This window comes from Bos indicus, chromosome X, assembly GCF_029378745.1.
Source record: "Bos indicus isolate NIAB-ARS_2022 breed Sahiwal x Tharparkar chromosome X, NIAB-ARS_B.indTharparkar_mat_pri_1.0, whole genome shotgun sequence".
In the NCBI taxonomy this organism is placed as follows: Eukaryota; Metazoa; Chordata; class Mammalia; order Artiodactyla; family Bovidae; genus Bos; species Bos indicus.
This window is the reverse complement of record NC_091789.1, coordinates 30,966,918-31,255,275: the sequence shown is the minus strand read 5'-3', so window position 1 is coordinate 31,255,275 and position 288,358 is coordinate 30,966,918. Positions and strand designations below refer to the sequence as shown.

The window sequence follows — 288,358 nt, the reverse complement described above, 5'->3', positions numbered from 1 at the left end:
ACCATTCAATATAACAGTAATCTAAGTCTATTCCCTGACCAGTAACGCTGAAGAAGCTGAAGTTGAACAGTTGTATGAAGACCTACAAGACCTTCTAGAACTAACACTTCAAAAAGATGTCCTTTTCATTATAGGGGACCAGAATGCAAAAATAGGAAGTCAAGAAACACCCAGAGTAACAGGCAAATTTGGCCTTGGAGTACAGAATGAAGCAGGGCAAAGGCTAATAGAGTTTTGCGAAGATAATGCACTGGTCATAGCAAACACCCTCTTCCAACAATACAAGAGACTCTACACATGGACATCACCAGATAGTCAACACCGAAACCAGATTGATTATATTCTTTGCAGCCAGAGATGGAGAAACTCTATACAGTCAGCAAAAACAAGATCAGGAGCTGACTGTGGCTCAGATCATGAACTCCTTATTGCCAAATTCAGACTTAAATTGAAGAAAGTAGGGAAAACCACTAGAACACTCAGGTATGACCTAAATCAAATCCCTTACGATTATACAGTGGAAGTGAGAAATAGATTTAAGGGACTAGATCTGATAGACAGAGTGCCTGATGAACTATGGATGGAGGTTCATGACATTGTACACGAGACAGGGATCAAGACCATCCCCAAGAAAAAGAAATGCAAAAAACAAAATGGCTGTCTGAGGAGGCCTTACAAATAGCTGTGAAAAGAAGAGAAGTGAAAAGCAAAGGAGAAAAGGAAAGATATACCCATTTGAATGCAGAGTTCCAAAGAATAGCAAGGAGAGATAAGAAAGCCTTCCTCAGCGACCAATGCAAAGAAATAGAGGAAAACAATAGAATGGGAAAGACTAGAGATCTCTTCAAGAAAATTAGAGATACAAAGGGAACAAGTCATGCAAAGATGGGCACAGTAAAGGACAGAAATGGTATGGACCTGACAGAAGCAGAAGATATTAAGAACAGGTGGCAGGAATGCACAGAAGAACTATACAAAAAAGATCTTCATGACCCAGATAATCACAATGGTGTGATCACTCACACTCAGCTAGAGCCAGACATCCTGGAATGTGAAGTCAAGTGGGCCTTAGAAAGCATCACTATGAACAAAGCTAGTGGAGGTGATGGAATTCCAGTTGAGCTATTTCAAATCCTGAAAGATGATGCTGTGAAAGTGCTGCACTCATTATGCCAGCAAATTTGGAAAACTCAGCAGTGGCCACAGGACTGGAAAAGGTCAGTTTTCATTCCAATCCCAAAGAAAGGCAATGCCAAAGAATGCTCAGACTACCGCACAATTGCACTCATCTCACATGCTAGCAAAGTAATGCTCAAACTTCTCCAAGCCAGGCTTCAACAATACTTGAACAGTGAACTTCCAGATGTTCAAACTGGTTTTAAAAAAGGCAGAGGAACCAGAGATCAAATTGCCAACATCTGCTGGATCATTGAAAAAGCAAGAAAGTTCCAGAAAAACATCTATTTCTGCTTTATTGACTATGTCAAAGCCTTTGACTGTGTGGATCACAGTAAACTGTGGAAAATTCTGAAAGAGATGGGAATACCAGACCACCTGACCTGCCTCTTGAGAAATCTGTATGCAGGTCAGGAAGCAACAGTTAGAACTGGACATGGAACAATGGACTGGTTCCAAATAGGAAATGAATTACGTCAAGGCTGTATATTGTCACCCTGCTTAATTAACTTATATATGTAGAACATCATGCAAAATGCCAGGCTGGATGAAGCACAAGCTGGGATCAAGATTGCCAGGAGAAATATCAATAACCTCAGATATGCAGATGCCACTGCCCTTATGGCATAAAGTGAAGAAGAACGAAAGAGCCTCTTGATGAAAGTGAAAGAGGAGAGTGAAAAAGTTGGCTTAAAGCTCAACATTCAGAAAACTAAGATCATGGCATCTGGTCTCATCAGTTCATGGCAAATAGATGAGGAAACAGTGGAAACAGTGGCAGACTTTATTTTTTTTGGTCTCGAAAATCACTGCAGATGGTGACTACAGCCATGAAATTAAAAAACAGTTGCTCCTTGGAAGAAAAGCTATGACCAACTTAGCATATTAAAAAGCAGAGACATTACTTTGCCGACAAATGTCTATCTAGTCAAGGCTATGGTTTCTCCAGTAGTCATGTATGGATGTGAGAATTGGACTACAGAGAAAGCTGAGCATCGAAGAATTGATGCTTTTGAACTGTGGTGTTGGAGAAGACTCTTATGAGTCCCTTGGTGTCCAAGGAGATCCAACCAGTCCATCCTAAAGGAGCTCAGTCCTGAGTGTTCATTGGAAGGACTGATGTTGAAGCTGAAACTCCAATACTTGGCCACCTGATATGAAGAGTTGACTCATTGGAAAAGACCTTGATGCTGGGAGGGATTGGGGGCAGGAGGAGAAGGGAATGACAGAGCATGAGATGGTTAGATGGCATTACCACCTCAGTGGACATAAGTTTGGGTAAACCCCAGGAGTTGGTGATGGACAGGGAGGCTGTAGTTCATGGGGTTGCAAAGAGTCAGACACAACTGAGCAACTGAACTGAACCAATATACAATGTAATAGATGATTTCTAAACTCTCCTTGATATCATGTACCCCTAATTCTGGCCAGGGTTCTGTGCGATCTGGTGGGTTTACATTTGCAAAGTGGAGCTACCCTGAAAGTACAGCTGACAAGAATGAATGCTTCCCTTTTCTCCTCCAGGGCTACTGTTTAATTGCTCTCTGCACATGTACCTCCTTTTATGTAATAAACTTATTTATGCATATTCTGCAAATATTTATAGATTTGTGCATAATTTAACTGCAGAGAGCCTGTTGTATATATTTTTTGCAAAGCTAATGAATTTTTTAAAAAACTATATATTTTCGGTGGGCAGTTTGGGGCCATCCATACTATATTTGCTTTTCTTAAAGCAAGGCATCATGCCCATGTGTCCAAAGACTTAGCTTCGTGCTTTGGGTGTTCTCACCCACACTGATCATGATAAAAAGGAGTTTGTTGTTAGATGAGACCCAGGAAACGAGGTCAAAGAGAGGGAGAGAGCCTGAACTGGCTACTTAGCTGTGTGCAGAGTTCACACAGACACTTATCTGATGGATGCTCTGGGACTGGGGGGTCTCACGGCAAAGTTGTGATTGAGTCCGAATATGTCAAAGCTCACATTTGGAAATCTTCCCATCATGTGCCTCTGCTTTTTGGGGCTAAGTGGACATCATGAAGCCATGTTTCTGATCATCCATTTCCCGTGCTACTTTAGGAGAGCGACAGACGCTAATTTGCTCTAATAAATACAATGAGGCGCCACGAGTCACCTCAGTCCTAAGTGGTTACATCTCAACATTGTTTAACTCATAAGATCAATGGACACTTTCCGAGCCCATAAAATTTTAGCCTTCTAGGGTCATTGGATAAAAAGTGGGCCTTGTAAACAAACCCATGAAAAATGGTCTGATGCTTGCTGAATTTTGCACCATGATCAGCAAACCTTGCCCCTTCAGGAGATGCCAAACCAGGAGGGATAGATATGTTCCCTTTCAAACTGCCAAGGGGATTTAAATGTCAACATCCAGTTATTTTAAGTTATGGCCATTGTAGCTATCCATGTTAAAAGACAAGATTTTTTGGTTTAATGCTAACATTTATGTTGCATCATTAGATTAGATCTGCTCTGTAGGCATCTCCTTATCTTGAGCATCTCCCCTGCCTTGTGCTTTATGCTCTGTGTTATGAACTGTAAATGTGTGTCCTCCCAAAAATCTTAGGTAGAACTTTTCAGCCCCCATATGATGGTATTGGAACTGGGGCCTTTGGGAGGTAGTTAGGTCATGAGTCCTTAGGAGTGGGATGGATCCCTTTATAAAAGGAGACACTAGAGAGATGTCTGCCTGCTGTGTGAAAAAAGAATCTGGCCATCTGCAGGCCAGGAAGTGGTTGTTCACTAGACACTGGATCTCTTAGCACCTTGATCTTAGACTTCTCAGCCTCCAGAACTGTATGAAATAAACATTGTTTAAGCCACCCAGTCTACAGTAATTTGCTATAGCAGCCTGAGATGCTCTATACTTGTGGAAGTGCTTGAACTTTAGCTGCTGGTTCCGTCTCTGCTGGGACCTCCTTCCTACCCCATTCACTTGGATGATTTAAATCCTCCCATCAGTGTGAGTATCACTGCCTCTTGGGACCTTCCCAGGCTGAACAACTAACCAGAACTGAAGAGCAAAGACCAAAACACTAGTGTAGGTTATGAATTTGCCAACTTGGAAATGGATTGGGCATTGTTGTTGTTGATCAGTGGCTAAGTTGTGTCTGACTCTTTGCAACCCTAGGGACTGCAGCATGCCAGACTCTTCTGTCCTCCACTATCTCCCAGAGTTTGCTCAAATTCATGTCTATTGAGTCGGTGATGCTACCTAACCATCTCATCCTCTGCCACATGTAAAACAGAAAAAACTGACTCAGGTTGTCTACCTGGGAGCCCAGATTTCACCCAGGGAAAGGCTCTGGGCCCTGAGCCTTACTGACAAAGAGGAGACTTGAAGACTCAGACAATGCTGACATCATGTCTTGTCTCCTACTCTGCTTAGCAACAAACAGCTTGCACCTCAAACTTCTCTCATTTTCTTGCTGCGTTTCTAAGTCTTTGCTTGACTTCTCTGCATCTCTCACTTTCAATCCATACCCAACTCTGGCATCTCTAGATCAAGATTGTCTGTTTCCTTGTCAGGCATCTCCTAGACTCAGGATTCGAAGCTTTGTGATTAGCTCAACTTTGCCAGAAGGCGTGGACAGCGTTTGCAGTATTCTCCATACCAAGGTCTCCTGGCCAGTCTCTGGTGATAAGGCACTGACTATATCACAAAGCAACTCCACGTACAGAAGCGATTTTAAATGGGAGATTTCCTTGTTCAAGTCTGAATCTGTCTCCCTGGGACTTTTCTAAGTCCTTGGGATTTGTTGAGTGAAGCTATCCAGAAAAAGGAACGGAATTAAGTTTGTTTCTTGTCTCACATGACAGCCCTGTGTGGATTTGAAGGCAGTGCTCTCAGGTCTGCACACTTTCAGCTTAAACATCCCAAGGCCTGTGAACTGTTTCCCATGTCTGTCATTCCTTCCCCATCTGAGTCACTACTCTCTTTAGACGTGTCTCCTTAAAGGGTGCTGCCCAGAAATGAGCCCACCACTTCAGTTATCCAGGGAGGATAGAGCCAGCCCAGCTCTTGTTCTGATCCTGGTGCTCTTGCTAATGCACTCCAGGAGCAGATGAACCCTCTGGCAGTCATGCTGCCCTCCTAGTTTCTACTGAACTTGCAGATAACTAACATTCCTGCCGTCTCTGCGTGTGCTGTTGCTAAGCCACATCTCCCTCTCCCATCCTTCTGTGTCTTGAGATAAGAGTAATCATTTAAGCATTCTGTTTATCTTTCATGATGAGAATGTGGGCCCAGCATTCCTGCTTGGTGAGATCTTTGGCCACCTGGTTTAGTTAACACAAGTTTGTGTGCCTGACACACAGTGGGCCAAACAAACGGAAATGCTGGAGTTGCCAGGTGAGGCGGTGGTGGGGGTGGGGGCGGTGTCTCAGGGTAAACAATCAGATCATGCACAATTCTGTTTGGCTGATGGTAAGGGAATAGGGTGGTGTTACAGGGTATAAGCCTCCCTAGGAGCCAGGAGGCCAGGGGCTGTGGGCTCCTGGCAATCAAGTAGTTAACATCTTCCCTTTGGTGGGAGGTTTTCACATTTGCAAAACATCAGAGGAAGTTTGCTTCAAGTAGTATTATCCTAGTGCCTCAGAGAGGAGTTAAAGCAGAGGATACAGGGAAGGCCTGTCCCAAGATGGCCCCATAGGGTCCTGCAGGGTTACTGTTTTGCTGTGATTCCTTCATACCTTCTCTGATTTGAAGGGCAGGCCATGTCTGTCTTCCTGTGGGAAATGTGCAGGGTCTCAGACTGAGCAGCTTTGGCTACATTCTTTGAAATACACGTTGGGTCCAATTCTTCATGCCAGTAAAGCACCATCTGACTAAACCATCATCAGCCTGCATTTTTCCACCTTAATAATAGCAGTAAGGCAATATTTAAGGAACTTCTTCTATGTGCCTAGCCTCTGCTAGGAACCAGCCTTTTAGCAGCCAATTCTTGCCACAGCATTCTAATAGCTTTCAATATTATATATAATATATATAACCTCTGAGCCACCAGGGCAGACCCCAATATATATAATATTATATATTAAATATAATAATAGCTTTTATTATCATTTTTTTTTCAGATGTGGAAACTAAGAATCAGGGAGTTTGAATACTTATTCAAAGTCACACAGCTAGTGTGGAGTGGGTCCATGACTTAACCATGACACCCATGCCCATGCTCTTAACCACTATACTATACCATCTGTTTTCTGAAAGCCAGTCTTTCCCAATTCAATTTTATTTCACATAATAAGTACATTTGGGCTTCCCAGGTGGCACTAGTGGTAAAGAACCCACCTGCCAATGCAGGAGATGCAAGAGACGCAGATTCGATCCCTGGGTCAGGAAGATCCCCTGGAGGAGGGCGTGGCCACCCACTCCAGTATTCTTGCCCAGAGAATCCCATGGACAGAGGAGCCTGGTGGGCTACAGTCCATGGGGTCGCAAAGAGTCGGACACAACTTAAGTGACTGAGCACGTTAAGTACATTCATTGAGGCAGAGGGAAAAGATCAACAAATCTAAGGCAGAAGCATGTCTGATGTGTTCCAGATATTGTAAGAATACCAGCGTGGCTGAAACTGTGTGGGAAAGTGAGAAAGTGTGGCAGATATTTCAGAGAGGTCTTTGGGGCCTTAATGATGTAAGGATTGGTTAGGAATTTGACTTGTACTTTGACTGACATGAGAAACTCAGGGAGTTTTGAGCAGGGTGATGACATGACTTGGATTATATGTTTAGAAAACCTCATCTGGCTGCTGTTTATGTTGTGAGTAGAGAGGGTGGAAGACATGAGCAAAGGGCTGGGGAGCTCAGTGGAGAAGGTTGTATTTTGGAGAATGGACTTGGAGGGGGAGGTCTGATAAGGCTATTTTCTCAGAGAAGACCCAAAGGAGATATGTTTTAATACGTTTCAATCAGAAATGCAACTTAATTCCTATCTATGAGAGATTTCAATTAAATCAGTTTTATTTAGCTTTTAGTTCACAAAGGATAACACTCTAGCTATTAATAAATTCTCTTGTCTTGGGAGTACTTTTTCCCTGGGTCACTAGATGGCACTTGTGAGTACTTCTCATTTCAAGAACATTTACTCCAACTGCATGTACACTAGATGGCGCTGGAGTCATTCCCCCCCAAGGCTGCCTTGCTCCTGGTGTATGTTGACATAGAAACTTGGTTACCTCTTGTACACAAAGATTTCTGAGAAATTCGTCAATATTCCGTTCTGGTAAAACAATCCATTCTGACTACTTTTCTGTGCAGTGTTGAATCATACATACCTACTGAGGCGAATCTGAATCAAATTCACTGTTTAACTTAGATCCAGTTTATCTGCTCATAGACTGAGGAGGAGCCCCCAGCCACAGGCTCAGCTTTGTCACTGAAATTAGAGATCCTGGCCTAAGCTGAAAGTTGAGGTGGTTTTTCCTGTCTGAGGTCAGCAGTGTGATCTTAGGTAAGGTGTTTGCTTCCATACAGTTAAAAATCTCCTTGATGAAATGTCTCTGAAAGCCAGAAAACAGAATCTTGATTTCCTCACTTCTGCTAACAGTCATCTTTTTTTGTTTGTTTTTCAGGGATGGTCATTTATTTTCTAAGGAAAAAAATATTAGAGGCCACTGGTCTCCTCTTTTCCTCATGCTCAGTTCTAACTTTGTGTTTCTGTAGTTAAGATATACAACCTCAAGTGGTCCTTGAAATAGGAATGCATTCTCTATTCACAGTTTACCTTTCAAAGTGAAACTGACCAAAATGTTTTATACCCAGTCTCATCCTTTTAGCACTCAAATGTAACCCAAATTTCCTCTGGAGTTCTTCTGAAAAGAAGACCGGACTAAAAATTCATAAGACCTGAATTTAGGTTGGATCTTGCTCCTTATGAGTTGTGTCCTTGACTTGAAACATTTATTTGAGTTTCACTTTCCTCATCTGTAAAATGGGAGAATAGTTATAAATTACTGGCAGCTGCAGCATGCTCTTCCATATCCAGACTGCATGCTGATGAGAGTCTCTCTCTTTTTCTCTTAGGCTTCAGAAGCACTGCATCTCCTATGGCTAAGAAACACAGTGTCTGTTCTGAGAGACCACACTCTAAGAGTGCAAAAATTCACACATACACACACACACAACAACAACAACAACTTTCCTCGTGAGAGAGGAGAACAATGCAATTATAACCTCTCAATTTTGGAGTTTCCATAGCATGTTCGTATATCTTATTGTTTTGATTCTCCCCAAAATCCAGTGTGGGAGAAGGCATGAAGCCATCACAAGTCCTGTTTTACAGATGATGTATGTGAGTTTGGGGTTTACCAGGTGGCGTAGTGGCATGGAATCTGCGTGCCAGTGCAGGAGACGCAGGTTTGATCCTTGGCTCAGAAAGATCCCCTGGAGGAGGAAATGGCAACCCACTCAAGTATTCTTGCCTGGGAAATTACATGGACAGGGGAGCCTGGTGGGTTATGGTCCATGGGGTTGCAAAGAGTCGGATATGACTGAGCACACATGTGAGTTTTAGAAAAGTGAAGGGCTTAGCTCAAGGTCACAAGTTCCTGGGCCGTGAGCAAGGATGTAAGCCCAGGACTCTGTGAGTCCTGTGCCTCTGGGGACCCACTTGACTAATGCTGGCTCGTGTAGTTAATGCTGAGCAACGGGTCTTCAAACATTTGCCCTTTTTTTTTCAGGCATTTGACCTAATCCACACAGAAGGGGAAAACTGGTTGTCTAAGGTCACATAAAGAATCACATAAATAGAAAATTGAAGAAAAACTGAAATCCATCTAATTTCAATCCATGTTTATAACAAAACACCCCTCTTTGTAGTTAAGAGCCAACCCCTTAAAAAAAAAGAGAGAGGTCTTTGTTCTTCTCAGAAGAACCAAATACATTTCCAAATGTTGTGCCCTTTATTAAAATCTTAGGTATAAAAAGCAAGAAATGTTTTCACTTAAAAAACAAAGCTCTCCCTTGATGTTGAGCAAATGGGAATCCTTTGATTCAGTACAAAATTTCTATTCTAGGTATGGTTACGTGTTTTGTTTTTTTTTTTAAAGAAATAAAAATGAAAAACATTCAATGCTTTTAAATACCACCTTTCTCTTTCTCAGTTTGCTTGCTTATTATTAATACAATTTGAATGGATTCTTGCTTTGACATGGAAGTTTATTTTTAAAAGAACCATGGATCATCTGTTACTATAGCAATAATTTCTCACTCTGAAGCTATTTAATCTTAAAGCAACATGGGATTTTAAATGTCATGGTGGTCTGTATTTAGCATGACTGCAGTGCTTGACTCTACCAATAATTAAGGTGTTTGTGATGAAGAGAAACGGAACTTATGGGTTTGTTGTTTATTTTAGATTTTCTTACGGTGTCCCTCACCTACGCATTCTCAGCAGTGGGGAGCCATTTTCATGGATGGTCAGCACAGGTGCCTATGATGCTGGCAACACAGGGTAGTGACCGCTGTGTGCGACCACAGCTCTTTGCATACTAGGCCACTTTGGAGAGCCAGAACTGGCCATGTACCACCTTCTAATGCAAACAGGTGCCACCAAGTAGAACAGTCAGTGTGTGGCAGAAGTCACCTCTGCTTTAGCAGGCTCTGAAGCCAGCATCTGGGAAAGGGCAGTCTTTCACCACGAGTAGACACCAAATTTTTTGGACATTGCTTTGGAGGAGGAACCCCTGCTGTGAGATGCAGTTCACGCAGTTTGGCATAGCTGTTACCAGCTTGTGCTTAGGTTCAAAGCCAGCTTACGTGTTCTTCCTGGTGTGACCTGCCTATGACTTGGTCTTCAAGTACCAGGATCAGCTGCCTGTAATAAAATATACCCCAAATAAATAGAAACATAAGTAAATAAATAAAAACATAAATAAATTTTATTCACCTGAAACGAGAACTTCAATAGAAATACAACCTAAATTAAATCCATCAAAGATTCATAGATCTGGATGGTATTCTTTCCTTCTGTTTCTGAGAAAAACCTCTAACATGAGCTCTAGGGACCTGTGGACTTGACCATACTAGTGTCTTGCCTACCTTTTCCTTCTTACTCTCCCTGCTCTAGCCATACCAAAGTTATTTTAATTCTTCAAATAGTCACGCTCTTTGTTGCTTCAGGGCCTGTAGACGTGCTGATCCCTTGCCTGTAATCTCGCCCATTCTTCCCATCTCTATTGCCATTTTCACCCAGCTGATGTGTTGTTTAGCTCTCAGTTCAAGACCATTTCCTTAGAGAAGATTTCCCCAGATGAGGTGAGACTCCTCTGTATGCACTCCCATGGCACTCTGTGTTCACTATGACATAAAACTCATAAGCGTTGAGATTGTTCATCCACTGTCTATCCCCTTGGCTAGACTGAATTCAGTGATGTCAGGAATCTGTCTTGTTTCTCATGGTATTTCCCGTGTCTAGTTTAGATAGGCAATTAAATATTTGTTGGATTAATGAATGAATTACAGGAAGCTTTCATAGTAGAAAATCAAGGCTGCTTTGTTTTGGGGCTCAAAACCCTATTTTGAGATAAGCTACCTCTGTAACTGGCAGAGGCCATTTTAAATGTGCCACAGAGTTACTCCTGGTGAGCTGGGGAAAGGAATGCAAGCGATTTTTAACACAGAGATCAAAATGTAAACATACACATGTCGGCTATTTCCTCCAGATAATCTGTTTGAGAAGAGGCCTTTAGATCTTGTGATATATTATTTGTCCTTTGAGTGAAGATTTTTTACTCCTAAGAAGACTCAAAGTCTTAAATTCATACATGGATTCTTTCAACAAATTTCCATTTTTCTCAGAAATAAGGTGTGACTAGTAAACAATGGGACCAGTTATCTTATGTGACTCATAAGGTGACTGTTTAATGAGAGGCCTGGAGATTTTATTTTGCTGCTCATTTTAAAAGTTATTGTACAATCCAGACTTGTTGATGGACTTTGTGAATGAGGCAAGTGTCACTCAAGTATCTCATGCTTGCGTTGCATGTTTTCATAAAAGACATGTCAGGCTCCTGGACTACCTGACCCAGGCAAGTGGGATCTAAGGAGCAAACAGGATTCATCAATGAGGCTTGTGTGCTGCTCTTAGCCCTGCCTTGTGACCCTGTTTCTGCCCTCTTTACAGCCCATACCATACATGTTGAACTTTCTTCCTGGTAGGTGGGGGGTATGTTTTGCCCTGTCTAGATTCTATTTAATTCGTGTATGTTGAGCACAGTGACAAATCTTTTGCTAAGCACAGAGATTAAGGAAACTGAGACTATATAGGAAAACTACAGGGAAGTTACAGTCAGGGGAAAGCTGGTTAAGACATCCAAATAATTACCATAAACTAAATCAGAGATACCAAAGGAACATTTCAGGCAAAGATGGGCTCGATAAAGGACAGAAATGGTATGGACCTAACAGAAGCAGAAGATTTTAAGAAGAGATGGCAAGAATACACAAAAGAACTGTACAAAAAAGAGCTTCACGACCCAGAAAATCACGATGGTGTGATCACTGACCTAGAGCCAGACATCCTGGAATGTGAAGTCAAGTGGGCCTTAGAAAGCATCACTACGAACAAAGCTAGTGGAGGTGATAGAATTCCAGTTGAGCTATTCCAAATCCTGAAAGATGATGCTGTGAAAGTGCTGCATTCAATATGCCAGCAAGTATGGAAAACTCAGCAGTGGCCACAGGACTGGAAAAGGTCAGTTTTCATTCCAATCCCAAAGAAAGGCAATGCCAAAGAATGCTCAAACTACCGCACAATTGCATTCATCTCACACGCTAGTAAAGTAATGCTCAAAATTCTCCAAGCCAGGCTTCAGCAATATGTGAACCGTGAACTTCCTGATGTTCAAGCTGGTTTTAGAAAAGGCAGAGGAACCAGAGATCAAACTGCCAACATCCGCTGGGTCATGGAAAAAGCAAGAAAGTTCCAGAAAAACATCTATTTCTGCTTTATTGACTATGCCAAAGCCTTTGACTGTGTGGATCACAATAAACTGTGGAAAATTCTTCAAGAGATGGGAATACCAGATCACCTGATCTACCTCTTGAGAAATCTGTATGCAGGTCAGGAAGTAACAGTTAGAACTGGACATGGAACAACAGACTGGTTCCAAATAGGAAAAGGAGTACGTCAAGGCTGTATATTGTCACCCTGTTTATTTAACTTATATGCAGAGTACATCATGAGAAACGCTGGGCTGGAAGAAGCACAAGCTGGAATCAAGATTGCCGGGAGAAATATCAATAACCTTAGATATGCAGATGCCACCACCCTTATAGCAGAAAGTCAAGAGGAACTAAAGGGCCTCTTGATGAAAGTGAGAGTGGAGAGTGAAAAAGTTGGCTTAAAGCTCAACATTCAGAAAACGAAGATCATGGCATCTGGTCCCATCACTTCATGGGAAATAGATGGGGAAACAGTGGAAACAGTGTCAGACTTTATTTTTCTGGGCTCCAAAATCACTGCAGATGGTGACTGCAGCCATGAAATTAAAAGATGCTTACTCCTTGGAAGGAAGGTTATGACCAACCTAGATAGCATATTCAAAAGCAGAGACATTGCTTTGCCAACAAAGGTTCGTCTAGTCAAGGCTATGGTTTTTCCGGTGGTCATGTATGGATGTGAGAGTTGGACTGTGAAGAAGGCTGAGCGTTGAGGAATTGATGCTTTTGAACTGTGATGTTGGCAAAACCCTTGAGAGTCCCTTGGACTGCAAGGAGATCCAACCAGTCCATTCTGAAGGAGATCAGCCCTGGGATTTCTTTGGAAGGAATGATGCTGAATCTGAAACTCCAGTACTTTGGCCACCTCATAGGAAGAGTTGACTCATTGGAAAAGACTCTGATGCTGGGAGGGATTGGGGGCAGGAGGAGAAGGGGATGACAGAGGATGAGATGGCTGGATGGCATCACTGACTCGATGGACGTGAGCCTGAGTGAACTCCGGGAGTTGGTGATGGACAGGGAGGCCTGGCGTGCTGTAATTCATGGGGTTGTAAAGAGTCGGACACGACTGAGCGACTGATCTGATCTGATTGTGAAAAGTGCAATGATCCTTATACATGCAAGATTGTTCATCCACTGTCTATCCCCTTGGCTAGACTGAATTCAGTGATGTCAGGAATCTGTCTTGTTTCTCATGGTATTTCCAGTGTCTAGTTTAGATAGGCAATTAAATATTTGTTGGATTAATGAATGAATAGGAAGGATTTACTTCCCTTAAGGAGTTCACATGACAACATGTGCATGTATTGTAACAGGCACAAGTGTGAAGCAGGGTGCCTCAGAATCTGGAATGCAAGAGAGAAGGGTTGCCTGAAGCATGACACATCACCTTGGGGTGACAGCTTTCCCTGATGGCTCATGATGGCATCCAGAGACTGTGTTTGTTTCCTACTGCTTCTGTAACAAACTACCACTAACTTAGTGACTAAAGCAACACAAATTGTTTCTCTTTCATTTTGGGAGGTCAGAAGTTTTAAATCAAGGTCTAAGTAGGGCAGTATTTCTTCTGAGTTTATCAGAGGAAAATCTGTTCTGTTACCTTTTTTTAGCTTCTAGAGGCTACCTGTATTCCTTGGTTTGCAGGTTTCCTTCCTCACATTATTCCAGTCTCTGGCTTCTGTCTTCACATCTCCTGCATCTCTGACCTTCCTATCTCCTCCTTGTAAGGACCTTGTGATGACATCTGGCTCACATAGAAAATCTAGTATAAGCTCCCCATCTCATGGTCCTTCATGTAATCATGTCTGCAGAGTCCTTTTTGCCATATGAGGTAAGGTCCAGGATCCAGAGCTCGCAGCACAGACATCTGTGGGGGTCGTTATTCTGTCTACCACAGGAACAACAGTGATGAGAAGAGAAAGAACAAGAAGGAAGCTATGTCAGTCTTTCTTCAGCTCATCAATCAATTGAATAAAAATCATTGTTGGTGACTCTTCCAAATATTTTCTCTTTTTATTTTTACTTCAAAATTCCCTACTTTTTTGAAACCTGTGTCATAAGGCTATACTACTCACTTCAATGGACATGAGTTTGAGTAAACTCCGGGAGTTGGTGATGGACAGGGAGGCCTGGCATGCTGCAGTCCATGGGGTCACAAAGAGTTGGACACGACTGAGCGACTGAACTGACTGACTGACTGACCCACTTCATCTCCTTGTTGATGTCATCTGCCCACATCCTGATCACCACCACACCTCCCCCATTAAGACTTTAGTACCTGGTTCACTGTATTCCTCTTTATTCCTGTCATTTTTGCTGGCATGACCTGTCCAATACTCTGGCCTTCCAGTTGAGTGACCTTGTTGCCACTGATCATTTCCCTCAAGCCCAAATTAGCCACAAAGTTCCTGTCTACGATTCTGAAATTCCAATTTCAAGTATATCATTCTCTAATCATTTCCTCTTATTCTTCTGGCTTGCTGACTGCAATTCTTTCACTGATAATACTTCATTTACCCTTTCTCTTTATTTGTCTTCCCCATCCTGACCTCAAGTATCTCTTTACCCATTATATTTTGTGAGCCATCTTTATACACATCCATTTACTTAAGTACTAATTGAGTCATCTTTATTTACATCCATATCTTTAAGTACTAATTGAGCAACTTCTATGTGCTTGTCTGGGATATAGTGATGAGGAAAATAAAGATCTTGGACTCATAAAACTTACATTTTAGATAACATATAATCACTCCCATATATTAATAACTGTCCATAACTCCCTCACACCATTTCTGATATTTTGATTTTAAACATCCTTTTCTAATTGAGACCTCCATTCTATTAATGCTCACCATTTTCTATCACTACTCTTTGCTACACATTCATCTTTTTGCTCCTGAAATAGCATGTATGTACTGTAGATTATATTTTACAATTATGGCATGTATGTACTGTAGATTATATTTTAAAATTAAATTGTAAAGAGAAACTAAACCAGGAATATTTAACTATCCAGTTCTTGTTTTATTATCATTTTTAGACTATCTACAATTTATTGTCTATACTATAAGAAAAATAGGACAGCAATAATGATAAATGGTGATAAACACACCCTCAGACTCAGAGTGGGGAATACAACTGCTGGTCTGTTTACTGTCTCCATGGTTTTGTCCTTTCCAGAATGTCACATCAGTGGAACCATAGTTTGTAGCCTTTTCACATTGGTGTCTTTCACTTAGTAGTATGTGTGTAAGGTTCTTCCATGTCTTTTATGGCTTGATGACTCATTCCTTTAAGTGCTGAAGGATATTACATTGTCTGGATGTACCACAGTTCATGCATACATTGACTGAAGGACATTTTGATCACTCTTAAGTTTGGTCAATTATGTGTAGAGCAGCTATAAGCATCCATGTGCAGACTTTTGTGTTGACATAAGTTCCCAATACATTTGTGTAAATACCCGAGGAACATGACTTCTGGATTGTATGGTAAGAGTATGCTTAGTTTTGTAAGAAATTTCCAAACTGTCTTTCAAAGTGGAACATTTTGCATTCCCATCAGTAACAGAAGAAGCTCTCCATTGCTTCACATTCTAACCAGATTTGGTATTGTCACTATTTTGGATTTTAGAAATGGGTCTGTCTAGACAAACTCCAGTACTTGGCCACCTCATGCGAAGTGTTGACTCATTGGAAAAGACTCTGATGCTGGGAGGGATTGGGGGCAGGAGGAGAAGGGGACGACAGAGGATGAGATGGCTGGATGGCATCACTGACTCGATGGAGGTGAGTTTGAGTGAACTCCAGGAGTTGGTGATGGACAGAGAGGCCTGGCATGCTGCAATTCATGGGGTTGCAGAGTCAGACACCACTGAGTGACTGAACTGAACTGAACTGAACTGAGTCAAAGCTATGGTTTTTCCAGTAGTCATGTATGGATGTGAGAGTTGGACTATACAAAAGCTAAGCACCGAGGAATTGATGCTTTTGAACTGTGGTGTTGGAGAAGACTCTTGAGTGTCCCTTGGACTGCAAGGAGATCAAACCAGTCCATCCTAAAGGAAATCAGTCCTGAATATTCCTTGGAAGGACTGATGTTGAAGCTGAAACTCCAATACTTTGGCCACCTGATGCAAAGAACTGACTCATTTGAAAAGACCCTGATGCTGGGAAAGATTGAAGGCAGGAGGAGAAGGGGACGACAGAGGATGAGATGGTTGGATGGCATCACTGACTCAATGGACATGAGTTTGAGTGAACTCCAGGAGTTGGTGATGGACTGGGAAGCCTGACGTGCTGCAGTCCATGGGGTCGCAAAGAGTCAGACACGACTGAGCACCTGAACTGAATAGGCATTTAGTGATGTCTCACCATTTTGAGACATTTCCTAATGACATATGATCTTGAACATCTTTTCAAATGCTTATTTGCCATTGTTCCTTGATGAGGTGTGTGTTCTGATATTTTGCCCATTATTTTAGCTGAATAGTTTATATACTTATTGTTGAGTTTTAAGAGGTTTTTTTTTTTTTTTTCCTGTTATAGTTATCAGTCATTTATCAGGTAAATGTTCTGCTAAGATTTTTCTCCCAGTCCAGGGCTTGTCATTTCATTCTCTTAGCAGTGTCTTTCAGCAAAGAGAAGCTTTTAATTTTAATGAATTTCAACTTATCAGTTTTTCTTTCCTGGATCATGTTTTTGGTGTTAAACATAAAAAGTCATTGCCAGACTAAGGTCACCTAGATTTGCTCCTATGTGATCTTCTAGGAGTTTTATAGTTTTGCTTTTTATACTTAGGTCTATAAATCTCCTTGACTTAATTTTTGTGTAGGGTGTAAGGGTCTATACTTTCTCTTTTTTTTGTAACTAGAAATTTATCTCTTTATTTTTTAATGTTAATTTATTTATTTTAATTGGAGGCTAATTACTTTACAATATTATATTGGCTTTGCCATACATCAACATAAATCCACCATGGGTGTACATGTATTCCCCATCCTGGACCCTCCTCCCACCTCCCTCCCCATCCCATCCCTCTGGGTCATCCCAGTGCACCAGCCCAGAGCATCCTGTATCATGCATCAAATCTGGACTGGCGATTCATTTCACATATGATATTATACACATTTCAATGCCATTCCCCCAAATCATCCCACCCTCACCCTCTCCCACAGAGTCCAAAAGACTGTTCTCTACATCTGGGTCTTTTTTGCTGTCTCACATACAGGGTTATTGTTACCATCTTTCTAAATTCCATATATATGCTACTCCTGCTTTCTTTTCATCTCTGTTTGCATGGAATATCTTTTTTCCAGCCCTTCAGTTTCAGTTTGTATGTGTCCCTTGTTTTGAGGTGGGTCTCTTATAGACAGCATATCTAGGGATCTTGTTTTTGTATCCATTCAGCCAGTCTTTGTCTTTTGGTTGGGGCATTCAACCCATTTACATTTAAGGTAATTATTGATAACTATGATCCCGTTGCCATTTACTTTATTGTTTTGGGTTCGAGTTTATACACCCTTTTTGTGTTTCCTGTCTAGGGAAGATCCTTTAACATTTTTTGGAAAGCTGGTTTGGTGGTGCTGAATTCTCTCAGCTTTTGCTTGTCTGTAAAGCTTTTGATTTCTCCTTCATATTTGAATGAGATCCTTGCTGGGTACAGTAATCTGGGCTGTAGGTTATTTTCTTTCATCACTTTAAGTATGTCCTGCCATTCCCTCCTGGCTTGAAGAGTTTCTATTGAAAGATCAGCTGGCATCCTTATGGGAATCCCCTTGTGTGTTATTTGTTGTTTTTCCCTTGCTGCTTTTAATATTTGTTCTTAGTGTTTGATCTCTGTTAATTTGATTAATATGTGTCTTGGGGTGTTTCACCTTGGGTTTATCCTATTTGGGACTCTCTGGGTTTCTTGGACTTGGGTGATTATTTCCTTCCCCATTTTAGGGCAGTTTTCAACTATTATCTCCTCAAGTATTTTCTCATGATCTTTCTTTTTATCTTCTTCTTTTGGGACTCCTATGATTCGAATGTTGGGGCATTTAACATTGTCCCAGAGGTCTCTGAGATTGTCCTCATTTCTTTTAATTCATTTTTCTTTTTTCCTCTCTGATTAATTTATTTCTACCATTCTATCTTCTACCTCACTAATCCTATTTTCTGCCTCCGTTATTCTATGTGTTCCCTCCAGAGTGTTTTGATCTCATTTATTGCTGCTGCTGCTGCTACTAAGTTGCTTCAGTTGTGTCCGACTCTGTGTGACCCCATAGACGGCAGCCCACCAGGCTCCCCCGTCCCTGGGATTCTCCAGGCAAGAACACTGGAGTGGGTTGTCATTTCCTTCTCCAAAGCATGAAAGTGAAAAGTGAAAGTCAAGTCGCTCAGTCGTGTCCGACCCCATGGACTGCAGCCTACCAGGCTCCTCCGCCCATGGGATTTTCCAGGCAAGAGTACTGGAGTGGGGTGCCATTGCCTTCTCCATCATTTATTGCATTCTTCATTATATATTGACTCTTTTTTTATTTCTTCTAGGTCCTTGTTAAACCTTTCTTGCATCTTCTCAGTCGGTGTCTCCAGCCTATTTATCTGTGATTCCATTTTGTTTTCAAGATTTTGGATCATTTTCACTATCATTATTCGGAATTCTTTATCAGGTAGATTCTCTATCTCTTCCTCTTCTGTTTGGTTTGGTGGGCATTTTTCCTGTTCCTTTACCTGTTGGGTATTCCTCTGTCTCTTCATCTTGTTTATATTGCTGTGTTTGGGGTGGCCTTTCTGTATTCTGACAGTTTGTGGAGTTCTCTTTATTGTGAAGTTTCCTTGCTGTGGGTGGGGTTGTATGGGTGGCTTGTCAAGGTTTCCTGGTTAGGGAAGCTTGTGTCAGTGTTTTGGTGGGTGGAGCTGGATTTCTTCTCTCTGGAGTATAGACTTTTTTTTTTTTTTTTTGCATGTGGATGTCTAGTTGTTCCAGCACCATTTGTTGAAAAGACTCATTTTTCCATTGAATTGCTTTTGCCTTTTTGTCAAAGATTAGTTGACTATATTTGTGTGGGTTCTCTATGCTGTTATATTGAGATATTTGTCTATTCTTTCACCAGTACTATACAGTCTTGATTACTGTAACATTATAGTAAGTCTTCAAGTTGGACAGAGTCTGTCCTCCAACTTCTTCAAAATTATGTTGGCTACTGTGGATCTTTTGCCTTTCCAAATAAACTTTAGAATAAATATCCAGAAAGTAACTTGCAGGAATTTTGATTGGGATTGCATGCATCTATAGATCAGTTTGGGAAAACTGACACCTTAGCAATATTGAATCTTCCTATCCATGAACATGTATTATATCTCCATTTATTAAATTTTTAAAACTTTGTTCGTCAGAATTTTCCCATTATAGATCTTGTACTTTTGTTGTTGTTGTTGTTAGAGATATACCTACCACTTTTATTTCTTGGGTATCAATGCTGTTGTTGTTGTTCAGGTGCTAAGTTGTGTCCAACTCTTTGTGACCCCATGGACTGCAACACACCAGGCCCCCTGTCCCTCACCATCTCCTGGGTGTCAATAGTGGTTCAATATTTGTGAATAAAAAAAGCATCACATTAATATAAGATGTTAATAATAGAACTCTGTGCAGGAGAAGAGTAATTTTAGAGGGGAAGATAGTGGGAATAATGAATATGGTTATATCTTACATTTCATAGGATTTTTTTAAGGTTTAAGACCTCAATAACATAGATTTTACTGTGTGGTCAAATAGATGATTTTATGCAATTTCCAAGATGACCCTGGTCAGCATTACTGTCTGTATTTGTAGAGGAGGAAACTTGATGGTAGACAACTTGTGTGTTCAGTAAGGGTGAATCTGATACCCCTTTTGTGAAGGAGTACCTGAGGGGACTGTCAATTTATCAGGGCTACTAAAACACTAAAAGATGGAATCAACACTATAAAAAAATTCATTTTGAGTTGGCAGGCAGGATCGTATTACACTGAAGTTTAGTATTAAATTTTAAGCTTTGTACTTAAGCTAATGATTACTTACTGTGAATGGAAAAATTTGTAGCTGAGTCAGATCAGATTTCTGTTTGATGGGCTGTGAACACAGGAAACAGGGCTTTGCACATGGCACTAGTGGTAAAGAACCTGCCTGCCAATGCAGGAGACCTAAGATACCCGGGTTCAATCCCTGGGTCGGGAAGATCCCCTGGAGAAGGGCATGGCAACCCACTCCAGTATTCTTGTCTAGAATCCCATGGACAGAGGAGCCTGACAGGCTATAGTTCATGGGGTCACAAAGAGTTGGACATGACTGAAGCAACTTAGCCCTGATGCTGCTCCTCTATTCCATACTCTATCCCTAAAGACAAGGATACAATCTTAACAACTACAATCTCTTTGCATTATATTTTGACTACTAAATTAACATTTTTCTCCATTCTATCATTTTCTTCCAATTTTTTATATCATCCAAGGTGTGTATCTGAAGTATGTTCACAAGTACTAAATCTATATGATCGACCCTTGAATAATGCGGGGTTTAATAGTATATAACTTATAGTCAGCCCTTGGGTTTTAGTATCTGCCATTCCTCAAGCAGCCATGGACTGTGTAGGACTGTAGTATTCACTCTTGATAAGTGTCTGCATATAATTGGACCTGTGCAATTCAAACCTGCTCTTGTTCAAGGGTCAGTTGTACAATTTACTCCATTGAGCAAAGCATACCATTAGTGTAGTACATTGTGGCTGATGGAGTAAGTTATTTTGTTTCTCCTCTTTAACAACAACAGCCTTATTTGCTTGTAGAATTTCAATGTGTTTTATTTATCATCATAGAGTGTAGGCCAATTTTATAACCTTTGCTGCTGCTGCTGCCAAGTCGCTTCAGTCGTGTCCGACTCTGCGCGACCCCATAGATGGCAGCCCACTAGGCTCCCCCGTCCCTGGGATTCTCCAGGCAAGAACACTGGAGTGGGTTGCCATTTCCTTCTCCAATGCATGAAAGGGAAAAGTGAAAGTGAAGTCGCTCAGTCGTGTCCGACTCCCAGCGACCCCATGGACTATAGCCCACCAGGCTCCTCCACACATGGGATTCTCCAGGCAAGAGTACTGGAATGGGGTGCCATTGCTCTTAGTACATGACTATTACATGTAGGGCAATCCATCTTTAAGTAGGGATCACTTACTCTAAAATTAATACTAGGTAGTTTTCTCTGAATGAAAAGTGTCTTATAATTTAAATAAACATCACATTTAAAATGAAGAGACATGTATAGTAAACAGCAATACTTGGGCTTGAAATATGTCTTGAGGCATCAAATTTCATGTTTATAGAATCATAAACCTGATGGAAATGTCAGGGATGGTTTAGTCAAAGTTTCTTATTTTACACTTATGGGAAGGGAATACTATAGAGAGTAAGTGGACTGCCACCTTTCTCTCCCCATCTCTCTCTTCCTTCCCTCCTTCCTGCCCTCCCTCCTTCCCTTCTTCCTTCTGCCTGGACATCACAGCTGGAGGTTCTGATTTAATTGTTGCAGGTTGGGAGTGGGGTAGGGGAGGACATTGTTTTTACAGGAAGCTTGCGTGTGATTAGTCTATGCAGAGAGCTGGCGATCCTGTGTGGTTTCTGGTGGGCTGCATCTCTTGTCTAGTTTTCTGTGTGTTTACATGACTGGGTAGCAGGAACAGGCTGAAGGTATCAGTAAGGAAACTCCCCTACAGCCAGTGCACTTCCATTAATGTTTTCCTAAGCTCAACTGGGATCTTAACAAGCTGTAGCTGAGTCCCTTCATTTTTACTGCTTTCTGTTTTTAATTCTAAGTTCAAGAGCAGTTACAGTTGGGTGGGGATGGCATGAAACTTAGGGGGAAAAAAGTGCCTGTCAAATTGAATATGGTGCTTTGCTATTTCCCAGATGTTTTGAGTTTGGTTTTGAGAATAACATCCCTCTGGGAGATCTGAAGAACACTGTGACAAGATGAAATCTCAGTGAATCAGAGCTTTGTATCTTCTTGTTCAAATATTTTCTTGGAAACCACTTAATTAGAAATAATCTTTATTTTCTAACTTAATCCATGAGGAAAGTGGGACTCAGTGGAAATCCATGAGGAAAGTGGGGGTCATTGGAAACCTATTTTGGGGTCGTTTTGCTAAGTTTTCACCATGCTGTGTCCAGGAAATATCTAAGGGACATATTAATGTAAGCATTTATTGGTCTGAAAGTTCTGAGTATCACAAAGTGGGCGATAGTAGAGAGAAGATAGAAGGCAAGGTACACTCCCTAAGCTATGGAACAACACGCTGAGCAGAATGCTTTATTGCAGTTTTGGAGCATCTGCCTTGTCTCCTTTGTATTTACCCTACCACTTGCACAACAAACAAGCAGGCACACATGCATGTTCCTTGCCTTCTCCAGTCCTGTTCTCAATAAGTCCTGATAAGAAAAGAGCTTATACATCTCAACAGCCTCTGCTTCCTTATCTTGTCTGTCTGGGAAGTCTGAGGAATAGAGGTAGTTTCCCAAAATGAGGGTTAGGGCTCCAGTCAGCAGTGTATTCTTGTCCTCTCTTTTCCCTCCCTATATTCACCTCTGTTACCAAGTACATTTGGGCCAGGGAAAGCCCTGAGTCATTCACCCTCCTGCATGGCTGGGTCCTATTTGGGACTAATCTGGCTTCTGGCAGCCACTTTCCTCAGAAATGGATCCTACCTTCCCCACACTGGCCTTTGGGCTGGTACCTGCCACGTGTCAACAGGCCTATAGATGAGGTGGGAAGCACTGTGTGGTGTCTGAACATAGACTGTTCTGTTAATCCCCTGCTTTTGTCCCTACTCCTTCACTGGAATGCAAACAGAAGTGGCCATGCCTGTGTTATGACAGAACCTCCATACCCATCAGATCAAGGGGCCAGCCTCGGTCTCCTCTGTATCTCACTTGTCTCTTTCTCTGCCCTCCCTCACTCTACCAGCTGTGTGGGTGCCATGAAGCCTGAGTCTTTCTGAGCCCCCTTGCATGATACGAGGGAAGGAGTAGATGGCCTGGCTTACCTGGGCTAACCTCTGTTACCTAGCACTTAAGTTCATCACTCTGAGCTTGCTACGCTCTGGCCTATGGGAAACCTTGTGTATCAAGTTCAAACCTTTCAGATCTTTGATTTTCCATTGTGTTTGGATCCTTTGAGTTAACTTTTAGTCCTAGGGAAGGCTCCCTTGTCCCAATCTCCCCACTACCTGCAGGCCTGGGCACTGAAAAGTTGGCCTATTACCTTATAGGCAAAAATGGAACCAGTCTTTGTTCCCAGCCACTACCAATCACCACCAAACCAGTCTGGTTTTCCTGGATCAGGAATTTGAAATGTTGATATTATGTATAAACACATATAAATCTCTCTTTAGTTATTCTTTCCCCTTGATCCATGTGATTTTTATTCTTAAACTGTTTTCCTCATAAGATTCATAGGTTATAATATGTTTTGTATGTGCATTTATATTTTAGCAAAATACCAAAAATGCCTTTGGCTTCTAGATGTTATATAAGGAAAACATGCGATGTTATGACTGTTTCATTTTTATCCCCTTCTTGCTAAAGCTATTTTTCCTTTAGAAACTCATAGCAAGAGTGAGCAGCTGGGGAAGGAGGAGATCTGCTACTGATAAAGAATATTCCCAAGATCTTTCCAATACTGTTTATTTGCTTTGAAATAAATGTGCAAATCAGTTGCATTTAACTATTGCATAGTGGCTAAAAATCCATAATTTCACACTGGGTTGAGCCATCTGCTACACACTGAGCCTGTTCTTTTCTCAGGTCCCTGTGAATAGTTGAGAGTCATTATAAGATGACACATGAAAGAGGAGGGCACTTCATCAGAGAAGTTGGTTTGAAGAAGTTATTTCTGAACCATGATAGCTTTAACCAAAAAGGAGAGACAGAGAAGGGGAGGAGAGGTGAAACCTTATTTGTTGTTTTGTGTAATTATGTTCAGTTCAGAGGAAAGGGCCAAGACACTTCTTTTACAGTGAGAGACCCCTTCAAGGGCCTGGGAGAAGGCTCTTGCCTAACACTTGGAAATGAATTGTCTGAGGAGACACACATGCTGACAAAGCAAGAGACTTTATTGAAAAGGAGCATTCAAAGGGAGAGCAGCAAGGTAAGGGAACCCAGAACTCCTCTGTCACATGGCTCAGTCTTAGGTTTTATGATGGTGGGTTTAGCTTTCTAGGTAGCATCTGGGCAATCATCTAGTGTCCATATTTGGTCTGACTGAGGACCCTTCCTTGTGGCACATGGCTTCTTTTAGTCAAGATGTTTTTTTTTTTTTTTAAAAGATGTTTTCCAGTGCGAGAGTTTCTGAGGTTGGCAGGACATATTATGGGCTGCTGTCTCCTCCCTCTTTTTGGCCCCTCCCAAATTCCTCTGGTCAGTTTTGGCGGCAGCTGTTGCAACTCATCAGTACCTTGTTCCTTATCAAGACCTCCTGTTGTGAGACAACTCATGCAAATTGTTATTATTGTTATTATCATGCCTGTCCAGGGAGTGTAGTTTTAGTCATTGGTTCCCTAATACTGCTATCCAATGTACTAAGCAAATGTTCTTGATCTGCACGCAATATGGTTAATATTGGTTGCACGTGGCCACTAAATACTTGAAACGTGGCTAGCGTGACTGAGGGATTTATTTTAAGTCCCTCATTTAAGTCCATGCATTTGAAGTATCCAGTGGCTAAGAGTTTGAGGATTGGATTCCAGAGTGAGCAGCTCTTTGACTGCAGTGAGCGTCTCTGCCTGCACATACTTCAAGGCTGGGGATTTTCTGCACTACTGGCCTCCTCCATTGCTAGTACTTCTTGGGTTATTAGTCCATTTCATTTTTACTTCCTATGGATTCCTATTCACCATATTTGTTCAACAAATCTGTTCTAATGCATAGAGTATTGTAACATGTGCTATTTTTGAAGATAGGCAACTTTTATTCAGAATGACATTTACAGAGACTTTATTTTATTATTATTATTTTACTTTACAATATTGTACTGGTTTTGCCATACATCAACATGAATCTGCCATGGGTGTACACATGTTCCCCATCCTGAACCCCCCTTCCATCTCCCTCCCCATACCATCCCTCCAGGTCATCCCAGTGCACCAGCCCCGAGCATCTTGTATCATGCATTGAACCTGGACTGGTGATTATTAAATACATTTAATTTCCTCCTACTAAGTAACTTGTTTGGTGTGAACATGTGATTCTCATGTCACTGAGCATATAGACATGAGGAAGAGGTATAAACAGAGAGAATAAGTAGAGAGATATTTTTAATTTACCAAGATCTGGCTACCAGTATCTCATTTATTGCTGTTTACATTTTTATCATCAGATGTAAGTGCTTGCTCAGTTGTATCCAACTCTTTGTGACCCATGAGCTGTAGCCCACCAGGCTCCTCTGTCCATGGGATTTCCCATGCAAGAATATTGGAGTCAGTTGCCATTTCCTTCTCCAGGGGATCTTCCTGACCCAGGGATCAAACCTGAGGCTTCTGTGGCTCCTGCATTGGCAGGCAGATTCTTTACCACTGAGCCAACTGGGAAGCCATCATCAGATAAGGTAAATCGACAAATCCAAGGCCTGTCATGGGTCATGGAGACATCTCATACAGCTCTAGATGTTTCTAGAATGTTTCTTTTCTCCTTACCATTTCCCATCCTCACTTCTTTTCCCACAATTGGCTACTTAGCCTCTTCCAGGAGTTTCAGTGGCAGGAACTCCTTCTCTCTGCTTCCTGAAGCTGTCCATTCCACTGTTAGTTGACTTCCATCCTTGGAAAATTCCTTATAGTGTGACACAATGTGCTTTCAGCCATGTTTCTACTTTTGGGATAACACAAGTACATCTAATTCTATTTCCTTGTATCAGTCCTCCAAGTCTTTGAAGATAAAAGTATTTTTACATATAATTTATGGATTTATTTCCAATTAATTTATTCATGAGAGAAAAGTGAAAGTGTTAGCCCCTCAGTTGTGTCTGACTCTTTGTGACCCCATGGACTGTAGCCCACCAGGTTCCTCTGTCCATGGAATTCTCTAGGCATGAATACTGAAGTGAGTAGCCATTTCTTTCTCCAGGGGATATTCCTGACCCAGGGATCAAACCCAGGTCTCTTGCATTGCAGGGAGATTCTTTACCATCTGAACACCAGGGAAGCCCCAAATTTTTTCATGCCAGAGTTTAAAATATCCTCACTTTCCTGTCCTGATTATCTTGAGCTGGACATATACTAGTTTGTCAATGGTATATTTGAGGTAATACTCAAAACTGAAACAGACATTCTGGTGAGATTTTATCAATAACAGAGTTGAGCAGAAGTCACACTAGATACTACACCTTTATTGATAAAGTTTGATTACTTTTGCTTTTTTATTTTTTAAAAAACAGAACCACAGCAATAATCATATTGATGATATAGTCAGCTAACGGGCCATATTGTCTTTACCATGAGTATTGAGTCATATCTTGCCTGCATTAGTATAGTTGTATTTGGGTGACCAAGTGCAGAACTTTATATTAACCTATCTTGATAACTTTGATGCATGTGGTAGATACTGGAATGCATTGCTAGATCTGTCTTCAGAGAAGAACTTGTTTCTCCTTCTGTTATGAATGTTGGTGTCAATGACCCTTAGCTGTTAGAAATCTTTGGAGATGGCCTCAGCTAAAGAAATCTACCTTGTCAAGATCACACTTGCTTTTAGGGGCAGCCTCCATCTACTGACTGACTGACTCAGGGTTAGAAAGAGCATTCCTTCAGTTTGAGGCCACTTTTCAGGACCATCACAGGTCCATTGCTCCGTCTAGGGAGTCAGCTAGACCTTCACTGGGACTATATCATATATCAGTTTCTTCTTCTACTAAGCCCTGGTTCCTTTCCTCTCATAGGTTTTGATCTCAAGAGCCCTCCCTAATACATCTCCTGCCTGCTCATTTCTAGCTCAGAGTCTGCCTCAGCTTCAGAGAACCCTGTTTGCACTCACATATTATTCCAATCTGAGCAGAAAATTCATTTTATATCCTGCATCTGTCATCAAAGGAATCAGATATTCTATTTTTCAGATATGATTCCTTTCCTGAGGTCCAGAACTATACGTGAAGCTCTTTATTGGATCCATCTACCTATATGTGTCACAGGCATCTCATTATTCCCACTATCTTCCTCTCTAAACTTACTCTTCTTACTACATCAACTCAGTCACCCACACTAGCAATCCTACTCTCCTCTCCCTCAGCCTAAATATTCAAAGATTCCTTCCGCCCTTTGCCATTTCCCTAATTCAAGCCCATATCACCCGCCACTTAACACTACTGTAAGAGCCTACTCCCTGGCCTCCTGTGTCACCCATCTTACCTCATGATATACCACCTCTTTTCATGTGACCACCAGAGAATCTTTCCACAACAGAGGTCTAATCATGCTACCCTCTGATTTAAAAACTTAGATGTCCTTTCCCCTACTCCCTTGTTTAAAGGATCAAGTGGACACTCCATTGGCTGCCCTTCAAGCCTTTTACCCATCCTTTCTCTCTTTCCTGTTTCATCTGCTTCTGTTGTCTTCATGTGTACTCTAGTCATAAACATTCTCCCAAAACTTTTTTCTCTACTCACTTTCATGGACAAATTCAACATGCTGGTGAATTGCTCTTGTCTCCCAGTAGACTATGAACTCCTTGTATGCTTGTATATGCTTGCTTTCAGGCTGTCTTTCCAACAATGTCTGACACATTGTGGTTCCACCGTGTCCCCAGTACAGTGCACAGGTACTTGGGTATGTCCCACAGGCTCTTGGGTATGTCCCTTCCATAGAGTTGAACCTTGGGCTCAAACTTAGCAGCTAAGAAAAGGTATTGAAACCTTATCATGACCAGGTCAGTCACAAATGTGTATGCATAGGCCTCTTTTAAGTACTTTTCCAATGGTTTGATGAGTGAATCTGAGAGGTTTGAACTTTTTATATCTAGTTGATAACTAAACTTGTGTGCCTTAGACTAAGATGTCATGGTAGATTAAAAGTGCATTTATGTAGAGAATGTTTTAGGTTTTAAGATTCTTAGAATTGTTTGGAGGGGAGAGGAAGAAAAAAAATACAAGTTGCCCAAGTAGTTTAATGAAATATAAAGCATGTTTTTCCCTGAGAGACACATGTAACCACATTTTTCTCTTAGAAGGCAAATGTCAGATTTAGATAGTGTTTCTTGGTTTGGATTTAGCATAAGGTACAAGTTCCAAGGGAAATAGATGAGGAAACAGTGGAAACAGTGTCAGACTTTATTTTTTGGGCTCCAAAATCACTGCAGATGGTGACTGCAGTCATGAAATTAAAAGACACTTACTCCTTGAAAGGAAAGTTATGACCAACCTAGATAGCATATTGAAAAGCAGAGATATTACTTTGCCAACAAAGGTCCCTCTAGTCAAGGCTATGGTTTTTCCAGCGGTCATGTATGGATGTGAAAGTTGGACTGTGAAGAAGGCTGAGCGCTGAAGAATTAATGCTTTTGAACTGTGGTGTTGGAGAAGACTCTTGAGAGTCCCTTGGACTACAAGGAGATCCAACCAGTCTATTCTGAAGGAGATCAGCCCTGGGATTTCTTTGGAAGGAATGATGGCCACCTCATGTGAAGAGTTGACTCATTGGAAAAGACTCTGATGCTTGGAGGGATTGGGGGCAGGAGGAGAAGGGGACGGCAGAGGATGAGATGGCTGGATGGCATCACCGACTCAATGGACGTGAGTCTGAGTGAACTCCAGGAGTTGGTGATGCACAGGGAGGCCTGGTGTGCTGCGATTCATGGGGTCGCAATGAGTTGGACACGACTGAGTGACTGAACTGAACTGAACTGAACAAGTTCCAAGGTAGTGATTCTGTGAAATTACTGGAATGAAGTGAGAGTTTTGTGTCTTCAATCTGGTAAACAAATGGACAGACTCAAAATCCTCCCAAATGACCCAGATGGGAATGCTGAGCTGAAATCAGGTGAAGGAAACTTATAAAAAAATAAATTCTGAATTTAATTTAGAAACATTATTATAAATAGAGGAGAGTTGACTTGGAAGTGGTTTATATGAAAATGAATTAAATATTTTTGTAATCCAACAGTTCGATGTGAATGTTAAAATGGGGATGTGATCCCTGCAAAGTCTAGATCACAGAATAAATAGCTAACCAATGTTTTATTGATTCAAACGTGCCAGGAATACTGTATTCACATTTAAAGGGAGCAATGGCAAATTAGGATGCCTCTGAAGGAAGGAGAGCTGGATGGGGAAGGCTTTGCTTTCAACTCAGAAAAGTTAAAACAGTAAAAATACAAAACTGGCGAAGAGGTAACTGTTATCATTGGAAACATGATAATGTAGAAGGACCAAGCACTGGGTTATATCAGTTGGCAATAAAACTTTGTAGAAGCTAAAGAAGGACAATTTTGGATCAAACTGAGACTTTATATTCTGTCTAAAGATATCCCAAAGCACAGGGTCTTTCGCTTTGTGGCAATGAGTTTATATCATTTGAAGCAAGCAAATTAAGGCTCTGTGGCATCTAGGAAGGCTGTTGAAAGGACCAGATGCGAAGTGGGACCAGATGGCAACCACGAGTCCTTTTAGTTTTCAGTTTAAGATGGTATGAACTCACCCAGTGTCAGAATGCATCACTACATATTGATGTGTTCTTGAAGAAGGTCATTTGGAGTCTCAGCTATTTTTAAAATTAAATTATGTTATATAATATCTCTTAATTTTTTAAACATTTAAATTTATATTTGAAAGAGCACAGTCCAGGTTCGATGCATGATACTGGATGCTTGGGGCTGGTGCACTGGGACAACCCAAAAGGATGGTGTGGGGAGGGAGGAGGGAGGAGGGTTCAGGATGGGGAGCACGTGTATATCTGTGGTGGATTCATTTTGATATTTGGCAAAACTAATACAATTATGTAAAGTTTAAAAATAAAATAAAATTAAAAAAATAAAATAAAAAAATAAATAAAAATAAATAAAAGCATAAAAAAAAAGAAAGAGCACATAGAGTGTGAATAATCTTTCACAGAAGTTAAGAGAAAGCTCTTTGTTCTTGTCCTGATTGTACCACTTGCTAGCTTTGTATAAACCACTTTGCTTCTCTGAGAATTAGTTGTTTTTCCTTTCACCATCAAATATGACTAAAAATAGTGCATAAATTATGGGTAGCTGTAACGATGAAATGAAACATAAAGCACTCAGGTCAGTGCCTTACATATAGTAAGGATTCAGTAAAGGGTAATTATTGTTATTGTGTTGTTGTTATTATTGCTTTTTTCTCTATATATTGGAGCTTAAACCAAAAATGTCTCCTCTCTCTTGAAATAATGGAGACTTTTTGCTCTTTGCTCATAACATAATAAGGCTTCCTTTGTGATTGCATCTTGTAATTATTTGATAAGTTATTCTTATTAAGTCTATGGGCAGTTTCAAACTTTAATTCGTTCATTTTTATTTGCAACATAAAGAATAACACAATTCATGAGGCAACAGATGAAAAACGTTATCACTTTTTGAATAATACATTCAGTTAAAAATTAAATGATTTAAAATATAATTGCTTCTGGAAATGACTTTATGAGCAGTGGAAGGATTTATTGGAGGAATGAAAAATAAAGCAATTGCAAAAAGCGTGGTTTGATTCCTTACCATGGCTTCATATGAAACACTCAGTTATTGCCCTGCTTTTTAGAATGTGGTTGCTTTGATAATAGTAAACAGCAGGGTTCTATTGTCTAGTTATAGATTTTGAAGTATGGTTAGTACGTGTTTATGTTGGTGGAGTTAGGATTCAAATGTAAGTTAATCTTTTCTCGAATGGAAACAAAATAAATTGTATATAAAAATTGTTTTTATTTGTTTAAAGAGATCTTGCTAATAATAAAAATGTTCTCATCTGTTAAGTCATGATGCTTTCTTCATGGGGTAATCATTTCAGTTCAGTCACTCAGTCGTGTCCAACTCATTGCGACCCCATGAATCGTAGCACGCCAGGTCTCCCAGTCCATCAACAATTCCCAGAGTTCACCCAAACTCATGTACATCAAGTCAGTGATGCCGTCCAGCCATCTCATCCTCTGTCGTCCCCTTTTCCTCCTGTCCCCAATCCTTCCCAGCATCAGGGTCTTTTCCTATGAGTCAACTCTTCGCATGAGGTGGCCAAAGTACTGGAGTTTCAGCCTCAGCATCACTCCTACCAATAAACACCCAGGACTGTTCTCCTTTAGGATGGACTGATTGGATCTCCTTTCAGTCCAAGGGACTCTCAAGAGTCTTCTCCAACACCACAGTTCAAAAGAATCAATTCTTCAGCACTCAGCTTTCTTCACAATCCAACTCTCACATCCATACATGACCACTGGAAAAACCATAGCCTTGACTAGACAGACCTTTGTTGGCAAAGTAATGTTTCTGCTTTTGAATATGCTATCTAGGTTGGTCATAACTTTCCTTCCAAGGAGTAAGCGTCTTTTAATTTCATGGCTGCAGTCACCATCTGCAGTGACTTTGGAGCCCCCAAAATTAAGTCTGACACTGTTTCCACTGTTTCCCTATCTATTTGCCATGAAGTGATGGGACCAGATGTCATGATTTTCATTTTCTGAATGTTGAGGTTTAAGCCAACTTTTTCACTCTCCTCTTTCACTTTCATCAAGAGGCTTTTGAGTTCCTCTTCACTTTCTGCCATAAGGGTGGTGTCATCTGCATATCTGAGGTTATTGATATTTCTCCCGGCAATCTTGATTCCAGCTTGTGCTTCTTCCAGCCCAGCCTTTCTCGTGATGTACTCGGCATATAAGTTAAATAAGCAGGGTGACAATATACAGCCTTGATGTACTCCTTTTCCTATTTGGAACCATTCTGTTATTCCATGTCCAGTTCTAACTGTTGCTTCCTGACCTGCATATAGGTTTCACAAGAGGCAGGTGAGGTGGTCTTTTTTTCCCATTTCGTGAAGAATTTTCCACAGTTTATTGTGATCCACACGGTCAATGGCTTTGGCATAGTCAATAAAGCAGAAATACATGTTTTTCTGGAACTCTCTTGCTTTTTCGATGATCTATCGATGTTGGCAATTTGATCTCTGGTTCCTCTGCCTTTTCTAAAACCAACTTGAACATCTGGAAGTTCACGGTTCACGTATTGCTGAAGCCTGGCTTGGAGAATTTTGAGCATTACTTTACTAGCGTGTGAGATGAGTGCAATTGTGCAGTAGTTTGAGCATTCTTTGGCAGTGCCTTTCTTTGGGATTGGAATGAAAACTGACGTTTTCCAGTCCTGTGGCCACTGCTGAGTTTTCCAAATTTGCTGGCATATTGAGTGCAGCCCTTTCACAGCATCATCTTTCAGGATCTGAAATAGCTCAACTGGAATTCCATCACCTCCACTAGCTTTGTTCGTAGTGATGCTTCCTAAGGCCTACTTGGCTTCACATTCCAGGATGTCTGGCTCTAGGTGAGTGATCACAGCATCATGATTATCTGGGTTGTGAAGCTCTTTTTTGTACAGTTCTTCTGTGTATTCTTACCACCTCTTCTTAATATCTTCTGCTTCTGTTAGGTCCATACCATTTCTGTCCTTTATTGTGCCCATCTTTGCATGAAATGTTCCCTTGGTATCTCTAATTTTCTTGAAGAGATCTCTAGTCTTTCCCATTCTATTGTTTTCCTCTATTTCTTTGCATTGATCACTGAGGGAGGCTTTCTTATCTCTCCTTGCTATTCTTTGGAACTCTGCATTCAAATGGGTATATCTCCTTTTCTCCTTTGATTTTCACTTCTCTTCTTTTCACAGCTATTTGTAAGGCCTCCTCATACAGCATTTTGCTTTTTTCCATTTCTTTTCCATGGGGATGGTCTTGATCCCTGTCTGCTGTACAATGTCATGAACCTCTGTCCATAGCTCATCAGGCACTCTATCTATCAGATCTAGTCCCTTAAATCTATTCCTCACTTCCCCTGTATAATCATAAGGGATTTGATTTAGGTCATACCTGAATGGTCTAGTGGTTTCCCCTACTTTCTTCAATTTAAGTCTGAATTTGGCAATAAGGAGTTCATGATCTGAGCCACAGTCATCTCCCAGTCTTGTTTTTGCTGACTGTATAGAGCTTCTCCATCTTTGGCTGCAAAGAATATAATCAATCTGACTTCAGTGTTGACCATCTGGTGATGTCCATGTGTAGAATCTTCTCTTGTGCTGTTGGAAGAGCATGTTTGCTATGACCAGTGCATTATCTTGGCAAAACTCTATTAGCCTTTGCCCTGCTTCATTCTGTACTCCAAGGCCAAATTTGCCTGTTATTCCAGGTGTTTCTTGATTTGCTACTTTTGCCTTCCAGTCCCCTATAATGCAAAGGACATCTTTTTGGGTGTTAGTTCTAAAAGATCTTGTGGGTCCTTATAGAACCTTTCAACTTCAGCTTCTTCAGCGTTACTGGTTGGGGCATAAGCTTGGATCACCATGGGATTGAATGGTTTGCCTTGGAAATGAACAGAGATCATTCTGTCATTTTTGAGATTGCATCCAAGTACTGCATTTCAGACTCTTTTGTTGACCATGATGGCTACTCCGTTTCTTCTAAGGGATTCCTGCCCACAGTAATAGATATAATGGTCATCTGAGTTTAATTCACCCATTCCAGTCCATTTTATTTCACTGATTCCTAAAATGTCGATGTTCACTCTTGCCATCTCCTATTTGACCACTTCCAATTTGCCTTGATTCATGGACCTAACATTCCAGGTTCCTATTCAATATTGCTCTTTATAGCATCAGACCTTGCTTCTGTCACCAGACACATCCACAAATGGGTATTGTTTTTGCTTTGGCTCTATCCCTTCATTCTTTCTGGAGTTATTTCTCCACTGATCTCCAGTAGCATATTGGGCACCTACTGATCTGTGGAGTTCCTCTTTCAGTGTTCTTTTTGCCTTTTCTTACTGTTCATGGTGTTCTCAAGGCAAGAATACTGAAGTGGTTTTCCATTCCCTTCTCCAGTGGATCACATTCTGTCAGACTTCTCCACCATGACCCATCCATCTTGGGTGGCCCCACACGGCATGGCTTAGTTTCATTGAGTTAGACAAGGGTGTGGTCCATGTGATCAGATTGGCTAGTTTTCTGTGATTATGGTTTCATTGTGTCTGCCTTCTGATGCCCTCTCACAACACCTACCCTCTTACTTGGGTTTCTCTTACGTTGTACCTGAGGTATCTCTTCACGGCTGCTCCAGCAAAGCATAACCGTTGCTGCTTATCTTGGAGGAGGTCACCCATCATGGGGTAATAGTAATATGTAAAGAAGTGTATATGACATAAAAATTTTTATAAACAGAAAATTTAGATTAAGTAGTTTTTAATACATTTATTTCAGAAGTACTTGAATCCTTAAATATGAAAATGTTCAATGGGAAACTCCAAGAGAGGTATTTCCAAACTCACTTGATCATGGTTCCATTTTTTCTTTACTGGATCATCTTGAGTGATTAGTTCTGTGGATTTCTTTGTCAAAGACCCTCACTTTGTAGAGGCGATCTAGACTTTGTCAATATCAGCTAGCAATTTAGTGGAAAAGACAAAATTAGAATGCAAGTATTTTCCACTCATGGTCTAGTGTTCTTTCTTCTTGAAAATGTTAAATCCTTGATTTGACTATTTTCTTGGAAATCACTGGTTACTGGTTAATTCATCTTTATTTCTGCCAAATAGGGAAATTAATTGTATATCAGGATCTTATTCCATAAAACAAAGGCAGTGACCAAGGGCTCCCTTTTGAAGCATCAATGAATAAAACTTTTTCGGTTGAAATGTCTCCTTGGTGAAGATTTTCCTTTCTTGACTGTGTCCTGCAGGTATCCTTGGCTTTACTGTATTGACAAAGCAATTGTCTGGTTCATTTTGACACAATTTATTCATAAATGTAATTACATATGTTGATCTGTGCATTTATATAGCTAGATACAGAGACAGATATAATTTTACAAGTTGGGATTATATTTTACTGGCTGTTTTTAGTAGGTATTAGATTAAATTCTCTTTGATTAACAGAGAAGTAAACAGTGTTAACTCCCTAAACTTCAAATAAATATTGCTTCTCTAAAAGAGTTATTGGATTCTATAACCTCTATCTTGAGATAATAAAAACATTATGAAAAACAACGAGGGGTTTAAATTCTTATTTTTAAAACTACATGTGTGGTAGGTTGCCTGTAAGGTGGCCCCCAATGATTTTATTTTTGCATAGTTGAAATTTTTAGCATTTTTACAATGTCAGAGATTTTTTTTCTTTCTTTTATCTTTTTTGTTCTGTTCTGTAACCATAGTTCTCTCAGATATGGAGCCATAAGAGTGTCTCCCCACTCTTGTTTATGACTACCTTACTTTCAGTGGTTCATTTTCCAATGCCCTTTCTGTTATTCTTAGCCTGTCTGAGAGGAGGGAAAACCCACAGAACCCTGCAGATGATGGCAACTCTGAACAAATAATTTCAAAGTTTGTATGGAAATACAAAAAACCTCGAATAGCCAAAGCAATCTTGAGAAAGAAGAATGGAACTGGAGGAATCAGCCTGCCTGACTTCGGGCTCTACTACAAAGCCACAGTCATCAAGACAGTATGGTACTGGCACAAAGACAGAAATATAGATCAATGGAACAAAATAGAAAGCCCAGAGATAAATGCATGCACATATGGACACCTTATCTTTGACAAAGGAGGCAAGAATATACAATGGAGAAAAGACAGTCTCTTCAAAAAGTGGTGCTGGGAAAACTGGTCAACCACTTGTAAAAGAATGAAACTAGAACATTTTCTAACACCATACACAAAAATAAACTCAAAATGGATTAAAGATCTAAATGTAAGACCAGAAACTATAAAACTCCTAGAGGAGAACATAGGCAAAACACTCCGACATAAATCACAGCAGAACCTCTATGACCCTCCTCCCAGAGTAATGGAAATAAAAGCAAAAATAAACAAATGTGCCCTAATTAAACTTAAAAGCTTTAGCAAAATGAAGGATAGTATAAGCAAGGTCTAAAGACAGCCTTCAGAATCTGAGAAAATTATAGCAAACGAAGCAACTGCAAAGAATTAATCTCAAAAATATACAAGCAACTCCTGCAGCTCAATTCCATGAAAATAAAGAACTGAATCACAAAATGGGCCAAAGAACTAAACAGACATTTCTCCAAAGAAGACATACAAATGGCTAACAAACACATGAAAAGATGCTCAACATCACTCATTATCAGAGAAATGCAAATCAAAACTACAATGGGTACCATCTCACACCAGTCAGAATAGCTGCTATCCAAAAGTCTACAAACAATAAATGCTGGAGAGGCTGTGGAGAAAAAGGATCCCTCTTATGCTATTGGTGGGAATGCAAACTAGTACAGCCACTATGGAGAACAATGTGGAGAATCCTTAAAAAAACTGGAAATAGGATTGCCATATGACCTAGCAATCCCACTGCTGGGCATACACACCAAGGAAACCAGAATTGAAACATGTGTACCCCTATGTTCATCGCTGCACTGTTTACAGTAGGCTGGACATGGAAGCAACCTACATGTCCATCAGCAGATGAATGGATAAGAAAGCTGTGGTACATATACACAATGGAGTATTACTCAAGTATGAAAAATAATGCATTTGAATCAGTTCTAATGAAGTGAAAAAAACTGGAGCCTATTATGCAGAGTGAAGTAAGTCAGAAAGAAAAAAACAATACAGTATATTAATGCATATATATGGAATTTAGAAATATGGTAACAATGACCCAGTATGTGAGACAGCAAAAGAGGCACAGGTATAAAGAACAGACTTTTGGACTCTGGGAGAAGGTGAGGGTGGGATGATTTGAGAAAATAGCATTGAAATATGTATATTATCATATGTGAAATAGATTGCCAGTCCAGGTTCAATGCATGAGACAGGGTGTTCAGGGCTGGTGCACTGGGAGGACCCTGAGGGACGGGGTGGGGAGGGAGGTGGGAGAGAGTGTCAGGATGGGGAACACATGTACACCCAATGGCTGATTTCTGTGAATGTGTGGCAAAAACCACCACAACATTTTAAGGTAAGTAGCCTCCAATTAAAATAAATTTTAAAAAGTAAAAAAAAAATAAAAATAAAAAGGGAGGGGTGAACTCATTTGGGGTTTGACCCATTTAACATAAAAAGAAAGAAACAAGCAACTTGTTGAGGCATTTAGTCCACCTAAGAAATAGAGAATCCATCTGACCACAGTGTATAGTATGTGAAAGTGGCTTCATACAATAATATAAGCAGGAAGTTTCTGATCAAAATGGAAGCATAGATCATTTTTAAAATTCTCACATGAGAGCATCTTCAAACACACATAAAATTTTCTTATATTTTTAAATTAGAGATTTTTGTACATATGTGAATGCTGGTCTCTGGTTGCTTTTTCTGAGTCATAAATGAATCATTGAACATGAATCATAATAATTAACAAATCTATTTCCAGTGATATTTTGGTGTTTGTTTCTTACTCTCAGTGTTGCCTTAGAAATTACTGGAATACAATTGTTATGAAAATCCTGAGGAAAGGAGCTGGATTTTTTGGAGTAATTTTGTTTGTTTCTGTAATAATAGCTATCAGCCCATTGCATTTACACAATGCTGTATAGAACATTCAAGTCTGCTGTCTTTTTTGATTATCATTGCAAAATTGTGAGGCAAATAGATCAGATATTCTTCTTCTCATTTTATAGACATGCAAATTGAGATTCTAAAAGATCACACTGTTCAGAAAACTTTTAGTTCCAAATCCAACACACACTCATAACTGTGAAAAGGAATTTATTGGTTCGGGGTATGCAGGAAGGATGGATGTGTCTGGTCTCAGGATCTAATGTATCCAGGGTTGCATGTGGCCATTGATCTCTCTTTTGCTCCTTAGCTAGCTCAGCTTCAGTCTGCATGTTGCCCTTTTTCTCTGTTTTCTCCAACTGCCTAGGGACATGGTTCCCAGCAGCATGGGAGATAAATAAATAAATAAACTTTTTTCAAATCCAATGGGGAAAACAAAGCCTACTAGCGCTGACATGCTCAGCACCAACTCTGGAAATCCCAAAGATTCTGGGTGGCTTGGCTTGGGGTATATGCCATTTTTTGGATCAAAGTTCACACTCAAGGAGATACAGGATTTTGATAAACCTGGTCTAGGTCAGATAGACACACATCTGACAAGGGGAGCAAGGTCTGTGACAAGAGAAGACAAAGCCACAGAAACCACAGAGGGTAAATAATGGCTCAAAATATTTTTATCCTTGGTTTAGTCTTTCTTCCCAGCATGCCATGCTGTTGTATGCTGCTTTTGTTCTCCAGAAGGTTTCATCTTAGAAGGAATTGGATTCAGAATACACAAAGGTCCCACTCACTTATTTTCTTTAATATTTTAATTGTGAAATGGTTATAGATCTTTTGGAAACTGCAAAAATAGTATATTGAAGTCCCATGTATCTTTCATCCAACTTCTCCCAATAGTGTTGTTGTTCAGTCACCAAGTTGTGTCCAACTGTTTGTGACCCCATGGTCTGCAGCATTTTGGGTTCCTCTGTCCTCCGCTATCTCCAAGAGTTTGCTAAAATTCATGTCCATTGAATTGGTGATGCCATCCAACCATCTTGTCCTCTGTTGTCCCCTTCTCCCCCTGCCCTCAATCTTTCCTCGCATCGGGGTCTTTTCCAATGAGTTGGCTCTTCACATCAGGTGGCCAAAGTATTGGTGCTTCAGCTTTAGCATCAGTCCTTCCAATGAATATTCAGGGTTGATTTCCTTTAGTATTGACTGGTTTGATCTCCTTGATGTCCAAGGGACTCTCACGAGTCTTCTCCAGCACTACAGTTTGAAAGCATCAATTATTTGGCATTCAGGCTTCTTTATAATCCAGCTCTCATATCCATACATGACTACTGGAAAAACCATAGCTTTGACTATAAGAGCCTTGCAAAGTGATGTCTCTGCTTTTTAATATGCTGTTGAGGTTGGTCATAGCTTTTCTTCCAAGGAGAAAGCATCTTTTAATTTCATGGCTGTAGTCACCATCTGCAGTGATTTTGGAGCCCAAGAAAATAATTTCTGTCAATGCTTCCATTTTTTCCCCATCTATTTTCCATTAAGTGATGGGACTGGATGCCATGATCTTAATTTTTTGAATGTTGAGTTTTAAGCCAGGTTTTCACTCTCCTCTTTCATCCTCATCAAGAGGCTCTTTAGTTCGTCTTCACTTTCTGCCATTAGAGTGCTGTTATCTGCATATCTGAAGTTGTTGATATTTCTCTGGGAAATATTGATTCCAGCTTGTGATTCATCCAGCCTAGCATTTTTTGTGATGTACTGTGTAGATAAAGTAAATAATCAGGGTGACAATATATAGCCTTTCCCAATTTTAACCAGTCTGTTTTTTCATGTCCAGTTCTAACTTTCTTCTTCGCCTGCATACAGCTTTCTCAGGAGGCAGGTAAGGTGATCTGGTATTCCCACCTCTTTTATAATTTTCTGCAGTTTGTTGTGTTCCACACAGTCAAAGGGTTTAGTGTAGTCAATGAAGCAGAAGTAGATGTTTTTCTGGAAATCCCTTGCTTTCTCCATGATCCAGTAAATGTTGGCAATTTGATCTCTGGTTCCTCTGCTTTTTCTAAATCTAGCTTGTACACCTGCAGGTTCTTTGTTCACATACTGCTGAAGCCTAGCTTTAAGGATTTTGAGTATAACCTTGCTAGCATGCAACATGAGTAACATGCTACCCAATGGTAAAATCTTGCATAATGATAGTACAATATCAAAGTGAATAAACTGAGTTTACTTGGGCTTCTCTGGTGGCTCAGAAAGTAAAAAATCTGTATTCAATGCAAGAGTCCCAAGTTTTATCCTTGGGTCAGGCAGATCCCCAGGAGAAGAGTTTATTCAGGTTGTGTCAGTTTTACATGGATTCCTGTCTGTGTAGCTTTATGGAATTTTGTCTCTTGTGAAGATTTATGTAACTACCACCACAATCAAGATACAGAACTGTATCATCACCACAAAGATTTCCTTTATGTTAATCCTTTATATTCATACTTGAATCCCTCCACTCCATCACTAATGCCTGGCAACCAGTAATGTCTTCTCCATCTCTGTACTTTTCTCATTTGAGAGTGACATGTAAATGAACTCATATAGTATGTGACCTTTGAGATTGGCTCTGTGCACTCAGCATAGGTACATTCAAGTTGTTGAGTGTATCTGTAAGCTCTTATTTTTTACGGCTCAGAAGTATTCCATTGTATGGATAAGATCAGATCAGATCAACGCTCAGTTGTGTCGGACTCTTTGCAACCCCATGCATCACAGCACGCCAGGCCTCCCTGTCCATCACCAACTCCTGGAGTTCACTCAGACTCATGTCCATTGAGTCAGTGATGCCATCCAGCCATCTCATCCTCTGTCGTCCCCTTTTCCTCCTGCCCCCAATCCCTCCCAGCATCAGAGTCTTTTCCAATGAGTCAACTCTTCGCATGAGGTGGCCAAAGTACTGGAGTTTCAGCTTTAGCATCATTCCTTCCAAAGAAATCTCAGGACTGATCTCCTTCAGAGTGGACTGGTTGGATCTCCTTGCAGTCCAAGGGACTCTCAAGAGTCTTCTCCAACACCACACTTCAAAAGCATCAATTCTTTGGTGCTCAGCCTTCTTCACAGTCCAACTCCCACATCCATACATGACCACAGGAAAAACCATAGCCTTGATTAGACAAACATTTGTTGGCAAAGGAATGTCTCTGCTTTTGAATATGCTATCTAGGCTGGTCATAACTTTCCTTCCAAGGAGTAAGCGTCTTTTAATTTCATGGCTGCAGTCACCATCTGCAGTGATTTTGGAGCCCCCCAAAAATAAAGTCTGACACTGTTTCCACTATTTCCCCATCTATTTCCCATGAAGTGATGGGACCGGATGCCATGATCTTCATTTTCTGAATGTTGAGCTTTAAGCCAACTTTTTCACTCTCCACTTTCACTTTCATCAAGAGGCTTTTGAGTTCCTCTTCACTTTCTGCCATAAGGGTGGTGTCATCTGCATATCTGAGGTTATTGATATTTCTCCCAGCAATGTTGATTCCAGCTTGTGTTTTTTCCAGTCCAGCGTTTCTCATGATGTACTCGGCACGTAAGTTAAATAAGCAGGGTGACAATATACAGCCTTGATGTACTCCTTTTCCTATTTGGAACTAGTCTGTTGTTCCATGTCCAGTTCTAACTGTTGCTTCCTGACCTGCATACAGATTTCTCAAGAGGCAGATCAGGTGGTCTGGTATTCCCATCTCTTTCCAAATTTTCCACAGTTTATTGTGATCCACACAGTCAAAGGCTTTGGCATAGTCAATAAAGCAGAAATAGATGTTTATCTGGAACTTTCTTGCTTTTTCCATGATCCAGCAGATGTTGGCAATTTGATCTCTGGTTCCTCTGCCTTTTCTAAAACCAGCTTGAACATCAGGAAGTTCACGGTTTGCATATTGCTGAAGCCTGGCTTGGAGAATTTTAAGCATTACTTTACTAGCGTGTGAGATGAGTGCAATTGTGCGGTAGTTTGAGCATTCTTTGGCACTGCCTTTTTTGGGGATTGGAATAAAAACTGACCTTTTCCAGTCCTGTGGCCACTGCTGAGTTTTCCAAATTTGCTGGCATATTGAGTACAGCACTTTCACAGCATCATCTTTCAGGATTTGGAATAGCTGAACTGGAATTCTATCACCTCCACTAGCTTTGTTCATAGTGATGCTTTCTAAGGCCCACCTGACTTCACATTCAAGGATGTCTGGCTCTAGGTCAGTGATCACACCATTGTGATTATCTGGGTCGTGAAGATCTTTTTTGTACAGTTTTTCTGTGTATTCTTGCCATCTCTTCTTAATATCTTCTGCTTCTATTAGGTCTATACCATTTCCGTCCTTTATCGAGCCCATCATAAAGATTTTATTTTATATCTTTAAAACATGTTATTTTATATCTTTATTTGATTTAATCTTTTTCCCACTGAAGGACAACTGGGCCTTATTTCCAGTTTTCAGCTGTTACAAATAAAGATGTTAAAAACATTTGTGTACATCGTTTTATGTAGGCATGAATTGTCATTTTCTGGAGCACTTGCTCAAGACTGTAATTGCTGGGTCATATGGTAAGCACATCTTTAGTTTTTTTTTTTTTTAACATCTTTAGTTTTGTAAGAGACTGAAAAACTATTTCCCAGAGTGGCTGAATCATTTTACACCTGTAATGGATGAGTGATCCAGTGTCTTTATAGCCTTACCAGGAATTGATGTCCTTACTATTTTTTATTTTAGTCATTCTGAAGGTATAATGATATCTCACTGTGGTTTTATTTGCATTTCCCTGTTGATATTGAACATCTTTTCATGTGCTTCTTTCCTATCTCTGTATTCTCTTCACTGAAATGTCTGTCCCTTGTTCCTATCTTTTGTCCATTTTATAAATGGATTTTTTAGTTGAATTTTGAGTTCTTTATATATTCTAGAAAGGCATCATATCTAGATATGTGGTTTAGAAATAATTTTCCCCAGTATGGAGCTTGTATTTTCATCCCTTTAACAGGGTCTTCTGCACATCAAAAGGTTTTAATTTTGATGAAGTCTAATTTACCCATTTTTTACTTTATGTGGCTGGCTTTTGGTGTCATCTCTAAGAACTCTTGGTTTAGACCCACATCCTGAAGATTTTCTCCTATGACTTTTTCTAAAAGTTTTATAGTTTTACATTTAGGTCTATGATTCATTTTTAGTTAATTTTGTATAAAGTGCAAGTTTTAGGTAGAGGGTTTTTCCTTCTATGGGCTTCCCTGGTGGCTCAGATGGTAAAGAATCTGCCTGCCATGAGGGAGACCTAGGTTTGATCTCTGGATTGGGAAGATCCCCTGGAGAAGGGAACGGCTACCTACTTCAGTATTCTAGCCTAGATAATTTCAAATTCCATGGACTGTACAATTCATGGGGTAACAAAGAGTCAGATATGACTGAGTTACTCTTTCACTTTCACTTTGGGCTTCCCTTGTGGCTCAGCTGGTAAAGAATCCACCTGCAATGCAGGAGACCTGAGTTCCATCCCTGGATTGGGAAGATCCCCTGGAGAAGGGAAAGGCTACCCACTCTAGTATTCTGGCCTAGAGAATTCCATGAACTGTATAGTACATGGGGTCACAAAGAGTTGGACACTTTTACTTTCACTTTCATCACTGATTTCCCAGAAATTATTTACACAAACATAATACTCGATGATTTCAGTATCTTGTTGGTGCTTCAGACAGTCCTGGGCTGAGTGTAGAAGCTCAGTAAATGCTTGGATAAGGAAGCAGAAAGTTCTGGATTTGAATTTCCCACTCATTTGGGGGACTTTGAACAAGTCACTTAAGTCTGTTTCCTCATACATGGAATTGGATAACAATTCATACTTTGTCTCTCTCACAGAAGATCAAAAAATAATATATGTAGAAGTTTCTTTCAGCAATGAAAAACTTTTTAAAATGTGAAGTACTTAAATACCTCTAGGATGATCATGGATTTTATTAGTAAGCATAATAGAATACTGCTGTAACCCAAGTGTTTGTGGCTGCCTCCCTAGCTGTCCCTCATTTTTAAATGGGCAGCATTCCTTGGCTACAGGAGCAATCACAAGGTTTGGCTTTATTTACTCTTTTGTTTCCTACCTTTTCTGTCTTTTTGAGGTAGCTGTCTGTCAATCACCACCTGGAACTCTGACCTGCCATTTCCTTGTCCTTTATATAAGCTGGGGCCTTCTCCCCTGGAGCCTGGAAGAAGATAATATCCAAGACTAACACAACTGATGATATACGTTTGGAACTCCAGGGTACTACCACAGAAATTTTACTATCAATTGAGCATATTTGTGTTAATGTTCATCGTGGTGCAAACATTCCCTTCCATTTTCCATGAATATTTCATCTTGAATGAGCACTTGAGAACTTCCTTCTCCTCCTCTGTGGTCTTTTTACCACCCTCCCTTCTCCCGTCTGCCCCCTCCCGCCTCCTGACCCCCCTGCAAATCTTGACTTCATCCACAGGGGGGAAGCACCAAATCCTTGAAGTCCTATGAGATATGAGAACTTCCAATGATATAATGGAACTTCTTTAAAACATCTACCCTGACCATCCTTCCTCCAGAAATGCACTCAACACTCCCTATTCTATTACCCTGTTTTATTTTTTCTCAACACTGGTCACTATTTGATGATACATACATATTTGTTGTCTGTCTCCCCTACTAGAAGGTCTGCTTCATGAAAAGGAAGGATTTGGCCTGCTTTTGTTCACAGCCAAATTCCCAGAACTTTGAACACAGAATGTGCTAAATATTTTTTCAATGAATAATTTTCGAGTGAGCTCTTTGTAAGAAAATATTTGATCATCTTTTATCTCCTGGTTTATTTCATAGCAAAATCATATCTCATAGTTTAACTAGTTTAGTTTATATGCCAACAAAGTTCCTGTCTCTTTATTCTACCCCGAATTCCTCTTTCCTTATGAGGTGTGTAGAGCATAGAAAGGAAAGGATGAGGAGGAAGGAAAATCCTGTCCTGCCAGGAGACACTTTTGGTGGAAGTGAGATGGGAAGCAAGGACACTGTGATCAGGAGACTCAGGGATAATAATGAGATAATAGATTTCTACCCTTGAGAGGCAAGACAGCTGTGAACATAATAAACACATATAAAACTATGCAGCAGAAAATGACTATAAGTAATTAGTGGTGAGTGGCTTATTAATCAGGGAAAAAGACAAATGAAAAGAGGCTTGAAGATATTGCTGGGGAGGAACAGATACCAAATCTATGGCCCTTGTGGTCAGGGTATGGGACCTGCTAGACAGGGAGAGGCAGGTTTATGCAAGGACGATTTGGCTCCCTTCACAAAATGCATTATTCTTTCTCATAAATGCCTTCACTGTGTTAATAATGCTACTGATCACAATAATGATTGTAAAAGCTAACACTGAAGGTCTTCTTTGGACCAGTCACTGTGCTAAGTGCGTTGTATGTATTTGGTCTCATCATCATTACAAACCTGTGAGGTAACAGTCACTATAATTTCTGTTTTGCTATAGAGAAAACTAAGGCAAAATAACATGCCAGAGATAGTCATAAGCTCCTTCCAGCCAGTTAGGTTCATCGTACTTAATTTTGGTGGGAAAAATGGAATGCATTTTGATATGTAGAAGGATGTGATAATGATTTTAATGCATCAAAAAATTCCTCTAAGTCAGCAGAGCAGCTCTGAGAGACAGATCTTTTCACCTAGATTTTCCAGTAGTCTGGTAACCACGTCTGCATGGGCATCAGCATTTAAAGACCACTAAAGAAATTTCTGTATACAGTCTGCTCCTTGCTCTTGGTTAGACACCACAGCTTTCATGCTTGTCTCTTCATTTGTTGGATACCTTGCTATTATCAACACTATCCCTTATTCACTAACAAGACAGGCCCAGCTGAAGAGATATTGTGAAGGTGGTTGTGAGTCCACACTTTGCAGACACTTTCATTTCTTTCATTCATGCAGTAAATATCTACTGAGCACCTAGTATGTGCTGAGTACTCTCCGAGGTGCTGGGGGTATCCAGGGAACCAGAGTTCCTGGTTCCAGGAACCAGGGAACCAGGTTGCCAAGATTCCACCTCTCATGAAACTTTGGTTCTAAGGAGGGGAGAGAGAAAGAAGCCCTCAAAAGAGACACTGATGTATAGATCAGTCTTATGGACTCTGTGGGAGAGGGAGAGGGTGGGGAGATTTGGGAGAATGGCATTGAAACATGTATAATATCATGTATGAAACGAGTCACCAGTCCAGGTTCGATGCACGATACTGGATGCTTGGGGCTGGTGCACTGGGACCACCCAGAGGGAGGGTATGGGGAGGGAGGAGGGAGGAGGGTTCAGAATGGGGAACACAGGTATACCTGTGGCGGATTCATTTCGATATTTGGCAAAACTAATACAATATTGTAAAGTTTAAAAATAAAATAAAATTTAAAAAAAAAAAAAAAAGAAAAAGGGTAACAAATGACCTTTCAGAGTCAATGATCAGTAAGCTGAATCCTGAAAGATGAGAAAGGAAGAGAGTTGGAGAAAAAGTGTTCCAGAAAGAGGGGCTATCTCACATTGCTGTTTGAGACATTGCAATGGTGTCTTCCCAAAAGAGAAGTCTCAGTTCCTTAGTGTGAGACTCAGATGTCTTCAGGATCATACTCTTGCTTGCGTCTCCAGTCAGTCTTCTGTGTTGATGATGTTTTGCACCTTGCTGCCATTGCATATATTGTGTCCACAGCCCTGAATTCCTTTGCCAAATCTGCTTCTTGATAATCTGATATTGATCTTTCAAGGCTTGGATCGAGGGTCAGGTTCTTTTATGTCCTCAGGTAGAACTGATCACCTCCTCTTTTGTGATCCCACTATATATAGCTCAATTGGTAAAGAATCCACCTGTAATGCAGGAGACCTGGGTTTGATCCCTGGATTGGGAAGATCCCTTGGAGAAGGGAAAGGCTACCCACTCTAGTATTCTGGCCTAGAGAATTCCATGGACTGTATAGTCCATGGGATCACAAGCAGTTGGACATGACTGAGCAACTTTCACACATATTTGGTAACTAGAGCTGTGTTAGCACTTGTCACACTGTAGTGCCTTCATCTATTATCATCAGACTTGTGTTCAGGATCTGACTTTGTCTCTTCCTCTCTGTGATCATCAGCTTTCTTGGCAGTAGACCTCCACCAGTGGTAGTCAGTATGGTTATTCATAATGTGGACGATCTGTTACAAGGCTCCAAGACTCTGCTTCATATTCCCATAGAATGTAGGAGTTGATCAGTAGCTTACATTCCTTGTATAATAAGCCAGAATGGAATTCCACAGAACCGGAAGGGACCTTGCTCTTGGTTTTTAAACTGCGCTTACAGAAATTTGGTGAGTCTCTCAGAGATATTTCTGGGGCTAAGTTGGAAGAAATCTGGGCTGCTACCTTGCTTTACTCAGAGCTTTGGTTTATATATTTTTAATCTCAGTTATTAACTAAGTTTCCATGAGATTCACCTGTATTAAAAAAAAATTCAACTATTTTTAAGAGTTTCAGTCATTCATCTCATCCAAAAGCTAATGGTAAAGAACCCGCCTGCAAATTCAGGAGACTTAAGAGATGTGAGTTTGATCCCTGGTTAAGGAAGATCCCCTGGAGGAGGACATGGCAACCCACTCCAGTATTTTTGCCTGGAGAATCCCATGGACAGAGGAGTCTAGCGTGCTACAGTCCATAGGGTCTCAGAGAGTCAGACATGACTGAAATGACTTAGTACACATGCACACAACTGGTTAGGGATAGTTCTCAAATCCAAGTCTTTCAGCTCCCACAAAGCCCTCAAGATAGGACTCAAACCTGCGGTTTTGAGATTCCAGGTCTTACTTTGTACAGAATGAGCAGACCAAGCCTCTGCAGAGAATTCACTGGAATCATAAGACTGCATGCTTTGTTTTCTCTTTAGAATTTGAAATTCCTGATTATCTACTAACAAATTCCAAAACAAATGTGCTTGATCTGTTCTTCACGTGCAAAGATATTTACACCAGAGAAGGAGCCAATGCATCAGCCAGTAGAAACTGCTGACTCATGGGTACCCTTTGAATGAGAGTACGAATAAGGTTGCCCAAGGCACGCAAGTCTGGTTCATGCCAGAGGGAGAAGGGTGCTTCTTTTGGTCCTTGCTTTTTGTATCAATCAGCCTACCCATTGATATTTTGTGTGAACTGGGTTTGAATATGAAACCATCACTTTGTATTTTTCATGTTTGTAAAACTTTTCACTGTCCTCTTTCTTTCTCTTAAGCTAGAAGTTATTTTTATTTATCCCAGGGTGTTGGATATGATGATTGTCCCAGTTGCAAGTTTTACAGAGTCTATGTTTTAACTGAAGATTTGAAAGCTTAATTGCTAGTACCTTTTGTGTTAAAGTCCACGTGTTTGCTCTAAATAGCAAGAAGTGATTAACTGAGTCATTACGGCAACTGTTGCCTTATTCAGTGTCCGAGAAAGCTGAATGGAATGTTTGAGGTGAAAACTAACCACATTTATTTTACCTTTCACAGCACATGTGCACGTGTGTTTTCCAAGCAAATGAGTCTGCAGTACAAATTTGCAAACGATATGAGACTGGAAGAAATTTCTAAGGCTTTAGGAATGCGCAAGATCTTGACAGTTTAGGAGGAATGGCCAATTCCAACAAAATAATGAAGAAAATATGTCCACCTTGCCCCTGGCTCCACAAATCAACTTGATAGGAAAGATGCACTTTAAAATGAGAATTTTAGTTGGTCATAAATTCAGTGAGTCAATCTTAGCTACAGTAATAGAAGCATACAATCTGGAACAGAAGAAGTGATCATACTGATGTCCTTGTGCTGGGTGGACTTCCTCCTTCAGTCCTATGTGTAACCAGGCCCAGGAGTGGCTTGTTCTCTTTTGTTTTACTTGTTTGTTTTGGGAATGTGTTTGCTTGTTTGTTTTGGCCTCCTATACTATATCACCTTCAATGACCCCCTTTCCCTACGTCTCCCTGCAATCTTTGTTTTGGAGACTAGACATTTTCTCAGTCTTCCACAATGTGCTGTATACAGATAGTGTTTCTGACTGGAGCCCTTTCTTTCAACCAGATTGCCACCCAGAAATCCGGAGCAACATTTTTAAGGGGATATTGACATACCTGTAAAGGTTTAAGCCCTTGTCCTGGGAGGAACAGTTTGGAGAATTGGTAATGGTTAATCTGAGGGGAAATGGCATGCAAGTAGAGGCACTTGAGAGGCATGGATCTGAGAGACTTCCTTAGTCAGGGCTGCCCTACTTGGCACTGGGTCTACGTGTCCTTATCACCTTGTCAGTAGTGAGAAGGTCCAAGACAGAGACTGTAGACGGCAGTGTCGGGTACGTGCATCTGCTGCTGCTGCTAAGTCACTTCAGTCGTGTCCGACTCTGTGTGACCCCATAGATGGCAGCCCACCAGGCCCCCCCGTCCCTGGGATTCTCCAGGCAAGAACACTGGAGTAGGTTGCCATTTCCTTCTCCAATGCATGAAAGGGAAAAGTGAAATTGAAGTCGCTCAGTCGTATCCAACTTGTAGCGACCCCATGGACTGCAGCCCACCAGGCTCCTCCATCTATAGGATTTTCCAGGCAGGAGTACTTGAGTGGGGTGCCATTGCCTTTTCCAGTAGGTGCATCTAGTCCTGGTATAAGTGTAACTGATGATGGTTTCACCTCAGTATTGTATACATTCTGCAATGGAAGGGAGGCAGTTGGAGTCACAGGTAACTAAAAGAATGTAATTCCAATGGGGATTAGTTAAAATATGGGGAGAGCAGTATTTTTACTGCAAATAGGGGAATATTGGTTCCACAGGCTCTCATGTCTATCTTAAAGAGTTGATATCAAATGATTCTGCTGATAATATAAAACTTAAAAGGACTGATAATGTAAATAACACCTAGCACAATATTTGCCATGTAAAGTAAAGTAATGCTCAAAATTCTCCAAGCCAGGCTTCAGCAATATGTGAACTGTGAACTTTCTGATGTTCAAGCTGGTTTTAGAAAAGGCAGAGGAACCAGAAATCAAATTGCCAACATCTGCTGGATCATGGAAAAAGCAAGAAAGTTCCAGATAAACATCTATTTCTGCTTTATTGACTATGCCAAAGCCTTTGACTGTGTGGATCACAATAAACTGTGGAAAATTTGGAAAGAGATGGGAATACCAGACCACCTGATCTGCCTCTTGAGAAATCTGTATGCAGGTCAGGAAGCAACATTTAGAACTGGACATGGAACAACAGACTGGTTCCAGATAGGAAAAGGAGTATGTCAAGGCTGTATATTGTCACCCTGCTTATTTAACTTATATGCAGAGTACATCATGAGAAACGCTGGACTGGAAGAAACACAAGCTGGAATCAAGATTGCTGGAAGAAATATCAATAACCTCAGATATGCAGATGACACCACCCTTAGGGCAAAAAGTGAAGAGGAACTCAAAAGCCTCTTGATGAAAGTGAAAGTGGAGAGTGAAAAAGTTGGCGTAAAGCTCAACATTCAGAAAACGAAGATCATGGCATCCGGTCCCATCACTTCATGGGAAATAGATGGGGAAACAGTGGAAACAGTGTCAGACTTTATTTTTCTGGGCTCCAAAATCACTGCAGATGGTGACTGCAGCCATGAAATTAAAAGACGCTTACTCCTTGGAAGGAAAGTTATGACCAACCTAGATAGCATATTCAAAAGCAGAGACATTACTTTGCCAACAAATGTCTGTTTAGTCAAGGCTATGGTTTTTCCTGTGGTCATGTATGGATGTGAGAGTTGGACTGTGAAGAAGGCTGAGCACTGAAGAATTGATGCTTTTGAAGTGTGGTGTTGGAGAAGACTCTTGAGAGTCCCCTGGACTGCAAGGAGATCCAACCAGTCCATTCTGAAGGAGATCAGCCCTGGGATTTCTTTGGAAGGAGTGGTGCTGAGGCTGAAACTCCAGTACTTTGGCCACCTCATGCGAAGAGTTGACTCATTGGAAAAGACCTTGATGCTAGGAGGGATTGGGGGCAGGAGGAGAAGGGGACGGCAGAGGATGAAATGGCTGGATGGCATCACTGACTCAATGGACGTGAGTCTGGGTGAACTCCAGGAGTTGGTGATGGACAGGGAGGCCTGGCATGCTGCAGTTTATGGGGTCGCAAAGAGTCGGACACGACTGAGTGACTGAACTGAACTGAACTGAACATGCTAAAAAGTTGATTGTCATCACTGTGGTTATTATTATTATTGAGCGTGAACTTATATTTAAAGCCTATGAGCAGCTGCAGGTGTGAACTTCATTTCTGCTAGTGCTCTCTGAGCCTTCTGATCTGGCTTCTCTCTTTCATGGTCCTGTCTCTGACCCCTCATGTCTGTGGCTGCATCTGACCATGGTCCAGCTGGACAGAATGGTTTCAGTGTGGGAACATTCTCAGTCTATTTGTATTTGCACAAAGTTCTATCCTTAAAGTACACAGATCTCCTGACTCTATTTCATAGAGTTTGCTGATTGCATTTCTAATGCTGTCCCCTTGCTTATTTTTATTCTTAAATTGCAAGTGCATACATGCATATGATGCTTCTCTGCTGTGCTAATTCCCTTTTAAAGCTCCAGAATGCCTTCCATGAATGTACTGGAATGTGTCCTGCTTTTGTGCAGAGGGAGATTTTGTAGTCAAAACGTCATGGTTTTAGGCAAGAAAAGAATTTCCCCTGTGCTCAAGACTTCTGGGAACACAGTCACTTATTACTCATTCTTTTCTCAGGATACTTCCTAGCTATTAGGACAAATATCTCCACAGCAAACATAACATCAAAGGAACTGTCTGGCCCAGTATTTTACTGTTTCATATCTACTGTGTATACGTTGCAACAGTTATTCCTAAGGATCTAAATTCTGTGGCTTGGTTTCATTTTTAGATAAATTGAATGCTTTTTCCCCTGACCTAGAAATGGAAGGACAAATATCTATCTATAAGCCAAAAGCAGATTATAATGAGCCAGACCATAAGAGACAAATGACCCTGTTATCTGTGTATGAGTAGGAGCTACTTAACATTAACTTGGACAAAATAAATCATTTAAGCCCTTTATTTTAAAAAGTTGCATGTCCATTTGTTAAGTTCCATTGACTGTATTTTGTTGCTATTTTATCCTGCAAAAAACAGCCCAAAGTGGTTTTGTTTAGAGCTAGATTATCTACAAGAATATTATGGATTTTTTCCTTCTTATACCATTGTCTTTTTAGCTCTTTTCTTTATAAAAAATATTAACAGTACAAAAAAAATCCAAAAAAGGGGGGAAAATCGCCCCCAAATCCCATAATGCCCTTACTCAACAGTAACCATTATGGAAATTTTAAGTTTTTCTAGTCATCACTCTCTCTCTGGCTCTTTCTCTCTATTATTATTATATATATGCATGTGTATATTTTCTTTATATTTGTCATATTCATTAAGATTGTCATATACTATATATGTTAGTTTTCCATATTTGGGACTATGCTATGAATACTTTGTGATATCATGAATTGCTCATTTAGTATTTCATTGTGAACGTTTCCCCATGTCATTAATATAATTTTATGACATACTTTTAAATGATTTCATGATATTCCATTAAAAATTTTATGGAATTTTATTTAACATCTTTATAACTGTAGGACGTGAGATTATTTCTAATTTGTTACTCTTATAAGTAATGTTGTGAAGGAAAACCTGGTAAATATACCTTTGCACAACTAGATCTCTTTATTTACCTAGCATGGATTCTTAGAAATAGATTAGGTGAAATGCCATGAACATTTTTCAGGCTCTTGATATTCACTCATTCTTTTACTCATTCACTTTTTCATTTCCCACATATTGAGAATCTCTTATATGCCTGGCTCTCTTGAAGGGGTTGAGTATATAGCAGTGGATTAAAAAAAAAAAAAAGTTCTATCCTCATGGAGCTGACATTCTAGTGAGTGAAGTCATACAATTAAAAAATATATATATATACATATATGCATATAAGATGTCAGGTGGTAATGTGTGATATGGAGAAAAGTAATACAGGGTGATAGAATGAGGAGCTCTGGGGTTGGGCATGGGTAGAATGACTATTTTTATAAAATAGTCAGGGAAGATCTTCCTACTGAGGTGACATTTGAAGGTGGAGCTGAAGGATAGGAAGGGAAGGAGGCACTTACATATCCAGAGAAGAACATTCCTATTCCCATCTGTGAGAATGGCCAGCATGTAAGCCAGGGGCCATCTAAGGTCCTGAGGAATTACAAGAAGTTAGTGTGGCTGGAGAAGAGTGAGTGGGGAGAGAGCCACAGCCCACATGGCCAGGATGGTAGAGGGAGGGGAGACAAGATCATGTAGAGTCTCTTTTTTATGTAGTATCTCACAGGCCTTTTTTGCCTTTGGCTTTGACTCACAGGAGATAGGAAGTCATTGGAAGATTTTGAGCAGAGAAGAGATAATATCTGACTTATGTTTTGAAGTATAAACAAATTGCCCTCCAAAATGATTGTACTGATATTTACCCCTCACTGGTAGCATGTCAGAGGTCTTTCCTGACAATAGATATGGTCATTAAAAAAAAGGAACCAAAAAACTTTATTATTTATTTGACAAAAATTATTTGAGTACCTGTCATGTGCCAGACACCATGATAAGTACTGCATCAGTTCAGTCAGTTCAGTCGCTCAGTTGTGTCTGACTCTTTGCGACCCCATGAACTGCAGCACGCCAGGCCTCCCTGTCTATCACCAACTCCCGGAATTCACTCAGACTCACGTCCATTGAGTCAGTGATGCCATCCAGCCATCTCATCCTCTGTCGTCCCCTTTTCCTCCTGCCCCCAATCCCTCCCAGCATCAGAGTCTTTTCCAGTGAGTCAACTCTTTGCATGAGGTGGCCTAAGTAGATATTGGTAAATAAATGCTTTTAATCTTGTGGAATTTTTTGTTCAGTGGGGTAGACATAAAATAAACAAACGCATATATTAAGGTATGTGCTATGCAGTACAGTGTGCTGCAATTGTGAAAAATATGTGTGCCCTATTGAAGATGTGTTGCTGCTGCTAAGTCTCTTCAGTCGTGTCCGACTCTGTGTGACCCCATAAATGGCAGCCCACCAGGCTCCCCCATCCCTGGGATTCTCCAGGCAAGAACACTGGAGTGGGTTGCCATTTCCTTCTCCAATGCATGAAAGTGAAGTCGCTTAGTCGTGTCCAACTCCTAGCGACCCCATGGTGTGCAGCCTACCAGGCTCCTCCGTCCATGGAATTTTCCAGGCAAGAGTACTGGAATGGCGTGCCATTGCCTTCTCTGATTGAAGGTGTGTGTGTTTATTTAAATAAGGGAGTTAGGGAAGTTCTCTCTGAGGAGGTGGCATTTATTTGTCATTCAGTTGCAAAGTTGTGTACAGCTCTTTGTGACCCCACAGACTATAGCACACCGGGCTCTTCGGTCCTCCATTATTTCCCAAAGACTGCTCAAGTTCATGTCTTTTGAGTGGATATTTCTATCTAAACATCTCATGCTCTGCCACCTGCTTCTCCATTTAAGCAGGGAGTTAAAAAGTAAGAAGGGATCAGTCAGGTAAAGAACAAGAGAAAGATAAATCCAGAAAAGAGAAAAAGTGATTTTGTTTGTTTTTATTACTTACAAGGTAGAAAATAGTGTTATGTACTTGTTGGCCATTTGCATTTCTTTTTTGGTGCAATTTTGGTTTGTATCCTTTACCACTTTTCTTTGAGTAGTAGTCACTCTTTTCTTATTGGCTTGTAAAACAACAATAAGGACATTAACAATTGTCTTCTCTTATCTGCCATATTTGTTGTGATTTGTCCAAGTTGATTTCTTTTTTTGCTTCTACTTTTGTCTCCAACATGTTTGATTAGGTTTGGTTGATAAATCTGGCAACTCTAAGTGTATAGGGTCCATTTTAGGGTTCTGTATTCTGTCTTGTTCATCAGTTAGTCAGTCCAAGAACAGATATCTATGAAAGTATACTTACCTTTGAAAAGTCAACTTTGTGCATACGTGGCTGATTCATATAGATGTATGGCAAAAACCACTACAGTACTGTAATTAGTCTCCAATTAATATTAATTAATTAAAGTCAACTCTGGACTCCTCATTCTTTGCTTCAAATTTTTCTTATTCTCTAATATTCTTCACATGAATTTCAATCTTTTATGAGAACTTTAGTTAGTTAGTTCAGTCACTCAGTTGTGTCTGACTCTTTGCAACCCCATGAATAGCAGCACGCCAGGCCTCCCTGTCCATCACCAACTCCTGGAGTTCACTCAGACTCATGTCCATCGAGTCAGTGATGCCATCCAGCCATCTCATCGTCTGTCATCCCCTTCTCCTCCTGCCCCCAATTCCTCAAAGCATCAGGGTCTTTTCCAATGAGTCAACTCTTTGCATGAGGTGGCCAAGTACTGCAGTTTCAGCTTCAGCATCAGTCCTTCCAATGAATACCCAGGACTGATTTCCTTTAGGATGGACTGGTTGGATCTCCTTGCAGTCCAAGGGACTCTCAAGAGTCTTCTCCAACACCACAGTTCAAAAGCATCAATTCTTCAGTGCTCAGCTTTCTTCACAGTCCAACTCTCAAATTCATACATGACCACTGGAAAAACAATAGCCTTGATTAGACAGACCTTTGTTGCCAAAGTAATATCTCTGCTTTTCAATGTGTTATCTAGGTTGGTCATAACTTTCCTTCCAAGGAGTAAGCGTCTTTTAATTTCATGGCTACAGTCACCATCTGCAGTGATTTTGGAGCCCCCCAAAAATAAAGTCTGACACTGTTTCCACTGTTTCCCCATCTATCTGCCATGAAGTGATGGGACCAGATGCCATGATCTTCATTTTCTGAATGTTGAGCTTTAAGCCAACTTTTTCACTCTCCTCTTTCATTTTCATCAAGAGGCTTTTTAGTTCCTCTTCACTTTCTGCCATAAGGGTGGTGTCATCTGCATATCTGAGGTTATTGATATTTCTCCCAGCAGTCTTGATTCCAGCTTGTACTTCTTCCAGTCCAGCGTTTCTCATGATGTACTCTGCATATAAGTTAAATAAGCAGGGTGACAATATACAGCCTTGATGTACTCCTTTTCCTATTTGGAACCAGTCTGTTGTTCCATGTCCAGTTCTAAATGTTGCTTTCTGACCTGCATATAGGTTTCACAAGAGGCAGGTCAGGTGGTCTGGTATTCCCATCTCTTTCAGAATTTTCCACAGTTTACTGTGATCCACACAGTCAAAGGCTTTGGCATAGTCAATAAAGCAGAAATAGATGTTTATCTGGAACTTTCTTGCTTTTTCCATGATCCAGCAGATGTTGGCAATTTGATCTCTGGTTCCTCTGCTTTTTCTAAAACCAGCTTGAACATCTGTAAGTTCACAGTTCACATACTGCTGAATCCTGGCTGCCATAATTTTGAGCATTACTTTACTAGTGTGTGAGATGAGTGCAATTGTGTGGTAGTTTGAGCATTCTTTGGCATTTCCTTTCTTTGGGATTGGAATGAAAACTGACCTTTTCCAGTCCTCAGCCACTGCTGAGTTTTCCAAATTTGCTGGCATATTGAGTACAACCCGTTCACAGCATCATCTTTCAGGATTTGAAATAGCTCAACTGGAATTCCATCACCTCCACTAGCTTTGTTTGTAGTGATGCTTTCTAAGGCCCACTTGACTTCACATTCCAGGATGTCTGGCTCTAGGTGAGTGATCACACCATCATGATATCTGGGTCGTGAAGCTCTGTTTTGTACAGTTCTTCTGTGTATTCTTGCCACCTCTTCTTAATATCTTCTGCTTCTGTTAGGTCCATACCATTTCTGTCCTTTATTGTGCCCATCTTTGCATGAAATGTTCCATTGGTATCTCTAATTTTCTTGAAGAGATCTCCAGTTTTTCCCATTCTGTTGTTTTCCTCTATTTCTTTGCATTGATCACTGAGGAAGGCTTTCTTAACTCTCCTTGCTATTCTTTGGAACTCTGCATTCAGATGCTTATATCTTTCCTTTTCTCTTTTGCTTTTTGCTTCTTTTCTTTTCACAGCTATTTGTAAGGCCTCCTCAGACAGCCATTTTGCTTATTTGCATTTCTTTTCCATGGGGATGGTCTTGATCCCTGTCTCCTGTACAATGTCACGAACCTCTGTCCATAGTTCATCAGGCACTCTGTCTATCAGATCTAGTCCCTTAAATCTATTTCTCACTTCCACTGTATAGTCATAAGGGATTGATTTAGGTCATACCTGAATGGTCTAGTGGTTTTCCCTACTTTCTTCAATTTCAGTCTGAATTTGGCAATAGGGTGTTCATGATCTGAGCCACAGTCATCTCCCAGTCTTGTTTTTGCTGACTGTATAGAGCTTCTCCATCTCTGGCTGCAAAGAATATAATCAGTCTGATTTCTGTGTTGACCATCTGGTGATGTCCATGTGTAGAGTCTTCTCTTGTGTTGTTGAAAGAGGGTGTTTGCTATGACCAGTGCATTTTCTTGGCAAAACTCTATTAGCCTTTGCCCTACTTCATTCTGTACTCCAAGGCCAAATTTGCCTGTTACTCCAGGCATTTCTTGCCTTCCTACTTTTTCATTCCAGTCCTCTATAATGAAAAGGACATCTTTTTTGGCTGTTAGTTCTAATAGGTCTTGTAGGTCTTCATAGAACTGTTCAACTTCAGCTTCTTCAGTGTTACTGGTTGGGGCATAAGCTTGGATTACCTTGATATTGAATGGTTTGCCTTGGAAACAAACAGAGATCATTCTGTGGTTTTTGAGATTGCATCCAAGTACTGCATTTCAGACTCTTTTGTTGACCATGATGGCTACTCCATTTCTTCTAAGGGATTCTTGCCCTCAGTAGTAGATATAATGGTCATCTGAGTTAAATTCACCCATTCCAGTCCATTTTAGTTCGCTGATTCCTAGAATGTTGACATTCACTCTTGCCATCTCCTGTTTGACCACTTCCAATTTGCCTTGATTCATGGACCTGACATTCCAGGTTCCTATGCAATATTGCTCTTTACAGCATGCGACCTTGCTTCTATCACCAGTCACATCCACAGCTGGCTATTATTTCTGCTTTGGCTCCATCCCTTCATTCTTTCTGGAGTTATTTCTCCACTCATCTCCAATAGCATATTGGGCACCTACCGACCCAGGGAGTTCCCCTTTCAGTATCGTATCATTTTGCCTTTTCATACTGTTCATGGGGTTCTCAAGGCAAGAATACTGAAGTGGTTTGCCATTCCCTTCTCCAGTGGACCACATTCTGTCAGACCTCTCCACCATGACCATCCCGTCTTGGGTGGCCCCACACGGCATGTCTTAGTTTCATTGAGTTAGACAAGGCTGTGGTTTATTAAGGGCTTAAACTATGATTGTGTTAAGTGTGTTAGTCACTCAGTCATGCCCGACTCTTTGCGACCCCATGGACTGTAGCCCACCAGGGTCCTATGTCCATGTGATTTTCCAGGCAAGGATACTGGAGTGCGTTGCCATTTCCTTCTTCAGGGGATCTTCCCAACCCAGGGATCAAACCCAGGTCTCCTATACTGCAGGCAGATTCTTTTCCGACTGAGCTACAAGGAAAGCCCCTATCACCACATGATTGTGTTAAACCTATGAATAATTAAGGGGAAAATTGATAGTTTTTCTGTATTAATTCTTCACATCCAGAAATATAATGTCTTCCCATTTATTCAAATGTGTTATACTGTCAGCAAAATTTAATATTATCTTTATACGGATCCCATGTTTAAATTTAGGCTACTGTGAGTGGAATCTTTATATTTTTATCAAATGCAAATATGATCATATTACCCCCTGCATTATCATTGAAAACATTCTGATATATTTTCTTATCATTTTTTAGTCTTTTATTTGGTAATATATATTTATGTAGCTTTGGTTATTTCCAGTTTACCAGTTTTAAGAATAATGTTATGATTATATATTTTCTTTTTATTTCTAACAGTTTCTTCATCTTAATATCTGTGACTGTTCTTTTCATTAGTGAACTATGACCTTTCTTTTCTCAATTTTTGTTCTATGTTCTGTTTGTCTGAATTTAATATTATCAAACCTACTTAAAATTTCCTTGCATTTACCTGACAAGTCTTTGCCCTTTCTTTTATTTTAGCATTTATTCTAGTTTTAATATGTAAATAGTAGCTATTGGAACATGTTGATTGAAAAATATAATAATGAATAACAAAATAAAATGCAATAAAAAATGCACAGATCTATGTCAGTCCTGAGAAGAACAATTCAAGAAGTCTATCAGAGTTTCTGGAATTGATGTGTTTGCCTATTTGGGAACTTCTCTCAGCATGTGACATAATTTCCATTTATAGAATTGAACATTGAAACTGCTAGCCAAAATTTTAGGACAGATTGTCCTCAAAGGTAAGATGTATTTGATGAACAAGTGCATTAGCTTAATCTGATTGAAATGGCAAACTGTATATTTATGGTACTGTAGAGAGGCAAGTATAGTTGATAACTTAAAAATCCAAATCATGTTATATGGAGTTCCGAGATTTCCCTCCTTTGATGTGACCTCAGTGGACTATGGTGAAGTTTGGTGACTCTATAGTAGCCAAAGCCAATCCCTCCTCATTTCCCCTCTATCCATGTGGGATGAGAGCAGACTACTAGGCCCCTTTGATCTTTTTGTTTTTTTCAACTGAGCTGGCACTTTCTTCTGCCCTCAGGTTTCCCTGAGGAAAAATGTCAGCAGCTTACTGACATTGTCCAGACTTTTGACCATCATGAGTTCTGTTACCTCTTCTTACCACCCAAACTAAGGAATACTTCCCCTTTGGGTTTCCTTGTACCATTTCTCTTCTACTATTCAGGTCATTCATTCTTCAGGTTCACTTTCAGGCTCTTCTTTTTTATCTGTCAACTCTGAAATACTCAGCACTCTCCTCCTCTATCTACACTCTTAAGAGGATCTCAGGTACACCCATGTCATCACATACACTTATATGCAGATGACTCACAAATGAGAGTAAAGAAAGGCAGGGGGAGATTAGTTCAACAACATTTTTATAGTATCTTACAATGACATTCATTAAACAATCACATTGTGCCAGGCATGGGGCTAAAAGCCTTCCTGGCATCATCTAATTAAATCCTCATAAAATTCTATAGGATGGCATATTATGCTATACTACACAATGGCATCACCAACTCAATGGACATGAGTCTGAGCAAGCTCTGGGAGATGGTGAAGGACAGGGAACTCTGGCGTGCTGTAGTCCATGGGGTTGCAAATAGCCGGACATGACTAGTAAATGAACAACACTATACTCCTCTTTTTCTCTGTTGCCCTTCCATTTATACTAGATCACAATTCCTTCTCAAATAGATTGTTTCAGCAGTTCTCCCCACCAATTACATTACCAATTTGAATCTCATGTATTCTTTATAATACCAGTATGCTGCAGTTTCTCTAATCTTGAGAGAAGAATCCTCTTTCCATACGTCCTTCCTCCTGGCACCTCATATCTCTGCCTTTTCTCAACAAAGCTCTTCCAAAGAGTATTTCCATTTGCTGTTTCCAATTCATTTCCCTTTTTCACTTGAACCCACACCAGTCAGGTTTTTACACCCACTATTTTGATGAAACTACTATTTTCAAGATCAGGGTTTAAATTAAAGCTGCTAAATCCAATGGTCAGTTATTAGCCCTCATCTTATTTGAACTATAAGTACTAGTGTATGAAGCTCATGGACTTCCCTGGTGGCTCAGCAGTAAAGAATCCCTCTGCAATTCAGGAGCCACAGGAGACATGTGTTCGATCCCTGGTTGGGGAAGATCCCCTGGAAGAGGGCATGGCAGCCCACTCCAGCATTCTTGTCTGGAGGATCCCATGGACAGAGGAGCCTGGCCGGCTACAGTCCATGGGGTCACAAAGAGTCAGACATGGCTGAAGTGACTTAGCATGCAAACATACAAAGCTCATCCCTCCCTCCGTGCCGCAACACTTCCTTGGCTTCACTTTCACTAGTTATCTTGCTTGCTTATTATCTTACTGGCTTCTCCTCAATCCCGTTTGCTGACTACTTTTCCTTTTCATGAACTCTAAAGGTGGTAGTAGCTAAGGGTCCAGTTCAGTTCTTGGATATCTTTCTCTTTCCACATTTACTCATTAAGTTGATGTATTAGTTTGTTAGAGCTGCTGTCACAAAGTGTCACAGACTAGGTGACTTAAACAACAGAAATTTGTTGTCTCACAATCCTGGAGGTTAGAAATCAACCCTGTCAGCAGGGTTGGTTCTTCCTGAGGGCTCTGAGGGCAAGATCTGTTCCAGGTCTCTCTCCTGGACTTGTAGATGGTACCTTCATGTTTACATGGTGTTCTCCATGTGTGTGTGTGTGTCTGTGTGTGTGTGTGTGTTCAAATTTCTCCTTTTTCTAAGGACAGCAGTCCTAATGGAATAGAGTCGCCCTAATGACCTCATTTTAAATTAATTATCTCTGTAAATGCCCTATCTTCAAATAGGGTTACATTCTTAAGTACTGGAGGTTAGGATTTTAACATAAGAATTTGAGGGGAGGGGACAGAATTCACCTGTTGCTTTCATTAAATAATTTGACTTTTGGTACCATCCTAGATTATGTCTCCACTCTGTGTCCCTGCCATCCATTCCATCTGCCTATTCTATCATCTTGGATATCTAATAGACATCTCAGGTTTAATATGACTATATCAATCACTGTTCTCTGTACCCCACTCTCTGATGAAAATGCCCCCTCCTCCCTAGCCTTCTCCACTTGTTCACTTTTCTCTCTTGATAGTCAACATCAAATCCCACAGCAAATGCCATCTGTCCCATAGTCAGAATGTATCCGGAGTCTGATCACTTCCCACTATATCTCCTGCTCCCAACCTTATCCAAGTCACCATCTGCTTCCATCTCAATGAATGAAGAGAGCCTCTTTGTAGGTCTGTCCACTTCATCCCTCACTCTCTATGGCGGAGTCTAATCAAAGAAGCCATGGTTATTTCTTTAGACATAAGTCGGATCATGTCAGTTTCCTGCTTTCACCGCTCCGCTGCCTTCCCTTACAAGGGCTGACCAGATGCTCCATGATATTGGACCCCAGCTGCCCTTCTGACCTTACGTGCTGCCACACTTCCCTCTACTTGCTCTCCTCCAGCTACACAGATATTTTACTGTTCCTCAAACAGGCAAGCTCTCACATTAAGACCTTTGTACTAGTCCTTGCCTCTGCCTGGAATGTTTTTCTCCCATTTAACAGCATAGTTTGGTCTGATATCTCCCTCAAATCTTTACTCAAATGCCACTTTCACAGTAAGACCTTTCCTGGTCTCCCTGTTTACAATTTTAAAGCCTCTTCCACCTCCCTAGTGCTTTCTATATCCCTGCCCTGCTTTTTTTCCCCACCACATGTACCATCATCTGATGAACAATATAATTTATTTTTATTGTCAGTTTCTATCTACAAAAACATCACTAACTCCCTTTGTCTAGAGGTTTATAGGTACAAATGTGCTTGATTTAAAGAAACCTAACTGGACTCACTTTTTCTTCACCCAACAGTCATTGCATGTGTTGTTTTCTGTGCCAGATGTTGTGCTGAACAGTAGGGACATGAGGATGAGAACATTAAGAGCTTTGTCCTTGTCCTTGAGGGAATCATAGTCTAATCAGGGAGAAAGGAGTCTTAGTTTTCCCAGAGGGAGTGACACATGGTCGTGTAAGTGGCAAATACCACTGCTCTGAAAAGGCTGTTCATAACAAACCAAGAAATAATCAGTCACCAAGTCAGACCCAAATGTGCCCTTCCCTAAGGCTCCTCTGACTTTGGGATTTTTCTGTATCTATAAAAATAGCACATGTTCATCTTCACAACATCTCTGATTTATATGCTTGTGAAGTCATAACTATGATTATTTATGCAAATGAAATTAATTGCAAACTTCATCAGAGTCTTTATTTAGTGTTTGGGAGACTAGGCCTCTGAACTACTACAGGGCTTCTCATTTTCAGTAGAATTCATGTCTAATTTCAAATGCAAGAAGAGAGCTGCTATCTGAAGGAATCCTGCTGTGAGATTTTTTTTTCTAAGCAAAGTCTTTTTATTTCAAAGTGAATAATCTCTCCCAATGTATCTTCTTTGTGTGGTTTGGGAAAAAAAATCAGTGCATGAACTTTTAATACATGGGATTTTGAATTTGTACATGGCATAGTTGAAGAATCCCTGTACTCAGCCTTTGCCCGAGTATTGCAACTTATTGATTTTGTGATGTTGAACAGTTTTTTTGTTGTTGTTGTTGTTATTTTTTTTTCCACTTGTATCTCAGTCTCCCACTTTACTAAGCAAAGAACTGCACTCCTTGTTTCCGAAGGATATTTGCCATTCATAGAAACTGTGATTCTATTAGTCTTTGGTATCCTTGCTTTTTCCAAATACTTGATCGACCTCTGCCTACATCCTTGGTTAACAGTAAATTCTCACTGCATCCTGTGAATATAGAACCTAATTTCTTCCCTGTGGAAGCTACATACATTATGTCGAAGTACAGCCAAATTTTACTTCTATTTCTCTTATTTGTTACCAATTGCATGAGATTTTAGAATTTCTCCTTATGAACAGGACTTTGTTTCCCTTGCTATTATTTTTTAGTGTATTCATCAGGAATATAAAGGAATGATAATATACAATTTTATATATTTAATGCATTTGTTTCTTCCCGCATAAAACCCATGGGAAGTGATTTACCAAATCACTTTTCTGGGTGTTTAATTCTATTCCATTGATCTGTATATCTGTTTATCTGCTCATACCATGCTGTTTTGAGTACTATAGTTTAGAGAGGATTTTTTTAATCCAGTTTTAATTTTTTTAGAGAGGATTTTTTTATAGGCACTTACTTATGCCCTAAACACAGTATTTACAAATATTAACCCACTTTTAATCCTCATTTATACCCATGAGGAAACCAAAGCACCAAGGATTTAAGCAGTTTGTCCAAAGTCATGGAACGTTTAATGGGTAAAGCTAACACTTTGACTTAGGTAGTCTAGTCAGGATTGCTTTTACCCCGTACAGTCAACCAAGGAAGGTGCCTAAGTTCACACAGCCACTCCATTGGGGAACCTGAATTTCTATCTTTCCTTTACCTAAGTATCTACCAATCTGCATAACTGAGTGGGTTCACGCCTACATGTTGCCAGACTCCAAAGACACTATACGTTTGTTCTTCTGTGTCACCAAATGCCATGATCTTTCTGCATTTTGCAGTTCATATTAGGAAGTTAAATTATATTTCTTATCTATTTATGTGAAGTAACATCAGTTTATAATATTATACAAGCCATAGTACACAAAACAGCATGGTATGGGCAGAAAAACAGACATACAAATCAATGGAATAGAGTTAAACACCCAGAAATAAACCCCCACACACATATTGACAATTAATATAGAACAAAGGAGCAAAGAACATACAATGGAGAAAGGATAGTATCTTCAATAAATGGTGTTGGAAAAAATGGACAACCACACGCAAAAGAATGAAACTAGACTGCTATCTTACACCATTTACAAAAATCTAAATGGGTTAAAGGGTTGAATGTAAGACCTGAAACCATAAAACTCCTAGAAGAAAACATAGGAAATACACTCTTTGACATTGGTCTTAGCAAGATTTTCCTGCTATGTCTTCTCAGGAAGGAAAACAAAAGCAAAATAGACAAATGGGAGTACATCAAATTAAGAAGCTTCTGCACAGCAAAGCAACAAAATGAAAAGACAGCCTACCAAACAGGAGATTGATTTGCAAATTATATACCTGCTAAGGGGTTAATATCCAAAAAATACAAAGAACTCATACAACACAACAAAATAAAAAACAACTCGATTGAAAAATGGGTAACGTATTTACATGTCTTATTTGGAAAAATAATAGACATTTTTTCCAAATAAGACATACAAATGGCCAACCAGCACATGAAAAGATGTTTAATATTACTGTTCAGTTCAGTTCAGTTCAGTCGCTCAGTCGTGTCCGACTCTGTGATCCCATGAATCGCAGCACGCCAGGCCTCCCTGTCCATCACCAACTCCCGGAGTTCACTGAGACTCACATCCATTAAGTCAGTGATGCTATCCAGCCATCTCATTCTCTGTCGTCCCCTTCTCCTCCTGCCCCAGTCCCTCTCAGCATCAGGGTCTTTTCCATGAGTCAGCTCTTTGCATCAGGTGGCCAAAGTATTAGAGTTTCAGCTTCAGCATCAGTCCTTCCAATGAATATTCAGGACTGATTTCCTTCAGGATAGACTGGTTGGATCTCCTTGTAGTCCAAGGGACTCTCAAGAGTCTTCTCCAACACCAGAGTTCAAAAGCATCAGTTATTCGGTTCTCAGCTGTCTTTATAGTCCAACTATCACATCCATACATGACTACTGGAAAAACCATAGCTTTGACTAGACAGACCTTTGTTGGCAAAGTAATGTCTCTGCTTTTTAACATGCTGTCTACGTTGGTCATTACTTTCCTTCCAAGGAGCAAGTGTGTTTTAATTTCATGGTTGCAGTCACTTTGGAATGACTTTGGAGTGACTTTGCAGTGACATCTGCAGTGACTTTGGAGCCCCCCAAAATAAAGTCTGCCACTGTTTCCACTGTTTCCTCATCTAATTGCCATGAAGTAATGGGACCAGATGCCATGATTTTAGTTTTCAAAATGTTGAGTTTTAAGCCAACTTTTTCACTCTCTTCTTTCACTTTCATCAAGAGGCTCTTTAATTCTTTGCTTTCTGCCATAAGGGTGATGTCATCTGCATATCTGAGATTATTGATATTTCTCCCAGCAATCTTGACTCCAGCTTGTGCTTCATCCAGTCCAGCATTTCTCATGATGTACTCTGCATATAAGTTAAATAAGCAGGGTGACAAAATACAGCCTTGACATACTCCTTTCCCTATTTGGAACCAGTCTGTTGTTCCATGTCCAGTTCTAAATGTTGTTTCTTGACCTGTGTACAGATTTCTCAGGAGGCAGGTCAGGTGGTCTAGTATTTCCATCTCTTTCAGAATTTTCCACAGTTTGTTGTGATCCACATAGTCAAAGGCTTTGGTGTAGTCAATAAAGCAGAAGTAGATGTTATTCTGGAACTCTCTTGCTTTTTCAATGATCCAATGGATATTGTCAATTTGATCTCTGGTTCCTCTGCCTTTTCTAAAACCAGCTTGAATGTCTGGAAGTTCACGGTTCATATACTGTTGAAGCCTGGCTTGGAGAAGTTTGAGCATTACTTTGCTAGTGTGTGAGATGAGTGTGATTGTGCGGTAGTTTGAACATTCTTTGGCATTGCCTTTCTTTGGGATTGGAATGAAAACTGACCTTTTCCAGTCCTGTGGCCACTGCTGAGTTTTCCAAATTTGTTGGCATATTGAGTGCAGCAATTTCACAGCATCATCTTTCAGGATTTGGAATAGCTCAACTGGAATTTTATCACCTCCACTAGCTTTGTTCATGGTGATGCTTTCTAAGGCCCACTTGACTTCACATTCCAGGATGTCTGGCTCTAGCTCAGTGTGTGATCACACCATCGTGATTATCTGTGTCATAAAGAGCTTTTTTGTATAGTTCTTCTGTGCATTCCTGCCACCTGTTCTTAATATCTTCTGCTTCTGTTAGGTCCATACCATTTCTGTACTTTACTGTGCCCATCTTTGCATGAAATGTTCCCTTGGTATCTCTAATTTTCTTGGAGAGATCTCTAGTCTTTTCCATTCTATTGTTTACCTCTCTTTCTTTGCATTGATCACTGAGGAAGGTTTTATTATCTCTCCTCGCTATTCTTTGGAACTCTGCATTCAAATGGATATACCTTTCCCTTTCTCCTTTGCCTTTAGCTTCTCTTCTTTTCACAGCTATTTTTAAGGCCTCCTCAGAAAACCACTTTGCCTGTTTGCATTCTTTTTCTTGCAGATGGTCTTGATCCCTGCCTCCTGTATAATGTCAGGAACCTCCGTCCATAGTTCTTCAGGCACTCTGTCTATCAGATCTAGTCCCTTAAATCTATTTGCCACTTCCACTGTATAATCGTAAGTGACTTGATTTAGGTCATACCTGAATTGTCTAGTGGTTTTTCCTACTTTCTTCAATTTAAGTCTGAATTTGGCAATAAGGAGTTCATGATCTGAGCCAAAGTCAGCTCCCGGTCTTGTTTTTGCTGACTGTATAGAGCTTCTCCATCTTTGGCTGCGAGAATATCATCAATCTGATTTCGGTATTGACCATCTTTGATTTCGATATTGACCATCTGGCGATGTCCATGTGTAGAGTCTTCTCTTGTGTTATTGGAAGAGGGTGTTTGCTATGACCAGTACATTCTATTGGCAAAACTCTATTAGCCTTTGCCCTGCTTCATTCTATACTCCCTGATTAGCAACTTTTTGAATCTGCCCTCAGGACCCAGGGAATGTCTAGGAAGCTGAATGAAGCCTATTTCCTACAAAAAGTAATTGGGAATACAGATAGGATGTGTACCCAGGAGGGCCCCAAGTGTCCTCCTCAGTTTCAAGGTTATTCTAGAAAGATAAACTAGTATTATGAATTTTGCTCATGACTGAAAATACATGATTGTGAAATACAGATGACTTCTGCAGGGTGTTGAGGATATGTTGGAACCGACCACTTGTGTGGCTTCTTTGGAGCTTCTTTTTCCTCACCTGAAATGAGGAAGATGAACTAAATCACCCTAAGGAACTTTCTGACTCTAATGCTCTTTGGTTAGTCATATCTAGGAAAGTCAGAAAAGGGAGCTATGACTGCTATATTCCAAGGGAGCGATTATATGAAAGTGGCACTTGTTTTGGAATAATTTGTTAGAAATGCACTTAGAGTTTGTACAATTCTATTAAAAGCTGTTAATGGAATTATTATTCTGATAATAAGCTGTTATTAGTTCTCAGTATTAATGATATTCATTGCAGCACAAGATTAATCCAGTACTAAAAATTTAAGCTCTCACTTTGAATATAAGGGCCCTTTTCAATGTGATAAGAATGCAGTGATTAAGAATAACACTGTAAGAAAAGATGTCTTTTTAGAATGGAAGAAAATGCGCTTGTGTGTTTTTTTCACAACACTGAGGAAAAACAATTTTGCTTTGTCCTGTAATCAGGAACTTTTAATAAGCAATCTTAACTTGCTCAATGAACTAGAATCTGAGCTTTTGTAATCAGTTCCTTGGTTAAACCAGCTGAATTATAATTGATTACTTCTATAACTTGTTTAAATTTTGTTGTTTTTATTCATCACTGATTTATCATTTGCAGTCTAAGTACTGAGTTTGAAGTGTGATGTTCTTTTATTAAAATACTTTTGTTAAAGACTCAAATGTTTTCTGGCACATCATATTTGTCCCTTCACTGTTGAACATGGCTGCTCTGGCAGCTCTTGGCAAGCCTGCTCAACCACATGTGACCTGTACTGAAGTGCTTTTCATGGAATGTATCATTCATTAATACCATTATCATTAGGGTGAGTTTGATGAGGGTCGGGGAGTTAAAGAGAGTTGCTAGTATTTTACAGGCTGTACCATTGCTTCATTATCAGTTTGATTAGGATGTGAACATTTCATTTATTTTGGTACCTCAACAATTATATGTTAAGGTTTATAAATATCCATTGTGCTTTCAAAAAAACTGTAATAATAATACCAATTAACTATATTTCATAATTTTTAATACAAATAGATTTCAAATATGTTATCTCATTGAATTACAAATACATTAGCTCACTGAATCTTCATAAGAGCCCTACAAATTGCTTGCTTTGTATTACAGCTGTAGACAATAAGTCTCAGAACCAAGACTGCACAGGTAGAAAATGGCAGTCTCAGCTTGTTTAATGCAAGACACACCTTTCATACCACATTGCCCCCCACATGGGCAGAGGGCAGTGGTGAGTTTTAGGACTGTCCATTCATTAATCTCTTTCTTCTTGGTAATAAAATCAACTGACTCAAGACTTTTCTAAATAGGTTAACTTTGCATTTAGCTTTCTCTTTAAAAATGTTCACAAGGTTATTTAACTTTTTAATGTTGCATGGCATTTTAGCTTCATAAAAATGGCTTCAATCTCATTTAACGACTCCTAAGCCATTCATAGACTAATTACCAGTCATGGATGTTCTCTCTGAGCTACGGTCTTTCTAGTATGATGAATGCTCATCTCTACTAGGTTGAATGGATTCTAAATGAAGCGATTAATTTAAAAAATCAATTAGTATGGATGGCAAATATTGTACTCACAACAACCTCTAGTTTTGAGTAGCCCCCCTTGTATAGAGGTGGTTGTGTGGCAATTGAGGTGAACAGGGAGGAACCCATGCCAAGGGAACAACTCCTAGGGCACACTAACTGTTCTTTTTCTGGGTGGGGGCAGGGGGCAGTTGGGAAGGGATTTTCTAAGAGCTAACAACTTTCTCTTCCCTTGCCCACTGAGGAATGACCGCCCTTGACTTGTTGGCTCAGTTGGCCAATGATCAGATTCTGTGAAGGGATATGTATTATACTGAGTACCTCCCTGTCTTGTTCTCCCATTGTAAGTTAGAGAATCAGAAAGTAAAAGTTCCTCACTGGGTATACACTAATCTCTGTATAGAAACTTGCCCAAAACTCTGAACTTAAGGTCTGTCAGCCTCAGGATATTTTGGAAATGAACAAGATGTCAAAGTCAATTACATGGAGATAATTAACTTGGGCTTATTTTCTTCTGACCTTAACTTGTTAGTTTTGCAAGCTAATTGATAGCTCTAGTTAAATTAACTAGATTTCTCTAGTGGAACTAGTAAACTTTCTGATAGCGGACTTGGTTGATGCAGTTCAGGGGTGGGTAACATCCTTGTTTTTCATGTTTAAAGACACCACAAGTTTTGGTTTGTCCTGTTTTCATACTTACTGATGATTGAGTCTATTTATGTGTTTTCATCCTCAAAATTACCCCAGCATGGGTGATAAATTATATAGTTATCCTATTTGTTATTTTTCTTTTACTGCCTATAACTTGAAATAGACATGGGTACACTGACCTTCCAGGTAGGCTATAATTATTTATATATACCCTATTTTCTGAGATCCTCAAGCAGAGGTGCTGACCAGGAAGAGATGTATATGTGCAGTCAGCTTTATTATAAATGATTATTGAAATAGTTTTCTAGGGCTTCTCTAACAAAGGACCACAGTCTGGATGGCTTAACCAAAATTTATTGTGTCGCATTTCTGGAGGACAGAAGTGTGAAATCAAGGTGTGTCAGCAGGGTTGGTTCCTGCTGAGGGCCGTGAGTGAAGGATCTGCTCCAGGCCTCTCTCCTTGGCTTGCAGGTGTGTTCATATGCTCTTCTTCCTGTGTGTGCACATGGTGTACTTTCTGTATACATTCTCCTTGTCTCCACTTTTACCCTTATTTTATGGTCACCAGTCATATTGGTGACCTTATTTTAACTTTTTACCTTTGTAAAGACCAAATAAAGTCTTTATGTCTCCAAATACGATCACATTCTGAAGTATTGCGGATTAAGATTGCAGTATATGAACTGGTGGGACAATTGAAACCATAGAAATTATTATTTATAAAATAAGTACCAGAAAATAGTTGATAAGGATCACTCCATTTAAATAAAGAAACATACTTATAAATAGCTTCTATCTCAGGCTGATTTTACAGTTGAGGGACCTATGGCTCAATGAGGTGACTCACCCAAAAACATATAGCTACTAAGTTGGGGCACCTGAGGATGAACTCAGAGCTTTGAGCTTTAGTCACTGTGCTCTGCAGCTCCTGTCACACACAGAGCCTGCTCTGAGATGGTGCAATGCTGGGGCTTGGGAAAGAATTTAGACTCCCCAATCTTTCCCTTATTGAGTTCAGTTCAGTTGCTCAGTCATGTCCGACTCTTTGCAACTCCATGGACTACAGCACACCAGGCCTCCCTGTCCATCACCAACTCCCGGGGTTTACCCAAACTCATGTCCACTGAGTCAGTGATGCCATCCAACCATCTCATCCTCTGTCATCCACTTCTCTTCCTGCCTTCAATCTTTCCCAGCATCAGGGTCTTTTCCAATGAGTCAGCTCTTCGCATCAGGTGGCCAAAGTATTAGAGTTTCAGCTTCAGCATCAGTCCTTCCAATGAATATTCAGGACTGATTTCCATTAGGATGGACTGGTTGGATCTCCTTGGAGTCAAAGGGACTCTCAAGAGTCTTCTCCAACACCACAGTTCAAAAGCATCAATTCTTTGGCACTCAGCTTTCTTTATAGTCCAACTCTCACATCCATACATGACTACTGAAAAAACCACAGCCTTGACTAGACAGACCTTTGTTGGCAAAGTAATGTCTCTGATTTTTAATATGCTGTCTAGGTTGGTCATATCTTTCCTTCCAAGGAATAAGTGTCTTTCACTTTCATGGCTACAGTAACCATCTGCAGTGATTTTGGAGCCCACTGTTTCCCCATATATTTGTCATGAAGTGATGGGACCAGATGACATGATCTTAGTTTTCTGAATATTGAGTTTTAAGCCAACTTTTTCACTCTCTTCTTTCACTGTCATCAAGAGGCTTTATAGTTCTTCTTCACTTTCTGCCATAAGGGTGGTGTCATCTGCATATCTGAGGTTGTTGATATTTCTCCCAGCAATCTTGATTCCAGCTTGTGCTTCATCCAGTCCAGCATTTCTCATGATATACTCGGCATATAAGTTAAATAAGCAGTGTGGCAATATACAACCTTGATGTACTCCTTTTCCTATTTGGAACCAGTCTGTTGTTTCATGTCCAATTTTAACTCTTGTTTCCTGACCTACATACAGATTTCTCAAAAGGCAGGTCAGGTAGTCTGGTATTCCCATCTCTTGAAGAATTTTCCACAGTTGATTGTGATCCACACAGTCAAAGGCTTTGGCATAGTCAATAAAGCAGAAATAGATGTTTTTTCTGGAACTCTCTTGCTTTTTCCATGATCCAGCGGATGTTGGCAATTTGATCTCTGGTTCCTTTGCCTTTTCTAAAACCAGCTTGAACATCAGGAAGTTCACGGTTCACATATTGAGAATCTTATGAAAAGGGGTTGAGGGAGAGGTCACACTGATTTAAATGTCTAGTAATGTTTAAGTGGTGAGTGGGAGGAAAGATTGAGTGCATGATGAGATGGTTGGATGGCATCACCGACTCAGTGGACATGAGTTTGAGCACACTCTGGGGGATGGTGAAGGACAGGGAAGCCTGGCATGCTGCAGTCCATGGGGTTGCAAAGAGTCGGACATGACTTTGCAGCTTAACGATACCAGAAGGAAACTGGGCTCCTGGAAGTTGGGGGGTGAGTGGTAAAGAGAAAAGAATCCCTTGCATGAGGAAATGACACAGAAAGGGGGCTATATATATGTGCACAGGTGTTTCTAGAATCTACTCCTTACTGTTGCTGCCTCCCTGTTTCCCTAGAAGGAATATTTCATATAGACTCTATACTCTAAAGTGAGTAGGAGATTTAGGGACCAGAAGTCTTATTTTTGGCTTATGGAGTGAGGGTGAGAGTGAAGGGGAAGGACAGGATCAGACTAGTACGTGTCATCAACGGCATGGCTTCCAGTAGAACCCATAATACATGGTCACTTGTGAGGCCACTCCACAATGATTGAACCTGTCACTTTAATTTCTGTGTGGCATATGGCCGGGTAGAAATATGTGTTAATTGAAAATAATTTTCCCTTGTGATTTAGGGGAGTTCTATTCCTGTTTTCAGGATACTATAAGGGAGCTGTTTTTTTTAAAATATGTATTTGCTTCATAATGCCTCTTATTCCTCTGGAAATAAGTCTCTTTTCTAACATTGAGAGATGCTCTTCAGTAGAATGGTGACCGTTCTTCCTTTGGGCTGGCAGACCTTAGCAATACAGTCAAGAGCCATTTGAAATATGGAAATTGTTCAGGTTTCTCACTGACTATAGCACCTGAGGAAGATTTACAAGGTTCTAGCTGAGAGACAGATGATGTGACATCTGTCCCTATGTTGCCACAATGCTCTCTGACTTAGGCGACACTGATTTTCCTCTGCTTTTCCATTTGCCATGCAGGCTTCATCAATTGGATGAGCGTATATAAAACTAGCCAAGCAAACATTGCTGTTGTGATCTTTTGACCTTTGGCCTTTTGATTTTTCAGCTTTATTTCTCCTTGATAGAGAGGCAGAGCAGGCTGACATCATTAAGTGAAGTCTGAGAAAGCATGTTTGCACAGTCTTTCATAAAACTCTGTGCCAGTCCTAAGGGGAAAAACATACAGAGAATTCAGTCTTTTCCAGAAAGATATTACAGATCAGATAGGTGCTAAAAAAAGTGATGAAGTTCACAGTCATCTGAGCATACAGCTGGTCTCTGAAGACTCTTGAGAGGAGAGTGCCTTTAACAACTATTTGTAAACAATAAGATGAAACGCTCATATTTGAATAAATCTTTACAGGTTTTGCATCATTTTCATTTTTACTGTTCAGTTAATGCCTTTAAAAGCTATGTGAGCCTGGCAGAGTGGATGTCATTATTTGGGTGCTTAGAGATGAGACATATTGGAACGTTAGCATCGTTGGGTGGTAAGGAAGTAGAGGAAGGTGGTATGAGTCGAGATATAGTCTGGGGAGGGTATGACCAATTCAGTTGCAGAGTTGCCCACAGGGCATGGCTTCCTTGGGCTTTTGTCAACATCTGAGCCTAGCAAGTTCCAGGAGTTGGTGATGGACAGGGAAGCCTGATGTGCTGCGATCCCTGGGGTCGCAAAGAGTCAGGCATGACTGAGCGACTGAACTGAACTGAGCCTAACACGGATGCTTTTTATGGGAGCCCTATCTGGTGAATAAACCATTGGAGTGGGGGATTTTAAGTGTTAATAAGAATCCAGTAGGAAGGAAGATGGTCCTGACTTATCAGAGTGGGCCTTAGAGAAGTACTAGGAAGAAGGTTAGTGGAGGAGGGATGCTCAGCATTCAGTAGAGCAGGCAGATTCAGAGGACCAGCATCACAGTTTATTGCTTGGCAGAGAAAATGAGAGAGTTCTGCTCGTAATGATTGAGGCATACAGATGCAAAAGCTCATCCCTGGCACACTGAGCCCTGAATTGACGAGGAGATCACTTTCCAGATTCCACCAGTGAACAGGCTTGAGGCTGTCACCACACATGGGCTTGGCTTAGATTGGACCAGGAATTAATGTAGGATTAAATCTGTAGGTAAGGTTCAATTGTGACTCTGCTTGAAAGGGATTGTGGAAAGCAAATAGCAGGAATGTGAGGAAGGAATTAACAACCACCATTCTTCCCATTGGAGAAGGAAATGGCAACCTACCAGTGTTCTTGCCTGGAGAATTCCATGGACAGAGGAGCCTGGCAGGCTCCAGTCTATGGGGTTGTGAAGAGTTGGACATGACTTAGCGACTAAACCACCACCATTCTTCCCATTGTATGGAAACCCAAGCATGCCAGAGTTACGATCAGAAAACAGCCCATAAGATAGGCCAAGCACACATTTTTGGTTTCTTCTGTTCTTTCTTCTATATGCTATGGGAAGGCCTAAGGAAAAGCAGAGAGGCTTTACTGGTATTTTACACATTAAGCTGCAGGTATAGTTCCAGCATTAGGACAGCCGGCTCAGTGGTGAGGTAGAAGATTGGAAGTGAAAGAGAAGAAAAGTAGGCTGTGTCACAGAAAGAGAGGACAACCAGTGGGATGCTGGGAGACCTGAGAAGCTTGGTATATACTTAAAAATCCTTGCAGCAATTGCTTGTTTCAGTAAAATCTGATATATTTATCTGTTTTAGATTTTCTAGGAGTTTCCCTTAGCTTAGCACCTTGCTACTAAGATAGATGGCATAACAATGCCTTTGTTTTCTATATTCACTTATTCATTGTATATATTAGATCATTGTTATATATTTATTGCATACATAGAAATTATTTGGACAAATTAGAGAAGATCAAATGTACACTCATCTAAATTCTCATAAGATAAGGTGAACTAAAGTGTCTACAGAAGAGGGAATCAGGCCATGAGGATAAGCCCAGTGTGCTCTCGTGAGTAGAAATGTGCAGTCAGTGTTTTTCCAAAAACCTGGAGGTGGAAAACATCGAGATGATTACAAGTGTCTAAAATCCACAGCCAAAGATTCCATGTGCTCAAGAATCAGTGAAGTGATGGACTCCAAGGCATGGAATATGCCTTGCCTGTGGTTCTACAGCGCTTGTTTGGTTCTGCTTTACATTGGTTCTTAACATGTCTGCTTCCTTTACTAGAGGAAAAGTTTCTCAAAGATAGGGATGAGGTCTTATTTCATTTCCTGTTTTTATAGCATATAGCAGCGTTCTGAACATAGTAGAAGCTAAATAGCTTAATGGATTTAAAATTAAGGTAACCTGGAAAATGGAAATATCTATGATAGTACTTTTATTTCAAAGATGGTTCTATTCTAATCTGAAAAGAGTCAAGTATTTAGAATCATATCCCCAGAAAGAAGGAATATAAATGAATATGTGGTATAATAAAAATACAACTAATGTAGCAGGCAAGAACACCTGGGTTCTTGTTCTAACTCCATTGACCATTTACTATATGATTCTGGGTGAGAACCTTCTCCATGAGCCTCTCTTATTCTTGTCTTCAAAATGAGCCCATTTAGTTCATCATTCCTGTGTTCCCTTCCTATTTAACAACCGGAATCCAAAATGTAAAGCAATGTGGAAAATGCACCAAGATGTTGAGTCTCGCTGTTCTTTGAGTCATATGATAGTGTTTTTCTGATTAGTGAGCCATACAAGTTCATTTCAGAGAATAGAAAATTGTAGAAAACAAACAAAATAAAAATAATCCTACCACCCATGGATAACCACAGTGGGCATTTTGGGGTATTTCCTTGTATTTGTTACTGTGTTGGGGGCAGGGGCAGAAAAAAGAGGAAGAGGAGGAAAGGGAGGGGAGGAGAGGGAAGAAGGAGACAAAAGAGAATGAAGACAGATTTGCCTTTATGCTTGGTATGCTTTAGTCACTTAGCATTACATTTTGAACATTTTTTATACCGTTAAATATTACTAGAGAAGTGATTTTTAGTGGTTGAATTACATTTCATTAATAGGCATCATAATTTATTTCACCAATTCCCTGTTATAATGTGATGCACTTCTTTTAACATCAGATCAGATCAGATGAGTCGCTCAGTCGTGTCTGACTCTTTGCGACCCCATGAATCGCAGCACGCCAGGCCTCCCTGTCCATCACCAACTCCCGGAGTTCACTCAGACTCACGTCCATCCAGTCGGTGATGCCATCCAGCCATCTCATCCTCTGTCATCCCCTTCTCCTCTTGCCCCCAATCCCTCCCAGCATCAGGGTCTTTTCCAATGAGTCAACTCTTCGCATGAGGTGGCCAAAGTACTGGAGTTTCAACTTTAGCATCATTCCTTCCAAAGAAATCCCAGGGCTGATCTCCTTCAGAATGGACTGGTTGGATCTCCTTGCAGTCCAAGGGACTCTCAAGAGCCTTTTCCAACACCACACTTCAAAAGCATCAATTCTTCGGTGCTCAGCCTTCTTCACAGTACAACTCTCACATCCATACATGACCACCGGAAAAACCATAGCCTTGACTAGACGAACCTTTGTTGGCAAAGTAATGTCTCTGCTTTTGAATATGCTATCTAGGTTGGTCATAACTTTCCTTCCAAGGAGTAAGCGTCTTAATTTCATGGCTGCAGTCACCATCTGCAGTGATTTTGGAGCCCAGAAAAATAAAGTCTGACACTGTTTCCACTGTTTCCCCATCTATTTCCCATGAAGTGATGGGACTGGATGCCATGATCTTCATTTTCTGAATGTTGAGCTTTAAGCCAACTTTTTCACTCTCCACTTTCACTTTCATCAAGAGGCTTTTGAGTTCCTCTTCACTTTCTGCCATAAGGGTGGTGTCATCTGCATATCTGAGGTTATTGATATTTCTCCTGGCAATCTTGATGCCAGCTTATGCTTCTTCCAGCCCAGCGTTTCTCATGATGTACTCTGCATAGAAGTTAAATAAGCAGGGTGACAATATACAGCCTTGACGAACTCCTTTTCCTATTTGGAACCAGTCTGTTGTTCCATGTCCAGTTGTAACTGTTGCTTCCTGACCTTCATACAGGTTTCTCAAGAGGCAGGTCAGGTGGTCTGGTATTCCCATCTCTTTCAGATCTTTACAAATCTTAGCCTATTTTCTTATGATAAATTGATAGCATCTGAACGTTTTGCCTGTTATCTGATATCTGTGGCCAAGTTATTCTATAGGAAATTGTGCAGTTTATGCTGCCACCAGGAGCCCACGAGAGGACCATCTCAATATACTGCCTGCATGGAGTTTATCCTTATGTTTTATAACTTTGAAGTTTTGGTAGATGAACCTATTTCATTATTTTAATTTCATTATATTCCCAAAGTACTGATGAGGTAGAATATTTTCTATGGTGTTTATTGGATAAGTACATGTTTTCTTGTGACTTGTCTACTTGATCACTTTGCCCGTATTTTGGGGGGTGGGGTGGGAGTTGTCATTTTTCTTTTCTTGATTTGTAAAAGTTTTTTGTCTACTAAAGATACTAACTCTCTATATATAATATTTTATAAATATTGACATTTTATCATTTATCATATTTTATCATTTGCCTTCTTTTTTTGTATGATTTTTGTCATGTATAAGCTTTATATTTTCAGATAGCCAAATCTATTAATCTTTTTCTTTAATTTTTTTTCTTTAGTGTTCTGCTTAGAAATGTCTTTCTTGCAGCAAGATTTTATAAAAAAAAATGTAGCTATTTCTTCTCCTTTGCAGGGGGGATGGTGGGAGGAAGAGAATAGATACCCATGCTTGCTTTGTGATTGTGGGTGTCTAAAGTGAATGCATTTTTATTGTTCTTAATCAAGTAATTTTTTCCTTTATTGTCTTTGTTTTGTAGACACAGCTGTAAGATGGGAAAATTTATAAGTGTTTTAATAAAATTGTGCAAGCCTACTTGATTCTAGTTCAGTGTAATCCCTCAGGTATTTTATTTTCTTTGCCAGTTGTATTTTATCTTATTTTTAATCAATATTTTAAAATATAGAACTTGTGTTGAACTTCTTTAAATCTAATTTTTCCTGTATAAGATTTCAAACACAGATCACTTCTTTTTTCTTTTACACTGATATTCCAAAACCTATGAACAAGGATTTGGGGGAATTGGAACCAAGCATTGAGCTCTCTATATTAAGTAGACACTTGAAGAGCATGAGCTTTTTATCCTATGAACCTCTTAAAATAATAAATGAACAGATGAACTTAACCCTTTAGCCTAATCTTTTCTTGCTCCATGGCGCCACCCTGTGGCTTGAACCTGATCAGATTACTCCCCCTTTCCTCTGCCTCATACCATTTCTGTCCTTTATCGAGCCCATCTTTGCATGAAATGTTCCCTTGGTATCTCTAATTTTCTTTTTTTTTCCTCTCTAATTTTATTTTATTTTTAAACTTTACATAATTGTATTAGTTTTGCCAAATATCAAAATGAATCCGCCACAGGTATACATGTGTTCCCCATCCCGAACCCTCCTCCCTCCTCCCTCCCCATACCATCCCTCTGGGCCGTCCCAGTGCACCAGCCCCAAGCATCCAGCATCATGCATCGAACCTGGACTGGCAACTCGTTTCCTACATGATATTTTACATGTTTCATTGCCATTCTCCCAAATCTTCCCACCCTCTCCCTCTCCCACAGAGTCCATAAGACTGTTCTATACATCAGTGTCTCTTTTGCTGTCTCGTACACCGGGTTATTGTTACCATCTTTCTAAATTCCATATATATGCGTTAGTATACTGTATTTATGTTTTTCCTTCTGGCTTACTTCACTCTGTATAATAGGCTCCAGTTTCATCCACCTCATTAGAACTGATTCAAATGTATTCTTTTTAATGGCTGAGTAATACTAATTTTCTTGAAGAGATTTCTAGTCTTTCCCATTCTGTTGTTTTCCTCTATTTCTTTGCATTTATTGCTGAGGAAGGCTTTCTTATCCCTTCTTGCTATTCTTTGGAACTCTGCATTCAGATGCTTATATCTTCCTTTTCTCCTTTGCTTTTCACTTCTCTTCTTTTCACAGCTATTTGTAAGGCCTCCACAGACAGCCATTTTGCTTTTTTGCATTTCTTTGTCTTGAGGATGGTCTTGATCCTTGTCTCCTGTACAATGTCACGAAGCTCAGTCCGTAGTTCAGCAGGCACTCTATCTATCAGATCTAGGCCCTTAAATCTATTTCTCACTTCCACTGTATAGTCATAAGGGATTTGATTTAGGTCATACCTGAATGGTCTAGTGGTTTTCCCTACTTTCTTCAATTTAAGTCTGAATTTGGCAATAAGGAGTTCATGATCTGAGCCACAGTCAGCTCCTGGTCTTGTTTTTGTTGACTATATAGAGCTTCTCCATCTTTGGCTGCAAAGAACATAATCAATCTGATTTCGGTGTTGACCATCTGGTGATGTCCACGTGTAGAGTCTTCTCTTGTGTTGTTGGAAGAGGGTGTTTGCTATGACCAGTGCATTTTCTTGGCAAAACTCTATTAGCCTTTGCCCTACTTCATTCCATATTCCAAGGCCAAATTTGCCTATTACTCCAGGTGTTTCTTGACTTCCTACTTTTGCATTCCAGTCCCCTATAATGAAAAGGACATCTTTTTGGGGTTTTAGTTCTAAAAGGTCTTGTAGGTCTTCACAGAACTGTTCAGCTTCAGCTTCTTCAGCGTTACTGGTGGGGCATAGACTTGGATTACTGTGATATTGAATGGTTTGTTTTGGAAACGAACAGAGTTCATTCTGTTGTTTTTGAGATTGCATCCAAGTACTGCATTTTGGACTCTTTTGTTGACCATGATGGCTACTCCATTTCTTCTGAGGGATTCCTGCCGACAGTAAAAGATCTTCATGACCCAGATAATCAAGATGGTGTGATCACTGACCTAGAGTCAGACATCCTGGAATGTGAAGTCAAGTGGGCCTTAGTAAGCATCACTATGAACAAAGCTGGTGGAAGTGATGGAATTCCAGTTGAGCTGTTTGAAATCCTGAAAGATGATGCTGTGAAAGTGCTGCACTCAATATGCCAGCAAATATGGAAAACTCAGCAGTGGCCACAGGACTGGAAAAGGTCAGTTTTTATTCCAATCCCAAAGAAAGGCAATGCCAAAGAATGCTCAAACTACTGCACAATTGCACTCATCTCACACGCTAATAAAGTAATGGTCAAAATTCTCCAAGCCAGGCTTCAGCAATACGTGAACCGTGAACTTCCAGTTGTTCAAGCTGGTTTTCGAAAAGGCAGATGAACCAGAGACCAAATTGCCAACATCCACTGGATCATAGAAAAAGCAAGAAAGTTCCAGAAAAACATCTATTTCTGCTTTATTGACTATGCCAAAGCCTTTGACTGTGTGGATCACAAGAAACTGTGGAACATTCTTCAGGAGATGGGAATACCAGACCACTTGACGTGCCTCTTGAGAAATTTGTATGCAAGTCAGGAAGCAACAGTTAGAACTGGACATGGAACAATAGACTGGTTCCAAATAGGAAAAGGAGTACATCAAGGCTGTATATTGTCACCCTGCTTATTTAACTTCTATGCAGAGTACATCATGAGAAACGCTGGACTGGAAGAAGCACAAGCTGGAATCAAGATTGCCGGGAGAAATATCAATAACCTCAGATATGCAGATGACACCACCCTTATGGCAGAAAGTCAAGAGGAATTAAAAAGCCTATTGATGAAGGTGAAAGAGGAGAGTGAAAAAGTTGGCTTAAAACTCAACATTCAAATAACGAAGGTCATGGCATCTGGTCCCATCACTTCATGGGAAATAGATGGGAAAACAGTGGAAACAGTGTCAGACTTTGTTTCTTTGGGCTCCAAAATCACTGCAGATGGTGACTGTAGCCATGAAATTAAAAGACGCTTACTCCTTGGAAGGAAAGTTATGACCAACCTAGATAGCATATTTAAAAGCAGAGACATTACTTTGCCAACTAAGGTCCGTCTAGTCAAGGCTATGGTTTTTCCTGTGGTCATGTATGGATGTGAGAGTTGGACTGTGAAGAAGGCTGAGCACTGAAGAATCTATGCTTTTGAACTGTGGTGTTGGAGAAGACTCTTGAGAGTCCCTTGGACTGCAAGGAGATCCAACCAGTCCATTCTGAAGGAGATCAGCCCTGGGATTTCTTTGGAAGGAATGATGGTAAAGCTGAAACTCCAGTACTTTGGCCACTTCATGTGAAGAGTTGACTCATTGGAAAAGACTCTGATGCTGGGAGGGATTGGGGGCAGGCGGAGAGGGGGACAACAGAGGATGAGATGGCTGAATGGCATCACTGACGCGATGGATATGAGACTGAGTGAACTCCGGGAGTTGGTGATGGACAGGGAGGCCTGGCGTGCTGCAATTCATGGGGTCGCATAGAGTTGAACAGGACTGAGCGACTGAACTGACCTCTGCCTCATCTTGTTTCTTTCCAATGCTTTTGTGATCCCTACCCCACACATCTCAAATGTCCTACCCTTGGCCTGGTGCTTTGATTTGTCTTTCAGAGTCCAGATCAACAAATTACTTTCTTTTTGGAGTTTCCCAACCTCTCTCAGCATCAACAAAACCATTTGCTTGAAAAATGATAGCATTTGTTTTATACCATATACCATTTATTTATTACCATAAATAGTAATGGTGTGTCAAATTGTTACATGGCTACTGGAATACTTCCTTGTCTCTCACTAGCCTGTAAATCCTCTGAGATAAGACTCATGTCTGATTTCCCATAATGCCAAACACATATCATTCCTTGAAGGAAGGAAATTTTCAGTTCTATGGATTTTCTCTGAATGTTAAAATATAGCTGCATCTTTAACTCCATATCAGAGATGATAAAGACCTTACTTCTAAGGCTTGGTGTGGTGTTATAGGCCAACAGTTCCTAAGCCACTGCAAGATATAGGTCCCAAATTAATTCCAAATATTTTGATGTCCCAGCTGTGACCCAGACCAAGTATGAATCACTGGAAGTAGAATTCAGGCATCAATTTTTTTTTTTTTAAAGAACTCCATACACGATTCCAGTGTGTAGCCAAGTTAGAAAATCACTGTTCCAAATACTATGGAATTAGATGTTGAAGGTAGAAAAACATTCTAGAGAACATGCTTTGTTTCCTGTAGCTTTTATATACTTTCCTGCTCCATTTATTTGTTTTTAAGACTCTTTAGAGTCCTGGACTAGCGAGCAACTCTGAGTCTAGTTGCTATCTAAAAAGTAGAGATGATGCTTGTTTTTCTTCTTTTATAGCATTTTGAGAATTAAGTGAAATGGTATAGACAAAAGTACTCTGTGTACTTTCAGTCAATTCAGTTCAGGTGCTCAGATTTGTCTGACTCTTTGTGACCCCATGGACTGCAGCAAGCCAGACTTCCCTGTCCATCACCAACTCCTTTAAAGTACTGTAAAAATACTTGTTCTTGCTCTTAGCTGACCCATATTTTGTTTCTGTACCTATTTTCTTTCTTATGAATGAATTGGCTTCCAAAGAGTGTGGGATTTATTTCCAGAATTACATAAAACTGTTCTGCTTTTTCAATCAACTTTGTTTTGCTATTCTTCGTCTTGGACATCTGTAGCTAAGTCTTCTATTTTCTGTCTTATTAAATGGTAATGATTTGCACTCGAATGGTGATAAGACAACTTTGCAATGATCCATGTATTAGTCAAGAGTTCTCCAGAGAAAGAAAACCAATAAGGAGAGGTCAGACCCTGGCCCTAGGAACCATCACTATGAACAAAGCTAGTGGAGGTGATAGAATTCCAGCTGAGCTATTTCAAGTCCTAAAACATGATGCTGTTAAAGTGCTGCACTCAATATGCCAGCAAATTGGGAAAACTCAGCAGTGGCCACAGGACTGGAAAAGGTCAGTTTTCATTCCAATCCCAAAGAAAGGCAATGCCAAAGAATTTTCAAACTGCATCTCATACACTAGCAAAGTAATGCTCAAAAATCTCCAAACCAGTCTTCAGTAGTACATGAACTGTGAACTTCCAGATGTTCAACCTGGATTTAGAAAAGGCAGAGGAACCAGAGATCAAATTGCCAACATCCATCGGATCATAGAAAAAGCTAGAGAATTCCAGAAAAACTTCAACTTCTGCTTTACTGACTACACCAAAGCCTTTGACTGTGTGGATCACAACAAATTGTGGAAAATTCTTCAAGAGGTGGGAATACCAGACCACCTTACTTGACTCCTGAGAAATCCATATCCAGGTCAAAAAGCAACAGTTAGAACTGGACATGAAACAACAGACTGGTTCCAAATTGGGAAAGGAGTATGCCAAGGCTGTGTATTGTCTCCTTGCTTACTGAACTTATATGCAGAGTACATCATGCAAAATGCCAGGCTGGATGAAGCACAAGCTGGAATCAAGATTTCCAGGAGAAATATCTATAACCTCAGATGTGCAGATGACACCACCCTTATGGCAGAAAGTGAAGAGGAACTGAAGAGCCTCCTGATGAAAGTGAAAGAGGAGAGTAAAAAGCTGGCTTAAAACTCAGCATTCAAAAAATGAAGATCATGGCATCCGGCCCCATCACTTCATGGCAAATAAACATGAAACAATGGAAACAGTGACAGACTTTATTTTCTTGGGCTCCAAAGTCACTGCATATGGTGACTGCAGCTATGAAATTAAAAGAAGCTTGCTCCATGGAAGAAACATTGTGACCAACCTAGACAGCATATTAAAAAGCAGACATTACTTTGCCAACAAAAGCCTGTCTAGTCAAAGCTATGGTTTTTCCAGTAGTCATGTACAAATGTGAGAGTTGAAGCATAAAGAAAGCTGAGTGCTAAAGAATTGAGGCTTTTGAACTGTGGTGTTGGAAAAGACTCTTGAGAGTCTTTTGGACTGCAAGGAGATCAAAGCAGTCAATCCTAAAGGAAATCAACCCTGAATATTCATTGGAAGGACTGATGTTGAAGCTGAAACTCCGATACTTTGGCCACCTGATGCGAAAAACTGACTCATTGGAAAATACCCTGATGCTGGGAAAGATTGAAGGCATAAGGAGAAGGGGATGACATAGGATGAGATGGTTGGATGGCATCACTGACTCGATGGACATGAGTTTGAGTAAGCTCCGGGAGTTGGTGATGGACAGGGAAGCCTGGCATGCTACAGTCCAAGGGGTTGCAAGAGTCGGAACCAACTGAGTGATTGAACTGAACTGAGACTTTGGAGAGCCGATGGTATTGAGGGTATGATTCTGAAGGCCTATATCTAGCTTGGACACTGTAAGGTAGACATAGAGAATCCTCTTTCACTTAAGGTTTTTTTTTTTTCTTCTATTCAGGCCCTTAATGTATTGGATGAGACCAACCCACATGGGGGAGGATAACCAGAGACCAAATTGCCAACATCCGCTGGATCATCGAAAAAGCAAGAGAGTTCCAGAAAAACATCTATTTCTGCTTTATTGACTATGCCAAAGCCTTTGACTGTGTGGATCACAAGAAACTATGGAACATTCTTCAAGAGATGGGAATACCAGACCACCTGATCTGCCTCTTGAGAAACCTGTATGCAGGTCAGGAAGCAACATTTAGAACTGGACATGGAACAACAGACTGGTTCCAAATAGGAAAAGGAGTACGTCAAGACTGTATATTGTCACCCTACTTATTAATTTATATGCAGAGTACATCATGAGAAACGCTGGACTGGAAGAAGCACAAGCTGGAATCAAGATTGCCGGGAGAAATATCAATAACCTCAGATATGCAGATGACACCACCCTTATGGCAGAAAGTGAAGAGGAACTCAAAAGCCTCTTGATGAAAGTGAAAGTGGAGAGTGAAAAAGTTGGCTTAAAGCTCAACATTCAGAAAATGAAGATCATGGCATCCGGTCCCATCACTTCATGGGAAATAGATGGGGAAACAGTGGAAACAGTGTCAGACTTTATTTTTCTGGGCTCCAAAATCACTGCAGATGGTGACTGCAGCCATGAAATTAAGACGCTTACTCCTTGGAAGGAAAGTTATGACCAACCTAGATAGCATATTCAAAAGCAGAGACATTACTTTTCCAACAAAGGTCCATCTAGTCAAGGCTATGGTTCTTCCAGTGGTCATGTATTGATGTGAGAGTTGGACTGTGAAGAAAGCTGAGCGCAGAAGAATTGATGCTTTTGAACTGTGGTGTTGGAGAAGACTCTTGAGAGTCCCTTGGACTGCAAGGAGATCCAACCAGTCCATTCTGAAGGAGATCAGCCCTGGGATTTCTTTGGAAGGAATGATGTTGAAGCTGAAACTCCAGTACTTTGGCCACCTGATGCAAAGGGTTGACTCATTGGAAAGGACTCTGATGCTGGGAGGGATTGGGGGCAGGAGGAGAAGGGGACGACAGAGGATGACATGGCTGGATGGCATCATTGACTCAATGGATGTGAGTCTGAGTGAACTCTGGGAGTTGGTGATGGACAGGGAGGACTGGTGTGCTGTGATTCATGGGGTCGCAAAGAGTCGGACATGACTGAGTTACTGAACTGAACTGAACTGAATCTGCTTTAGTTAGTGTACCATATCAAATGTTAATCTCATCCAGAAACACTATCAAAGACACAACCAAAAAAATGTTTAAATATGTGGGCACCCTATGCTTAGTCAAGATGATACATAAAATTGACCATCACAGTGGGAAATAAAAGAATATTTAGAACCTCTTGCTTCAAATTGCAAGCAAAATCTGTTCTAGATAGCGGTTTCATTCATATAACCTCAAAAGAACTTGCAGGGTTTTTTTATAGGTACATTTTTGTCTTTGAGAAAGTGCCGTGATGTCTGATGAGACATGAGATATCATCTTTGTTAAATTCCCCATCAATTTGTGTGGCAGATACTTCCTAGAATAATTTCTGCCCAGTGCTGATGACTGAGTCATTGTCAGTTTGATTAGGTATATTTCTTTTGACGTAAATGTACTTTGGTGACATTTAAAATAGAATGAACATTATTCTGGGCAAGAGAACCAAGCAATAAATTTCTCGTGCTTTGCAACTCTGAGCCTTCTCAAGGTAGTATACCTTCAAATTCAAACATATGGGTGGTATAAGTTTATATTCTCCAACAATTCATTTTTCATACTTATTTCTTTATTTCATTATTTTTTTGGCTTTCAAAAGAAGCAGAGTTATAGTATAGGGCTCTGTAGTCCTCTGAGCCACATCCACAGTTACATATTTCCACTTAGAGTCTTAAGCCAATTTTTTAAAAGCTAAAACTGGTTAAGCTTAAGTTGCCATCTGAGTGCAGTGTCCTTTATGGCATCAGCATGGTAGCTCCAGAAGGCATAGTACAACACTGCAATGATGCTTATAGCAAGATTCCCACGGGTAAGAGAACAGGGTTAGAACACAAATTCCATAATGTGTGCTTCACAGGTTGGGTTAACTTAAAAGTCTCTGTGCCTTGAATTATTTTTATCTATAAAAGGTATTACCAGATGTCCCAACCACACTGAATGGTTTTGTAAAGAAAAACCAGCCTCTTGAAAAGCTGACATTATTATATACGATTACATGATTGAGTAGAGCTCTTCAGGCTTTAGAGAGCCTTTCTCCAGATGCCTTTCTATCTTTGCATGTCACTGTGGTGTGGTGAGTCAGGGCTTGTAATAATATGAGCAATTTGAGAGTCAGAAAGGTCATATGATTAGTTACTGGCACAGCCAGGACCTGGGCCAACATCTGATCAAGACCCTTACACTTTTCACTATATGTTTTTAGAGGAAAATATGTTTGAGTGTATGTGTGAATATCTGTGCGTGTCTGAGTATGTAAACCTGTATGCATGTAACCATGTGTGTACATATTATAGATTTGTGTGTGTATGTTCAGGTGCTTGCATGTGTAAGTGTGCATGAGTACATGAGTGTTCACTGTACACGTGTGCATCTTTTTGAAAATGTGCATGTGGTTGTGGAATGTGTGTATATGGTTGCATGCAAGAGTATGTGAATATATGCATATTTGTGTAAGTACACATATGTGTGTGTTTTCTAGGAAAATCCCCGGTGGTCCTGGACAGTTTATTGGATGCTTTCATGTTACTGCATTGATTGCATTTGGCTGAATGTAAGGAAAAACAAAACCAAACTCAAAACCCTCACAAAGGTCATGCCACTTAAGGGCTTTACTTCCTCACATAATAAAGAATATGGAAGTAGTCCAGGCCTGAGGCCTGGTACAACTGCTCCAGAAGCCATGTTGTTCCTGGTTTTTGTGCTCTGCTCTCCCTAGCAAATGGACATGGGAATGGTTCAGGAGGGAATAAGTTCTTGAATGTCAGGAAATATAGGATGCTTGCACAGTTTGCAATCCAAAGTGATGGGTGGAGAGCATATGGGGCTTAGGAGGAACACAGTAAGCACCTGCAAATGAAAGGAGCACTGTAGCTTAGGATGTGGACCTTAGAGTAGGACATAAGCGTGAATCCTGCCTCGCAGTAACTAGCTGGCAAACTTTGGACAAGAGACACAAGCACTTGTAACACTGATTTCCTAATTTTAAAAAGTAGAGATAATCATAGTTGTCTCAGAAGATTGTTCTGGGTATCAAGTGAGGTAATGCATCTGAAGCTCCAAGAAGGACATCTGACAGGGAGTAGGGCATTACCTATCACCATGGATTTTCCTATTTTACAAACTTGTGGTTTTAAATGGTCGCTCTGGCTCATGTAAGAAAGGTAAACATTCATTATTCTGCTCCTTAGGCACTGTATCCTGAAAGCCTTCCATTCTGCTTTTAAAACAGCATAGAGCCACGTTTACCCACATTAACTCCAAGGCCAAGATGTATGCCATAGAAAGGTATTTCAGGAGTCCTCAGGGACAATTAGTTTACTAATTTGTTAAAGATCCATCCATCATTTTATAGAGATTTAAATTTCACAAAGGAAACCAACATGCCAATGAGGGCATTCATGTATCACAATGTGTGGAGCAGAGATTAAATGAACAATTTCTTGTTTGCTTTTTGATTCCCATGATGAGAGAAGTCAGGTGCCTTTATTTTCTGATAGCCACCTTTCCAGGCTGGACAGTAACAGTAGTGTGGTGAGCTCACTACTTTAAAAAAGCCCTGCAGAGGCCTCAGGGTTGCAACTGCATGGCCAGAGACAGGGCTGGCAAACCACCACCACAGTCCTTTCTTGAGGCCACAATAACAGGTTCCCAGAAGTCACAGAATATGGAGCTATGCAATAGACACACTGTGCTTTGTTTCACCTGTATTGGCTATTTTACCTTTCCTATATGCTCAGAGTTGTGTTAAACCAACAGCCAGAGACAGTAATTGTGGAGACTCTGGAAACTCTTCCCTAAAGAGAAGTGAAAGTCGCTTAGTTGTGTCTGATTCTTTGTGAACCCATGGACTATAGAGCTCATGGAATTCTCCAGGCCAGAATACTGGAGTGGGTAGCCTATCCCTTCTCCAGTGGATCTTCCTGACCCAGGACTTGACCTGTGGTCTCCTGCTTTGCAGGCAGGCTCTTTACCAACTGAGCTAATGGCCACCATTGATCTTAACTGAAAAAGTAACCTGCATGCTGACAGTGCCTGCTGCTGCTGCTGCTAAGTCACTTCAGTCGTGTCTGACTCTGTGTGACCCCATAGACGGCAGCCCACCAGGCTCCCCCGTCCCTGGGATTCTCCAGGCAAGAACACTGGAGTGAGTTGCCATTTCCTTCTCCAATGCATTAAAGTGAAAAGTGAAAGTGAAGTCGCTCAGTTGTGTCCGACCCTTAGAGACCCCATGGACTGCAGCCTACCAGGCTCCTCCATCCATGGGATTTTCCAGGCAAGAGTACTGGAGTGGGGTGCCATTGCCTTCTCCCTGACAGTGCCTAATCCGTATTTAACCTGGATAATTTGGTTGGTTGCTTGCAGTTTGAAAAGCTCCTTTAAATAGATGTTATGTTACTATAAAGAAGACTAGATATTAAGTGAATATTGAAAATAAGTACTGGCAATGCATATAATCTCTCCTAGTAGCTTTATCATTTAAAAGGATGATAAATATTTACAGTCCACATTGATAGGAATTTCTCAGAATTAAAATGCATAGAACAGAGAACCACTGGAATAGAAATTGATCAGATTATTTATTAGGTAAAATTCACCTCTGTGACGGCAGGGAATGAATCTGTCTTTTTCAATACTCTATCCTTGTTGCCTGGCCCAGTGCCTGGCACATGGTAGGCAGGGTTCAATAAATATGTATTAGCTGAATGAATAAATAACTTAAGCTTGGTGGAGAAAAATGTCAGATCCTACTGTTGTGGTATTTTGATTTCTCTATAAAGAGAAAAATCACATTTATCATCAATAAACACCTGATTAGGTATAGCCATATAAATCTATTTTTTTTTCCTCTGGATGCTCAGTTCTTGACTCCAGTGTCTTGGCAGAGAAGAACTCTGATTAATTTCTCCTCCTCAGATATTCTGCAAGACAATCTAAGGCATTTTTCAATTCATTCCTCTTCACCTCCTATATTTAATGTCACTAAGTCCTCCAGTTCCACTTAAGAAATCTCTACTATGTAAAACCTTGTCTCTCTCCCATCTGCCATTGCCTTAGGTCAGGCAGTCATTTCTCACCTAAATATATGTTTAAAATATACATAAATTAATGAACAATATTTTAACCAGACTTTCGGCCTCCAGTCTCTCTTCCTTCTAAACTACCATCAATGCAGCAGATAATCATGTTGATATTTGACTAAATTATTTTTAACTAGATGCAGAATTCTACCAGGTAAGACTATATAACATGTTACCATTCTGTTCAGTTCACTTCAGTTGCTCAGTCGTGTCCGAGTCTTTGTGACCCCATGAACTGCAGCACTCCAGGCCTCCCTGTCCATCACCAACTCCCGGAGTTCACCCAAACTCATGTCCATTGAGTCAGTGATACCATCTAACCATGTCATCCTCTGTCGTCCCCTTCTCCTCCTGCCTTCAATCTTTCCCAGCATCAGGGTCTTTTCAAATGAGTCAGCTCTTTTGACTCATCAGGTGGCCAAAATATTGGAGTTTCAGCTTCAACATCAGTCCTTCCAGTGAACACCCAGGACTGATCTCCTTTAGGATGGACTGGTTGGATCTCCTTGCTGTCCAAGGGACTCTCAAGAGTCTTCTCCAACACCATAGTTCAAAAGCATCAATTCTTTGATGCTCAGCTTTCTTCATAGTCCAACTCTCACATCCATACATGACTACTGGAAAAACCATAGCCTTGACTAGATGGACCTTTCTTGACAAAGTAATGTCTCTGCTTTTTAATATTCTGTTTAGGTTGGTCATAACTTTCCTGCCAAGGAGACGCTTACCATTAGTTAAAAGTTTTAAATAAATTGGCTCCAAGTTACCTTTTCAGTGGCAGTTTCTAGCATTTATTTCCAGGCTTTTTTCCAAATCTTTGAGCCTTTTCATACTCTTTGCCCCGTCAGGGTCCTGACACATGCTGATTTCTTATTATTGGATTCTTCCTTCTTCAGCTAGCTGATGGTTACTTACTACTAAGTGTTCAAAATTACTCAAGCCTTAACTAAGCCCTCTATTCTAGATTAGACTCTCCTGCTATAGAACCCTGTAATGTTCTGAACTACTTTGTAACACTCAAAATGCTTCTACTAACTTATTCAGTATCTGTCTTCTTTGCTAAATTGTAAAGGGACCATATTTGTCTTGTTTATCCCTATGTTCCCTGTAAGAAATATGGTATTGGCAAATAGTGGGTACTCGAAATATATTTGTTGAATGAATGAATGTTAGCTGACATATGAGCACATAATTCACTGCTATGACTTGGTGAGTTGTTGAAGTATAGTTGTGATTTTCAATGTTGTGTTTATTTCCACTGTACAGCAAAGTGATTCAGTTATCCATATATATTTACATTTTTAAAATATTCTTTGCCATTAGGGTTTATCACAGAATATGAAATACAGTCCCATCTGCTATATAGTAGGACCTTGTTGTCTATCCATTCTATATATAATAGTTTGCATCCACAAATCCCTAACTCCACTCCATCCCTCTAACCCCCTTGGCAACCACAAGTTCATTATCTGTGTCTGTGAGTCTGTTTCTGTTTCATAGATAAGCTCATTTGTGTCATATTTTAGATTCTACATATAAGTGATATCATCTCGTATTTGTCTGTGGTTTTCTGACTTACTACACTCAGTATGATAATCTCTAGTTCCATCGATGTTGCTGCAAATGGTATTATTTCATCCTTTTTATGGCTGAGTAGTATTTCATTGTGGAGAAGGCAATGGCACCCCACTCCAGTACTCTTGCCTGGAAAATCCCATGGGCGGAGGAGCCCGGTAGGCTGCAGTCCATGGGGTCGTGAAGAGTTGGACACGACTGAGCGACTTCACTTTCACTTTTCACTTTCATGCATTGGAGAGGGAAATGGCAAGCCACTCCAGTGTTCTTGCCTGGAGAATCCCAGGGATGGGGAGCCTGGTGGGCTGCCGTCTGTGGGGTCACACACAGTCTGACACGACTGAAGCAACTTAGCAGCAGAAGCAACAGTATTTCATTGTAGAGAAGGCAATGGCACCCCACTCCAGTACTCTTGCCTGAAAAATCATATGGATGGAGGAGCCTGGTAGGCTGCAGTCCATGGGGTTGCTGAGGGTTGGACATGACTGAGTGACTTCACTTTCACTTTTCACTTTCATGCATTGGAGAAGGAAATGGCAACCCACTCCAGTGTTCTTGCCTGGAGAATCCCAGGGACTGGGGAGCCTGCTGGGCTGCCATCTATGGGGTCGCACAGAGTTGGACACGACTGAAGTGACTTAGCAGCAGCAGTATTTCATTGTATATATGTACCATATCTTCTTTATCCATTCATCTGTCAATAGACATTTAGGTTGCTTCCATATCTTGGGTATTGTGAATAGTGCTGCTGTGAACACTGGGGTGCATGTATGTTTTTAAATTTTGAATTATAGTTTTGTCCAGATATATGCTCAGGAGTGGGGTTGCTGGATCATATGGCAACTCTATGTTTAGTTTGTTAAGGAACTTCCATACTGTTCTGCATAGTGACTGCACCAATTTACATTCCCACAGTATAGGAGGGTTCCCTTTTCTCCAGCATTTGATATTTGTAGATTTTTTGATGATGGCCATTCTGACTGGTGTGAGGTGATCCCTCATTGTAGTGTTGATTTGCATTTCCCTAATTATTAGCAATGTTGAACATCTTTTCATGTGCCTGTTGGCCATCTGTATGTCTTCTTTGGAGAAATGTGTGTTTCGTTTTTTTTACCAGTTTTTCTATTGGGTTGTATTTTTGTTGTTTTCAAGTTGTATGAACTGTTCAAATATTTTGGAGATTAAGCCCTTGTGGCATCATTTGCAAATATTTTGTCCTAGTCTGTAGGTTGTCTTTTCATTTTACCTATGGTTTCCTTTGCTGTGCAAAAGCTTGTAAGTTTGATTAGGTACCATTTGTTTATTTTTGCTTTTATTTCTATTGTTTATTTTTGTTTTTATTTCTATTGCCTAGGAAGACTGACCTAAGAACACATTTGTATTATTTGTGTCAGAGAATGTTTTGCTTATGTTCTCTTCTAGGAGTTTCATGGTGTCATGTCATATGTTTAAGTTTTTAAGCCATTTTGAGTTTATATTTGTGTATGGTGTGAGGGTGTGTTCTAACTTCATTGATTTACATGTGGGTGTGGTGACTTTTTAAATACAATATCCACATAAAATCCATATCCAATCTACCTGAAATATTCCCTAATTTTCCACTGAAATATTATGAGTATTTATTCTGCCCTAATCACATGCCAGTAACTGTGCTAGATGATGGAGATATAAAGACAGGTATATAGAGCCTCACATGAAGGAGTACAGGTGTAATTAAGAGACACAGACAGCTGAATGAATTATATAATTATCTGTGATGAGCACACTAATAGAATTTACTATAAAACATAGTAGTAGCACAAAAGAAGGATTATGTAATTATGAATACTGGTGGTGGGGTGACAGTGAAGAAGGAAGTTCAAGGAAGGTGTCACTAAAATGGTGATGCTTGATTTGATTCTTAAGGGCTCATTAGGTGTTCACTATGTGGATAAGTCGGAGAAGGCAATGGCACCCCACTCCAGTACTCTTGCCTGGAAAATCCCATTGACGGAGGAGCCTGGTAGGCTACAGTCCATGGGGTCGCTAAGAGTCGGGCACGACTGAGCGACTTCCCTTTCACTTTTCACTTTCATGCATCGGAGAAGGAAATGGCAACCCACTCTAGTGTTCTTGCCTGGAGAATCCCAGGGACAGAGGAGCCTAGTGGGCTGCCGTCTCTGGGGTCGCACAGAGTAGGACACAACTGAAGCGACTTAGTAGCAGCAGCAGCAGCACATGGATAAGTAGAGGAGCATATTGTCCCAAAGAAGAAATAGCTTGTGGGATGGTGTCATAGCTTGGTTTTCCTGGGAATCAAACTCTGAGCTGGAGTTTAGTGTGCAGGCTATTTATTAAGGAGTACCCTTGGGTTCAGTACTTATGAAAGGAAGGAGAAGAAGCAGGACTGATCAGAGACAGAAGTCCACGCGTGATATAGGTCTTGGAGGATACCACAAGGACCTCAGAATCTGAGATGGTTTTACAGCGTTGTGACTTGTCCCCTTTTGGGCCAAAAAGTCCGTGTCTTTTTGCTCTTGCATTGGTCATTAGATGTGAATTGCCCCTGGGAAAGGGTGTGACCTTGGGCAAACAAGGGTGTGACCTAGCTCTCTGCAGCTGAGGCAGTCCTTCAAAGATCTGCCCCTTGAGGGCTGTCCACTGAAGAATTCCCATCAGTTGAGGCAAGAAGTACTTCCTTGAAGAGGGATCTGGGTGTATCATCTATGGTACATCTTATGTACCAAAAGGAAGATCTTATATTCCATCTATGTACCATCTTCAGTTCAGTTCAGTTCAGTCACTGAGTCGTGTCCAGCTTTTGAGACCCCATGGACTGCAGTATGCCAGGCTTCCCTGTCCATCACAAACTCCCGGAGCTTACTCAAACTCATGTCCATCGAGTTGGTGATGCCATCCAACCATCTCATCCTCTGTCGTTCCCTTCTCCTCCTGCCTTCAATCTTTCCCAGCATTGGGGTTTTTTCCAATGAGTCAGCTCTTCGCATCAGGTGGCCAAAGTATTGGAGTTTCAGCTTCAACATCAGTCCTTCCAATGAATATTCAGGACTGATTTCCTTTAGGATGGACTGGTTGGATCTCCTTGCAGTCCACAGGACTCTCAAAAGTCTTCTCCAACATCACATCTTCCTTAGATGTACTCATATAAGGAAGAGTAAAAGAGCATTGCAAGTTTAGAAGCCAGAAAGTAATTGCCTTTTTTTCTTATTATGGGGGCATAAGGTTATAATGTTAGACTGATGGCAAAAGATGATGTTGGTGAGATGAGTAGGAGCCAGATACTGATGATAAGTTATGCAGTTTCAACAAGCAGAGAGACAAGCAAATGTAAATTCCTGAAACAAGAATAAAATTTTCATATATTAGGGAAAGAAAGAAGGTACATTTAGGCAAAGATGATGACATTAGAGCAGTGGCAGTGGGGATAGAGGAGAGGTAATTGAATCAAGACATGGTAAGCAAGTAGAAATTGAAGAATATGTTGATTAATTGAATGCATATGTTTTGGGAGATTGATAAGGAGAAAGGAGTTCTTGAGAATGATGCATGGTTTTTAACTGGAACATTAGGCAGTGAATGGTTCTATTAACCAAGATAGGCAAAGGGGAAGAACAGATCTGAATAGGGGGTGAAGGAGGTACTGAGCCTAGGGGTAGACAGGTAGATTTGAAGTTATCTGTTATAACTTGAGGTTACTCATGGGAGCTGTTCTGTGGGGAGATGGGTATGAGATCTAGAAACATAGTCGATAGAGCTGAAGTCGTACATTTGGGATCTTTAGCACATACATGATAACTGAAGCTATGGTACCATATGAGAAAGAAGATCTGAGGGTTGAGGATTGAAGGGAAGAACCCCAACTCATAGATGATGGTCAAGGAATAAACTTGTTACAACCCCAGAAGGGTTGAAAGTAGATCATGGGACTTAATGAATGAAAGCAAAACAGTTTGTTCTTACAGCTTAACCAACAAGGTAAACATCAGCATAGTTGTCCAGTTTCCCATGCTTCTGAGCCCCTCAGGGTAATGTGAGAGGCCCAGAGAGATGCTAGGTACATGGTAGGTTCCACTGCACCATAGCTGAGGAAACCACGGCCAAGGACTCATCACATTTTGAACAAGAAGCAAACATTGTAGCAAGCAGTAAACAAGCCAAGCTAGTAACACTTTCTCAGGGAGTGAGCACTTACACAGTAGTCACGCTGTGGTCGCCTTGACCTACATAGCTGCACATGTGACTAGCCACAAAAACAACTTAGTATTGGGAGACTCATAGCCTTGCAGTTTGGCTGGTGGTGAGCTGCCTCTCCCTGAAGGGATGGATGTGATTTCGTTTGACCCTCACGGAAACAAGCAGGTAGGCAGAATATGGATCTATGCCCCATATACAAAGGAGAAAATAGCTCCTTAGAAAGGAAACCTGGCTTTTCCTTCTCCAACATATGAAAAAGCCAGGACTGAAACCCAGGTCTTCTGACTTCTGTATAAACTTTTCTTGGTACTTAACATGATAAGCATGACTCACCATTGGGAATTCAAGGCTCTGCCCAAGTTTGGAGCCCTCTGAAGTGTGTCTGATAGAGATGGGAATGGCCTTGTGAGTGTTTTTTATACTTTGGAATTCAATTCACTCCAGTGCAATTTCCCAGCAAGTGATATTCCCAAAGCCAACTCAGAATCCTGTGGGGACAATGCTCAAGGTTAACAAGAGGTGAATCCAAAAGGAATGAGCATTTCTATCTTGTATACACTTGCCCTTCCAATTTCCCAGAGCTTCCTCTACTGTGATTTCTGGTAATTGTATTAGAAAGTAACACTACACAGCTTCTCACTGAAGGCAATTAACAGTTTAATTAAACTTGAATTCATTAACTCGTGTAGATTTTTACAAAATCACCTTGCTGAAGCCTGCAGAGTGTGCCCTAATGACCCATGAACAAGCCACACATATAGTCTTAAAATTCAGTGGTGAATTTTATAAATAAACTCTGCAGTAAATGCAGTGGCTGGGCTGAAATATGTCATCTTGTGCTCTTTTAAAAGGTGCTTAATTTTTTTTAATGGAAAGTGCAATTTAGCTGACAGTCATCTCTTTGCTGCTGCATTGGAATAAAGTAGATTTAAAGGCATGGAGTAGAATGTACTGTAAAAAGTGGGTCTTTATGCAGAAAGGAATAAAATAGAAAATGTAAGGAACCCACAGGAAACTGAAGATTTGACTGTGAATATTGATGAAGGTGTTTGATTATTGACTTCTTTCATTGTTGTGACAGAGTGTTGGTAACGGTGGACAGTGTGTTAAGCAGGAAAAGTAGTTCAGGTAGAATGGAAATATCTTGATTGAAGAAGAGGTCATAAGGGGATCTATGATGATCAAATGAAGTTACATTGATGTTGGAATTGATATCTGGTTGGCACTAGACGAATGGATGAAGACCCATGCTAAATCCTGCAAACCAGACTGGTCCACTGATGCAGAATAGGGGAGATCTATAAACTAGGCCATAGTAAAAGTATTGGAAAGCAAGTTGAATGTCAGAGAAGTCAGATATGAGAACTCATGGAGATAAGAGTCAGCATCAGGCTGGTGCCATGGTGGGCAGGTAGAACTGGGTTTGGTCACAAAAAGACAAAAACCCATTAAAAGATCCAGCATTCAAGCTTGCAGGGGTTTGGGGTAGGGGTGGGGGGCAGAATAATTAAGACTTCATGTTTAGCTGGCTAGCTATTGGATATATGCCGAAAGTAGGAATGGGTTGTTGGAGGGGATGAGTAATCCCATATCTGTGGATGGGAAGAATTCAACTAGATCCAATGTTCAATTCTAAGTCTCTTCTAATATGACCTCTCATTACCTCTTCCTTGATAGGTCCCTTTTATTGCACCATTTTTCTTGGTTTTTCCTTTACCTCTCCAGCTTCTCCTTTTCTGTCTCCTTTACTGGCTAATCTTGACTCTTGCTTCACTTGTAGATATTAATGGTTCTCAAAGCTCTGTCATAAGCTTTTTCTTGTTCTCTCCTTATTCTCTGTGCTAGTCTCACACTTTCAATTCAATCTACAGATAGTTGATTCCCATATATATGTTGGAGAAGACAATGGCAACCCACTCCAGTACTCTTGCCTGGAAAATCCCATGGACGGAGGAGCCTGGTAGGCTACAGTCCATGGGGTCGCTAAGAGTCGGACACGACTGAGCGACTTCACTTTCACTTTTCGCTTTCATGCATTGGAGAAGGAAATGCCAACCCACTCCAGTGTTTTTGCCTGGAGAATCCCAGTGATGGGGGAGCCTGATGGGCTGCTGTCTATAGGGTTGCCCAGAGTCAGACACGACTGAAGTGACTTAGCAGCAGCATATATATGTATCTATCTATCTATATATATAGCTATATCTTCAATTCAAATATGTCTTGAGATTTAACCCAGTGTTTCTCACAGTTGCTTTGAAAACTTGAATAATATGTTTATTCTTTTAAAAGAAAGATAATTTATACAGATGCCCAAGCACTGAGTTTGATTATTCTTCTTTGTTGAGTTTAATTATTTTTATATTCTTCTTATAAGAATTCTTCAAAGGTATAAATCCTATGTGTTTTCCTTATAATTAAATCTAAAATGATATTTCAAATTAAATATAGTAAAAACTATAAAATCATAGCTGAATGTGACAGATAATCTTGTTTCGTTAAAAATAAGTCACTTCCTTCATTGTGGATATGGTGTTGACTGCTAAAGGACAGATTTTTTTTGTCTTTAATTCAGCATGCCTATGCCTACACTATGTGCTCTGGGATGACTCAAGTATGTCACAATACTTCTTTTTTTAAACGATGGTGAAACTTTAAAAATTATATATAATAGACTTCCATGATATCAGTTGGCCTTCACTTGGCTTGAATGTACCATTTATTGTTAATTCCATTCCACTAGTTGATTACAAATGCTTATTTATATTTATAGCTTTTTACAGAAAATTTTAACCATCACAGTGAAAACAGAATAAAAAAATAATAATTAAAAGATCCTTGAGAATATGTCTATGGACCCCCACCTTGATATTGAGTACCTCACTTTCAAGTTTCATGGGAAAGTTAAAGTCTAAACTAAACTCATCATTTTCTTCTACTTCAGTCATGTCTTTACCCTACGTAAGCATATCTCATAAGTATCTCAGCAGTAGGTACCACCTGATTTATCTAGTCATAGAAGTGAGAAAATAGATTCATCCTTGACTCCATCCTTCTCTCTGCCATCTACAGAGAATAAAATACAGGTTTTGCTGAGCATATCTTCTAAACATCTCTAGAATTTACCTGACTACTGTTGCTCTATTTCATGGCATCAAAATATATTCTGTCTGGTTTCCTTGTTTGTAAAAACCTAGATGGTAAATTGGATCTTTAACCAAGTCTTACTCAAAATTGGTAGGCTGGGTGTTTGGGCAATTACTTTTTAGGATTTTTATTGACTAACTCATGGAAAGTACACTGCATGGACTTTGTAAGCCAGTGAACTTCTTGGTTGATTTGCTGCTGTTTTTTAGTTTATGAGCAATTGGCTTCACTCCAATGACTGAGCTACAGAAGAAACTACCATTTATTATCTCAGAGGAATATTTAAGTCACTTATTTCACAGTCAAAAAGCTTTGGGCAAATGAACTTGTTTAAGCAGAAGAGATTACTCTTGTAAAAAAAAAAAAATATGGTCCTAAAGCATTAGGTCTTAAGGCACCTAAAGGTTTTCCACTTTATTCTGTATGTTTAGATGCAGTCTGCTTTTACTGGGGGAGGTGAGGATGGGTATAGTGAGAACGGAAGAAGGCTTGAGAGAATAGCTTAGGAAACCCATAATTTGCTCTGAGAATCTCTATGCTTTTTTACATGTTGTTTACCCACTCTTTCATAGTACCTGGAATATAGAAGACACTCGAATATTTGTTGAATGAAAGAATTCTCAACTCATCATTGCCCATATATACCCCACTGGCCCTGGAATCTAGTGAAAGACAAAATCAGAAAGGAATAGAATGCTAGGGGTGGCATAGACTTTCAGGAGTATCTAGTGCAAGAGTTTTTATGCTGTGTTCTATGGACTTAATGATATTCTCTTGCTCTCTCTTCCACCAGAGCAGAAACTCCTCAATTGGTTTTATATACTAGGGTTCCTCACAAGATTTTTGGTGGGGGGGATATTTTTGACATTAAAAAAACTAAAAGTGGAGCTTTTTCTTTTAAGTTCAGTTTAGTCCAAGCCCATCATTTGGCAGATAAGGAAACTGAGGCCTAAATGGAGGAACATATTTTTTCAAAGTACATAAACTGGAGTTTCAGTTCTAACCTTCCACCTCCAGAAAACAGGAGGAAGGTTCCAGGATCTTGGAAATTTGTTGCATACATTTCCTTACACTACCTTTGCTGAAAGTTTCAGAGTGATAATAATATCAAATCCTAGAATGGCTGAATTGGAAGAGATGAAGTAATCTAATTCAAAAGTTTTTACACTTTTCCCCACCCCCAAGAGTAATGAAAATAAAACAAAAATAAAGAAATGGGACCTAATTAAACTTAAAAGCTTTTGCCCAGCAAAGGAAACCATAAATAAGGAGAAAAGACAATCCTCAGGATGGGAAAAAATATTTGCAAATGAAGAAACTGACAAGGGATTAATCTCTAAAATAAACAGATAGCTTATGCAGCTCAATATCAAAAAAACAAGCAACCCAATCAAAAAATAGGTGGAAGACCTAAATAGATATTTCTCCAATGAAGACACACAGATGGCCAACAAACACATGAAAATATGCTCAATATCACTAATTGTTAGAGAAATGCAAATCAAAACTACAATAAAGTATCACCTCACACCAGTCAGAATGGCTATCATCAAAAAAAAAATCTACAACAATAAATTCTGGAGAGGGTGTGGAGAAAAGGGAAACCTCTTACACAGTTGGTGATGATATAAATTGAAGCACCACTATGGAGAACAGTATGGAGATCCCTTAAAAAACTAAAAATAGAGCTATCATATGACCCAGTAATCCCACTCCTAGGCAAATATCCAGAGAAAACCATAATCCAAAAAGATACATGCACCCCAATGTTCATTGCAGCACTATTTACAATAGCCAGGACATGGAAGCAACCTAAATGCCCATCAACATAGGAATATATAAAAAAGATGTGGTACATATATACATTGGAATATTACTCAACCATAAAAAGTAAAAATTGTGCCATTTGTAGAAACATGGATGGATCTAGAGACTGTCATACAGACTGAAGTAAGTCAGAAAGAGAAGAACAAACATTGCATAATATTACTTGTATGTGAAATCTAGAAAAATGATACAGATGAACTTATTTGCAAAGCAGAAATAGAGATACAGATATAGAGAACAAACATATGGGTACCAAAAGGTTAAGACGGGGTGGGATGAATTGGGAGATTGGTATTGACATATATACACTACTAATATACCACTATATATAAACTAGGCTTCCCTGGTGGCTCAGTGATAAAGAATCTTCCTCCAATGCAGAAGACCTGGGTTTGATCCCTGGTTTGGGAAGATCCCCTAGAGAAGGGAATAGCAACCCACTCCATTATTCTTGCCTGGAGAATTCCATGGACAGAGGAGCCTGGAGGGCAATAGTCTATGGTCGCAAAGAGTCTGGCATGACTGAGTGACTAACACTTTCACTTTCATAAAATAGGTAACTAATGAGAACCTGCTGCATAGCACAGGAATGTCTACTTGGTGTTCTGTGGTGACCTAAATGGGAAGGAAATCCAAGAGAGGAGATATATGTATATGTGCAACGGATTTGCCTTGTTGTACAGTAGAAACTAAAACAACATTGTAAAGCAACTATACTGGAATAGAAATTGATAAATAAAAAAAGTTTTTTTTACATTTAGGCAGAAAAAAAGTCTTCATTCACATGAAATATTACATAGAAGCCTATTGTTTTAACATTCTTTTGATATTCAATAAACATTTGTTGAACACTGTTCTAAGGTCTGCAGATATAGTATTAACAAGACATGCTCTTTACTTTCATGAAGGTCACATTCTGTGAGTAGAGGAGAAAGCTATTAAACAACGAAACTAATAAACAAAAAGTGTAATCTGACAGAGGAAATAGAGGTAGACTTTAGTAATAAACCAATCATTGGAAATAAATCAAGAATCCAAGTCAGATACTGTGAAAGTAGTATGTGGTTTCCAAATTATTTTACTGCTTCTGTATTTCATCATGTTAATGAAATACCAGAGATCCAAATTGTATGCTGCTAAATGGTGATAAAAGCTTCCCTGGTGGATCAGACCTTAAAGAATCTGCCTGCAATGCAAGAGACCTGTGTTCAATCCCTAGGTTGGGAAGATCCCCTGGAGGAGGGTATGGCAACCCACTCCAGTACTCTTGCCTGGAGAATCCCAAGGACAGAGGAGCCTAGTGGGCTACAGTCCATAGGGTTGCCAAGAGTTGGAGATTGAAGTGACATAGCATGCAAATGGTGATAAAGAGGAATGTTTGGGTAAAGCACTGGTTTCTTTCTTATGAGGAAAAATAAGCTAGTTTTAAAAAGTGTACATAGCTTTTTCAGTTAGCTTAAATCTGTAATTAAAATTGTGATACGTGATACAAAGGAAACAAAGAAGGTGCCATGATAGAGGATACCTGAGGCTGTGGCTATGGATAAAGGCTGGTGAGGGACAGTGCCCCATGTACACTTGTGTGGACTGGCACTATACACAGGTGCTCAGCTGAAGGGCAAAGTGAGAGCTGACACTGAGTTTAAACTCTGCTTGTCAGCTTAGTGCCCTGTGTCAGGTGGCATTTGCTTTGAGTTAGGGTCACCTTTTGCTTCATCCAAAGGTACTGCCTGTTCTCCAAGGCCTGAGCCTGCAGGGATGAACCCATCCAAGAGGCAACTTTGCTCTGATTTACAGAAACAGGCTACATAAGGGAGCTACAGCACTGATCAGGAAAGATCTCTCTGAAGAGGTAGCATTTGAGATTTGACTTAGAAAGATAAGAAGAAGTCCACATGAAGATCTGTACTTGAGGTAGAAGGAACAGCAAGAGTTGCCAGGTTGCTATTGAGTGGGCATTTGCCTGGTCTATTGAGAAACAGTAAATAGACTAATGTGGCTAGAAGAAGCAATAATGAAATTAGAGAAGTGATGAAGGGCAGCATTCTAAGCCATTGCACTTTGAGTTGGATGGGATATTATTGGAGGTTTATAATCAGAGCTGCTGTGGTTAAAGTGTTTAACCCCAATGGTGTGCTGCTCAGTGTTTAACAAACTACAATCTGGTTGCTTATTTTTTTGATGTAAATACCCCTATCATGGCTGTTTTCACATCACTAAATGTAGAGTTGAGAAGACATGGTAACAATTGGCATGGAGTGGTCTGGGCCAGTTGGAGCACCTCAATTTGCAGACGTGAAAACTGTGGAGATCAGTATGGTCAGATCAGAGAGGACCTAGCTTCCCAAGATAAGGGGTATAGACTTCATCCTGTAGAAAGCCCACGAATGGCCCAGGAAGCCATTGGTGAATCTTAAGCACAGAGAGCATGGCTAAATTTGTGCTTTGCAAAGTCTTGGGGTATAAATTAAGGGTAGTACCTGTGTTATACTCATAAATGAGAAATATGTATAGAGATATTAAATATCTTATAGCAATGGGTTTTGAAGAGAATATTGGCAAAACCAAAACCCATGAGTCAGTGACAATACTGAAATCTGAAGCCAGCTTTGCCAAATATTCCTTTTGATAAAGCATCAATAAGTGGAAAATAGGGAAAATATTGATTTTCTTTCTTGATCTGAGATGTTTAACAGAACAACAGTAAAAGGACATGTGGGAGAGTGGTGCTGACAACACAAAAGTATGCCTCTTGTCGACAGTCCAATAAAAATGTCACTATTGAAAATGGGTGACTCTCGAAAGCTGAATCATCTCCAAGAATTTTGAAACAGTGGAGAAGTTGGAATTAAAACAGAATTACTAATTGTACCTCTGTGTCCCTCTAGAAGGATAAACAAATGTCTGAGGATTGACACTCATAGTCCCATTAATAAACTATTTAACTTCACTAAAATATGCCTTAATTGCACAAGACAACAGTGTATAATCAACCTGACAGTGGAAATAGAGTCAGACTTTAGTAACAAAGTAATTATTTGAAATACATCGGATGAAAGTCAGACTGTAGTTAATTTATTGAAAATAGTATGTGATCTCCAAATTATTTTACAACTTCTATATTTCATTATGCTAACAATTAAATACCAGAATTCCAAGTTGCGTGTTGCTAAGTGGTATTAAGGAATGAGAAGTGTTTGGATAAAATGTTGGGTTCTTTGTCATGAGAAAAAATATGTGAGTTTAAAATTTATACATGGTTTCTTCAGTTGGCTTAAACCAGTATCAGGAGGCTTCTTAAACAAGGTGAAATTTGTCATTTCTTTTGGAACACAACCAAGAAGAACTAATTAGCAGGAAAAGTTTTCCCCTGCAGGCTGCAAAATTAGTCTTGAGGTCAAAATAAATGATAATGAGAAAGTTGGGTTATTAAGTCTAAGCATAGTTTCCAAAGGATAAATATAAAAGGTCACTGAATAGAATATTATCATAGGGAAGTTTCAGCTTGCAGATTGAGATTTAGTGAATATAGGTTGCTGAATTTTTAACAAATTTGCATCATATATATTTCCTTCATCTCTACTGAATCATTAAATTAGAAAATATAAGCTCCCAAGACATTTTAATATGAGTGTTGAATTCAATATGTGCTGGTGACTTAATTTTTCAATAGCAAACTGTGGGCTTATTTTCTCAAGAAATCATATTCTGGTTTAAATACTGAAGTACTTCCTGTAATTTTTATTCAGTGAGAAGGAAGCATAATTCTTTCTGCCTTCTGTTTGACTTGCATTCATATATTCCACAAATATTTATTGAGCATCTATTTTGTGCACAGTAGTGTGGCAGGCCGGAGAAGGCGATGGCACCCCACTCCAGTACTCTTGCCTGGAAAATCCCATGGACGGAGGAGCCTGCTAGGCTGCAGTCCATGGGGCCGCTGGAAGTCAGCTACGACTGAGCGACTTCACTTTCACTTTTCACTTTCATGCATTGGAGAGGGAAATGGCAACCCACTCCAGTGTTCTTGCCTGGAGAATCCCGGGGATGGGGGAGCCTGGTGGGCTGCCGTCTATGGGGTCGCACAGAGTCGGACACGACTGAAGTGACTTAGCATAGCATAGCATAGCATAATGTGGCAGGCACTGTGCTAAATGCATCAATGTATCCATTAAGAATGTAGCTTGGTTGGGGAAATAAAATACATTCTTCAATTTGCATATCACAAGATGAAATGTTTCAAGTATCATGTGAGAAGTACAAATACCATACTCTGTGACCCCAAAGGACGAAGATACTACTAACTGGGACAAAAGTGAAGGCTTCTAAATTAAGATTGGAACACATGAAAATGAATGGTGGGAATGCATGCCAGGTAGAAGGAGTAAGTTTAAACAAAGACTTGGCACTGAGGAAATACAGAATGCATATAAGGAGAATGTAATTCAATGAAGCTGAGATGTGTATCAAGAAGAGTAATGGGAAATGAGGTAAAAATAGCTTTGTTAGTTAATTCATTCATCAACAAGTATTTGTTGAGAACCACCTATGTGCCAGGGACTGGTCTGGACAGTGGTGATGTAAGAGTGGATAAAGCAGTCTTTAATCTCATGTAATGTTGCAAAGTTCCTTGGATGCTAAATATAGAATTTTCATAGCCTGCAGGCAAGAGGATTATCAAAAGTAGTATGGCAGCAACATGATCATAACTTTTCATGAAAAAAAGTATTTTACAAAGCTACTAGAAATGTGTTTTCACTAGTAGAAACTGCTAGAAAACCTGTGCTATTCCCAGTTAATGCTTAAAAAAGTAAAACAACTGGAATAATAACCTTTGTATGGAATATTACATTTTAAAGAATATATTTCACATCTATTATCTCACTTGTTCCTTCCATCAACCCCATGACCTCAGATGTCTTCATTATTTCCAGTTTATAGATGAGGCCTAGAGACAAAGTGACTTTCTGATAATCATACAGCTTTAATTAAGTATCCGAGCAGGATATGAAAACAAATATTCTGTCATTCCAAATCCCCTACTATTTTTTAGTCTTCAGCCTCAATAGACTCAAAGGCCCCCAAAATAATCTTCCCATGCATATTTTTTCCTTTCTCGTTTTCTATCACGTTACTCTCACACTAGATGCAATGAAACACTAAAAAGATTATTATGGGCATAGATTTCTGAAAATCTTTTCAACTGTCAGTTTGGATTTAAATGAAAAATAGTGTTGTGGGAATCATACGAGCGCATCACAAGGCTAGATCCCAGCTGCCTTATTAATGCTGATTGCTGACTTCTAGTGGGGTGATGTGTATGCTGTTTTACAACATTTCTGGATTGGTATGGGTGAATCTACCAAGATCCCTTGTTGGCCTTCTTTTTCTCCCCCTTGAAGATCCTCCATAGAGATTTCATAGATCTTTCAAAAAGGTGACTTCTTTCAAGGGTAAAGCAACATTTATCTTTCATGGAGTGCAGGAATGGCATTTCCCTTGAGAAGAGCTATATTGATTATTTATTAGGGTTTTATCCCAGTGGTGCTGAGGTGGAGGGAGACTACAAAGGAGAATCAGGGTTCGGACAGCCATTTGGAAAGTTAAAAGGCAGCAACAACCTGCTCATGAATTTTTCTTGCTGATATAACATTTGCGTTAAATGGCACAGGTATCTAGTCAATTGTATAACAGCTCCATCAAAGAGGTCTTTTGGCAGCACAAAGGTAAATCCTTCTGTAACAAATATTCTCTGCATGGCTCCATTGGTAACTATGGGGAGCCATTCCATATCACTGGGATGCATGATCTTGTTGAATTCTCATAACTGCTTTATGAAAGAATTGGCATTATCCCCTGTATTGTTGGTGTGTGATTCTTGCTAAACACACCCTCTGCCTTTGCCCAAGCTGCTTACTATTCTGGGAATAACCTACTCCACCTTGTCTGTCTACTGAACTCTCTCTAAACGTTGATGTGTTCCCCACCCTGTGACTCTTTCCCTTGTCATATACTCTAGTCATTCTTTTCATAACCTTGTGCCTGGCTCCGGGCTAGGCATTTGGGATACAATAGAGCATAAAGTAGACAAAAAGTGATTACTGAGATGTTTTATAGTGAGGAGAGACAATATGCCAAAAGAAAATGTAAGACCTGCAGACTGATCAGTTTCAGTGCCCCGAAGAAAAGAATGCAGGGTAATGTAATACACGAGGAGGATGGGGGTGGTGACTATGTGGTCAGGGAAGCTTCCCCCTGCCTCTGTTTCACTATCTTTCACTTGTTTTCTTCACTGTTCTTGACTCCACCTGTCAGTTTTCTTGTCTTCTCTCCTTAAGAGCCTGTAGACTTCTGGGCCATATGGGTGATTCCCATTTGCGAAGTTTCCCATCTTTGAATCCACTGGTGCAGCAGAACACTTGAGAAATACTTGTCGAAGTGACTTGAGGACACTTAGGCCATGAGCAGTCAAGTAACTTGCCTAAAGTTACACCACTACAGATGTAGACATCACAGTCTGAACCTGGTGCTGCTGACTCCGGATGCAGTATTCTTTCCCCCATATTGCAGCCTTCTTTATGTCCTTTCCCTGACCCCTAAGCCCCTACGTGATCTATACCACTACCACAGTCAACCTCCAGCTCTGACTTTGTCTCCTACTCTTCCCTCACTCTGCACAAACCTACCATCTGCCTTGCTGTTCTGTGAGTAGGCCATGCATGCTCCCACCTCTGGTGTGTTTACCTGTCTTCCTTGCCTGCAATGCCCTTTCTCCAGTGTTCTTTTCCTATACAGGACCCTGGCCAACTTCCTTGCCTCCTTCATGTCCTCACCTAAATACCAACTTCCCAGTGAGGGGTCATCCTCTGTTGCCCCCTTCTCCTCCTGCCCTTAATCTTTCTCAGAATCAGGATCTTTCCGAGATGGTTGGATGGCATCACTGACTCAATGGACATGAGTTTGAACAAGCTCCGGGAAATGGTGAAGGACTGGGAAGCCTGGCCTCCTGCAGTCCATGGGGTCACAAAGAGTTGGACATCACTGAGCGACTGAAAAACAAAAGGAAGGGTAGGATCTTGTTATGTTTTATTTAACATTGTATCTTAAGGTCCTAGAACATAATAGTCTAGTAACTGTTGAATGAACTTTGAACAAATTTATGTTTAATCAGATATGGCTTATACATTCAAAAGCAATCCCTTCCTGTAGAAATTCAATAAAGAGAGCAAGCAAAGGTCATGCTGTATTACCACTGGTCCTTTGATGCTATAGCACCTATGCTAAGCATAGCATAGTTCTGGGGCTTGAGTGGGTAACAGGAAACGTGGTATATTCTTCAGAGTAAGTGGGTGAAAGTTGCTTAGTCGTGCCCGACTCTTTGCGAGTGTATAGTCACATGGACTGTATAGTCCATGGGATTCTCCAGGCCAGAATACTGGAGTGGGTAGCCTTTCCCTTCTCCAGGAGATCTTCCCAACCCAGGGATCGAACCCAAGTCTCCTGCACTGCAGGCTGATTCTTTACCAACTGAGCCACAAGGGAAGCCCAGGGTAAAATGCCTTATTTATATTTGCTGGATCTCTCTCCACTTGAGCATCAGGATAAAGCTTGTATGTCTGGCCAACTTCTACCTACTCTTCTGTTAGCACTTTGCTAGGCACACTGAACAGATGTGTTCATAAACTGTTCAGTGTACAGGTTCACAAACAATTAGCAATTGGGCATTTGCTGGGTTCTCTTCTAATACCTTTCAGAGTCTTTCCTCTAAAAGAATATCAGTACTTGATTCTCCAACTGGTCATGAATTTGTTCTGGACTTCCTTCCATTAGACATGGGGTAATAATGGGAGCGATGGGCTCTCTTTAAAATGACCCTTCTCTGCCTATTAATTTTACTTTTCTACTTATCCATGGAAGTCCTGCATCCTATAGCAAAATAGTGACCAAGATAGGCTCTCTTCAACTTGGCAAGCAAAGGATCTTCCAGAGCCAAATTGTATTTAAATAAATAGATCCTGACTTCTTAGCTCTTTGCTCATAATACTTCATTTGTTTTTCTGGGTGTTTTTAGAGGTCATCCAAATTTTATTTAAGTGCTTCGGCAGCATAAAAATTACTTCAAAATGAAATTTTGAAACATTCAGTTCAGTTCAGTCGCTCAGTGTCCAACTCTTTGTGACCCCCATGAATTGCAGCACGCCAGGCATTTTCAAATATGATGTTTTGGTGGTATGCTTTGTAATCTTCATTTATTTTTCAGAATTTGTCCTAGAACAAAGGGCTTTGAGGACATGGTCACTAAATTCAAATTAGGTACAATGAAATCTGACTTCTCTGGAAGTTTAGTAGCTGAAGCTCTGCCTGCTCATTTTTACCACACAGTCCAGTTGTATCCGGCCCCTCCTGCCATTTCCACACAGTTAGCTCATGCCAGCCTAGTTCCCTATCTTGCATAATTCTACAGAAGTCTAGTTCCCTTACACAAGACACGCAACATCACAGGAGATCACACAGCCATACTAAATCTCATTCCTTCAGATATATATTGAGGCAAGAGGCTCTTTGTCACGTGACTGAGCTACATTCTGATGCACAAACACTCCCCTGTACTGTCATACTCAGGCCCCCCATGTGGCAATCTAGCCCAGTTTTCCCCACAGACACACAAATACACACTCTCCCTAGGGCTTGAAACTTTCCTCTTTCCCTTATAAGAGTCTCATCTATGATAGAAGGTGCAAGCCCTTCTTTAGATTGATAGTGTAGAAAATGATGGACAGAAGAGAAGTGAGTGAAGCACATTAGAGAAATACTAGGAAAAAAAAAGGTGGGGGATAATTGTTCATTTATTAGTTAATATCTACAGCATAGCAATGACCATTAAAATGCACAGAATCTGAGCAGTTAAGTAAGCACTTACTTTGTTTACTAAATATATCTCTTAGATTATGGTATTTTTTTAAAAAGGATATGAATTTCTTTGAGGTAATGATCAAAACTTCCTTCAGTAGCAAGTGTCTTTAAGTCATATACCACATTTAAATATGTGTAAAGAAAACACAGTAAGACTGAATTATTCTGAGAGCTACGTAGAGAAATAATTGTGAAGTTCTGTGGAGAGTTTACCATGATTAATCAATATAGTACTGATAGATACTTGTGTGGAATTACCTAGGGCTGGGGAAAGAACTAGCCAATAGCATCAGAGATTTATAGGCTGCCACATTTCTGACAAATACACTCATTTTTTCTGTTCTTTAAAAGCTATCTCTGGAATTCTGTGAAAAAGATATTTTGGTGAATGTTTTTATATATCTCTGAGAAAACAACAGAAATGGGAGTGGGAGCAGAGGAAATTGTACTGTTTAGAACGTATTACAATTTAGAATCTCATTATTTTTTCCAGGTTTATTGACCTATAATTGACATATAACATTGTGTAGGTTTAAGGTGTACAACGTGATGCTTGATACTTATATATTACAAAGTGATGACCACAGTAAGATTAGTTAACACAGCCAGCACTTCACATAGTTACCCTTTGTGTGTGTATATGTGTATGTTTGGTGAGAGCATTTAAGATCTATTCTCATCAGTTCATTTCAGTCACTTAGTCATGTCCGACTCTTTGTGACCCCATGAACCACAGCACATCAGGCCTCCCTGTCTATCACCAGCTCCCGGAGTCTACCCAAACTCATGTCCATTGAGTTGGTGATGCCATCCAACCATCTCATACTCTGTCGTCCCCTTCTCCTCCTGCCTTCAATCTTTCCCAGCATCAGGGTCTTTTCAAATGAGTCAGCTCTTCGCATCAGGTGGCCAAAGTATTGGAGTTTCAGCTTCAACATCAGTCCTTCCAATGAACACTCAGGACTGATTTCCTTTAGGATGGACTGGTTGGATCTCCTTGCAGTTCAAGGGATTCTCAAGAGTCTTCTCCAACACCACAATTCAAAAGCATCAGTTCTTCGGCACTCAGCTTTCTTTATAGTCCAACTCTGGGGACTATATATAGTCCACATCCATACATGACTACTGGAAAAACCATAGCTTTGACTAGATGAACCTTTGTTGGCAATGTAATGTCTCTGCTTTTTAATATGCTGTCTAGGTTGGTCATAACTTTCCTTCCAAGGAGTGAGTGTCTTTTAATTTCATGGCTACAGTCACCATCTGCAGTGATTTTGGAGCCCAAAAAAATAAAATCAGCCACTGTTTCCTCTGTTTCCCCATCTATTTGCCACTCTCATACTGACTTTCAGTTATAGAATTCATATTGTTAATTATAGCCAGCATGCTGTACATTAGATCCCCAGTATTTATCCATTTGTAGTGGAAGTCTGTATTCTTTGATCAACGTTTTCCCATTTCCCCCACTCCCAGCCCAGGGCAACCACTAATTTACTGTTTCTGTGGGTTTGGCTTTTTTAGGCTCCACATATAATTGAGGTCAGATTTTCCTGGTGGCTCAGAGGGTAAAGAATCCACCTGCAATGTGGGAGACCTGGGTTTGATCCCTGGGTTGGGAAGATCCCTTGGAGGAGGGCATGGCAACCCAATCCAGTATTCTGGCCTGAATAAGCCCATGGACAGAGGAGCCTAGAGAGCTATAGTCCATAGTGTTGCAAAGAGTCAGACACGACTGAGTGACTAAGTACACAGAACAGGACAAGAGGTTCCCAGCAGTTTGTGGGTGGGCTTCTTGATGGGATTGGTGATGTACTTAGTAGGATCCACTTCCCTTTAGTGCCTTCTGAGAGAGTCCTATCTGCCTGTCTTGTAGCTTCTTTGCAACCCCAGCCTTGCAGCTCCGGACTCATCCAATGGATAGGGCCAGAGGGAAAAGGGCCTATGGCAGCATCCCGTGCAGCTGGGAAGCCAGGCACTAACTCACAGGCCCCCACATTCCCCTTCATCACAGCTGAAAGCATTTCTGGGCATTGAGCTGTGCTGCCTTGATAGAGGGGTGGTGCGAGTCAGGTCAAGCTGCTCCTCTTACCCTCTTCCCCGCATCCCAACTCGGATAGTTTTTTTTTTTTTCCTCCAATGAGGTGCTGGAGCTTTTCCTCTGGGAACCTTGACTTCCACAAAGGCTTCCTCATCTGTGTGCAAGTGCCTGAGACCATGCTCTCCAGCAGCTCCGGGACCACGACCAGAAGGGCCCAAAGGGTCCACAACCAAGACCAGGTCTGTATACCCGTTACCCTACGAATGGGTTGGCAAGACTCCTCCCAGGGCCCTTGGCCTTCAGTGGTGGATCCCACAGCTCCCACAGAGGCACTTTCATCCAGGGATGGGGACAAATTGTTGTCCAGGGGAAGGCTCAGCTATGTTGCTGGTGGCATTTTTAAATCTCCATTTGGAAGTTGGAAGGTAGCTTCAGGCCTTCCTTTTGGAGAAGGAAGGGGCAGCTACAGATGCCCCGAGTCACTGCTCCAGTGTTTCCCTCAGCTTTAAAGAGCATTCTAACCAGAAAGCAAGTACCCAGCATGACTTGCTTTACCTGGGGATGTTTCTTACCGCACTGTGAAAATTAGTGTAGTTCCCCTGTGTCCATGCCAAGAATCCAGGCTGGTGGAAGAAAAAATAAGTTGGGCTAGAGAATCTTGATGGAATTCCATGACTGAGTTAAATTCTTATTCTGCCTTTTACTTCCATGGTCAATGAGAAGTAACTGGATACTCTTTGCTTTTTGTACCATTTCATTTTCATTTTTAATTTTCTAAAATATATACTGTTTATATATATGTATACAAAAGCTTTCATGCTTGATAAAGAGTTGAGAAAGAACAACAAAGAGATGGATAAATTGGAAAATGTAGACTAAATGAAATGGGAGCACTGAATAAAATAGAAAAAGTGAAACAAATTAGATAAAAGTAATTGCATATGTTCTTCCCAAACTCTACTACTTCTGGGTTGTTAACCTGATTGCTAAACTCAAAGCCTTCTTCTGGTAACTATGGATGGTTTCAAATAAGTAAAAATAATATGGAACAGGCAGGTTTGAAATTATTGGGGGGAAACTTTAGAGATCATGGAGAATGTTGAGAAGAATTGAAGGAGAAAGGGAAATATGCAAGTATATGCATATCCAATGTCTGCTTCTGAGAAAGATGCAAGGCACTATACAGAGAAGTATACGTTTTCTAAGAGGAGAGATCTGATCTTTGGCTAAAACATGTAAACCAAGTGGTAGAAGGAATGGAGTATGTTAAAAAAACTGTGTCTGAGGATAGCTCTCATGAAACACAGATCTAAACTTCTTAAGATCTGTAACAAATTGGAAAACATGCATCATGTAGTTATCCTTATTTTCATATAAGAAGTATATGAGTGAATTAGGTAAAATGAATGTTTTGCTTTCCACAAACTCCAGGACGATTTTGTCAAGAGGGCTTGGGGGGATTGTTAGTAGTGATGCGGTTGGGTATTCCCCTGTGCAGGGACTTGCATGCTGCCTAGGACAGCCGAGGGCGAAGACATTTTGTAGTTCGATAATGTTGACTTTTTTAGTGCCAGAGGGATGTGACCTAGGTATTGTTAAATATGCCAGCAAAAAAAAATGCATGTTTCTAAAAAAAAAATGCACTTCTAAGGGTTTATATTTTTTCTAGTATAGCAACCAATAAGTAATCATTTCATTAATAATTATGCTAAATAGGGCTGAGGTTAGGCTATCTCCTGCTGCTGAATGAATATATAGCCAAATGTATAATGGCCTGATTAAAATATAGATTCGTTTCTTGCTCGTTTAAAAATGTAAAAGAATGTTTCTGGTTGGGGAAGTTGATTCTTCTACAATCGTTCCAGGCTGGCAAAGACTTTGCTGTCATTATACTTGGCCACCTTCGTCTCCATGGTAATTTTCATTCAAATCAGCTGAAACGGGGATGGAGCATGAATACACTTGAGAGATTCTAATGCAGCAGGAATTAATATAGCACCCTTATTTCCTCTCACAGTTTGTTGGCTAGATCTCATTTGTATAACCACAGTTGATACAATGAGATTAGGAAATATAATCTATCATTGTGTGAATTGTTAACAGTTTCTGTGATGTTTGCCATCCTGGTTGAAATATTCCTTTGGATCCTTCTCACACATAGCACACACTGAGACCTCTTTAAGTGAGACAGCCTGAAATCTCACAGTCACTAAATCTTGCTTAATCAGATCCTGACATACTTATGTTTTGTGTGTGCGTGTGTGCATGTTCAACTGCGTCCAACTCAGTGACCCCATGGACTGTAGCCTGCCAGGCTCCTCTCTCAGATTTCCCAGGCAAGAATACTGGAGTGGGTTGTTATTCCCTTCTCCAGGGGATCTTCCCAACCCAGGAATCGAACCCAAGTCTCCTGCGTCTCCTGCATTGGCAGGCAGATTTTTTACCACTGTCCCACCTGGGAAGCCTCTATGGTCTACCTATGACTTAAAAAGACAAGCTGAATTATCAGCACCTCTACCTCATGGTACCCAATAGAGAATGGTGGGATAGGGCAGCCCAATAAGAAATCCCGTTCAGACAGGGAAAATTGGGAAACATGCCAGAATCCCTGATCTAGAGCAGTAACGGGATTCTACTGGGCAAATACTGTATCATTTCCCTGCCATGGTAGTGAAGAAACTTCTGTGATAAGCCCTTACTTCTGCTTTCTCAGAGGAATTCCTTCTTTCTGTTACTCTCAGTGGCCCCTGGTTATCCATACATTCTGCAGTGTTTTTTATTGCTCATTCTTCTTCATTGCCACATCTGAAGTGAGTGAGAAAGAAATGAACAGCCCTGACAGCTGACAGCTGGTAGCAGGCCTAGTAACTAAATTTAGGCCATGGTGTTTACTGCTAAATAGCTAGGCCATGGTGTTCCCTGCTGAAATAAACAATTCCATACAATATCAACAATATTTGAAAAGAGATCACTCTGTGACCTTGATGAAATAAGAGGAAAAAACAAGACCACTCAGTTATCAGGACCAAACACAGACAAAAATCCAGAACACTACATAACCACAAAAAATAATTAAACTCTTCTCATTCTGGGTAATATAACGGCTTTACCAACGGCAAATCTAGCCCCAAATCATTCCTTCTACTTCCTGGATAAAGCATATGATCCTAAATTACAGAATTGTCCTTATTACCTGATAGCACTCAATCCAGAACAGACCCCCATTTATTTAAATTCTCCCTAAAATTATTCAGCACAAGCCCAAACGTTTCCATCTGCTAAATACTGAATTATCCCTCCACCCCCCAAATTTGCAATCATAACCTCCCACACCTCAGAATGTAACCATAATTGGAGGTCCTGTATTTGAAGAGGTGATTGATACTAGTCGAATTAGATTAGGGCCTACTCTAAAGATCTCATTTCAACTGAGATCTGAGCTAAGTTTTCCCAGGCAAGAATACTGGAGTGGGTTGCCACTCCATGAAATGAGATCTTTAGAGTGGGCCCTAAATCTGGTCTGACCAGTATCTTTAGGAAAGAGGAGATTAAGACTCAGACAGCAGACATGAGAGCACAGCCATGAGTAAGATAGGTAGAGAGGTGCTGGAAGAAACCAAACCTGCTGACACCTTGATCTCAGACTTCAAGCCTCCAGAACTTTGAGAAATATATTTCTGTGAAGCTGTCCTGTCTGCGGTACTTGTTATGGTAGCTGTAACGAACATGACTCCTCCTTCCTGTGGCAGCCAGTGATTGCTCTTGGTGTGTAGGCTTCCCTGTTGCAAGTTAGAAAACCTAACTTTGACTATAGGAATTTCCCTCGTGGTCTTTGGAACTGGACTTTATTGTGAATGTGGAGGGGACATTCTCTCTTTGGGAAAGGTACAGGTTTTGCAATATGCTTCTTTCTGGTACCAATTTGGGGGTCAGTTATTTTTTCACACTATATGCACACTTTTGGAAATTTATTTTATATATATATATATGATAGTATCTTAACATATACTTTATCCTACAGAATAAAGGGAAAAAGTGAGTTGGCTCATGGGTAGATACTTATAGAAAGTAACATTTAAGGAATCCCTCTGATTCTGAATCAGTGTCACAGGCAAGATAGTTTTTTTTTTTTCCTCTGCCAGTAAAATAAACAAAAAACAAACAAAATTTTGTGTAATATCCTCGGATGCTGCAGTTCAGAGGGATTCTCTTCCATGACTCAGCTGAGGCCAGCAGAGTTGGTATTAACAATTGAGTGTAGCAGATGGAAGGCAGACGGTGGAGGGCAGCGGGAAAGAAGCTGGCTGTTCATGTCTGCCTATGAGTGGTAGGATAGCCCTGGTGAGGGATTTTACAGAGCAGCCAAGACCAGCATTTTCATAGGACAGTGGCAGACTGAGTTGATACTGGGGCTGTTTGTGTGCCCAACCTAAAAGATGGGAACCCAAGTCAAAGCTGGAATTCATACTCAGGCACGTCATGGCTTATCAAGTAGTAGCCAGGCCCCAAGGGAGTGTACAGGAGCCAGTTTACTTTGGTAACCATTCATGGCTCATCTTGTGGCCAAGAGAAGATTTGAAGGCCTTGGCCTGGTTTCTGAGTCTTGTCCTTCTGCTTCCTAAGGCGACAAGACCTTGACTTAACCCTGAGTTAGTGCCAGATGCTTTAGACCAAACCCATAAGAAGCTTGGTGTCTGTGGAAGAGGTTAGTCCCATTCCATTGTTAAAGTGCCGAAAAGGACGGATGCTGCCATTCCATTTTCCTTGTGTTTTCTGGATGTTCAGAAATCACCCATGAGGACATACATGAATTTCATTAGATACTATAAGTTCCAAGGATCTACTGTACATGGTAACTATAATTATACTATATCATATACTTGAAATTTGCTGAGAGGTAGATCTTAAACCTTATTATGACAAAAAGTTAACCATATGAGGTGATGTATGTGTTAATGAATTTGACTGTGGTGATTCTCTCACAATGTATACATGCTACTAAGTCCAAGCTTCTTCTGATCCCCTAGAGAACCGTCTTACTGAGGCCTGGCTGCTTGTTTCTTTTTCTTTTTTTTTAATTTAATTTTAAATTGATAGATACTTACTTTACAATACTGTGATTGTTTCTGCCAGTTTCTTTTGTATTAATGGAACAAAGGGGGAGCCAAAGAGGTAAAGTAAAAAGGCCCTGCGTGCTAAGTCTATTCAGTCATGTCCCACTCTTTGTGACCCCATGGACTGTAACCTGCCAGGTTCTTTTGGCCATGGGATTCTCCAGGCAAGAATAATATGTAATATATGGCTGATTCATGTTGAGGTTTGACAGAGAACAAAATCTGTAAAGCAATTATCCCTCACTTAAAAAATAAATAAATATTAAAAAAAATTGTAAAAAGAATACTAGAGTGAGTTGCTGTTTCCTTCTCCAGGAAATCTTCCCAACCTAGGGATTGAACCCTAGTTTCCTGTTTGGCAGATGGATTCTTTACCACTGACCACCTGGGAATTATGGTTATAAAATGCATTTCTGTGATAATTTATGGTTTTGAACATCTTTTCATGCGATTGTTGGCAATTTATTTATGTTTGTGAAACAACAGTGAAAATATGTTCCTAATTTTTATGGAGGTGTTTATCTTCCCTTTTTTGAGTTATAAGAATGCTCTGTGTATTCTGGATATACTATAAATATTTCTTCCTAATCTGTTGTCTTCTTGAAGAGATGTCTAGTCTTTCTCATTCTATTGTTTTCCTCTATTTCTTTGCATTGATCCTTGAGGAAGGTTTTCTTACCTCTCCTTGCTATTCTTTGGACCCCTGCATTCAAATGGGTATATATTTCCTTTTCTCCTTTGCCTTTCGCTTCTCTACTTTTCTCAGCTATTTGTAAGGCCTCCTCAGACAACCATTTTGCCTTTTTGCATTTCTTTTTCTTGTGGATGGTCTTAATCACTGCCTCCTGTACAATGTCAGGAACCTCTGTCCATAGATCTTCAGGCACTCTATCTATCAGATCTAATCACTTGAATCTATTTGTCACTTCCACAGTATAATCATAAGGGATTTGATTTAGGTTATACCTGAATGGTTTAGTGGTTCAAAATAAAAGACAGAAATGGTATGGACCTAACAGAAGCAGAAGATATTAAGAAGAGGTGGCAAAAATACACAGAAGAACTACACAAAAAACATCTTCATGACTCAGATAATCATGATGGTGTGATCACTCACCTAGAGCCAGGCATCCTGGAAAGTGAAGTCAAGTAGGCCTTAGGAAGCATCACTACAAAAAAAGCTAGTGGAGGTGATGGAATTCCAGTTGAGCTACTTCAAATCCAAAAAGATGATGCTGTGAAAGTGCTGCACTCAATATGCCAGCAAATTTGGAAAACTCAGCAGTGGCCACAGGACTGGAAAAGGTCCGTTTTCATTCCAATCCCAAAGAAAGGCAATGCCAAAGAATGCTCAAACTACCACACAAGTGTACTCATCTCACACTCTAGCAAAAATATTGCTTAAAATTCTCCAAGCCAGGCTTCAGCAGTATGTGAACAGTGAACTAACTTCCAGGTGTTCAACCTGGATTTAGAAAAGGCAGAGGAACCAGATATCAAATTGCCATCATCTGCTGGATCATCGAAAAAGCAGTAGAGTTCCAGAGAAACATCTACTTTTGCTTTATTGACTATACCAAAGCCTTTGACTGTGTGCATCACAACAAACTGGAAAATTCTGCAAGAGATGGAAATACCAGACCACCTGACCTGCCTCTTGAGAAATCTGTATGCAGGTCAGGAAGCAACAGTTAGAGCTGGACATGGAACAACAGACTGGTTCCAAATAGGAAAAGGAGTACATCAAGGCTGTATATTACTACCCTGCTTATTTAACTTATATGCAGAGTACATCATGTGAAATGTACCGATGTACTTCATTTGGGCTGGATGAAGCACAAGCTGGAATCAAGTTTGCCTGGAGGAAATATCAATTACTGTAGATGACACCACACTTAAAGCAGAAAGCAAAGAAGTAAAGAACCTCTTGATGAAACTGAAAGAGGAGCGTGAAAAAGTTGGCTTAAAACTCAACATTCAGAAAACTAAGATCATGGCATCTGGTCCCATCACTTCATGGCAAATAGATGGGGAAACAGTGGAAACAGTTACAGACTTTATTTTGGGGGGGCTCCAAAGTCACTGCAGATGGTGACTGCAGCCATGAAATTAAAAGATACTTGCTCCTTGGAAGAAAAGTTATGACCAACCTAGACAGCATATTAAAAAGCAGAGACATTACTTTGTCAGCAAAGGTCCGTCTAGTCAAGGCTATGGTTTTTCCAGTAGTCATGTATGGATGTGAGAGTTGGAATATAAAGAAATCTGAGTGCTGAAGAATTGATGCTTTTGAACTGTGGTGTTGGAGAAGACTCGAGAATCCCTTGGACTGCTAGGAGATCCAACCAGTCCATCCTGAAGGGTATCAGTCCTGAATATTTATTGGAAGGACTGGTGCTGAAGCTGAAACTTCAATACTTTGGCCACCTGATGCAAAGAACCGACTCACTGGAAAAGTGCCTGATGCTGGGAAAGATTGAAGGCGGGAGGAGAAGGGGACGACAGAGGATGAGATGGTTGGATGGCATCACCGACTGAATGGACGTGAGTCTGAGTAAACTCTAGGAGTTGGTGATGGACAGGGAGGCCTGGCATGCTACAGTCCATGGGGTTGTAAAGAGTCGGACATGACTGAGCGACTGAACTGAATCTGTTGTATAACCACCCAGGAATTGAACCCATGTCTGCTGCATTGTTGGCAGATTCTTAACTGGCTGAGCCATCACAGAAGCCTCATAAGCTGTTGTTGCAAATATCTCTTGGTTTCAGGCGGGGGAAGTGATATGTTAATTTATAGCCTGTAGCCATTCACAAGTGGGCTGGGTCAGGATGTTTCCTGTGAGTTAAAGTTATTTTAGTTTAACCTTTAGGCAAGGGGGCTTCCCTGGTGTTTCAGACTGTAAAGAAGGTGCCTGCAATACAGGAGGCCTTGGTTTGATCCCTCAGTCAGGAAGATGCCCTGGAGAAGGAAATGGCTCCAGTATTCTTGCCTGGAGAATTCCTTGGACAGAAGAGTCTAGAGGGCCACAGTCAATAGGGTCAGAAAGAGTGACTAACACTCAGTCATAGGGGGCAGGGTTCCTGGAGATGGGTCATTATGCTATAGGTGGCTTTCCTTTAGCTATTAACTCAAATAGCAAAAACAATAGAAAACAAAGGGTAAACTAAAAGAAACATCTGCTTTACAGAAGTTTGTTGTTTTCTGCCAAATATCAACTTGAGTCAGCCATAGGTATACATATGTCCCCTCCCTCTTGAACCTCCCTCCCATCTCCCTCCCCATCCTACCCCTCTAGGTTGTTACAGAACCCCTGTTTGATTTCCCTGAGTCATACTCCAAGTTCCCATTGGCTATTTACTTTACGTTATCCTTCAATTAAAAAAAAAAATTTAAAAAGCAATAAAATACATTAAAAAATAAGGAAAAAAAGAAACAGATCTAATATGAAGTCGAATTTGTTTTTCCTTATCACATACATATGGGCTTCACAGGTGGCACTAGTGGTGAAGAATCCACCTGCCAAAGCAGGAGAATAAGAGATGCTGGTTTACCCTGGGTCGGGAAGATCCCCTGGAGGACTGCATAGGAACCCACTCCAGTATACTTGGCTAAAGAATTGCATGGACAGAGGAGCTTGGGTCACAAAGAGTTGGACATGACTCAAGCAACTTAGCATGCATTATATACATATATCAAATCATAATGTTGTATACTTTAAATACATTCAGTTTTGTTAAATATATCTCAATAAAGCTGGAAAAATTTGTAATTATTTTGTTTATAAACTGGCAGTAATGGCCCTCACTATTCTGTACCTAAGTGCTTCTTTTTTAGTTGATGATGATTCAGTTCAGTTAAGTCACTCAGTCGTGTCCGACTCTTTGCGACCCCATGAATCTCAGCACACCAGGCCTCCCTGTCCATCACCAGCTCCTGGAGTTCGCTCATACTCATGTCCATCGAGTCAGTGATGCCATCCAGCCATCTCATTCTCTGTCATCCCCTTCTCCTCCTGCCCCCAATCCCTCCAAGCATCAGAGTCTTTTCCAATGAGTCAACTCTTCGCATGATGTCGCCAAAGTACTGGAGTTTCAGCTTTAGTTAGTATCATTCCTTCCAAAGAACACTCAGGGCTAATCTCCTTCAGAATCGACTGGTTGGATCTCCTTGCAGTCCAAGGGACTCTCAAGAGACTTCTCCAACACCACAGTTCAAAAGCATCAATTCTTTGGTGCTCAGCTTTCTTCACAGTCCAACTCTCACATCCATACATGACCACTGGGAAAACCATGGACTTGATTAGATGGACCTTTGTTGGCAAAGTAATGTCTCTGCTTTTGAATATGCTATCTAGGTTGCTCATAACTTTCCTTCCAAGGAGTAAGCGCCTTTTAATTTCATGGCTGCAGTCACCATCTGCAGTGATTTTGGAGCCAAAAAAATAAAGTCAGCTACTGTTTCCCCATCTATTTCCCATGAAGTGATGGGACCAGACGCCATGATCTTCATTTTCTGAATGTTGAGTTTTAAGCCAACTTTTTCACTCTCCTCTTTCACTTTCATCAAGAGGCTTTTGAGTTCCTCTTCACTTTCTGCCATAAGGGTGATGTCATCTCCGTATCTGAGGTTATTGATATTTCTCCTGGCAATCTTGATTCCAGCTTGTGCTTCTTCCAGCCCAGCGTTTCTCATGATATACTCTGCATATAAGTTAAATAAGCAGGATGACAATATACAGCCTTGACGTACTTCTTTTCCTATTTGGAACCAGTCTGTTGTTCCATGTCCAGTTCTAACTGTCACTTCCTGACCTGCATATAGGTTTCTCAAGAAGCAGGTCAGGTGGTCTGGTATTCCCATCTCTTTCAGAATTTTCCACAGTTTATTGTGATCCACACAGTCAAAGGCTTTGGCATAGTCAATAAAGCAGAAATAGATATTTTTCTGGAACTGTCTTGCTTTTTTGATGATCTAGCGGATGTTGGCAATTTGATCTCTGGTTCCTCTGCCTTTTCTAAAACCAGCTTGAACGTCTGGAATTTCATGGTTCACGTACTATTGAAGCCTGGCTTGGAGAAGTTTGAGCATTACTTTGCTAGCGTGTGAGATGAGTGTAATTGTGTGGTAGTTTGAACATTCTTTAGCATTGCCTTTCTTTGGGATTGGAATGAAAACTGACCTTTTCCAGTCCTGTGGCCACTGCTGAGTTTTCCAAATTTGCTGGCATACTGAGTGCAGCACTTGCACAGCATCATCTTTCAGGATTTGAAATAGCTCAACTGGAATTCCATCACCTCCACTAGCTTTGTTCATAGTGATGCTTTCTAAGGCCCACTTGACTTCACATTCCAGGATGTCTGGCTCTAGGTGAGTGATCACACCATTGTGATTATCTGGGTTGTGAAGATCTTTTTCATACAGTTCTTTTGTGTATTCTTGCCACCTCTTCCTAATATCTTCTGCTGCTTTTAGGTCTATACCATTTCTGTCCTTTATCGAGCCCATCTTTGCATGAAATGTTCCCTTGGTATCTCTAATTTTCTTGAAGAGATCTCTAGTCTTTCCTATTCTGTTGTTTTCCTCTATTTCTTTGCATTGATTGCTGAGGAAGGCTTTCTTTTCTCTCCTTGCTATTCTTTGGAACTCTGCATTCAGATGCTTATATCTTTCCTTTTCTCCTTTGCTTTTTCCATAAAATATTAGGTTCATTTTTATATTTATCTTTGTATTTTCACATTAAAAGAAAAATGAAAACATTCTTCATAAAAGCTTTTATATTAATTTAGGTTTATCATTCATGCAGTGGTAGCTTCTTTTTTAGTTGATGATAATCACTGTTATTTTTATGGACTTACTATGTGCCATGCACTCTATAAATTTTATGTGTATGATATTATTTAATCATTAAGAGTCAGACTAGCATATTTTGGGGAGTATAAAATTTAGTAAAAGTGCTTAGATCAACATCCTAGATTCATCACTTACAAACTGTGCAGACTCCAGGCCTAGTTTTCAAGCACTGTAGATAGCACTGGGATTAACAAGAGGCATAGAACCTGATCATTGACCTTTTGGAGCTCACAGACTAGTCGAGGTATTCAGTCTAGCACAGGGGTAGGTAAACTATGGTTGCATTCACTAAATCCAGCCAGGTGCCTTTTGTTATAAATAAAGTTTTATTAGAACACAATCATGCCCATTTGTATACATATTGCCTATGATTGTTTCGATGCTACAGTGGCAGAGCTGAGTAGTTGTTACAGACAGTCATGTGGCTTACAAAGCCTACAGTATTTACTATCTGACCCTTTACAGAAAAAAAATTTTTTTTTTTTGTCAAACCTTGCTCTGGTGCAGTGGTTTCAGGTCATCGTTCTAATGCATACCAATTAGTCCACTCTTTGCATGAGGTGGCCAAAGTATTGGAGTTTCAGCTTTAGGATCAGTCCTTCCAATGAACACCCAGGACTGATCTCCTTTAGAATGGACTGGTTGGATCTCCTTGCAGTCCAAGGGACTCTCAAGAGTCCCTTTACAGAAAAAAAAAATTTTTTTTTTTGTCAAACCTTGCTCCGGTGCAGTGGTTTCAGGTCATCATTCTAATGCATACCAGTGAACAACACAGGTTTAGTGTCAGACAGACGTGAGTTCAAAAAAGAGCTTGGCAACTTTATGCAACCATGTGACCTTGAACAAGTTCCTCTCAGTCCTTCAATTACCTCATCTGAAAATGAAGATGATAATAATACCTACCTTATTGGACAGTGTGAAGATGTGAGGGTGAAATGAGGTAGGCCATGTGAAGAATTTAGCACAGTGTCTGGCACGTAGTAAGAGCTCATTTATCTGGTATTATTACTGTTGTTGATGTTGTGAGCTCCTTACTGGAAGCTCACTACCTTTGCTAGATTGGTAAGTTGTGGGTGGGGAGGGATATCAGATAAAGTGATGTTGGAATTTTGAATGTGAGACAGATTAATAGAAGCCACTGACAGGCTAAAAAGTTTCCATTGAAACATATGAGTAACAGGGAGGCATTGAAAGCTGATAAACAGTGGGAGAGACGAGCGTGGTAAAAAAATGCTGCTTGGGGAAGATTTTATGTATCTTCTTCTTTCTTTTTTCCCCACAGCATTTTCCTTATTCACACAGTATGATTTACTATGTATTATGCATATTTTTCATTGTCTAGCTCTTCAGTTCAGTCACTCAGTTGTGTCTGACTTTTTGCAACCCCATGGACTGCAGCACGCCGGGCCTCCTTGTCCATCACCAACTCCCTGAGCTTGCTCAAACTCATGTCTATCTCCTATGGCTAGATTTTTGGTTCCATGGGACCAGGGATCATTGTTTTGATTACTAATATATCCCAGGCACCTAGGCCAGTGCCTGATATGTACAAGGCTCTCAGTAACTGTTGAATGTATTTGGCCAGCAATGTGTACAAGGAGCATGATGCAGGAATATCACTTAGGAGATCAGTGTGCTCACCAGTAAGTGTGAGAGCATGGGTAGTAACTTAGGGTAGTGGCAATGATCATGGAAAGATAAGGATAACAGTGTTTTGTTTCAAGATATTTTCGGGACTTAGTAACTAATGACCAAGAAGAGTCAAGGAAAAGTTTGTCAAAGTAACATGTTTTTTTCTCTGAAAAAATTATACATATATAAAGTATTACACCTGGTTGGGTCCTCAGATCAGTTAACAGGTATAGTTTGGCAACAGGGAAATCCATATGTGAGGGGAAATACAATGGTGGCAAATACCTCCTACTGTTTTTTTTTTTTTTTTTTTTAATAAAATGAACCACCAAGTATCTTGTCCTGAAAGCATGTAGGGATGAACTAGTTCTAGCCTCTTACCTGTATCTGAATTGTTATGATTTCTATTACAACCTAGCCAGTTTTACTGCTTCAGTATAATTTTGTGTGTCTTGTAGTCCTGATGCCTTGTTTAGTTTTGGTATAACTCTTATTCCTGTTTCTCTAAAGACTTCATAAATATACATTAAATTGCTAGTGCATAAAGATGCTGCTGCTAAGTCACTTCAGTTGTGTCTGACTCTGTGTGACCTCGTAGATGGCAGCCCACCAGGTTCCCCCGTCCCTGGGATTTTCCAGGGAAGAGTACTGGAGTGGGGTGCCATTGCCTTCTCTGGCATAAAGATGCTACGGATATTTAATTGCTTAAAATTTTCTGACGAGAATGCTCTTTTTGAAGAACTCTCTCCTTTAGGACCTAGGGTGAGTGGAAGTGTTGTCTAGAATGGTATATTTCTGTATCAGTCATTGTCTTGTGCCTTCCTTCCATGGTTCCAATTTTCAATGGTAGATCAACAAGTCTGGCTGCTGCTTGTTATGGATATGAATCAGATTCCCCTTTTAGCATTTTGTGACCCCCTTTATCATCTTATTCCCCTGAGGAGAGCAGTCCCATTCAATTCAGCATACCACAGGTTCCTGAATGAATGCACCCTTGTCATTTTGAAAATGCCATTGTCATTTTGAAGCATCTCTCAAGTTTCTTTATTTTGCTACAGGACAAGGGACAAAAGTGATTATGGTATAAAATGTAATTTATTGTTTCTAAAACTTAAGTTGCAAACCAAGGCAGAAGCCATGAGAGGACAAGAAAAAGAAGCAGAATGGTCAGCTGTTCTACAGTAAAAGGAAATATCTGCAAGACACTGTATTGCAAAAAATGGAAGATACTTGTTATTGAGAATTTTCAGGCAGATTTTCAGCTAGTACCATGCATTTACTAAACATGCACTTAGGTTGACTTAGTTGAGGAAGAAGCACATTGAAGATTTCCTCCATCTGGTGCCTTTCAGGCTCTTGCAGCCTGGCATTGCTAGAGGAGAGATACGGAAGGATGGCTAACGCTCTGGAATCAGACAGTCCTGGATCAGATCCTAGCTCTGCCACTTGTAATGTGACTCTGAAAAAGTCCTGCATCTTTCTAAGGCTCAGATTTTATATCTGTGAATTGAAGACCATACCAACTTCTCAAAGTTCCTGTGAAGATTAGAATAGATAATCCAGGTAGATGACTTTGCACCTTGTAAATCTATACTGTACTTATTATTACACGGAGTTTTTGCTTCTGCCCAAACCAGAAAGCTAATGTTTTTTTCCCTTCTCATATCATCAGGTTTCAAGGACACCACTCTCTCTGACCACATAGTTTCCTATGCTTGGTGGAATTTTCACCATCTTTTCATTTAAGACCTATTTTTAGATCCAGTGACACCCCACTAAAAATTATGCCCACATATGATGCCCACAATTAATTTTTGCTGGTACTATTTATTTAGGACCTAGCTGATAGTATCTGTGTCATAAGCAACTATCTTACATTACTTTCCTAGAACTGTAAATTGTAAGGCCCTTGAGGGCAGAAACTACATCATATTTAATTCTGGAGCCCAGATTCCTAGCATGGTACATGTCTTTCCAGATGCTCTATAATGTTTTTATTTATTTATCTGCACTGGCTCTTAGTTGCAACATGTAGAAACTTCGATCTTCATTGTGGCATGTGTGTGCACTCATGCTAAGTGGCTTCAATCATGTCTGACTCTTTGCGACCCTATGGACTATAGCTCACCAGGCTCCTCTGTCCATGGAATTCTCCAGGGAAGAATGTTGGAGTGGGTTGCCACGTTCTTCTCCAGGGGATCTTTCTGACCCAGGGATCGAACCCGCGTTTCTTATATATCTCCTGCACTGACAGGAAGGTTCTTTACCATTAGCACCATGTGGGAAGCCCCTGTGGTGGCATGTGGGATCTTTAATTGTGGCATGTAAGATCTTTTTGTTGTGGCATGCAAACTCTTAGTTGCAGTGTGTAGTATCTAGTTCCCCAAGCAGGGGTCAAACTTGGATCCCCTGCATTGAGAGTGTGGAGTCTTAGTTCCTGGACCACCAGGGAAGTGCCTCTATAGTGTTTTTGAAAAGTGAAAGTGAAGTTGCTCAGTCGTGTCTGACTCGTTGCGACCCCCATGGACTGTAGCCTACAAGGTTCCTCCATCCATGGAATTTTCCAGGCAAGAGTACTGGAGTGGGTTGCCATTTCCTTCTCCAGGGGATCTTCCCCGCCCCGGGATCGAACCTGGGTCTCCTGCATTGCACAGATGTTTTTACCATCTGAGCCACAAGGGAAGCATTAGGTGGTAGCAATTGTGATGTTGGTGAAAGCTAACCGTAGCATCACAAGTTGAGCATTAGCCTGTATATTCACAGTATTTGGGGGTATTAGTATGTTTTCAGCAGACCTGGGTTAAATCCAGGATTTTCTACTTCCTATCTTTATGACTTTGGATAAGGCATTTCACCTCTATACATCACCATAAGGATTAAATGAGTTAAAATGTTTAAAGTACTTAGAATACCCAAAACATAGGAATGACAAAGCAGTTTTTTAAAAAATTATTTTATACAGACATACACATTCCTTTCGATATTCTTTTCCATTATGGTTTATCACAGGGTGTTAACTATGTTGTAGTTCCTTGTGCTATACAGTAGGACCTTATTGTTTATCTATATCTAATGGTTTACATCTGCCAACCCCAAACGCCTAATCCAAAATCTCCATCTTTCCTCTCCCTCAGCAACCACAAGTATGATCCCTATGATGGTGAGTCTGTTTCTATTTCACAGAATATTTCTTCTGTGTCATGTTTTAGATTCCACATATCAGTTCAGTTCAGTTCAGTTGCTCAGTTGTGTCCAACTCTTTGCGACCCCATGGACAGCAGCATGCCAGTCTTCCCTGTCCATTACCAACTCCTGGAGCTTATTCAAACACATGTCCATCAAGTTGGTGATCGATGAACCATCTCATACTCTGTCACCCCCTTCTCCTCCTGCCTTCAATCTTTCCCAGCATCAGGGTCTTTTCAAAGGAGTCAGTTCTTCGCATCAGGTGGCCAAAATATTGGAGTTTCAGCTTCAGCATCAGTCCTTCCAATGAACACCCAGGACTGATTTCCTTTAAGATGGACTGGTTGGATCTCCTTGCAGTCCAAGGGACTCTCAAGAGTCTTCTCCAACACCACAGTTCAAGAGCATCAGTTCTTCAACACTCAGCTTTCTTTATAGTCCAAATATCACATCCATCCATGACTACTGGAAAAACCATAGCCTTGACTACACAGACCTTTGTTGGCAAAGTAATGTCTTTGCTTTTTAATATGCTATCCAGGTTGGTCATAGGTTTTCTTTCAAGAAGCAAGCATCTTTCAATTTCATGGCTGCAGTCACCATCTGCAGTCATTTTGGAGCCCAAGAAAATAAAGTCTGTAACTGTTTCTATTGTTTCCCCATCTATTTGCCATGAAGTGATGGGACCGGATGCCATGATCTTAGTTTTCTGAATGTTGAGCTTTCACTTTCATTAAAAGGCTGTTCAGTTCTTCTTCACTTTCTGCCATAAGGGTGGTGTCATCTGCATATCTGAGGTTATTGGTATTTCTCCTGGTGGTCTTGATTCCAGCTTGTGCTTCATCCAGTCCAGCATTTCTCATGATATACTCTGCATATAAGTTAAATAAGCAGGGTGACAGTATACAGCCTTGACGTACTCCTTTCCTGATTTGGAACCAGTTTGTTGTTCCAGTTCTAACTGTTGCTTCTTGACCTTCATACAGATTTCCCAGGAGGCAGGTCAGGTGGTCTGGTATTCTCATCTCTTGAAGAATTTTCCACAGTTTGTGGTGATCCACACAGTCAAAGGTTTTGGCATAGTCAATGAAACAGAAGTAGGTATTTTTCTGGAACTCTCTTGCTTTTTTGATGATCCAACAGATGTTGGCAATTTGATCTCTGGTTCCTTTGCCTTTTCTAAATTCAGCTTGAACATCTGGAAGTTCATGGTTCACATACTGTTGAACCATGGCTTGGAGAAGCCTGGCTTGGAGAATTTTGAGCATTACTTTGCTAGTGTGTGTGATGAGTGTAATTGTTCAGTAGTTCAAACATTCTTTGGCATTGCCTTTCTTTGGGATTGGAATTAAAACTGACCTTTTCCAGTCCTGTGGCCACTGCTGAGTTTTCCAAATTTGCTGGCATATTGAGTGCAACCTGTTGACAGCATCATCTTTCAGGATTTGAAATAGCTCAACTGGAATTCCATCACCTCCACTAGCTTTGTTTGTAGTGATGCTTCCTAAGGCCTACTTGACTTCGCATTCCAGGATGTCTGGCTCTAGGTGAGTGATGACACTATCATGGTTATCTGGGTCATGAAAATCTTTTAAAATAATTATTCTGTGTATTCTTGCCACCTCTTCTCTATATCTTCTGCTTCTTTTAGGTCCATACCATTTCTGTCCTTTATTGAGCCCATCTTTGCATGAAATGTTCCCTTGGTATCTCTAATTTTCTTGAGATCTCTAGTCTTTCCTATTCTATTTTTTCCTTGTATTTCTTTGCACTGATCACTGAAGAAGGCTTTCTTATCTCTCTTGCTATTCTTTGGAACTCTGCCTTCAAATGGGTATAGCTTTCCTTTTTTCCTTTGCCTTTCATGTCCTTTCTTTTCTCAGCTATTTGAAAGACCTCCTCAGACACTGTTTTGCTTTTTTGCATTTCTTTTTCTTGGGGATGGTCTTGATCAGTGCCTCCTGTACAATGTCACGAACCTTAGTCCATAGTTCTTCAGGCACTCTATCAGTTCTAATCCTTTGAATTTATTTGTCACTTTCACTGTATAATTGTAAGGGATATGATTTAGGTCATACCTGAATGGTCTAGTGGTTTTCCCTACTTCAATTTAAGTCTGAATTTGGCAATAAGGAGTTCATGATCTGAGCCACAGTCAGCTTCCAGTCTTGTTTTTGCTTGGTGTATAGAGCTTCCCATCTTTGGCTGCAAAGAATATAACCAATCTGATTTTGGTATGACCATCTGGTGATGTCCATGTGTAGAGTCTTCTGTTGTGTTGCAGATGTAAGCGATCTCATGCTATAGTTGTCTTTCTTTTTCTGACTATGTCACTTAGTATGATAATGTCTAAGTCCATCCATGTTGCTGTAAATGGCATTATTTCATTCTTTTTTATGGCTAAGTAATATTCCATCATGTATATTAATATATACCACATCTTCTCTACCCATTCATTTGTAGATGGATGTTTAGATTACTTCCATGTCTTGGCTATTGTAAATAGTGCTGTTATGAACATTGAGGTGCATGTATCTTTTAGTGTTTTTTGGGTATATAGCCAGGAGTATAATTGCTAGGTCATATGGTGGGTCTATTTTTTAGTTTTCTGAGGAAACTGTATGCTTTTCCATAGTGTCTGGACCAAATTTCCATTCCTACTAACAGTGTACAAGGGTTTCTTTTTATCCAGATTGTTGTCAACTTTTGTTATTTGTAGATTTTTTTTGACAGGTGTAAGAAGATATCTGATTGTGGTTTTGATTTGCCTTTCTTAATAATTAGCAATGTTGAATATCTTTTCATGTGCCTGTTAGCAATATACATATATGCACACACACTTAGTGTGCTCTTCATTCCTTCTAGTGCATTTCTTATTTTAGTTATTGATTTCTTCCTTTCTAGTTCTTATTAAAATTCTCACTCTGTTCATCCATTCTTCTTCTTAGGTGAATGAATATCTTTATGATCATTACCTTGGACATTGGTACATTGTCCATGGTAATGGACATTGGGTACATTGTTTATCCATTTCATTTAGTTCTCTTTCTTAGGTTGGGTATTGCTCCTTTGTTTGGAACATATTCTTTTGTCTCCTCATTTTGCCTGATTCTCTTCATTTATTTCTGTGTATAAAGTAGGTTGGTTACATTTCCTGATCTTGGAGAAGTGAGCTGGTGTAGGAGACATCCTATGGGTCCCAGCAGCTTGTTACCTTGTGGTCATAAGAGTTAGATGTATCAGACGTGTGTCCTGTGTGGGATATGCGCACTTTTGTTGTGCTTAGGCAGACAGTTGTGGGTACAGTTGTAGACAGTGCTGGCCCCTGATCAAGCTGGCTATGAAGGGTACCTTGTGCATTTTCTGCAGGCACACTGGTGGACATGGTCAGTCCTCTGCATAGCTGGTTATGTGGCATGGTACTACTACATGACTGCTATGGCCCCTATACGCAGGGTAGGCTTCCTGTTGAGCTAACTGTGTGACCTAGAAGTCTGTGACTATACTATAGTCCACTGTTTGGGGGGTGGCAAGCCCTCTGTGCTAAAAATAAGCTAGAGAAAAGAAAAGTGAAGTCACTCAGTCATGTCCAACTCTTTGTGAGCCCATGGACTGTAGCCTACCAGGCTTGTCCGTCCATGGGATTTTCCAGGCAAGAGTACTGGAATGGGTTGCCATTTCTTTCTCCAAGCTAGAGAAAGGATGCCAATATGGTGCTTGCCAGTGCTGGTGTCATTGTTTTAGAACAAGATTCTACAAATGGCTACCACCAGTGTCTAAATCCCCAGGGGAGTCCCAGCTGTCTTTTCCCTCTTGGGGATACTCTTCATGATCAGCAAGTGTTTGTGACTCAGGAACCATTCAAACTCCTGAGCTGAGGCTTGGACCATGGGAGATCTTGTGTGTGCCCTTTTAGGGTGGAGTCTCTGTTTCCTATAGCCTTCCATCTCTCCTGAATGTAAGCCCAGCTGGTTTCTAAAGACAGACATTCTGGGGGCTCATCTTCCCAGTGCAGGACCCCCAGGAGGGGGCTCAGACATCTGGCTTTTGGGGGAGGACCTATACAGTTGTGTGATCCCTCTTGCTCTTGTGTCACCAAACTAGGGGTAGGAGTCCTCACTAGACTGCTTCTCTGCCCCTCCTACCCATCTTGTTGTGGCTTCCTCTTTATTTAGCTGTAGAAAATACTTTCTTCTAGTGTTAATGACATTCTCATATGTACATCTCTCTGTAAGTGATTGTGATTTTGGTGTGCCTATAGGAGAAAGTATACAAAGGATCTTTGTATCCTTACCATCTTGAGCCACCTTTATTTTGTAGAAGTTTTTTTTTTAACTTGATACAGTTCCAGTAATTGATTTCTGCTTATGTTGCGTATGCTTTTGGTTTCATATCCAGAAAATCATTGCCAAGACCAATGAGCTTATCCCCTGTGTTTTCTTTTAGGAGTTTTATGGTTTTAAGTCTTACATATAACTCCTTAATCCACTTTGAGTTAATTTTGTGAGTGGTGAAATAGAGGTCCACTTTCTCTCTCTCTGTCTTTTTTTTTTTTTTTCGCATGTGAGTATCTAGTTTTCTTAGTAATATTTACTGAAGAGACTATCCTGTCCTCACTGAGTATTCCTGGCTTCCTTGCTTAGTATCAGTTGTCTACATATGCATGGGTTTATTTCTTTGTTCTTGATTCTATTCAGTTTATCTATGTATTTGTTTTTGCCAGTACCATTGAATTGTTTTTTTTTTTTTACAATAACAGAATTATCTGAAAAAGAAATAAAATCATCCCATTTACCATAGTATCAAAAACAATAAAATACTTAGGAATAAATTCACCAAGGAAGTGAAAGATCTATACTCCAAAAACTATAAGACATTGATGAAAGAAATTGAAGATACAAATAAATGGAAAGATGTTGGCATGTTCATGAACTGGAAGGGTTACTACTATTAAAAATACTCATACTACCCAAAAGCTTCTACAGATTCAATTCAGTCCCTATCCAAATTTTAATGGAACAACAAAAGACCTTATAACCAAAGCAATTTTGAGAAAGAACAAAACTAGAGGTATCAACTTGTTGATTTCAAAGTATATTACAAAGTAATAAATAAAACAATATCAGCAGTATTTCTTTGTGTATATACACCACAATTTCTTTATCCATTCACCAGATGGTTGGCACTTGGACTGTTCATAAATTTTGGATGTAATGAACAGTGGTGTTATGAGCATACTTGTACAAGTCATTATGTGAAAATATATTTTTATTTCTCTTGGATGGATACCTAGGAGTAGATTCCTGTTTCATCTAAGAGTGTATGTTAAACTTTTAAATAAACTGCCAAACCATTTCCCAAATGTCTGAAACCATTCTACAGTCCCACCAGCAATGTGTGAGTGACTCTGTTTCTGCATATCCATACCAAATTTTGATTGTCTTTTCATTTTATTTATACTATTGGGCATGTAGTTGTATCACAGTGTCATTGATGTGTATTTCCTTATTGACTAATCATTTTGAGCATCTATACAAGTGCTTATTTGCCATTTTTATATTTTCTTTTCAAAACTACCCATTCAAGTGTTTTGTTTAGCATTGGGCTGTGTTGACTTATTAGTGAGTTGTAAGACTCCTCTATATATAGTGGATAGAAGTCTCTTATCAGATATGTGTTTTGCAAATATTTTGCTATGGGCTTTCATTTTAAAAATGGTTTTCATTTTACAAACACTGTTTTGAAGAGCTGAAGTTTTCTTTTTGATAAGGTCCCATTTATCAATTTTTCTTTTGTTTATGCTTTTTGAGTCTTATTTAATTATGTCACGCAGAATCACATTCTTCTTTTATGTTTCTTCGGAAATGTAAAGTTTCAGTTAACTTTATTATCTTTTGTGGAAATTGATATGAGGAGCTGGTTGTGATTTATATTGATTTTCTATTTGTCTGTCAAGAGTTGGACTACTGTGTTTCTAGTTGTGATTCTCTTTGTGAATACTAGGCAGAGGGTCCACTGAACTTCTTGGATCTTTTAAATTGATGGATTTTTAAAAAGTAAAATGTAAGAGTTTTTGCCATTCTTTCTTCAGATATATTTATGCATCCCCCCCATTTTTCATTCTGAGACTTTTGTTACACATAGGTGGCATGCTTTACATTGTCTCATAGAACTCTGATGCTCTGTTCACTTGTTCTTTGGCTTTTAAAGATCTTTTAAAAATGGAGTAATTTTCTTTATCTACCTTTAAGTTGGGGCTTCCCTGGTGACTCAATGGTAAGGAATCCGCCTGCCAATGCAGGAGACACTGGTTCAGTCTCTAATCCAGGAAAGATCCCTTGGAGAAGGAAATGGAAACCCACTCCAGTATTCTTACCTGGAGAATCCCACTGACAGAGGAGCCTGGTAGGCTATAGTCCATGGGGTCGCAAAGAGTTGGACACGCCTGAGCAACTAACCTCTTCACCTTCAAGTTTACTGTCTTTATTCTGCAAACTCAAATCTTCAGTTGAATCCATGTAGTGATTCTTTCATGTAAGTTATTGTACTTTTAAAATCTTGAATTTCCATTTTGTTCTTTTTTAAAAAATTTTAATTCCTCTGTTGTGGTTTCTGATTTTTAAACTCACTGTTACCACATTATCCTTTAGATAATTAAACATGTTTTCTTCAATTCTTTAAGCATATTTATAACAGCTGTTTTGAGGCTACTGCTAAACTCAACATCTAGGTGTGGTCAACTGTTAACTGTTTCTCTCCTAAACTCTGGGTCATACTTCTTGTGTGCTTGTTGAGTAATTTTTGGTTGAAATATATTATTTTATATAATATAGCATCTCTGGTTTCTTTTTTTTTCTAGTTTTTAAAAATCATGTTTGTGTTTTTGTTTTTGTGTAACTTGCTTGGATTACTGTGGGGTCTGTCTCCTGCCCCTGTGTAGCCCCTAATATCTCAAGTATGTTTTCATTTTTCCTGTTTAAAAATTCTTATGTATATATTTTTAGTCTGACTTCTTAGGGGTTGTGCCTATACATAAATAGGGTAGTCATCCACCTTCAACTGGGGAAGAGTTAGTCCTCAGATACTTTGAGCCCATTAGACCTCTATCTATTTGCATACAGAGCTGTGTCATTTCAGAAATGCAATTCAAAGTTGCATTCAATTCCCAAGTTTCCCTTGGCTTTCATTTTTTTTTTTTTTAATGGTTTGTTCTGGATCTCCCCTGTTCATCTAGGGTTGTGTGAAAGCCAATCTCAGTGTCTCATGGCTCTTGAATTTCTAGGATCACCCCCTTAATTTTTTTTTTTCTTACCTATTCACCCTGAATCATTTTAGCATGGCTGGGCTTATAAGGCCCTGGGCATTTCCTTTGTGCTCTGACGTGACTCTGTCACTTTAAGCCAACCAAGCCTTCAATTATCTGCATTACTCCCTCACCCCCCACAAAGCAATTTGAGTTCACCACCACTGTTTGCAAAGGTGCTATTTGTGTTGTCAGTCTCAAATCACTGAACTACACTCAGATAGCTGAGTGGAGAGCGTATGGATGGGAGGAACTCAAAACAGGCAGTCTGTAGATTCACAGTAGATCATTGCCATTTTCACCCTATGTTGTTTGGGTTTTCCAGAACATATGTTTCTCAATGTGTTTGGCTGTGCTCAGTTTCCTATGTCTCAAAATAGTATGAAAAAATTAAAAAAAATATTTATACTTGTTTTCTGCAAAAAGGGATCATTCTACTTTCTTGCCTTGGTATTAACATAAGTCCCACTCCTGTGGTTGACTGTGATTATGAATTTAGTTTGTTTTTAAAATATTATAGTTTTATATATCTATTTTTTTCAATGAGCTCTGGAAGTATTATATTTGTGTTTCAAAACTTTATTTCATCTTGGTTGTCAAAATTATTAACATGGAGTTTTTTATAGTTTTCATTTTTTTTTCATGGGACCATACTTATTTTTAATGGATTCATTGAGGTATGCTATGCTATGCTAAGTCACTTCAGTCGTGTCCGACTCTGTGCGACCCCATAAATGGCAGCTCACCAGGCTCCCCGTCCCTGAGATTCTCCAGGCAAGAACACTGGAGTGGGTTGCCATTTCCTTCTCCAGTGCATGAAAGTGAAAAGTGAAAGTGAAGTCGCTCAGTCGTGTCACTGAGGTATAATTGACCCAAAAAATGGTACACATTTAAATACACAAACTGATAAGTTTTGACATTTATTTACTCATGAAACTGTCAGTACAGTACATCCATCCCCCTTACAGGTTTTCATGTGTCATTTGATAAATTGCTCTCTGCTGTTGTCTCCAGGCCCCACCATCCCCAGACAATGGCTGATCTGTATTCTGTGAAATTTTTAGTTTAGATTGGTCTGAAATTTTTAGAACTGTACATACATTGGATCATATAGCTCCACCCTTTTCTGTATGGCTCCTTTCAGATAGAGTAATTTCAGATTCACTGGTGTTAATTCCCATGAGGCAAGGGTGGAATGATTTGAGAAGATAGCACTGACAAATGTATATTACCACATGTAAAGTAGATGACCAGTTCAAGTTTGATGCATAAAGCAGGACACTTAAAACTGGTGCTCAGGGACAACCCGGGGGGATGGGGTGAGGAGGGAGGTGGGAGGGGGCTTCAGGATGGGGGACACATGTGCACCCATGGCTGATTAATGTCGATGTATGGCAAAAACCACCACAATATTGTAAAGTAATTAGCCTCCAATTAAAATAAATTAATATATTTTTTAAAACAGTGAAAGTATTAGTCATTCGGTCGTATCTAACTCTTTGCAACCCCATAGACATAGAGAGCCTGCCAGGCTCCTCTGTCCATGGGATTCTCCAAGCAAGAATGCTGGAGTGGGTTGCCATTTTCTTCTCCAGGGAATCTTCCCCACCCGGGGATCGAGCCCTGTCTTCTGCACTGCAGGCACATTCTTTACCATCTGAACCACCAGGGAAGCCTGTATTAATTTCCATATCAGATAGTAAATTCCTCTTAAATTCTGAGCAGTATTTTATTATATGGATATAGTGCAGTGTGGTTACCAATTACTTGATGGACATTTGGCTTGGTTTCATTTTTTTAAATTTATTTGTTTTAATTGGAGGCTAATTACTTTACAATATGGTATTTTTTTGATCCTTACAAACAGCTGCCATGAATATTTTTGTACAGGTTCTTGAATGGATGTTGCTGTTTGGTAAATACCCAGTAGTGGGTTGCCTAGATCATATGGTAGATGGATGTTTAAGCTTTTAAGAAACTGTTACACTCTTTTCCAAAGTGTTTGTACCTTTTAGTATACCTATCAGCTGAGTATTAGAATTTCAGTTCCTCCATATCCTTGCTAAAATCGGCAGTCTTTTTTTTTTTTTTTTTCCCTTTTTGGCCATGTCACAAGGCATGTGAGATCTTAGTTCTCTGACAAGGAATGGAACCCATGTCCCGTGCAATGCAAGTGTAGAGTCTTAACCACTGGACTGCCAGGGAAGTCCCATGGTCAGTCTTTTAAATTTTAGCTCTTATAAATGTGTGTATCATTATTTCACTATGTTTTTAACTTGCATTCCTTAGACTAATGATGTTGAACATCTTTTATTTCTTATCCTTTTATGCCTTTTTTTCCAACACGCCTTTTCAAATCTTTTGTCCATTTTTTTTTTTTTTAGTGGCTTGCCTTCTTATTGCAAAGTTTTGGGAGTTCTTTATGTATTTTGAAAACAAGTTCTTTATTAAATGTGTGTTTTACAGATATTTTTCTTTCAACTTGTTTATCTGAAGTCTTTCAAGAGTATCATTCAAAGAACACAAGTTTTAGTATTGAAGACATTCAGTTGGTGATTTTTTTTCTTTTGAGTTGTGCTTCTGATGTATTTAAGAAATATTTGCCTAACCCTGGGTTTCATCTTTTCTTCTAGAAGTTTTGTAGTTTTATAATTTTGACTATAGGTATGTGATCTATTTTGAGTTAATCTTTATATATGATGTGAAATATGGATTTAAATGCTTTCTTTGGTGCTTATGGATATTCACTTGTTTCAGCACCATTTTCTAAAAAAGTTTCTTCTACTGAACTGTTTTTGCACCTCTGTTAAAAGTCAGTTGGCCGTAAATGTATTATCCATTTCTGAATTCTGTCTTCTGATATATTGATATTAGTATATCTTTACACCATTAACACAATGTGTTCATTACTGTAGCTTTAAAATAAGCCTTGAAATCAAGTTCTCCAACTTTGTCCTTTTTCAAAGTTATTTTGAAGTAATTAAAGGTATTTTGCATTTTCATGTAGCTATTAGAATTAATTTATTAATTTCTACTGAAAAAAAGCCTGGTATCATTTTGACTGAGATTACGTTAACCTTATAGATAAATTTGAGAATAACTGACAGCTCAATAATACCGAGTCTTCTGATTCATATCTCTCCATTTACTTAGATCTTTAGTTTCTCTGAGCAAATTTTATAGGTTTCAGTGTCTAGGTCTTCTTGCACAGTTTTCATTAGATTTATCTTTAAATTTCATATTTTTGATTATATAATAGTCATTTCAAATTAGTTTTTCAACTGTTGAATATTTCAATTGATTATTTAATTAAATTTTTTTTTTCTTGTGTCATTGTGCTATCTAGTACACCAGTTCAGTGATGAACGCTAACGGTGAGAACAGAAATCCTTGGCACATCCTGGATATTAGGAGCAAGCTGTTCAGTGTGTCACCTCAAAGTAATATATTAGTTGTGGTTTTTTCACAGATGCCCTTTATCAGGTTAGGTAGTCTCTTTCTCGGAGAAGGCAATGGCACCCCACTCCAGTACTTTTGCCTAGAAAATCCCATGGATGGAAGAGCACGGTAGGCTACAGTCCATGGGGTTGCTACAGCTGGACACGACTGAGCAACTTCCCTTTCACTTTTCACTTTCATGCATTGGAGAAGGAAATGGCAACCCACTCCAATGTTCTTGCCTGGAGAATCCCAGGGATGGGGAAGCCTGGTGGGCTGCCGTCTATGGGGTCGCACAGAGTTGGACACGACTGAAGTGACTTAGCAGCAGTCTCTTTCTATTTCTAATTTAATGAGAGATTTTTAACTGGAAAGGATGTTGGATTTTTTTCAAATGTGTGTTGTATATCAAGATGATCTTGTGGGTTTTCTTCTTGGGTTTGTTAATATGTGAATTACATTAACTTTCAAATGCTAAAGCAATTTTGCATTTCTAAGATAAACTCCTCTTGTTTATGACATTTAATCCTTTCCTATTTTGGATTTGTTAAAACTTTGTTGTTTTTTTTTTTTTTTTGTACATAGGTCCATGAAGTGTATTCATTTGTATTTTTAAGTTATCTTTGTCTGGTTTTGGTACCAAGGTACTGCAGGCCTTAGGTAAAGAGTTTGGAACTACTCAATTTTCTGAGTTCATGTAGAACTTTATGTAAAGCTGCTATGGTTTATTCCTTAAATGTTAATATTCATCAGTATAGTTATCTGGGTCATTGTGAGAAGGATTTTTACTACTACAGTTGATCCTTGAACAACATAGGATTGAATTGTGCAGGTCCATTTATATGGGGATTGTTTTATGTGTGTGCTACAGTACTACATTTCTATGGTTGGTTGAATCCATGAATGTGGAACCACAGATACAGGGAAGTAACTGTTAAGTTCCATGTGGATTTTCAGCTGCACAGAGGGTTGGTGCCCCAGCTCCCTCATTGTTCAAGGGTCAACTATGATTCAATATATTCAGTAGATATAGATATCTGTTTCTTAAGTGATTTTTATTCACCTGTAGTTTTCAAGGAATTTGATAATTTCAACTAGTTTGTGAAATTTCTTATCATAAAGTTATTTATAACACTCCATGCTTATATTTTTAATATTTGTGGAATCTATACTTATGTCACCTTTCTCACTCCTGATGTAAGGTGATTAACTGTATCTTCCTTGTTTTTTCCTGGTCAGTCTCACTAGAGAATTTATTGATTTTATTGCCTTTTCTCGAAGATTTAGCCTTTGGTTTCTTCTTTTTTCTATTGTATTTTCTATTTTCTCTCATATTTATTTCCATAATAATGACTATTTCATTTTTTCCTGCTTACTTTGGGTTTAATTTACTCTTTGTTTTCATTCTAGTTTCCCTTCCCCACCCGTTTTATTAAGATAAACTGACATACAACATTAAGGTGTCTTAGTATTTCTTAATGTGAACATTCAGGTCATTGGTTTGCAACCTTTCTTTATTTTTAATATAAGCATTTAGAATTAAGAATTTCCCCAAATGTTGCTTTACCAAAATCCCAAACATTTTGATGGACAGTATTTTAATTTTCATCCACTTTAAAGTAATTCATTTTTCCTGTGACTTCTTTGTTCCAGAGATTATTTAGGTTTTAATTATCTCTAAATATTTAATTTTCTAGAAATCTTTGTTATTGACTTTTAATTTTATTCCTTTGTGGTCAGAGACTATGACGTGTGTGTCTTGAATCCATTTAAGTCTGTTGAGGTTTGTTTTATGGCCCAGTATATGATTTATATTTATGAGTGTATCCTATGTACTTGAAGAGTATGACTTTTGCCATTGTTGGGCTGACTGTTCTATAGATGTCAGTTAAGCCACTTACATGACTTTGCCATTCAGATTTTCCATACTCTCATTTCTCTTTCTGTTTACTTTCTGTCCAATGTGATCTTTTTCAAACTTCCTGGTGTGGAAGATTAAATCATTAATTTTAAAACTTTCTTCTTTGTTAATGAAGGACTTACTGCTTTACATTTTTATATAAATACTGCTTTACCTGCCTGCTACAAATTTTACTTTATTTTGTTTTCATCTTCCTTTAGTTCAAAATAATTTCTGATTTACTGTGTGATTTCTTATTTGGGCTATGAGTTATTTAGTGGTACATTGTTTAATTTATTAATATATACTTATTTTCTTGATTTCTTTCTGTTATTAAGTTCTAATTTAGTTTTATTTTAGTCACAGAACAGCATATGATTTCTTTCCTATTTTATAAATAGTGTCATATAAATGCCAAATAAGTTAGGTTGGTAACTTGTTCAATTTTTTTTTTCTCTAGTAAAGACCACAGTAATGGTATATTACTGGTGTAATGGTAATGAAATAAAATTATTTGTATATCTTCACAAATAAGTCAGATTAAATTCTATACATCCAGTTATGTTTATTACCCATTATGGTTGTGCTTGTAAGGAAATCATATCATATTTTTCTCTGCTTTTATTTATCTTCTTAATCTATGTTGAATGGGGAGGGAGAGAAGAAAGACGGGAAGGGTTGGAAAAAGAGAAAGAACAAGAGAGCATGAGGAGGGAGGGAGGGAGAAAGGAAGAAATGGGGAGAAAAATAATTTTGCTCTGTTTTCATGTACCACCCACTTTCTGACTCCTAAATATCCTCCAGCTCAGACTTGTGTACCTACCCTGACATCTCTACATTTATTTTATTTTTTTAAAATTTTAATTGGAGGCTAATTACTTTACAATATTGTGGTGTTTTTTTGCCATACATTCACATGAATCAGCTATGGGTGTACATGTGTTCCCCATCCTGACCCTCCCTCCCTCTTCCCTCCCCATCCCATCGCTCAGGGTCATGCCAGTGCACCAGCTGTGAACACCCTGCCTCATGCATTGAACCTGGACTGGTGATCTATTTCACATATGATAATATACATGTTTCTTTTATGTAGTCATTGATTTGCTAGTTCCCGATTACTGTTCTTGGTAGTAGAACTCATGAACACCAGTGCACAGCTGCCTTTTCTCTCAGCAATAATTCTCACTACTTAAGGATGTCACTCTTGCTGTTATATCTTATCTGGTACATCAGTGTTACCAGTTCTGCTGGATCATTTTAATTATGGCTACTTAAGGGCCTTTGAATTTACTCTTCCTTGTTATACCCTGCCCCTATTCTTTGCATACAGTGTAGTGGTAGAGCACATAGGCTTGGGAATGAAAATACTTACATTTGAATCTTGTCTGTACTTCCTCATCTTGTCAAGTTACTTAACTTTCTTGGTACTTCAGTTTCTTCATCTGTAAAATGAAAATAATGATAATACTTTCTTTGTAGGGATGCTATGACATTATATAAGTTAACATTTGTGAAGTGCTTAGAAATATGCCTGACACTAGTAAGAAAAAATGTTAGCTTATAAGTAGCTCAAATTTCATCTCCATAGCCCTGATGCTCTGCTTAAACATCCATCCAGTCATTCTAAATCACATTATTCTGCATATTTAAATCCAACTGTGTATTATAATCTATAATCATTTTGTTATTGTCTATTTCCATACCATCGTACCTCTTCCACAAACACAGACGAAAATTATCAACATGAAGACAGCTACTTAGTCTACTTTAATCGATTGTGTATTCCCAGTGTCTAGAAGCATCTGGCACATCAGTTCAGTTCAGTCGCTCAGTCGTGTCTGACTCTTTGCAACCCCATGAATCGTAGCACGCCAGGCCTCCCTGTCCATCACCAAATCCCGGAGTTCACCCTAACTCACGTCCATCGAGTTGGTGATGCCATCCAGCCATCTCACCCTCTGTCATCCCCTTCTCCTCCTGCCCCCAATCCCTGCCAGCATCAGAGTCTTTTCCAATGAGTCAACTCTTCGCATGAGGTGGCCAAAATATTGGAGTTTCAGCTTTAGCATCAGTCCTTCCAATGAACACCCAGGACTGATCTCCTTTAGAATGGACTGGTTGGATCTCCTTGCAGTCCAAGCACATAGTAGGTGTTAAGTAAAATTTGCTCAGCCAATAAAACATATTAAATGAATCCATGGTATTTTTTAAAAATCAGCCCTCTAGTGGTAGCATAAGTGATGCATAGCCCTTTTACAATAAATTTATTAATTTCAATAGATTGTTTATATTTACCCACTTTCCAAAGTAATTTTGTTTTACAAGAAAGTACTCAGGTACAAGGGAAAAGGTGGGAGAACCAAAAAAAAACCTGATTTAATATAATTGAGGGCTGCATGTGGTTCTTAATGCAGAAAAGAGGTGAGGATGTAAAAGAACAACGACATTTTGTTAGCATTGTACTGGGTGTCATAATAGGTATCTTGTATAAATTATACCATGCAATTTCCACAACAACCCTCTTAAGCAGACTCTTATCTCTACTTTGCAACTGAGGATAGTGACACTTAGGCAAAAAGAAGGGTATTTCATAGCCATTACTGATGAAAAGTAACCATGCCAAGCTGCAGATGGTAAACTTTGTCTGGTTTCTCTTAGAGAAATTTGTCACATGAATGCTTATATGTAAAGAACAGTGAACAGTACAATGGGTAGTTTCTTCCATTGTAGTCTTACAGAACATTCTGAGATGTTATTCAAGTGATCGTTTCTTATATATTGGCCTTTGATAGCAACATAATAACAAGGACAAATTGTTATTTGACAACAATAAAAATGAGGGAAAAGCAGTTATAAATAACAAGATGAAAGTGTTTCTAAAGGGAAGTAAAATATGGTGGTCGAGATACAGAACTTTTTGATTGTATAATTTCATGTAAGAATAGTTTGCTGAATCTCAACTAATATTACATTAGATTGGTAGCCTCAAATGTCAATTATCTCATTTTTTTTCATTTTTACAAAAGTAACACAACTTTTACCTTTATGTAGAACATTTGCAAATAGAGACATTTTTAAGAAAAACATGTTCCCCATATTCCTGCTTCCTATAAATTGTAGTTCTTTAACATTTTATGTTTCTTTCCAGATATTTTTCTTTTCTAATTGCATTTCTCTGTATGTGGATGCTTGTATTTATACACACTAAAAAATGGCATTCAGGATTCCTATTTATAGCCAAGTGGGAGACTAGATACTCTGAACTATCCTCCTGTGGCAAAACAACTAAAAATAGTAGATAAAGTATTTTTAAAAGCATATTTTAAGTTGCGTCACTAAACTCACAAGAAAATTAAGCAAAATCCTTAAAAGAGAGAAAGGAAATGAAATTGGGAATCCAGGAAGATAAATGAGCACTGAAACTATGTTTTTTTTTTTCCCCCAAAGGATATCTATCAAACCTTATGACTTTGAGCTTCTTAATAATGGCTACTCTCATGGGCAGGTAACCATGCATCTAGTGTGCCGACGGTACACGTGTGCATGCTCAGTCATATACAACTCTTTGCAACCCCATGGACTATAGCCTGCCTGGCTACTCTGTCCATGAAATTTTCCAGGCAAGAATACTGGAGAGGGTTGACATGCCCTTCTCCAGGGGATCTTCTGAACCCAGGAATCGAGCTCATCTTCCATATCTCCTGTGCTGGTAGGCTGATTCTTTTATCACTGGGCCACCTGGGAAGCTCCATGCTGAAGGTAGTCTTGGTTTATTCATATTGTTAGTACATAATTATTAATAGCATCCTTTTTCACTTATAAAAGTATCCTGGTCTGGGTAATAATTTATATTGTTGCCCTAGGCATGGGCTGCAGAGGAGAAAGATGCCTTCACAGACATGAAATCTTAACACTATCTCAGTGTAAGTCAGGATATAAGTAGAGAAAGCACAAATAAGTCCCTAAAATATGGTTACAAACACTGGGGAGATACAGACACCTCTAAACATACATAATTCAGATGCCATTTGGGATAAGACTGAAAAATCGTATACCACTTGCTAACCTCTGTGTGTCTCATATGACAGAGTTGATGTTCACAGTATTGAAACCAGTGATTTTAAAATGTTATTTGAAAAAGCTGAGTTAGATTTGCTATTAGTTTAAGAATATAAGGGTGTGTAACAAAGCTTCCTGAAAACATAATTTGATAGTAAAAAGGTTAATGCTTAAGTCCCTCTTAAGCATTAAGCAACAGTACGTGAACGGTGAACGTCAAGATGTTCAAGCTGGATTTAGAAAAGACAGAGGAACCAGAGATCAAATTGCCAACATCCGCTGGATTATCAAAAAAGCAACAGAGTTCCAGAAAAACATCTACTTCTGCTTTATTGACTATGCCAAAGCCTTTGACTGTGTGGATCACAACAAACTGTGGAAAATTCTTCGAGATGGGAATACCAGACCACCTGACATGCATCTTTTTTTTTTTTTTTTTTTTTTATTTATTTTTTTTATTCTTCCAATTTTATTTTATTTTTAAACTTTACATAATTGTATTAGTTTTGCCAAATATCAAAATGAATCCACCACAGGTATACATGTGTTCCCCATCCCGAACCCTCCTCCCTCCTCCCTCCCCATACCATCCCTCTGGGCCGTCCCAGTGCACCAGCCCCAAGCATCCAGCATCGTGCATCGAACCTGGACTGGCAACTCGTTTCCTACATGATATTTTACATGTTTCATTGCCATTCTCCCAAATCTTCCCACCCTCTCCCTCTCCCACCTTGAGAAATCTGTATGCAGGTCAAGAAGCAACAATTAGAACTGGGCATGGAACAACAGACTGGTTCAAAATTGGGAAAGGAGTACATCAATGCTGTATATTGTCACCCTGCTTATTTAACTTATATGTAGAGTACATAATGCAAAATGCTGGGCTGGACGAAGCACAAGCTGGAATCAAGATTGCTGGGAGAAATATCAATCTCAGATACGCAGATGACACCACCCTTATGGCAGAAAGTGAAGAAGAACTAAGGAGCCTTTTGATGAAAGTGAAAAAGGAGAGTGGAAAAGTTGGCTTAAAACTCAACATTCAGAAAACTAAGATCATGGCATCTGGTCCCATCACTTCATGGCAAATAGATGGGGAAACAATGGAAACAGTGAGAGACTTTATTTTGAGGGGCTCCAAAATCACTGCAGATGGTGACTGCAGCCATGAAATTAAAAGACGCTTGCTCCTTGGAAGAAAAGCTATGACCACCTAGACAGCATATTAAAAAGCAGAGACATTACCAACAAAGGTCCATCTAGTCAAAGCTATGGTTTTTCCAGTAGTCATGTAGGGATGTGAGAGTTGGACCGTGAAGAAATCTAAGCACCAAAGAATTGATGCTTTTGAACTGTGGTGTTGGAGAAGACTCTTGAGAATCCTTTGGACTGCAAGGAGATCAAACCAGTCAATCCTAAAGGAAATCAGTCCTGAATATTCATTGGAGGGACTGATGTTGAAGCTGAAACTCCAATACACTGGCCACCTGATGGGAAGAACCGACTCCTTGGAAAAAACCCTGATGCTGGGAAAGATTGAAGGCAGGAGGAGAAGGGGATGACAGAGGATGAGATGGTTGGATGGCATCATCAACACAATGGATGTGAGTTTGAGTAGGCTCTGGGAGTTGGTGATAGACAGGTAAGTGTGACGTGCTGCAGTCCATGGGGTCACAAAGAATCGGACACGACTGAGCGACTGAAGTGAACTAAGTCCATCTGGAAAATAAAAATGAATTTGATATCTAAACCTTCACTGATGCAAGCTAGATACAAATAAGTGTAATATATGGCAGGAGCTCCATCCATTGTGATGTTCAGAACCACCACACGAGGTTCACCTCTCTGTCCACTTTTGTTTCTTGCATTTTCCCTGGGAATAGTATTGGAAAGGCTTAATAGGTCGATGGAAAAACAGTTATCTGGCAGTAACCAATGGAAAGTAGATTAGACTTCCTGTTCATGCTATTATTTTTCTTCTTTCTCCTGCATTCTGCTGTGTAAAAGTCTATGAAAGTCACAGAACATTAGGGTTAAAAGGAACTTTCTTTTGTATACTTTTCTTGAGGGTATAGAAACTGATCAGATACAATCCTTAGTGGCTCAGATGGTAAAGAATCTGCCTGCAGTGTAGGAGACCCGGATTTGATCCCCGGGTCAGGAAGATCACCTGGAGAAGGAAATGGCAACCCACTCCACTATGATTGCCTAGAGAATCCCATGGACAGAAGAGCCTAGCAGGCTACAGTCCATAGGATCTCATAGAGTCTGACACGACTGAAGAGACTTAGCACACAGTCTTTGATATAGCTTTGTAGATTTTTTTTTTTAACTTCAGAGGAGGAAAGGGAAATTGGGAAGATTTCTAGCCAACTATCGAGTCACAGTTTCTACAGAAGCAATAATTTTATTCCCATAACTAGTTAAAATTAACAACTGTAACTCTAAAAAGACGAATTTCCATGATTAAAAATATAACACCTATGTCTAGATCACAGTAATATACTAGTTGTAAGTAGATATAATTTAAAAACTGATTATTAAAACCTATAACATCTATTTTTAAGGAAAATGTCAATTATTTTAGAAAATAAATAAAGTATAATGAATTGATGCTTTTGAACTGTGGTGTTGGAGAAGACTCTTGAGAGTCCCTTGGACTGCAAGGAGATCCAACCAGTCTATTCTGAAGGAGATCAGCCCTGGGATTTCTTTGGAAGGAATGATGCTGAAGCTGAAACTCCAGTACTTTGGCCACCTCATGCGAAGATTTGACTCATTGGAAAAGACTCTGATGCTGGGAGGGATTGGGGGCAAGAGGAGAAGCGGACGACAGAGGATGAGATGGCTGGATGGCATCACTGACTCAATGGACGTGAATCTGGGTGAACTCCGGGAGTTGGTGATGGACAGGGAGGCCTGGCATGCTGCGATTCATGGGGTCGCAAAGAGTCGGACATGACTGAGCGACTGATCTGATCTGATCTGATCTGATTAGATATTATAGGTTGCATGTAGATTTACTTTCACAATTTCAACCTACGAATAAAAATACTTTATACTGATTTTAAAATTTTATATAATTTTTTTCAATTTTACTGTTTCACTAATTGTCCTTCAGAATTACTCTTGGTAATGGCTCAATTAAATTTAAATTTCAATTATTTAAATTTAATGAATAAGTTTAAATTATTCCCTTTTTCATAGCATTTAGTTTCTCTAATTTTTGATTCTCATGATTAATATTGAAGTAAACATTCTATGCATAAATCTTTGAGTGTATCTGATGATGTTTTTAAGCTATAGTAGAGGTGAAATGGAGAATTTGGGATTGCGTTTCATAGGATTCAGATAGGATGCAAAATACTCAAATCCTGCCCTGCCAGTCGTCTTCTCCATGCAGTATCCAAGAGTGCCATGTATGGAGGGAGCAATGACAAGTAGGTACCATTTCAGAGATTTTTCTGGTAAGAGTGAGTTTGAGCTTCTGGCTCAAATTCAAAGCTTATGAAGACCTTCTCTCTCCTAAGTCCAAATCCAAACATCTCCAACAGCCAACTACTCAACCTGAGTTGATGGACACATCAATTTATAACCATTTATAGCCACACCTATCTACCTATTCCCATTTCAAGCCACTAGCAGCCATGGATTTCATCTCCATTTCTAAACTTTTGTCAATTTTAGAATGTTATATAAACTGAATCATATAAGTTGTAGCTTTTTAAGATGGATCTTTTTCAATCGGCATAATCCCTCTAAGATCCATGTAAGTTTTTGCACATATAAATAGTTCGTTTCATTTTATTGCTGAGTGGTATTCCATGGTGGGGCTTCTCAGGTGGTAAAGAACCCACCTGCCAGTGCAGCAGATATAAGACACGCAGGTTTGATCCATGGGTCAGGAAGATCCCCTGGAGGAGGGCATGGCAACCCACTCCAATTATTCTTGCCTGGAGAACCTCATGGACAGAGGAGCCTGGTAGGCTACAGTCCATAGTGTCACAAAGAATCAAACATGACTGAAGCGACTTAGCATACATTCCATGGTACGGATATAACACAGTTTGTTTAACTAGTCATCTATTGAGGAATGTTTTGGTTCCAGGTTTTGACTGTTACAAATACAGCTGCTATAACATTCTTGTACACAATTTTATGTGGACATGAATTTTGATTTCTCTGGGGTATAGGCCCAAAAGCACAATTGCTAAGTTGTAAGGTTAACTCACATTTAGTTTTGTGAGAAAGAGTTTCCAGAGTGACTGTAACATTTTACATTCCCAGCACCAGTGTATGAATAATCCAGTATCTCTGCATCTTCATCAGTAGTTGGTGTTCTCATTGTTTTTTCTTGTAACCATTCAAATAGGTCTGTTTTAGGGTTATTTATTTTTATTACATGAATTTCATTCTATTTTGTGCCTGTTATTCTGTTAGAGGATGGATTTTTTTTAATTTATTAAGAGCAATTTCTTTATGAAGTACATTAACACATCACCTGTTTTTGGAAAGTTTTTATAAATTAGTTATTTTCCTTAAAAATTTTTTGGCATACTAAAATATTAAACTTTTAGGTAATCCAATTTTTCCTTTGCCTTGCAAATTATTTTATTACTTTTATGTTTAGGAAGTTGTCTACTGAAAGATTAGTCACCTGTATATTCACTTTTAAGTTTTGTTGTTTTACATTTAAATTTTTGACTTATCTAGAATTTATATATTTCATATATAGGTTAAAGAACTCTCATGCATCATTTGCTGTGTAAATAATTATTTAAAAACTAGTTGAATAGTTGTTTTCTCATTGGTATATGCTATTTTCTTTATCACTTGCTCCATTTTTATTTAGACTTGATTTTGTTTTGCTTATGTCTATGAAATTCTATCAATCTGCCCATCAATTCTTGTGCCAGGACCATTTAGCTGGGATTTTGGCAATAACTTGCTAGCAGTCAAATTAAGACTGGGTTCCTGGAGCTTAGATATTCTATATAAATCACTGGAAGTGGGGCCATATGCTTTTGTAACCAAATGCCAAATGTCAGAATTTTCTTGTTATGAAAATGTAGGGACCTGACTTACTCATATTATGTAGGAAACTCTGATTGTGCTTCCTAAGAGGCTCTGCTCTGGAATTGTGTACTTTCAATCAGGTATCCAGGATACTTGGCAGTAATTCCCACCTCTTCCTTCAACTAGATCCAAATAGCCCAGGGTCATTCAGGCCTCTTGGAACAGCCTTGGATGTCCAGTAATTCCCCTTGATAGATCTTAACTTTAATCTTAACTCTCATTTATACTTTCACAGTATTTTAACATTTGTAGAGGAGTCTTTTAAGGAAATGAATGGAGTATACTCAGGTCAGTGCATTATAAGCAATGGAATCTGTCTCAGGTTCCCAGAATTGCACTCTGTAAAGGAGTGAAGATCTATCACCAACCGATAGTTTAAGAAATAATTCACCAGAGGGTGGAAAAGGACTTCAGTTCCTTCTGAAGGTATAATAAGGTTTCAGAGTCTATTCTATGGATTTACAAGTGTTTATGCAGAACCTTTGTCATTTTATTTATTTTCTCTCTTTTCAAGAAGACACTCTGAAAGTAAATCTTAGACTAAGTACCAGTTTCAGTTTCATTTCACAAGTACCACAGTATAAACAGGGATATTTTTGGAAGTGAATAACATACAACCCAACTCAAAATTGGTTATATAATGAGAGGAATTTGTAGAGTCATATAACTGGAAAATTCAGAGAAACTATGAGCTTTGGATAGTGTAATTCAATGACCAAACAGGATCAATGACCAAACCAGCCCCTAGTTTATTTTAGTTTTCCATGGTGTTAATATCATGCTAAGGCCAGTTACTGGAGAAGGCAATGGCACCCCACTCCAGTACTCTTGCCTGGAAAATCCCATGGACGGAGGAGCGTGGTAGGCTGCAGTCCATGGGGTTGCTGGGAGTCGGACATGACTGAGCGACTTCACTTTCACTTTTCACTTTCATGCATTGGAGAAGGAAATGACAACCCACTCCAGTGTTCTTGCCTGGAGAATCCCAGGGACAGGGGAGCCTGGTGGGCTGCTGTCTCTGGGGTCGCACAGAGTCGGACACGACTAAAGTGACTTAGCAGCAGCAGCGGTAAGGCCAGTTACTCCTGATGTCACAGGAGGTTGTGAGCAATCCCCTAGGAATATGTTTCCTTATACAGGAGAGAATGAATGTGTCTTACCATTCCCAGTGATATTGTGTTCAGGTACTTGGAAAATACTAATGTATTTAAGCCATTCAGAATTCACCTCCGGAAGTTGGGACTAAGGTTAATCCTGTACAAAATCACCTGGTAGAGCAAGTTCAGGATCCTGTTACCATGAAGGAGAGGAGATGGATGCTGGGCAGCAAACCAAAGTTGTCTGTTACACCCATTATTCAGCACTTTAGAGACAGTTTGTAAAAGAGCCTCTGAAGGATGATTTGTATTAATACAGCTGGCTGTTCTAGTTGAACCCTGTAGAGACTCTGAATACTCCTGGATCTCAATTAACAACAAATGCATATTTATTGACTCTGTACTACATGCCAAGCAGTTTCCTGCCATTGCACATATCCTGGGAAGAATAAAAGGGATTGTTTCTCATCAGAATACTGGGTTTACAGGGGTAAAATTTGCAAAATTTGTGCAAAATCCACTCTGTATAGATGAATCCTTTATTGGATAACTTGGTATGTGGTCAGCACAAAGGCAGCTGGGCTGCTCCAACTGCTCCTTCTCCTCAAGCCATAGTTGTTTATTGACTGGTGCTGCTAACAAAAATTAAATACAGAGGGAAAATATTAAAAGCTGCAAAGGAAAAGCAACAAATAACATACAGAGGAATCCCCATAAGGTTATCAGCCTATTTTTCAGCAGAAACTCTGCGGGACAGAAAAAAGTGGCAAGATATATTTAAAGTGATGAAAGGGAAAAACCTACAACCAGGATTACTCTATCCAGCAAGGTTCTCATTCAAATTTGATGGAGAAGCTAACAGCTTTGCTGCTGCTGCTGCTAAGTCGCTTCAGTTGTGTCCAACTCTGTGCGACCCCATAGACGGCCGCCCACCAGGCTCCCCCGTCCCTGGGATTCTCCAGGCAAGAACACTGGAGCGGGTTGCCATTTCCTTCTCCAATGCCTGAAAGTGAAAGTGAAGTTGCTCAGTCGTGTCTGACTCCCAGCGACCCCATGGACTGCAGCCTACCAGGCTTCTCCATCCATGGGATTTTCCAGGCAAGAGTACTAGAGTGGAGTGCCATCGCCTTCTCTGGCTAAAAGCTTTACAGACAAGCAAAAACTAAGATAATTCAGCACCACCAAACCAGGTTTACAACAAATGCTAAAGAAACTTCTTTATGTGGGAAACACAAGAGAAGAAAAAAGCCTAAAAAACAAACATAAAACAATTAAGAAAATGGTAATAGGAAGGAAATGGCAACCCACTCCAGTACTCTTGCCTGGAGAATCCCAGGGATGGAGGAGCCTGGTCGGCTGCAGTCTATGGGGTCGCACAGAGTTGGACACGACTGACGCGACTTAGCAGCAGCAGCAACAATAGGAACATATACATATCAATAATTATCTTAAATGTAAATGGATTAAATGCTTCAACCAAAAGATACAGAATGGCTGGCTGGATACAGAAATAATACCCATATATATAAGACCATGTGTGTGTGTGTGTGTGTGTGTGTGTATACACACACACACATATACATATATATATACATATAGCCCTACAAGAGCCCACTTCAAACCTAGGAACACATACAGACTGAAAGTGAAGGGATGGAAAAAGATATTCCCTGAAGTAGAAATACTCATATCAGAAAAAAATAGACTTTAAGGAGTATTAGACAAGACAAGGGAGGATACTACACAGTGAAAAGTCAAAGTTGCTCAGTTGTGTCCGACTCTTTGCAACACTATGAACTGTAGCCTGTCAGGCTTTTCCATGGAATTCTTTAGGCAAGAATACTGGAGTGGGTAGCCATTCCCTTCTCCAGGGGATCCTCCCAACTCAGGGATCAAACCCAGGTCTACCACATTGCAGGAAAATACTTTACCATCTAAGCCACCAGGGAAGCCCACTACACAGTGATCAAGGGATCAATCCAAGAAGAAAATATAACAGTTGTAAATATTTATGCACCCAACATAGGAGCAACTCAATACATAAAGAAAATGCTAACAGCCGTAAAAGGGGAAATCAACAGTAACACAATAATAGCAGGGGACTTTAACACTTCAATTATACCAATGGACAGGTCATCCAGACAAAACTAAGGAAGCATAAGCTTTAAATGATACATTAGACCAGGTGTAACTAATTGATTTCTGCAGGTCATTCCATCCAAAAGCAGAATACACTCTTTTCTCAAGTGCATATACAACATTCTCCAAGATGGATCACATCTTGGGTCACAAATGCTAATCACATTTTGAACATCAGGAGATTTTACTTTCCAGATGCACTGTTTATCTGACTAAACATGTTGTTAATTCCCATCAAGCCCTAGCAGCTTCACATCTTTGAGAACCTTTGTCTTTTTTAAGCAGATTGGACATTTTAAGAGCTATAGGAAAAAAAAAAAAGGTTTAAGCACAAAGACTTAAACAGATGATTTTCTCCAGTGATTTTTGTTTTCTTTCATATACTTAACAGGCTTATTGAATATTATTAAAAGAAAAACAAGAAGAAAAGATAAGGATATGGTCCATCCAAATCTTGGGAAAAATTAAATGAAAAATCAAATCCAGGTGTTTTTTTTTTTTTTTTTTTGTAATTTTAGTACAAGAGCATAGTGTTGATGTCCATCAATATGTCTGTCAGTCTTTATTATATGTGGCTATCCATAATGTAGTTGGGGGTTCCTAGGTAGCTCAGTGGTAAAGAATCTGCCTACCACTGAAGGAGGCTACCAGTGAAGGAGGCTTAGGAGACAAGCATTCAATTGTCCACAGGGTCGCAAAGAGTCATACATGACTAAGCACACACCACAATAATGTAGTTGGACGTGCAAAAGTAATCTGTGAGACATTTGAAGTGACTGAATTAGTTTGACTTTTCAAAATAAGCCCTGTGAGGCTTATTTCTTCCAGGTAACTTGTAGTCTTGAAGTAGCTTTGGCTCAAAATGTAAATTCACCCGCAGTGGTGTTGCAAACTCTCTAAATGGTAGATCATGTTTGTCCACACTTCAGTAAGCATTTTCTATCATTTTTTTTCAGATAGAAGATTTATTCAGTATCATCAACTTGGAAACATAAAAAATCTAAGGAAATTTATGACCTATAAATTTCTTTATTAGGTAAATAATCAACAAAAATGCACACATATGGTCACTAAATGACATGTGCAAGAAAGTTCATAGCAATTCTATTTATAATAACCCCAAAGTGGAAACAATCCAAATGTCCATCAAGAGTAGACTGGATAAACACATAGTCAGACTATACCAGACAACATTGAGAAGGAATAATCTACAGATTTTCAGAGCAATGTGGAGAAATTTCAAAGCATAATTTTGAGCAAAAGGAATCATCAAGGAGAAAGCATATAGTGTCTGATAACATTTATACAGAAAACACAGCAGAAACTTACCTATGCTGTTAAAAATTCAGGAGGGTAGTGATCTTTGGAAGAGTTGTAACCAACAGGGCATGAAGGGAGCTACCAGAGGCTAGTATGTTATATTCCTTCATCTATGTGATGGTTGTGGGTGCATTTGGTTAATGAAGAGTCATTGACTACTTAATATTTGTATAACTTATGTGTGTACATGTATTTCAATAAAAAATAATGAGAAATGGAAAAAGCCTCAAAGGAAAGTAATTTAAATTAATAACTTTAAAAATGATCATCCTTTGGAGTGGTGCCTTGTACCTGACTGAGGTTATAATGAATCCACCATGAAGTGATCCTTGTAACAAAGTTTTCTTTGATATATGCATTTCATTAGGTTTATCTCTTTTTAGGGTGAATTTGGTATGACTGTCTACTGGTGTCCAGGCTTGCCTTTGGAGCCTTACAAGGAATTCACTGGTGATCTTTTGGTTGATAATTGGAAATCTTCTCTGTTATTTTAAAGATATCACTAACAATTGAAGGGCTTTTTGGTTAGAAGTTTTCCATCTCAGGCATAACTGCATGGGGCTTAATTCTCAAGGACTTCCTGTAGAGAACTTCATTATTAGGAGGGCCTTTATACAGGGTGCCTTCTAGGGCCTGCAGCGTCTCTCCCAAAAGGTCTCCTTCCCTGTCAATCCTTGGATTCTGCTCTTGCAGTCAGAATATGTTACCCCAGCTCACAGTAGGACGGGGGCACAAACATGAACATAGTAGACATTACAAAGAATATATTTCTCTTTTCTCAACCAAATCTGTAGGAACTTCAGACTCCTCAAATTCATCCTACAGTGTTTTATCCTCGTGGGGAAGAAGGTCTCATGTACATTTATTTATCACTTCCTTCAACTTCTACATGGCATTTGTCACTTTCCTCTGATACTAAAGGTACCTCTGTTGGGTTTCTATTTCTTGCCTCTCCATATCTCATATTATTACTGGCCAGTCTTATTAGCTGCTTAGTTCACTGTGTGTCATGCTCTAAATGGCTGCACCCCACCTGTGTTATTTCTGTTCCCTAAGCTAATAATAGCAAGAGGAACATGTGTGTCACTTATTGAGCTCATGCTAATGAGTGGCCGTCTAAACTAAGCTCTTTAAATGGATTATCTCATTTGAATTTTATGACTACCTTCTGAGGAAGACACTCCTCATATCCCTGTTTTATAGATGAGAAAATGGATACACAAAGGCATTATATAACGTCCCAATTCACGCAGCTTGTAGGGAGTAGAACCAGGATATGAACCCGGGTCTGTCTCTCACAAAGCCCAAGCTCAACCCCTAATCTAAGGAATTTCTGAAAAAAAAAAAAAAAAAAAAAAAGGAGGAATTTGAATTGCCACTGTTTTTGACAGCTAAGAGACATAGTGTGCATTGTATTCAGAAGCGTTCCTTCAGTGACTGGACCATCACCTTTTGGCTAGATATTGCCTCTGTTCTTCCCTTGTAGTATGGCCTTTTCTAAGAGTGCCTCAGTCCTCTATGAAAAGCAGCTCTTTGCCCAGGCATGTTTGATCCTAAGCTTATTTTTATATATATTTACAGTATGTAGTTTTGTCACAAGTTCTTTATTTTAAACTATTTCGTTTTACTAGGTGATATTGTTAGTATATCATTTTAGCTAATGATGAATTTTACTTGTTTGTTCTCCAACTTTCTAGGTTTTGATTTATTTGCATGTAATAGTGTTTGTTTTATAGCATATTTAAACTTTTTTCTCTTCAAGTGTGGCCTCTAATCTCTTGGTAGGCACTATGTTATTGCTCAGTTGTGTCCGACTCTTTGTGGCCCCGTGGACTGCAGCACGCCAAGCTTCCTTGTCCATCACCATCTCCCAGAGCTTGCTCAAACTCAGGTCCATTGAGTCAGTGATGCCATCCAATGATCATCATTTGTCATCCCCTTCTCCTCCTGCCTTCAATCTTTCCCAGCATCAGGGTCTTTTCCAATGAGTCAGTTCTTTGCATCAGGTGGCCAAAGTATTGGAGCTTCACCTTCAGCATCAGTCTTTCCAATGAATATTCAGGGTTGATTTCCTTTAGGATTGACTGGTTTGATCTCCTTGCAGTCCAAGGGACTCTCAAGGGTCTTCTCCAACACCACAGTTCAAAAGCATCAATTCTTTGGCACTCAGCCTTCTTTATGGTCCAACTCTCACATTCACACATGACTACTGGAAAAACTATAGATTTGACTATACAGCCTTTTGTTGGCAAAGTTATATCTCAGCTTTTTAATATGCTGTCTAGGTTTGTCATAGCTTTTCTTCCAAGGAGCAAGCATCTTTTAATTTCATGCCTGCAGTCACCATCTGCAGTGATTTTGGAGCCTAAGAAAATAAAGTCTGTCCCTGTTTCAATTGTTTCCCCATCTATTTGCCATGAAGTGATAGGACTGGATGCCACGATGTTCATTTTTTAAATGTTGAATTTTAAGCCAGCTTTCTCACTGTCATCTTTCACTTTCATCAAGAGGCTCTTTAGTTCTTCACTTTCTGCCATAACTGTGGTGTTATCTGCATAGCTGAGGTTATTGATATTTCTCCTGGCAATCTTGATTCCAGATTGATCCATCCAGCCTGGCATTTCACATGATGTACTCTGCATATAAATTAAGGGTAACAATATACAGCCTTGATGCACTCTTTTCCCAGTGTTGAACCAGTACATTGTTCCATGTCTGATTTAACTGTGGCTTCTTGGTCTGCCTACAGATTTCTCAGGAGGCAGGTAAGGTGGTTTGGTATTCCCATCTCCTTAAGAATTTTCCACAGTTTGTTGTGATCTACACACTCGAAGGCCTTAGCATAGTTAGTGAAGCAGAATTAGATGTTTTTCTGGAATTCTCTTGCTTTTGCTTTGATCTAGCGGATGTTGCCGATTTGATCTCTGGTTCCTCTGCCTTTTCTGAATCCAGCTTTTACACCTGGAATTTCTCGGTTCACATACTGTTGAAGCCTAGCTTGAAGGATTTTGAGCATAACCTTGTTAGCCTGGGAAATGAGCATAATTGTATGGTAGTTTGAACATTCTTTGTCACTGCCCTTCTTTGGGATTGGAATGAAAACGTTTCTACTGCTGAGTTTTCCAAATTTGCTGGCATTTTGATTGCTGCACTTTAACAGCATCACCTTTGAGGTTTTGAAATAGCTCAGGTGGAATTCCATCACCTCCACTAGCTTTGTTCATAGGGATGCTTCCTAAGGCCCTTCATAGTGGTAGGTCCTATAAAGTCTCTTCAAAACCATTATTTCCACTTAGCATTTCATGTTTGAGCATTGGTTTTAAATACTTTTATTTCTTTTAGTTTTTATCTTGTTATCTTTGTTGTTTTCTGTTATAAAAGCATATTTTAATCTCACTAATAGCACAGCCTCTCTATCTTTCGTACTTAAGGGGGTGGGAGCTGGCCATGGAGATCTGTGTGGGATGGGAGTACAGTGGAGGTTTGTGTGTGTGCTTGTGCTCAGTCCAGTCTGTTCCCAGATATTAGAGATCCAGCTCCATAAGCTCACTTTGTCATGGTTCTCCTTTTACAAAGGGACTTTTTAAATTTCAGAGTAGTTGTGATAGTCCAATAGTAATGGTAGTTGTAGTAATAGTAACAGTAGCATCAACTATAATTTACAAAGCATCAGTACGCTAGGCATGGATCTAGGTGCTTTACTTCCACATCTTATTTCATTTCCCTATAAACCTATAAGTAGGCATTTTATTCATAAGAAGTTTAACTCCAAGAGATTAAGTCATTTGTAGAGCCTAGATTTGAATCTGATAGTGGTGGTTTAGTCACTAAGTCATGTCCGACTCTTGCAACCCCAGGGACTGTAGCCCACCAGGCTCCCCTGCCCATGGGATTTTTCAGGCAAGAATACTGGAGTGGGTTGCTATTTCCTTCTCTAGGGATCTTCCCGACCCATGTCACCTGCATTGCAGGTGGATTCTTTACCACTGAGCTACCAAAGAAGCCCATCTAGATCTGTCTAAATTCTAAAACCTTCGCTTCTGTTATGGTCTCCTGCACACAGATGCCTTGGGGAAAACAGAATGCCTAAAACCAGAGGAGATGGAGGACTTCCCAGGGTGCTCCCCGACCTGAATTTATTTAGTTCTTCCTGCAAAGGGAACCCTCCCCATCCCAACCAGACAGCTGGCTATGTTGTCGTGCAGGACCAAAGACCTTTCCAGACGAGCTGACACAAGGATCTGGTCTTCATGGGGACAAAGCAGCCTCTGGATGAAAGTCTGTCACCTTGGCTTGCTTCCCTACTTCCAGTCTGGCTCATATCAGCTGCTTCTGGGTATTCAAAAGCCCCTGTAGGCAGGCTTTCATCCCGGCTGTTTTATCAAGGCAGTGTATCAGTTTTGCCTCTCTGCTAATGAGCACTAGAAGTAGCTGTCCTCAGCAAATTCTGTTTCTTTCTGCAGACAGACCTGCTGAAGCCCTGAATGTTATCCTCTGTTTTCTCTCCTGGTTATTTAAACACTTTAAAATAGCTATAGGAAGAACACAGTGGCAAATATCCAACATCACCTCCTATTCACCACTCAGGATCAAGTTTACTTGTGCAACCAGAGTAACCAGTACCAGCTGCTGTGCAACTCATTCTTAAAGTTCCTTTTACATGAAGCCATTTAAGATTACTTAACCAAGCTATCAACCCTCATCTGCCTAGCTAAGACTTTATTTAAAAAATATAAACTTTGTTTATTTTTCTCTTTCAAAGTTTAAAAACCTATTCAGATATAACACAATGACTGCTTTTCTTTGCAGCTATTGGAAATTTCTCTAAAAGATTTGCAAGTGCGTTTTGTACTTGTTTGTAAAAGTTAGATTTGCTATCCTAAGTAGATGACTGAAAAAAGTACTAATATTGACAAGAGAGCATAAACATACAAGGTGGTGGTTTAAAAATGTTGACTTACTAGGGGAGGTAGAAAGGATCATTGGGAAAACCACAGTGCTGGAGATCAGAAAATCTGCTGTCCTAATGACCAAGCATGAGATATTGGACATGTCACCTTACCTAAATATCAGTCTTCCCCTTACTTAAATGAAGGTGGGGGGAATGAGACTAGATGGTCCTTTCGTTTCTAAGAGTCTTTATATATCATCTGGCAGAGGGAGACACCAGCCCCAACTCCCAAATGACAGGAGTACAGAAGAGTGGATTGGAACGGAGAGACAGTTGCTTAATGTGATAGTTATAAATTTATTTTCTCTCTTATCTGAATCCACACTTCTTTGCCTTCCTTTGTGTTACTGGAATTGGACTCAGTTCAGTTCAGTTGCTCAGTCGTGTCCAGCTCTTTGCTACCCCATGGACAGCAGCACGCCAGTCTTCCCTGTCCTTCACCAACTCCCGGAGCCTGCTCAAACTCGTGTCCATTGAGTCGGTGATGCCCTCCAACCATCTCATCCTCTGTCATCCCATTCTCCTCCTGCCTTCAGTCTTTCCTGGCATCAGGGTCTTTTCAAATGCGTCAGTTCTTCTCATCAGGTGGCCAAAGTATTGGAGTTTCAGTTTTGGCATCAGTCCTTCCAATGAATATTCAGGACTGATTTCCTTTAGAACGGATTGGTTTGATCTTGCAGTTCAAGGGACTCTCAAGAGTCTTCTCCAACACCACAGTTCAAAAGCATCAATCCTTCGGCGCTCAGCTTTCTTTATAGTCCAACTCGCACCTGGAATTGGACTATGCAGATGTTTTTCCTGTGCCAGCTGACTTGTTGCTAGGTTATACCAATAGAGGGCGCTAGAGGAACACCGCTGGACTAGAGAAGGAGGAAGCCTTTCTGCGTGCGGTTTTACCTTTGGGATTAATGTCAGCATGCTGATAGTGTTAACTTTAGTAGACTTCACTGTTGAGCAGTGGCCCAGTTCTTCTGGTATGGTTCTTTGCCACCACAGTGGCACTCGTCACAGTTCAGCTATGGCCCGTGCTTTCCAGCTGGTTTCTACTCCATCCAGTGATGGATTGCCCAGAGACTGAGATGTAGCTTTTGGCCTCTGGCAAGTGTTCCTGCACTGGCATACTGTGTATTTCTGGAGAAGTCATATCCCTCCTGTCAGATGTCTGAATCTAGCCTTGGGGAAGGCTTCTTTTAAATTTCTCAATTCTTTCTTGCTCCGTCTTCCTCAACCCTAGAGTCTCTTATACCTCTTCTAGAAGTTAACCATGTTTAACTACTTAACAATTCTTCATAATTCTCTTAATGGAAGTATTGGTATGGTTTCTATGTGTCATCTGAATGGACCCTGACTGATAACATTTAATAACTGGCACAGCAAGCAGTACACACACACACACACACGGGTGGCTTAGGACAGAGGTCAAAATAAACTGAACAATAAGACCTTTGGAGGAGGGAATAGAAAAAAAAAAAAAGGTGTCAGAGAAGAACATGAAAAATGTTACTTTCATACGTAGAATCTGCCCTATTTACAGCTGGGCTGGCTCTATTGGTAAAGGGGATGTGACTGAGTATGGAAGAGAGCTTAGGAAAATAAAACTAATAAAAACATGTTTATTGAGTTCCAAAACACTGACTTCAAAACAATTAAATTAATAAAGTAGTTTCACTCTTTTTTTAACTCAATGAAAGTCTTTAAAAATTAAATTGTTTTTAACTCATGATTTGTTAACTCAATAAATGTAGTTTTCAATTTAATTGCTTTTGAAGTTACTGTTTTTGAATGTAATAAAAGTTAAAATTTTTTCCCTTTTATTATCTTACTTGTTTTAAAGGCTCTCAATCAAGCTTTTCTCTCTACTTAACCCCAAAGAACAATTTGCAAAGTATCAGTGCCCTGCAGGGAACCAGGGATGCTGCCTGTAAGGAGTAACCCCACAAAGCTGTGAAATAACAGTGAGGAGACTAAATGCCATCTATAGGCAGATATTTCAAGCTTCCAGGTACTCTCTTGGTCATTCTCATGTATAGTACTTTTCCCACTGTCATTCTTGAATGATGACATTGTATCAGATTTTGCTGGAAAAGTAAAACCGTCAGAGGCATAGCTCATTTTCCTACTATCAGGCCTATAAAAATACTTACCATCTGTAGCTATGTCCCTTTTTTCCTTCTGCTACAACAGAAAAAGATGACTTTCTCATATCAAAGGCTGACTTCGCTACTTGCTCTCTGAATCCCATCCTCATTTGCTTTCTCAAGGCCTTATTGAGTCAATTATCAACCCATGTTTCTTTGCTTTATTATTTTCATTATTATAAAAATTATGTTTTTATGATAAAAATAATACATAAAAGACACATTTCTTGTCTCTGTTTTAATCTCAGATGCAGTATTGAACCTCGTCTTTTTGCCCCTACCCCCACTAAAATTGTTGAGTCAAAATCACAAACACATTCCTTGTCACAAACCCACAGGACACATCTCAGTCCCATTTTACTCAATCTTTGAAATAATTTGTCAGGTTGACCAGTCTTTACTTGAAACATGATTCATTCTTGACTTCTTTAACACAATACTCTCCTGATTATCTCACTGAATATGTAACCTCAGTCCCTTTGCTGGCAGTTTCTTGTCTAAATATTGGGGTTCTTCAGGGTTCAGTTCTAGAATCTTTTTTTTCCTTTACATTCTTTCCTGAAATGATTTCATCAATTACAATAGATATATATAAAACTATTATGGCTGAATTGTGACCCCCAAGAGTCTTAAGTTAAAGTCTTAATCATCAGTATGTGACTGTAGTTGGAGGTAGGTCTTTTAAGAGGTGTTGAACAAAACATATAAAATTTACGTATTATTAATATATCACCAGGATGAATTTTCTATATCCTCTTTTTCTCCATTTCCATCGTCAATATTCTTAGTGGAAAGGTATTTTACTTGTAACATTATATTAGCTCTGTACTTTCTCTTCCTCTTTCCATTCTTGCCTGCCTTCCAGTCATTCTCCATGCCATAGCCAGAGTGTTATACATGGAATATTTGTCTCCGCTCAAAGTTCCTATGTTGAAGCCTAACTCCTAAGGTGATGGTATTAAGAGGTGGGGTCTTTGGGAGGTGATGATGTCATGAGGGATGTCCTCATGAGTGTGATCAGTTCAGTTCAGTCGCTCAGTTGTGTCCAACTCTTTGCGACCCCAGGAACCGCAGCACACCAGGCCTCCCTGTCCATCACCAACTCCCGGAGTCCACCCAAACCCATGTCCATTAAGTCAGTGATGTCATGCAGCCATCTCATCCTCTGCTGTCCCCTTCTCCTCCTGCTCTCCATCTTTCCCATCATCAGGGTCTTTTCAAATGAGTAAGCACTTCACATCAGGTGGTCAAAGTATTGGAGCTTCAGCTTCAACATCAGTCCTTCCAATGAACACCAGAACTGATCTCCTTTAGGATGGACTGGTTGGATCTCCTTACAATCCAAGGGACTCTCAAGAGTCTTTTCCAACACCACAGTTCAAAACCATCAATTATTCAGTGCTCAGCTGTCTTTATAGTCCAGCTCTCACATCCATACGTGACCAATGAAAAAACCATAGCCTTGACTAGATGGACCTTTGTAGGCAAAGTAATATCTCTGATTTTTAATATGCTGCCTAGGTTGGTCATAACTTTCCTTCCAAGGAGTAAGCACCTTTTAATTTCATGGCTGCAATCACCATCTGCAGTGATTTTGGAGCCCAGAAAAATAAAGTCAGCCACTGTTTCTACTGTTTCCCCATCTATTTCCCATGAAGTGATGGGACCGGATGCCATGATCTTAGTTTTCTGAATGTTGAGCTTTAAGCCAACTTTTTCTCTCTCCTCTTTCACTTTCATCAAGAGGCTCTTTAGTTCTTCACTTTCTGCCATAACCGTGGTGTCATCTGCATATCTGAGGTGTTGAACAAATATTTCTCCCGGAAATCTTGATTCCAGCTTGTGCTTCCTCCAACCCAGCGTTTCTCATGATGTTCTCTGCATAGAAGTTAAATAAGCAGGGTGACAATATACAGCCTTGATGTACTCCTTTTGGTACTTGGAACCAGTCTGTTGTTCCATGTCCAGTTCTAACTGTTGCTTCCTGACCTGCATATAGGTTTCTCAAGAGGCAGGTCAGGTGGTCTGGTATGCCCATCTCTTTCAGACTTTTCCTCAGTTTATTGTGATCCACACAGTGAAAGGCTTTGGCATAGTCAATAAAGCAGAAATAGATGTCTTTCTGGAACTCTCTTGCTTTTTCAGTGATCCAGCTATGTTGGCAATTTGGTCTCTGGTTCCTCTGCCTTTTCTAAAACTGCTTGAACATCTCAAAGTTCACTGTCCAGGTATTGCTGAAGCCTTGCTTGGAGAATTTTAAGCATTACTTTACTAGCCTGTGAGGTGAGTGCGATTGTGCAGTGGTTTGAGCATTCTTTGGCAGTGCCTTTCTTTGGGATTGGAATGAAAACTGACCTTTTCCAGTCCTGTGGCCACTGCTGAGTTTTCCAAATTTGCTGGCATATTGAGTGCAGCACTTTCACAGCATCATCTTTCAGGATTTGAAATAGCTCAACTGGGATTACATCACCTCCACTAGCTTTGTTCGTAGTGATGTTTCCTAAGGCCCACTTGACTTCACATTCCAGGATGTCTGGCTCTAGCTGAGTGTGAGTGATCACACCATCATGATTATCTGGGTTGTGAAGATCTTTTTATACAGTCTTCTGTGTATTCTTCCACCTCTTCTTAATATCTTCTGCTTCTGTTAGGTTCCTACCATTTCTGTCCTTTATTGAGCCCATCTTTGCATGAAATGTTCCTTTGGTATCTCCACTTTTCTTTAAGAGATCTCTAGTCTTTCCCATTCTATTCTTTTCATCTGTTTCTTTGCATTGATCACTGAGGAAGGCTTTCTTATCTCTCCTTGCTATTCTTTGAAATTCTGCATTCAAATGGGTATATCTTTCCTTTTCTCCTTTGCTTTTCACTTCCCTTCTTTTCACAGCTATTTGTAAGGCCTCCTCAGACAGCCATTTTGCTCTTTTGCATTTCTTTTTCTTGAGGATGGTCTTGATCCCTGTCTCCTGTACAGTGTCACGAACCTCTGTCCATACTTCATCAGGCACTCTGTCTATCAGATCTAGTCCCTTAAATCTATTTCTCACTTCCATTGTTTAGTCATAAGGGATTTGATTTAGGTCATACCTGGTTTTTCCAGTGGTCATGTATGGATGTAAGAGTTGGACTGTGAAGAAAGCTGAGCACTGGAAAATTGATGCTTTTGAACTGTGGTATTGGAGAAGACTCTTGAGAGTCCCATGGACTGCAAGGAGATCCAACCAGTCCATTCTAAAGAGATCAGTCCTGGGTGTTCTTTGAAAGGAATGATGCTGAAGCTGAAACTCCAGTACTTTGGCTACCTCATGCGAAGAGTTGACTCATTGGAAAAGACTCTGATGCTGGGATGGGTTGAGGCCAGGAGGAGAAGGGGACGACAGAGGATGAGATGGCTGGATGGCATCACTGACTTGATGGATGTGAGTCTGAGTGAACTCCGGGAGTTGGTGATGGACAGGGAGGCCTGGCGTGCTGCAATTCATGGGGTCGCAAAGAGTCAGACACGACTGAGTGACTGAACTGAACTGAATGGTCTAGTGGTTTTCTCCTCTTTCTTCAATTTCAGTCTGAATTTGGCAATAAGGAGTTCATGGTCTGAGCCACAGTCAGCTCCCGGTCTTGTTTTTGCGGACTGTATAGAGCTTCTCCGTGTTTGGCTGCAAAGAATATAATCAATATGATTTCAGTGTCAACCATCTGGTGATGTCCATGTGTAGAGTCTTCTCTTGTGTTGTTGGAAGAGGGTGTTTGCTATGACCAGTGCGTTCTCTTGGCAGAACTCTATTAGCCTTTGCCCTGCTTCATTCTGTACTCCAAGGCCAAGTTTGCCTATTACTCAAGGTGTTTCTTGACTTCCTACTTTTGCATTCCAGTCCCCTGTAATGAAAAGCACATCTTTTTTGGGTGTTAGTTCTAGAAGTTTTTGTAGGTCTTCATAGAACTTTTCAACTTCACCTTCTTCAGTGTTACTGGTTGAGGCATAGACTTGGATTACTGTTATATTGAATGGTTTGCCTTGGAAACGAACAGAGATCATTCTGTTGTTTTTGAGATTGCATCCAAGTACTGCATTTCAGACTCTTTTGTTGACTATGATGGCTACTCCATTTCTTCTAAGGGATTTGTTCCCACAGTAGTAGATATAATGGTCATCTGAGTTAAATTCACCTATTCCAGTCCATCTTAGTTCGCTGATTCCTAGAATGTTGGTGTTCATTCTTGTCATCTCTTGTTTGACCACTTCCAATTTGCCTTGATTCATGGACCTAACATTCCAGGTTCCTATGCAATATTGCTCTTTACAGCATCGAACCTTGCTTCTATCATCAGTCCCATCCACAACTGGGTGATGTTTTTGCTTTGGCTCCATCCCTTCATTCTTTCTGGAGTTATTTCTCCACTGATCTCCAGTAGCATATTGGGCGCCTACTGATCTGGGGAGTTCATCTTTCAGTGTTCTGTGTTTTTGTCTTTTTATACTGTTCATGGGGTTCTCAAGGCAAGAATACTGAAGTGGTTTGCCATTCCCTTTTCCAGTGGACCACGTTCTGTCAGACCTCTCCACCATGACCCATCTGTCTTGGATGTCCCCACACAGCATGGCTTAGTTTCCTTGAGTTAGACAAGCTGTAGTCCATGTGATCAGATGGGCTAGTTGTCTGTGATTGTAGTTTCAGTCTGTCTGCCCTTGGATGTCCTCTCTCAGTGCCTACCGTCTCACTTGTGTTTCTCTTACCTTGGATGTGAGGTATCTCTTCACGGCTGCTCCAGCAAAGTGCAGCTGCTGCTCCTTACCTCAGACGTGGGCTAGCTTCTCTCTGCCACTGCCCCTGACCTCGGATGTGGGGTAGCTCCTCTTGGCCACGCTTGTGCACCACCGTGATGTGTATGAGTGTGATTAGTGCTCTTATAATGAGGCCCCTCCTGCCATGTGAGGTTGTAGTGAAAAGATAGTCTGGAATACTGAAGAGCTTTCTCACCAGACACCAAATCAGCCAGTGCCCTGGTCTTGGATGTCCCAGCCCCCAGAACTGTGAGCGATAAATGTTTGCTGTTTATAATCCACTACTTTGTGGTACTTTTGTATGTTATAGCAGCCTGAACAGACTAAAATAAAGTCATCTTTAGAAATATAAATATGATCTTGGTACTAAACTTCATAAAGTTCTCTAATGGTTTCTATCTAACTTGGAATAAAATTCCAACTTTTAATCTGGCTCCTTGCCTCTCTCTCTCTTTTTTCTTTTAAAACCAGTCTCCCTCTTACCTACAGAGCTCTAGCTAACTTGGTCTATTTTCAGTTTCTTGAATATGCTAAACTCTTTTCTGCTTCAAGACTTATCATGTTTCATCTCCTTGAAATGCTCTTTCTGCCATTTCTTGCATGGCTTGTTACTTTTATTAATGATAATCTCTTCAGAGAGGCTATTCATGATTGTAATATCTAAATAGACTTTGCTCTGTTGTCATTCTTATAAATACCCTTATTTACTTCCTTTGTAGCATGTGTTCAGTCTTACAATTATTTTAATTGTCAACACACTTGGTTATTGTCTAGTATCTCAACTTTCAGTCTTACAATTATTTTAATTGTCAACACACTTGGTTATTGTCTGATATCTCAACTAGAATGTAATTATGAGGTCAGGATTCATGCCTCTATTATGTTCTTCTTTGTCTCCAGAATCAAGAAATATTAACAATATTTGATGAAGGAATGAATGCCTTTCTTTTTTGCCTCTTTAGCTTGACTGTTTTCTAATTTGTGAGCCTTGATCCTTGATGTCTCCTCAACTGTGCTTAACTCCCTTTACTGTACTTTCTTTTCTGCTCCATATATACTTCTCAGAGTCCAATTTACAGCTATTTGAGTTCAGCCTGTTAACTTCAATCTAGGCCATAGGCAGCCTACTTGTTAGATGGTTGTCCTCTGTTATGTTTGATCCTCAACTGGTAAAATAAGCCTTACCCCCATAAAAGGAGGTGGAAATAGTGATTAACCCAAGACTAGAATTTTATTATTCTTGAACTTTGAGAGAAAAGAGTTATGCTGATCTGGGATACTCTCATTTTGAAACATCTTGATTCTTGATTCTGAGAATGCTAGGAGTCAACCAAGGGACAACATTGAGAGAGGGGAGTTTGTGCTAGTGACCCAGTAATGTCCTCCAAATTTGCGTAAGACTGCGCAGGAACATTCAGGACATTTTAACATTCTCTCATACAAAGCATGTGAGAAATAGTTAATATTAACAATAAAACAAAACGGGATTCAAAAATTCTTGATTCGGTTTTATTTTCCTATGAAGGACAACTACAGTATCTAATTAGTTTACAATTTTGTTACATGATCTACTTTGACGTTAGCAAAGGGGTTGAAGGGGCCAAAAGAATAATTACTCCACCCCTTTTCCTATTTGCTACTTCAGAAATATTTACTGTTTCATTAATAATCAAAGAAATGCCAATGGAAATAGCTAAGATTCAGTAATTAATTCATTTCAAAAATGTTTATTAAATACCAATTACACATCAGATAATAGGGGTATAACACTGAGAAATACCCTATTCCTGTTCACAAGGATTTTAGATTCTACTGGGAGAGATAGGTAGGTATCACCACATGCCTACAAAAGGTAAAACTCATGCAACTCTACAGTGAGGCCTAATAAATCAAATATGCAAATTTTTCAGGTAGTTTAGAAGTTGTCACAATCTTGTCAAGATTCAATGTTTGGTAATAAGCAGTTCAAAGGACATGAATAGATAGATATTCTCAGACCCAGAAATCCCATTTTTGAAAATGTAGCTCAAGAAAGTAACTCAAAAGGGGGAAAACAAGATTCTTATGTACAAAGATATTTATAGCTGCTCAGTGTACAACAAATTGGAAATAAAATTGCTATGTTGGGGGAATTGTTAAAAGGGTAATAATGTCTTAGCTGTAATTTTCATAGTAAACATATCTGGAGACTAGGATTAAAGCAAAATTAGTTTATCTGGGAGGTGAAAGTGATATCAGAAGGAAACTAGGGAAGTGAGACAGGGAAGCAAAGAAGGTCAGTAAAGCTTTCATTATCAAGGCATCCACAACTGAGAGTGAGACAGCTCCATGGGAAAAATATGAAAATGAGATCATATACTTTAGAATCATACTGCTTGTGGCATGCTGATTCCCAAGAATCCTAGGTTGGGCCCTGTTCCAAGATGGTGGTAATTCTTCATCACTTCCCACTGGCCCTGAGCATGGCCAGAATGGCTTTTAGTGGTTGGGGATGGGGTGGAGGAAATCCCTCAGATGCAGATACAGGCACTTATCCATAGTCTGGAGCACACTGAAAGATCAGCAAGTATAACAGTGCAGTGACATAATGTATTGCCATTAAATGAGAAAAATGAGTAAGCCATGTGCATATTTAGAAACAGAAAAAGTTGTCAAACAGCACAATACTATCATTCAGTGTCTATAACCATGCAAAAACTAGTTATGTCATTAGAATACATAGACTCTTATGAAACAGTACTGTTAAACTGAGACCATTTATATATATATTGTAAAGATATCTATAGACTTTATTTTTTTGGGCTCCAAAATCACTGCAGATGGTGACTGCAGCCATGAAATGAAAAGATGCTTGCTCCTTGGAAGAAAAGTTATGACCAACCTAGACAGCATATTAAAAAGTAGAGACATTTCTCCAAAGAAGACATACAGATGACTAACAAACATATGAAAAGATGCTCAACATCACTCATTATCAGAGAAATGCAAATCAAAACCACAATGAGGTACCATTTCACACCAGTCAGAATGGCTGCTATCCAAAAGTCTACAAGCAATAAATACTGGAGAGGGTGTGGAGAAAAGGGAACCCTCTTACACTGTTGGTGGGAATGCAAACTAGTACAGCCACTATGGAGAATAGTGTGGAGATTCCTTAAAAAACTGGAAATAGAACTGTTGTATGATCCAGAAATGCCACTACTGGGCATACACATCAAGGAAAGCAGAATTGAAAGAGACACGTGTACTCCAATGTTCATTGCAGCACTGTTTATAATAGCCAGGACGTGGAAGAACCCTAAATGTCCATCAGCAGACGAATGGATAAGAAAGCTGTGGTACATATACACAATGGAGTATAACTCAGCCATTAAAAAGAATACATTTGAATCAGTTCCAGTGAGGTGGATGAAACTGGAGCCTATTATACAGAGTGAAGTAAGCCAGGAAGAAAAACACCAATACTAACACATATATATGGAATTTAGAAAGATTATAACGATAACCCTGTATGCAAGACAGCAAAAGAGACACAGATATATAGAACAGTCTTACAGACTCTGTGGGAGAAGGCAAGGGTGGGATGATATGGGAGAATGGCATTGAAACATGTATATTATCATATGTGAAACGAATCACCAGTCCAGGTTCAATGCATGAGACAGGGTTCTCGGGGCTGCTGCACTGGGATGACTCAGAGATATGGTACGGGGAGGGAGGTGGGAGGGGGGTTCAGGATGGGGAACACATGTACACCCATGGTGGACTCATGTCAATGTATGGCAAAACCAATACAATATTGTAAAGTAAAATAAATAAAACTGAAAAAAATAAAAAATAGAGACATTACTTTGCCAACAAAGGTCTGTCTAGTCAAAGCTATGGTTTTTCCAGTAGTCATGTGTGGATGTGAGAGTTGGACTATAAAGAAATCTGAGCGCCGAAGAATTGATGCTTTTGAACTGTGGTATTGGAGAAGACTCTTGAGAGTCGCTTGGACTGCAAGGAGATCCAACCAGTCCATCCTAAAGGAAATCAGTCCTGAATATTCATTGGAAGGACTGATGCTGAAGCTGAAACTCCAATATTGTTGCCACTTGATGTGATGAACTGACTCATGTGAAAAGACCCTGATGCTGGGAAAGATTGAAGGCAGGAGGAGAAGGGGACGACAGAGGATGAGATGGTTGGATGGCATCACAGACTCAACAGAGTAAACTCTGGGAGTTGGTGATGGACAGGGAGGCCTGGCATGCTGCAGTCCATGGGGTCACACAGAGTCGGACATGAGTGAGTGACTGAACTGAACTGAAAGATAGCTAGTGAATAAAAATGATCTAATGTTAACAGAATGACTCTTAGATTAGAATCAATAAATTGGTGCCATTTAAATGCTAGCCATAGTGATGGCAAGGTACAGATACAATAGGTCTAACACAAGTGGAATCAGTGGAACTTTCTGACACCTTGGATTTGGTAAGGGAAGGAGAAAAAGTCATCAGAGATGATCTGAATATTTGTGGCTAATCAAATGGAAGGATGGTGGCAACTTGAATAGTGCTGGAAAAGTCAGGAGGAAGATCTTGCATTAGGGTAGAAGACTGGAGAAGGTGAAAGTCTGTGATGTTCTTTGGAGTATTTCTAAATATTGCGTTAAGTTTGGGGAGGCTAGAGATATTCACTGTGGATACCATTTTTGAAATGTAGAGAAAATTGGAAAAAATTTCCAAATAAAACGCACAACCCCCCCAAAAGTCCTGAAATGATACATGAGGAGGGAAAATGGTCCCTTTCAAAGGGAGTGGTTTTCTCCTTAATCATTCTAAACTTTTTTCCTTAACTTTCTTCTGTCCAATGGAGATTAGGAAGACAATCTTTGGTAATTAATTTTAACAATACAAGTTTTAATGAAAGGAGATAAAACACTCGAGGAGGCAATATAATTAGTGGATACTGTTAGCTTATAAATTTTATACTTATCGGAACATGAACATTTATTGCCTGGCTCCTTGGCTGGCATTAATCTCATCTTGTATCTCTGGACTTTTGCCATGTCTTAGTTTCAACAGAGCCGGAATATCTGCTCCTTGATTGTCTCTGATAAAAGGATGAAAGCAGAGATAATTATAGGAACCACTTTGTCACTACTTCCACAGTTTGACTTCAGATGCTCTAGACATTGACATAAGTACGCTGCAGTGTTTTATTGACCTCAATTAACAAGAAAGCAGCATTTCTTTTATTTGTGCCATTAATATGGGCAAGGATAAGAAAAGTGTAATAAATTTCTAATTTAAATTTGGAACCAATAAAGGGAGAAAGTTTGACTTGTACATGTTTGCAGTTCTGTGAGTCATGGCCAATTTTTTAAACATAAGCCATCTGCCAGCATAATACTTTTAATGATACATTTACTTGAAATTCTTTTCACGTGCTCCCCTGAGTCCCTATACCCAAACAGATCAGAAAGAGTATTTGGCTCAGGCATTGGGGCTTCTATGATCTACTGTCTCCACTGATTTGAGTTAACAATAACTTTCATCACTCAGTGTGTCTTCTCAGGGGCTAATATTCCATTTATCTTATCTCTTTTTAAAGGATCTTTGATATTATCTAACATTAGTTCCCAAACTTTGTTGGCCACTGTGTTTGTATTTTGCTGGAAAGTTGTATTTTTTACAGGAGGTAATAAGTGACCATCTGATGTTTTGAATCTTATCAACAGTAATATTTTGGTGGCAGTCTAAATAGAATGAAAACTTGATTTTCACAGAAGGGTTCACAGAGCTTCAGCTTTTTAGGCTATTTCTCAGAGTCATCTAGTGATTTCCCTTTGCTGTCATTTTTGTTTATTTTTCTGTCTGGATTTATTTTTCCCTAATTACTTCTGGATCAGAATATCTACAATATGCTTCATTTCTTTGTTTTGTTCTTACCAGTTCTTTATTTATAAACTTCACGTTGTCTCCAGTATTTGGAGAATAATATACCTCTTGTATTTTTCTTTTAAAATTTTCAGTGTTTTCAATACTTAGCATGAGACTTGTTTAATACCTCTCTTCAGACTCCTTTTGAAGTCCCAGAAGACTGTTTCAATATAGGTTCATTTAGTTATTCAGCAAATATTCAGTAAGGGCCTACTCTTCACTAGATTCAGTAGTATTAACGGTCACACATGACTGAAGTGACTTGGCAGCAGCAGCAGAAATAGAAATAGATGACCAAGGCACACATTCAATCCCCTGGGAGCAGCAAAATATAGTGGTTAAGGGCAGAGATTTCTGAGTCAAGCTTGGGTTTCAGTTCCAACTATGATGGTTAATGTTATGTGTCAACGTGGCTCCGTTCCACGGTGCCCAGTCCTTTGGTCAAACACCAGTCTATATGTTACTGTGAAGGTTTTTTTAAAAGATGTAGTTAATGTTTAAATCAGTTGACTTTGAGTAAAACAAATTATCTTGCATAAAGTAGGTGAGTCCCATCCAGTAGTTGAAAGGCTCAAGAGTAAATTGTAGTGTTCCCCAAAGAACAAGTTGTTCTGCCCTAGGAATAAAGAAGTTCTGCCTGAATTTTCAGACTGCTGCTCTGTGGAATTCAGATTCAAGACTGTGTCATCAACTCTGACCCAAATTTCCAGTCTGCTGGCTCACTCTATAGGTTTTGGACTTGCTAACTCCCACAATCATGTCAGCCAATTCCTTAAATCTCTCTCTCTCTCGATACATAGATATACATAAATATGTTATATCGCTATCCATATAAATATTTTACAATTGTATCCATATTCTATTGGTTCTGTTTCTCTGGAGAATTCTATTGTAACAGCTCTTTTATTTACTGATTAGACTGATGACTTTGCCTGTCTGAGCCCCAGTTTCTTTTTTGTTAAGTGGGTTTTAATGAGGATTAAATTGAAAGTGAAGTCACAGTCATGTCTGACTCTTAGTGACCCCATGGACTGCAGCCTACCAGGTTCCTCCATCCATGGGATTTTCCAGGCAAGAGTACTGGAGTGGGGTGCCATTGCCTTCTCTGAAATGAGTCAATATATGTGAAAGCATATATTATCATAGTGAAAGTAGTGTTAGTCGCTCAGTTGTCTCTGACTCTTTGAGACCCCATGGACTATATAGCCTGACAGGCTCCTCTGTCCATGGAATTCTTCAGGCAAGAATCTTGGAGTGGGTTGCCATTTCCTCCTCTTGGGAAATCTTCCTGTTCCAGGGATTGAAGTCCGTTCTTCTATATTACAGGCAGATTCTTTACTATGTGAGCCACCAGGGAAGCCCATATGTTACCATACCTGGAACATGCAGTAAATGCTGAACAAAAGGTAACTGTAGCTTCATAAGTTGCTTAATGTGTGAAGGGTCAGATGTGATCCACAGTGCTAAGAGATGCAAAGGAGTGCTAGGAGTTAACAAGAGGATAATTATCTAAGACTGGGACGATCCTGATTAGGAAAGGCTTTCTGAAGGAATTAATACTTGAGGTGAGTCTTAAAGATTGAATAGAAAGACTCATTCATGTAACTGAATTATTTTGGAGAACACAGGGTGCATTTATTTTAGGCTCAACTCAATGACAGGCAGAGAAGGCAATGGCAACCCACTCTAGTACTCTTGCCTGGAAAATCCCATGGGCAGAGGAGCCTGGTAGGCTGCAGTCCATGCGATCACGAAGAGTTGGACATGACTGAGTGTCTTCACTTTCACTTTTCACTTTCCTGCATTGGAGAAGAACATGGCAACCCACTCCAGTATTCTTGCCTGGAGAATTCCATGGAGAGAGGAGCCTGGTGGGCTGCCGTCTATGGGGTCTCACAGAGTCAGACATGACTGAAGTGACTTAGCAGCAGCAGCAGCAGTAGCAGCAATGACAGGCATCAAGACAATAAAGGTAAATGATATACAGACATTAGGTTCAGAAAGACAAAAATGAAGAAGTTCTGCTGTGCTTAGTCACTCAGTTGTGTCCGACTCTTTGCGACCCTGTGGACTGTAGCCCGCAAGGCTCCTCTGTCCATGGGGATCCTTCAGGCAAGAATACTGGAGTGGGTTGTCATTCCCTCCTCCAGGGGATTTTCCCAACCCAGGGATCGAATCCAGGTCTCCCACATTGCAGGCAGATTCCTTACCCTGTGAGCCACCAGGGAAGCCCAAGCTTAGAATAAACAGAGATCCAATCACTCTGGCAGAACCAAGACTTGTGGAGAGAAATCCAGGTACTGTAACTGACTCTTGAGATGGCATATGGCTTTTTAGCTGCCACACATTAGAAATATTGCTCTCCTTGTAGTTGTGCCTGAGTCATAGAATCTGGGTCTAAATGATTTAATTCCAGTTACAGAGCAAGGAAAGAGGTAAGAGTGGAGGGGAGGTGTGCATTGCATAAGCTTATCTTATGCAATAAGATAATAATCACAATAATAATCACAAAGCAACTTAATTTTTCATTTTTACCTTCTACTGAATCTTTAATAGGTGAATTCTTTTTCCACCTGGAGGAAAACTCAGTGCCACTATCTTTCTGATCATTCTTAGATAAATTAAAAAAAAGCTATTACTTTTATATATCAAGTTCACTTCAGTCACTCAGTCGTGTCCAACTCTTTGTGGCTCCATGGGCTGCAGCACTCCAGGTCTCCCTGTCCATCACCAACTCCCAGAGCATGCTCAAACTCATGTGCATTGACTCGGTGATGTCATCCAACCCTCTCATCCTCTGTCATCCTCTTCTCCTGCCTTCAATCTTTCCCAGAATCAGAGTCTTTTCCAATGAGTCAATTCTTTGCATCAGGTGGCCAAAGTATTGGAGCTTCAGCTTCGTCATCAGTCCTTCCAATGAATAGTCAGGACTGATTTCCTTTAGGATTGACTGGTTTCATCTCTTTGAAGTCCAAGAGACTCTAAAAAGTCTTCCTCAGCACCACAGTTCAAAAGCATCAATTACTCAGTGCTCAGCTTTCTTTATAGTCCAACTCTCACATCCATACTGGAAAAACCATAGCGTTGGCTAGACGAACTTTTGTCGGCAAAGTAACGTCTCAGTTTTTTAATGTGCTCTCTAGGTTGGCCACAGCTTTTCTTCCAAGGAGCAAGCATATTTTAATTTCATGGCTGCATTCACCATTTGCAGTGGTTTTGGAGCCCCCCAAAATAAAATTTCTCACTGTTTCCATTGTTTCCCCATCTATTTGCCATGAAGTGATGGGAATAGATGCCATGATCTTAGTTTTCTGAATGTTGAGTTTTAAGCCAACTTTTCTGCTCTCCTTTTTCACTTTCATCAGGAGGCTCTTTAGTTCCTCTTCACTTTCTGCCATAAGGGTGGTGTCATCTGCGTATCTGAGGTTCTTGATATTTCTCCCAGCAATCTTGATTCCAGCTTGTGCTCCATCCAGCCAGGCATTTCGCATGATGTACACGGCATATAAGTTAAATAAGCCTTGATGTACTCCTTTCCCAATTTGGAACCAGTCTGTTGTTCCATGTCCAGTTCTAACTGTTGCTTCTTGACCAGCATACAGATTTCTCAGGAGGCAGGTAAGGTGGTCTGGTATTCCAATCTCTAAGAATTTCCCACAGTTTGTTGTGATCTACAGTCAAATGCTGTGTCGCTCACTTGTTTATATATCAAACACTGTATCAATTCAGAAATTAGAATAAACCAACATTTCAAAGTTTAAATCTAGGGCTTTTTCAGCTCCCTTTGCTAGGGTTTTGTAGTAGAAAGTCTACAGTCATAGAAAGAGGGTGTAGTAAGCTTCATTTCTTTCTTTTTCACCTCCTTCCTTGAGGTTGGGGGTACATTGGGGAGAGCAATGAGGGGAAAAGACAAGTTCTTACTTGATGGACTTGATATGTTATCTAAACATAGGGTATGTGGGACCTTGGTTTATATCAGAGGTGACGTTACAAATAGCTCAGGGTAAACTATATTTTACTTAATACATGGAGAAAAAACATTTGGTCTTTCATGTGAAAAAGAATTAGGTTCCTTCATTAAACCAAAATTTCAGACAGATTAAAGAATTAACATGAAAGAAATAAGGAAAATATGTGAGAATATCTTAATGTCAATTTGTATATTATCTATTAATTTCTTATAACACGTTGCCCCAAATTCAGATACTTAAAGCAGTAATATTGTTATCTCCATCTGTTGTTAGGTCAGGAATTATGGGCATGCCTTAGCTCAGTTCTCTGTTTCAGTATCTCTCATGGGCTGTTGGCTGGGACTACAGTAATCTGAAGTTACCTCTAGAAAGTTCCACTTCCTAGCCATTCACATGATTTTTGGCAGGACTGAGTTCCTCACATGTTGTTGGACTGAAGCTTCTGTTATTCTTCAGCTGTTACTTGAAGGCTGCTTTCAGTCCTTTGCCACATGGGCCTCTCGTGTACAATATCTTGTTTCATCAAAGCAAGCAAATCAATAAAGCAGGAGATAGAATGCCAGAGAGAGAGGGAGAGAGGGAGAATATATACTCCTGAGCAAATGAGCAAGTGAGAGAATGCTATCAAATAGAAGCCAATTTTTTTTTTTATCAAATATTTATGGAAGTGATGGGCCTCCCTGGTGGCTCAGACAGTAAACAATCCACCTGCAATGCAGGAGACCTGGGTTCGATCCATGGGTCACGAAAACCCCCTGGAGGAGGAAATGTCAACCCACTACAGTAAATTCTGGGGATAGAGGAACCTGATGGGCTACAGTCCATGGGGTCGCAAAGAGTTGGACATGACTGAGTGACTAACGCTTTCACTTTCACTATGGAAGTGACATCCAAAGCTTGAAATAACAAAGGAAAAGACTGATATATTTGACTACATCAGAATTATAAATGAAATGAATACATGCCATAAAATGGAGAAGATATTTCCCACAAATTATAAGAAAAAGGAAAATAATCAAAATAGAAACAAATGGGCAATACACATGAATGAAAATTTACAGAACATAGACTAGCCAACAAACATAGTATGGCATTGTGATCAACTTCACCAGTAATTGGAAAAATACAAATTAAAACAGCAATGAGATTCCAGTTACACCATGAAATCAGCAAAAAAAAAAAAAAAAAAAAAAATTAATCGACATATGATACTACATGATGGTGTAGGGAACCAGGCAACTTGATACACTGCTGGTGTAGAATTAAACTGTTAAAACCACTTTCCAGAACAATTTGTAATATGTAATAGAATTGAAGGTGATAATCTGTAGCCCACAAATTTCACTTTTATATATTTGTTATTGAAAAACTCTAAACTGAAGTAAAATTTTAAGTAATCAAAAGTATCAATAGCATCCTTAATAAGGAAACAAGTAAGTTCTGATAGATTCCTAGTGCACAGAAGTTAAAAGAATGAACTAGATATTATATGCGATAAATCTGGATTTTGAATGAAATAAGTTACAGAACACCATTCACACAGATTAAAAATAAACATGAACATATACATATAGTGGTTGTTGATGCAAACATATTGCAAAAGTGTGAAAAACAAATGAGTACACAACAAATCAAGATAGTGATTGCATCTGAGGAGGAAGTTGGTGTTTAATCAGTAGTTCAGTTCAGTCGCTCAGTCGTGTCCGACTCTTTGCGACCCCATGAATTGCAGCACGCCAGGCCTCCCTGTCCATCACCAACTCCTGAAGTTCACTCAGACTCATGTCCATTGAGTCAGTATGATACAAAATGTTTCAGTGTTTGTTTCAAATGTTAATTCCTTAAAAGATCTATGGCAAATATTCCAACATATTGGTCAAAGTCAGAGAGTCAGATACAACTGAGCAACTGAACAACAACAACTTGGTCAAATAGGTTACTTTATGTTACATTAACAGATATTGAAGAAATTTCATTGGTTTAATCCATGGAAGACTCCCCCATTACCCACCCCCCACCTCCGCCCCAAATCTGACACCAGTCTTCTGCAGGTTGGCAGCTCTCCGAGGCTGGTGCTCTTCAGAGGCTCAGGGACTCCAGCTGCTTCCACATTGGAAGTACTCCATATCAAACTTGGGATGTGAAACATCACTACCGAGGGATAGGAGTAGGTACAAGCAGCATACCAGCTCTTAATGACCTTCTTTAAAATCAGTACCTGACACTTCCATCGGAGAAGGCAATGGCACCCCACTCCAGTACCCTTGCCTGTAAAATCCCATGGACGGAGGAGCCTGGAAGGCTGCAGTCCAATGGGTTGCTGAGGGTTGGACACAACTGAGCAACTTCACTTTTACTTTTCACTTTCATGCATTGGAGAAGGAAATGGCCACCCACTCCAGTGTTCTTGCCTGGAGAATCCCAGGGACGGGGGAGCCTGGTGGGCTTCCATTTATGGGGTCACACAGAGTTGGACACAACTGAAGTGACTTAGCAGTAGCAATAGTCTCTCTGTCATGACTGTTCATTTGGGGTGATAGGAACATAGATTTGTTCTGCATTTTTATTTATTTCAGCTTTGTTAAGATATAGTTGACAAATAAAATTGTAAGATAATTTAAAGTGTCAGTTCATTTCAGTCGCTCAGTCATGTCCGACTCTTTGCAACCCCATGAATCGCAGCACGCCAGGCCTCCCTGTCCATCACCAACTCCCGGAGTTCACTCAAACTCACATCCATCTAGTCAGTGATGCCATCCACCCATCTCATCCTCTGTCGTCCCCTTCTCCTCCTGCCCCCAATCCCTCCCAGCATCAGAGTCTTTTCCAATGAGTCAACACTTCACATGAGGTGGCCAAAGTACTGGAGTTTCAGCTGTAGCATTATTCCTTCCAAAGAACACCCAAGGCTGATCTCCTTTAGAATGGACTGGTTGGATCTCCTTGCAGTCCAAGGGACTCTCAAGAGTCTTCTCCAACACCACAGTTCAAAAGCATCAATTCGTTGGTGCTCAGCTTTCTTCACAGTCTGACTCTCGCATCCATACATAACCACTGGAAAAACCATAGCCTTGACTAGATGGACTTTTGTTGGCAAAGTAATGTCTCTGCTTTTGAATATGCTATCTAGGTTGCTCATAACTTTCCTTCCAAGGAGTAAGCGTCTTTTAATTTCATGGTTGCAGTCACCATCTGCAGTGATTTTGGAGCCCAAAAAAATTAAGTCTGACACTGTTTCTACTCTTTCCCTATCTATTTGCCATGAAGTGATGGGAACAGATGCCATGATCTTAGTTTTCTGAATGTTCAGCTTTAAGCCAACTTTTTCACTCTCCTCTTTCACTTTCATCAAGAGGCTTTTTAGTTCCTCTTCACTTTCTGCCATAAGGGTGGTGTCATCTGTATATCTGAGGTTATTGATATTTCTCCTGGCAATCTTGGTTCTAGCATGTGCTTCTTCCAGCCCAGCATTTCTCATGATGTACTCTGCATATAAGTTAAATAAGCAGGGTGACAATATACAGCATTGATGTACTTCTTTTCCTATTTGGAACCAGTCTGTTGTTCCATGTCCAGTTGTAACTGTTGCTTCCTGACCTGCATATAGGTTTCTCAAGAGGCAGGTTAGGTTGTCTGGTATTCCCATCTCTTTCAGAATTTTCCACAGTTTATTGTGATCCACATAGTCAAAGGCTTTGGCATAGTCGATAAAGCAGAAAAGATGTTTTTCTGGAACTCTCTTGCTTTTTCCATGACCCAGCAGATGTTGGCAATTTGATCTCTGGTTCCTCTGCCTTTTCTAAAATCAGCTTGAACATCTGCAAGGAAGTTCACGGTTCACGTATTGCTGAAGCCTGGCTTGGAGAATTTTGAGCATTACTTTACTAGTGTGTGAGATGAGTGCAATTGTGTGGTAGTTTGAGCATTCTTTGGCATTGCCTTTCTTTGGGATTGGAATGAAAACTGACGTTTTCCAGTCCTGTGGCCACTGCTGAGTTTTCCAAATTTGCTGGCATATTGAGTGCAGCACTTTCACAGCATCATCTTTCAGGATTTGAAATAGCTCACCTGGAATCCCATCACCTCCACTAGCTTTGTTCGTAGTGATGCTTTCTACGGCCCACTTGACTTCACATTCCAGGATGTCTGGCTCTAGGTGAGTGATCATACCATTGTGATTATCTTGGTCATGAAGATCTTTTTTTGTACAGTTCTTCTATTTATTCTTGCCATCTCTTCTTAATATCTTCTGCTTCTGTTAGGACCATACCATTGCTGTCCTTTTTCGAGCCCATCTTTGCATGAAATGTTCCCTTGGTAGCTCTAATTTTCTTAAAGAGATCTCTAGTCTTTCCCATTCTGTTGTTTTCCTCTATTTCTTTGCATTGATCGCTGAGGAAGGCTTTCTTATCTCTCCTTACTAGTCTTTGGAACTCTGCATTCAGATGCTTATATCTTTCCTTTTCTCCTTTGCTTTTCACTTCTCTTCTTTTCACGGCTATTTGTAAGTACATTGTGATAATTTGATGTACATAAACATCATGTGAGGATTCCTTCCATTTAGTTAAACAACACATCCATCACTGCACGTATTTCTTTTTTTGATGTCAACATTTAAGTTCTACTCATTTTACAAATTTAAATTATATATATGGTGTTATCAGTCATATTCACGATGCTATTCAGTAAATCCTCAGACCGTATTTAGCTTATAGCTTGCATTTTAAAACATTTTCTTTGCTTTGTTTTTCAGTGTTTTAAAAAATCCTGACCTAGACAAAAAATGGGGAGCATATGAATACTCTGTACCATTGTTCAACAATAGATTCCCACATGTTAACATTACTTGTATATAAGTGGATTTTGAGTCAAATAAGTTTGAGTAATGCTGGGCAAAATAGGGCAAGCTTCTTTTCTATAAGACTTCCCAGAGCTTTTAATGAATTCTGCTGAGCATTATCTATGTGATTTTATTTTTTGTTTAGTTTGCCTTTTTTGTTCCTCGAAAAAGTTTTAGTATGTGTGTTTTATAGAAGTCTAGTTTTAAAATATTGCTTACATTGAAATGCAATTCACATTGAATGCTGACAGAAGCCCAGGAATCAGAAGATACGGGCTTGAGACCTGGCTCAGTTCTATCAGTGAAACACTGAGTGTAGGAAGAATTTTAGAGCTGGAAAGCATCTTATTATATCTGACTTATTTTTGATATAACTGTAAGGGAAGAATGGAAAAGTCTACATAAACATTATGTATAAAGGGTCAGTTTCTTCCTATAGTTTGTTAACAACAGCAATAAGAACCTGATATAAGCTTTGTGAGGTAGATCACCTTCTTTAACAGTTTTCTTTAATGTGTATCATTAAGTTTCAATACAAGATAATAATTAATTTGAAGCTAAAGTATAAGACTCTTAAGTGTGTATTGGAGTATGCATACAAAGAAACAAGTTTGATGAAAGTATGCCATAGCAGAAACAGAATTGATTAGAAAAAGAAAACACAAACAAAATTGGGTATTATCCTGCTGCTATCACAGAAATCTGATGTAAACATACACAAATCACTTCCTGTCACTTGGCTGAAGGTTATCTATTTGTAAAACGATTTCAGACTCATCTGAATCTAATGTATTCATAGTCTATACCTGAACAGGATTTAGTTAAGTCATTAAAAAATCTTGTATGTGAATATTAATCACTATCTAGCACTGACCTTGACATATTTTTAGTTTCTCTCTCTGAGAGGATATAAATGAAACTGAAGAAGAGATTTGGGAAGTGCATAGAGGAAAAGCATTTGGGATAAGGGAAGAAAGCGACTTCTCATATTCCATTTCTCTAGTTTGCAAAGGCAAAATAAAATTTCCAGCTCAGTAATTCTGTTTAGTATTGATAGACTATGAAATTAATCCCAGCAGAACTATATTCCACAAACTGAGCTACCCAAACTTTATGTACAATAATAAATTGGTGATGGGATCTCAAAAGAATACTATAGAATCGATAATTTCAGTGATGTAGCTTTATTCTTAAATCCCAGAGCTAGTCATGAAGTTAAAATATTTATATGAATATATTTTGAGTCGCATAAGTACAGTGCTCTTTTTTAGACCATCCAATCCATACATAAGGGATGTTGGGTAACATTAAAAGAACTCATATCATCTTTTATCATCTTGATTTCATCCTGAAGTGTTAAATCATTTGGCATTCATTCTTGGCTTTTAAAGGACTTGAAATATTGTGACCAGCAGAATCTACTGCAATCTATATTTTAATTTTGGATACATGCTATTATATATGAAAAAAATCAATTAGGTGAGTATTTGCTTAAGACAAAGTGTAACTACAGAGTATATACATATAATATATGCACTTTAGTAGGACTTCTTTCTAAAATTGCTAATAAATCTATCAACATGTAAATGGTGAGCTCATGTAAAGTATGTCCCAGACATCTCTGCACCCTCAGCAAAGGGTGGAGGTTCAGTGAAAGAGTTCCATGTTGTTCTGAGTGTTTTTCAAAAGCACAACATTATGCTGCCCATCCTGTAAACTGCGTAGTCAGTAAATTCAAAGGTACCTATTTTAAAAAGCACACCACAATATAGTTGGAGATAAAAGAGCTCTTAAGCATTGCTTTATTGAGCACTTAATATCTGCTAGTGAAACTCTTATGATGATAAGCAAATGTGAAACTATGAGGTGGACAGTAGAGCATTGAAAAGACTGGAGCTTACCCGCAGAAGGGTGGATTCATAGCAAGTACACACCATTGTGTCACATAAAATTATTCCACTTCATAATATTTGTGTAAATTGATCATTGCACATTGATCATTGACATTATTATTTGATCATTAAACATAATTTGAATAGCTGTTATATTCAACATAATGTTAATGCCAAGTGTATTTATGCCATTTCAATATTTGGGGGAAAAAAACTACTAATCTGTGTATTATATAGAACCTTCTTTATTTAGAAGGTTCAATTATCCAGAATAATAGATATTCTAAGTATTCAAATAGTTTCATATAGACACAGTCATAAGATTCTGTGATGTATATTTCATTTATTTTTATTCATTTATTCAGTATTTATTTATAGTTTTCCCATAAAAGTCATTGAATTTAGCAATATGTTAGCTGCAAGCAACAGCTATTTAACAGGTACTATGCGACCCATTCCAGGAGGGCATGGCAACCCACTCCAGCATTCTTGCCCACGGCCAAAGGAGCCTGGTGGGCCACAGTCTATGGGGTCGCAAAGAGCTGGACATGACTGAAGCGACTTAGCTCACACACATGCACACATGTGTTAAATCTGCTCCTGGTCTAATGCAGAGAATTTACAGACATCAGTATATACACAGTGCCAGTCAACTGATTGAACTTACTGATAGAACAGAATGTGATGGCCGAATGGAACCTTAGAATCTCTGAATCTGAGATGAATCTGAATCTCTTACATATTCCAGTTTTACAGAGGAGGAACCTGAGGCCCACAGAAAAGTAACTGAGCCAAGATCATGTAGTAAGATAGGATCTTAGCTAGGTCTCTGATTTCTTGACTTCCAGGCCACTGTGATTTTTTTTTCCTTTTCATATACCCGGCTGTTTCCATAGTTATATGTTTCCTCGTAGTCTTCTTAATTAGCCTTTCTTTAACATTGTGTCCACACAATCCAAGAAAACGCTAAAATGCAGGGATACGATTTTGACCTTGAACATTTGAATTCTCTTTGGCTAATACAGTGGATGGGTAGAAGGACGTGTTGGGAAACGGTTCTTTGTGACTGTTTCATGACTCTGAATGGTTGCTGTCCTCTGATTCTTTGCAGTCCAGTTAAGAATGTTTGTATAAGGAGAAATTGTAGGATAGAAAAGCTTAGCGACCACTCCCTCCAAGGAGACAGTGGAGGGTAATAAAGATAAAGACTTCTTCCTTTTCCCAGACATGTGCTTGCCCAGGATTAATATGAGGTTGCATTCTCTCCAGAAAGAGAGGCTCAGCAGCGGCCCTCCATAAGACCAGAGTCTCCTTAGTTGGTGCTTCCTCTCCTTTGATGCGACTTGCTGTACATGCCAGTGCCATCTGACCCTCACTTTGTTACCCCAGGAGGATGTGGGCTCAGGAAGCTGGTGCTAAGGCGCTACTCTGACTGCGTCTGGTGTAATAAATGGCCTTTGTCTCTGATCCAGAGGTCTTGTTTCAAGTATATAGGCTAATTTGTTAGTTTGCAAGTAAGATAAAAGTTTCAATCTTCCAAGTTTCTAACTTGACAGGCAAGAGGATGGTAAACTGTCTGAGTACTCAAATTAGTTCATGTTGTAATGAAATACACTATAATTACCCATGAGAACACAAGTGTTTCTGGGTTGTAGAACTGTCAGATACTTCCCCATTAATCACTAACAAATATTTTGAATTGCAGTATGTAGTTGTCTGTATTCAATTGCATAGTTTAGACACCAAAGTGTTCCTTGGGGACAAACAAAACAAAGTGGTGCTCTTTGAATTTATGTCTCTGGCATTCTAACTTAAGCGTGGAGTCATTTAATTTTTACCAGTGGCAAAATTACTTTCTGTACAAATGGACCTTAGAGATCAGTAGTCCAACCTGCTCATATTTAAACTTTCAAATTTGTAATTGATGGAAGTCTAAATTTTCCAACTTTTGTTGGGACCAGATGGTTGGAATGAAACACATTTAGAGCACATCTACTGTACAAATTAAAATCTATGAAAGTATTTCTAGAATCGCTATTGTAGTTTGAGTTAATGTCAACCACACAATTAACCAGGATGAGCACTATTTATTCTCAAAACTACCCTGTGGTGTAAGCAGCATTCTCACCATTTTGCAAAGGAGAAAATCCAGAATCAGAGTGGTTAGCAAGGACAGAAAATGTTAGTAAATAGAAAAGCTAGATTCAAGCACAGGTCTTCTAGGTCCACATTCTCTTAATTTGAACACTCGCCTTTCTTATTAACCTATGAATAAAAAATGAAAACTTTATAGGCATTATGGTATAATGGAAGTAACTCATTATTGCAGTCTGAAGGCCTACTTTTGAGTACTGATTTTTCCATGTAATATTTTTTTCTTAATTTGTGGAAGTCATTTGAAGAATGTGGAGGGTAAAGAGTTTATGGCACTAGAAGTAAATCACAGTCTCGGAACTAGTGTCTGGGTCCTGACTCCTAGTTCAATGTACTTACTATACCATGTTACTTACATTTACAACAGTTCAGATATGATGTGTGGTATTTTGTGTCTTCAAATTCCATCTACTTGCATTTCTAGCACAGAAAGTAGAAGGGAAATTCCAATCTAAGAGAAGAATTCTCCCAATACAGCTGGTAAAAGAACATAAAATTTTAGTCAAAGAAGGCCTGATATTTATTATTTGCAGAGGATAGCGATATTTTATTTTTGCAAATGATATCTGCATCCTTGAACTTATCATTTGATTTGGGGACAATTGGCTAGATTGTATTACACATACATATTTGAGTAATTTTTCAAATTCATTCCTAATTATTTTTCATACCTTTTTGTAGATCACTTAATTTACAGATAATTTCTTTTCTGTGATATTTTCCAACAACTTAATTTAAAGATAATTGTTTCCCATTTAGAACAAATGTACTTTGATCTCAGGAGAATAGGGTATTGGCTTCATAAAACTTGTTCCCATTTGAATTTGAAATGCAAACACACTGAAGTTATAAATATTCAGATATGAGTTGGATACATGCCTTATTTAAAACTCAAAATATAATAGATATAATCACACATAAGGATGTTCAATTCCTTTCCATGGAGATTTTCATTGCAGACAATAACAATGGATTTTATGTGTATATATATACAATTTTATATGTTTACACACACACACACACACACACACACACACACACACACATGCACACAAAAGGTATAGTCCTGGGTAGGTACAAGCAGGTTTTAAGACCAAGGAAAATTTAGGTAAAAATATGAGTAAGATCCATTTGCTGCCTCAGAAATCACAGATAGCCAGGGAGAGAGGCCTGTAAATAATTCAAATACAAAATTAAAAGTGAAGATCCTTGAATTGTAGGCCAATGAGCAATTACGATCAACCCAAGGTTTGTGGCTCAGATGGTAAAGCGTCTGTCTACAATGCGGGAGAACCGGGTTTGATCCCTGGGTTGGGAAGATCCCCTGGAGAAGGAAATGGCAATCCACTCCAGCACTCTTACCTGGAAACTCCCATGGACAGAGGAGCCTGGTAGGCTACAGTCCATGGGGTCGCAAAGAGTTGGACACGACCGAGTGACTTCACTTTCACTTTCAAGGTTTGTAAGCAGCAAAGTAACATGATCAGGTTTATATTAAAAAAAAAAAATTCTTTGGTGGCTGATTGTGAGGTAGAGAGAAATGGCATTCAGGACATTGAGTTAGCATGACAGCGCCAAAGTCCAGGTAAGAGAGAACCTATAGGTGTGCCGATGTATCTGAATGTGGTGTCCAGGACAAGGACAGGTTTTTTATAAATTTCTTTCTTTATTGAAGTATAGTTGATTTATAATGTATTAATTTCTAATGTACAGCAAAGTCACTCAGTTTTATACAAATATATACATTCTTTTTTATATTCTTTTATACTATAGGTTATTACAAGATATTGAATATAGTTTCCTGTGCTGTACAGTAGGTGCTTGTTGTTTATCCATTCTCTATATGTTTTGCTTCTGCTAATCCCAAACTCTCAATCCTTCCTTCCCCCTTGGCAACCACAACTCTGTTCTCTATGTCTGTGAGTCTGATTCTATTTTGTAGATGGGTTCATTTGTGTCATATTTTAGATTCCACATATTAGTGATATAATGTGGTGTTTGTCTTTCTCAAGGAAAGGGATTCTTTTTCCTGCTGGACAGATTACATCTGGAGCTTACATCATATATCTGGGTATGACAATTTAAGAGATACACTGGAAGTGTGCCTAAAGCATGGGTAACAATGAGCACATGCTTTTAGGGGCTGGACAAGTAACACAGATGAGGATGATTCATTCTAGAGCCCTGTTCAAGAAAAATAGTTTTGTGATAACTTTCTATTCTGAATCTCTCTGACTCTTTTGTAAATTTTTAGCTTAGCATGAAGAACCAGTTTAAAAAAACTGTCAAAAGTATAAGGATAAATGGAGACTCCATTAATAGAGATTATTACCTAGCAGTATTGAGTCATTTGAAATAGTCTTAAAATAGGGATTAGGAGCTTGAGCCCTGGTCTGCCAATTACTCAGTTGTGTGACCTTGGGTAAGTCACTAAGATTCTCTGGGTCTCAGGTTCATTATTAATAGAATGGGCAGTTTTTACAAGTCTAGCATTCTTATATTTTAATGTACCTTTGCATTATCTGGGGACTTTGTTAAAAATGCAGATTCACTGACCTTGTTGCCAGAGATTCTAATACAGTGAACATGTTACAAACAAGTAAATCTGTTACAAAAGGATTTGTGGATTTCTCTGCATTTGGATGGTTGGATTTTAAAAATTAGCTCTGATTCTTCAATCAGTAATTAACTGTTTTTATTTGCAACAGAACTACACCTTGTCTTTCAGGCACAGTTTTGAATGATCTATTTCTAGCTTTCCAGTTTTGCTCTTCTGTTCATTTTTTCTTTTACTTCATCCTGGGAACAATGGAATGGGAAGATTTTAAGAGTAAAAATCAGGGGAGAATGGTATTTTCTTACTGACTGTGACCATATTGCTTTTCCCTTCCTCACCTCCTAACACAGAGAATTTTAGAAAATTAAACAATGGAGAGAACTTCTCTACCCTAGTTATGCAACTGATTTGGTCTGCTCTCAGTTCAGTTCAGTTCAGTCACTTAGTTGTGTCCTTCTCTTTGCAACCCCATGAATCGCAGCACGCCAAGCCTCCCTGTCCATCACCAACTCCCGGAGTTCACTCAAACTCACGTCCATCGAGTCGGTGATGCTATCCAGCCATCTCATCCTCTGTCCTCCCCTTTTCCTCCTGCCCCCGACCCCTCCCAGCATCAGAGTCTTTTCTAATGAGTCAGTTCTTCGCATGAGGTGGCCAAAGTACTGGAGCTTCAGCTTTAGCATCATTCCCTCCAAAGAACACCCAGGGCTGATCTCCTTCAGAATGGAGTGGTTGGATCGCCTTGCAGTCCAAGGGACTCTCAGGAGTCCTCTCCAACACCACAGTTCAAAAGCATCAATTCTTCATCGCTCAGCTTTCTTTACAGTCCAACTCTCATATCCATACATGACCACTGGAAAAACCATAGCCTTGACTAGATGGACCTTTGTTGGCAAAGTAATGTCTCTGCTTTTCAATATGCTATCTAGGTTGGTCAAAACTTTTCTTCCAAGGAGAAAGCATCTTTTAATTTCATGGCTGCAGTCACCATCTGCAGTGATCCCAATTGCAGACATATATTTTATCACTCATAAAATTGTCTGCCTACAGTGCAGGAGACCCAGGTTCAATCCCTGGTTTGGGAAGATCCCCTGGAGAAAGAAATGGCAACTCACTCCAGTATCCTTGCCTGGAGAATCCCATGGACAGAGGAGCCTGTCAGGCTGCAGTCCATGGGGTCACAAAGAGTCAGATACGGCTGAGCAACTTCACTTTCACTTTCTTTCATGGAAATATAGGCTAGTCCTCAGCTCACTCAGCAATACAAGGGCAAAGGAATGACATCAGAGTGACAGAGAAGTTTAGGATCCTCCCAGAAACTACCTATAGATCTGCCTTTGTGTAGTGGCAAGACAGTATCTGTGTTTTCAACTATGAAATATTGGTCAGTGAGAATTTGATTCAAGTTAAGAGATTGCTTTGGTGTCGGTAATTATGTCAATTTCATTACAATCATATTTACATTAGTATTGGCACTTTCATTTCCAACTTATCTTTATGACATGATAAAGGCACACACAGGCAAAACATTGAGAAAATGGCATCAAGAGGTATTGCTGTATAATATATAAAACATCCCTAGCTTCTGAAGTATCATTTTATTCAGCTAAAGCATTCTCTATATTTCTTTGTCGTATCAGGCACTGTTCAATAGAAACATAATCTGAACCACACTTGCAAACCATATACGTAGATTTAAGTTTTCTGGTACTGGTACTACCTTAAATTGGTACTACATTAAACAAGTAAAAAGAAATATGAATTTTGAAAATGTATTTTATTTGCCACAGTTTATTTGAAACGTTTCAAGTGTTGAAACTACATGTGGCTAGTGGCTGAGGCATTGGGTGGCACAGTTCTAATCAGTTACCTGTGATTTTTCAATCCTTTGTCACCAGCTCACTGTATTCCTGTCCATCCCTAGTTTGATCATGGTCCTAGCAGACTTCACTATCCATGTCTCTTGGTCTCTCTCTTCATCCTTAATAATGTGTTGTTCTTCCCCTCCGTCTCAGTCCCCTATCATTTCTGTGGACCCACCATGGTCCTGTTATCACTGATAACTTCTAATGTGGGTGTTGTTTTGATACATGTGTAGTGTGAAATGATGATCACAGTCAAGCTAATTTACATATCCATCAGCACACAATATTTGCTTTTTATCCTTTTTTTTTTTTTTAAGTGAAAACACTTAATATCTACCCTCTTAGCAAATTTCAAGTCAAGCATACAGTATTGTTAACTGTAGTCGCTGTGCTGTACCTTAGGTCTCCAGAACTCATTCATCCTGTGTAACTGAAACTTTGTACCTTTTAGTATCTCCTCATTCCCCCATTTTCTCAATCATCTTTTAAACTGTATTAAATTTTGTTCAGTTTTTTAAATGCACTAGGCTCTCTCTGGCCTCACAGCCTTCACCATACAATTTCTCTATCTAGAACATTCCTTTCCCTCTTCGCACAGGTTGTGGTTAAACATCACTATGAGAAGCTTCCTTTCCTCATCCCCAATCTCTGAGTGATTAAGTGAATAATAGTCTCTCAGTTGTGTCTGACTCTTTGTGACCCCATGAACTGGAGCCCACCAGGCTCCTCTGTCCATGGAATTCTCCAGGCAAGAATACTGGAGTGGGTTGCCATTTCCTTCTCCACCCCACCCCCCAACCTTTCTCTAGACTGGGCCAGTCTCTCCTGTCTTCTGTCACAAGCACTTTATACAGCTCCTGTTATAGCACTTATCACAAGGTATTTATTGTAGCTGCTTTTTGAGCTGATGTATTCTCTGCTAGACCATTGGCACTATGAAGACAAGGATTGTGTCAATAATATTATCCATGCAACTTTCCTTCATAGCAGTTTACACTATTACTATAAATTTATCTGAGATTTTTCTTTTAGGAAATGGTTGTTATAGATTGTAAGTTTCCTACAGGCAGGAACCATGTTGTTTTGTTGACTGTTGCATTCCTGATGCATAGAATGGCACCAGGTATATTATAGATGCCACATAGAGGACTTTTAAAGGGATGGATGGATAGACTGTATAAAACCAAACTGCATTGGTTGGTTTGCAGATGTACTACTGTGTGATAGATTGAAATACTTGTTTGCTAGCTACTATAGGGAAGTGGGAATAAGGATCTGAATGTATACTGGTTGAAAGTTCAGTTTATGTAGAATTGTAACATATAAAGACTGACGTCTAACTGTAGTACTGCAGTATTCACTTTTTGAGTGTTTGTCATGCACCCAGTAACATATTGGGCACCTACTGACCTGGGGAGTTTGTCTTTCAATATCCTATCATTTTGCCTTTTCATACTGTTCATGGGGTTCTCAAGGCAAGAATACTGAAGTGGTTTGCCATTCCCTTCTCCAGTGGACTGCATTCTGTCAAATCTCTCCACTGTGAACCTCCCGTCTTGGGTTGCCCCACGGACATGGCTTAGTTTCATTGAGTTAGACAAGGCTGTGATCCTACTGTGATTAGATTGACTAGTTTTCTGTGAGTGTGGTTTCAGTGTGTTTGCCCTCTGATGCCCTCTTGCAACACCTACCATCTTACTTGGGTTTCTCTTACCTTGGGCGTGGGGTAGCTCTTCACGGCTGCTCCAGCCAAGCGCAGCCATTGCTCCTTACCTTGGACGAGGGGTATCTCCTCCCATGCTGTAAAGAGCAATATTGCATAGGAACCTGGAATGTCAGGTCCATGAATCAAGGCAAATTGGAAGTGGTCAAACAAGAGATGGCAAGAGTGAATGTCGACATTCTAGGAATTAGCAAACTGAAATGGACTGGAATGGATGAATTTAACTCAGATGACCATTATATCTACTACTGAGGGCAGGAATCCCTCAGAAGAAATGGAGTGGCCATCATGGTCAACAAAAGAGTCCGAAATGCAGTACTTGGATGCAATCTCAAAAACGATAGAATGATCTCTGTTCGTTTCCAAGGCAAACAATTCAATATCACAGTAATCCAAGTCTACGCCCCAACCAGTAACGCTGAAGAAGCTGAAGTTGAACGGTTCTATGAAGACCTACAAGACCTTTTAGAACTAACACCCAAAAAAGATGTCCTTTTCATTATAGGGGACTGGAATGCAGAGGTAGGAAGTCAAGAAACACCTGGAGTAACAGGCAAATTTGGTCTTGGAATAAGGAATGAAACAGGGCAAAGACTGATAGAGTTTTGCCAAGAAAATGCACTGGTCATAACAAACACCCTCTTTCAACAACAAAAGAGAAGACTCTATACATGGACATCACCAGATGTTTAACACTGAAATCAGATTGATTATATTCTTTGCAGCCAAAGATGGAGAAGCTCTATACAGTCAGCAAAAACAAGACCAGGAGCTGACTGTGGCTCAGGCCATGAACTCCTTATTGCCAAATTCAGACTTAAATTGAAGAAAGTAGGGAAAACTACTAGACCATTCAGGTATGACCTAAATCAAATCCCTTATGATTTTACAGTGGAAGTGAGAAATAGATTTAAGGGACTAGATCTGATAGAGTGCCTGATGAACTATGGAATGAGGTTCGTGACATTGTCCAGGAGACAGGGATCAAGACCATTCCCATAGAAAAGAAATGCAAAAAAGCAAAATGGCTGTTTGGGGAGCCCTTACAAATAGCTGTGAAAAGAAGAGAAGCGAAAAGGAAAGATATAAACATCTGAATGCAGAGTTCCAAAGAATAGCAAGAAGAGATAAGAAAGCCTTCTTCAGCAATCAATGCAAAGAAATAGACGAAAACAACAGAATGGGAAAGACTAGGGATCTCTTCAAGAAAATCAGAGATACCAAAGGAACATTTCATGCAAAGGTGAGCTTGATAAAGGACAGAAATTGTATGGACCTAACAGAAGCAGAACATATTAAGAAGAGATGGCAAGAATACACGAAGAACTGTAGAAAAAAGATCTTTACGACCCAGATAATCACGGTGGTGTGATCACTGACCTAGAGCCAGACATCCTGGAATGTGAAGTCAGGTGGGCCTTAGAAAGCATCACTATGAACAAAGCTAGTGGAGGTGATGGGATTCCAGTTGAGCTATTCCAAATCCGGAAAGATGATGCTGTGAAAGTGCTGCACTCAATATGCCAGCAAATTTGGAAAACTCAGCAGTGGCCACAGGACTGGAAAAGGTCAGTTTTCATTCTAATCCCAAAGAAAGGCAATGCCAAAGAATGCTCAAACTACTGCACAATTGCACTCATCTCACACGCTAGTAAAGTAATGCTCAAAATTCTCCAAGCCAGGCTTCAGCAATATGTGAACCGTGAACTTCCCGATGTTCAAGCTGGTTTTAGAAAAGGCAGAGGAACGAGAGATCAAATTGCCAACATCCACTGGATCATCGAAAAAGCAAGAGAGTTCCAGAAAAACATCTATTTCTGCTTTATTGACTATACCAAAGCCTTTGACTGCGTGGATCACAATAAACTCTGGAAAATTCTGAAAGAGATGGGAATATCAGAACACCTGATCTGCCTCTTGAGAAATTTGTATGCAGGTCAGGAAGCAACAGTTAGAAGTGGACATGGAATAACAGACTGGTTCCAAATACGAAAAGGAGTTCATCAAGGCTGTATATTGTCACCCTGCTTATTTAACTTATATGCAGAGTACATCATGAGAAACGCTGGACTGGAAGAAGCACAAGCTGGAATCAAGATTGCCGGGAGAAATATCAATAACCTCAGATATGCAGATGACACCACCCTTATGGCAGAAAGTGAAGAGGAACTAAAAAGCCTCTTGATGAAAGTGAAAGTGGAGAGTGAAAAAGTTGGCTTAAAGCTCAACATTCAGATAACGAAGATCATGGCATCTGGTCCCACCACTTCATGGGAAATAGATGGGGAAACAGTGGAAACAGTGTCAGACTTTATTTTTCTGGGCTCCAAAATCACTGCAGATGGTGACTGCAGCCATAAAATTAAAAGACACTTACTCCTTGGAAGGAAAGTTATGACCAACCTAGAAAGTATATTAAAAGTGGAGACATTACTTTGTCAACAAAGGTCCATCTAGTCAAGTCTATGGTTTTTCCAGTGGTCATGTATGGATGTGAGAGTTGGACTATAAAGAAGGCTGAGCGCCGAAGAATTGATGCTTTTGAACTGTCGTGTTGGAGAAGACTCTTGAGAGTCCCTTAGACTGCAAGGAGATCCAACCAGTCCATCCTAAAGGAGATCAGTCCTGGGTGTTCATTGGAAGAACTGTTGTTGAAGCTGAAACTCCAATACTTTGGCCACCTAATGTGAAGAGCTGACTCATTTGAAAAGACCTTGATGCTGCGAAAGATTAAGGGCAAGAGGAGAAGTGGATGACAGAGGATGAGATGGTTGGATGGCATCACCAACTTGATGGACATGGGTTTGGGTGGACCCCGGGAGTTGGTGATGGACAGGGAGGCCTCGTGTGCTGCAGTTCGTGGGGTCACAAAGAGTTGGACATGACTGAGCAACTGAACTCATACTGTATTATGCGCTTCATTCTATTGTTACAAACAAAATTTATAACATGTAAGGAGCTGGTTCAAGTCATATATATAATCACTAATGGTTTATTTTAAATAAAATTAAAAGAAAAATGACAGATTTTGAACTTGTATGAAAATGGTTCAGAAGTAATCTATGAACTAAAAGAATTGTTTAAAAGGAATCTTCAATCATACAGGAAAGATATGTTTAATTTAAAAAATCAGTAAAATGTATTCTCAAATTTTGGAGAGATGAATAAAATATAAGAGAACATATTTATTTATCCCTCATCAGTCATGGTGAACTTTTCTCTCCCCCAAGCTGCCATTTTATCTTATATACTTGTTGTAATAGCACTTATCATAGTCAGCTCTATATCAATTCTCTCTATATATAGAATTATTTAGGTTCATGTCTGGCATGTCCTTGAATATAGAATGTCATAAAAGCATTATCTCTTATATATTACTACCAGATACTGCAGCTGCACGTTCACATAAGAGCATAGGAGAGAAGGCAGTTAAAAATAAATAGGAAAGGAAAAACATATATATGCTTTAAAACTGGTTGGTATACTGCTGAATTATAGCATTAGCAAAGTAAAGACATAAATATCATCATGAGCATGTACCAGTGGTATAAAGTGAGGCCAAATTCTGTGACTCATCTCCTCAGCTCTGTGTTTATAGGCTTTACATTGAGCTTTCCCTAAAACCTGACATCCTCCACCAAGGAGGTATAACTCAATTACGAGTTCTTGTTAGCATGTAAGATTGAGATTATCAAAAATTTTAGAATGAATTCTACTTCAGTCAGATTGATGGACTTGATATTCTTAAGAATTCTTCCAATAAAATAAAAATAGATTATGGATAAATTAAAACAAACTATCTGTTAAAACACCACCATGTTTCATGAAAGCAATGAAAGCCTCTAAGGGTTCAGAAAGGAGACTAATGAAACAGAAAATCAGTGAACCAAAACATCTAAAGGTGAGTGATAAGCAAATATGAAACTTAGAGTTGCTCTGTGAGCAAAAGTCAATTGTAGTTTTGGATCTGAGACTGCCCCATCTTCTCCTTGCCCCTGCAATATGCCAGAGAGGAAAGATTTCTGCATTCATTCTACATCACTGAAGAAGTCTAAGTGTCATAGTGGCAGAGGTGCCTAAGTATTCCTTGTCTTCTGATAAAAGGACATACCAGTTCTCTTTGGAGGAAAGCAACTCCCATTTAGATCTTCAGTGTTCTGACCAGTTAAATTCAGTCAAAATAAAGCAGCACCAAAAACATGAATTAATTGATCATGAGTGAGAATTAAAAAAAAAAAAACACACAATTAAAAATCCCTAAAAGTTTTAGACTTTGTATCTATAAGGACTCCCGATATATAATGTAAAGTCATGATTTAAGCAATGTTTAAAGACATAAAAACTGAATGCAGTAAAATTGACAATCAGTGAGAGAGTATACAAGATGACCAGCAGATTTGAAAAAGAACAAAAGAGAACTCTTAGTAATAAAATATCTTTGCAAAATGTTTGGAGATTGGCTTCTAACAGCTCTAGTTGTTTATGGTGATGCTGTGTGAGGCTGAGGAAGTGGTTATTAGATGCATTGTTTCCAGGAATTTCTGGATAATGGATAAAGCAGGAGTACCCAGCTAGAGTGTGGTCCACCCCACCTTTCTGAGGAAGGTGAATGGATATTCTTAACTTACCTAACTTCTTTACAACTCACTATTTGATCTTTTATGACCCACTTAACCTCTGTCTCCCTGTTTCATTTTTAAAGATTGAGGGTAAATCAAGAGCACATATATAACAATAAATAAAATGCATAAAAATAAAGTGCAGTACATTTTTATATGCAGATTAATCTTTTAAAAAATTGGCAACATCTACTATAGAATGGTGTAATTTTGTGATCAGTGAATAAAATACATTCACGATCATAATTTTACAATTTATATTTATAAATTTGGCTTTGTAATTTAACCTTGTGAAATTACTTATGGAATTCTTATGAATTTGAAAAATATTGTCTGGACTTTTTTTTTTTTTTTTTAACATAACAGCCATAGCACAACCAAAGATTTACTTAACTGCTGAAGTATGAAAGAAAATGCTTCCTTTGAGTCTTCTCTAAACTCCAACATTTGCAGTTGTCTTTCCCCTAGAAAAGTAAATACTGATGGCTGGCAGTAAAACTTCCTTATTAAATTACAGTGATTAGTTTATGTTTTGTCAGATTTAACAATACCCGGTGAGAGAACATGAACCTAATTTACAGAAAGACTGAGAGATTTATGGACCATAGAGGCAAATTAGAATTAATATGATTCACATTTATAAATTAAAATTTGATCTACTTCTCCATAGCTTATTGTCTTCTGAAACCCTATATACATAATCAAAGTAAGAATTGGGACCAGTGGATTTTAATCATGTGCTAAGTTAGCTAAGGATATTTAGTAGAAGATAATTCAGGCTGTAAGAGCCTGACTTTCTGCCATTCTCATCCTCACATTTAGTAAAGCTCTAAATTTTGCGTATCTTCTTCCTATGGTATCTTTTATGTTTATCTCTTCCTTCCCATCTCCACCTTTGTATAGATCCTTATCCCCTCACATCATGTGTTTTGCAGTTGTCTTTTGAATCACCTCCTTGCTTCTGAGATCCAAAGTACTGTTTCTGACCCTGTTCCTTACTTATTCCTGTTGAAATCAATGGTTGCCTTTCACAATATACAATCCTTCATCTGCTTCTGGTGTCTTCTATACTCCCTATCCTTCCAAGTTCGGTATTAGAATATTTCTGCTGCCCTCTCAGGTATTTAGATATCTCTCTTTGTCTGTAGGTAGACACTTTTCCCAAAAGCCATGCAATTTTCTTCCTCTCAAAATAGTAATATGGTACCACCCACCTTAAGGGTTTATTTTTCATTCACGATATTTTACATGACTTACAGTGCTGTTTCTCCAGATTCTGGACTCATGTTACATGAGAAGAACTTTTGTTGTTTTTCAGTCACTAAGTCATGTCTGAGACTCTTTGCGACTCCATAGACTGCAGCACGCCAGGCTCCTCCTCCACCATGTCCTGGAGTTTGCTCAAATTCATGTCCATTGAGACCTCGTGGACTGTAGCCCACCAGGCTCCTCTGTTCATGGGATTTCCCAGGCAAGAATACTGAAGTGGGTCACCATTTCCTTCTTCAGAGGATTTTCCCAACCCAGGTATTGAACCTGTGTCTCTTGCATTGGCAGGTGGATTCTTTACTGCTGAGCCACCAGGAAAGCCACGAGAAAAACTTTATACCTGTTTTATAATTCTTTTGGTGCATAGTTTTCTCTTCTTGTTTTCTGGGTGGCTTTCATACATAATATTACAAACCACATGATATTGGCTTTTATAACTCTTTTTCCTCTCTAGATAGTTTTCTTCCTTTTTTCCTAGATCCATTTTATTTCTACAAACACTTCTTGTTCTCTACTGTATTTGAGGATAAGTATTTATTCTCCTAGTTTGTTTTGTTTCTGCTCTAGTGTCCTGTTTCCTTTGTTGAAATCATAGTATCCATTTGGGTAAACATGCACAGAGCATATAGTATGTCCATTATTATAGAGTGTTCAGTATCCTTGCAACATGTATATATAGATTTCTTTTTCTGTACTTACTATTTCCTGAAAGCACCATATAAGGATATATTAATCTTTTCATGTGAACTAAATTGCCAGCCTCTTCGTCAGCCTTATAAGTTCATACAATGTAAGCCGTTTTTCTAATATGCATTACACTTCTTTTCTTTTTTTTAATTTTATTTTATTTGACTTTACAATATTGTATTGGTTTTGCCATATATCAAAATGAATCTGCCACAGGTAACATGTGTTCCCCATCCTGAACCCTCTTCCTTCCTCCCTCCCCATACCATCCCTCTGGATTTTCAATGGGAAAGTATTAACGTGAGAATATGCTACATTAAAAGACTACTCAGTTAATTACAGCTATGTCTTCCAGTGCTATACTGGCCTTACATATAATAGGCATTCAAATATTTTCTGAATGAAAGTGATATTTATCTGTTTTTATGTTCTCAAAAAAAAAAAGAGTGTTATCATGGGTTATACTCAGTGTTGTCCTAATGTTTTAGAGTCTTTCTTTGGAGATACTAAGCTCTCCATCTTTGAGATATTCACACTTACATTTGGTTGATCACATGGTAAAGACTTTAGAACATCCAAGAGTGATTACTCTAGAGCAGAGGTTAATAAGCTATGTTGCACAGATCAAATCTGACCTGCTACTTGCTGTCAGGTAAATAAAATTGTAAATAAAATTCTGTCAGAATACAGTCATGTTCAATTGTTTCAGAATTATCTATGTCTGCTTCCATGTTATATTGGTGCAAGTTAAATAGTATGAACAGAAAAAACCTAAAATATCTGCCATTTAGCCCTTTACAGAAAAAAGTTTGCTGACCCTTTTTCTAGACTAATATTGAGATGCTGTTGATACTGGTGTTTAATGTAAAATAATGTCGTAAGAAAGTAAGTCCCTTAATATATAAACTTCTTTGGCCATAAAAATGTATATGTCCCACAGTGCTTTGTCCTTTATAGTCTAAGCAATAGTTCTTAACTGAGGGTATGCTAACATCTTGAAATTTTATTCACATTTTTTGTTTGTATATGTATATATGCATTCCTGTGGAGAGGGCCCACAATTATCATTATCAAATTACCCATGCTATCTGTGTGTGATAAAAAATGTCACTACTGCATATATTTCTTTTTATGATTATTATAAGATCTCATGTTAAAATTTGACAATGCCTATGATGACTTTCCCCCCATGTTTGTCACCTCTAACTTCTACATTGTTTAACCTGAATGCTTTGTTTCTACCAGACTATCAAACTGCTATAAGAAAATACAGACATAGCATGGCATTGTCAGATTCTAAATGTTGCATTCCTGTTGTCAACTTTTCTTCTTGAAGAAGAGTAAGTGTGAATACTGAAGAGAGTTCAGGGAGAAGTTCTTTTTGCAGAAACCATTTTATTGAGGTATGATTGACATGTAAAAAGCTGTGCATATTTAATGTATATGACTTGATACATTGGGGCTTCCATTGGGGCTCAGCTGGTAAAGAATCTGCCCGGCAATGTGGGAGACCTGGGTTCGATCCCTGGGTTGGGTAGATCCCCTGGAGAAGGGAAAGGCTACCCACTCCAGTATTCTGGCCCGGCGAATTCTGTGGACTATATAGTCCATGGGGTTGCAAAGAGTCATACGTGACTGAGTGACTTTGACTTTGGCTTTTGATGTACTTCTAAAAACATCACCACCACCAAGACTCTAGACATATCCATCACCTCCCAAAGATACCTCCTGTCCCTGATGATAATGATGTGTGTTAAGGACACTTAAGATCTACCTTCTCAACCAATTTTAAGTAAACAACTCAGTTTTGTTAGCTATAGGTACTGTGCTGCTTAGTAGTTCTCTAAAACTTCCTTCTAGTTTCCTAAAAACCTGTCCTGAAAGCAAAGCAATTACTGGAAAGGGATTTTATAAGGAAAAATGAATGTGTGTCAGCAAATTCTGTTTCCTTTTCCTTATGGACTTGCAACTATACAACATTTCCCATCCTCGCCATAATCAGTTGGAAACATTTGATTGAATTCTGAAAGATGGAGTGTAGACTGAAGTGATAGACCTCACATTCAGGGCTGGCTCCAGAACACTTCTGTGTGATCTTCTGTGCACTATTCCATTTTTAGACTGGGTAAATGGGATTTTTTTAGGCCTTAAGGGACAGTGCAGTCACTCTTTGGAAGAAGCTTTGATTCTCTATTGACTGTGTGGATCATACCACCATAGTTACTTTTGGAACTGTTTATTACCACCATGAATCTAGACTGACTACTTCAGGGACAGACTAATACACCAATCAGACTGTGAAGAATTGTGTCAATGTTTTTTTTTAAAAAGAAAAGATCTATAGTACTATTGAGGGGCCAGGAAGGCATTCAGTTGTTAAAAGGGCTGAATCACCCCCTTCTTTTTAACTACTTGATTATGATATTGACAGATTTTAAAACAGCCTTTACTAATACAATCATTAGCATATTTTTTTCTAAGCCAGAGACCATCTTTTCTTTAGTATATATTGAACTCGTTGTGTTTCCTCTGGCTAATATCCAGGTCATAAAAAAATATGAAATTTTATTTGTAAACAACTGAGGGTAGATATGGAGTTTCCCAGGTGGCATAGTGGTTAAGAATCTACCCGCCAATGTAGGAGATGCAAGAGATGTGGGTTCAATCCCTGGGTCAGGAAGATCCCCTAGAGGAGGAAATGGCAACCCACTCCAGCATGCTTGCCTTGAAAATTCCATGGACAGAGGAGCCTGACAGGCCACAGTCCACGGGGTCACAAAGAGTCAGATATGACTGAGTACACAGGGAGGGTAGACTGACATCAAGGTAAACTCACATATGAATCTTTCTAGGCCAATGAAAATAGCAAAATAAAAGGAAAGTTAAATTAGAAACACTTGAATGAAAAACAAAAACCTAAAACTCAGCTTATGATCCCATAGGCAGACCTGAGTTCATTTTCTCTAAGGAAGAACTCCTGCTGACCATCCATAAATCTATGAGAATAGAGTTTTTAATAACACTTTCCCTCTTAAATAACCGTGGCAATTCCTTCACTAGGCTGAAGAGGAAGTATCTAGGGTCAAATTAGAGATCTCTTATAAAATGGCAAAGTTTTCATATTTCTTTTTTTTTATTTTTTATTTTTTTCTAATTTTATTTTATTTTTAAACTTTACATAATTGTATTAGTTTTGCCAAATATCAAAATGAATCCGCCACAGGTATACATGTGTTCCCCATCCTGAACCCTCCTCCCTCCTCCCTCCCCATACCATCCCTCTGGGCCGTCCCAGTGCACCAGCCCCAAGCATCCAGCATCGTGCATCGAACCTGGACTGGCAACTCGTTTCCTACATATATTTTACATGTTTCATTGCCATTCTCCCAAATCTTCCCACCCTCTCCCTCTCCCACAGAGTCCATAAGACTGTTCTATACATCAGTGTCTCTTTTGCTGTCTCGTACACCGGGTTATTGTTACCATCTTTCTAAATACCATATATATGCGTTAGTATACTGTATTTATGTTTTTCCTTCTGGCTTACTTCACTCTGTATAATAGGCTCCAGTTTCATCCACCTCATTAGAACTGATTCAAATGTATTCTTTTTAATGGCTGAGTAATACTCCATTGTGTATATGTACCACAGCTTTCTTATCCATTCATCTGCTGATGGACATCTAGGTTGCTTCCATGTCTTGGCTATTATAAACAGTGCTGCGATGGACATTGGGGTACACGTGTCTCTTTCCCTTCTGGTTTCCTCAGTGTGTATGCCCAGCAGTGGGATTGCTGGGTCATAAGGCAGTTCTATTTCCAGTTTTTTAAGGAATCTCCACACTGTTCTCCATAGTGGCTGTACTAGTTTGCATTCCCACCAACAGTGTAAGAGGGTTCCCTTTTCTCACATTTCTTTAGAGGAAACAGTAAACCCAAAGGTTGGGGTCAGTTTCAGCGTACCTTCCTTTTCTGAAGAAAATGTCTTTATGTGTATGTCCACGTGTACACATAAGAGGACATGCATGGGCATTCATGTGTCGTCTCAATCCTACCAAATCCTATAGGAAGAAAAAAGCTATTCAGAAGAGTATGCAGCTAAGAATTGCAGGAGTTTGGCTTGCTAACCTGAAAAGATGGAACATCATATAAACTGTAAACACAGCAAGAGTCTTTTTAGCCTGTGAAATCATAACTTACTTTAACTGCAGTGGAGCTTTCCCTTATTCCTCTCTTTAAGTATTCTTTTCTGGGCAGTGCAGGCTGCTGCTGATTTTCTGCTCAGCTCAGTTCAATCACTCAGTCACGTCCGACTCTTTGTGACCCCATGAACTACAGCACGCCATGCCTGCCTGTCCATCACCAACTCCTGGGGTCCACCCAAACCAATGTCCATTAAGTCGGTGATGCCATCCAACCATCTCATCCTCTGTCATCCCCTTCTCCTCCTGCCCTCAATCTTTCCCAGCATCAGGGTCTTTTCAAATAAGTCAGCTCTTCGCATCAGGTGGCCAAAGTATTGGAGTTTCAGCTTCAATATCAGTCCTTCCAATGAACACCCAGGACTGATCTCCTTTAGGATGGACTGGTTGGATCTCCTTGCAGTCCAAAGAACTCTCGAGAGTCTTCTCCAACACCACAGTTCAAAAGCATCGATTCTTCAGTGCTCAGCTTTCTTCACAGTCCACTGTCACATCCATACATGACCACTGGAAAAACCATAGCCTTGACTAGACCTTTGTTGACAAACTAATGTCTCTGCTTTTTAATATGCTGTCTAGGTTGGTCATAACTGTCCTTCCAAGGAGTAAGAGTCTTTTAATTTCATGGCTGCAGTCAACATATGCAGTGATTTTGGAGCCCAGAAAAATAAAGTCAGCCACTGTTTCCACTGTTTCCCCATCTATTTGCCATGAAGTGATGGGAACAGATGCCATGATCTTAGTTTTCTGAATGTTGAGTTTAAGCCAACTTTTTCCCTCTCTTCTTTTACTTTCATCAAGAGAATCTTTAGTTATTCTTCACTTTCTGCCATAAGGGTGGTGTCATCTGCATATCTGAGGTTATTGATATTTCTCCCAGCAATCTTGATTCCAGCTTGTGCTTCCTTCAGCCCAGCGTTTCTCATAATGTACTCTGCATATAAGTTAAATAAGCAGGGTGACAATATACAGCCTTGATGTACTCCTTTACCTATTCCAAACCAGTCTGTTGTTCCATGTCCAGTTCTAACTGTCACTTCCTGACCTGCATACAGGTTTCTCAAGAGGCAGGTCAAGTGGTCTTGTATTCCCATCTCTTTCAGAATTTTTCAGTTTATTGTGATCCACACAGTCAAAGGCTTTGGCATAGTCAATAAAGCAGAAAAGATGTTTTTCTGAAACTCTTGCTTTTTCTATGATCCAGTGGATATTGGCAGTTTGATCTCTGGTTCCTCTGCCTTTTTCTGAAACCAGCTTGAACATCGGGAAGTTCATGGTTCACGTATTGCTGAAGCCTGGCTTGGAGAATTTTGAGCATTACTTTACTAGCATGTGAGATGAGTGCAATTGTGCAGTAGTTTGAGCATTCTTTGGAATTTCCTTTCTTTGGGATTGGAATAAAAATAGAACTTCTCCGGTCCTGTGGCCACTGCTGAGTTTTCCAAATTTGCTGGCATATTGAGTGCAGCACTTTCACAGCATCATCTTTCAGGATTTGGAATAACTGAACTGGAATTCCATCACCTCCACTAGCTTTGTTCGTAGTGATGCTTCCTAAGCCCCACTTGACTTCACATTCCAGGATGTCTGGCTCTAGCTGAGTGTGAGTGATCACACCATTGTGTTTATCTGGGTCTTGAAGCTCTTTTTTCTACAGTTCTTCTGTGTATTCTTGCCACCTCTTCTTAATATCTTCTGCTTCTGTTAGGACCATACCATTTCTGACCTTTATTGTGCCCATGTTTGCATGAAATGTTCCCTTGGTATCTCTAATTTTCTTGAAGAGATCTCTAGTCTTTCCTATTCTATTGTTTTCCTCTATTTCTTTGCACTGATCACTGAGTAAGGCTTTCTTTTCTCTCCTTGTTATTCTTTGGAACTCTGCATTCAAATGTGTATATCTTTCCTTTTTCCTTTGCTTTCCATTTCTCTTCTTTTCATAGCTATTTGTAAGGCCTCCTCAGACAGCCATTTTGCTTTTTTGCATTTCTTTTTCTTGAGGATGGTCTTGATTTCTGTCTCCTGTACAATGTCACGAACCTCAGTCCATAGTTCATCAGGCACTCTGTCTATCAGATCTAGTCCCTTAAATCTATTTCTCTCTTTCACTGTATAATCATAAGGGATTTGATTTAGGTCATACCTGAATGGTCTAGTAGTTTTCCCCACTTTCTTCAATTTCAGTCTGAATTTGGCAATAAGGAATTCATGATCTGAGCCACAGTCAGCTCCTGGTCTTGTTTTTGCTGCCTGTATAGAGCTTCTCCATCTTTGGCTGCAAAGAATATAATCAATCTGATTTTGGTGTTGACCATCTGGTTATGTCCATGTCTAAAGTGTTCTCTTGTGTTGTTGAAAGTTGGTGTTTGCTATGACCAGTGCATATTCTTGGCAGAACTCTATTAGCCTTTGCCCTGCTTCATTCTGTACTCCAAGGCCAAGTTTGCCTGTTACTCCAGGTGTTTCTTGACTTCCTACTTTTGCATTCCAGTCCCCTATAATGAAAAGGACATCTTTTTTGGGTGTTAGATCTAGAAGGCCTTGTAGGTCTTCATAGAACCATTCAACTTCAGCTTCTTCAGTGTTATTGGTTGGGGCATAGATTTGGATTACTGTGATATTGAATGATTTGCCTTGGAAACGAACTAGATCATTGTGTCGTTTTTGAGATTGCATCCAAGTACTGCATTTTGGACTCTTTTGTTGACCTTGATGGCTACTCCATTTCTTCTAAGGGATTCCTGCCCACAGTAGTAGATATAATGGTCATCTGAGTTAAATTCACCCATTCCAGTCCATTTTAGTTCGCTGATTCCTAGAATGTCGATGTTCACTCTTGCCATCTCCTGTTTGACCACTTCCAATTTGCCTTGATTCATGGAACTAACATTCCAGGTTCCTATGCAATATTGCTCTTCACAGCATCGAACCTTGCCTCTATCACTAGTCCCATCCACAACTGTGTGTTTTGTTGCTTTGGCTCCATCTCTTTGTTCTTTCTGGAGTTATTTCTCCACTGAACTCAAGTAGCATATTGGGCACCTACCGACCTAGGGAGTTCATCTTTCAGTGTCCTATCTTTTTGCCTTTTCATATTGTTCATGGGATTCTCAAGGCAATGAGTTTCTGGTCATGTGAGTATTAAATGCTGAGGCGCTGCCTTGGAGTTGGCATTGTGATCAATCACAGCCTTACCTTGTAGAGCTTCTTCCCCACCTTGGTGACAGGACCTATATCTTTCAACACATATTGTTTTGAAAATCTTAGGGTCTGGCCTCTAAAATACCATAAATATGCTAATAGCCATTCTTTACCTGTTCTTCTTTTTTTCACTTCTCCTTTCCCAAAGAAAACACACAAAGTTCACAAAGCAACAGCAGTCTTAATCCCGTTTTGTGGGGGTAGGGCGGGGTGCCAGGGACGGAACTCTGCCTGATTAAGTGGTCATGTGATAAACAGCACAGTTTCTTTGTGTCTCTCAAAGGAACTTTTCATTAGACTGTGTACCCTTCCTAACTTTCTAGCCTTACATCTGCCACTAAGCTGATGGTGACCTGTTACACTAAATAATTGTGAATTACTGCCACAAAAATATTTTCATGTGTGGCATATGTTTGTCCTAAAGTGGATCCACCCTGCCATCACTCCTCCAAATTCTCCTCCTCTCTTGTTGCCTAGCAACCAGCCTTCCTTCAAGTCAATGTTGAAATGTCCCTATCCACTGTGAAGTCTCTTTCCAGCCACCAAACACAGATGGTTATCCTCCTGTTGGTGTTCCCAGACTATGTAGTACATACCCTTTACTATTACGGTTATCTCACTTTATACTCGTTTGTTAATGTTAGTCTCCTCCATAGGACCTTGAGGTCCTCAAGGGCAGAGAACACATCCTGTTCATTTATACAGCACCTAGTCCAAGCCTGGTATGTGCAGAGTAGTCGTCAACAAATATGTACTGAAAAAATTTAAAAGTATCTCATTTCTGCAATTAATTAGCATAGTATAATAGTTTAGAGTAGGGACTTGCAGATGGACTGTCCAAGATTCAAGTCCTAGCCTTTTTTGCATATCAGTCTTGTGACCTTGGGCAAGTTATTTACCTTCTCTGTTTAGTTATCTGTAAAACAGGGATGCAAATAGTACCTGCCTAATGGAATTGTTGAGTAGATCCAATGAAGAAATGGATATAAGATGCAATAACGTGTCTGAAACACTATATCTTTAACAGATGTCTGTTTTCTTACTTTCAAAGCTCCTTCCTCCGTGACTCTCTTAACAAACCAAAACTGCTGCTGCTGCTGCTGCTGCTAAGTCACTTCAGTCGTATCTGACTCTGTGCGACCCCATAGAAGGCAGCCCACCAAGCTTCCCCGTCCCTGGGATTCTCCAGGCAAGAACACTGGAGTGGGTTGGCATTTCCTTCTCCAGTGCATGAAAGTGAAAAGTGCAAGTGAAGTTGCTCAGTCATGTCCGACTCTTCGCAACCCCATGGACTGCAGCCTACCAGGCTCCTCCGTCCATGGGATTTTCTAGGCAAAAGTAGTGGAGTGGGGTGCCATTGCCTTCTCCAACCAAAACTGCTTAGGGACTAGGAAGAGACTTTTTCCCCACCAGGCACAAGTCCCAGTCTGAAATAGGGAACAAATTTATATTGAATGAATATTCACCAGTACTTATGTCCTTTGTGATAGATGAAACTATGCAGTATTCTATTTATGTTCAACTACAAATTAAACCAAAGTTCATCGAATTTTCCCTTTTTCTGCAATTACAGAGGAAAGGGAGATGTGGGTTCAATTTAAAGACCCCACATAAAACCTTTAACCCCAACTTCCTGGTCAATTTCAAGATAAATTGTTGCATGTTATGCATGGGCCTATTCCATTTTTAAGAACATGTAAAATATCATGTAAGAAATGAGTTGCCAGTCCAGGTTCGATGCACGATACTGGATGCTTGGGGCTAGTGCACTGGGACGACCCAGAGGGATGGTATGGGGAGGGAGGAGGGAGGAGGGTTCAGGATGGGGAACACATGTATACCTGTGGTGGATTCATTTCGATATTTGGCAAAACTAATACAATTATGTAAAGTTTAAAAATAAAATAAAATTAAAAAAAAATAAAAGCACACACACACACACACAAAGAATTCTTTTGCAGTGTTTTTCTTTAGATATGCATATACCCAGGAACAAGTGCAGGTTAACATTTGTATTTAAAGGCCAGTATGAATCAAAGAAGGCAATGGCAACCCACTACAGTACTCTTGCCTGGAAGTTCCCATGGACGGAGGAGCCTGGTAGGCTGCAGTCCATGGGATCGCGAAGAGTCAGACACGACTGAGCGACTTCACTTTCAATTTTCACTTTCATGCATTGGAGAAGGAAATGGCAACCCACTCCAGCGTTCTTGCCTGGAGAATCCCAAGGACGGAGGAGCCTGGTAGGCTGCCGTCTGCGGGGTCACACAGAGTCGGACACGACTGAAGCGACTTAGCAGCATGAATCAAAAAACCTAGTAGAATCTTGTTAACTTTCAAAAAATTATTTGAAGAATATCTTGTCATACTAATAAAACTATAATAACCCTTTATATTCTTCATATTACTCAGCAAATTGTATCTTTTCATACAAACTCTTTGTCCTTGAAAATAGGTTATTACCGCAAAGCAAACTCTAGGTTTCCAAGGCAGATAACTTTCCTGAGATATGTTTTAGATCATCACAGGCTGTCTTTGTTCTGTTCTTGTCTACACTTTTCAAAGAGTTAGAAATATCTACAATGTATTTGACACAGTTACAGCTGCCTTTAAAAAATGTTTCCTATCTGGTTGATGTAAAACAATATGACCAATGAGTTGGGTGGGGGGTGTGGATAGAAAGCAGACTGTATGCTTTAGAATCTCCAGAATATTGCTGTAATATAGTGATTCTAGTAATACACACACATACATACACATACATATTATAGCCTGCCTGTCATAAGGTAAACGTTATTTTTAGTCAATAGGAATTCAACTCAAATAACCAAGGTTGCAAACAACCTTAGTGAACTTGAGTAGGGATCTACAAAGAAAGTTTATATTTTTATTTATGAATTTATTAACATTTTCTTTCAAAATATTTTATAATATTTTAGGAGAAAGTTTTCAGCTTCCAGTCTTACTAAATACTCTATTAAGAAACATGTGCCTACATTCACCTTTTTGAAGCAAGTCAAATCAAGCAAGTCATCTGAAGTCATTTTGTTTCTGTAGGAAATCATGTGCTTTGACAGTTGTGCAGGAGGGAGGAAATGTGGTAAATTATGAATTTTAATAGCTATAGAATAGCAGGAACCTTGGGCTTTCCCAGGTGGCATAGTGGTTAAGAATCTGTCTGGCAGTGTAGAAGATTCAAGAGATATGGGTTTGATCCCTGGGTTGGGTAGATCCCCCAGAGGAGGAAATGGCAACCCACTCCAGTATTCTTGCCTGGGAAAGCCCATGGACAAGGGAGTCTGGTGGGCTACAGTCCATGCATGGGGTCACAAAGAGTCAGACATAACTGAGCACACAGGGACCTTGCCTGTATTTTTTTCAGTGATACATATTTAGAGCCTAGGGTAGGGCATGACACATATTAGGTGCTTAATAAGTATTTGTTGGATGAATGGATGAATATTTATCTAATTGTAAGACCCGTAGAGGACCATGGCGTAAATTTTGGAAAATATAGAAATTACCCATAATGTCATCCATAATTCAGCCACTCAGGAGTGGTAATATTTTTTTTTTTTTATATTTGCCTTTGTTATATTCTTTTGGCTTCGAGAAAAATGAAGCCTTCTAATCCAACACAAAGTAGTCTCTTAATAGGAGTCTCTCATGGTGTCTCAAGGAGCTTGTGGTCTTTCATGTCTGCCTCTTTCTCTACCATTCCCTTGCTTCTTTCTGTAGACTTGTTTTTTTCCCCTGTGTTTCCTTATCAGTGTGTAATTGTGAGATGCCTTCCCTGCCCCCACCTCCCTATGCTATGCTATGCTATGCTAAGTCACTTCAGTCATGTCCGACTCTGTGTGACCCCATAGACGGCAGCCCACCAGGCTCCCCTGTCCCAGGGATTCTCCAGGCAAGAACATTGGAGTGGGTTGCCATTTCCTTCAACAATGCATGAAAGTGGAAAGTGAAAGTGAAGTTGCTCAGTCATCTCCGACTCTTAGCAACCCCATGGACTGTAGCCTACCAGGCTCCACTGTCCGTGGGATTTTCCAGGCAAAAGTACTGGAGTTGGGTGCCATTGCCCACCTCCCTAGGACAACCTATTTCAGATAGATCAATTTAAGTGACTGCCATCATTTGATTCTGTTCTTTGTCTCTTAAGACCCAGGAGAAAAACTTTGCTACTTGGCCAGTTAGTAGATGACCTCCCTCTAGGGCACCTAAGCACTTACCTCTGTCCCATTCTGATCAACTGGAAGATTGTGGGTATTTTGCAGGATTTTGAGGTACCTAAATTTACCTGTTCAGCATGGGCTGTAGGGTTGTATTTAAGGACCTACCTAATAGACATTCAGTGAATTTAAGTTCTGTGAGATCAGTAACTGCACCTTTCACCATTTCTGATGCATAAAATTAGTTGCTCAGTCATGTCCAACTCTTTGCGATCCCATGAACCTCTGGGCCTACCAGGCCCATGAACCTCTGGGCCTACCAGGCCCCTCTGTCCATGGAATTCTCCAGGCAAGAGTACTAGAGTGGATTGCCTATTCATTCTCCAGGGGATCTTCCTAACCCAGGGATTGAACCCACATCTCCTGCCTTGAAGGCAGATTCTTTACCATCTGAGCCACCAGGGAAGCTTGTTTGATAGGTAGTTAATAAGCAAATGATGAATAGACAAATCAAATAAAGGGCATAAAGGTGGGAATCCTGGAAGCCATTTTTAATTGAGATATAATTGATACACAACATTGTGAAAGTTTAAGGTAGACAGTGTTGGTTTGATACACTTATCTATTGTAATAGGATTACAATAAAGGAAATAGGAAAGAGGTCATGGTGTGTACATGGAGAAGGAATCAGTTCAATTTTGTCACTCAGTCGTGTCCAACTCTTTGCGACCTCATGTATTACAGCACTCTAGGCTTCCCTGTCCATCACCAACTCCCAGAGCTTGCTCAAATTCATGTCCATTGAATTGGTGATGCCATCCAACCATCTCATCCTCTGTCATCCCCTTCTCCTCCTGCCTTCAATCTTTCCCAGCATCAGGGTCTTTTCTAGTGGATCAGTTCTTTGCATCAGGTGGCTGAAGTAATGGTGCTTCAGCATCAACCTTCCAATGAAAATTGAGGACTGATTTCCTTTAGGAGTGACTGCAGCCATGAAATTAAAAGATGCTTACTCCTTGGAAGGAAAGGTATGACCAACCTAGACAGAATATTAAAAAGCAGAGACATTACTTTACCAACAAAAGTCTGTCTAGTCAAAGCTATTGTTTTTTCCAGTAGTCATGTATGGATGTGAGAGTTGGACTATAAAGAAAGCTGAGCACATAAGAATTGATGCTTTTGAACTGCGGTGTTGGAGAAGACTCTTGAGAGTCCTTTGGACTGCAAGGAGATCCAACCAGTCCATCCTAAAGGAGATCAATCCTCGGTGTTCATTGAAAGGACTGATGTTGAAGCTGAAACTCTAATACTTTGGCCACCTGATGTGAAGAGCTGACTCATTTGAAAAGACCCTGATGCTGGGAAAGATTGAGGGCAGGAGGAGAAGGGGACAACAGAGGATGAGATGGTTGGATGGCATCACCAACTCAGTGGACATTGGTTTGGGTGAACTCTGGGAGTTGGTGATGGACAGGGAGGCCTGCTGAGCTGTGGTCCAGGGGGTCACAAAGAGTCGGACATGACTGAGCAACTGAACTGAACTGGACTGAAAGGAGATCAAATCAGTCAATCCTAAAGGAAATCAGTCCTTCCAATGAACATTCAGGACTGAAGAGAATGAAGTTTTGACCAAAGGATAAAGTGGGCTGAGAAGTAGAAAGAGGCCACATTGTTTATGACTTTGAATTTCAGTCTAAACAGTTTCTATTTTATTACATAGGCAAAACTTTTGCACAAATAAGTGACGTAGTCACTTTTGAATTTCAGGACAAGTCCATCCATCAAGGTGCACTATGGTAGATGTGTTTAGGAGACATGAATATGGGTGTATTAGAAGGAACTGGGAAGGAGAGCTTGCAAGTAGCAAGTTCTTAGCTGCTCAGAATTTTCAACACACCTATTTATATTAGCTCCCGGTCAAGTTTATCCTATTGCCTGTGGAGTCCTTTTTTATTGTTGTTGTTTAAAGCTACTCCTGACATTTTCTCTTTTGATCTCTGTAAGTGCATAGATATTTACTGAGGTGAGAATGAACTGATTCCCTAGTGTTTGCTAATTATAATCATGTGTCAGCCAGGGCCAGAACACAGGGCTTCTATGGGGATTTGCTGCAGCATTAGCAAGCTATTGGTATTCAGAATACTCCGTTTGCTAGAACATTTAAAATTAAGTTTAAAAATATTTGTCTGTTGCTGCATTTAAATGTTTTAATTGTCTTAAATGCTTAAGAGTCTGAATACCAAAGTGCCTGGAGAACATTTGCATGGAATGGTAAATAAAACATATCCCCCCTACTGTGATTTATGGCAATCAGGTAAAGTTGCTTTGTTTGTTTGTACATTACCAGAAAAATGGGATGTGATCCCACAATGGTGCTACCAAATAGTGTCCAAGGACTATCATTTTTCTAAATCCAGCATGGAAAGGCAGACCTCCATATTTTCATTAAATTATTCTGTGAATCAGAAGCCACTCTTTTCAATTCTACAATCAATTAACACCTGCCATTGTAAGGATTTGTGCTAGGAGAGATAAGCTAATGGAGTAGGAAATGGCAGCCCACTCCAGTATTCTTGCCTGGAAAATCCCATGGACAGACAAGCCTGGCCAATTACAGTCATGGGATTGCAAAGAGTTGGACATGACTGAGCATGCATGCACAGATAAGCTAAAGAGCAAGGCTGCTCAGTCTCCACAGTACCGACATTTCCTGTTGAGATAATATTTTTTAATTCGGGGATTGTCCTGTACACTACAGGCTACTTAGCAGCATCCATGTTCTCTTCCAAGTGGATGCCCTTAGTGGCCCTCACATACTCGGTTGTTAATAACCAACAATATCTCTACACATTGTTAAATGTCCCTTGAGCCACAAATCACCCCTTGGTTGAGAACCACTGGTATAGAGTCTAGTATAAAGCACAGTTCTTATCCCCAAGTAGCTTACAATCAAGCCATTTTATGACCCAGATTTTAGAATCAAGAAACCTCAGGTTTGAATCTTCACCTTGCCAGTTACTTGTCATGTAACCTTAGCTAAGTTACTAAACTTCTCCGAGAAGAAGAAGATGCACTGTATTTACCTTTAAGGGCATTTAAGGAAATACTACTTAATTTGCAGAGTCATTGTGTAGATTATAGAAAAGTAAAGAATGTTATGAATAGCATCTGCTAAAATGGCTGCTAAAGTGTTCAAGACCAACTGTGCTTATTGCTGGGTTTTACTGCTTTCTACCTGGCCTCAATGAGATCCTTTTTCCAATTTAAGGCTGATGCCTCGTGTATGCACTGGTCCCTACCCCTTCCTGCTTTCTCTGTAATCTGATTTCATGATTTGTCTCTTCAACATTGCTTTTTCCCTTACAGATGGACTCTGGTCAGAGAGAGAAAATTATAACTATTAAATGAGATTATACCTGTGAATCATGTAATCAAAGAGGAATCTGCCAATAAACTGGAAAACCTAGGTCAGGCCAAAATGCTACTGATGAATCACATTTATTTTGAGGATTGGTAAAGGTTTAACATTGCATGTTGGCAACTTAAGAAGCTTTCATATTTCTCCCACTGTGACATATTCCATTCTTGTTTTCTCTTTATTACTAAGAGAATATAATTCAATTAATTAAATAAAGAATAACCAAGTTATATTAGGGGCTAGGTCGTGCTGTGGTAACAAACAACCTAAATATCTCAGTGACTTAAAGTTTATCTCTTGCTCCTGCTCTTGGCTTTATCAGATGTTCAATTCCACACTGTCCTCACTCAGGAATCCAGATAGATGGGCTCTTTACTCTTTAGAACACCATGTCTCATCCTACCAGCAGGAAGGGAACATGGTGATTTGTTCATGATCTCTTTAAACAGGGGTTGGCATCTATAGTCTGCAGGCCAAATTTGATCCACCATCTGATTTATTAGAATACAGCTACCCTTGTTTATCTATATATTGTCTAGGACTGCTTTTGCACTATAAGGGCAGAATTGAATAGCATACACCTATAACGACAGATTGTGTGTGGCCCAGAAAGCCCAAGTACAGACTGTCTGGTTCTGTGCAGAATAAAAGTTTGCCACACCTGTCTTAAAGGGTTCTTCCCAGAAGTAAACATACCATAATTAATCACATTCTACTTATCCTAAGAAGTCATGTGGCCATCCCTACCAACATTTCATGCAAAAGAAGAGCCTAGTCTTGATCATTTACCTTCCAGTACCCCAAGGGTGTAGTTGTCTCTATCTTGCTCTCTTTAGACTCAGGGATACGTCTAAGAGATTTACCTGCAAGATGAATCATATTAATAATAAAATCTGTTGTATCTTTTCAATGGATGCCACTGATAGAATAAATCAGAAGTTGCTCTTACAATTAGGCAGGTAGAAAACAAGTTTCATATTTGGGAGTGGTATACTTAAATTACAAAAACTATCAGTTCTTCCTCTAATTTTAATTGTAGTACTTAGTTATGTGTGACAGATACTCTTGGTTGCCAACATGATGACCATTTCCCCTTCCTTCCTTGCTTGTAGAAGTATGGGTTTGTTAGGGCAGCACCTTCCCTTCTTCCCTGCGTTATTCCTGGCTTCCTGCCTCAAAGCTGCAGCAGTTATTTTGTGACCATGAAGCAACAAATCAGGGGACAAAAGGTTCACATACTAAAGGGTAAAGAGTAGAAATATGGAAGGAAAATGGGTTCCTAATGGTATAATTGAACTGCCAGACTGACTCTGGAATCACCAACTTTCAGACATCTTGGTGAGAAAATGTTTCCATTGTTTAAGCCCCATTAAATTGGGTATTTCCTAACTTTTAGCCGCCCAAATCCAAAGTCATAAATTGTGCCCTTGGACATACAAGTATTTAACTATGTTTAGTCTCCAGTCTTGACGCCTTTATTGGTAAAATAGAGATAATTATATGTCTTTCTGAGGATGAATTTCTATAACGTATGTGTATAAGAATGGCTCCACCACGGCACCCTGGCTACCTTGCATGTCTCCACAGTTTGACCTGAATCTTGGCAGAACACCTCACAATCCTCTTACATGGCAAGATGGAAGTCTTGTGAAGATTGTCACAATCTGTTTCTCATCCTCTTCCCTGTTTTGCAAGAGGCTCCAGATCGTATGAAAGGTTTCCATAAGGCAGTTTATCATCTCTCTCTCTCTGGTTATAATGAATACAGGGCTTTCCACTTCACTTTACCCTTTAAGGTACAGCTCCAAGCTCTTGTGTCATTAATTCTACAAAGCACTTTGTAGAATTAATGTTGGTTTACATTCATTAATTCATTAATTCATTAATTAATGCTGTTGCTCATTTACAACAGCAAACCAACATATGAGTCATCTGTCATCAGATCCCTCTGATACAGTGTCATCTTGAGGGTCCAAGGACATGTGAAAGGTGATACCATGCTGATTTTGCTTTTGCTCTCTCTGAAAGTAATAAAGTGAATCCATTTCTGCCGTTTATCTCCTTACTGGTCAAATCTATGGAACTGTGGCAAGCCAACCTAGTAGCTGTTGCATTTATGGATGCTTGCTTGGCTGAGAGCAAGGACTCGGTAAATGTTAGTGAAACATTACAGTAATGATGTTGTGGTTGTTTAGTCACTAAAGTCATGTCCGACTCTGCGACCCCATGGGCTGTAGCCTAGAAGGCTTCTCTGTCCATGGAATTTATCAGGTAAGAATATTGGAGTGGGTTGCCATTTCCTTCTCCAAGGCATCTTCCAGACCCAGGGATTGAACCCATGTCTTCTGCTTGGGAGGCAGATTCTTTACCACTGATCTACCTGGGAAGCAGCAGTATAGTAATACTAATAGCATTATTATAATTATAATAATAATTAATATTATAATCATGTTTCTGAACCTGAGGGTTTTTTTTTTTTTTACATAAAATGGGGATTACATGAGAAAGAATTAACATTAAGCTCTTAAAGTGTCATTTGCATATAAAATAGTATTAATAACTATTTCCTCAGGTCACTGAAGACATTGTTTTTATTCATAGTTTTGATTTATGATATAAGGATATTATAAATATTAATCTCTATAGTATTTATTGTAGAAAATTATTCGATTGTCCAGAGAACCCCAAATCATGTGTCTTCCGACTAGAGGCAGATTGAGAGGTTTTATCACAACTATTGGCCTTGTCTTCTGACATCAGCAATATACACATGTCCTAGTTTGTTGAGATTCAGTTCATTCACTCAGTCCTGTCCTACTCTGCGACTCCATGGACTGCACCATGCCAGGCTTCCCTGTCCATCACCAACTCCCAGATCTTATTCAAACTAATGTCCATAGAGTCAGCGATGCCATCCAACCATCTCATCCTCTGTCATCCCCTTCTCCTCCTGCCTTCAATCTTTCCCAGCATCAAGGTTTTTTCCAATGAGTCAGTTCTTCACATCAGGTGGCCAAAGTATTGGAGCTTAAGCTTCAGCATCAGTCCTTCCAATGAATATTCATGACTGATTTCCTTTAGGATTGACTAGTGTGATCTCCTTGCAGTCCGAGGGACTCTCAAGAATCTTCTCCAACACCACAGGGTTCAAAAGCATCAATTCTTCGGCACCCAGATTTCCTTGTGGTCAAACTCTCAAAACTTATCCAGTCCTGTGGCCACTGCTGTGTTTTCCAAATTTGCTGGCATACTGAGTGCAGCACTTTCACAACATCATCTTTTAGGATTTGAAATAGCTCAACTGGAATTCCATCACTTCCACTAGCTTTGTTCATAGTGATGCTTTCTAAGGCCTACTTGACTTCACATTCCAGGATGTCTGGCTCTAGGTGAGTGATCACACCATCGTGGTTATCTAGGTAATTAAGAATCTGCCTGCAATGCAGGATACCCAGGTTCAATTCCTGGGTTGGGAAGATCCTCTGGATAAGGAAATGGCAACCCATTCCAGTATTCTTGCCTGGAGAATCCCATGGACGGAGGAGTCTGGAAGGCTGTAGTTCATGGGATCACAAGAGTTGGATACAACTTAGCAACTAAAGGGAGGGAGGGAGGGAGAGAGGGAGGGAGGGAGGGGGAGAGAGAGAGAGAGAGAGAGAGAGAGAATCTTTTTTGTATAGTTCTTCTGTGTATTCTTGCCACCTCTTCTTAATATCTTCTGCTTCTATTAGGTCCATACTGTTTTTGTCCTTTTTTGTGCCCATCTTTGCATGAAATTCCCTTGATATCTCTAATTTTCTTGAACAGATCTCTAGTCTTTCCCATTCTATTATTTTCCTATATTTCTTTGCATTGATCATTGAGGAAGGCTTTCTTATCTTTCCTTGCTATTCTTTGGAACTCTGCATTCAAATAAGTATGTCTTTCCTTTAGCTTCTCTTCTTTTCTCAGCTATTTGTAAGCCTACTCAGACAACCATTTTGCCTTTTTACATTTCTTTTTCTTAGGGATGGTCTTGATCACTGCCTCCTGTACAATGTCAGGGACCTCCATCCATAGTTCATCAGGCACTCTATCTATCAGATCTAACCCCTTGAATCTGTTTTTCGCTTCCACTGTATAATCGTATGGGATTTGATTTAGGTCATATCTGAATAGTCTAGTGGTTTTCCCTACTTTCTTCAATCTAAATCTGAATTTGGCAATAAGGAGTTCCTGATCTGAGCCACAGTCAGCTCCTGGTCTTGTTTTTGCTGACTGTATAGAGATTCTCCATCTTTGGCTGCAAAGAATATAATCAATCTGATTTTGGTATTGACCATCTGGTGATGTCCATATGTCTCTTTCAAAAGTGACTATTTATCAGTGTAACGAAGAAGGTGAAGGATGAAACCAAGTGAATATCCATGGGAAGAACATTTCAGGCACAGGAAATGGTGGATGAAAATATTGAGATGAGAGTGTGTTTGACATGTCCAAGAACAGTTGGCAAGATCAGTGGAGCTGGAAAGGAGTGAATAAGAAGGAAATGGTATGAGACAAGGTCAAGGAGGTAGCAAAGGGCCAGAGCAAGTAGGGCCTTTATGTCCTTGGGATAGTGTTACCTTTGACTCTGAATAAAATGAGAAGGCATTGGAGGGTATTAAGCAGGATATTGAAGTAATCTGACTGACCTTTTAGAAGGATTATCCTTGATACTTTGTGGAGAAAAGGGTACTGTGGAGAAAATGCCTACTATAGGGTAGGTAGGGCAGACTCAGTGGAGTTTTGTTTGTTTGTTTGCTTTTTAATATAGAAGATGTCATAGCATGTTTTTTATGCTTTGAGAATGTATGACATTCTTTGTAATTTTTCAACTGTCTTAATCCATCTTTCATCTTTTTATTTAGCTAACCAGAGCATGAAGACTTGAGTTTTTACATTCACAGATGTGTAGTTTTCTTTCCTGTGTTTTATTCCTTCTTAATTTCTTCCAGCAATTTAAACATACTAATTTGGTTGGTTGTTTTCTGATTCTTGATCTTGTAGGCTTGATTATACATGTGTTTTAGAAATGTGAGTTGTGAGTTTCTGTTTAGCTTGGAGTTGTAGAAATCTCAAGAGCATTGGCTTGAGGATGTTTCCATTCTTGGAGAATTTGCATTTGCTTCTACTAATTACCCTAGGGTCAAAACAAAACTAATCTTCACTCCTTTAAGTTAATTGTTAGCTTGGAGTTTCACAAAACTTCCTAGAATTTCTCATTCAAAGACCACAAACTTTCTTTTTCTTGTTTTGCCTATAGTAGGCTTTTTATTAAGAGAGTCTGGACTTGGAAGGATCTTGGGTCTCATTTCTCACCTCGTGTGTATATACATCCTGGTTTTCTGTTCTTTCATATTTCTCTATCCAAATGTCTTGCTAACTGAAAAGTACATATATAACTATAGTGCAATTTTAGATTAGTACTTTGTTTTTCAGATTCTTTGTGTGTCTGCCATGTTAAATTAATAACAGGTAGCACTTTCTGAGTGTGGATTATGTAACTGACACAGATCTCAGCTTTTTAACATGCTTTATCTCATTTGTACACCTAACAAAATTATGGTGAGGCAGTATTATTTTCTCCATTTTAGAAGCTGGGAATTTGGGAGATGAGACAAAAATAACTTGACTGAGTTTAACAGCCTATAACTGAAATTTTGTTAATTTTTTTCTTTTATTAGGTTGTAATGAAATCTATTGGTTGCTTATTGCTTTTAATAGTTTTATTAGTGATAACTGGCCTATAATAAACTGCTCATACTTACAGTGTATAATAAGTTTTGACACACACATTCACCCACATGTAACAATAACCATAATCCAGAAAACGAACGTATGTTTCACCACAATAAGTGTTACTGTGTCACTTTAATAATGATTCCCTGCCATCTTCTCTAACTCCTGCCTTTCTTCAGGCAACCCATCATGTGCTATCTGGCCTTAGAGATTTGTTTTTATTTCTAAGAATTTATCGGCTCAGTTCAGTTGCTCCGTCATGTCCGACTCTTTGCGACCCCATGAATCGCAGCATGCCAGGCCTCCCTGTCCATCACCAACTCCCTGAGTTCACTCAGACTCACGTCCATCGAGTCAGTGATGCCATCCAGCCATCTCATCCTCTGTCGTCCCCTTCTCCTCCTGCCCCCAATCCCTCCCAGCATCAGAGTCTTTTCCAATGAGTCAACTCTTCGCATGAGGTGGCCAAAGTACTGGAGTTTCAGCTTTAGCATCATTCCTTCCAAAGAAATCCCAGGGCTGATCTCCTTCAGAATGGACTGGTTGGATCTCCTGGCAGTCCAAGGGACTCTCAAGAGTCTTCTCCAACACCACAGTTTAAAAGCATCAATTCTTCGGCGTTCAGCGTTCTTCACAGTCCAACTCTCACATCCATACATGACCACTGGAAAAACCATAGCCTTGACTAGATGGACCTTTGTTGACAAAGTAATGTCTCTGCTTTTCAATATGCTATCTAGGTTGGTCATAACTTTTCTTCCAAGGAGTAAGCGTCTTTTAATTTCATGGCTGCAGTCACCATCTGCAGTGATTTTGGAGCCCCCAAAAATAAAGTCTGACACTGTTTCCACTGTTTCCCCATCTATTTCCCATGAAGTGATGGGACCGGATGCCATGATCTTCGTTTTCTGAATGTTGAGCTTTAAGCCAACTTTTTCACTCTCCTCTTTCACTTTCATCAATAGGCTTTTTAGTTCCTCTTCACTTTCTGCCATAAGGGTGGTGTCATCTGCATATCTGAGGTTATTGATATTTCTCCCAGCAATCTTGATTCCAGCTTGTGCTTCTTCCAGTTCAGCGTTTCTCATGATGTACTCTGAATATAAATAAGCAGGGTGACAATATACAGCCTTGACATACTCCTTTTCCTATTTAGAATCAGTCTGTTGTTCCATGTCCAGTTTGAACTGTTGCTTCCTGACCTGCATACAAATTTGTCAAGAGGCAGGTCAGGTGGTCTGGTATTCCCATCTCTTTCAGAATTTTCAAGAGTTTTTTGTGATCCACACAGTCAAAGGCTTTGGCATAGTCAATAAAGCAGAAATACATGTTTTTCTGGAACTGTCTTGCTTTTTCGATGCTCTAGTGGATGTTAGTGATTTGATCTCTGGTTCCTCTGCCTTTTCTAAAACCAGCTTTAACATATGGAAGTTCACAGTTCATGTATTGCTGAAGCCTGGCTTGGAGAATTTTGAGCATTACTTTTCTACCGTGTGAGATGAGTGCAATTGTGCAGTAGTTTGAGCATTCTTTGGCATTTGCCTTTCCTTGGGATTGGAATGAAAACTGACCTTTTCCAGTCCTGTGGCCACTGCTGAGTTTTCCAAATTTGCTGGCATATTGAGTGCAGCACTTTCACAGCATCATCTTTCAGGATTTGAAATAGCTCACCTGGAATTCCATCACCTCCACTATCTTTGTTCATAGTGATGCTTTCTAAGGCCCACTTGACTTCACATTCCAGGATATCTGGCTCTAGGTGAGTTATCACACCATCATGATTATCTAGGTCATGAAGATCTTTTTTGTACAGTTGTTCTGTGCATTCTTGCCACCTCTTCTTAATATCTTCTGCTTCAGTTAGGTCCATACCATTTCTGTCCTTTCTCGAGCCCATCTTTGCATGAAATGTTCCCTTGGTATCTCTAATGACCCAGCAATCCCACTGCTGGGCATGCACTCCAAGGAAACCAGAATTGAAAGAGACACATATACCCCAATGTTCATTGCAGCACTGTTTTTAATAGCCAGGACATGGAAGCAACCTAGATGTCCATCAGCAGATGAATGCATAAGAAAGCTGTGGTACATATACATAATAGAATATTACTCAGCCATTAAAAAGAATACATTTGAATCAGTTCTAATGAGGTGGATGAAACTGGAGCCTACTATACAGAGTGAAGTAAGCCAGAAAGATAAACACCAATACAGTATACTAACACATATATATGAAATTTAGAAAAATGGTGACAATAACCCTGTATGCGAGACATTAAAAGAGACACAGATGTATTGAACAGTTTTTTGGACTCTGTGGGAGAGGGCGGGATGATATGGGAGAATGGCATTGAAACATGTAAATTATGTGAAACAAATCGCCAGTCCAGGTTCAATGCATGAGACAGCGTGCTTGGGGCTTGTGCACTGGGATGACCCAGAGGGATGGGATGGGGAGGGAGGTGGGAGGGGTGTTCAGGATGGGGAACACATGTACACCCATGGTAGATTCAAGTCAATGTATGGCAAAACCAATATAATATTGTAAAGTAAAATAAATGAATAAATAAAAATGAAAAAGATATTTAAATCTTCATAAAATAAAGAGTTTTGAATTAAACATAATTCAAAAATGTTTAATTCATTATACAACTTGTTTTTTAAATTTCATTATGCAATCTATTACTGATGTCATCCCATATTGCAAAATATTTGTGATTCTTTCATTAAAAAGTAATAAAAAATAGAGCTTCAAAGCTATCACTAAATACTAATAGTTAACAAATGTTCTAAATATATTACTTACTTTAAAGGTCACAAGAACCCAGTGAGATGAATATTATCATCTCAAATTTACATAGAAGGAACTAAATTTCAGAGATGACATATATTTAAAAAAGACTGAAATCAGTGTGATTTGCCCAAGGCCCCTGAGTCAGAATTGGGATAAGATTTTTAAAAAATTTTTTTTGGTTCAGGGAATTCCCTGGTCGTCCAATGGTTAGGACTCAGTGCTATCATTGCCATAAGAGTGGGTTTAATCCTTTGTCAGGGATAAAGTCCATTTGGCGGCGCGCCGCGCGGGGGCTTCTGGGAGGGGCGGCCTCGGCCAATCAGGAAGCGCGGACGAGCGGAGCGAGAAGCGGCGGCCGCGTTCTCCAGCCGGGACCTGCGAGGGGGATAGGCTGCTGCTGCGCCTTTAAAGATTTATTTAAAAAAAAAAAAAAATCCTTTGTCAGGAAAATAAGATTCTGCAGGCGGCTTTGTGTGACCAAAAAATTAAATAAACAAATAAAGATTTTTAGTTCAGTGCCTTTTTCATACAAAAAAAAAAAAAAAAGATCTTCACTGAGCTACTATGAGCCAAAAGAATAAATTCCAAAGAAGTGTTAAATAATGAATTAGAGTTTATAAAATAAAAAACTGAGTGTGATTTTGTCTATCTAGACTTGCTGTCTCATTTACGTAGTATTTATTAGATGCTCTCCACCATCAGTGTTTATTAGAAGCTCTCCACTTAGAGAAAAATCTTGTATTTTCACTTTTAAATACAACCTTAAGTGTTGCTTGCCATTCTTTAGTTTTCCGTTCCCTCCTATTTAGAAAGCTGTGAGACAACAGCGAGTCATATTACATTAGAATTTCCAAGGAGGAGGTGTCTAGGCAACAGAATGGAAAATAAATGAAGGACTATATCTAACTGTCTTTTTGCTGCTCTCAACCTATAATTTACTTTAACATGGCTATTTATCATGAAGATACCTATGCAATGGATTTAACAGGCAAGGATAACCAATAATGGCTTAGTGAATGCATGTTCTTTTGTGTATTTAGAGCTGTGTATTCAGCTAGAAAGTGTGCTGCTCTCTACACATCGATTTTTTATGTGCATTCATGTATACATGTGTATACAAGTATGTGTGCTCTTCTATAGCAATGATATTAAAATATCATTGGTGTTTTTCCAGCTATTATAAATACTTTCCACCCTCGTGTTTTTGCAGCTATTATAAATATTCTCATTCAATCCTTTAAATGTGATTAATTACAAAATAGGAAACCGAGGCCAACATTACTAATCTGTGTACATCTGTTATGTTCCAGATAGAGTATCAGTCCCTGAGCCGAACAAATTCTTTATTGTACAATCCACCCAGTGGACCCCATGAAGTAGATTATTATTATCTCTATTTAACTCACAAGGAAAACATGACTCATAGAGGTTAAGGAATTTTCCTGATATCTCCTGACTAGTTATTTGACAAGTTTGGATTAAATACAGATGTGCATGCCCCCAAAGTTTGTATTAATGCATACTCACATGACTCTTCATAGATCATGAAATAGTAAATAGTGGTGCTGGAACTCTAACCACATGTGCTGATGACTTGACAAGATACAATATTAGATCTCTTATTAAATGACAATATCACTTTGAGAAAAAATGAATTTAAAATTGCTGGTTTAAAAGCATTTTTTTAGGTTTAAATTATTTTGAATGTAACCGTTAAAGTGTTACAACTGGATTTCAAGGGAAAGCTTTAGTTAAAATCACCACATGCACCCCTCAATCTACTTTGGCTCACTAAGTGTTAAACAAATGTTGACTTTGGGTTTGGAATTATTTAATTGGAGGTTAAATAAGGTTCTTCTTTTAGGAATGTCTATTGAGCTCTTCCATTGTGGCTGCATGTATTAGATGTTCTATGCTCAAAAGTGATCATTTAATGTTATAGTCCATGATATAATTTTAAATGTAAACCATTAATTTGAATGAATAATAATGTAAATTACTTAAATTGATGAAATTATGTTACACAACCATTCTCCATGATTGACATAAATTAACCATTTATCACTGAAGTAAACACCATACTACTGCTATAGGTGTTGAATTGTGCTGATGAGATTTTATTTTCCTCTAATCATTAGTTTTATCTGCATATGTACCCATTGCACTTTTCAAACAGATACTACTGTAATTATGCAGAAATCAACTGCTGCTTTAAAGTAGGTGCTTATTTTGAGGAAAGCTTAATGTTATGATCTTTCCTTTAATTGAAGCATTAAAGTAATATTTGGTGAATACACACAATGGAAAATTTAGCAGCTATTATAAAGAATTTCAATGACATGAAAAAATGAAGAAAGATGAAATTCAGAATACAAAACTGTGTTTTCAGGTTGATCTCAGCCTAGTTGTTCAGTCACTGAGTCGTGTCTAACTCTTTGCAACCCCATGGACTAAAGTGTGCCAGGCTTCCCAGTCTGTCACCAACTCCCGGAGCTTGCTCAAACTCATGTCCATTTAGTTGGTGATGCCATACAACTATTTCCTCCTCTGTTGTCCCCTTCTCCTTCTGCCTTCAATCTTTCCCAGCATCAGGGTCTTTTCCAATTAGTCAGTTTTTCTTGTCAGGTGGCCAAAGTATTGAGCCTCAGCTTCAGCATCAGTCCTCTCACTGAATATTCAGGACTAATTTCCTTTTGGATTGACTGGTTTGATCTCCTTGCAGTCCAAGGGACTCTTAAGTGTGTTCTCCAACACCACAGTTCAAAAGCATCAATTCTTTGGTGCTCATGATTATACAAATAATTTAAACTCATTCCATACATTTTATGCTTGTATATTTTCTGCAGGAACACGAATCATCCATATGTTGACTTCTCTTTCTTGTCTTTACCCACTTCTGTAATCTTTCCTCTTTTTGTATTCTTTTCTGTGTAATATTCCTCTGTAGCCCACCAGGCTCCTCTGTCTATGGGATTTCCTAGGCAAGAATACTGGAGTAGGTTGCCATTTCCTTCTCCAGGGCACCTTTCTGATCCAGGGATCAAACTTGGGTCTCTTGCACTGGCAGGCATATTTTTTACTGCTGAGCCACCTGGGAAGCCCAAAATGTCTAAAAGGTACTGAATAAATATGGGTTAAAAGAATGAATTTTAAATTCAGCTCAGTGGTAAAGTTCATTGGCATATGTTTGACTCCAACTGTTTCTCTTTTCCTGCTTCCAGTAGAAAAGAGGCCCTCCAATTTGGGCTTTCCAGGTGGTGCTAGTGATAAAGAACCCCCCTACCAATGCAGAAGACATAAAAGATGTGGGTTCCATCTCGGGCTTGGAAAAATCCCCTAGAGGGGAGGACATGGCAACCCACTCCAGTATTCTTGCCTGGAGAATCCCATGGACAAAGTAGCCTGGCTGGCTACAGTCCATAGTTTTGCATAGGGTCAGACACGACTGAAGTGACTTAGCACACTTCAGATTTGGCAAATAATAAAGTAATGATAAATAAAAAAATAAATTAAAGTTTTCTCATTTCTTCTCAGCTATACCAAAAATATTGGGGAACAGTTTCATAAAATCTGAGATAGAATCTGTCACAAGAACTGTGTCCTTCCCCTTAAACTTACTCCCTTGTCCTGTTGATTTCATCATGGATTATTTCAAATATTTAAAGGTGTGATCATCCTGATACTGTTTAAACTGTTCCAAATTATAGAAGGAGAATGAGAGCTGCCAATATTCTTTCGGAAATTGGAAAAATGCTAAGACTCAAAAAATAGTAGACAAGAAGATCCTAGAAGATTTAAATATATAAATCCTAAATGTAAAATATTAATGAGAGAATCCACTTGTGCATTAAAAGATTAATTTACTACAACTCAACAAGATTTATTCAGAATGTAGGGATTACTTGATACTAGAAAAGTATTAATATGTTTGTGTAATTCACCATATTAATAGGCCAATTCAGATTTTTTTCATTGTTGATAACCATGCATAGATGGACACTTCCTTAACATGTTTAGTTGTGAAATATTGACAAAGGTCTCATCAAAAAGAGGAATGAGGCAATAATGCCAAGTATCACCTTTTCCTGAAAGTTCTATAAGTACTAGTCAGTGCAAATAGTTAATACATGGGAGAATAAAATAACAGGTAAACCTATTAGGAAGGAGAGCAAGAAATAAGTATCATATACAGATGATAGGAATATATACTATTAATAATCCAAAATATAAATCAACTGAAACATTGCTGACAAAAGGAACAAACTGGTTGATCACAAAGTTAATATATGAAAATCAATAACTTTCCTAAATACAAATGGCCACTATTAGAAAATACAATGGAAGGACAGGTTCTCTTTTCCATAGCAGCAGAGTGATAAAATAAAAAGGAATAATATCAATACAAATTAACCTGTAGAGAAATCACAGCTCACAATGGATTTTCAAATAAAAATTCAGCAAAAATAAAACCACTTGGAAATCTTGAAGCTCTTTTTATGTGATTCTTAGAACAAAGCAGAAACCCAAACCTTAATCTTTGACTTTATAGGAAATCATAGGAATTAATCACACTGCAGTTTAAACCAGAGAGAATGTGAAAAATTCTATAGAGAAAAATCAATAACTTTAAAAGTTCTTATTTTAATACAAGAAGACTTGAAAATAAATTAAGCATGCAATTCAAGAAGTTAGGAAAAAATAAATTTAAGGATAGCAAGAAGTAATATTTGAAAAATATATCAGAGCAATTGATTAAATTGAATTATCAATAGAATAAAATTGTGGGATCATTAAATAAAAGGAGATCCTTTTATTTGAAAAGAGATTTGAAAATAACAGGAAAAGGCAAATTAACGAATGAGTTTAAAAATACAATAAAAAAGAGAAGAGATATATAAGATCTGATATTTTTAAAGGTCAGTATTGTAACCACAAATAAAATATGATAATAACTATGTACTATTTTAGGGTAATATATTTGAAAGCTCTGATTAAAAAGGTTGTTTTCTCAACAAATATATATTACCAAAAATGGTGCAGGAGACTTTCAACCAAGGTCATCCTATAAGCCTGTGCTTTTGTTTTCTACTCTGCTTCAAGTCCATATTCCTATAGAAATATTTTTTTATGGAATCATATTTTTAAAAATTTATCACTTTTTTAAATGACATAATGTAAATTGGATATATAAAAGTTCAATGGAATGTCACCACTATTCATATAGATTAATTTAAGAATTAATAAAAAGCAGGGAGTTTCTCTTAATGACATTAGAAGTCTAAGTAAATGGAGACAAACTGTTGAGGTGTAAAATTTTAACATGAAGGTAAAAGTCAATAACAACATTCTCTGTAATATACACTGTTAAAAAAACGACCAAGCTTGCAAATTTTATTTTTCTAATATCTCTACAGAGATAGTCTCCAGTTTGGAATTGTGTAAAGTATCTTTTGTCTTGAGTTTTCCATTTTGTAGTAGAGATTTGGAACATTTAGTTATCCTATTTTATCATTTAAAGGATACATATTTTTATTTTTATTTCCTATTTCCCCATTACATTAGCCCTGCTGTGAATGTGCATACACTCTTTGGAGTTTATGCTTTGTTGAGATGGATTAATCATATTAACTTAGGCTCCCAGAGAGCAGTTTTACTTTTGTTAATAAATATTATGTGTTCTAGATCTCAGACCCAAGGAATTTCTCTTCAAATGTGTTTTCTTGAGCTCTGTTCCTTTTATGTCATAAAAGAAACCCATCTCTTTATTTCCAAGTTTTCTTTTCACTTCTGTCTCAAATTGTGACTTGTACACACACAGAGTAAATCTTAAAAGTTATTATTGAATCTAAAGGATCAAGAAGGTCTGTTTATTTTCTGTTATATTTCTTATTAGGGTACAAATTTTAGAAACTTGCAACTAATCACAAAATAATAAAAACAGAACAATCTCAGTTTTCTGGAAACGTAAACAGTCTTTAATGTTTTTTCAACACCTCCCTCTCCACACACACATAAAGGCTATTTTAATGGACTTAATGGATAAAATAATTGAATATTTGTTCTCACCATCATCCATGCAATATCAACATACCTATTCAAATATATATGTACTCTAACTTCAAATAACATCCCATTTAGTAGCAAAAATTCATAAGCATATAATACAGAGACTGGTAGACAAATAATTTTTCCATAAATATGTGCACATTTAATCCCTGGAACCTATAAATCTGTTAATTTACATGACAAAAGGGACTTCGTATATGTGGAATCATACATGTGTATGTTTTAATGAATGGATATAATTAAAGTTATGGACTTTAAGACAGACTACCTAGATTATCCATGTGGGTCCAGTCTTATTCACATGAGCCCTTAAAAGGAGAGAATTTTCCTTTAGTGGAGACAAGAGATGAAAAAAGTCAGAGAGATTCTAAATATCAGGACCTGATCCACTTTGAAAGTAGTGGGAAAAGGCCACAAGCCAAGGTTTGTGATTGGTCTCCAGAAGCTAAGAACGAATCCTAGTCAACAGCTAGCTTTGAAACCACGACCTCAGTTCCTCAAACACAATATAAGAAATCGGATTTTCCCAACAGCTTCAGTGCACATGAAAGCCAAATCTATCCCCTAGGCCCACAGGAGGAGACACAGATGTGCTGACACCTCCATTTTAGCTTAGTGAGGCCCAAGCCAAACTTGCATCATGCAGAAAAGAAAAAGTGAAAGTTGTTTACTCGTGTCTGACTCTTGGTGACCCCATGGACTATACAGTCCATGGAATTCTCCAGGCCAGAATACTGGAGTGGGTAGCCTTTCCCTTCTCCAAGAGATCTTGCCAACCCAGGAATTGAACCCTGGTCTCTTGCATTGCTGGCAGAGTCTTTACCAGCTGAGCTGCTAGAGAAACCCTGTGACATAATCACTGGGTATTAGTTTAAACTAATTTGTTACAGCAGCAATAGAGAACTCATCTCTGCAACATCCTTTCACAATTCTATGAAAAACAACAGCAAACAGCACAGTTAGCATATTTTTGCACTGAATAAGAAGTGCTTTGCTCTTCTCCTGGAATTCTGTGATGTGCGTATGCTGGTCATTGTACCCTTAGAAAGGCAGGAAGTGGGGACAGGCTATCAGCTACAAGCCCGAAGTGGAAGAGGCATTTCAGTGTTTACTAGCCTCTCATTTACCCCATGTACTCAGATTAAGAGTATATTTACTGGTGTTCTTGCCCCAGAGCCAGATATTTAGAATATTTAATGTCAGCTCTTATAATTATGATGTTTTCACTTTGAGTCATTGGATTAAGTTTCAGCTTGCTACCATTTAGAATTAGCAACACTTTTGTTTCTTATCCTTTCTGGTTCTCACAATAACTTTGGGAGGAGAGGTCAGATGGATGGTCATCTTCGTTTAAAGATGAAAAAAGTAAGGGGCAGATAGATTACATGTTTTGTAGAGGGTCACAGAAACTGTAAGTGTGAGAGCAAGGATTTAAACTGCCTCCTAAGATGATTCAGTGGTCTGTTCTCCCTTAGGAAAGAGTTTACAAAGCCCTAGAGAAGGCTGCCTGGATTTCACAGTAATCTGGATTGAACCAGGTTGCTTTCCCCGCTCCTTTTCTTTTTCATGCTTTATCCATTAATCTTTTATCAATCATTTTAATTAAAGTTTTAACCCCTTCCCAAATGCACAGCTTCACATTTTCTGAAGGGAAAAACAGAAAGAAGTGTTCCTTTCTGAATTTTTTGATTAGTACTGAAAGCACATTTGACTGTCACTAAAAAGGTTCTCTAAAGAAAAGTGCTCCTCTTTGAATACCACTGTAAATATTCTTGGTGTCTTAATGTTTGTATTATTTATTATTAGATATGTGTGCTTTCTAGGAGGAAATATTAGAGAGTATATCTATATCAGGGTCCTAATTTTTATCAGGGCATCGAGGAGAGTTTCTTGAGGAAATGACCATTAAGGTGAGATATGAAGAATGAATGGGAGTTAGTCATGTGAGGAACAGAAGAAAAGAAAGAAAGGCAGTGGCTTTGAGCATAGTGACTGAAGTGCAAGCTGAGGCCCAGAGGCAGGGAGACACTAGAGCTTGTAGAGTCTTATTGTCCATGTTAAGGACATTAGATTCTATCCTGAGAACAGGCATTTGTTGAAGGGTTTTAAGCCAGGGGAATGATACAGTTCAGTCTGTTTTTAAAAAGTTCCTCTCACTATTATGTAAATAGTGCTTTAGAAGAAAACTTGAGAAATCAAGGATGCCATTTAGATTTTTGGATTAGTGCATATGTGCTTAAGTTGCTTTGGTTGTGTCTGACTCTGCAACCCTATGGACTGTATCCCAGGCTTCCCTGGTGTGCAACCCTATGGACTGTATCCCAGGTTTCCCTGGTGGCTCAGCTGGTAAACAATACGCCTGCAATGCAGGAGACCTGGCTTCAATCCAGTATTCTGGCCTGGAGAATTCCATGAACTGTATAGTCCTGCCAGGTTCCTCTGTCCATGGGATTCTCCAGGCCAGAATACTGGAGTGGGTTGCCATACCCTCTTCCAGGGGATTTTCCTGAACAAGAGATCAAACCTGCATCTCTTACGTCTTCTGCATTGTCAGGCAGGTTCTTTACCACTAGTGCCACCTGGACCACTAGAGAAATCAAAGATGGCACTAGATTTTGGCTTGAGCAATTGGATGGATAGAGGTATAATGTATTGAAATGAGGAGGACTGGAAGAGGAGCAGGATGGCAGAGAAAATGGAATTATGAACATGAAGTTTTGAGTTATCTGTAAGACTTCTCTGTAGAAATGCCAAGTAATCAGTTGTATATGCAAAGTTGAATTCCAAGCTAGAATTAAAAATGTAGGATCGTATGTGTATATATATATATATATTGTATTAGACAATTTGGGCATGAATGATATAGACTAGATAGAGAATATGAGATGAAAAGGCCTATGGGAGAAAGTAATTCCACACACAGAAAGGTCAGTTGTCAATTTTATTAGCAATTCTGAAATCACCAAAGCCATGAACTATATTTTAAAAACTTAATTGTAAGTAAAACTTGGACTGATCTTAACATATTTAGTGACAAAATCTAGCTAGCACTTATGTGAGTCTTTCAATGGCCTCTTTGTCTAACATGTAATCATTTAAATTTGGATGTGGTTTTCAACCTGAATATTGCTATGTCTGATTAGAGGCTACTGCTCCAAACCCACTAGGTTATTAGGTAATATGTTATATGTAATATATGCTCTGTGTTACTTCCTGATATCTAATATTTGATTTCTGTACATCTTGTCCTAAGTGAATTAGATAACTTACCTGTACTGTAGCATGTGCTAATGTATAGAAAGCCCGAAGAACGTGGCATGTGTCTGGGGCAAAATGTGAAATGGTCATAAAAGAAGCTGAAAATATAGGAATAGGAAAGGCCATGCAGATCTTTGTACATCATATTAAGAAATGTGATACTTAGATTAAATCTAGTGATACTTTTTGTATACTTTTTATAGATAAATTTTTATTCCTATTGTGTAATCAGTGAACCTGAAACTCAGACAGGGTTACTAACTTGCCCAGTGCTACACGGCTAATAAATGGTTGGTTTCTCATTTAGGGCAAATAATTCTAGAGATCTCAATCTTAACTATAACACTGTAGTGCATAATAATCAGTGTGGATTGGCAAATATTTTACCTGTTATGAACAGTATATTTGTGTGTGTATATGCATGTTTATTTGCTACTTTTTTTTTTACACATTTAGTGAGGCATAATTTGCAAACAAATAATTGTATATGTTCTGCCATGAAACAGTCATAATAGTCTAGGTAATGAAGAGTTTGATCACCCACACTCTATACCCATCTCAGGGTAATCACAAGATCAGTTTTTATTACTGTAGATTAGTTTATACTTTTTAGAGCATTTTATAGATGGAATAATAATACATCTAAAGGAATAAACCATATATATGTGTGTGTGTATACATATATAATTTCTTTTTATTGCTGAGTGGTATTCCATTCTCTGCATATATTGTAGTTTATCTCTTCACTTGTTGATGGACATTGCTTCCCCCCCACCCCAGTTTTTAGTCATAAAGTAAAGCTGGTGTGAATACTTATGCACAGACTTTGTATGGCTATATGTTTTCAGGTTTGTTTATTTGTTTTTTTTTTTTTTAATTAAACACTTCGAGGTGAAATGGCAAGTTTGCATGGTAGATGTATGTTTAATTTCATAAACAAGCAAACAAACTAAAAATGTTTTGCAAAGAGATTTGATCACTAGTATTTTCCACTGCTCCACCCTCGCTGACAATGTCAGTCTTTTTGGTTTTACCATTGTAAAGTTGTGTAGTGGTATATTGTTGTGGTTTACTTTGTATTTCTATGATAATTAATGATGTTTAATGTCTTTTCATGTGTTTATTGGCCATTTGTCTGTCTTTCATGAAGCACTTATTTAAATATTTTGCTGTTTTTATTGGAATGTTTGTTTTCTTATTACTGAGTTGTAGAAATCCTATTTTAAATGTTTGCTTCAGGGTTTAGGCTCAGATTTAATGGGTGGTTCAAGTATAATTTTAATTTTCTGAACATTTGCTACATTGTGTTGGACTTGGACTAAGCACAGATACTTTAGGGTTAATGCTGAGCCTTGTGTGGCTCCATGTACACTTAAGGGTTTCTGTTTTTCTGGATCTGTCTCCTTTATTTTTTCCTTGCTCTCTATCTTGCTGAGTTTCCTTTACTTGGTTCATCTGGAAAGTTGGTATGATTTCTATTGGAGTTTTGGTTGCCAGCCCAGTCCTTGAATAAGGTCTGTCTTTAGAGCAAAGTTGAAGGAGAAGGGAGGAGGAGGAGAGGGGAGGGAAGAAAGAGAGGAGAGAGAAATCTCTACAGAGATCACCTCTCCCAAGTTTTAACCTGTCTTCATAATCCACCTAGTTGATCTTTGTGCTCTGTATATGATAGTCTTTTTAAAGACAGAACTGAGAGATGACATTGGCCTGGACTAGAGTTGTGGTAGTAAAGTTGGAGAGTAATTCAGAGATGTAAAAAATATTTAGGAAATAAAATCAAATTTTGAATGCATTTTTTAATATCATATTGTTGCATTTTATTGGAATAAATGAAACACTGGAGGAATTCTAATTGGGGAAAGGGCAGATCAAGTGTTACATTTTAAATACTATAAATGTGAGATACTGATGGTAGAATAATATTTTGAAATATTAACCATCGGTTCCCTTCACATACACTTTCTTTACCTATTACTTGTCTGAACTCAGATAGCTGGGCTTACTGCCCCCATCATGAAATCATTATTGCATCCTAAGAAACACTAAGAAAAAGAAATGGACAAAGTTCATCCTGAGACTTCCAAATAAACTTCTGAAGATATAACTTTGAAAGGAAGCACTTTTGGATTGCCATAGCCTTAGACTTCCAACTTATAAGAATTGAGGTTCTAGATTTAAAAGTTGGTATAGAAGAATGTCTTTCAGATTACAGTACCACTGCTGAATCACAACTAATTGTTCTTGCCTTAGAAGACTGGACAAGGATCCTCCCAAATGGGGAGAAGGGCAATTTTTATGGTAAAGAAAGAGAGATGTAATGTCTGGGAGGGAACTCCAAGACATATCCCAGTCCATTGGGTTTAGTTCTAATATAAGTACTAATAGAAATCCCCCTAAAGTTTGGGGGAATCTTAAAAGTGAGGGGGCTTGAGTGTTAATTCACATCCTGTTATCTCGGAATGGTATAAGTCTTATGGATTTCCAGACAAGCCTGAAATAAGACACTGACAGCTGGTTGAAATAGACAGTGCTCTCTTGGTTATGATAAAATGATACAATAGAGTTTATATGACTGGATACAAGAGGAGATGTATCTCAGTATTTGTAGAGGCCCAGTAAATGGCCAGCCCACTCTTCCATATGTCATGATAATAGGTAAGCGTTCTGGAACTGAGATGTCATGCTAGGGAGAAGAAAAGGAGGAATGGATAAAATGACAACTTATTGTTTTTAAACCTAAAATGACTGACAAATCCTTTAAATACTTGAATTTACCTGTAACTGCTATATAGGGTTTTCTGCTATTGAGTTAATAGTTTCTTAAGATAAAATAATTTTTTTTAATTTTATTTTATTTTTAAACTTTACATAATTGTATTAGTTTTGCCAAATATCAAAATGAATCTGCCACAGGTATACATGTGTTCCCCATCCTAAACCCTCCTCCCTCCTCCCTCCCCATACCATCCCTCTGGGTCGTCCCAGTGCACTAGCCCCAAGCATCCAGTATCGTGCATCGAACCTGGACTGGCAACTCGTTTCTTACATGATATTTTACATGTTTCAATGTCATTCTCCCAAATCTTCCCACCCTCTCCCTCTCCGACAGAGTCCATAAGACTGTTCTATACATCAGTGTCTCTTTTGCTGTCTCATACACCGGGTTATTGTTACCTTTAAATAGATAAGAATAGCCATGTCTGATTTCATCAGTAAGTGTTATAATAACTGATAAATGTCAGTTAAGTCAGTTCAGTCACACAATTGTGTCCAACTCTTTGTGACCCCATGGACTCCAGCATGCCATGTCCATCATTAACTCCTGGAGCTTACTCAAACTCATGTCCATTGAGTTGGTGATGCCATCCAACCATCTCATCCTCTGTCATCCCCTTCTCCTCCTGCTTTTGTCTTTCCCAGCATTAGGGTTTTTTTCCACTGAGTCAGTTCTTCACATCAGGTGGGTGGTGTATTTAAATGTTTATAGTACAATTGCTCGGAGAAGGCAATGGCACCCCACTCCAGTACTCTTGCCTGGAAAATCCCATGGGTGGAGTAGCCTGGTAGGCTGCAGTCCATAGGGTCACTAAGAGTTGGACACGACTGAGTGACTTCACTTTCACTTTTCACTCGCATGCATTGGATAAGGAAATGGCAACCCACTCCACTGTTCTTGCCTGGAGAATCCCAGGGACGGGGGAGCCTGGTGGGCTGCTGTCTATGGGGTCGCACAGAGTCAGACAAGACTGAAGCGACTTAGCAGCAGCAGCAGCAGTACAATTGCTACTGTGGATGGTGACTTCAGCCACAAAATTAAAAGATGCTTGCTCCTTGGGAAAAAAGCTATGACAGACCTAGACTGCATATTAAAAAGCAGAGACATCATTTTGCCAACAAAGTTCCATATGGTCAAAGCTATGTTTGTTTGTTTTTTTCCAGTAGTCATGTATGGATGTGAGAACTGGACCATAAAGAAGGCTGAGCACTGAAGAATTGATGCTTTTGAATTCTTAAGAGTCCCTTGGACTGCAAGGAGATCCAACCAGTCAATTCTAAAGGAAATCAACCCTGAATATTTATTGGAAGGACTGATGCTGAAGCTCCAATATTTTGGCCACCTGATGTGAAGAGCCGACTCATTTGAAAAGGCCATTAGGCTGCAAAAGATTGAGGGCAAGAGAAGGGTACAACAGAGGATGGGATGGTAGGATGGCATCAGTGGACATGTGTGAGCAATCTCTGGGAGATGGTGAAGGACGGGGAAGCAGACATGCTACAGTCCATGGGGTCACACACAACTTAGTGACTGAACAACAATTGCTGCATCAATATGTGTGTGTGTATGAAATTTAGTCTCCTGGATACCATACTGGGGCTGGAATGATATGATAACCATCCTTACATTGTAAAGAGCAAGTGGCCATGGAATTTTTGCTAATAAGGATAACAAAGGCTCATTTCAAAGTTAACCTGAGAAAGAGGAATGAACCAAGGAGCATCTCATACCTAGCTTAATTTAAGCCTTTTTCATGATTTATTCATTACTTTATGTCTTTACTTTGAAAAATAATATCAGTCATTTCACAAGAAAACCCCACAGATTTCTTTTAAATCTCTAAGATTTTAATATAATACATTTAAAAATCAAGAAATTATGTGAAGGGGAGGCAGGATCAAGCTGTGGGTTTTTTTTTTTTTTTTTTTTTTAGTATTTTGTAGTTAATATGTCATCAGTGGGAAGGTTAGTTTCTACACAGATTAAATAGTCATATAAAAACTAGAGTCTGTTTAGCAAAGTCTTTAATATGTATTAATGTCTGAGAAGCACTTCAGGTATATTAAAAATTCTTAATCTTAGTTTCACATAAAAATCATCTGAGGAGATTTTTAGAAATTCTAATCCTCAGGATGCATCCCAGACCAATTAAATCAAACTTTTAAATTAAGGGATCCAATTATTGGTATATTTTAAATATTCCCATTTGGTTCCATTATATAGTCAAATTTGAGGGGCACTCCCTTTACAGTACCTTAACATATCTGTTGCCTCAGAAGATTTATGTGAAGGGGACCAAAATATCACCCCAAAATATGCCTCATTGGCATAAGGATTATTTTAGGCTGATTATTTTTAAGAAACAGCAGACATAGGAAAAACTCTGAAAACTTAGTAGAAGCTATTCTTTTGTAAGAGATATTTGCATTTATAAGGAAAATCTCCATTTGTAAGGGTGTCTCCCTTGCTGTACTAGGAAGAGAAAGTAGACTTTACATTTCTAGAATCTCTTGTTAATGCAGAGGTCAAGGACTTAAATCTGCATAACAGCCTTTACTCTTGTTTACTGTGCTCTTCTGATCACCTCCTAAAACTGGGCCCCCTTCCCACAGCCCCCAACATCTTGTTTTGTCTCTAGCTGGAAATGGTATTTAAGATGATGACTTGGACTGTTTCAGAAATTATCAGTTTTCTTGGGTCTTTCCCATGTGTACAGGAGTGAAAAATGTTATTAAAATTCTGTTTTTCTCCTGTTAATCTGACTCTTTATTATAGGGAGGTCTCAGCCAAGAACCTAGAAAAGTAGAGTGAAAATTATCTTTCCATTTCCATATATGACAGAGTTCTATCTGTAAATTAAGAAGCAGTTATCGGAGAGTTAATTTGTCTAGATGACTGGAAAGTAATTATTTAAAAAAATTATTTTATTGAAGTATAATAGATTTATGTTAATTTCTGCTGTACAGCCAAGTGATTCAGTTATACATATGTGTATACACACACACACACACACACACATATATTCTTTTTCATAACTTTTCCATTATGTTTTATCACAGAATATTGAATATAGTTCCATGGACCTCATTGTTTATCCATTGTATATATTATAGTTTGCATCTGCTAATCCCAAACTCCCAATCCATCCCTCCCCTATCCCTGCTCTCCTCCTTGGCAACCAGGAGTCTGTTCTCTATGTCCACGAATCTGTTTCTAAAAATAAAGAATGCTTCATGAATTAGCCTGTCATCCTTGTGCAGGGGCCATGCTAATTTTCTTTGTATTGTTCCAGTTTTTAGTACATGTGTTGCCAAAGCAAGCAATTGCTGAAAAATGATTCTCAATCTAGAACATTATTTCACAAATACTGTGTGGTCCAGTGACCACCTGCATAAGAATTTTCCATGCCTATAAAATCCAAATACTGGGGTCTTATCTCAAACCAAAGCAACCAAAATCTTTTGGAGTAGAGTTCAGAAAAGGAAATTTTTAAAAGTTGTACTAGGTAAATCATACATACACTAAAATCTGAGTGGTCAAAGTTGTGCTTTACTGTGGAAATAAATGAGCTTGGATTGTATTTTTATATTCCATGAGATCTACCCTACATTTTTACACTGCTGGATGAGATCTTTAACAATTACCTTATAAATTTGCTTTGTAGCAAGTTATGAATTGTGAGCCTGCTCAAACTGTTGGACTTGTCTGCAAGCTAATAATGTGGTGATTTATTTAATGATTTGCTCATCTGTTTGGATGCTGATGTCTTTTTATCTGTAAGATTGTGCCAGCTGGTTCTGACTAGGAATTATTACATGAAATGCTTTGTTTGTGTTGGAATGTCATTATATTAATGATATTTAGTTATGTTTATTAGCACTTCATATTTTATATGTGAACATGTTCTGCAGAATTACTAGTATTTCAAAGGCTTCAAGTATAATTTGAGTACTTATTAATTTAAAATTTGACACCTCTAATTGAGTTAATATGTTTGCTTTTATTTTGACTCCTAGTATTGAGGCAAATAGTGACTTTTTTCTTGAACTATTCATTCTGTTCCCCTGAAGCACGTAGTATACCAGGTATTTCTGAAGAAAAGATGGGTTTGTCAGGCGAGTGTATTCTCCTAGGTTCTGTCTTGTCCCAACAAAAATTTGAAGCGACAGATGTTACAGCCCTCCTCACGTCATAGCTCTTGGACAGACCCTGTTATAGCTCTCGGGTCTTGGACAGACTGTTATAGCTTTTAGACAGATCAGTGTTACAGCTCCATGTTACAGCTCTATTTTATTTAGAAAATAGCAGGAAAATCCATCCTTGAGGCGTGAGGGCAGGCTGACCCAAAGACACGAAGAGAAGAGAGTGGGGGAATGTACCAGCATGCAGGAGAGAGAGAGAGAACCCTGGGCCTTTGGCTCCTCTTTGTATATATTTTTTCCTCCCCCTGGGCCTGCGCTATGTAAATTGGGTTAGCCAGGAGTGCTGTTTTTTCTACCTGAGGTCCTCATTCTGATCCTCGGACCTTCCTTTGTTCTACTTTTGTGGGCTTTTCCCTTTCTTATCTTTTAGCCACTGCTATTCTGGACTCCTGTTTCCTATTCTATCCAACAAGTTTATTTAAGGTCAGCAGAGAATTGTACCTCAAAGTCTGTAACCATGGTGAGCCATGTGCAAGTTCCTGCATGACAAGGAAAGGAGAAGAGGAAGTTGGGAGGGATAGAGTAAACACAGAATCCATGGCTTTTCGTTGGCTGAGTCCTTGCCTGCAAAGAAGAATCTTTGTGTTGGGCTCTGCTGTCAACACAGGATCAGAGAGCTCCCCTTTCCCATCTACCAGCTCTATTTAATTGATATTTCTATTTATTAATATTTTATAATTCATTATATGAACTTTTACTGAGCAAATATTAGAGGTACAAAGAAAAGAATAGATATAGATTTATCTCTCAAGGAAATTATTGATCATCTCCCCAACCAGCTTTTAAGCTCAAGGAGAATAGAAACTATGTAATGTTCATCAGCACTTGGCATATTGCCTGAAACATTGAGAGTGATCTAGATATAATTGTTGAATAAAAGGATGAACAGTAATGAAAATAATATAGGTATAAATGATAGTGATCACTTCTTAAATAATATGGTCTGTGCTTTAAGAGAGACACATATACTACCCAAAGAAGATTCAAGAAGGGTAAAAATTATTTCAGAGTAGAAGGGCCATGAAAGATTTTGTTCAGAGATAATATATGAATTGGACCTCGAAGGTAAAAGAACCTCTTCTCACCTACTCTTTTATTTCTCCTTAAGGAAGGTGATGTGACTTATCTTACTAATGAGCTTTGGGGATAAGGAACAGAGTATATATGTTAGGGGAAGCACACTTACTGAAACCACCCACCCTGGCCAGGCACCATAGCATGAGTGGGTTTATGACCAGAGGTCCTAGTAAGGAACATGGAACTAATGAGCCTCTACCAACCGGAAGAGTTTGGGAAAGGTCAAAAGGAGATACCACATGTCTCACCACCAGGAAGGACTCTTGAGTCAGAATGATTGGCTAAAGACAACCGGGAAACTAATTCCATCACCATAAACTGCTCCCCCTCCTCCCCCTTCTTCTTTAAACCTAGCTTCCTTTCCTCCCTTTGAAATCTTTGAAGACCTGAGATATTTTTAATTACTCTGTTAGTACTTGGATCTGATGTTCTGTGTTTCTATAGGAGGTTTTCTGAGAGGCTGTATTATATTTAAGGGAGTGTCTGATAAGGACTGCCAGGTCTATGTGTGTGTTTTAACTCTATGTTCTGTGTTGTGATTTTTGATGACCATTTTGCTTTGGCCACCATTTGGTTTAGACCTGCCACCATTTTGTTAGAACTTGATTTTCTTTCCCTGTGCCTTGAGACTAGGACTCTAGCTCTGCTCTCAGGAACATTTACTATAGACCATCTCTAACTCCTGAGACTGAGGAAAAATGGGGAAAAGCCTTTAAATATTTTATTTATTCCAACTGTTTTTTATAAACTAGTAAACTTTATATTGTAATGTCTAACTCATGACTAAGCTTAGAAAATGAAGCTAGATCTTGCGTTGTGTCTGTATGTCTTTGTCTCTGGGTAATATTTTTGAGATTAATTTGTAAATAAGCTCTATTTAATTGACTTAAAGAAAAGCGAGACAGCAAAAGAGACACAGAATTATAGAACAGTCTTTTGGACTCTGTGGTGGGGGGGAACGATTTGGGAGAATGGCATTAAAACATGTATAATATCATATAAGAAATGAATCACCAGTCCAGGTTCGATGCAGGATACAGGAAGCTTGGGGATGGTGCACTGGGATGACCCAGAGGGATGGTATGGGGAGGGAGGAGGGAGGGGGGTTCAGGATGGGGAACACATGTACACCTGTGGCGGATGCATGTTGATGTATGGCAAAACCAATACAATATTGTAAAGTAAAAGAAAAGAAAAAAAGAAAAGTAAGTAGTTACAAATCAAATAATTCTAAATTAAGCAATAAATTCCAGGTTCATGTGAACTGAGAAATATTCAGTTAAATACCTGATATTAATGTTTGTTGACCTGTCTAGACAGGTCAGACCTAATGTAGACATGTCTTAGAGTAGTTAACATTAAGTAGAATATTTTCATTGTACCTAGGTTTAATATAAGTTAAATATCATCATATCTGTTACAAGTTTGTCAACAGGAAAATTACCTTGAGTGAAGAAACTTCTAAAAAAAATGTAAATGAGATATGAGCTTCTAGATAAACTCTATTACGAATAATTATGCTTTAAGAATATCTGTCTAAAATAATCTCTCCAGATTGGGTTAACTTGAATTTCTAAGTGTTGTGCTAAACTAAGTGTTGGAAGTCTATTGAATAGTTAGGTCATTTCCAAATAAGATTTTGAAACATTTACTACTAAATACTAATTTCCTTTTACAGAAAAACTAAAGAGATTTGGGACTATAAATGAATAATGTTTGGTGCCATCCTAAAATGTTCTAAGAAAGCAAGGGTTTTAGAAATTATCACTGGTATTTATGCTCACCAATCTATAAAATGCTAATATAAAAGTTCTTGGTTGCTAAAGGAAAGTAGGAAGTGTGTTTTTAGTAAAAAAAAAAAAAAAAAAAGTATGAAAAAATACTAAAAAGAGTTATACATGATCAGGATTTTCTAAAATTGGATTACAATTAGTTAGATAAATGGATTTTGTTAGGAATGACACAGGCATAGAAAAACTGGTTAGAGCCCACTAGGTCCAAGACGGTGGAGTCTTTCACTAGACTTTGAGCCTCAGTATAGATGCCCATTGTGACATATAAAGCTAAATGATACACCCATTGATATTGACTAAATCTGATCAAATGTTCTAAACCCTTTTAATTGATTTTTTTTGACAAAACTTCCTAAATCGAATTCTTTTGAAGTTCCTTTGATCTCTAGCTCACTTTGGGGTGCTTCAGTGGGCCCCTGAAACATCCCAAAGAGAGATATTAAACTAATTGTGTTTATTTGGTTGGTTAAATTACATGACAAATATTATCAAATGAGTAATAAACCCTCTCATGTTATAATGTATGGTAAATATTACTAATATAGATATCCTAGAAATTCTTAATTCTGATATGTCCTGATATTCTAATGGAAAGCCTGATGACTTCACACAAGTTAACAAAGGACTTAATGAACCAGCGAATATGCTTATAACTTTTATGGTTTCTATCTGAAAAATTATGGATTTGAATCTTATGTTTTCCAGGAGTAGGGAAAACCTTCCTCTCAAACTAATTATGACAATAATTTGGTAAAATTATACATTATAAACAAAACAACTATATTTTCTATCTGACTCCTCCAGAAATTGGAAATTCTTAGGTTTCCAGTGAGTTTATCAAATGACTTAGGAAGGTTATCTCACTAACAGGTACAAAAATCTCAAGGAATTTTTGAGACTTTAAAAAGGGAAGAATTCACCTAGATTTGTTAGATGAAATCTGTGATAAGCCTTTGGTGTGAGTTTCCCAGTTGAGTTCAGTTCAGTCTCTCAGTCATGTCCGACTCTTTGCAACCCCATGCGCCTACAGCACGCCAGGCCTCCCTGTCCATCACCAACTACCAGAGTTTATTCAAACTCATGTCCATGAATCAGTGATGCTATCCAACCATCTCATCCTTTGTCATCCCCTTCTCCTCCCACCTTCAATCTTTCCCAGAATCTGGGTCTTTTCAAATGAGTCAGTTCTCTGCATCAGGTGGCCAAAGTATTGGAGTTTCAGCTTCAGCATCAGTCCTTCCAATGAATGTTCAGTACTGATTTCCTTTAGGATGAACTGGTTAGATCTCCTTGCATTTCAAGGGACTCTCAAGAGTCTTCTCCAACACCACAGTTTAAAAGCATCAATTCTTTGGTGCTCAGCTTTCTTTATAGTCCAGCTCTCACATCCATATATGACTACTGGAAAAACCATAGCTTTGACTAGATGGACCTTTGTTGGCAAAGTAACATCTCTGATTTTTAATATGATTTCTAGGTTGTAATTTTTCTTCCAAGGAGCAAGCATCTTTTAATTTCATGGATGCAGTCACCATCTGCAGTGATTTTGGAGCCCAAGAAAATGAAGTCTGTCACTGTTTCCCCATATTATTTGCCATGAAGTGATGGGACCAGATGCCATGATCTTAGTTTTCTGAATGTTGAGTTTTAAGTCAACTTTTTCACTCTCCTCTTTCACTTTCATCAAGAGGCTCTTTAGTTCTTCTTCGTTTCTGCCATAAGGGTGGTGTCATCTGCATATCTGAGGTTATTGATATTTCTCCCTGCAATCCTGATTCCACCTTGTGCTTCATCCAGCCCAGCGTTTCTCATAATGTTCTCTACATGTAAGTTAAATAAGCAGGGTGACAATATACAGCCTTGACGTACTCCTTTCCCTATTTAGACCTAGTCGGTTGTTTCATGCCCAGTTCTAACTGTTGCTTCTTGACCTGCATACAGATTTCTCAAGAGGCAGGTCAAGTGGTCTGGTATTCTCATGTCTTGAAGAATTTTCCAGAGTTTATTGTGATCCACACAGTCAAAGGCTTTGGCATAGTCAATAAAGCAGAAATAGATGTTTTTCTGGAATTCTTGCTTTTTCAATGATCCAACAGATGTTGGCAATTTGATCTCTGGTTCCTCTGCCTTTTCTAAATGCAGGTTGAACATCTGGAAGTTCATGGTTCACGTACTGTTGAAGCCTGGCTTGGAGAATTTTGAGCATTACTTTTACTAGCATGTGAGATGAGTAAATTGTGTGGTAGTTTGAGCATTCTTTGGCATTGCCTTTCTTTGGGATTGGAATGAAAACTGGCCTTTTCCAGTCCTGTGGCCACTGCTGAGTTTTCCAAATTTGCTGGCATACTGAGTGCAGCACTTTCACAACATCATCTTTTAGGATTTGAAATAGCTCAACTGGAATTCCATCATGTCCTCTAGCTTTGTTCATAGTGATGGTTCCTAAGGCCCACTTGACTTCACATTTCAGAGCTTTCCAGCCCTGTTTTATTTTAAAATTTCAGTCTGAGTATCTATAAATATTTCAGCAAAATAAAGAGTCTGTGATCAACTATGGTTATATAAATCGTCAGGCCAAAATCTATAAGAGCAGACCTGCCAACAAACTAGCCTTAATTTTGATATATTTGATAAAAAATAGGGTAATTTTAGATATAAAAAGATGCTTCAATAAATGTTAAATCCCAGTTTGCTAATGGAGGTCGGAATATAGTAAGATTCATTTCTTGGATAGTTCTTTGCTGTTCTGCGATATTAATGTACAATTTAGTTGAATTCTTAAAGAACACCTTAAGTTTATTTCTGAAGCTTATCTCAGTAACCTGTCTTTGGATTAAGATCAGATGCCTCATGACCTGTAACCAGGACTGGAAAGAGACATAATTTAAGGGACTGTCTCCAACCTAGATGGAAGGACTTTTTTTTTAAATTAGATACTCTTAACTAGCTCATGCAAAATGCAACAGAAGGGAAATTGACTGTTAGATTAATTCCCACTTCCAAAGGCCCCTACACTGGACTGGTCTATAGAGAAGAGAGCTGACATGATCTCACCTTAAAATGATGCTCAAACAGAGGAGAAACTACACTACACCAGGATGAGAAGACGATGACATCACAGGTAGACAGTTTGCCCAAGATGCTGGACCTGATTCTTATGATCATTTATAATGTTTTCTTGACTTCTTAGACCTTTACATATAAATCAAATTCTTTTCTATCATAGGCCTGATTCTATGCTAGTTTTAGAAATCAATCCAATTTTTAGCTTTGTGGCCAATTACCTGTGTCTATTTCTGGGTTACCTTGGTAAATTTCTCTACTACAAGGCTCTAACTGGTTGGCCCTGAGAAAATTTACTTTAAAAAAAATCATAGTCATATTCAGGTCACTATTGATATTACTAGATGGGGTCCCCTCACTGGGCCAATTAATAATGCGTGCTCTGACTCCGGCCATAAATTTGATCTTTCTTCTATTATTCAAGCTCAATCAGAGCAATAAGCAACGTTTCAACAAAGGAGGAAAAAAATCTCCCACAATTATGGGATGGATTTATATAGATAACACCAGGCTATGGTAATTTAGGTTTAAAGTCTCCTCTATGTTGGAAACAATTAAATCATACTAAGAATAATCAGTCTAGTAACACTAGAAAACTGGGTATGTGCCTTATAGACAGTGCCAATATATAATTTCTCTGGAAGATAAAGATTTGTACAGAGTAGACTAAGTCAGATGACCTGGGATATACTGGGCTACATCTAATGGAACCTCTTAAGTCTTACCTGTGACTTTACTAGTACTGCTGGATATGTTATTTGTATTTCACCTGTTTTACAAAATTGCTGTTTTTTACACTGCCAAATGTGTGACTGGGGCCTCTGATAAAATAATATATAGTTCCATATGAGATCAATGATGGTAACAGTGTAACTCTAGATATGGGAAGAAGCAACAATAGGGAATGTTTTCCTGGACCAAGAGGCTAGTAAGACAGATGGTCCAGAGAATTTTGGATACTGTTTCATGGCCTAGTCCAGTAACAGCACATTGAGAGGCCTGTCAACAAAATTTTTGCCAAACTTGACAATGGACATTCTCACAACCATGGGATAAAATGGTCATGAAATGCCTCCTCTCAAAATCATGGTCAAGTTTTTGAGCAAAAAGGGGCTCTGCCAACTAAAAACTGACAGTTGCCATCTACATCTACAAAGATTAAATCATGGCCACTGCAACTGCTGACCTTCAACTCCCTTGAAAGGAGTTCAGGGTGAAAATCAAGAATGAGGCACTCTGTGCTCTGGGAAAAAACTGGCAGAACAGGCCTGCAGATAGTTAGATCTTTTCAGGAGAAGATTTTATGAGTCCCAATTCTTGCATCTTCTCATACCTAGAAGAAACAATGATGTCATTATTGGTGACATTCTGCTTTGGCTATTAAGGAAACTCTTACTATTAAAAGTCAAAATAGAGTAGCTGTGGTTCAGACATCCTGGGAAATAGATGATACTATGGGTGTAATTTCAGACTAGACCTTGTATTGCTAAACACTTGAGTTTTCTGAGTCATGTCAGGCTTGGATGCCACCATTCTCAAAACAATGTCTGCTGGAAGCTAGTAACTGCAACCTTACTTTTTATAAAACTCGGCAACTGCCTACCTGGCTGTTGCTGCTGCTGCTGCTGCTAAGTCGCTTCAGTCGTGTCCGACTCTGTGAGACCCCATAGTCAGAAGCCCACCAGGCTCCCCTGTCCTAGGGATTCTTCAGGCAAGAACACTGGAGTGGGTTGCCATTTCCTTCTCCAATGCATGCAAGTGAAAAGTGAAAGTGAAGTCGCTCAGTCGTGTCCGACTCTTAGCGACCCCATGGACTGCAGCCCACCAGGCTCCTCTGTCCATGGGATTTTCCAGGCAAGAGTACTGGAGTGGGGTGCCTTCTCTGTACCTGGCTACAGGTCTCCCCAAAGTGCCAGGTCCAGACTGGGTTTCAAGCCTATTCTTCTAAAAAGAAATGAGATTTATTTTGTCTATTAAAATTCCAGTTATCACTCCTCCAACTACTTCTAATTGGGTCTGTTACACCAAAATGGCAGACCAAGGGACTGAGATTTTAATCATATAAGACTCAGATCTAGGACTTGCAACTCAGAAATACTTTCAACTCAGTGTCTATTCTCCAAGCTGAGGCAGTCCTATGCCCCATTTTGACAGGAAGTTATCACAGTCATAGTGACATAGTCCCCTAAATTAAAACGGAACAGGACTCTGTGGGGCTCTGGAGTAGAGATCTGTTCTGTGTTCTCCATTTCTTGTCTGTAGGATATAGGCTTCATTCAGCCTCCTTGACCTTCCCTAAGTTCCAAAGGGTGGATTCAACCAATTGCTAATCAGGGAAGGGAGGGTATACAGAAACAGAGGAGAAACAATTAAATGGTGGTACAGCCTTGAGACAGGGTCCTGGTTCCTACTAAAAAAAAAAAAAAATGCATAATAATGTCTTTGAGTTCTTCTACAGAACTGGAGCCCCCATCCAGGTGGAGGATGGTAACTTCAGACTGAACACAAGATTCCTGGAACACAGCTCTGTTGCCTCACCACCAACCGAAAAAAAAAAAAAAAGAAGTCACAAACCCTACAACCCTTACCCAAATGTTGCCTCCTGTTTCTAGGGACCAGAGATGACCATCCTATTAGGTCTCCTGTTTGGCCCCTGTCTATTTCATCTCTGAGAGGAGCCAACAGGTTCAAGCTAAATTGCTGTTATTATAAGGGTGAGTGCTGGTTTCAGGCAAAAATTACCTTGACTTAGATCAAGTAGAGAGAGACTTCTGCTCTGCTAGGCAGGCCTACACCTAAGCACAGCAGGAAGAAGTTACAGAAGAAAGAGACCTCCACCCCAATTCCCAAGAAGTATCTTGAGTATGAAGTCTCTTAGGGGGAAGGTGTTAGGGGAAGTACACTGATTGAAACTGCCCACCCTGGCCAGGCACCATAGTAACTATTTGCATGAGTTGCTTTAGGATAGGAGGTCCTGGTAAGGAACACAGAACTAATAAGCCTCCACCAACTGGAAGAGTTCGGGAAATGTCAAAAAAGGGATACAACAGAATCCTTCTCTCTGGCATCCATCTTGGCTGAACAAGGTATGTACCACCAGGAGGGACTCTGAGCCAGAATGATTGGGTAAAGACAACCTGGAAACTAATCCCATCACCATAAAACCCAAGACTGCAAGCGGCTGGCAGAGCTGTTCTCCTGGATTCCCTTACCCTACTGCTCTCCACCCAGGAGCCCTTTCCCAGTAAAACCTCTTGCTTTGTCAGCACATGTGTCTCCTTGGACAATTCATTTCTGAGTGTTAGACAAGAGCCCAGTTTCGGGCACTGGACGGGGTCTGCCTTCCTGCAACATATATATAGATGTTGACTAAAAAAATGCATAACCTAAAAGCTGAGAATTATGTTTTATTTTTTTGCTCAAAACAGAGAACTTAAGCCTGGGACACAGCCTCTCAGATAGCTCTGTGAGAGTGCTTTGAAGAGGTTAGGGAGGAGACAGGATATATAGAAGTTTTTGTAACAAAGACCGGGAAGTTGGAACATCAAAAGATTAATGTTAAAGAAGACTGAACCTCTCAAGTGAATGATTTTAGTGCTTTTCTAGCTATAGGAAGATGCAAAAGTCTGGGGCTCATTGAAATCATTTCTTTGATATGCACCTCCACTATCTGGGGCCAGTTTCCTGTGTTTCTTCATCCTGAGGGTCCTCTGGAACATTGTTGGGCTGCAGTGACTGACTGCCTGATGGCGGCACATCCTGTTTCTATTGGGAGTTTGAGTTCTCTCTCAAGGTTCACTGTGTGAGGCGGCTATAATGTGATGGCTTGATGGCTGTAACATCCTTTGTTTACCGACAGGGCAGGCAACATGTTTTTCATTAACATAGATTTCTTTTCTCCTCTCCCCTTACTGTTATTGGTAGTGTAGGGAAGAAAAAATAATTTTCTCTCTCCCTTTCTAGGTTCTTGGCTGAGACTCCACTGTAAAAAAAAACAGTAACAGGAAACAGAAGCAAAACAAACAGAAGTTTAATAACAAGTATAATTCCAGTACACATGAGAGAGACCCAGGAAAACTGAGTAATGCCCCACATGACCCAAGCTGCCAGCTTAAGCATGAACTTCAGCTAGAAACAAAAGTTGTTGGTGTGGGAGCCAGCTATGATAGGCTATCAAATAACGCACAGGAAAGGAAATCAGTCCTGGGTGTTCATTGGAAGGACTGATGTTGAAGCTGAAGCTCCAATATTTTGGCCACCTGATGCGAAGAGTTGACTCATTTGAAAAAACCCTGATATTGGGAAAGATTGAAGGCAGGAGGAGAAGGGGATTACAGAGGGTGAGATGGTTAGATGGCATCACCGACTCAATAGACATGAGTTTGGGTAAACTCTGGGAGTTAGTGATGGACAGGGAGGCCTGGTGTGCTGCAGTTGATGGAGTCGCAAAGAGTCAGACACACTGAGCAACTGAACTGAACTGAAACAAGGGTAAATTTGTTATGCAGATTGAAGTCTCTGTCTTCCCTTTGATAAGTTTCTAGAGATGTAATCAACCCCTCTTTCTAGTACAGAGAGGGAGACAGGCTTACAAATGGATATTTCCCTTATTAAAGCAAAATGTCCATTACAAAAGGGTACTTGAATTCAGTTTTCAAAACTTTTCTTGTGGCTGCTGTTTCTTAAAAATAATCAGTTGAGGATAATGCTAATGCCAAAGAGATATATTTTGGGGTGACATATTCTGCTCCCTTTCAGTAGTAAGGCTGGATCTAGAGAGGGGAAACTGTATCATGTTTTTCCATGCCAAAAATTTTACATGATGCTTTTTGTAAGAATAAGCCTACAATTATCCATTGCTGCCTAGGACTGACTGGGTAAGTCTGCCTAATTCTAGAGTAGAGTATTAGGAAGCCCATTGTTGTTAAATATCTAAGCCTGATTCTTCCATATTAGTGTAACTGATTAGAGTTAATTTTGACTCCATACTGGATCTGCTTCTGTGACTTTAATGGTTATCTTGCTGCTTTTGTTATTATAGGTATAAATAATGGCCTGCCTAAAGGAGCCCTGCCTGACCCTTGGGCTAAGGTGCCTTTGTTTAGCTCACAGGGAGATAGCCTAACCCTGCCCACCTGTGAAGGACAGTGACATTCTTGAGTTCTTTGTGGGAGAAATTGACACTGCTTGTCTGCTGCTTGCTGGCTTGGCTCAGAAATTCACATCTGGTTGGGGCTGGAATCACAGATAACTGTGGCATCCTTGTTTATTGGTATGGCATGAGATACTCCATTTCACACCACCTGTGAAATGGCTGTAAGAAAGCAAAACTAGCACATACCCCTGCCTGCGGCTTGCCATTCTAGGTGATGTTTGCAATAATTCAATGGTTTTTCCACTTTGTTTCCTTACCTCCTCCCATCTCTGATCCATAAAAGAAACTGGCATGTAGGCCATGACAAGGTGGTTATTTTGAGATGTTAGTCTGCATTCTTCTGGGTCAGCTGGCTTTCAAAATGAAGTTGTATTCCTCACCTCAAAACTTTATCTCGCAGATTTATTGGCTTATCTTGCAGCAAGCACAGCAAGCTTGGACTTGGTAACATTAGTAGTATTACTTCTTTGTTATTCATCTATTTACTCCTTGGCCTCTTTCAATTATTGGTTGAGGAGTTATTGGCGTGTGGAAAGTAGGAATGCCATACACTGGCTCCCTAAAGCATAAACTATTACTATGTCTACTCTATGCCTGAAACTATGCAGTGATTAATGTATACTTTTGCTCAGTCTTAATAACAATTCTATAGAGGCTACTAATAATTATTTTTTTTTTACATTTGAAGAAATTGATTTCATAGGAATTAGATCACTCATCCAAGGTCATACATCCATTTAAGTGATGAGCCTGGGGCTAAAACCAAAATATGTCTGGCTCTGATATATTATACAGCAAGAGTACGGGTGAATGGCACCACTGACCATAGGCAAAGATTCAGAAAAATGTGAAAAAATGATTTTAGGTTAAATAATTCAATTTTGTTATGCATCAGTTCAATTTCTCAGTCATGTCTGACTCTTTGTGACCCCATGGACTGCAGCACACCAGGCTTCCCTGTCCATCACCAACTCCTGGAGCTTACTCAAACTCATCTCCATAGAGTTGGTGATGCCATCCAACCATCTCATCCCCTGTCATCCCCTTCACCTCCCGCCTTCAGTCTTTGCCAGTATCAGGGTCTTTTCCAATGAGTCAATTCTCCGCATCAGGTGGCCAAATTATTGGAGTTTCAGCTTCAGCATCAGCCCTTCCAATGAATATTCAGGACTGATTTCCTTTAGGATTGACTGGTTGGATCTCCTTGCAGTCCAAAGGACTCGCAAGAGTCTTCTCCAGCACCACAGTTCAAAAGCATCAATTCTTGGCTCTCAGCTTTCTTTATAGTCCAACTGTCATATCCATGCATGACTACTGGAAAAATCATAGCTTTGACTAGGCAGACCCATGTCGGCAAAGTAGTATCTTTGGTTTTTAATATGCTGTCTAGTTTTGTCATAGTTTTTCTTCCAAGGAGCGGTTCAGTTCAGTCACTTGGTCATGTCCGACTCTTTGTGACCCCATGGACTGCAGCACGCCAGGCCTCCCTGTCTATCACCAACTCCTGGAGTTTACTCAAACTCATGTCCATTGAGTCAGTGATGTCATCCAACCATCTCATCTGCTGTTGTCCCGTTCTCCTCCTGCCTTCAATCTTTCCCAGCATTAGGGTCTTTTCAAATGAGTCCAAGGACCAAGGGTCTTTTAATTTCCTGGCTGCAGTCACCATCTTTGGCGACATTGGAGCCCAAGAAAATAAAAGGAAATAGCAATAACCTTAGGTATGCAGATGACACCACCCTTATGGCAGAAAGCAAAGAGGAACTAAAGAGCCTCCTGATGAAAGTGAAAGAGGAGAGTGAAAAAGCTTGCTTAAAACTCGACATTCAGAAAATGTAGAGCATGGCATGTGGTCCCATCACTTCATGGCAAATAGATGGGGAAACAATGGAAACAATGAGAGACTTGTTTGTGCATATGATCTGAATAGGTAGGCTATGGGCACATGGTTGAATTCTCTGTGTAATATACATATAATTGAACATAAAAGACTAAAAAGTTTTTTTTTTTTTTTTTTTTTTTAAGAAATAAAACAAAAATGACTAGCACCATACATAGAAAGTTTTGAGTTAGAGTTAATGTTATTTGGTGGGGGATATAGGGTGGATGGATTATTGATATCATGACAGAGAGGGTAATAATTGTGTAAATTATTTCAGAATAGGGACTCTTCCATTTACCTTTCAAATTGGAAGATGTTATTTTCCATGATAAAGGAAATGAAAGTCTATGAAACTTCTCCCACTGTACCACCAGAACGTGATTTATAGTAAGGCATATCTAGACAGCTAGAGGTAGTTCCATGAAATATTTACAGAATTGAAGGAAAATTAATTTGTTCATTGGGATGGTAGTCAGGAATTTCTTAAAACTTTGAAATAAATTTTCCTTGAGTTAAATTAGGTAAGTTTCATGTAATAGCAAGATGAAAAATGTCCTTTTAGATTTAATCAATGATAGTGGCATATTGAAAGATACTGATTTAAAAATATAAAGTACAGAGGAATAAAATCAGGACTAGCATGGAAAGAAGTTTATGCCCATTTTCAGTAAAGATTTTGCCCAGAGTTGCCACTCCAGTACTCTTGCCTGGAAAATCCCATGGATGGAGGAGCCTGGTAGGCTGCAGTCCATGGGGTCAGGAAGAGTCGGACACGACTGAGCGACTTCCCTTTCACTTTTCACTTTCATGCATTGGAAAAGGAAATGGCAACCCACTCCAGTGTTCTTGCCTGGAGAATCCCTAGGACGGGGGAGCCTGTTGGGCTTCCGACTATGGGGTCGCACAGAGTTGGACACGACTGAAGCGACTTAGCAGCACCATAGTTAGGAGTGGAAAGCTTGGTCTTGAATAGTATAAATTATACCTTGCCTTGATCCTGATCACACTTAATCTCTTGATCAGGAGTGGATTCAGTTCTTTTCAGCTAATCTTTGTTGTTGTCTTTATAATCTCTGAAAAGGAAAACAAACAACAATCAGATCAGATCAGATCAGATCAGTCACTCAGTCATGTCCGACTCTTTGCGACCCCATGAATCGCAGCATGCCAGGCCTTCCTGTCCATCACCAACTCCCGGAGTTCACTGAGAATCACATCCATCGAGTCAGTGATGCCATCCAGCCATCTCATCCTCTGTCGTCCCCTTCTCCTCTTGCCCCTAATCCCTCCCAGCATCAGAGACTTTTCCAATGAGTCAACTCTTTGCATGAGGTAGCCAAAGTACTGGAGTTTCAGCTTTAGCATCATTCCTTCCAAAGAAATCTCAGGGCTGATCTCCTTCAGGATGGACTGGTTGGATCTCCTTGCAGTCCAAGGGACTCTCAAGAGTCTTCTCCAACACCACAGTTCAAAAGCATCAATTCTTCAGTGCTCAGCCTTCTTCACAGTCCAACTCCCACATCCATACATGACCACAGGAAAAACCACAGCCTTGACTAGACGGACCTTTTTTTTTTTTTTAATTTTATTTTATTTTTAAACTTTACATAATTGTATTAGTTTTGCCAAATATCAAAATGAATCCATCTGGCAAAGTAATGTCTCTGCTTCTGAATGTGCTATCTAGGTTGGACATAACTTTCCTTCCAAGGAGTAAGCTTCTTTTAATTTCATGGCTGCAGTCACCATCTGCAGTGATTTTGGAGCCCAGAAAAATAAAGTCTGATGCTGTTTCCACTGTTTCCCCATCTATTTCCCATGAAGTGATGGGACCAGATGCCATGATCTTCCTTTTCTGAATGTTGAGCTTTAAGCCAACTTTCTCACTGTCCTCTTTCACTTTCATCAAGAGGTTTTTTAGTTCCTCTTCACTTTCTGCCATAAGGGTGGTGTCATCTGCATATCTGAGGTTATTGATATTTCTCCTGGCAATCTTGATTCCAGCTTGTGTTTCTTCCAGTCCAGCGTTTCTCATGATGTACTCTGCATATAAGTTAAATAAACAGGGAGACAATATACAGCCTTGATGTACTCCTTTTCCTATTTGGAACCAGTCTGTTGTTCCATGTCCAGTTCTAACTGTTGCTTCCTGACCTGCATCAAATTTCTCAAGAGGCAGATCAGGTGGTCTGGTATTCCCATCTCTTTCAGAATTTTCCACAGTTTATTGTGATCCACGCAGTCAAAGGCTTTGGAATAGTCAATAAAGCAGAAATACATGTTTTTCTGGAACTGTCTTGCTTTTTCCACGATCCAGCAGATGTTGGCAATTTGATCTCTGGTTCCTCTGCCTTTTCTAAAACCAGCTTGAACATCAGGAAGTTAATGGTTCACATATTGCTGAAGCCTGGCTTGGAGAATTTTGAGCATTACTTTACTAGCATGTGAGATGAGTGCAATTGTGTGGTAGTTTGAGCATTCTTTGGCATTGCCTTTCTTTGGGATTGGAATGAAAACTGACCTTTTCCAGTCCTGTGGCCACTGCTGAGTTTTCCAAATTTGCTGGCATATTGAGGGCAGCACTTTCACAGCATCATCTTTCAGGATTTGGAATAGCTCAACTGGAATTCCATCACCTCCACTAGCTTTGTTAGTAGTGATGCGCTCTAAGGCCCACTTGACTTCACATTCCAGGATGTCTGGCTCTAGGTCAGTGATCACACCATCGTGATTATCTGGGTCGTGAAGATCTTTTTTGTACAGTTCTTCTGTGTATTCTTGCCATCTCTTCTTAATATCTTCTGCTTCTGTTAGGTCCATTCCATTTCTGTCCTTTATCGAGCACATCTTTGCATGAAATATTCCTTTGGTATCTCTGATTTTCTTGAAGAGATCTCTAGTCTTTCCCATTCTGTTGTTTTCCTCTATTTCTTTGCATTGATCGCTGAAGAAGGCTTTCTTATCTCTTCTTGCTATTCTTTGGAGCTCTGCATTAAGATGTTTATATCTTTCCTTTTCTCCTTAGCTTTTCGCTTCTCTTCTTTCCCAGCTATTTGTAAGGCCTCCCCAGACAGCCATTTTGCTTTTTTGCATTTACTTGTCTAAGAGATCATTTGAACTGGGCATGTATAGCAAGCAATTAGAAATAGTATTTTGGTAGACTCATAGATAGATCAAGAAAGCTGAACCACTCCAGACTGGTAACATAATAAGAATTCTTTTTAGCAGCTTAGTACAAAATATCTTGTAAGGTCTTTGGCTTTACAAAATATAATCATTATCATAACTATAACTCATGTAATAAAACTAAAGCATTTTTAAAGTATTATCATATTCATATATCATTTTATAAAGATGGCTTATTCTTATAGGTTTAAATCTAGTATATAACATGAACAATGATAACAATTTATACAGAACAGTTTCAATCTGAATATGGTAATTTTTGACTTTAATAAAACTTCAGGTTATAAAAATACCAAAAGTAGGTCAGGAAGAGACATAGGTGCCTTATTTAGAGAAATGTAAACACATTTAATTGTTTGTTTTTCCTGCTATTTCAGTTACTGATATAATAAATACAAAATGCATCCAATTACACCACAATGGGATTAAATCTGGAAAGTTTCTATGTTGCAGGATTTAACATATCAACCCTATAAGCTTTCAGTTTTCAAAAGCATAATCCATATTACCTGAAATGAATGTTAGCAATAGTATTTGGCAAAACATATTATGAGGAAATTGATTTTTATGAGTATATATAAAAAAAGCAAGAGAATTCCAGAAAAATATCTATTTCTGCTTTATTGACTATACCAAAGCCTTTGACTGTGTGGATCACAATAAAATGTGGAAAATTCTGAAAGAGATGGGAATACCAGACCACCTGAGCTGCCTCTTGAGAAATTTGATGCAGGTCAGGAAGCAACAGTTAGAACTGGACATGGAACAACAAACAGACTGGTTCCAAATAGGAAAAGGAGTACGTCAAGGCTGTATATTGTCACCCTGCTTATTTAACTTCTATGTAGAGTACATCATGAGAAATGCTGGGCTGGAAGAAACACAAGCTGGGATCAAGATTGCTGGCAGAAAGTGAAGAGGAACTAAAAAGCCTCTTGATGAAAGTGAAAGAGGAGAGTGGGAAAAGTTGGCTTAAAGCTCAACATTCAGAAAACGAAGATCATGGCATCTGGTCCCATCACTTCATGGCAAATAGATGGGGAAACAGTGGCTGACTTTATTTTTCTGGGCTCCAAAATCACTGCAGATGGTGATTGCAGTCATGAAATTAAAAGACACTTACTCCTTAGAAGGAAAGTTATGACCGACCTAGATAGCATATTAAAAAGCAGAGACATTACTTTGCCAACAAAGGTCCATCTAGTCAAGGCTATGGTGTTTCCAGTGGTCATGTATGGATGTGAGAGTTGGACTGTGACAAAAGCTGAGTGCCAAAGAATTGATGCTTTTGCACTGTGGTGTTGGAGAAGACTCTTGAGAGTCCCTTGGACTGCAAGGAGATCCAAACAGTCCATTCTGAAGGAGATCAGTCCTGGGTGTTCTTTGGAAGGACTGATGCTGAGGCTGAAATTCCAATACTCTGACCACCTCATGCGAAGAGTTGACTCATTGGAAAAGACCCTGATGCTGGGAGGGATTGGGGGCAGGAGAAGAAGGGGATGACAGAGGATGAGATGGCTAGATGGCATCACCAACTTGATGCACATGAGTTTGGGTGAACTCAGGGAGGCCTGGCATGCTGCGATTCTTGGGGTTCACAAAGATTTGGACACGATTGAGCGACTGAACCGAACTGATGATATTTATAAAATTCTACATTTTATATGAAATACTGAAAAAATCTTAATGATTTCACTTGTAAGGAAAGAAATAAAAATGTTACTGAGAGTTTGAAACTCCACCATATTTGAAAAGTTTCTGTTGACTTTAGCAATATGAAGACCATCAGTTAACTTAGCCAGAGCCATTGTAGTAGAGTGGGCAGAAATTGGACTTAATGGTTTGAGGAATAAATGGAAAGTGAAGAAGAAGAGGAGGCAGTAATTGTAAACAGATTTTTAAAAGTTGTCAGTGAATGAGGAGAGAGATAAGGTATTTTATCTAAAGAAATTAAATCAATGAGGGGAGGGTTTTTTTTTATTTTTTATTATTAACACTTTAGAGACTGGAATATGTTTTCATGTATTTGGGAAGATAAAATTCTATCCCAATGTGTTTATCTGCTCATCACTTGATAAATATTTGCCTTTTTCTTCCAGTTTCTGGTGACTATTGTTAACTGTTGTAAATATTTACATACATGAATTTGTATGGGAATAGAGCAAATAAAAGTGTAAAAGTTGCTCTTCTTATCTGTTTCCACTCTTTTTTTTTTTTTTTTAATGTTCTTCATGTCATTACCAGAGAAGGCAATGGCACCCCACTCCAATACTCTTGCCTGGAAAATCCCATGGACGGAGGAGCCTGGTGGGCCGCAGTCCATGGGATCGCTAAGAGTTGGGCACAACTGAGCGACTTCACCTTCACTTTTCACTTTCATGCACTGGAGAAGGAAATGGCAACCCACTCCAGTATTCTTGCCTGGAGAATCCCAGGGATAGGGGAGCCTAGTGGGCTGCCGCCTCTGGGGTCCCACAGAGTTGGACACGACTGAAGTGACTTAGCAGCAGCAGCAGCAGCAGCAGCATGTCATTACAAGCCATTGGTTAATTTCTAGAGTTACTTAAAATTGGCTTTCAACCTCTTTACTTTTTTTTGTATGACTGTACTATATTTTTAAACTTTTTACTTTATTTTGCATTATAGTCGATTAACAATGTTGTGATAGTTTCACATGTAAAGCAAAGTGATTCATACTTATATGTATGCATGTGGCTATCAATTTCTTTTTTGTCAATATTCTTACTTCTGTTATGGATGAGTGGCTTTACAGAGTTTCAGCCATTTTTGTTTAATAAGTGCAACTTGGATGTCTACAAGCCTTCCATTCATTTCTAGAGTTTGAAAACTGTTGATTCTGCACTTTTTGCCAGTTTTTTCATTCATTTTATGGAGAATGGAATCTTTGAAGGTTCTTATTCTACTATATTTGCTAGTAACCTAGCCTTTACTTATTTTTTTTTTCTGCCCCTTATCTATCTCCTTCTACAATTACATTAATTTTAGACCGTTACATATTCCCCTATACACCTCTCAGGCACTGTTCATATTTTTAAATTATTCTTTCTGTCTCTGGTTTAGGCTTAATAGTTTCTTTTGTCATGTCTTTAGGTTCAGTTGCTTCTTTTCTGTCTTGAAAGTGAAGTCTCTCAGTCGTGTCCGACTCTTTGCGACCCCATGGACTGTGTAGCCCACCAGGCTCCTCCGTCCATGGGATTCTGCAGGCAAGAATACTGGAGTGGGTTGCCATTTCCTTCTCCAGGGGAATCTTCCAGACCCAGGGATCAAACCCAGGTCTCCCGCATTGCAGGCAGACGCTTTAACCTCTGAGCCACCACGGAAGCTGTCTTACCTATCATTAAATCCAGACAATAAATTTCTCCTTTCAATATTGTATTCTGATACTCTTGGAATTAAATTTTCTTTCTTTATTTTAATATCAATATATTAATATCAGTTACTGTTAATGTTTACACTTTAACTTCTTGTGCATTGTTATAATAACTGTTTTAGTCTTCCTGTTGTTTTTATCATCTCTTTCATATCTGAGTTTGTTTCTAATGACTTACTTTTCTCCTTGTAACGAGTATGTTTTTCTGCTTCTTAATATGTCTAGGAACTTTTTGTTGTGTGTTAGACATTGCCATTTTACATTGTTGAGTGTCTCGATTTTCACATCTTTGTAAAAGAGTGTTAATATTTACTTTTTGGCAGCTTTTTGAGTTACTTGCAGACTTTCTTGGCTCTTCAGAAGCTGGTGTTTGGGCTTTCTTATATCATAAGACCCTGGAAGTGGTCTCTACTTAGTGCTATGAGTATTCAACACAGTCTCTTCATTCTGCCTGGTTGGAACTCAGAAGTCTCCCTGTCCTACATAAACTCTAGGAATTATTAAGCTTACCAATACCCAGGATATGTTATTTGATCTCTTGGAGTTTCATGCTATACATGCACAGATTAATATTCAGTCATAAACGTAACAGCATCACTTTGCAGAAATCTGCAGTTCTTTCTGCATATGTCTTGCCTCTGTAGTTGTCTGCTCTGTTATTGCTAGATGTTTGATCCTCCCCAAACTCTGATCTTTGCTTCCTTAAATCAGCAAGACCACTACTTTAAACTTTATTTCTCTATCTCATGTTCTGTGGTCCAGAAATGCCTCCAGGTGTACAGCTGTGGTGGCCTTTGTGCTCAGTTCACCTGTTTTCCTTATTTTGGAGGTTGCAGTCTTAAACTGATCGTTGTCCACGATCTGAAAACAATTGTGTCATATACTTTGTCCAGTTTTCTAGCTTCACATCAGAAGAAGTCTAGCATCAGTTAATCTGTCATTGCAAGTAGAGAATAGAACCCTCTTTGTAATTGACACATTTCTTCTGGAAAGCTCACATGTATCTTTCTTCAGCCTTGAAGTTCAGTAATTTCTTCCTGATAGGTTCTCATACTGAATGTTCTGTACCATTCACGCCCCCACCCCGAGATACAGTGTATCATTTTTCCCTGCATATTCAGGCCTTTGTTCTCCTTGATGTGTCTTGCTTCCTTCATCTTGCTTCATTCCTCAGGAGTGTGAGGTGGAAATCTTTTGTCTGGTTTTCAGGTATTGCTTTTAATATTATAAAATCCATTTCGTCTTTTGCTGTTATTTAGCATAATTTATTCATGCTTTATCTTTAGGCCTAACTGTATTTTCTATAAAGTTTATGTATAATTATGTTGTTTCTAATATGATCTTATACCTATACTGTTTAGATCTTTTCCATTTATTTTCTAGGTTCTACTAGTTTTTCATCTTCATCGTCATGTAATCTAAGTTTTGAACTTTAATTCTTATTGATGTTCTTTTTGTCTTATATAATTCATGCTATTAAAATTTTTTTTTCTTGAGAAAGTGAAGAAATAATTCTCTGAACCTGGATTCTGAGTCCTTGGATAATTTTTCTTATGATGTGTTGTTCACTGACATTTTGCTCATGTTTAATTCCTTCTTTTAATTAAACAAATAAGTTTTTAAGTTTCTTTGCATAGTTTAATATTTATTTCTTTGTTCAATATTATTATTTGTATTTTATGAAGTCAACCATATTTTAGTGGTGATGGCAGAGATAGTGATGTAGGAATACCAATATCTTTGATAAGGGTTTATTTCCTAGGCCAACTTCTTACCATGGATATCTGTCTTTTTCCCTAGTGTCATGGCTTCTCTCAGTTACTGGTATTCAAGTGAATGCTCCTTCATAGAAAATCCCTTATGCCATGGGCTCTCTGTTGTAGGCTTCAGTTCAGTTCAGTTCAGTCACTCAGTCGTGTCCGACTCTTTGCGACCCCATGAATTGCAGCACATTGTAGGCTGAAATGATTATTGCTTTCCTTCTGTATTTATTCCATTTCCCCTCTGGCAGTCTCAGCTGGTTATAAGGTTAGATCATAGATAAGCATGTTATATCAATATGGTTTCTTCTTCAAGTCCATATTTCATACCATTCTGCATATTTGCAGAAGTATTCTCTGTTTCTTCAGTTGTTTGTCCATCTTTCTCAGTCCAGTTACTCAAAAGCATTATTGAATATAATGCTGCTGCTGCTGCTGCTGCTAAGTGGCTTCAGTCATGTCCGACTCTGTGCAACTGCAGAGACAGCAGCCCACTAGGCTCCTCTGTCCCTGGGATTCTCCAGGCAAGAGTACTGGAGTGGGTTGCCATTTCCTTTTCCAATGTATGAAAGTGAAAAGTGAAAGTGAAGTCGCTCAGTCGTGCCCGACTCTTAGCGACCCCATGGACTGCAGCCTACCAGGCTCCTCCATCCATGGGATTTTTCAGGCAAGAGTACTGGAGTGGGGTGCCATTGTCTTCTCTGGAATATAATGTTAAGTAGCATTAATTACTTTGGACAAACTCTGACTCCTTTTCAAGGTGTAAAAAGGTATGTACTTTATATCTGAATCTTCTCTTGTTTGCCTTATATTTCATAGTGTTTTGTAGACATATTTCAAATTTGTATGTTTTGGTTGTGGTCATTTCCTTATGGCTTTGAAGATAGAGCCATCCCATGCCCAACACACACACTCACACTCTACTTTGTTCTTATGCTATTGAAGGGTTTTAAGACACAGTAGAACAGTGGGTTTCCCAGGTAGCTTAGTGGTAAAGAATTTGCCTGCCAATGCATGAGACACAGGAGATATGGATTTGATCCCTGGGACTGGAAGCTCCCCTTGTGGATGGCATGGCAACTCACTTCAGTATTCTTGCCTGGGAAATCCCATGGATAGAGCAGACTGGAGGGCTACAGTCCATGGGGTTGCAAAGAGTTGGGCGTAAATTAGCGACTGAGCACACATGTACACAAGTAGAACAGTAAGGCAACATTGCTCTTCACATTTTAAATGGAGAAATTGTATTAATTTTAATAGGATTTCTAGTAGAATAAACAGCTTATTATTTAAGGAGGATTCATTATAGTCTATTTTATAGAAAAAATTACAGTATATTTTTGTACTAGTCTACCACTAAAACAATAACCCGAAATCTATGTAGCAGATTCTTAAGAGCTTAGTTTCAAAACCAATAATTAAAGACTTTTGCTGGCAAAATTTCCCTCTCTTCCCTCTCTTGTTTAGCTGAAGGTAATTAATTAGATGTCCCATAATCCCTTACTCTCATGTGATCCTTGGACCAGAAGCGTAGATTTCCCTGGAGATAGTGTACAAAATAGATAATGTCAGACCTTCTGAATCAGGATTTGCATTTTAACTATAGTCAACCAGTTTCCTTGATGTGAGTACTCTCACCGTGGCTAATTTCGAGCTAAAAATGTGGTGTCACTGAATGTGGAATTGCAGAGAGGTGAATAATCTATTCCTTCATGCCTTTATAAGCTGCCTGTAGCGCACCACTGCTGAGAATGTATTTATTGCTGTTGCTATTGTGTAAACACAAGCTGTCTTACCGAGTTTCATGATAGTTGGGGTCTTTTTGGATGTGCTTCTTTTGCTATTCTGTATCTTGGTTAAATGAAATAAGATGGAGTATTAAGACAGAATTGAACCTTGGAAAACTATCTCTCCTTATCCATTTGACCTATACTAATTATATCTTAACATTTTATTTTATAATTGAAAGTTGTCATATATCTAGATTTTTGCTTTAAGTAAATAATATATAATATTTTGTCTTCCAAATAGAGAATGTTTTTCTTTTTTTCTAATGCATTTTAAACTTTACTACTTGGTATAATCATTTGGATACTCTTAGAGGACAGTGTGAGTATTTTGCCCTCCAAAATGGCTGACTTGGACAAGGTCATAAAGCAAATGGAGACAAAACAAATGAGAAACCGTAACTCCAGTTTTCCTGCATTCTAGTCATGAGAGTAGTTTGTGTCAAAGACATTTTAATGTAGAGAATGATAAATGGAATTTCTCAGAAACTATAGTTGACCCTCTTATGGATCTAAAATTCCTGGGCATTTTGAAACTGATTCATTGGCAAGTAACATTATGCATTATTGAACCTAACTGAGAAAGGTTAGATAACCAAACTTACCACTGTTGTCTCTGCTTTCCTTATTAAGTCTAAGATTGATCCAAGAAAATCAGTTTGGTATTTTTCTCTTATAGACATCAGCAACTTTGTTCATTATACATATGATGAAAGAGAAAAGTTAAACAAATTATTCAAGTAAATATAGTTATTTAGTAAATTGTAGAGCTATGTTATGGAGAAGGCAATGGCACCCCACTCCAGCACTCTTGCCTGGAAAATCCCATGGACGGAGGAGCCTGGTGGGCCGCAGTCCATGGGGTCGCTAAGAGTCGGACACGACTGAGCGACTTCACTTTCACTTTTTACTTTCATGCACTGGAGAAGGAAATGGCAACCCACTCCAGTGTTCTTGCCTGGACAATCCTAGGGATGGGGGAGCCTGGTGGGCTGCCGTCTATGGGGTCACACAGAGTCAGACATGACTGAAGTGACTTAGCAGCAACAGCAGCAGAGCCATGTTAAAATCTGGTTCCACTGGAATACTAAACCCATGTTTTTCTTTATTACATTGTACTTTATATGTTTAATGTCCTTTGTTTCTTATATTATAATGAGTATGAATTTTTTAACTACTCATACTTTTGAGGAAGTTGATCAAATAGCAACAGTGTGCAGTTACAGTTCAAAAATGTATCAATAAAGACTGTTCCAGTCTTGTTATTTGTAAAATATTCTCAGCTACCCACAATTACAAAAACATTTTACTTATAGAATAGATAAATTTATAGAAACAGAAAGTAGATTAGAGGTTTCCAGGGGCTGTGTGGAGGGGGAAATGGGGAGTTGCTGTTTAATAATTATGAAGTTTCTATCTAGGGGTGATGAAAAAATTTTGAAAATAAATAGTAGTGATGGTTTCATAACGTTGTGGATGTACTTAATGCCACTAAATGATACACTTCAAGTAGTTTCAATGGTAAATTTTATGTTACGTATACTTTACTACATTTTAAAAAAAACATTAAAACAGACATAAAGTCTCAAAAACACAAAAATTGACATAGTCATCATGGTACCTGTATTTATGGAGAAGAATCATCTTTGGAAATGCTCCAAATTACTTTTTCATAACCTAGAGATTCTAAGAGAATGTTCTGATTTTTAACAAACACAGCTAATGCTAGTAATAGTTTCTATATTTGAATGGACTTTTATAATTAAAGAGAAATTATATTAAATTATAGTGAGAATATTAATTTGTGTATGTTTCATTGACTCTCTTGGTAAGCTCAGTGACAAGAGAGATCACTGCTGCTGAAAAACCATCGACAGGAGAATGTTGGATCCCACCAGAAAAAGATAACGCTGCATCCAAGGGCAAAGAAGCCCCAACAAGAAGGTAGGAGGGGCGAAATCGCGTTTAGAATCTAACCCTATACCCTTCAGAGATGCTTGGAGGGCTCAAACAAAACCTTGTGTGCAGCAGGACCCAGAGACTAGCCCCACCGTAGAGCCACCAAGCAGAAGACCCACAAACTGGCGAGCAATCATATCAAATAAGTTCTCACACTGTTGCAAAAGTTCTAGGATCATATATGTTTTATTAGCTATTGCATTTATAACAGTTGGCCTAGGACCAAGGACAGAGTTGACACTAAAAAACATGTGTTTTCTGCCTATCTGCTTAGGATTCCTTTTAGAAGATGTGGACATGAATAATAAAAGTGAATAACTTTATAACAAAAATCTACATAGATAATGCTTATGTATTTTTTCTGATGTAGGTGAATGGTATTCTGTAGATATAGGCCAATAATAGTTCATATTTCCATTTAAAGTGAACTGTATAGTGCATAGTCAAAACAGTGGTTCTCTAATGAGAAGATTTACTATGTACACCTCCTTAAAATGGCACTTTACAGGGATTGAGATAAAGATCTCAACATCCTTCTGCATCTTCTGAAAGCTGAGAACTCCCTGAAGTTATTAGAGCAGTAAATGGATACTCCTCTACTAGTCATGAATATTCTGGAGCGATGCCTATCCACTAGTGAATATTTTTGAATTCTTTTTGCTTTGCATGTTCAAAAACAATATATTTTGCTTAAAATACTGATTTTTGATTATGTATATCTTATAAAATTTTCCTCCTGACCTTGAGATTTTCTTGGTTAAAACAGTCATCCAGAGCTCTAAGAACTAAAGCATATTTTATTTTGAGTTTTTACCATAAGTGGCAATTTAATACACTCACTCTGGATTCTTCTGCCTCCATGGCATAGTGATTTGGTTTTAGGAAACAATGACACAGCTGCAGTGGATTGAGCTCAGAGCTTGTTAAGTCTTTGTCTAATGAATTGGGTCAGAAAAAATGTTTGGTCTGAGTATACTGAAAATTTAAAAGATGTATAAATGCATTTAGAGATTCATTTCTCTTTAACAATTCCCTGGAGTCTTTAAGAAAGACATATCATCTTAGAATCCTTGAAAGTTTAAAATAATATGAATAGGATCAGAATAATTCTTTCTCAAGTGCAGGCTGGCAATGGAAGAATATAAAGTGCATTCAGTTCAGTTCAGTCGATCAGTAGTGTCCAACTCTTTGTGACCCCATGGAGTGCAACATGCCAGGCTTCCCTGTCCATCACCAACTCCCGGAGCTTACTCAAACTCATGTCCATTGAGTTGGTGATGCCAACCAGCCATCTCATCCTCTGTCATCCCCTTCTCCTCCCACCTTCAATCTTTCCCAGTATCAGGGTCTTTCCCAATGAATCAGTTCTTTGCATTAGGTGGCCAAAGTATTGGAGTTTCAGCTTCAGCATCAGTCCTTCCAATGAATGTTCAGGACTGATTTCCTTTAGGATTGACGGGTTGGATCTCCTTGCAATCCAAGGGATTCTCAAGGGCCTTCTCCAACACCACAGTTCAAAAGCATTAGTTCTTCATCACTCAGCTTTCTTTGTGGTCCAACTCTCACATCCATACATGACTACTGGAAAAACCATAGGTTTGACTGGACGGACCTTTGTTAGCATAGTAATGTCTCTGCTTTTTAATATGCTGTCTAGGTGCATTAAGATGATAAAATATAGCCAGCATATATAGCCAGGGCTTCCCTGGTGGCTCAGCTGGTAAAGAATCTACCTGCAATGCAGGAAACTTGGATTTGATCCCTGGGTTGGTAAATCCCCTGCAGGAGGGCATGGCTACCCACTCCAGTATTCTGGCCTAGGGAATTCCATGGACTATTCCATGGGGTCACAAAGAGTCAGACACGACTGAGCGACTTTCACACAAAATGATAAAATATAGCCAGCATAGTATTTAGAGCTTAAAGAGCTCACAAATATGATCTTGTCAAATTGATCAGCATGTGTAGAGGGGCAGATTCTTGCCTAAAGTTGCACAGTGAGTCAACAGCAGAACCAGTCTTTGAACCTAGTAAAATTGGTTCCCATATGGTGTGCATGTATACTCAGTTGCTCAGTCATGCCCAACACTTTGCCACCCCATGGACTGTAGCCTGCAAGGCTCCTCTGTCCATGGGATTCTCCAGGCAGGAATAGTGGAGTGGGTTCCCCAGGTGATCTTCCCAACCCAGGGAGCAAACCCAGGTCTCCTGCATTGCAGGCAGATTCTTTACCAACTGAGTTAGGAGGGAAGCCCCTTAAGTAAGATTGATACTGTTACTTCCTGAATCTGCTCCCAAATACACTGCACACTAAATAGGATGAAAATTCAAAGTAAATTGCTTCTGAAAACTACAGTGCTTCATTGGGTGATTAATTACCACCTGGAAACTTTAACTATGTCCTAAATCAGAAGCCTTGTGCTTCACAAGTTTATAAAATCATTAGCCATTGAATTTAAAATAGGAGTGATAAGTAAAAGTCTTATTTTTATTAGCAACTTGAAGATATATGTAAAAGATAGCATCTAAGAAGTTTTATAACCATTAGAAATGTTTTATCAGTATTTTCACTTTTCTTTTTACTTTAAAAACATTTGCATGCTCAACAGTCTGGACTAGTCTCAGATTGCCAGATAAAATATAGGGCACTTAGTTAAATTAGAAACAAGGGATATGTATTCTTTTGGTATAAGTACCCAAATATTGTATGGAACATGTTTATATTAAAAATAATTTGTTTTTCATTTGAAATTCAAATCTGATTGGAGGTGCTTTTCTTTTCTTATTTTTTTGTGGTAAATCTGGCAACTCTAGACTGGTCAGAAAGGTAAAGTATTGCCTACATGTCCTTTTGTTTTGACAACTGGGGTGAAACCATAGGGAACATGCATAAGCACCTCCATTTTATCTTAGCAGTTATATAAAAAAGAAAATTCAGAAATAATAAGTGCATTTCACATACTCATATCTTATTAAACTATATATATAGATCACATATTATACATTTTTTTATCAGTCATGTTGTCAGGATGCATGTTTAACTACATATTGAAGTCACTGTGTCTTCAGTGTGTTGAGATCTTCAAACATGATCATGCATTAAACAAGTACTTTTTAAGCAATCACGATGAGTCAGAATTCACTGTGTTCAGTCAAATGTGAGTTTAAACAGAATAACAAATAATTGTTTTCTGTCTGCTTCCAGTGAATTATATGCCAAGAAAAGGGCAGGAAAAGGCACTGATGCTAAAGCAGTGATTGGCAACCCTGTCTTCACATTGGAATCACCAGGAGAACTTTAAATTACATGTGTGGGTCCCACCCTCAGATATTCTTATTTAATTGATTGGAGATTTATCCTGAGCACTGGGAATTTTTGAAAGCTCCTCCAAATGCTTCTAAATATGTACCCATGCTTTCCTAAATTAGTGGTTCTCAAACTTGTTTGCACGTTTAATGACCTAGGGAATCTTTAGGTAAATACTTGAATGATCAGACCACACCATAGACCAATTAAATAAAAAAGGGAGGAAGGTTAAGAATCAGGCTTCAGTATTTTAAAGCTCCTCACATTTATTCCAGTATAGAGCCAAATTATAAAAACCACTGCTTTACAGGATTTGTGTGCATGTTACACATCTCTCTTGGAGAAGGAAATGGCAACACCCTCCAGTATTCTTGCCTGAAGAATTCTACTGGACAAAGGAGCCTGGCAGGCTACAGGGCTATAGTCCATGTGGTTGTAAAGAGTTGGACATGACTGAGCAACTATCACTCACTCACTACACATCTCTCTAAGAACAGGACTTTGAGTATTTGCCTTATTAAAATTTAAGAGAAATTAAAGACAGAGCTATAAGAGGTAATGGTGATATTCGTTCTTTCAAAGAGCTGTCTGCTATGTGAGCATCATAAGAGGAAAAAAAAATATTAAAGACAATGACAAAACATCAAGCATATACTTGAGACTTGCCTATGGAACTCTCTGCCATAGCTGGAAATCCATTTGGCTTCTGGGTTGCATTTTGGTGTATGAATTTTCCTGCACCAGGATTACTAAAATTTCCAAACTGAATGATCAACACACAAGTTTTGGAACACACACATAAAAACCTGCTGCTTCACCGAGTACTGAAAACCCTGCAGGTAGCTGTTTTCTGTCATGCATATGTGGCTGAACCAGCTCTGTGAGCTAGTCAGGTGTGCTTCATGAACCACAGAAAATTGTGGAAGCCCACAAGTAGGACTTCTGAATCTTTATGGTTGCATCAGTTTAAATGGATGGATTTGTTTTACCTTGAGCCATTATATCAAGTACCATCAATTTTGTAATTCAAATAGCTCTCATTTATATATATTAATGCATATTAATTTCTTAATTCATTTCTACCTATATGACCAGATAATAACTACCATAAAGGATTGGCGTGGGAATGTGGGTGCAATGGAAAGAGCCCTAGATCAGGATTCAAACAAAGTCATTTAGTTCTTGCTCTATCCAGTATTAAATATATCACTTCATTTTCTGAGCCTCAGCTTCTTTATTGTTCCAATGAGTGCAATACTTGGCTTCAGCCTCATAGAGTTGCTGTGTGAATCAAATTAGTTTGGTATGTCGTTTTTTGTGAGATAGCTGACAAGAAAAATCTAACAGCAGCAGGAAGAGCCAATGGAGAATTTGTGGACTTAGACGTGCCAGTTGAGATGGTATAAGTTCTGTGGGAACTGACCTAGGATAAGGTGCATTTTTTCAGGCAAGTGAAAGAAGTCATTCACTGGCAGAAGTTAGGGGCCAGAGGTTGCAGAAGGGACTAGAAGTTGACAAGAATAGAAACATTGAATCATCTTTTCCTGATCTCTAGGAATGTAAGCTTTTTGAGTGAGGTTACCTGGAAGTATATAGGATATTGTTGGTTCACAGCCTCGTGAGTTCCCTGGGTAAAGTTCAGAACTGGACCCCATATAGACAGGGCAGAGACTGAAGAGAGAGGCAGACCACTCCATGTTTGTACCTGGCAGTGTTAATAAGCTAGAGAATTTATGTGGTGCCTGAAAGACAAGTACATCTGTGCATCTGCCCACCAGAATCTTAAAAGATTATATAGAGGTCTTCATGGGGTTCACTCATGTATACAGTGCAGGTGGCCTCAATACTCTACTCTCTGAAGGCTGTGTCCTTGAAGTAACTCCTAGTGTGGGAACAGTGGGTAGAATGTACATTCCAAGGACAGGGAAAGGGATAAACAGCCCACAATTGCCTTTATCCAGCTCTAGGATCCTCTCAATGACCTCTAACAGATACACAGTTAATTTAAATTTGATTTAAAAAATAAAAGTTGTAGCATATTTAAGTCCAAACATTGTTAGGGAAATATACTAAGTCTACTAAAAATCGCTTCTTTATCTGACATTCAATTTTGTGTATCCTGTATTTTTATTTGCTAAATCTAGCAACCCTAATCTTGAGGGTCTTGAGATTGTCAGCTTTGCTTCTTCTCTCAGTCATTGTGGAGGAGATTGTTTCAGATATTGGTTTCTTGCTACCTGCCTCACGGTAGTGTTGACGGATAGTGTCAATATGATTGGATGTATAGATCTTGCATGGTCTGTACAAGGAGTTTCATAGTTAGGCATTTTCATCCCCACTTTACATATTAGGAAACTGAAAATCAGAATGATTAGAATGTTTGTCCAAGTTTTTATGTCTAATTAGTGGAATATTAGGTAATTAGTCACCATCACATTCCACATGCAGTGTTATTTCAACATGGCCCCAGCTGTCTCTTGCACTGATTAGGTCTTAGCACTTTAGGTTTCTTTTTAAAAATTGATGGTTTTATTAAGGTTTAGTTGATTTATATAAGTTGCAGATATACAACATAGTGATTCAAAATTTTTAAGGGTTATACTGAATCTATAGTTACTATAAAATATTGGTTATATTCTCTGTGTGATACAATATATCCTTATAGCTTATTTATTTTATACATAGTATTTTGTACCTCTTAATCCCCTACCCCTATCTTGCTCCTTATTCTTTCCCTCTCTCTACTGGTAACCAGGAGTTTGTTCTCTATATCTGTGGGTCTGTTTCTATTTTGTTATATTCACTTGTTTGTTTTAGTTTTAGATTCCACATGTAAGTGATACTGTTATAGTATTTGTCTTTCTCTTTTCTCACTCAGCATAATAATCTTGAAGACTATGTTGTTGCAAATGGCAACATTTCACTATTTTTTATGACTATGTAGTAGTCTGTTGTATATATGTATCACATCTTTTCTATGCATCCATCTGTTGAAGGAAACACTTAAGTTGCTTCCATATCTTGGCTACTGTAAGAATTACAAATAATGCTGTTAAGAACATTGGGATGCATATATCTTTTTGAATTAATGTTTTCATTTTGGATATGTACTGAGGAGTGGAATTTCTGGGTCATATTATTGTCCTATTTTTAGTTTATTAATGAATTTCCATACTGTTTGGCTGCTTTGCATTATCATTAAGAGTATACAAGGCTTCCCTTTTCTGCACATCCTTGCCAACATATGTTATAATATTTATGGTCATTTTGATGATAGCCATCCTGACATCTGTGAGGTGATATCTCATTGTGGTTTTGATTTGTATTTCTCTGATGATTAACAATGTTAAGCATCTTTCTGTATGACTGTTAGCCATCTTTTCCAAAGAAGGCTGTCTGTCTTCTTTGGAAAAATGTCTATTAAGACCTGCCCATTTTTTAATTGGGTTGCTTGTTTTTTTTTTTTTTTTTTTTTTAATGAGTTGTGTGAGCTGGTTTTTTTTTAATATTAAGCTTTTCATCAGTCATATTATTTGCAAATATTTCCCCCCATTCAGTAGCTTGTCTTTTAATTTTTGTCAGTGTTTTACTTTGCTGTGCAAAAGCTTTTACATTTAATTAGGTCCCATTTATTTATTTTTGCTTTTGTTACCTTTGCCTTAGGGAGAAAGATCTGACAAAGTATTGTTATGCTTTATGACAAGTGTCCCCACCCCTGTTTTCTTCTAGGATTTTATGATTGCATTTAGGTGTTTAATCCATTTTGAATTTGTATATGGTGTGAGGAAATGTTATAATCTCATTCTTTTACATGTAGCTGTTCTGTTTTCCCAGAACCATTTACTGAAGAGACTGTCTTTTCTCCATTGCATGTTCTTGCCCCCTTTGTCATAAATTAATTAACCATAAGTGTGAGAGTTTTTTTCTGGGCTCTCTATTCTGTTCCATTGATTTGTGTATCTGTTTTTGTTCCTATACCATACTGTTTTGATTACTATGTGTGTGCTTAGTCATTCAGTCTTGTCTGACTCTTTGTGATCCAATGGACTGCAGCCCACCAGTCTCCTCTGTCCATGGGGATTCTCCAGGCAAGAATACTGGAGTGGGTTGCCATGCCCCACTTCAGGCGATCTTCCAGTCCCAGGATTGAACCCAGGTCTCCTGCATTGCAGACGGATTCTTTACCAACTGAGAGACCAGGGAAGCCCTTTGATTACTGTGGCTTTGTATTTGAGTCTAAAATCAAGGAGCATGATTCCTCCAGTTTTTTTTTTTTTTTTTTTTTTTCATTTTCAAGATTGTTTAGGCTACTTGGAATCTTTTGTGTTTCAATACAAATTGTAGTTTTTTTTTCTAATACAGAATTAGAAAAATACAGAAAAATGCTATTGGTAATTTGATAGGGATTGCATTGAATCTTCAGATTTCCTTGGGTAGTAGAGTATTACAACTTGCTTAGCAAGTCGGGTAATGGACACTGCCAAAATAATGGAAAGAAAATTATAAAATTGAGTGAACAGATTTAATTGTTAAATGCAACTGTATGTGTTCATCTTTTTTGAATGGAGAAACTTACAATTAGTAAACTCTTTTTATGTGCTCTGCAGTTTTCATATATGTCTCATTTATTTTTTATAAACATTGTACCTTGAAAGTATTATAATGATCATTTAATAGGTGACAAAACTGTGCTCTGAAATACTAAGTATCTTACTCAAAGTCACATTGCTGGTTAGTCACCTATGTTTGGTTTATAATCTAGCTATAGCTTATCCCCTGTATGAGTGACCCTGGCCTCCCCACAGTATAATAACCATTTTCTATTGCCACATATCCTGAATTATTTCTCATCATTCTACAACGCATTTTTTAAAATGAACTTGGAAGTTGTCTTGAAACCAGAGGGTGAATATAGAAAAAAAATCCAAAGGATTGTACTGAAGCATTTTATTTTCTCACTCATGCCCAGAGAGACAGACTTTCTAGGAATTCCCTATCATAAAACAAATAAATATATTAATATTTCTATTTTATAGTTTACTAACATAAATGAATCAATGAGTCATGTAAGGAAACTTTGTAAGTATCAGAGATGGTATTAGAGATCAGTAGTCAAAGGATGGACTATTTAACGTGTGGCGTTTGAACAATTAGTTTCAAGGTAATTGAAAAAAACCTAAAATCCAATCCTTACTTCACACCATACACAATAATAAATTCCAAATGAATTAAAGACCTAATTGTGAATCAAAAACTTTAAACATGTTTAAACTGTGTCATAAAACATTTGCATGATCTTGTGGGAAACAAGATTTCTTTTAAAAGATTTATTTAAAATGAAAATGATATCAAGATTTAAAACATTCATGGGACAAAAAAAAGGTATCATGAAAAATTTAAAAGACAAAGGACATATTAGGAGAGGATATTTCCAACATAAACAATAGAGAAAGGAACAGAACGCAGTATAGCAAAATAATACCTGTCACATTCTAGGTCATAGATACATAGATGTTTGCTATAGTAGTCAAGCTTGACTGACAAAGGTGTGTCTAGTCAAAGCTATGGTTTTTCCAGAAGTCATGTATGGATGTGAGAGTTGGAACATAATTCTTTGGTGCCAAAGATTTAATGGTAGAGAATTTTCATGCTGGAGAAGACTCTTGAGAGTCCCTTGGACAGAAAGGAGATCATACCAGTCAATCCTAAAGGAAATCAACCCTGAGTATTCATTGGAGGGTCTGATGCTGAAGCTCCAACCCTTTGGCCACCTGATACGAAGAGCTGACTCGTTGGAAAAGACCTTGATGCTGGGAAAGATTGAAATGGCAAAAGGAGAAGGGGATGAGATGGTTAGATAGCATCACTGACTTAATGGACATGAATTTCAGCAAACTCTGGGAGATAATGGAGGATAGAGGAGCCTGGCATGCTGTGGTCCATGGGGTCACAAAGAGTAAGACAAGACTTAGTGACTGAACAGCAAGGAACATAGTAGTCTCTGTAGTTTTTGCATTGTTACCTTTTTCTTTCTTTCTTTTTTTTTTTTGCCAAATTGAAAAAAACATCTTGAATCTCAGAGGTGTTTGTGAATTGTGTAAGACAAGCAAGGTAAGGAAATATATGACTCTGCAAAGGTAAATTCACATGCAATTGAAAAGGCTAATTACATTGACAGAAGAGCAAAGTATTCTAAATGGGCCTAAGGAGATTTTTGAGTCTTTTTCTTTGTGAAACATTATTGATTAATCCTTTGCAGTGTTCAGAAGGGGTTCATTATAAGCAATTGTTTTCACTAACTCTTACTTCCATCTCTGAATTTCAAAATATGCTGGAGTACTATTCTCTTTGCATCTGTAGGTTGATAACTAACTTATAGCAGACACTAAGACATGATTTCTTTGTCTTCACAGTATTACCAGATGATAACCCCTGCTCAAAGGAAGATGTGGTTAATTAGTGTTTTTTCCACCTTATTTCTAGAATTGATGGTTATGGTAATTGGTGGCACGCTGGTTTTCTGGGTATCTGGTGGAGTGAGATTTCAGAAGATCTAGGGTAATACTGATTGAGTTCTTAAAGAGGGCTTTTTATGAGAGCCCTCTGGAAATTTAAGGGCTTCCCTGATGGCTCAGATGGTAAAAAAAACCACCTGCAACGCAGGAGACACTGGTTTTATCCCTGGGTTGGGAAGATCCCTTAGAGAAGAGAATGGCAACCCACTCCAGTATTCTCACCTGGAGAATTCCATGGACAGAGGAGACTGGCAGGCTACAGTCCATGGGGTCGCAAATGGTCGGACATGACTGAGCGACTAACACTTTCATTTTCCCTAGATTTCAATGAACTATGTGAAACATAATGCTTAATATTTACTAAGGATTTTTGCAGTGTTGGAATTCTCAACTTGTTAATATACAATTCAAGACTTCTCAGAGAGGAAACCTAAATGATTGAATGCTGAGTGTTAGTGAAAAGCAACAGACACTCTAGGTTGGGTGTAAGGTGACTTGAGTGTTAACAGTAGGCCTGCCTCTAACTATCTCTGAGAATTGAAATCAGGTACTTCCCCAATGTGGGGAATCAGTCAGTTTCTCTATCTGTATATCGACAAGGATGGACTAATAAGAGATCACAAGTTGGCACTAAGAGCACAGTTTAGCTCGTAGGGAGGATTTATTTGATGTAGACAGGAGCAGCTTCTGTCACAGCTGATTGCTTCCTTATCCTGCAAATACTTTTCTTCCCTTTAACTTCTAAGGTACCACACTCCGATTTCCTAGGTTTCACTAGCACTTCCTTCTTAGTCTCCTTTGTTGGAAGTCACCTAAGACTAGTCCTTGGATCTCTTATCTGTTTGCTGCTGCTGCTAAGTCACTTCAGTCGTGTCCGACTCTGTGTGACCCCATAGACGTCAGCCCACCAGCCTCCCCCATCCCTGGGATTCTCCAGGCAAGAACACTGGAGTGGGTTGCCATTTCCTTCTCCAGTGCAGGAAAGTGAAAAGTGAAAGTGAAGTAGCTCAGTCGTGTCTCTTAGCGACCCCATGGACTGCAGCCCACCAGGCTCCTCCATCCATGGGATTTTCCAGGCAAGAGTACTGGAGTGGGATGCCATTGCCTTCTCCCTCTTATCTGTTTACATAGCATAAATTCTACTCACCCCCTTGTGAGTGTTGTCCAATGTCATGGTTTTAAAACCATATATTTATTGAGAATGCCCAAATATATATCTTCAGCCTTGACGGCCTCCCTGAATTCCAGATCCAATTGCCTACTTTATATGTTTGCTTTTATGTCTAATATATTGCTTAAAATCAACACAACTAAATCTGAACTCTCATTTCCCATTCGTCCTGTACTTTAATCTACTCTTCAATCTGCCTCCTCCATACTCATTAAAGAAAACTCCGTTCTTCTATTGCTCATGCCAAATAAATACCTTGGCATCATCATTGATCCTCTCTTTGTCTAATACCCCTTGCCTAATGCAAATCTTGTTGGCCCTAACTTAAAAATATGTTCATAATGTATTAAGCAGTAAGAAGCCTTACACTGAAGAGCCATTGAGGGAGCAGAATCCCAACTGCAAAAACCAGGGACATCAGGGTCAAAGGAAAGAGACAGTTGATATAAACAGTGGGGAAAGAGAACCAAGAGATTAGTGAAAAAATATGGTCATTTAGTTTGAACACTTTGCAGAAATCAAAGAAAGGGAACTTTATAACCATGAAGCAGGAAAATGTAGTATTCTAACCCACCCCAGCCCCCTAAAAGTTTAGGAAAATGAATCTCACATAAAAACAATCAAAAGTTATCAGGAAAGGCTACTATACCAGTGAATAATTTTAAAAATAGACTTATTCTATTTTTAAAGCAGAATAATATACTACAGGCAAGGAAAGCATTTGTAGAAAGACAGACCCACAAAGCAAAATGTGTTATCTAATATTTCAAAACAGGTTAAAAGGGATTGACAAAATAACATAAAATATGAAAGAACAATATAAATTTGAATTAAACTCAGGATGATGTGATTTTGCCAAGAAATAATTATAAATAAAAGTCATTTCAGAAATAAAGATTAAATTAGAAGGATTACAAGCACAAGTAAGTATAGAATGATGCTTTTAAGAGAAATAAAATGTGAGAAGTATAAATTTAAAAAATAAATTAAGAAAAAGATGAAAAGAATTCAAGAGAAGGTTTAGCTGGTTTGTTTTGAGAGTCAATAGGACCCAGACTGTTCTATTTTTTTAGACCTTACAACAGGCTCTTTACATCCACCCACAAAATGGATTGTGCGAAAAAATCCCTTCCAGTTTCAGCTGCTGTTCTCAAATAGACCCTGCATATTTTCCAAGAAATTTTAGGATTTGCCTGTTCTTACATAATCTTAGCTATTCTTAGCAAGGGAGCCCCTCACTTTATTCTGTTTCTTCTTAGCTTGATGTAAAATTATTGCCTCATATTTCTTTTCTTGAATTTTTAAAATTAGTTTTGCCATTGTCTTGTGGTTTAAAGTACTGCCGTTGACAATATTCATATAATAGGATTCCCCAAGGAAAAATTAAAGCAATTTAAAAATAAATTCTAAAAAATATAATGCAATAAAACTTTTATGAAATAAAAATATCTTAATACTGTATTAGGAAGGGTACAAAACAGACCTGGGAAAAGTAAACTGGAACAACAAACAAAGAAGTATATGCAGTAAAACTGTGGAATTTTAAAGGAGAAAAATAGAAATAACCTCTTGGGCATCTAGGCAAAAATATTTAGTCCCTTAAGAGAAAAGGAAAATCAGATTCTCATTCAGACTTTTTCAAGCCAAACTTACCTTGAAAAAAGTTGAGGGCCAAGGAAAAAAGTGTCAGAAATCAAGAGCAAACAAAAGTCAGGAGATTATCAGAGCATGCAGATAAAAATATGAAGCTGCTCATCAGAATTGTCTGCCCTGGAATTGATGAAGATAAACACTTAGACATGGGTTCACATTGTGCATTTTTTGAGAGTTGCCTTTGTGGTGAAAATAATTATTCTGAATTTCTGGGATGTACATTCCTGTATGACCAGTAGACTCTAACCACTGTATCAACTCATGGCCTCAGAGAAGGCCCAGGGCAGAAAACAAAGATTTTTGTCTGCTTGATAAAGTGTCAAGATGAAGTGAGTCAAAGTCCTCAAGAAATTTCCACAGCAACTGTTCCTTGGATCTGAGTTGACACCCAAAGGACAGAAGAGGAATCTGAGATACCATGTCAAGCATCACATGGGTCTCTATGAGAAGAGATCTCCTATGTGTTGCTAGGGCCTGTTCCTAGAAAACATAACAGGATCCTAGTACTGAATTTTCCACCTTAAAGATTCATGTCTCAAGGAGCCATTCTCATCTTTAGCCTGGCTAAGACTCCCCAACACTGAAAGAAACCTGGATTATAGAGTGTTATAGATAGAAAGATTCCCCTTCTTTCCATTCTATCCTACATCTTTTTTTTTTCCATATCTAATCCATTCCTTTCAGCTCCATCTCTTTTTATTGAGGCCCTTATTATGCTCTGTTTTCTTTTCTTGGGAAGAAGTTTTATAGTGTGAAGTTTAAGTCTATATCTACTGAATTAAGATGTCTGTGGGTTCCTCTTCTGACTTTACCATATACTTAGCAGCTTGGCAAATTACCTAAGCTCTCTGTCACCCAGTTTATTTTTCTGTAAAATAAGGATAATGATAGTTATTATGAAGCATAAATGAGAGAAGATATGCAAAGTACTCAATATATGTTAGCTTTTCTTATCAGCAGAAGTAGTAGTGGTAAAGTTAACTTTATGGGTGTGTTTCTATGTGTAAATCCAGTTAACATCTTTCAGATCTTAATTGACCTTTCAGTAAATTATGGTAAACTTTCACATAACTCTTGGTATCTATGACTCACACACATTTTTAATTTTCTTTTTGCTTTTCTGGGTGCTTTCCCCCCCTTCTTCCTATTCTCCTTTATAGGGTCATTTTTCACTCCCTGGTGTTTAAATGTTAGCATTCCTTGGAGCTCTGTTCTAGGCCCTCTTCTTAGTCCACCCTCTTCCTAGGTGAGATGACTAGGAGTCTCATTCTTGAAAAAATGCCTTCAGTTCAATTCAGTTGCTCAGTCGTGTCTGACTCTTTGTGACCCCATGGAATGCATCATGCCAGGGCTCCCTGTCCATCACCAGCTCCCAGAGTTTACTCAAACTCATGCCCATTGAGCCAGTGATGCCATCCAACCATCTCCTCCTCTGTTGACCACTTCTCCTCCCACTTTCAATCTTTCCCAGGTTCAAGGTCTTTTCCAATGAGTCAATTCTTTGCATCAGCTGGCCAAACTATTGGAGTTTCAGCTTCAGCATCAGTCCTTCCAATGAGTATTCAGTACTGATTTCCTTTAGGAATGACTGGTTGGATCTCCTTGCTCTCCAAGGGACTCTCAAGAGTCTTCTCCAACACCACAGTTCAAAAGAATCAATGCTTTGGTGCTCAGCTTTCTTTATAGTTCAAATTTCACATCCATACATGACTATTGGAAAAACCATAGCCTTGACTAGACGGACCTTTGTAGGTAAAGTAATATCTCTGATTTTTAATATGCTGTCTAGGTTGGTCACAACTTTTCTTCCTAGGAGCAAGCATCTTTTCATTTCATGGCTGCAGTCACCATCTGCAGTGATGTTGGAGCCCAAGAAAATAAAGTCTGTCACTGTTTCCATTGTTTCCCCATCTATTTGCCATGGAGTGATGGGACCAGATGCCATGATCTTAGTTTTCTGAATGTTGAATTTTAAGTCAACTTTTTCACTCTCCTCTTTCACTTTCATCAAGAGGCTCTTTAGTTCTTCACTTTCTGCCATAAAGGTGGTGTCATCTCAGTATCTGAGGTTGTTGATATTTCTCCCAGCAATCTTGATTCCAGCTTGTGCTTCTTCCAGCCCAGCATTTCTCATGATGTACTCTGCATATAAGTTAAATAAGCAGGGTGACAATATACAGCCTTGACGTACTCCTTTTCCTATTTGGAACCAGTCTGTTGTTCCATGTCCAGTTCTAACTGTTGCTTCCTGACCTGCATACAGATTTCTCAAGAGGCAGGTCAGGTGGTCTGGTATTCCCATCTCTTAAAGAATTTTCCACAGTTTGTTGTGATCCACACAGCCAAAGGCTTTGGTATAGTCAATAAAACAGAAGTTGATGTTTTTCTGGAACTCTCTTGCTTTTTCGATGATCTAGCCTTCAAATAAATAGTTCTAGACCAGAACCCTTTTCTGTTCAAGATCAATATTTAGATGTTATCGACCTGAAACACTTAGCCTGCCAGTTATTTCTCCAGCAGAAATTAGTTTATTCAGGATCAGCAGATAATTGCAATTGAATATCTGCAGCAATATCAAGCCACAAAAAATGTTATTGACAAAAAATTAAATGAATAAAAATTATAAGCCACACACAAATCCCCACAGGGCAAGGGAAGGAGGAGAATACTTTAAAAAATGGGGAAAAAGACAGGGACAGGAGAGGAAGTTTGGAGAGCTGTAGTAAGCAAAGAGTCTGTGACTTGTCATGGGGCTGAGTCCTTGACGGGAAAGAAGAATCTTTTTGTTGCTGTTGTTGGGCTCTGCTATCATTGCAGGATGTGAGAGCTCCCCTTTCTGGTCTCCCAACTCTACTTAATTAAAGTTTCCATTTATTAATATTTTACAGTGCTTCCCTTGTGGCTCAGCTGGTAAAGAATCCACCTGCAATGTGGGAGACCTGGATTCGATCCCTGGGTTAGAAAGATCCCCTGGAGAAGGGAAAGACTACCCACTCCAGTATTCTGGCCTGGAAAATTCCATGGACAGTCCATGGGTTTGCAAAGAGTAGGACACGACTAAGCAACTTTCAAACACTACAATGCTTATTACTCATTCTCACTTGGATATCTCCCAGACATCTCAACCTAAACATGTCCAAAATTGAACCCATCTTTCCACCAAACACATCAATTTCTACAAATGTAACCATGATCCATCTAGTTGTTGTTCAGTCACTCAGTTGTATCCAACTCTTTGCTACCCCATGGACTGCAGCATGCCAGGCTTCCCTGTCCTTCATCATCTCCCAGAGTTTGCTCAAACTCATGTCCATTGAGTCGGTGATGCCACCCAACCATCTCATCCTCTGTTGTCCCCTTCTCCTCCTGCCTTCAATTGTTCCCAGCATCAGGGTGTTTTCCAATGAGTCGGCTCTTCACCTCTGGTGGCCAAACTATTGGAACTTCAGCATCAGTCCTTCCAATGAATAGTCAAGGTTGATTTCCTTTAGGATGGACTGGTTTGACCTCCTTGCAGCCCAAGGGACTCAACAGTCTTCTCTAGCACTACAGTTGGAAGGCATCAATTCTTCGGTGCTCATCCTTTTTTATTGTCCAGCTCTCACGTTTATACATGACTACTGGAAAATCTAGTTATACAAGTCAAAAACCTAAACTGAATAGCAAGCCTAAACTAAACTAAATAACAAGCCAAAAACCTAAACTAAAAACATCAGTCAAAAGCCTAAAGATAATCCTTGATCCATACTTCTCCCCTCATCCCCACATATTATCCATCATGCTACTGCTGCTAAGTCACTTCAGTCGTGTCCGACTCTGTGTGACCCCATAGACGGCAGCCCACCAGGCTCCCCCGTCCCTGGGATTCTTCAGGTAAGAACACTGGGGTGGGTTGCCATTTCCTTCTCCAATGCCTGAAAGTGAAAAGTGAAAGTGAAGTCACTCAGTCGTGTCCGACCCTCAGCGACCCCGTGGACTGCAGCCTTCCAGGCTCCTCCATCCATGGGATTTTCCAGGCAGGAGTACTGGAGTGGGGTGCCATTGCCTTCTCCGATTATCCATCATAATGCCTTATCTATTCTACCTTTATAAAAGCTAGAATCTTACCAGTCTGTAGAATTTGCTACCAACCTGATTCAAGTCACCATCATTTCTGATGTTTTTATTAGCCTTCTACCTGGTATTTGCTTCCCATGCTTATCCCTTCTTTGCAATCTAGTTTCATAGCACACATGCAATTTATTTCATTGTACTTTGTAACAAATTCACAAGTTCTCTGCATCACTTGGACCATTCTTGTGTCTTTAGGGTCTTCTCTTGTCTTCAGGTTCTTCCTTTGTCTCTAAACTCATTTACTTCATTAATGTTTCATGCTTATTTCTGACTTCTTCACCTTTATAGATGATTTCTGTTCTGCTTGGAATGTTTTGTTCACTCTTATTCCACCCATGTTTGCTCAACTACTCACCCTTTAGTTCTCGATTAAATATCACTTTTAACAAAAAGCCTTCTTTGACCTCTCAGACCAGATTAACTCCCTCTATTTTGTGCTCCCATAAAACCTCAAATTTCATTCTCAATATTATCTTCACAATTGAAATAAATTATTGATATAATTATTTAATGAGCCTACAGCTTGAGAAGTAGTAAAGAAATTATAGTTATCATCATCATCATATTTTGAGTAATTTTGTTTGAAGGGAAGAGTTGTTAGCTATTCATAATTTTTGATTTTGGAATAGAGAAAAATATGGAAAATGGGGCTCATAGGCATGTGGAGACAGGGAAAACTTTCTAACCACAGCCTTGTTCCTGGCATATAGATTGTCACTAATTAGTTCTCTCTCTAAGGGTACATATTAAAGCATGTAATAGGTAAATTAGAAGCAGCCAGGTCATTATCTTCAAAGGGAAAAGATTAGTTTTCTGCTCTGCAAAGGCTTATGGTATAATAGTTAAAAAGAGTAGTGATCAGAATAATTGGCATCACTCCTTTGAGAGTGCCTATATGTGAATATGGATCCCTGCACAAGCCCAAGAATGAGTATCTTCAAACTTTGCTTCGACTTTGATTAAACTGTCTTAAGGGCCAGTCATATAAAATAGATCAGATGATTTCACTGTCATATACAGTAAACCTAGAGTGTGTTTTGCCTCTTTGTAGATTTGTTCCACAGCCTACAAAACTGCCGGGATTGTAGAGCAAAACCTGATCAGACAAACCCTGCTCATTTCCAGCATAGTGCAAAGAAACTCTCCAGCTGTGAACAAGGAAGTTGAGACCAAGGCTGCAAATGCAAACACTGTAACAATGAAGGGCTTGCCAAAACTCTGCTGTACTTCTCTTTCATTTTGCTGCTGTTCATTAACAAGTTATTTCTAGTTCATGAAGAATTTTATTTTTGAAAACATCAGTAGATTAAAAGGAATTAAATTCTAAGTAATATAAATCAAAAATCATTTTATAAAAATCAAGTTTAAAAGAAATACAAAAATGCTTACTGTAGGTTACTGAGGTCAACCATTGCTTAGAGTTTGCTTCAGTTCAGTTCAGTCACTCAGTCATGTCCGACTCTTTGCAACCCCATGAATTGCAGCACACAAGGCCTCCTTGTCCATCACCAATTCCCAGAGATCACTCAAACTCATGTCCATCGAGTCAGTGATGCTATCCAGCCATCTCATCCTCTGTCGTTCCCTTCTCCTCCTGCCCCCAATCCCTCCCAGCATCAGGGTTTTTCCAACGAGTCAACTCTTCCCATGAGGTGGCCAAAGTATTGGAGTTTCAGCTGTAGCATCAGTCCTCCAATGAACATCCAGGACTGATCTCCTTTATGGTGGACTGGTTGGATCTCCTTGCAGTCCAAGGGACTCTCAAGAGTCTTCTCCAACACCATAGTTCAAAAGCATCAGTTCTTTGGTGCTTAGCTTTCTTCACAGTCCAACTCTCACATCCATACATGACCACTGGAAAAACCATAGCCTTGACTAGACGGACCTTTGTTGGCAAAGTAATGTCTCTGCTTTTGAATATGCTATCTAGGTTGGTCATAACTTTCCTTCCAAGGAGTAAGCCTCTTTTAATTTCATGGCTGCAGTCACCATCTGCAGTGATTTTGGAGCCCAAAAAAATAAAGTCTGACACTGTTTCCACTGTTTCCCCATCTATTTGCCATGAAGTGATGGGACCAGATGCCATGATCTTCGTTTTCTGAATGTTGAGCTTTAAGCCAACTTCTTCACTCTCCTCTTTCACTTTCATCAAGAGGCTTTTTAGTTCTTCTTCACTTTCTACCATAAGGGTGGTGTCATCTGCATATCTGAGGTTATTGATATTTCTCCCGGCAATCTTGATTTCAGCTTGTGCTTCTTCCAGGCCAGCGTTTCTCATGATGTACTCTGCATATAAGTAGAGTTCAGTATACTATGTCTTTCCCTCTTCTGTCTGATATGATTTATCTGTCTCTGCAATGCCACAGAACTTACTGTGTCCATGATGTAATGAATCCTCAACACAGGATATCTTGTGAAATTTTGTGTCACTCATGTGCATATGTCTATAGTCAGAACACTACTGAAGTGCTCTTTTAAAATGAACTTTTTATTGAGATAATTATAGATCCATGTTGGTTGTAAGAAATACAACAGAGAGATTCCTGTATACTTTGCTGGGTTTACATGAGTGGTAATAGTTTGCAAAACTATAGTATGATAAAACAACCAGGAAATCTATATTGATAGAGACCCTATTTAGACTTTCTGTTTTGGGTGTACTTTGTGTGTATGCGTGTGTGTGAAGTTCTTTACAATTTTATCATTATCTGGTAGGTTCACATATATCTGCTACTATAATAAAAACACTGAATAATTCCAGCATCACAAGGATTCCTTATTTTGCCCTTTCATAACCTTAATACCACCCTCTTTCATGCCACGCCAAAACCTAATCCCTAACCCCTAGTTCACAATCTCATCCACTAACCTGTCTGCTGTCATCTAGTGTGTCACCTTTGGGAATTGGTTTTTATTCACTCAGCATTAATTTCCCTGAACATTCATCCAGGTTTCCATGTGTTATCAGTAGCTTAGTCCTTTCTACTGTTGAGTGGTACTCCATGGCATGGATGTATTACTGTTTGTTTGACCAATCATTTGTTGAAGGATATCTAGGATGATTCCAGGTTTTGTGGAATCATGTTTTCCTGTGAACATGTTTTCATTTCTCTGGTATCAATGCCTAGAAATGCAATTAATGTTTACTTTAAAAAAAAAAAAAAACTGCCAAACTGCTTTCCAGAGTGGCTATACCATTTTACATTCCCATAGGCAATGTATGATATGGTTTCTCCATAACCTTGCTAGCATTTGATTTCACTATTTTTTTCCAAGCCATTGTGGCATGTCTTGATATTGTATTAGTATTTTAATTTGCAATTCATTTACAGCTAATAATTTTTATTATCTTTTCATGTACTTATTTGATGGCTATGGATCCTTTTTGGTAAAATGTCTGTTTATGTATTTTTCAAAATTTTTTTCTTTAATTCTGAGTACTTTATGTATTCTGTATATGAGTTGAATATATAGTTTGCTAATATATTCTCCTACTTTATAGCTTATATTTTAATCTTCTTCAAATGAACTTTCAGAGAAAAAATTAATTTTTTAAGAAACTTGATGAAAAGCATTTTATGAGGTAAAATTTTGGTTTTTTTCCCTTTTATTGATTAATCTTGATGTTGAGCCTATGAACTCTTTGCTGTGCCCTAAATCGCAAAGATTTCTCCTATACTATTTTACCCCAGAATTTTACAGTTTTTTCCAAGCCAGGCTTCAGCAATACATGAACCGTGAACTTCCAGATGTTCAAATTGGTTTTAAAAAAGGCAGAGGAACCAGAGATCAAATTGCCAACATCTGCTGGATCATCAAAAAAGGAAGAGAGTTAAGAGAGTTCCAGAAAAACATCTATTTCTGCTTTATTGACTATGCCAAAGCCTTTGACTGTGTTCAGTTCAGTTCAGTCGCGTCCGACTCTTTGCAACCCCATGAATCACAGCACGCCAGGCCTCCCTGTCCATCACCAACTCCCGGAGTTCACTCAGACTCACGTCCATCGAATCAGTGATGCCATCCAGCCATCTCATCCTCTGTCATCCCTTTCTCCTCCTGCCCCCAATCCCTCCCAGCATCAGAGTCTTTTCCAATGAGTCAACTCTTCGCATGAGGTGGCCAAAGTACTGGAGTTTCAGCTTTAGCATCATTCCCTCCAAAGAAATGCCAGGGCTGATCTCCTTCAGAATGGACTGGTTGGATCTCCTTCTGTGTGGATCACAATAAACTGTGGAAAATTCTGAAAGAGATGGGAATATCAGACCACCTGACCTGCCTCTTGAGAAACCTGTATGCAGGTCAGGAAGCAACAGTTAGAACTAGACATGGAACAACAGACTGGTTCCAAATAGGAAAAGGAGTTTGTCAAGGCTGTATATTGTCACCCTGCTTATTTAACTTATATGCAGAGTACATCATGAGAAACGCTGGGCTGGAAGAAGCCCAAGCTGAAATCAAGATTGCTGGGAGAAATATCAATAACCTCAGATATGCAGATGACACCACCCTTATGGCACAAAGTGAAGAGGAACTCAAAAGCCTCTTGATGAAAGTGAAAGAGGAGAGTGAAAAAGTTGGCTTAAAGCTCAACATTCAGAAAACAAAGATCATGGCATCTGGTCCCATCACTTCATGGGAAATAGATGGGGAAACAGTGTCAGACTTTATTTTGGGGGGCTCCAAAATCACTGCAGATGGTGATTTCAGCCATGAAATTAAAAGACACTTACTCCTTGGAAGGAATAATGTTTACTTTAAAATGTTTTACTTTAATGTTTACTTAAAAAAAAAAAATGCCAAACTGCTTTCCAGAGTGGCTATACCATTTTATATTCCCATAGGCAATGTATGATATGGTTAAGGCAAAGTTATGACCAACCCAGATAGCATGTTCAAAAGCAGAGACATTACTTTGCCAACAAAGGTCCATCTAATCAAGGCTATGGTTTTTCCAGTGGTCATGTATGGATGTGAGAGTTGGACTGTGAAAAAAGCTGAGCACCAAAGAATTGATGCTTTTGAACTGTGGTGTTGGAGAAGACTCTTGAGAGTCCCTTGGACTGCAAGGAGATCCAACCAGTCCATTCTAAAGGAGATCTGAGTGTTCTTTGGAAGGACTGATGCTAAAGCTGAAACTCCAATACTTTGGCCACCTCATGCGAAGAGTTGACTCATTGGAAAAGACCCTGATGCTGGGAGGGATTGGGGGCAGGAGGAGAAGGGGATGACAGAGGATGAGATGGCTGGATGGCATCACTGACTTGATGGACATGAGTTTGAGTGAACTCAGGGAGTTGGTGATGGACAGGGAGGCCTGGTGTGCTGCAGTTCATGGGTCACAAAGAGTTGGACACGACTGAGCGACTCAACTGACTGACTGAACTGATTATACATTTTACCCTTGTGAGTTAACTGTGTGAGGCATAGGTCATTTGGGGTGTGATGGTTAATGCATGTCCAATTGCTCTAGGACCATTTGTTGAAATGAACTGCATTGCTTTTGCAACTTTGCCTAAAATTAGTTGGGCAAGTTTTTGTAGGTTTATTTCTGGATTCTCTGTCCTATTCCATTGAGACATGTGTCTGTCCCTCTATAAATGTACTGTTTTGATTATTGTAGCTATGTGGTAAGCTTTAAAATATGAGGGACTGATTCTTCCTAGTTTATTCTTTTTTATCAATATTTTTTAGATGTTAGACAGCCTTTACATTTCTGCATAAGTTTTCAAATAATATTCTGTGTATATATAAAGAATCTTTATTTGGTTTTGATAAGGATTACATTAAGCCTATAAATAACTGAGGAAATGTATCTTTACTATGTTTTCTTTCAATCCATAATCATGATCTGCCTCTCCATTTATTCAGGTTTTCTTTTATTTATTTCATTAACATTTGTGATTTTTAGCATATGGATTTTGTACATGTTTTATTAAGTATTTTTATAAGTATCATTTAAAAAATTTCAATTTCCATATGCCCATTGTTGGTATATAAAAATATGATTAATTTTTATGTCTTTATCTTGTATCCTGCACCTCTGCTAAAATCATTTTTTACTTCTAGGAGTTTTTGGGTTTTTTTAGATTACTTGGGATTTTCTCTGTTGACAGTTGTCATTTGCAAACAGAGATTATTTAATTTTTCCCTTTCTAATTTGTTTGCCTTTTATTTATTTTTCTTGCATAATTTCACTGGCCAAAACTTACTGTTATGTTGAGTAAAAGTGGTGAGAGCTGACATGTTTGCTGCATTCCCAATTTTAAGGGAAAATTATCCAGTGTCTTACCATCGCTGCTGCTGCTGCTACTAAGTTGCTTCAGTCGTGTCCGACTCTGTACGACTCCATAGACGGCAGCCCACCAGGCTCCCCTGTCCCTGGGATTCTCAAGTCAAGAACACTGGAGTAGGTTGCCATTTCCTTCTCCAATGCATAAGAGTGCAAAGTGAAAGTTAAGTCACTCAGTTGTGTCCGACTCTCAGCGACCCCATGGACTGTAGCCCACCAGGCTCCTCCATCCATGGGATTTTCCAGGCAAGAGTACTGGAGTGGGGTGCCATTGCCTTCTCTGGTCTTACCATTAAGTTACTAGCAATATTTTGTAGATGGTCTTTATCAAGTTGAGGTAATTCCCCTCTAATCCTACCTTGATGATTCTTTTTAATGAATGTGTGCTCTAGGTTTTTTTCCATTATTTTTCTATATCTATTTATATGATTATATAATTTTTCTTCTTTTTATTATTAATATGGTAGATTATAATAGTTAATTTTAAATGCTGAACCAAACTTGCAAATCTAGAATGAGTGCATTTTGTCACAGTTATGGTATATAATTATTTTCATATATACATATTTTTATACAAATATTTTTATATTTTATGCTAGACTTTATATGTTAATATTTTGTTGAGTGTTGTTGAATGTAAGATCATGATATCATGAGCTCTATTGGTATGTAGTTTTCCTTTGTTTCTTTTTTTTTTTTTGGTACTATTTTTATCTGGTTTTGGTTTTGGGTAATACGGTGTTCATAAAATGAGTTGGAATGAAAATTCTTTTTTAATAATGGAAAATGACATAATCTGATTTTTGAAATAATAGTTCTGAAAATGGGATGGAGGTTGGACAAAAATAGAATATGGTATTATGGAATCTAATTGAAATGTACTAAGTAAAAACAAGGAATGATGGCTGTACATAACTAACACTTATAGAAATTAGGAAGAGAAAACTAAATATATGAGGTGTATAACTTTGGAACATGGATATTTCAAAAGAGGATGGAGAAAAGTAAAACCAATGAAGTCCACTAAGATGGAAGCACTGGTATTATTTATCTATTATCTGACAATATTACCACAAACAATCCCTTAAATAACACAGTTTTTCTCTCACTGTTTTTTGTGAGTCAGGAATCTGGGCATCACTTAGCTAGGTCCTCTGCTTCAGGATTTCACAAGACTGAAATCACAGTTTCAGCTGGGGCTGTGGTCTTATCTGAGGCTCAACTGAAAAAGGATTTACCTCCAAGCTCTTGTTATTGGTGAGATTCAGTTTTCTATAAATACTGTTGGACTGAGGATCTCATTTTTCTTGATAGCTGTTAGCTGGAGGTCAAATTCAACTCCTTCAGTCATGGGATTCCTGAACATAGGCACTTGTTCCATCAAAGTTAGCAAGTGAGAGAATCTTCTAACTACACAGATGCCACCTTTCTGTTTAGCGTAATCCCAGAAGTGGACTAGCATCACTTTAACTATATTCCTTTGGTCAGAATCAAGTAGTAGGGCTCAGCTACACTCAAAAAGAAGACATCATAAAAAGGCCTGACTACCAAAGACAGTGACAACTAGGGGTCATCCCTTACTTTCACATTCACAGTCAGTTAAGAGGAAAATCAGGAGAGTTTTATCTGATAGATGAGAGTGGCCCCAAAATTGAGACAGTGGGGTAGAAAAATGAAGTAGTGATAAACAGTAATGATAAACAGTAGTGATAAAAGTAGTGATAAACAGTAACAGATAAACAGCTGGAAATGTCACACTAACAACCTCTTTGTATGCCACTGGGGAATCAAAGTCAATCAAATATTTTCTGGGACAGCATGGTACATGGAAGATTACATGTATAAATGCCTAGGGCAAGGCTTTGTACCCAGTAGATTTTCTTTAAATACTTGATTCAGAAGTGTATGAAAATGAATCAGTGAGTAAACAAATCACTGAAATTACAGAAGTCTGGAGTTCATGCAAGAAGCATAACTGGTATTCATCAGTAAAAGCACTTGAGAATCACATTGATGGCATGCATACAATGCTCAGTCACTCAGTCATGTCCAACCCTTTGCGACTCTATGAGTTGTAGCCCACCAGGCTCCTCTGTCCTTGACATTTCCCAGGCAAAAACGCTGGAGTGGGTTGCTGTTTTCTCCTCCAGGGAATCTTCCTGATCCAGGGATCAAACTCTTGTCTCCTGCATTGACAGCCAGATTCTTTTCCACTGGGTCACGTGGGAAGCCCGAAGTTGATGGCATATTGCATTAAAAGGGATGAAAATATTATTCAAAATAAAGATTGTTATCTTCATGGAAAATTATTTCTTCTGACAACCAACTAATCAATGGATAAAATCTATTAAAGGAGAACATCAAGTACATACCCAGTTGGAAATATCTGAATGTAAAAATTATAAATGCATGGGGCTATTAAGAATCTCTCATCCATTAGAGGTAATGCATTGTAATTTCCTATGTAATTCCAAAGAATTAGATGAACATTTCCTATTTCCAAGTACAGATATATTCTTAGCTATAATCCAGTTTCTTTGAATGTACTGAGAGTTGGTTGGTATTAATCTGAAGCCCTTTGTTAAGTAAATTTATTACTCTGTTTAGACTTTCTGTCAAAAACAACCAAACAAAAAACCCCCTAAGTTTCTAACTTTGTCTCTTCAACTGAAGGAAGAAATCAACTATAATTAAGATTCTTGTGCCTTCTCTTACTGACTTACATGTTACCACATAATGACACATAATCCATTATCATTGGTTGAGTTGCCTTTCATTTTATCAAATCAACAAATATTTAATGATAACTCTATCATGTGTAATTCACCATAACAGCTTTGAGTAAATTTTCCTCAATTTTCTAATACTCTCCTCTCTTCTGAAGGGTGTTTAAGTTTGATTTGGGGAAACTTAGCAGGATAAATAAGCCTTTATATAAAGCTTTGAACTGATGTGCATGTATCTACAACAGTGTTCCCATGGTATGTCTCAAAAAGAATTTACAAACTCTTTTTAAAAATAAGAGGCAATAAAGTTTGCTGCTGCTGCTGCTGCTGCTGCTAAGGCGCTTCAGTCATGTCGACTCTGTGCGACCCCATAGACAGCAGCCCACCAGGCTCGCCTGTCCCTGGGATTCTCCAGGCAAGAACACTGGAGTGGGTTGCCATTTCCTTCTCCAATGCATGAAAGTGAAAAGTGAAAGTGAAGATGCTCAGTCATGTCTGACTCTCTGCAACCCCATGAACCGCAGCACTCCAGGCCTCCCTGTCCATCACCAACTCCCGGAGTTCACCCAAACCCATGTCCATTGAATCGGTGATGCCATCCAACCATCTCATCCTCTGTCATCCCCTTCTCCACCTGCCCTCAATCCTTCCCAGCATCAGGGTCTTTTAAAATGAGTCAACTCTTCGCATGAGGTGGCCTAAGTATTGGAGTTTCAGCTTCAAAATCAGTCCTTCGAATGAGCACCCAGGACTGATCTCCTTTAGGATGGACTGGTTGGATCTCCTTGTAGTCCAAGGGACTCTCAAGAGTCTTCTCCAACACCACAGTTCAAAAGC

The 288,358-nt window shown here is 39.2% G+C and overlaps 1 long non-coding RNA gene and 1 other non-coding gene across 2 annotated transcripts; one reads left to right on the top strand and one right to left on the bottom strand.

The window, feature by feature from the left end:
* Positions 1-111,464: 111,464 nt before the first annotated feature.
* On the top strand, positions 111,465-235,730 carry LOC139181099 (uncharacterized). The gene is made up of 2 exons (XR_011565214.1): positions 111,465-111,596; positions 233,656-235,730. It is a non-coding gene; the product is annotated as an uncharacterized lncRNA (long non-coding RNA).
* On the bottom strand, positions 235,708-235,813 carry LOC139181760 (U6 spliceosomal RNA). The gene has a single exon (XR_011565503.1). It is a non-coding gene; the product is annotated as a U6 spliceosomal RNA (small nuclear RNA).
* Between the last annotated feature and the right edge of the window lie 52,545 nt (positions 235,814-288,358).